The sequence below is a fragment of the Aquila chrysaetos genome, chromosome 11, assembly GCF_900496995.4.
Source record: "Aquila chrysaetos chrysaetos chromosome 11, bAquChr1.4, whole genome shotgun sequence".
Lineage (NCBI taxonomy): Eukaryota > Metazoa > Chordata > Aves > Accipitriformes > Accipitridae > Aquila > Aquila chrysaetos.
The window spans coordinates 15,602,277-15,833,861 of NC_044014.1; the positions used below are offsets into that span (position 1 = coordinate 15,602,277).

A 231,585-nucleotide genomic window follows, 5' to 3' on the forward strand; every position below is an offset into this window, starting at 1 on the left:
GAGAACAGAGTCCAGCTTTCTGAAATGTTGCCATCCTTTCTGCAAATCCTCCTTGCTCCGAGCACACAGCCAGCATGGCTTGGTCCTCCAGCAAGTACTGATGTGCATTGTGCCCCCTGTGGAGACCCCTTGGGTAGATATGGCCAAAGACCATCAGGTCTGGAAGGGTCTGGACACAAACGGTCATAGCAGGTAGCTCTGGTCCAGAGCAGCGATTTTCAGCTGCTGGCTCCTGCCTAGGGGAGTGCTGAAGTGGAAGAGATTTCCTTAGCCCGGCACTTTTGTTTTCCTTGGTTATTGTTTAAAATGCAGAGATTATGAGGTCAAACTTTCTCAGCCAATATTTTTCCTAATGAAAAATGTAGTAGGGTACGAGTCAGTGATCGAATCTATACGTTGAGTGTTCCACACTACAGTGATTTCCACAGACAGAACTTCAATAAATCTTGTTTTCAGAGAAATTATATGAGGCCGATGCTCTATTTTTGCCAGTTTAAGATCACTTTTCCCCTCTGCCGTGCTCTGTCCAAGTGGAACTTTGCTCCAGCTGAGCTGTCTTTGCTACAGCAACACAACAGATATAGCTGCAGCATGAGCAGGGCAGGGGTGTGAAGGTGGCCACCAAAGTCCCTTTGGGGTCACCACACATGGCAGTGTGGTTGTGGGGTGCCTTTTCCAAAAATGCCATAGACCCTCCTCAGACTCAAGAGCAGCGTTGCCCCTCAATTTTCCAACCTGAGGTGTTTTGCCTGAGCGCTGGCAACCCTGGGTATATCGTCTTTCCCATGGAAAGAGAATCACAGGTGTAGGATTCATAAGGGGAGTGCTGCTCCTGCTACAACACTGTGTGGGAGACCCATCACCGAGCTGTATTTGGTGAGGGACACATACCTTTGTCCTTTCACCATGCACAGTCCTGCCTCTTGTCAATGTTACTTAATGCTGGAACTCCCATGGCCTCAAGTCAGTGCCCTGCTGTGCTGTCTGTGATGTGATGGCAGCCCTGCCACCCTGCACATGCATGCCTGCCCTTGAAATACTAATGGTACCGTCGGATGGATGGGAAAGTCCTTCAACATCCTCTCTCCATTGCAGCTTAGGAGCTTTCTCCTGATTTCCAGCCTGGTTTGGTGATGCTTGTCGGGTAGGCAGATGCGTGGGGGGCAGCATGCTCCCCATATTGACTACGTCTCCACCCGCTCAGTGGATTCAGCGACAGCCTGTGTACGACAGTATTTCACAGCCTGTCCATAGGATCAATATGACATTTCCATTTGTCATTAAATGTGTCTTCTTTACTTTGTGCTGCATAAATCAACCTTTCAAATGTGGCTCCCAGAGTAAAAAGTCACTCTTGGAGACCACTGACCAAAACGGGAGCTTTTCTTGGTGGCTTCAGTGTTCTCGTGCTCTGCTGGTGTAAATGGTGTAAACTTTGGGAAGAAGCACAGAAATTAGGTGCCTCTCACAGGTGTTGGGAGAGGTTTAACCTGCATGCGGCCCCTGCGTGCTCTGCTGTGCTGCTTGATGCAGGAGGTAATACGCTGGAATAGCTTGTGCTTGCCCCAGGGGTTGGAAAGGTACCAAGATACCTGGTCCCAGGCTGCGCTGGATTTTGTAGCCTTAGACTGATCCCAAACCAGCTTGGTGTGAGCAAGGTCAGGTGCAAAGGCACTGGGCTCAAGCCAGCCTTCAAAGTGCTGTTGGTCCATGCAGGGCAGGGGCTCCTGGCATGGCGGGGAGGGCAATTGCTGTGCTGGGATGAGTTACCCTGTCTCTGGAGATGGATCAGGAGCTGTGGAGGTGGTTACCTCCCCAGATAAGCACCATTCTTGCTCCAACCTACCCCCAGAGAGGGCTGGAGAAGGCTGGAAAAGCAGCCCCTCTCTCTCCTCCCCCATTAGATGTGACCCTGAAGAAGTTGCTCTTTGCTGGTGTGCTTCTCCTCCAGACATAGATGTCCAGTGCCCATGCCTGCCTGCACAGCTATGACTCCCATAGCGATGTGAGAGTGCGGGACTGGGCTTGGTCTCCTGAGATGGTGGGGATGGACAAAAAGCATCCCATCCTTCCCACGGTGATACACAGGCCTTGCTCAGCAGATGCAAGGATGGTGGATGCATAGGATCCATAGGATGCCTGGGCAGAAAGGCATGTTCAGATCTCTCTGCAGCCAGCCACAGCCCTTGGCGGCAGCGAAGACAAAGGGAAAGACTTGAAGGGTGCGCACGAAGCTGCCTCTGCAGCACACTCTAATCTCCCCCGTGAAGAGCAGAGCCCTCCCCGCGCTCTGGCTTTTTGTCAGCTGGCTCCCTTGTCCCTGCCGTACACACACATTTTAGCACTGTCTGCAAAGCAGTTTGGGAATCGATATTGCAATTGTGTTGTAAGTGAATTAGTTATAGATCAGCTTGGGGTAGGATTAGCTTATAGATCAGCAGGCTGGCAGGTTGCAGGGAAGGAGCGCAGGCAGACATGCACGCACACACATCCCCCGGCGCGCCACTCTGCTGATGCCCAGCAAGAAGAGGTGGGTGAGCTGGGGCTCCGTGGGCCTGGGACTGCTGCCCTGGAAAGTGCTGCCATACACAGGCATCGTGGGCAGCTGAACACTTACTCCTCGGTTTTGTAGTACTTAGAGCAGCGGGGAAAGGCTTCAGGAGTAGCAGAGGTGATGCTATAACCCGATTTTGAGTCTGCAGGTGTGGAATGAAAACCCGTCAGCTGGCTCCATACAGCCGTGGCCCCCGTGGCTTGCATCCTTCCTGTGAACGCTCACATCTCTGCCAGGGAGATGCTGTGGACCTTTATCCCAACAGCTTTGCCAAAAAGTGCGTAGAAAAAAATGTAAAAAACAAGGCAGTCCTCACAGATTCCCTTTTACCTTTTCTCAGAGACTGAAATAAACTGCTCTTTTCTAGCTGCCATCTGCAGACCCTGGGTTGTGACCCTTTTAGCAACCTCACGTGAAAGCAGTATCCCCACATAGGGATGGGGAAACTGAGGCACAGAGCAATAAGCTGCTTGCTGCAGTCAAAGCAGCTGATTCAGTGCATCCACCTGAGCTCTCAGCACCAGTCCATACACGGCCAGCCCTGGACCCCGCTTTCTTCTGTTGTGCTGCCCACTTCTTAAAGTCCTGTTGAGTCCCTTGTCATGACTCCAGGATATTCTGGCTTCTAAAATTAGCCCAGCACTTGGGTCCATGCTCAGGGGGTTTCCCTTTAAATAATCCCCTTGCCTCCCCTACCGCTTTTGCTTTGACTAAGCATGCTGCAAAAACAACTTGCGTCTAAAATAAGCATCTCCTCTAACTCCCAGTTTAAACCTGAGTAGCTGAGCATGACATAGCGGGGCTGGGATGGCAGCTGTGCCATCCCTCCGGCCGCCTTTCACTGCAATGGCACCTGGAGTGGCTGGGGCGAGGGCATGCATGGGTTAGGGCTGTGTGGGCTTCAAAGGGGACCAGGGCTCTGCTGGGAGAGGAGTGGGGTGGTGGGGCACAGGGGCGGGTGTCCCCCCCAGTGGTACCAACTGCTGGACAGCCCATCTTCTCTGAAGAGCACGTTTGACATCAGGACGAGTTCATTTGATGGGATGAAATACAGGCAGACCTCTGAGGAATGCCAGCCCTCTGGGCAAGGGATAGTGAAGTGACTTTTCCCTGGCACCTTGCGCTGACTTTCCTAAGTAACCCTGTCTCCAGCCCCCTTCTCCTTATGTCGAACCATTTTTCAGCCGTGGGTCCACGTTGCTGGAGCTCAGTTTACACCCACTGGATTTGAGCTGGGGCCAGATCCCAAGCTCAGTTTCACAGCCATAAATCTGGAGTAGTTCCACTGAAGTCAGGGGAGTTAATTCCAGATTTACACCCGATGGCACTGAGGTGGGACCCGGAGCCTCTCTGGCTTTGGGGGTGAAGGGGGTAAAGGAAGGCTATAGGGGATTTACCCTGGCAGGTTGCAGCGCTTGACCCCCGGCAGTGCATATGTGCCTGGGTATCCCGTGGCTGGAGTTATTAGAGCAAGCCCTCTCTTTATTATTTGGTATAATTTACTGCTGTCCCATCGGGTTCCCCTCACTCTGCACTCCGTGAAACCGAGTGGAACTAACCCGAATAGGAGGATTATGGGCTTCAAATGGAAATGGTCGCACCAAGCCACCAAGCAGAGCACCTTGCGCTGAGCAAAGAGGGCGGCTGACAGCCTCAATGACATGCCAGCACTTAAAATGCTGATGATGGATGAATGTCATCCTGCTGGGAAGGGAAGGGGGGGTAGGGAAGAGGGGGCATAGGGAGGCAGGGAGGGGAGGGAATCCGGCCCTGAGGAGCCAGGGAGGAAGAGCTGGCACCAAAGTTGACGTCTGCACTGATCCTCGTCCGCAGGCTGTAATTCATGGGGAGAAGAGAGGGCTGAGCTTCTGTCCACGGGCCTTGCCACTTTCTGCATGCTGGATTGAAATTTTACTGCTCTTGGCAGCTCTCTTGCCCACAGCACAGGCACATGCACAGACATATATATTTATATATGCACACATAGGAAGAACGTTTAACAGATGTGTGTGTAAACGCATGTATATATATTTATATATATGTGAACACCTTCCCTTGACACACATGCACAAACATACGAGATTTCCTCCAAGACACTTCAATAAAGGCCAGTGTTGTCCCCACCTTTCACTGTATATTATATTTCATCCACAAATCACATCTACTAACTGACTTTAAAGGTTTTCTGTTGGTTTTTTTTTTGTATTCCCCAGATGTCAGGGGATGTCAGCAAGATGGCTGCATTACTCAGAATATTGCGGGTATGTCTCCAGAGTGCCTGGGCAGGGGATTTCTCTCTCTCTGTCTCCTGTTGTATTCCTGACAGCAAAGTAATTTGCTTGTATAGATTCTGGCAACAAGAACAACGCAAATCTGGCTGCTTGACAGTGTTGCATTTTTAACTCGAGGTTGAACAACTTCAGTCTGGAGACCTCTGGGATTCCTCTTCCAGGGCTGTTGGCTCCTGTGATTTGCTCCAGCTTTGGGTGACTCTGTAGATGGGACCATGCTGGCGCCTTCCCCAGCACGAGGGCTTGTGAAAGGGGCCCTACTATGGGCTGTGCCCCAGGCTTAGGGCAGAGCAGGGCCCTTCCTCCGGGCAGGGTGCCACACTGCACCATGGCCCCTCTAAGCTCAGGAGCCCATACTGCAGGCGTAGCATCCCACATGGGGCCCCCCCAGCTGCTCCCAGAGGGACAAGTCCTGGAATGGCTGAAAGTCCATATTTATTCTGCCAAGACATGAGGGCTAGCCAGGGGAAGAGGGATCCCGTGCCTAAAGGTGCCTGTAAGAAGACCACGTGTTCTCCAGGTGCGTGAGCACATCGATGCTCTGGCAGCTGGTGTCTGGCCAGGCAGCTGATGTGCCAGAAAATGAAGCAAAATCCACCTCGGTGTGTGCTAGTCATGGTTCTGCAATGCAAAGGGCATAAAAGAGAGGGCTAAGCTTGGGAAAAGAGCCTGTAGGGGCAGCTCTGGGAGAGGAGCCCCGTTCGGGGCCGAGTGCGACCCCGGGGAGAGGCTGCTGTGCCGGCGTTTCGGCAGGCGGCGCTCCCTGCCCTCACTCGGCTCTGACCCCAGCACCCCCTGAGATTAATCCTGTCACCCACCTCCGATAGCAGCTGCTTAACCGCGCACAGCAACCCTGCGCAGCAGTTTCAGCAAGAGAGCGAAGAAGCCTGTATCCAATTGAAACCGCAGGGGGGATTTAGGGAGGCAGAAGGTAATTTCCCGAGCTGGAATATGGCCAGGATACAAGGACTAATATCCCGGCTCTTGGGAAACAGTCATGGGATCTTTGCTCGCTGAGAGTCATCCTGATCTCCGTTTTAAGTCAGATCTAGAAAAAAGGAAAATGAGACAAAGGGAATAACCCTTCCAAGATGCCAGGGCTTTGGGGCACTGCTTAAAGCTGCCCTCACCACAGGGAAGAGCTTCCCGGATGCAAAGCTGCCAGGCACCCCAGACACGAAGGCCTGGCAGCTGCTCCATCCCTTTGCATGGGCGTTCTGTGCCCGGGGCTCCCCTGTGCACCCAGATGGGGCCGAGGAGTGCCCTGGCTCCCAGGAGGGAAGCAGCGTGCTAACGTCCATCAGCATCACACAGCGTTGCTGTAACCCGGTCATGTCCTTGTGCCGGTGCTTCCCTCTGCTGGGAGATACCAGAGAGGCTCAGAGAGGTTCCATGGCAAAGCAGATTTGGGGATGGAGGGCTGTATGCTGGCACGAAGCACCCACATTGCAGCCGTTTTCCCCTTGGGAAGACTTGCTGGTTGTATCCAGAAAAATGATCCCAGCAAAAAGATAACCTGCTGCAGAAACACCACAAAGGGTAGGAGTGCGGCCGCGCCATCCAGCCTGCTGTTTTCGACATTCTTGCGGACTTAGAGCAGTTGTGAAACTGTGGTCGTAAGAGGACGGGCTGTGTTCGGTCCTTTACTTCCCCAGGGCTGCTAGGCTCAGGGCTGACCCTTGGAGGCACCATGATCCGATGGAGGGAGGTGGCTCAGCTCTTGGGATAATCTGTTCTGAGATACAAATACCCCAGATTAGTTGTCTGGGAAGGTCTAAGCTGGTGATCCAGGCAAGGGACCAAGGGAGACAGGGGCAAGGGACACGGCTTTGCAGAGCTGCCCTGGTCCTTCCCTGTTAGCACAGCCCCCTGCCCTGCGAAGAGAGAACTGGAGACCTTCCCATCTAGGTTGTCACCAGGTCACTGCCAAGGACACAGAGAAAAATGGATGTAGTTCCCTTGCCTGTGGGTACTGCCACCCAGCACTGAGGCAAGCAAAGGCATCTTGGGGAGAGTGTAAAGAGGCCTGTGGTGCTGTCACCCCCCTGCTTCTGATCTTCCTCCTCCTGGGCCCCGGAGAGGTGTGAGGACTGCCATGATCCTAAAGTGCCACCATTTAGGAAGCAGACAAGTCTCAGGTCTCCTCCTTCCACATCTCCACAGAGCATCCCATTTTTCTGCTGTTGATCCCTCCAAATGCCCAGCCATAGTGGGCACGGCCCCAGGAAAGTCACCTGGCAGCTGCTTTAAAGTCCCTCTCAGGGACTTCTGAGGTGGCTCTATGGCCCTGGCTTGGAAACTGCTGCAGAGGATGGGGTGGGAGGGGAGGCAGCTGGTGGCCGGAGCAGTGGTGGTGTGAGCACTGGAAAATGCTGCTCCCCATGCAGGAGGCTCCCCTGCTGCTGCTGTCTGCCATCAGCAAGGGATCCCACCCACTGCTCAGTGCCATGGAGCTGGCAGGAAGAAAAAGCATCCCTGACATGTCGGGGCAGGTGAGGGCAGGCTGCCTTGCGAGCCAGCTCAGCTTGCGTCCCCGGCTTTTATGCTGCTGGTTCGGTTAAGTGCTTTGCTCAGGCAGGGCAAGGCAACCCCAGCCTGTGCTTGTGCTAAGTCATCTGAGTGAGCGGTGCCGAAGTGCTGGTCTAATGGAAGCAAGGGCTGCGTTAGGAGATGAGGGCTGGGGCAGCCCGACAGCTTCCTGCCTGCAGGAAGGAGAGAAAAGGTCTGCTTTAAAATTTAAACCACTTGGAAACAGCACTGGAAGCCCCCAGGTTAGGAATTATGCTATTCCTAGTGTGGCTAGAAAACCTTGAATGTAATCTATAGGATAGTGTCTCTTTAATCAGTGTCTGGAGCAGGTTAATAGTTAGCGCTCTCCTAACCTTTACAAGTGATCCTTCCAGGCCACTTTTTTCCTTATGGCTGGGCTCCCTGTGATCTGCCTGCTGGCTGGCAGCGTCTCTCCGCGTCGTCCCCTTGTCTGTCGCTGCGACAGGGCAGAGGATAACAAGCAGCAGCCCATCTCACTGCCCCATACATCATGGCTGAGATCTGTATTCTGACAGTTGCATTGTCTCCTACTTTCTGAGCAATGTGCCCTTAGAAAGTCAGGAGATGAAAGTATCCTCGGGTTTGATTGAAGACCCAGGGCAGGCAGACGCATCCTCCAGATCACCTCGGGAGATCCGGCTGCTGGGAGTTGTTGTCCTCCTAAATCCTATCAAGAGAGAGCAGGAAAGCTGCCAGAGCTTTGCTATGCTGTGTGGTTTTGCTGCCTTGCCTGTTCCTCCACCCTGGTTCCTGCCTGCTGGCAGCCAGGAATGAAACCAGCCAAGCCCTAATATTAACAAGCCCTGACCATTGCACTGTGCTTAATTGGGTTTGCATGTTCAGCAAGAAGTTCAGAGTGGGAAAAATGGTTTGCTGTTGGGAAGTCCCCAGCAGGCTGCTCTGACCCTCCTGATCATATCCCTGGGGTTAGATCCCTGAAGCACAAGCAGAGCCAAGATGCCTGTCCCACTGCAAGGTGCCTCAGCAAGCTGGGTCTGTCTCACCTATGAAAGTGAGCTGTGCCAGCCCCATGGACAGGCTGGGACCTTGCACATTTACAGCCAGAATCTATGTCCCCTCTCTCAGTCTCGACCCTGAAAGTGCACCTATGCACAGGGTCTCAGGGCAGAAGTGAGGGCAGGATCTTCCCCACAGCTAGGGTTGCTCCTTCATCCATCCACCCATTCACCCTTGAGTTCCCAGAAGAGGCAGGAGCTGAAGTCTGCTCACAGATATTTAGGACTGGGTCTCCACAGTGAGACTGGCTCAGTGGGCACTGGCTGCCCTGTTCCTGTTTGCAGGGCACAGGCAGATTTGAAGTCTGGGACAACAGGTTGGTCTCTTGTGGCTGAGGCAACTGGGTGACACCCCTGTGAACATGGCTGGAAAACCACAGTCACCCTTCACATGAGGTCAGTGGGGAGCCATGGTGTGGGTTTGGAGGAAGCAGGGAGATTTTCAAGATGAGAAGGAAACCAAAGATCCTGTCAATACCTGTGTATCACTGATGTAGTGGCATCTCTGTGCAGCTATTCCCTGAGAGCCTCAGCCTGCCCTTGGTGCACAGAGGACCATTTTGGCCAATGTTAATAAAGATCTTGGTGGCAGCCTTGTGCCTGGCTGTGCCTCCCTGATGGACCAGCTCTCTGTTACCTTGCCTGGCAGAGAAACCGGCTCCCAGTCTTCCCACCATCCCCCCAAGGAAGCTGTGTTTCAGAAACAGAGGAAGATGTGCCTCCACCGTGCTCAGTGGGAGACGGTGTGCGCACACGTGCAAAAGCAGGACTGTATCGGCCGCTTGCAATTCTCCAAGGGTCCTGGGTGTTTGCAAAGGCAGCTCTGTCAATCAATAAAAAGCAATCACAATAATGAAGTATCAAGTAGGAAAAACAGATTTCAAGCTCTACATTGTTGGGGGATTGGGGGTTTTCTTTAAAGGAGGCAAGAGAGGCTGGGAACGCAGAGCTCACAGCAGGGATGACAAATCTGCTGCTTTTGCATGGGGGAAGTGGCAGGACCGCAGCCCCTCTGACCAGATCCAATGACAAGGGAAAGGCTGAGAGAGGACCCCATTTCTGCAGACACAAAGGACATGCCGGTGGCGGCGACTTTCTCTCTGAAAAGTCACGTTTGCCAGGAGAGGCTGTGAAATCCAAGCCGTTCCCAAGAGCTTGTTCCCTTCCCACCCCCCCAGACTGGGGAAGGGAGTTGTTCTAATTTTGTTTTTATTATCGTTATTCCCTCCTGGGTGAGTGCTGGGAAAGTGGTGAGTTTTGCAGCTGCCCAAGAGTTGGTGGGAAGGGGGATGTGAGGGATGCATGCCAGAGCGGGGTCTCTTCTCACCTTCTCCCTGGCTTCCCACGGGACCAGGCACGACTGAAACCAAAGCACCTCCTTTGCCTCTCTCCTCCATCTCAGTCATCCCCATCCACCCCATTTCCCCCTCAGTAGGACCCATAGGGCGGCCTGTGGCACACAAAGGCAGAAGTGCCACCAAGCATGCGGGACTGTGCATGTGCTGTGACTGCAATGCAGCCATTGGCAAAGGGACGGGAAAAGCTATTTATCACAGCAGGCTTTTCAAAACTTGAGTCATGAACCTCCTTACACTGGAGGGGAAGTTGCTGTAGACTTCAGTTAGCAAGGCTGGTTAGAAATGGGGAGCTCCCTTCCAACAGTGCTTGCCAAACTGCCCCATCTTCCTGAGGCAAGGCTGGTCCTAATAGGGCTTTTTTAGTGCCAAGGCAGGTCACTCAAATCATCTTCCCTAATTAAGCCTCCCACAAACTGTAGCAGTCTTTACCTGCAGCTGTGTGGTCTCCAATAGGTCAAAACTCTTTCCTGCCATAGCAACATCAATTTAAAAAAAAAAAAAAAGTTAATGAGATCTTTACCTGGCAACCAAAATCTCCACTGATCCATGGCGGTAAGGGTTGGATGCAATTGCATGTGGTCTGGGAAGGCCTGAGACAGGGTCTGGGATTGCTGTGAAGGCACGTAGGTCAGTCACACTTTGTTCCATGTCTGTGATGCCAGCTTGTGAGGATTTTTAAGCAGTGCTTTACAGGTATGAATTAATTACGGCCACAGCCCAGGCAGGTCAATAAGCTAAAGACAGTGACACATCCATTGCCACTTTTGCAGAGGGGAGATACTAAATATCCTTAAGCCTGACCATTCCTGCAGGGCAGCTGTGGTCCCAGCACCAGCTTCACCTCTTGCCTCTCCTCCCTCCTCCACCTTGTGTTCACTCCCTTTGCTTTGATTGTACTGACTGCCGGAGAAATGGCCAGCACAAACGGCCCAGGTCTTGATGGCCTTTGTAGCTACTGATAGCATGAACTACTGCAGTGGCAGTGGGTAGATGGGATGCAAACAGCCACGGCCTGTGTGTACTTCACCAGTGTCTCCTGCATGGATAACAGTCTTGCAGTATAGATCGCATTGCAGCTCTGAAAGCAGCACATAGAGAACAAAATCCCCTAATTTATTTGATGTCCTAGTGAAGCTGCTTCTTTAATCAGGTGTCAGCACCTTGGGCTTCAGCGCTGCAGGCACTGGGTCCAAGGCAAGCTGTTCCAGTTGGGGACTGGCTGCAGCTCTTCCTCTGGCCATGGCCTTGCAGCTCAGCCCAGGGAGCCTTTGCACCCTTCTGCCTCGAGTCTTGGCTCTCTGTCAGCACAGATCCTGGCCAGAGACAGGGCCAGCAACTCTTCTCATCCAGACAGGTGCTATCTGGAAGGCATCTGCTTGCCTTTCTAGGGGAGGGAAGAAGATAGCAAATATCACCAAATTTCTGCTTTCTTGGCATGGAAGGAGCATTTGCCATTGCTGGTTGCCTTTGTCAAATCAAAGGGACAGCCCTGGTGCCTGAGCCGGCTGAGCTTGCAGGAGGGAGACTGAGCCAAGAACATCCCTGGTTTCGTGTTGGGCCCTCCCTTCCAGCCCAGAAAAAGCCTCCAGCTCAGGCCATGGGAGATAGGAGGAAGAAAAGAGGACAGATTTATTCCATGAAATTAATGGAGTGACATTGGGTGTTAATAGCCTATTTACTGACATCTCCTCCTCTGTCTTTCACTTAGCCAGGGAAACTGCTTCCTACCCTCAGCTGTGCTCATTGCACTTTTCCCCCATTTGCTTTAGACTCTGAAGGAAGGGCCCCACTCTAAGGGGAACAGGAGGGGAACTGCAGAGCCAGACACCCCCAGCAGACCTGATTCAGCTTACCTGAGGGTCTCAAGTCCACATGCACTCACTCCCACCTTGTCTATACACGCTGGCAGGAAAGATGAAGTTGAACAAACCATTTACACGCCAAGTGGATTAGCCAAATTGCATTAAGCCCCCGCAGGGACGTCCTTGTTCACAGCCTTCATTTGATTTCTCTTTCAAAAGCCCACCAAGCTGAATGTGATTACGGCCTCTTAATCCTGCCCACACGTGTCCACGTGGGGTTAATGCAGCGTAATAGATGCCCTTTAAAAGTGCACGCTGGTGACCATTCCTGTGTGGCTAAACCCTCGAGCCCAGATGTTCAGCAGATGTAAACCCAAAGCACAGACTCTGAGTGCTACTGCCCGGCCAAAGAACTGCTCTCAGCTAAAATATGGAGGGGAAACTCCATCTTCCCAAGGCTAAGCAGCAAATCTGTGTCAGAAGCAAGAACCACTGTTGGCATTCAGCTCCAGATCAGTTCAGCTCCTGGCAGCACTGAACATCCTCGGCAGGTCCAGCCTGTGATAAGAAGGGTTTTTTTCCTGGAGGTTAGGAGGTGGTACCCGAGTCCTGGCTCCATCAGGAGTGCTGCTCTCCTTGTCTGATTCCCACTTGGCAGCATCTGCAAGCCCCTGTCCAGGGGCGGCTCTGTTGATGGGCAGGTTTGTTTTTAAGAGTATCGCTTTCCTAAGGCAGAAGTTACGACCAAAGTGTCATTGCAGCCAAACAGCAACACTGGAAATCCATAGAGCTGCTCAGCTAGTTATTGCAAAGCTGTCCAGCTCTGCCCAGCCAGGCATGGGAGATTGTAATACACAGGGAAAGAGATTTAAATAAGTTGCCTTTTACAAATAAGAAACCAAACTGATGCTGCCTTCAAGAAGGGAGAGCTGCAAAAAGCAGAGGGAGGCATTCCCCAAACCCATCCTTTGCATGAGCCAGCACTTAAAAAGAAATCCAGGCCTTGGCACAGCAGGATTTGCCCTGGCCAGAGCCCCTCTCCCTGTTTTCACAGAAGAAACCACCCAAAGGCATTCACACCACACGGAAGTTTGCCACAGCGAGGTGTGCAAGGTGCTTCATTTAGGGAGAGAAACCAGCCATGGTTCAGTCCTATTATCAGCAAGAAAAAATTAAATCAAATACCTTCTTGTCTGGAGACAAGGGGGATGAAACCATGGGGGGTAATTTCCATAACTCTTTCAGCCAGCACTCAACACACAAACTCTCTCTTCTCAAAGTCAGACCGCCTGCCAGGGGAGCAAATCCATTCCCCTGGTATCTCAGGACTGTATCGCATAATCCCCTTAATAAAGCAATCAAGTTCCAGATTAAAAACAGTTAGATTTCCACCCTGCTGAAAGGTTTTTTTCCAGAACATCCCTAGTAGGAAACCTCCTTAAAATGTGCTGCTTTTTGCTGGCCTGACCAAAAAAAAAAAAAACCCACAACATGTAAACGGTAAAACTGTTATTTCCCCATGGAAACTGTTGGTTTTGCCAGAATGATATTTTCCATTAAAAATGTTTTGCTGGAGAATTCCCAACAAGTCAGGCTGCTGCATCACTGATTTTAATCGAAAATAGAAATTCTCGTTTCCTTTTGTTCTTAAACTTATATTCAGGAGAAGGGATGGTTACAGATCTGTCTGCCTCCTTTACCAGCAATGTAATGTCACCCACCAGGTGACATGTACGAAGAAAGATAGCAACGAAAACCTGACGTGGCTCTTGCTACAGCCAGCACTCCCCAGGCAGTAGCATAATCTCTCACAAGGCTGCCTCAGCTCTCAGAGCCCCCTTGATCTCCAGCTGGTTTTTTGGAGATGCTCATTTTCCTAAGCATAGCTCTAACAGTGAGGCTGTGCTGAATTCACAGATAATCAGTATCTAATTGGATTAGGAGCTGATAATATCTTTGACCTTTTTTAATGGCTTGTCTGGCCTGCCTTTCTGCAAGGCTGAGGCTTAATTTTAGGCAAGAGTTTTTTCCACAAGTGAAGCATGACCCTGTTAACCTCTGAATCAGAGAGGTGACCTTCCCTCTCCCCAGCCACTGTGAAGCTGTTGGAGACGGTGATGCACACACAGGCTTTACACATCTGTGTACAAACAGACCGAACCTACCTACAGAAGTCAGGTTTGGGATCTGATTTTCACTTATAGCTGGGCTGATGCAGAACTAAATCCTCATGCAGAAATGGTGAGTTAAAGGAGTGTGAAGCTTCTGCAAAGTCAGTGTCCCTGCTGGTGTCAGCTGTGCAAGTCACGTCCCCTCTTCACCAGTTCTTCCATATGCAATGTGGGGAAAATGAACCACCTGCATGACAAAGGGTCCAGAGATCAAGATGGCGGGTGTTTATGAGACAAAGGCACAGGGGTGCTCATGTGCTCTTGTGGTTACATCTTGGTCCAGCTCACCTAGTCCCATCATTGCAGCTAAGCGTGTGCTCCCACACATGTGAGTGGGTTCATACACCAGCCAAACACAGCTGAGAGCAGGGACAGTGTGTTTGAGTTACACCTACCTCATGCCCATCAAAAACATACTGTATGTGAACACAGAGATGTGATGACTGCACTACAGTCAGACAGACATCTACATGCACAGCCACACTTGTGTGAATGCACCCCATGGACACAAAGGGATGCCTTCTCCCACATGCCGCAAGCAAGTGTGTGCATCCATCCGTCCCTTCCACCTGCCCTGCCTGACATACCCTCTTTCCTGAGGGTCAACTGGGCACTCGGGGTCTTCAACTACTCTTCATCACGCTGCCCTCCTTTGCCTGGTGCCTGTTGTCTGTCTCACACACATACACATATTGACTCCCTCCAGGCCCTGGCGCAATATAAAATCCCTTGGTCTTTCCCCTCCTGAACACACACTTTCTTTCTCATATCTTCTCTCTGCTTGTACACCCACAACCTTCCCCCCTGCTCTCACTCACACAGACCCCTCCACACACTCCTTAAAAATCCCCTGGCCATAACAAGGCTTTCAGACCAGCTTTTACAACCCCTTCAGTGGGGACCTAACAGGCTGAATTTTGGGACATTGGGATTTAAGGAGATGCAGGGAGCAGGAGGGGAGGGAAGGCTGCCTGATGAACAGCAGATGTTGGTGATCATTGGATGGAGCTGTTAATTTAACTGGAGTTTATTGAATGGCAATTAGGTAGGGGTCTCATTACTGTAGCCGAGTGGTACAAAGATCCACTGTAAAAACACAGGGAACAGGGATGTGCACTGGCAGAGTAACAGCACTGATGTGGTGTTTAGGATCTGGAGCAGTAAATTCTCTCACTTGCCCAGAGGTCCTTCTCCTGGGTGGTGTATGCTGGAGCTCAGGCTCCTGAGCCAGCTGCTGGGCTTGTCTCAAGGTGGGAGGCTGCAGGTTCAGCATGGGGTGGTGAGTGTGTGTACTCAGGGGAGCAGAAAACAGTGGCTGTAATGAGGTGTGGGTAACAGCCTGGGTAAGGCAGACAGTTCTCCAGCTCAGCCAGGGAGAGGGATGGAAGCAGGGCAAAGGGTGGAAGAAGAGTTTGGAGCTCTGTAAAATACAACCAGGTGTCCCAACCTGCCAGGGGATGGGACAGGGTGTCTTGGTGCTTTAGACATAACATTACCCCAAAACAAGCAGTCCAGGATCCCAGCAGGGCAGGTTTCCATTTCATGTGATAGCCAGAGACCATGCATTTAACTGCTGCTCCTCCAGCAAGCTGAGGGTCATGTTTCACACCCCTGCTGTGTGGGGCATCCCTGATGCTGCCAGGGAGGAAGGTCACTGCTCTGCTCCGGCTGAATGTGGGCATAAGCCCCACCAAGACTATTTCTCAAGAAAGACCCAAAGGTGCCTGTATCAGCACAGCCTGAGCATTTGGAGTGGCTTGACCAGTGCAGAGAGGGCAAGGGAGCTTTACCACCCCTGCACAGCTCAGCTTCAGCCTTGCAACGTCCAGTGCAAAGGAGGATCCAAGGAGAGGTTAGAGATCGCACAAAAAAGTCCTGAGCAGACCTTGCTCCTAACACAGGAGACACACATGCACACACAGACGCAAAACACACTCACTGTCCTAATGATATGATTATATTTCGCTTCTGTCTTGGAGGAAAAATCACATGATTCAAGTTTCAATACAAACAAAAATCTGTCACTATTGAACAAATTGCCAAACTAGAGTGCAGCAGGGATTTGGAGGGTTAAAATGTTTGGGATTAATTAACTGATTAATTAAGGCCTCACATCATCCTCCATCCCCACAGCCCTGCTATTGCAGGAGGGATGTACTGGGAGTGTGTAGTCTTGTCAGCACGATGCAGGAACGCTGGGGGGAAGGTGCTCAGCAAGGGAATTTTACATATGCATTTGGGATTGTGGGGTTTAAAGTTGGCTGTGCCCTGGAGACCTTGTGTGAGACACCCTCGCACCTCTGCTCTGATCGGAGTGGGTGCGCATCCAGGCTGCTGGCTGCTTTGATGTCTTAAAAGAAAAACATAGTTTTCAAAAGCCAAAGGGATTTCTATCCCCTGCGGGCATGGGGCTTCCCTTCTCTCTGTCCTGCTGTGAATGTGACAGCAGCCGTGCTCTGCTCAGCAGCCCGTGATTCCCACTGCCTGGTTATCCTGGAGGAAGGGAGCAGTGGGTATTGCCATGTAGTCTCAGAGGACAGTAGCTGTGGGGTCATTTTGCACAGGCCCCTAGCCCCATCTGAGTTTTTAATGTTTGAAATTGGGTGGGACCCTTCATTTCCATGAATGGCTGATCTGGCTGCACGGGGGAAAAAAACCCCAAACCATGATGCTTTTAGCTGCTTCTTCCATCATTCCCAACCCACAAAACCACCAAAGGAAACCTCCCCACGCCATGAGGCCACCTGCCTGATTTCCACGTCCTGGCTTGTTAGAAGTCTATCCACCAAACATACCACTGGTGGATTTGGTGGATCATCTACTTGCTGGGTACTACTAAAGTCTTCAAGACTTGAAACACTGCTGTACTCAGTGCTCCTAACACTTAAGCCATCTGCATCTCACAGTCAACGGATCCAGTGCCTGGAAGAGGGCAAACAGTCCTCGTTCATTAACAAGACCTGGCCTGGGTGCTTCCAGTGCAGTCCTACAAAGCTTGCCTGGGCAGATCTCTTGTACATCAAGAACAGCGTTGCAAGCCTTCACATCAGAATAAGAGAGAAAATAAAGAAAAATCTCATATGGACCTGCAGATATGGCAGGTCATTAGATGCTTGAGGCCATGAATCTGCACTGGGCATCTGTATGTAAGGCACAAGTGAAAAAGAAGGAGGGTGGTTACAGCAGCAAGTAGACTATGTTCAGGCAGATTAAAATAGTCTGCCTTGGATGTGTCCTTCTGAGTGTGGATGACACCGGCTTAGACCTGTCTGTCTCGCATGTTTTTATTTTCCTGGGTGCAAGCACAGCAAGGGAAATGGCAACCGGAGCTCAGCCCACTACTGCTCCATGGCTTCACGCTATAAATAAGGCATTGAGCTATTGCACCCACCAAATTCTTCCCTGTCTTCCGGTCTATAGCAGTGCAGCGTCTGGGCTATGTATAGCATTGGCCCCTTTGCAGTAACTGCTGTTTTCATTAAAGCCCTGACTCCTGGATTCTGTGATTACATGGGTGGCTCTGAATTTTTCTGAGAAAACCAAACTTGTTAATAGCTCAAATGTTGGAAAGAACAAATTAAGATTAGAGTCCGAGTGTGTCTATATAGAAGGAGTTGATCTATTTTGCTTAAGAATTTCTTAAGGAGAAAAGTATGGTTATTCCAACATCAAGATTCTTTTAAGGAAAATACTTTGGTACAGGTTTTTTGTTTTCTGATCAGGAGAATCAAAGCAACAATACATACGATTCCAACTTGAAATTCCCAGGCTGAGAAGCAGTCTTTATTTTAAAATACGGCAAGAACATTCCCCTTTCCAAATTACACTTCTGCTGGCAAAGCAGAGATTTTTCTTGCTGGTGTTTTCACTTTCCACATTTGCTGTTTAGCTGCAATCTGCAGTTTGGAGACTGTTTTCTTTTGCTTTCTGATGCTTCAACTTTCCCTTCTGATTCCCCACAGAGACTGATTTGGAAACACCAAGACTTCTGGCAAGTGAAAGTTGCCGTTCCTTTTCCTGCCCAGCCAGGCTGGAGAGCCAGAGGGTAAAGAGAAGGAGCTCCAAGCTTCAGGTCAAATGTCTTGGTTTGGGGACTGCGTATGAATGTTGAATTCTTGGTGCTGGCTGCCTGGAGAGCCCTGAGTCTGTCCCAAGCAAGCTCTGCGAGTGCGTGGAGGTACCGTGACAGCTCTACCTGGGACCTCTGCCTGCAGAACGGCTCGTTGCAATGGTGCAATGCTGTCCTGTAGAAGATAAACAATTTCCAGACTGCAAACCCCACAAGTGTCACGTTCATGCCAATCCTCACCTGCGATGGAGATAAAACCATGGATGGAAGAAATATACTGTTCATCAAGGGGTAAAATATGTGGCACAGGCTATAAACTCTGTAACATCCACACTTGAGTTCAGGTGGGCTTGTGCAGGAAGATATGTAATTTCTGCTGCTCTCAGGATGGGATCCTTCAGCAGCTGAGCTCACCTGGGGGCGCAGGGCAGCTCTCCCACAGGGCATAGGCCTGAGCTCACCTGGGAAGAGAAGGGACTTCTTATCACCATGCCCTGAGCAGCAGCACCATCTACATGCTTGCTTTTTCCATTTGCTCACGCTGTGCCTCTGAGTGTCCTTGTAGTCCACATAGGATCACGCCTAATTCTTATTCTTCATGAGTTTACTGTGATTGCAGCAGTGCCTGGAGACCCCCAGGGAGATGCTGGTCCTACTGCTGGAGCTGTTGCCTATCTCCAGGGCACCAGACAGGTCAGGATCTAAGCAGACAAGATGGATGCACATTGCAGCAAAAAGAAACACATTGACTCCCGTTTCAGAGGCAGGAGAAATGGAGCAGAAAAAAAGATTAAGGCCTGGTCTTCTCCAGAAAGTTTTGCTGATGAAAGTTTGAGTGTATCCATGAACTGGCAAATTACCTGGGTTTGAGTGAACCGGGCAGCAGGGTCAGGCCTCGCCCTTTGCAATGCCTGGCTTCATCATCATGGGGAAATACCTGAGTTCAGTACACCCTGGGAGGGCACTGAGATGTGCAAACTGCTTTTGGTCCCTGCTGCTCTTAATCTGCAACTCAGGCTTCCCTGCTGCCCTGGGGAGGGCAGAGCTGGGGGTTTGCTGGTGCTGGGTGGAGGGTGTCCAGCCCCATGCAGGCAGTGTGGGTGCCACCCACACTGAGGATGGGGTGCTGGGGACAGGGCAGCTCTCCTCCTCCAGAGAGCCTGGGGATGTCAGCCATGACAGCCTGGAGCACTTGCTGGGGTGCCAGCCCTATGATGTCTCAGCACTGGGAGAAAGCGTAAAAGGAGGCAGCAGGCTGCAGCCAGCCATGAGCTGGAGATGTGAATTCAGCAAGTGACCTTGCTGATCTGGTTTTGGGTATGGCAGGACTCTACGTGGGCTGTGAGATGCACCAGTCTGGCCTGAGGTCAGAGCAGTCTCCAGAGGATGCTCCAGCAGAAGGAGGCTGCACAACCACCGTCCATCCAGTCACCATCTGAGCCTTTGGGGAGCGAGGATGGGTGACAGCAGACAGCCCAGGGTCGGCGCGTGCTGTGCCGCACAATTTGGGGAGAGGAGACGGGGAGGAGAGCTCGTGAGCTGACGCAAGAGGATGCTGCTGTGAGTCAGAGGCAGGATGCTCTGAGCACAGGGCTGAAGGCAGGGGGGAGCTGCCAGCGCAGCCTCCCGGCACGGAGTGCTGACACTTCTTTTTGTTCAGCCTGACAGCAAGCACCTGGTGCCCCCACACGCGGAGCCGCCGGCCGCCCCCCGCCCGCAGCGTGCACGCAGGCACACACGCGCGCTCGCCTGCAGCCCCGCAGGTTGGAATCAATGCAAACATATGCTGCCATTAATGTGAAAATCACTTCTGCAAACATGAGGGTCTCTCTATTCAGGGCCTTCCCCTCTCCCTGCAGGGAGGAGGGGGGTCAAGTGCAGACCTTTTATTTGAAATCCCTGAAAGGGAAAAGGGGGAGAGAGGGGGAGATGGATGAGGCTGATCAGGATAGAGAAAACGGGACAACAGCCCAGACTAACCTATGGGAGCTGCTCTCTTGCTACGAAATGTGCTAAATCTGCAGTGCTGCCTTCCCTTCTCCCTGTCCAAACACCTCGCTGGTGCTGCCAGTTTTGCCCTTGCCTATTGCTGATAAATGCAGGAGGAGCATGCGGGACTCAGGAGGATGGTGTGACTGGATGCCATGATGATGGGTGCTCATATAAGAGCTGAGGGGGCAAATTTCTGAGAGGGTAGCAAGCTCCCTGTTCACAGTTAAAACAGTGCTGATGAAGGTTGCTAGCTAGAGCAGCTTTGGCAGCCAGGGTGAGAGTACCCGGTCTCCTCCAAAAGCACAGCATATATTTTGGCCAGCCCTGATCTGCGTGGGCTCTGTGCACTGAGCTGCACAGGGCTCAGGTCACATGAAGTCAATGGAGGCTGGTTGTCTGGACGCTGCTCCTCTACCATGCTGCAGTGCTTCACTGAAGAGCGGAGCTTGCTGCAGACATTTACAGCAGAGCTCCCTCCACTTTGGGCGAAGTGGCTTCTCTGATGTCCTCCTCTATTCTACTAGCTGCCTGCTGTGAAACACCCCGAGGTGCTTCGCCCCAGCAGCGGCAGCGTGGACGTGGTGGTTGGACAGGTTTGGTTCAAAAAGCATCAGGGATCGGTAAAACAGCTCTAAGGGCCTCATGTGCATCTGAACGTGAAAGGGGACACAGCTGATGTTAGAAGAACCAAATGGAGTTTCTGGACCTCACAGTCATTTGTCAAAGGCTTTAGAGCAACGCTGTGAGATGTCACTAAGGTGCCTTGCCCCACTCTGCCTCCAGCTCCCCTGTGAGATGGGCTGTGTCCCTTGTCTGTCCTGTACAGAAACAGCTTTATGTCAGTAAGTCTCTTCTATATATATGCAAAATCCCCCCTCTCTTTTGGGCTGTCCCTGGCTGCTGCTCTCATACAAAAAATCTTCTACAATGCTGTAGTTCCACTGCATGGAAAAAGGCCTTCTTTCTCTGCATCTTGTTTCTCAGCCCTGAGCTTTGTTTTAAGGGGGAAAATTTTCCTGGCTCGGCTATATGCCTGTCTCAGACTCATCTCAAAGCACCTGGTACTTTGTAGCATCTCCATTTTGTTTCCTTGTGATGTCCTAGCCCAAGCACGTGTGCTGAATTCCCCAGCATCTGGCCTTCGCTCATATCTATCTGTTGGAAGCTGAATGCATCTCTGATTTGGGAAATCAATCACACTTAATTGAAGGGTGATTGTTTTCACATACGAGCTTGCCACATCACTTTCATCTTTATCACATTCCCTTTCTCTCTGGGTTTTGTGTGACAAGATACTGCAGTGCAGGAGGGAAAAGGTCACTGACCTTGGACCTGGATATAATTGAAAAAAGGAGGGCAACATCTCCTTTCTTTCCTCGGGTGGATCAGTTTGCATTTCCTTCAGCTGTCGGACCAAGCACGTGAGCATGCACTCAGAGCCATATTTAATCCAGTCTCGCACAGAGCCGTGCCACGATGCTGTGCAGCAGAGCAAGCTGGTGCCCAGCGTGGCTGGTGGCTCTTGCAGGGCCATGGAGAAGATGTGTTCCCTCCATGCATCACAGCAGGGAAGGGGGAACAATACAGAATGGGGTCTGACATGTGGCAGAGAGTTTTGGGTGCCCATTGTTTCTGGGTGACTCAGGGCATCTTGAAGAGCAGCCTCAGGGAGATCAGCCTGGCTTTTTAATGACATTTTGGGCAAGTCTCTTTTCTGTTCCTTCTTGTTCTTTGCCTGGTCACATTGGAGGAGACAGTCTTGCACCAGGACTCAGTCTTTTTTTACTGGAGCATTACAATGCACAGCAAGGCTCTGATTTCCTTTGAGAGCTCCCATAACACAGATGGTGCATGAGCAATCCCTCCCGGTGGGCCTCTGCAAGGACTTGTGCCCAAGTCCAGTCCCATGTGGCCACCTGTCTTGTCACCTCACTAGGATGTACCAGTCCAAAGTGCTGATAAGCTCTCAGCACACAGAGATGTCTTCCTGTCTGTACCAGCAAGCTGAATTGTAAGCTGTTCCCCAGACTCCAGTTTGAAGGTCTCTATAGTATTGACTTTCTCGCACTTGGAAGTGCCTCATTTATCTTATGCTCTGCATTTGTCTTTCCTGCCAGTGCTGTAGTAAGCGACTGAAGCTCACTGCCAGCTTTTCGTCCTTAATGACATACCATATATGCAGACAAGGATCTGAATCAGAGCTCTGGAGTCAGACTCCACTTCCTCACTTTGGAGAAATGTATCTTAACACAGTATCCTTCCTTTGCGGTTTGTCTTGGGGCTTGGCAATGAAACAGCCCCAATACCCCTGAAGGCTGTGATCCAGGGCACAGGTCCAAATTTTGGACTCATCTGAAGGCTGATGGTGTCAACAAGAAGGCTCCCGCTGACTCTGACAGCTCTTGGACAGGGCAGCCCCAACTATCTCCGACTTCAGTTCTTTTCCATTGCGGTCAGATTTGTCCCTTCCAGATGTGGGGAGAGCGTCTCTCGGCAAAGACCCAATACAAACCTTCTCCCAGACAAAATGTCTTTTCTAGATAGCATGAAAGGAATTTAAGGTTCCTCTGGGTGCGAGACTGCATGGTGCCTGTTTTTTCTTCGGTACCTCCAGCATGGTACCTCTTTCTGACAGGTACTGATGACTTGCAGCCCAGGCAGACAGGGCTGAAAAGGGTAGGAGGGCTGGAGTTTGTGTGATGGAGCTGTGGGTTTCATTGATTTCTAAATAAAGCTTTCATCAAGACACAGAGCCTCACTTCCCTCCCAATTTTGTAAAGCTCTTGTCAATCTCTGACACAGCTGCCGGGGCAAAAAAAAGCTGCTGGCATCATTGTGAAGGCGTGTACAGGAGCAGAGCAGCGGGTGAGGAGTTGGATGTCTTCCCTCTGCAGACAGGAACCAGAGCCCAAGCCCAGGATAATACTGCGACGTACCTGCTGCCTGGCTTTTCTCCATGCCAAGTCACCCCGTGGTGCTGAGGATGTTCTGCGTCCGCTGGGCCTGCTCTTGCCCAGAGGGGATTTGTGTTTGAAATGAACTTTGCAGTGTCCGTCTGGGTCACAAATGACCTTTTACAAAGTCACAGTGGGGCTGGGCAAAGAAGTGCGTGATGGTCACCAAGGCTGTGGGTACGTGGGCAGAGCTCTGCTCAGGGCCAGGGATTGATCAAGGTCTCTGGGGTCCTCTTAGCATGGTAGCAGGTCACCATCCTCTTCCAGGTCTTCTTTCTGAAAGCTGCCACGAGTGATTGTATGGAGCCAGCAGGACAACGTTTTACTGCAAACTGTGCATCTTTGGTGTCTTATAGAGTGGAGCTTCCCCATCACTGTGGGAGGTAGTGGACTCGCTCCTCCCAGGGCTAGTGGAGTACACACCAGCTCCCTGCCCAGAAACTGCCATGTTCTGGAGCAGGAGGATAGAGCAATCAAGCCAAAAGCAATGATCCAAGTATTATTTGCCTCTTGCACAAAATTTTGATGAAAACATGAAAACAGATGGAACATTTGCAGGTTTTTATCAAAAAAACAAAGCCCAGAAATTTGAAGGCAATTTCGTATTTTCAGGCCTTTTTTTCCCTTCTTGGCAAAAAATAGTTGACAACATTTTGCATCACCAAAAAATTCTCCCACTGAAGGTTAAATATAAGGTCTTATGTGTTGAGCAGAGTTGAGAGGAAGGAGAAACCCTTCCCATTCCCTTAGCTCAGGTCAGGAGGGATCGGAGATCACTCGCTGAGGGTCTGTCTGTCTCTGGCCAGCACCCAGAGGGAGCAGAGGCTCTCCAGAGCACTCTGAGTTGCCGCTGTGTCTCAGCAAGATGGCAAAGCCTTGCCTTTGTGAGCGTGAGCAGCATCTACCATTTTAGCCTGTGGTCTGGGAGCTCAGGATGGCCCGAGCAGCCCACGCCAGCTGGCAGAGGGAGCCACTGGGGCTTTCAGGGAGGCTGAGTCCCCTCTGAGCTGGGGGAAGGCAGAAATCACAGCAGGGGTGGATGGGGCGGTGGACCACAGGGTGTCCTGGGGACATCCCTGGGAGAACGAGCATCCCTGAGGTGGGCCGAGCATCTTGTCCTTGGCAAGCTCTTTGCCTGCAGGAGTCAAGAGAGCAGAGCCAAACACCTCCACCCTCATCCATCAGCAGGGATGGAGGAGCCTGTGGCCTCCCTCTTTCTTCTTCCGCTGGCATTCGATTTGGACATATACTAAACCAGGAGCTGTCGGTTAAAATAAGAGCTGCTTTTCCAGCTCCCAGAGGACCCCCATGATGTGACCTGCAAGGTGTTGCAATCCCTCTCTGCCATTGGCCTGCCTGGTTTTTGCCACACATGCACACACCTTCCTCCCCCTTCCACCGTGCTTATCGCAAGCGTTTTGGTAGAACTGCCCTTGTCATATAAATCTAAACATAATTCTCTCTTTCCTGTTAAGCTAAAGAAAATAAACGTGTAGGGCTGTTACTGGAAGCCAAGCTGTAGGACTGCCCTAAATTCTCTTCTTATTGAGTCTGGGCTGAAAATCACTCAATTCTGCTGAGGACACACATCTATGCTTGCACACACAGGGAGGGAAAGCAGGAGGGGGGAGGGCGAAAGAAAGAGAGAGAGAGAGAGAGAGAGGACGCGGTGTGTATAAATATCTCCAGCTCTCTAGATAGTCGGCAGATTTATTCCGCTGCCAAGCCTGCAGAAAATTGACTTGTTTCATGGAGGCAGGCTATTGACACATTACCGCAAGGAGGGTTAGGAGAGAAAGTGGTGCGGCTGGCGCCCCTCTATTATACGATAATGTAATCAGCATTGTGGGAAATGACTGTGGGTAAAATGGCATCGCTGACATTTATATTAGAGGATATTGATGGCAGGAACTGTGACCACATCTATCGTACCTCCCGTTTGCCAGGATTGACACAGACGGCTCTTGTTGGCTGGATTTCCTCTCTCTCTTTCTCTCTCTCTCTCTCCTTCCTCTTAGCTCCGTTGCTCGCTGCTGTCACTGCAGATAGATAATTGAAAAATGGATCTCACCTTTCCAGCAAACAGGAGTGGTTCAGGCAATTACTGCAGAGGTTATCTACTCAATCTCGAGGCCTCTTCTCCGAGAGAGATTCAGAGGAAATTGGATTTTACATGGATGTTTTATTCTGCAAGGGCTTTAGTATAAATAGAGGCAAGGAGACACCAGCAGACTGTATGGCTGAGAATCACATGCAGAGGAGTGGAGTGGGGTTTTGACAGGGGGGATTGACTGTAGACATGGTGGTAATACCATGCTGTGGCCCTCTGCAGAATTTCTGATCTCGATTTGTTTTGAGGTTGCTGTTGGGGGTTTTTTCATGTTTTTTTTGTTTTGTTTTGGTTTGGTTTTTTTTTTAAGGTGGAGGCTAAAAGAGGCTACACCCACCCACAGCCACCTGGCTACATTGTGCCCCTGGAATCTAAAAATAGAAGGGAGCTGCTCCCAAAGGAAATAAAGGCAAACAGATGGCAAAATGCACTGAAGATGAGAGGGCAGAGGAGAGCGAGATGTATTAAAAGAGCTCTGGAAACTGTCCGGCTCTTAAAGGAGGGGAATTGCTCCTGGGGAGAGGATATTACCCAAAGGCCTATTCCCCATGAGCATCCTTGAAGAGGGTTGGTTAGGCCTTGAAGTGCCTGGCTATATGAGAGGCAAAAAAATACCCATGGTCCTTTAGGACACACTGTAATGCCAAGCTTTGGGCTGTGCTTGGTGGGAATCCAGCCCTTGAAAGCAATTTGCAGCTGTATCCTTGCCCTCAGAAACTGCTGAGCTGAGGAGGCCAAAGAAGAACCTTGAGGGTCTTAGTGGCCTTGGCAGTTTGGTGTGGCAGGAGGAGACAGAGCACCATGTGGTTTGGAGCACACATGTGGATGCACGTACACGTGTGGTGTGCATCGCATCTGGCCTCTGCTTGGAAACCTTCATGGGAATTCTCTTGCTGGAAATCTGGTCTTGCAAACAACAGGACATTACTGTTACTGCTGTAGGACCCTTAAAACTCTGTTTCATGGATAAATAAGATATGTCGCTGTCCACGGCTGTTGGTACAGCACCTTTCATCAGCACTGAATTAACTTTTAAATGAAATTTTAAAGAGAAAAAATTGGAAAGGGTTTCTCTCAGTGACTTGGCAAGCCTGGTGGCTGAGACAGTTTTGTCTGGAGGAGTCCGAGTCATGCAGCCCATTCCTACCACTGCTCAGTGAGCACAGAGGAAGGCTGTGGGGTGGCACACAGAAAGGCTCAGAAGATGTGCCTGATCGTGGACCACTTACTTTCCCGAGAAATGCAGGCTAAAATAGGGTCTGCCAGGCAGAGTTTGGGCAAAGCTGATTCCCCACTTGGGGAATTCACCCACCTTTTTATAGGTAATATATAACGTGTGGGGTGTTTGCCCATGTGGGTAAATTCTCATGCATGTGGGTAAGAGCAAAATGCCCTTGAGCCATCCAATTGGTTTTACTCCCAGCCAGTGCAGGATGCATAAGGACACAGCTTTGCACTAACAGCTCTTAAACTGTTATCCCAGGTGGAAGCAGTGGGGCTGGTCTTGCAGGAGAAGAAATTCAGCACAACATCAGACAGTCTCATCAGCCCCTCCACTGTCCCCAGCAGAGACAGTGGGTGCTCCTCTCCAGCCCTGGGTCTCTGCACGCTGCCATGCGCTGCAGTCCTGCTGTCCATCATTAGATTTTTCGCACTCTCCTCTGCCTGTCCCCTGATGTCAGTGCTAGAGGTGCCCATCTCTCTTGCTGATCAAATCATTCCTGACATGAACAGCGGCAGCCTCTTCCTTGCTGAAAGTCTGTCTCCAGGGTCCTAGGTGAGGTCCTGCTCTCTCTTCCCCAAGAAGCGAGAAGGCAGAGATCGGGGAGGGTGGTGAGGAGGACTAGGACAGGCTCCCCCACCCCTCACACCTCTTGTCCCTGTGATACTGAAAACCAGAGGGCCCCCACAGCCTATTGCCTATTCTGGCAGTGAATGCAGGGCTGGAGATGAAGCCAGACAGCTTCAAATGAGCAGCAAAGCCCACATTTCCAAGTGAAAGAGGAGATGAGCTGCTGGAGCTCAAACCTTAGGCAGGGGTGGCTGTTACGTTCCTGGAGATCCCTGAATCTGGGAGGGATGTTTTCTGGGAAGCCAAACACAGGTGATGTGGCTGAGCTTTAGCTGAAATCTCCTGGCAGTAGGCTGGGAGGGAGAGAGGGGGGCCAGGACAAATAAGGCTTTGTGCTTGCCCTCCTTCTACACTAGCCCTGGGCTTCCACTGGTGGCCATGAGAAAAGGCCTGGCCCCCTGCATTGGGACCCCAAAGCATAGTCATCCAGGTTCAGTAGAAAGAGGTGGCCAAGCTCTCTGAAAATGGCTCAATTAAAAAAAAAAAAAAAAAGAAAAAAGCATGCGCAGGATCAAGCGTGTGGAGTTAAAATTATCATCTTGCTTTTGCACATCTTTTGCAAGTAAAGGAAATACTGAGTTTCTACGATGTGACCAAAAACTGCATTCTCTGAAGAATGAAAAAAATCTGCTTTTTGAGCTGCAAATGATAGACTGAAAGAGGGTGAGGTTTCCAGGTATGAGGAAGAACTGTTTTAAAAAAACAGCAGCAAAAAATTTCAAATGACATTGAAATAACACATTGGCTTCATTTCCTTCGGAAATTTTTCATTTAAAGAAAAAGGCAATGAAACGCTGGTGAAATGACATTTTTGACAAAGTGCCATTTTTCAGCATGACCTCTCGGACCCACTCACACCAGTGCTGCTAACTAGTTCTGCGTTCATCAAAGCCTGCAGGAGGGGAGGGCAGAGCACCATGTGCTGATGAGCAGAAATGCTTTGGCTTTTTCTCTGCCAGCGCCTCGTGGGTCTAAGTCCCAGAGCAGCTTCCACTGGAGATGTTCAGGCTGGGCTAGTGGTGTCTGTGACTTCAAGGCCACAGAAGAAAAGGTGGTGGCTTGAATAGGCTTCATAGTCATCAAGAGCCTGCTCTTGGGGATGCAATTTACTCTTGGGGATTTCTTGCTCCTGACAGGTTTGTACTGACACAGCTGTGGAAGGGGAACATGGTTTTCAAAAGCCAACGAGCTTTCCATCTCCAGGCTGCTGGTCTCAGTGGACAACCCCAAGTTAGAACATGAAGAAATGCCTCCTGCAGAGTGCCAGGGCGGGAGTTAGGGTGTGCTGAGTAACACGGAGGAGACAGCAAGGGTCCTGCCTTCTCTGCTTTCCAAATCAGGAGCGGATATGTGCCCAGGGTGGGGCGAGAGACCACACTGCTGCCACAGCCAAAGGTCTTTGTGATGGACCACACTAGGTTCTGAACACCAAAAAAAGTCCCCTAATACATCTAAAAGCCTAGAGGTTGACCTGAGTGTCCTGGTACATTGTCTTCTCTATAACCCCTGTAATTGCCCTGAATATGGTATTTGCTTTCATTGCTTGGCCTAGATTGCTGTGGACTGTTATTGCATACTCATAAATAGCTGCTGTGTTCCACCTTGGAAGAGACTGCACTCCACAAAGGTGGCGAGGAGGCTTTGCTGCTGTCTAAATAAGCTTTCCTGAAGTGAGATGGATGCCATGAGACTTAATCTCCTTTAAAATCTTCGAGCTCCTTGGTTGGAGGAGGACAATATTATCTTATTAGCATCACCACAATTGGTAGTAGTATTACTAATATCAATCTTATTATAGTCATAATATCTGGTCAGGATCTGAAATGATGAAGCTTGACTAGCTGGCCGAAGTGCTGGGTCTCAGGCCACATGCCAAAGGTTTCCCCTGTGGGCCCGTAGTGACAGTCTACCAATGATCCCAGCCCCACTGTAGGAGAGAGGAAATAAGCCCTGGAGATCCTGTACCTGCAAGACACAAGCATGTTGTTCCTTTAGAGTTAGTTTTCCTTGGTATTATCCTACTGTGGTGAGACCTCCATCCTGGATCAGGGTCCCTCCTGTCTCTGCAGCCCCAGAGCATAAAGAACTGCCTCCAAATTGCTCCCAGCTAAATGTGCTTACAGACACAGTGCTGGTGAGCTTGGGTGCACAAGTTCAGCAGACAGGGAATGGTTGAGCGCTCCCATCAGCAACTGTCCCCAGCACTGATCACGGGGCCCATACAAGGCATGGAGCTGCTGCAGCCCAGGCACCAAGGGGGATGTGAGGGAGAGACCAGGGCCTTGGCATGTCCTCTGAGCAAAAGGATGGAGAAACTCTAACCCCCCCTGCTCCCTCCTGTATTTGCAGATGCATTTGCTCAGCTGCAGAGTGAACCACATCCACCTGCAGCCCTGATTTGGAGACTTAAAAGGTCCTGTGCTTCTCTCAGTTCATGTTTAACCTCTCCCCATGTCCTTGCCCTGGCTGTGCCACCCTCCGCTCCCAACCAGAGCCATCTTTCAAGCTTTGCTTTCCTTCCCACCTCTCTTGGTATGTGTTACATCCACCCCGGGGGCGGGAGGAAGGTGGGAAGGATTCATGGCATTGATCAATAACTCTTTCCTGCCCAGCCAGGAACCCAACCCGCCCAACTTTATTGCTGCAACCAGATCCTGGCTCGAGGGATGTTACGACAACCCGTCTGGGCTGCGGGGGCCAGAAGAACAAATACCTCCCTAACAGGCATGACTTCAGCCGGCACATGCCCCACTCTCCGGATGGCTCCTCTGACAGAGGAAGCCCCCACGAGGATTTACAAGTCCCAACCACTTCCTGAAATCGCCACTCCTGCTCATTATCTCGCCCTCCCGTCACCTGCACCGGGATCCCTGTTTGAAGGGAAAGGAGAGCCCTGAGAAGGAAGAGGAGGAGGTGTGTGAGTCCCGGCAATCTGGCAGTGGGGCTGGGGGATGGCAATGGACCCTGACGATGAAATATCTGAGCACTCTGGCAGAGTCTTTTTACTACCTGCGATGGAAAATGAGTGCCAGCTGCAAATCAGGGATTTCAACAGCCTCTCTGAAGGCACGTCAAGCATTTTATGGCTGGAAATACATTTAGGGTTTATTATGGGCTGCCCACTGATCTTTCCTGCACGCATGCAGTGGCTGGACCCTGTTCCCACCCTTTGGGTGGGGAGGGGTCCCCACAAATTGATCGGTTTTCGGATGGCAAATTGATTGGTTCCATCTGCTGCTTCTCTGCTTTCCTGCTCCTGAGCGAGGATTTAACCTCATGTCGAGACAGGCTGGAAGCTGATTCAGAGGGCAGCCCCGGCCTGCACTGGGACACAGCATATGTTGCAGACCTGTCAAATGTCACACACAGCAACACTCGCTCCACGGCTCCCACCACAGCAGGACTGGGCTCTCCCCTTCCGAACACTGTGCCCCAACCTCCCCATCCTCCAGCAACTGATGCGTGCAAACCCCACACTTTCATGAGAGGAGCACCCCCATCATCCAGTCCCATGCTGGGGTCTTGGGAAAACTCTCCAGGAGCTTGGACACACTGGCTGTTGGAGAACACTTCTCTTGGCTTCACTGCTAGACATGCTACAGCCATGTCTTCATTGCAAGCATCCTCCCCCAGATAAACCAGGGCTTAAATTTGCAGCAGGGCAGTCAAACTGTCTGCTCCAGGGACGAGTAGCTACACTGAGTGATGCAGAGAAAGGCAGCAGGGGGATAATGGTCATCTTTGTGGCTTGAGCTCTTTCTCTCATTGAAGTTGTTAATTTCGGTCTCCCCTCTTCCCAAGCACTTACCTTCCTAAAGCCTGCCATAACTTTACATGTTTGAGGCCTCCTCCCATCTATCAAAACTATGTTAAGGAGGAGACAGGCAGGCATAGATGCAAATGGGGACTAAAGCTTGCTTCCACAGGAAATCCCAAGCTAAACCCCAAAACTGCAGCCCTTTGGGCAGCAACCATAAATCACAGACACCAGGGCTGGGGACAAAGGCATTGGGCTTGGAGGAATGAGATGTATTACTAGCCAATGGACAGACCTGCTACCAAACCCTCTGGCAGATGGCTACACCTCTCTATATGTACTGTATATGTAAGACCATACAGCTAGCTATTCCCAGCAAGGCTTCTTGAAGGAACCTTCTCCATGTGCTTGCCAAAATGGTAGTGCAGCCCTCTTACCATGCAGTAAAATAAAAGATTCCCTTAGAAAAGCAGATGCAGTTGATGCTCTTGCTGTTGATCTACCCTCCTTGCTGCACCTCAATCCTGCTTGCCCCACCATGACATGGTGGGGTTGTGGATGCCATGGCACACTAGCCTGGGTGCTAAGAGGCTTGCTGGGCAATCACAGCCAATCCAACCCTGCTTGTTAATGCACCCAGCTGGATATTGCCAGTCTTCCCTCTTTGCTCAGCTCCCAACCGTGTCATTAGCATCAGTAGCTCCCTGCCCATCCTCCTGTCCACCCTCCTGGTGGGTCTCCCCACTTTGCTCTCATCTCAGATTGCTTAAAGGATCTTTTTTGTCCCCACTTGAGAAACAGATCCATGTACCACGCATGCCTCAACCATCTGGGTCCTTCTGTTCAGCCACTTGTTTAATGGCTCCTTTCAATTTCTATTGGTTGGTCTCTGCTCTTTCCGTTGCACTCACATCACATTTTCAAGCTTTCTCTGCCAAAATAAAAAAAAGGCATGGAAATTTCCCTGCAGTGTCCTGGTGCTAAGAATTTGGGACTTGAAGAGGTGCAGAAAGTCATCACCGCCAGCGATAAATCAGGAGAGCTGGAGGTGTACACAAGGGAGAAGGAAGAATGAAGGAGGGAAAGGGGGAGAGGAACCAGAGTAAATCTGAGGAGCTGCAGGGAGGGATGAGGCCTGCTATCATATCACCTCCTGAGGGAATAGGGGTGCGAGGTCTGAGGTGGGAGCACCACACTCCAAATGCAACCTGGGAACAACAGGGCTGTAAATCAGTTCCTGCCGAGTGTCGTGGCAGCTCTCTTGGCCTGTGCCATGGCTGCCATCTTGCCCAATGCCATGGCAACCACCTTGGCCTGCGCCACAGCCACCATCTTGGCCTGTGCCACGACAGCCATCTTGGCTGATTCACCCCAACTGGCCGCTGAGTCTACAAGCACAATCCCCTGCCATTTCATGTCTGAATTCAATGTGGGAGCGGCAAGTCCTTCATTAAACTCATGCTATCCATGGCCTGGGCGCTAAGGAAGGACTGTAGCACCCCAGGGTGCCTTGGCTGTGGGTGCTGCTTGCTCGGCAGCCATTCTCCCTGGACATGGGCCTTGCCATGAGGCAGTGGTGCAGCATCACGGTGTCCAGGGGTCTCGGCGTGGACGCCCATCCCCTTATATACTCCTGCTACCATCTGCTGGAAAGAATCAGCCTGCGCGCTTGCCTGCCACATGGAAACCCTGTTGGGAGCCATATCAGCAACAGCACAAGGACGAGGGTGGTGCTGGGATGAACCTGCCCGCTCGCTGCCTTCCCACCCTGCGTTCAGGGGGACTGGGACACCCAGGTTTCTCTACTAGCACGTGGCCTCCTGCATGTTGTTTAAAGGCTGTGATTCCTTCGCTCCAATACTGCCCTCCTGCATGACCTTGTGTAAGGTATTGATTTTGTCTGTGCCTCAGTTTCCCTGCCGATACTTAAAACACCAGCCCTTGGTGTTGCTCAGTCCCCTCCATTTGACTTACTGTGACTGGAAACATTGTCCCTTCCTATAGAGGTACCATTAGCTTCACCATACTCCCTGCTCCTCCCCACCATTCCCAAAGCACTTCCCATTGAGCAGTGTTCCCATACCACAGAAACACAGCCATGCCTTGCATAGGGCATGCGGGCAGCTTGTCTCTGACCGTCTGGGGGAAAAAAACAGTGCCGAAAGCCAAAATGCCAGCTCAACATGCACTCCTGTGCAAGCTGGGCCGGGGACCAAAGACAGTCAGTACCAGACTGGAAGCTTGTGCATTTTTGTTATGGGTTGTTGAACAAACCACAGAGTTTTACCCTACAGGGTATCATAAATAAGCAATGAAAAAGCAGAGAAGTGAAAAGGAAAAGTATTTCCCTGCAAAAATATGCCACAAAGTAAATGAGTCAGAAGGATGTGGACTGCGCTGTGCTGGGCCTGCTCTGTCTAAAAGCAATGTTTTTATAAGGTAGGGGAAGTGATTTAAGAGGCTGCAGGTAAACATGGGCTCCCATGTACTGTTCTGGGGAAAAGTGGCAGAATAAATATGCAAATCCTTCTTATGTGACAGCCAGGATGGTGGAAATGATTACGAAATAGACCTGGAGAAGGCTGATTAATAATTTATCCTCAAATGGAAGTTAATTCTTGGCTGAGCAGCGAGGATAATAAGGCTAAGGAATCAATAAGAGCATTTACAACTCTGTAAAATGCTTTTACAAGTGCAAAAAGATGGGTTGCTTTGTGACCATGCCTTGCATGAGCTAGGAGAGAGGGAAGGGAGAGCACACAACAGTGACTGTGCAGCATTGGCCACGCAGACAAGTCTGGAGAGGGAGCTGGGCATCAGCAGATGCCAGTGGAGCTGAGCATCATCTCTGGATTGGTACTGCAATCTGAATGATCCTCTGCAGTTAACACATGCCTTGATGGTCCATGGAGAGCACATTAATTAGGCCCAGTCACTTATGAAGTTCCCATGATGAATGCAGTGTTGACAGAGCAGTTCAGCGTGTCTTCAGCCAGAATGTCTGTCCTCAAGGACAGAGAGTGGAAGTGACTGCCTGGGACACCACACTTTTGGGTGGCCCATGCACATCTGGCCTAGCTAATCCACCTCTTCACCACCCCTGCACCACAGCACACATGGGTAGGGAACTCACCCTCCTTTCACAGAGAAAGAAGCAACCACCAGCACCCTCCTTTGGTGCAACTCTTAAAAATATGTGCCTCAGATTTCAAAGAATGTCCCCAGTGAGATCCATTGGGCAGCTGGAGGTTCATTGCTTCTATAACCCATCTTCCCCAGGCAGCTGAGGAACGGGTACCTTAACAGCAACACTGCTCCGGGAAGCAGCAAAGCTGGAGGCATCTTCATGTGGCCTGGCTCAGAGCTGAGGGCAGGTGCCTCTGCCTTGATGCAGCTGAGAAAGATGGAGTCTCTCAGCTTGGCCCCAGATGCTGTGACCCTGGCACGGACATGAGCCCATGACATGTAATTGTCACCAACGGCTTTCAGCCTGTGGTCCATGGGTTCCAAAAACATCCCTGAAAAAGAGAAAGAAAAGCCAGTGGGGCTGCAAACAACCAAAATCCACATTGCCCCCCAGCAAGTTTTCCTTCATGATTTCCTCTGTAATTAGAGCAGTGACATTTTGGGGGAGCAGAGGGAGGTGAGAAGGCAGTTCCCACTGGGGTTGTGCCTGATACTGAGACCCTCCCTGCCTTCGGCAGAGAGTACAGATAATAGATTTGCACAGATTTCCTCTTAGTGCTGTTCATCCCCTCAGGGCCTTTGGCAGCATGTCTCCAGCCCCCGGATGGCGCGGTCTGTCCTAGCCGAATGGTTCGACACAGGGAACGTGAAGGGAGAAATGTGAGGCTGGAGGGACCCTGATAGATAGTCTTGCAAGACAGCTCTCCCCAAACCCTCCCAACAGATGGGTGTCCAACCTGCTTGTAAATACTGCCAGTGAAAGAGGCTCCATCCCTTCCTGACAGCTTGTTCCAGGGTTTGTGTGTGCTCAGAGTTGAAGGAGTTCCTAACATCTGACCTAAATCATCTCTGCTGCAAATGGAGCCTTGCTCTCCTTGTCTTGTCCCCACACTGAATATGGAGAGCAATCCATCCTTGTCCTCATATAAAAATCTTATATATGGAAATATTTTTTACTTGCTGCCTTCTGGTCCTTTCATTTTTGGACAAAAATTAATCCAGTTCCTTCAATTTTCCTTCCAAGGTCAGATTTTCCAAAGCGTTTATCTTTGTTACAGTGTGATGCCAAGAATGGTGCGCAGCCCTCTGGATATCCCACCTGCTGTGAGCAAAGAGGAATAGTCAGCTCCAGAATGCGCTTCTGGTCTCCTCCCTCAAAGGGCATCTAGCAGGACTTCATGAGAAACAGAGAAAGGCTGCAAGGATGGTCAGAAGATTGATACTACCAAGCATGAGCTGAGACCTTTCAGCTGGTCAAAGACTAGAGGCAGGCTAGGTGACGGAGGTGAATGTTATTGAACAGGTAGATAAGGAATGACTCTTCACTGTTTCTTTCAATACAAGAACCAGGGCTGCCAAGTGAAAGCAGCAGAAGAACAAATGGAAAAATAAATTCTTTGTGCTGTGTACAGCTAACCTGAGAGACTCCTTGCCTTGGGATGTGTGGATGCTAGCTGTTTAAAGGGGTTTAAAAAGGAACTCAAAAAAATGCATGGGTAAAAATCCAGAAGAGTTGCTGTTAAGTACAAACCCACAATGTTTGGCTGAGGAAGTCCCCCATCAAAGATTGCTGAAGACTGGGAAACTATTGTGGAGAAACATCATAGCACATCAACCTTCTTCTTACACATTAGGCAACCTCTCAGACACGGTGCAGGGCTGCATGGACCTTAGATTTGACCCGCTTGTGCCTTCTCCTATTCTAGATCACACTGCGCCTCTGTTGAGCATCCCAGAACGCTGTTTGCTTTAGTGAACAACAGGCCTGCTAAAAAACGGGTTCAGCATTAGCTATCAGAAAGGTGCGTAGGCTGACACAGTCATCTAGGGTCTCTCAATAGCTAAAGAGAGAGGACACCTGAGAAACATGAAGAAAGAGAGAGAAAGAAGGCATCCGTGCATCTTGTAGAAACTCACATGAGGACAGACCAAACTTGGTTCCATTTAGGGGTTTATGCCCTAGCATAATAAACTGTGATCTTAAAAACTTTGCTCAGCTAAAAGCACATGCTGGGCTCATATGGGACACTGGGGTGGGGGGAAGGTGACCTGCCTTGCAGCCTTGTGTGGCCACAGCTTTCTTCATGTCTCTGCCCCCCGGACTTAAGGCAATTTACAGTAAGATTTCACACATCCCATCTCAGCCAGGCGTGAGATCAACTTACCGTCTGGAGCAAAGGTCAAGCATCCTGGAAGGGTGAGGTCCAAAGCAAAGCGGTGTCTTGGCCCATCTGAATTGGGCTGAAGCTGTCAGCAACCACGGCTTTTATGTCTGTAATTTAAGCCTGAACAGACAGAGAGAGCCTAACTTTGCGAGAGAACTCTCATCCTTTCCCATTGCTACCAAGTCTGGGGTTGGAGTACTCAAGAGCGGGAGACCTCTCCTCGTATTACAGTCCTCCTGGCATGGATTGGAAGATGCCTGCTGCAGGTGGAGGACACTCAAGGCTTTAGAGGGCTCTGGTCTGTAAACAGTTTACTTCTACAGCAGCTCCTTCCAGGGAAGAGTGCAGACTGACTCATCACACAGCTCAGCTGGTGTGAGCAGCAGCTGGTGGGACCCAGAGCAGGGCAGCTGAGAAGAACATGAGTTATTTGCTCTGCCCTCCAGCCCCGTGTGTGCCTAGTGGTCTCTCTGGTTCCTTCCTCAGTAGAGATTACGGATTACTTTGTCCAGTGCTGAGCCAGGGCACAGGCTGTCTCCAGGTTATCCAGCTACCCACGTCTGCACTCCCAGGGTGCTCAAAAACATTTGAGGGTGATGTTTCCTGTGGGAGAAAGTGTGTAGCTTCTCGTATGGAGGCTGGTGGCACTGGTAGAGAGGACAGGGCCATTCCTTAGATTGAACAAGGCCCCAGCACATGGATTGAGAGGAAGAGTGGGCACAGATGTGGGTTTCCAACACTTTATTTATTTTTACAATCTTCCCTTTTCCCACCTCCCCCTCCAAGGCGTCTTGGAAGCCAAGACTGACACCTGCCAGGATGTGAGATGTCCAGACAAAATCAGAATGATCCTCTCCAAAGCTGGAGCGGAGGGGAACTGGCTTCAGCCCCTGCAGAGATCAAAGGGCCAGCTGGGTCTGGGGTTGCAGGGCTGGGCGATTCCCAGGTGCGGGGGACCGGCGAGGTGTCAGTCATGTCCCCCTGCACATGCTCCTGCAGACACTCGGCATATGACTTTGGGGCAGCTGGTGACAGCTAAACCTTGGCCCGCACACCCCCTTCCTTGAGAAGCATGACGGAAGGGATTAAGTGGCTTGTAAGGTGACACGGGGTTGATCAGCTCTTGGTGGTGTGGTGGGAGGGGAGATGCTGAAGTGGCTTTCCATCTCTGCCCTTGGTCTCCTGTCCCATTGCTACCCAAGCCCATAAGCCTGTCCTCACTGGGGCTGGAGGAACAGCAGCTCCTATACATGCCACAAGCCTTTCAGGCCTTACTTCTATGTCCTTTTCCCTCAAGGAGGGCAGGATTTGTCCCTCCAACCTCTTCTCTGTGTCCCAAGCAGTGACACTCCCAGTGGGTTTGCCTCCAGGAGCTGGAGGTACAGAGGATGTATGGGGGCAACTAGGTGCTGTTCAAGCACAGATGTGTCCATTTGATGGGAGAGGGCTGAAGTCCCTCTGCACATCCCTGTCTCCTTCTTGTCCTTGCAGCCCTGTGGCAAGGCTTCAGCATTGCTCAAAAGAGGAGGAATGATCTGCAGCACAAAACTGCTTCTGCTTTCATCCCTCTGTGACTGCCCCACTGCAGGACACAGGAGCCAGGCTTATCCCAACCAGCTCAGCTCACACAAGCAGATTAACCATCGCAAACCCAGCACAGGGGACAGAGCTTCCCAGGGGCTTGAGGATAGCCATTGCCTGGCCATTAGGGAGGGAAATCTCTGAATGCAGCCCTGTGATGTGTAAGCATCACTGATTTTGATCACTTTTTCCTTACCTTGGGTGAGTCCTACCATAGTCATTTTCCCCCCACAAGGCACACAGAAACATGGTGGGACCCTACTACCATCTGGGGACACCAAAGAAAGAGCTGTGCCAGATGGAGAGCTTCTTCTGCAAGCACAAGTGGCTCCAGCATCTCCCTGCAATCCCTCCTCTGGCCGCACTGGCCTATTGGTCTTCCTGCTCCCAGCCAGCCCCCTCGGCAGGCAGTTCTGGATGACTCCTGTGCTCTGCACTGGACCAACGGTTGTATCCCCCACTGCTGCTGGCATACTGTCATGGTTTAACCCCAGCCAGCAACTAAGCGCCACACAGCTGCTCACTCACTTCCCCCCCACCCAGTGGGATGGGGGAGAGAATCAGGAAAAAAAGTAAAACTCGTGGGTTGAGATAAGAACAGTTTAATAGAACAGAAAGGGAAAAAAAAAAAGATAACAATAACAATAATAAAATGGCAATAATAATAATAAAAGAATTGGAATGTACAAAACAAGTGATGCCCAGCGCAATTGCTCACCACTTGCTGACCGATGCCCAGTTAGTTCCCGAGCAGCGATCCGCACCGCCCCCCTCCCCCAGCCAACTCCCCCCAGTTTATATACTAGGCATGACATCACATGGTATGGAATATTCCTTTAGCCAGTTTGGGTCAGCTGTCCTGGCTGTGTCCCCTCCCCACTTGTGCCCCTCCAGCCTTCTTGCTGGCTGGGCATGAGAAGCTGAAAAATCCTTGGCTTAGTCTAAACACTACTTAGCAACAACTGAAAACATCAGTGTGTTACCAACATTCTTCTCATACTAAATCCAAAACATAACACCATACCAGCTACTAGAAAGAAAATGAACTCTATCCCAGCCCAAACCAGGACACAGATATAGGATGGCAGCACATGGGTCTTGCTGGCAGGGCCCTAACAGCCATAGGGAGCAGGATTAACAGCTCCTGTGGTATCCCTGTATTTTCACATGTTCTGCCAGCCCTGTTATTCCTCTGCAGCCTTCCCACCCTCCAGCGACACCCAGACTTTCCGTAACACAGATTTCTTTCATAGGGAGGCACCAGAGGGCAGGGAATAAACTTATTAGTTCATGTGTCTGGTCAGGGCTGAGGCTGGCCACATTTCTTCCGTCCAATTAGTTCACAACCCTGCAGCACCTGCAGACCCAACTGAGGTCAGGCACTCTGCATCTAATGAGCGAATCTTCACTAGACCTGCAGAGTTTGACAGGCAGAAGAAAGACTTTTGATGATTGTCCAGTCTTCTCTGCTGGCTCAGGGGCAGGTGCTGGGCTTTCCCCTTCCCAGGGCAGAAGACAGCACACATCAAGATGCAGGTGATGTCAGGTCAGGTGGTGGAGCAAGGAGCAAGACACGAGGTTGCTGCTGGCATGGAGACCATCTCCTGTGGTCTCCATGGGTTTTATTTGCTGTTATATCCCCCCTAGTCTCCTTCCTGATCCAGGATGCTCTGCGCCAGGCATGGCTGCATCAGTAGTAGGTGTCAATAAGCAGGGGAGATGCTTGGTGCTGTGAACAAGTGATATCCAGACTGGCTGCAGGGCGGGAGACAAGGCTGTATCCTTAATCCTTGAGGCTTGGCGCTGCTCTGTAACAGAGGTTTCCATTCATTGTGAGAGCCCACTGGTGAAGGCTTAAACGAAAAGGGGTGAAAAGGCTCATGACTGGCATCGGTAGTGGAAAAAAAAAATCTTTAAGTGGCATCTCTAGTGGAAAAAGTCCAGGCCAGTTTGTCTGGAGAAGAAAGCTCAGAGAGTGCTTCTCTGCCTAAATATATATATATGTCTCTCTCTATATCTATCTCCATAAAGGTCCCACAGCAGTCGCATCGCTGTCCTGCCAGAGGTGATGGAGGAACAGGAGGGAGTGGGTGCAATACAGACCTGGCAACATTAGAGGGAGCTTTGGGAAGGGGTCTGGGAAGAGTCGGAAACAATAACTAGATGTAAATTACATTTTGTGAGTTTGTTTAAATAAGGGATCCAGTTTAATCCCATCGACTGTTTGCTTAGTGTACAGCTGAAAATTAGCATCAACAATTTTATGCACACTAATAAATTTAAGCCATTACTCTCTCCATCTGCAGCTTCATTCATATAGTTTAAGAATCAAAGCGATTTCCCTGTAAATTTCTAAGGCTTGGTAATTTACTCCAAAGAATGTAAATAGAAAGTGCCTGAAGGCCCAGAGAGACGGTCTTATAAGCCCTCCCTCCCCTTCCTCCTCTTCTTACTCATCTCAGGCAAAGGCGATGTGGGATGCCCGGCCTGGGGAGCGAACGTGGATACCAGGCTGCAGTCCCCAACTGCCCACTGGTGTTATCCTGTGGCCGGACACGGCACACATCAGCTAGGGAAAGGGAGCCCTGCACACTGGGACGCTTGGCATGGGTACAGCACCATGCTCTGGGGCGGCTGCAAGGAAATCAATCATCTTTTATTGTTCTTTGCTCCTCCGGTCAGGGTGGAACATTCCTCCTAAAGAGAAACTTGTTATCCTCCCCGGCAGCGTCCCTGCCGAATTCCTGGCATCAGCAGCTATAAATAACCCCCTGTACATGAGAACAGCATGTGGGCAAGACTCCCAGGGACTGCAGGCAGCGCGGGGTCCGTCCTGCATGCACACCGGGCCCTGCTGTCAGACTGCTGGGAGAGCTTTCCAGCCATCTGGGGAGATTGTTTCCCTGTTCTTAGCTTAAAAACCAAGGCAAAAGAGGCAAAAGACTGCAAGGAAACCAGCTGGCCAGGTGTCCTCACTCCAGGGTTTTAGGTTTGGCCTGTCCAGCTGGGGCAGGGACAAAGTTGGGATAAAGGTCTATATCTTAGTGAGTTTTACAGTCTGAAGCCTTGAAATGTGGTTGGAATTAAGATTAGAAAGTCTCGCTTTTTTTTGAGAATTGCAGAAGTGTCTCATATCAAGTCAGGATAAAAACCACTGAAAGTTACAGCAGCCGCCTTCCCATCCCCAGAACTGTGTGGTCAGAAACCTGGATGAATATTTTTGTATGTGCCACTTTGAACACTGGGTTTCAGTTTTCAACCTTTCACCAAACTATTTTACAAATTGAAAGAAAAAGCTCATTTTAAGGAGAAATTGTAGAGCATGTAAATAGTTTCAAAAAGTTTATACTTTTTTATAAAATAGGAAATATGTCTAAACCAGCCCATTGAATAGTTTAACTTCAGCAAATCAAGAGATAAATTTAATAAAACACTATTCTGCTTAGGCAAGGTGTCTCTATTTTACAGTCAAGGAATTGGTGGATTATGCAAGAGGTCTGTGGCAGAGCAAAGGGGTGCTTAGAGGAAACTAGGGGGTAGCAGGCTAAAGTGCAATGGATGCTGCACAAAAGTATAGCAAGAAACAGTTTTGTAGGAGAAAATCCATACTTATAAATGAAAAACATTTGGCTACATAAGAACTGAAGCTCTGGGATTCGGACTGGCATTGAGACTACCATTTTGAAATGCTTATATAGCATCAAGCACAATAAAGAGCTCGCCAGAGCTCTGCAAAGTGCAGAAGTTTGCAAAATCCAGAGGGGAGAAAGAAGGCTGAGAGTTCCAGATGTGCAGCACTTAATTAGAAATGTCCATCTCATTCCCTCTCTCCTTTCACTGATTTCAAATCTATCTGCAAAGGAAAGTCCTCAAGGAACACTCATTTCAGATCAGATTAATTAATTTCATTTTAATGTCAAGGTTTAGAAGCATCATACTTTTTAAATGTTAAAACAAAAAAGTCATGTCTAAACACCAAGCATAGTACTTTTTGAAAATACGGAAGTGAAGTCATTAAACATTGACCAAACTTTTCCTTTGGATTTTCTTCCAAACTGAAATCCTGGTAAAATAAGGCAAATATTTTCAACATTGACAGAATGGTCCATTCTGATTGAATGTTGTCCAGCAGAAATATTTTTAGCCATCTTGCTCTAGAGCTGACTTTTGGGCCCTTCTGAGCTATGTCACAGGGGAAGATGGAATCTGATGGTGTGTTTCGTATGAACAGACCTCATCAGCACACTGATCTCTCATAAGGAAAAGCATCAAGTCATTGCATTGGCACTGAAGTTGAGAGAAGCTGGATTGCTCCCAGAGGCCATGGGCACCACAGGCCAGGTGAATATGGGTGAAAAGGAAGTCCTGCAGGTAGGGCAGAGTGGAAATATTTTTGATAGGGTTCAAAATAGGTAATAAACACTGTGCTCTCTACTGAGTAGAAAAAGAGGAGATGGGCAGGGATAAGAGGAAATCAGAAATCCAAATGGAAAAAGAGATGCAAATACTGCACAAAAGCCAGTGAGAGAAAAGCAATATTGGTCAGGGTATGTGTCCATATGGAAGTATCCATGTGAAAAAGGTGATGAATGTCCCTATGGGATCATGGTGTAAGAGGCTGCATGAATTCTAAAACTGATTATCACTGTCTGAAGACAGGAGTCCAGAAATGGATATAATGAACAGGAGAGGGGACCTTGACCAGCCCAACATCTCTGTCCAAGAGAGCCAATACCCAGGCCCAAGAGCACCCAGAGGGAATAGTGCTGTGACTGGGGGGGCTGAAGAGCGTGGCAAGAGGACTGGCAGGGGCTGAGGTCTTTCCATATCATGGGTGTGGACTTAAGAATCCAAAAATGAGTGCCAGAGAAGGAGAACCACCATCAGCCAGTGGATTTCTTTGGAGCCAGATTAAGCAGCTGTTCTGGGATCCAGATGTGATTTACCAGTTGACTCTACAGAGCTGGATCTAACCTCCATTCACAGTGTCTTTATTATCCATACCAAACTTGGCTTCAGTTGGCCAGATCCTGACCCCACTGCAGCTAAACTCAAGATTGCTCCCCTGAAGATAACAGCCCAGGTCAGTAGTGCAGCCAGCAGGCTTTTGGGCAGATTACACTAGCTGTGGATCCAACCAGCCAGAATTGGGGCATCTTTGCAGACTACAAAGGATTGATCCATACTAGGGATTAGACCTTGGTGATTGGATCACTGTACCATCTTCCTCACAGCCGCCTTCACATGCAGACCATGGCTAATCCTACAAACATACTTTCTCTCTCCAGGCAATAAATTGCAGGTGCTGGGGAACAAAGCGAATGTCAGGGTGACGTGAAGCCTCCATCAAAGCCTAAGTTTGATGCATCCTCTGTTTTTCCAGCATCTCATTTTCCCTTCCTGTGTACCAGTCAATAGAGTTGTTACCCTGTTAGTTTAAAGGGCCACTCGAATCCTATTAGAATATTAAATTATCTGGTATTGTGCTGCTGGCAAGAGCCAGCACAGAGGGCTGTATGTTAGCTTGACAGATAAGCTGTCATTCTCTTAAGTTAGCTACATTTAAAAGCCAACGTCTTTGTTAGATCAGAGGGGAACAGCGTGGTGAAGCAACCAGAGAGGGGACGTTCCTCCTTACCTGCCAACATTGTTGCACTCCATCAGGTGGCGTGGACCAGCCACTCCAGTCTTCCCACAGATGGGTTTCGGAATACGTCGTCCTCCAGGCTCATCTTCAGATGGTGTTTTCCTTGCCTGCTGCCATGGGGGAGATGGAAGCCTCACCACTCTGCCCTCCTTCTAGATCAGGATGTTGCCTGGGTCTCTTTGAAAAACCAAGGTGAGGATCAGGGAAGGTGTGAAAGGGAAGCACCACAAGAAGCCCCTCCACAAAGCTAGAGAAAGGACCCTGTCGGGTGGACAGACACTAGGCTTGTCCAGATGTTCCCTATTTCCCTACTAAGCTTCTCCAGGAGCAAGCAAGGCTTTAGGCTGTCCCTAGGGAAGAACCTGGAAGTGCCTGTCTTGCTTAGGGTGACTCCTGAACATACATCTCTGTCCTGGAGGGGGACAGGTGAGGCACAGCGTCTACCCCTACTCCTAGCAAGGCCATGGCAACAAGCAAGGCATGGGGGCCGGAGTAGTATGAATCTGGCCCAGATGTGCTCCCACCTGGGTGCAGAAGCAAAGCAGCTGCACTGCCTCAGTGCAGGATGTCCTTATCACTTCTGGAGAGAGGAGGCTGAACTAGCTCGGCTTGTTTAGCTCAGCACGACACCCGCTGAGAGGGGATCTGATTGCTGTCCATAAATACGTCAACAGGGCTAACAGCAGGGAAGAGCCACTGAAGCTAAAAGAGGACACTGGCACTGGAGCAAACAGGGCTAAAGCAGAAGGAAAGAAATGTAGGCTGGAAATTAGCGGCAGATTTGTAACCATCAGAGCAAAGAGAGGCTGGAATAGGCATCCCACAGAGCCAGAGTGGGCCAAAGTCAATGCTTGTGTAAGGCAGAGCCTGCTCATTCCATGAAGGGGCTGCTGTGCTGGATGCATTCAAAGCAATAGTCCCCAGCCCCAGTGATATTTTCTGTGCAAGTCAGGCATTGCCAGTGAGATGCACCTTTCCTTGGCTTGCGTGTCTCTCTCAGCGGAGGTGCTGGCACTGGGAGCCTCCCTTTCTCAACCAGGTGGACCACCTTCTCTGCTGGGATGTGCTCCAGCTCCCAGGCCCCAAAGGGCAACTGGATGTTCAGCTTTCCACACCAGGTCCAGCCCATCCAAGACATGGCTTAAGCTGTGCCCATTCTCTTTGCTAGCAGGAGCATGCTGAGGTATCATTTGGTACAGTTAAGCTTGGGTGAATCGAGCTGCAGCAACGTTATCCCTGCTGCCCACCCTGCCTCTGCTGGAGTGACTAGCCCTGGAGCAGTCAGCAGAAGGCACTAACAGCATAACCCAGCACTGAAGATGAATTTGCAGACTGATGATTGGGGTGGCAGTGGTGAAGGCCACGTTCCCTTCTGCCCTTTCTGCTCCAAGACTATCAACATCCAGCAGAAGGGCAGGGCAGGCAGCAAGGGGGAGCAAGGGACACCCCAAATGCTGCAGGCCAAGGTCAGGTGGCAGACATGCCATACCCCTATCCATCTGACTGGCCCCAGCCCCAAAGCTGGCCCTTCGCATCGCAGCAGCTGGATGGCTGTATATTTGCTCCCGAAGTGCCACAGCTTAAAACCCAGCATCAACACTGCTGATTTCCCTCTGTGCCAATGCAGTGGTGGCTAAAAGCTTGTGGTGGATTGGGGTGGCTCCGGGCTGCGTGATGTGTTCAGCTGTCCCGGCTGCAGAGGACAGCAACATCTGGGAGAGCATGAGGGACTGCGAATTGATGTATCACACATGCCTCCCATTTGTGTCGGGAGCTCGAGTGCACCACACTGACAGAGCCTGACGGGTTCGGGCTGCAGCCAGCCAGCTGGACCCCAGGGAGAGCAAACTGACAGGTTTCAGCCATCAGCTGGGCACAAGGAGCCTGGATCTGGTCCAGTTTCTGTCCAGCCCTGGAGCTGGGCTAACCGACAGCTCTGCTGGAGGCCCTGCGATGTGAGCGGCTCGGGTGATGTTTGGATCTCATGGGGATCTGGAGTGGGCAGTGCAAGCTCAGCAGGTTTGCACTGGGTGACCTGCTTTGCCCCAGGCTAGATGTGAGCTGCGTGACCGGCCACGTAGCTCCCCCAGTCCCCGCTATTGGCTTGGGCCAGACGTCCCTTTTCTCCTCTACGCCCAGTGCAGCTCGTGTTTTATGAGGAACTGAATTTAGTTACGTGGTTCATTGACTCTGTGCCCTGGAATTCCCTCGCCCCAAGCGCCTCCTCCCTCCAGCACGTGCTGGGAATCTGCTCTGAAGCAAATCCCCTCTGATATCCGCTAATCCTTTCTGTCTCACTCCACCCCACCCTGCCCCAAGCTGATACCGCTCTCCCCTCAGGGGAACAGACCCTTCCCCAGAGACCTGCTTAACAGGAGCTGCTGCAGCCTTCTGCAGTCAAACATGTTTAGCAATGTGCTGTCCTCTCCTAACTAGCCACTGGTACTGGTTTTGGCTGATGGCAACTGGAACTGTAATTGGCATCCATAACGCTCCTCTCCAAACAACAAGTTCCCAGGCAGCAGCAAACCCTGAAAGCTGAGAGCAGCACTTTCCCTGAGCTCAATGCCAGCCATGAAGTTTAGATCCTTGTGCAAACATGTCTTGAAGTGAAAGCCACCCCTACACCTCCAGCAGCAGCATCACCTTCCCAGCCACCTTGCCCAATGACAAATTGCTGTTTCACACAGGCTCACGACTAAGAAACCAGTGCCCGGTGGTGGTGCTTTCCCCAGCAAATGCTGTGACAGCGGCTCTGGGGCAGGCAGGGGAGGGACACAGCCCCGGCCCCACTCCTGGTCCATTCTCCCGATGACGGTGTTGTGTAAATGTTGAAATATGGCTCTTTTTTACTTCCAGTTATGAGAGGTGGGTATCCTGCTTTGATCTGTCTCTCTCATACACATTCATAACATTCAAATTTATAATGTAATCTTACTTGCCGTTCCATATTTATGAGAAGTTTTGATGGGTGTTTCTTTATGTGATAATATCAAGCAGAATGCTAACCCATTGCCTCAAACCACTGTAAAGTCGTTTTCTTACATAATTGACACCAGCATATTCTTTCATTATACAAGATTTAGCATGCATCTGCTCCACCATTGCACGGCAATAGATGACTTTTTCCAGAGTCTCCTATTATCAATTCAAATTAGCCCCATTTCCCGAAGCTACTGTATGGATTTTACAGTTGACAGTAAGGGAAAAACACAGGAGCATAATGACTCTATTAAATTATTCAGGCCTAGTTAAACCCAGTTCGGTCTGAACTGGAGAGCAAGGAAACAGGGAAGAGGGGGGAGAAAGGGAAAAAAAAGCCCTAAACTCCGCGCAACTCATTGGTTATAAAATGCAGCCATCTTTACAATGAGTTATAGAGTGCATCACCTGCAAGAGGCCTGGAAGTCCTTAATCAAAGAGAAAAGTCTGTCATATTACAGCACATTCATTTTAGTTAGGGTAATTGGGTTCAGCAAGAGGCTAAGAGGAAAAGTTTGGTGAGGAGATGGACATTTATCACCTTTTATCTTCCCCAAATTTTGGTCCTGCTTGATTTTCTTTCCCAACTGTCTCATGGGGCTTCCAGCCTCCTGTCACTGTAAGGATGGGCAGCTGGACAGGGTGCCATTGGGTTTTGCCAGCTGATGCCATCCTAACAAAACACACTGTGCTTTGCTCCCTTGGTGGACAGACAGACAGGTAGATAAGGATGGACCTGTGACTTTGGAGAGGGAGATACTGTGTGGGGATGGACAGGTAAAGGTGTGACACTTGGCTGCTCATGGATAGGTGACTTGAAAGAGAGAGAAATGGGACTAGGTATTTTGACAGGAACACATCTAAAAATGGAAGACAGATGTATCGAGCTACCTGAGACATGGAAAAATAAGGGTCAGAGTCTACCCAAAATACAGGTAGATGCTGAGTTCCTGAATAGTTTTCTAGGATCTCACACTGAAATTAATATGTTGGATGCGATCAGGTGTAAATGTTAGACAAACAAGCCCTTTGATATACAGTGTGGCCAGTCAGCCACCTTCCCTTCTCTTGGCAGCCCATCACCTGGTCTCTTTGGCCCAATTGCACCTCCAGGTTTGGCTTTGTGCTGCATAAACTTTGAACTCAGTACAGACAAATGGAAAACACTGGTCTCAGGTATAGTGGTGCTCCCGCCACTTTGCCTGGATTACTAACAAGCTCCAATGCTAGTCCATGTCCTGTAGAGTTATGCACAGTGAGATGATAACAATTTGTAGCTTGCCCAGCTATGCCCTTTAACAAACAGCACCAAACCTACAGCACTCTATTCCCAACCAGACCCCGCCATAGCATCAAGACTTTCATCTCCATGAGCAAAGCCTTACGCTAACCCATGGTTGTGAAAAAATGGGTGAGCAATGGAGCAAAATCCCCCTGCTGTACTTTTTTTGCAGCTGCTGGAGGAGCAGGAGTGATTCAGGGATTGTTGCTTTTTGTCTTTTTTGGGGGGATGATGGAGGCAGAAAAGCAGCAGGGAAGAAGACAAAGGTCAGAAGGAGGTTTTCAGGAGTCATTCTCCACCCCTGGCTTGAGATTACAAGAGGTACAAATGAGCTTCTCACAGCTGCCCTCTCCTGCTTGGATGTATTTGCCCAGGTTGAAAGCAGTGAGTCCAATAGAGTGTAAACTTGTTGCCTGACAGGCTGATATAATGCAGCGTGTTCTCTTACTGCTGGTGGCTTTATCTCACACATCGGCTGCTTTACTTTTACAGAGTAAAGATTGTCCTTCAAATCCAAGGGCTGTGGGTTGAGTCCCCCAGAGGAGCTACACAGGGAAGTGATACTTCCTGTCCTGTAGAGAAACTCCCTTTCCCTGTTCCTGTTGCAAACAAGTATTTGGGCAGCTCTGAAGTAGTAGCCAGCTCTGGAAAATGTAGCAGAGATTTTCTGTGAAACATAGCTTGCTAGTACCAACCACCATGGGATGCGCTTGGTCCAGCAGCTGTGCTCTGTCAGCCCCCCCAGCGCCTTGGTGACAGCTGAGCCCCAACGTATGGATTCCAGGCTTGCAATGGCTTGAAATGTCTGGTGCGTGTAGGAGCAAGATGGGAGCTGGCGTCACCTTGGGGATCCTGGCCAATGCGAATCGCTCTCCATTAGCAGAAATGAGCTTCTGGCATCAGGAGCAAAATGCTGGTGGAGAGCAACATTATCCCTTCTCCCCATGGTAGCTCTGAGGAGCTTGTAGACTTGCTTCATTTTGGGCTTCCGCTCTAAAGGGGTCTTTCTCCTCTTTTCCTCTTTGTTTTCAGGCTGTACTCAGGCTTTCCTCACTCTTCATTTTTGTCCCTTGCTACCTGCTCCAGCAGCTGTTTCTTGCTGTCTCTCCAACAGCCTGTCACCAGGGTCTCACTGTTTGCTGGGGGTTTCTTTCTCTTTTGCTTCATAGCAGCAGGTGATAAGGCCCAAAGAGAACATACCCTGGGGAACTGTGCCCAGAAAATTGCTGGTTGAATTGGAGAGGATCATTTAACAAAGCAGGGAAGTCAGTGGCTGAAATCACAGGGCTGTTGAGGAGCAGCCGATGGAGTCAGACTGAGGACCCATGCCCCAAGTTCCTGCCATGTCCCCTTGCTCAGCAGATCCCAAAATGTTTAAGAGCCATGTTTGGTGATGCTGTTTGGTTTAACAGAGCTGGGCAGACCAGAGGAGCTCTGATAGCAGAGCTGGGGGCATAACCTCCCCAGCTACACAGATGCTTTAGCTGTTGAATGGCTTGGTGCTCTTAGAGCAACGGCTGGACTGGGCTCCCCACACTGTGAGTAGCACGGTGCTCAGTCCAGCTGGCTGGATGCATGGGTCCCACAGGTCCTGTTCACCAGCTGCTCTTCAGTCCATGCTTCCGCATTTGGGGGTGGGCCACTTTGACCATCCCTAGTCTGTCATCGAGGTGTGCAGGAGCCCAGCTTCAAATTCTTCCAGCCCAGATCACGGCTGATCTTTTCAGAAAATTTGGGACGAAGGGCAAAGTCTCTGCATAGTTTAGCAGCAGCTGTTTTGCCTGATTTATTGGCTGTTGCAAAGGCCTGTGCAAATGTAGCAAAGTGGTCTATTATCGCAAGATATATCCAGGGCCCCCTGCCTTGCAGATGACTGATGCCCTGATCCGGCAGCTTATTTAACACCTGTTCAGTATTAAGCACGTGGGCCCAACTCTTTGAAGTCCTCTGGGAGCAGTGGCAGGGCTCATGTGCTCATGGTTTGAGTGTATGCTTCAATATTTTCATGAATTGGTGTCTCAGTTGGTCTTTGCTTTGAAAACTGCAAGGGGCAGAACAGAAACCAATCTCTGTGAAGACTTTTACCTGCTTACAGAGTGCAGAGAATTGGGTAGGATTAGGGTACACTCGGATGGAGACTCATCTCTTCATGCCATTGTGGGGCAGGGTCATAGCTGGGCTCATGGACAGCAAAATTGCAGAGAAAGGTGGTAAGAAAACCCGCAGAAGGGGGTAGCACAGTGCAGGGAAGGGCTGGCAATCAGGTAAAACCCCAAACATCTTGCACTGGGCCCTGACAACAGCTTTTGTTCCTAATGAGTAAAAATGAAGCAAAACCAAGAGTACCCATTTGTTATTCTCATCTCCCTTCCGGGTGGGGAGTTTTCTGGATGTAGGGTTGTTGTGAGATGAGGGTTTTGGTACCCAAATAGCCCAGGATGCAAGAACAAGGCAAGCTTTGAGCCGTTTTTTTACAAAACGTACAGAGCTTTCTGGCCTGGCTGTGCCTGCCATTGCTGGCTGCCTGCCATCTAATTCTAAGGAAGTTTTTCTGTGGATATTGGGAAACCACTTCATCCCTTCCCCAAACCCTCTAATGGGAATATTGATTTAAAACCCCCAAATGTCTTGCCGTGGTAAATTCTCCAGAGGAGATGGGGATGGGACAGAAACAACCTGAAACAATTTGTTTCACCAGTCATGCATTCTTCATTTCAAAGTGGCATTTTCCATTTAAAAAATTGGCCAGAATTTTAGGAAGGGCAGAAAAGGTTGTAGAAGGGGCAAGTTGTTAAAAAAAGAGTTGGAGCCACTGTGAGTCCTGGAGTCAGCGATAAAGAAATCGTGTTCTCGACAGGGAAATGAGAACAGCATGACCCTGTGCAAAGTGGACTACCATTTTCCAGCAATGATGCCTGGTGTTATGACAGCTCTTAATTAAGCTCCCTGTTAATGATCTGGGAAGAGGCTGCTTCATTCCTGAAGCCTGTAGGTGGTAGTAAAGGCAGGAACAGATAGTGAAATGACACCAAAATATTTAGCACCCGGTTTCGTTCCCAGTGGGAGCTGGACAGAGCCCATGGGAATGCTGACCTGGGGTTTGAAATAGCAGATGAAGGTCAGCTTGGGAAAACACAGCTGATCTGCAAAGGGGAAAGTAACAGATAGGCCCCATCAGCTTCATTCCAGCTCTCAACCCAAAATACCCAGCAGTGGCTTGGCTTGTCATGGGGGGAAAGAATTCTGATCCATTTTCACCTGCTTCACTTTTCATGTGAGTTGCCATCTCTTCCCTTGTGAGTTTAAAGGAAAACAGGCTGGGGATAAACAGAATGAAATTTTATCATGTTTTTTTCAGTCCACGTTGGTTCAGCTGGTGTTAGAGTGGGGGAACATCACCCTTGGGCACAGCCATGAGTAGCCAGTAGAGAGGACATTGCCATGGGAAAGACGCTGATATGATTTGGGACTGAACACAGACGCGCAGAGGGAAGGATCAGCCTGGGAACATCCTGAGCAGCTCTGCTTATGGCTCAAGCAGAGTTACAAGGGTCATTTCCAAGCCTATGACCCGAAAGCCGCTGGCATGATTGGAAGACGTTCAGGAAAAGCTATGAAAACAAGAAGAGGTGCAAAGGGAAAGATTTACAAAGAAAGATTAAAGGAGCTAACTGCAGGAGCTTAGCCTGATGATGACTCACTGAGGACACGATGATAGCTTGCAAATATCTCAGGGGTATTAGCACTAGGAGCCAGTCCTGGGGGGATGAAAGGGTATAATTTAGAGGGACAGGCAGCAGGGGAGGGAGGCAAAATAGAGGAGCTTCAAGAAAGCTTCCAGAGAACCAGGAGCATTAGGAAATGGGATGTGCTCATCAAGGCAATGGTGGGACACAGCCCAGGACCCATGAGCAGCCTGAACAAGGAACTAGGATGTGTGCTGGGGAGCACACCTGGTGTGAGGGGCAAGAGCAGGGCGAGCTCATGGGCTTTTCACGTTGCTGGCCCATGTGATCCCTGATGTGATGGGCTGGCACACTGCTGGGCAGCAACAGAAGACCAGGCACAAGAGGCAAGCATTTGTGGAAGTGCTGGGGGCCTGTGCCAGTCATGCATGGCTGGAAGCTGGATAAATCGATATGTGCCTTAGCCCCACTTGCATGCCAGTTGGGATGCACAGTCCAGACCTTTGATGTCCAACCCTGCCCCCTTTGCTGATGCCTTCCATGTATTCTGCATCTATCCCAGGGCTCCCCAGTGCCAGCTCTGCCATCGCTGCTCAGGCTTAGGCACCAGGATCAGGCACCCTTTGCTCTTGCTGTACCCCTGGGTTCTCCCTGCACCCCACCTTTCCTCCCAGCCCCTGCTAGGGGACCTCTGCACATCGTCCACGCCATGGCAGGCCTGACCTTTCTCACCTTTGGTACTCCAGCCCTCTGTCTTTCCAAGACAAGGATTCCCAACCATCCTAAGTAGCACACACAGGGATCTTTCAATTTTTTGTGATACTGAATATCCACTGGCAGCAGGCTCTGGGGAGAGCGAGCACCCTCTGGCCACCTCCCTGCATGTCTCCATGCATCCTAGCAGTGCCAGATACAAGGTCACCTCTGGAGACGGGGTGCCACGTGGCACGGAGATGTGCCAGCCCCCGTCAGCAAACACTACTCCTGCTCCCAGGGAGCAGCGCCAGGCGCAGAGAAGGGAGGGGATGGGAGAACAGGGGAAGGCTGATCACAGGGCCTGACCTTACATTTGGACCTCCCAGAAGCTCTGCCAAGCTTGCCCACCATATGGTTTCCCAAGGAGGGAGGCCGGCTCTCCCCTCTGCATCCCTCCCAGGCAGGGATGAGGCCCCAGAGACAGGAGCCCCTCAATCACATCTTGCTGCCATCCACGTACGGCTGGGCTAGCAGATCCTCCTTGCAAAAGGCCCCTCAGCATCTCTCCAAACAGAGAGACCCTTCCAGACCCACTGGGGCAGTAGCCCCTTGGAAGTGGGGATGGGTAGGCACAGCCCAGGGGAGCAGAGCTGAAAGCTGCTTGTCACAGAGGTGGCAGGGGGACCATGATGAATCTCCCAGTGTCTCTGCTGCTGAACAATCAAAGAATTCCTCCAACTGGTTGGATTTATCCAAAAGTGACGTGCATCTGGGCTGGGGGTGGGGAGAGGGGGCTGGCAAGGGACTCTCCTTGTGGTAACAGCTGGGACCAGGCCTAAACATGATTAATTAACATTGTAAAAAAAAAAGAAAGAGCAAGACAGAGAGCAAGAGAGAGAGGAAACGAAAACCCAAGTCACAGACACAATTAAGATTTATGGGCCCAGAAGGATGAGGAGACTGGGGATGGAGGAGAAGAAGGAGGGAAGGAGAAAGAGTGCCAAGGAGGTGGATTACAATTTAATGCTTCTTCGTGCTCAAAAATTACAAGAAGGGGCTGAGTGTCGGTTGCCAGAGTGGGGGCTGCTGGAGCTTGGCTGGGCAGGAGTGGGGAGGCGGTGGGGGGTGCAGGCTTGCTGTACTTTCGTAGGGGGGGAATGCGTCCTGAGCAAGATGCCACCGGAGGAATGTGCAGGCATGATTTACAGCCCACAGGACAGCCTGCCCAGCCGCATCGTGCCAGCACTTGTTTGACTCGCGAGACCTCAATGCTGTGGGACCCTGAGCAGTGTGGGGCAAGGGGGGTGGCCGGCTCCACTCCCTGGCTCTGCCCACCCCACAAAGGGCTCCTGGGAAGGAAGGGCTCAGAAAGGCAAAGGAACAAGATCAAAACTGGTTTTGAGCAGAACCAAAGCGCCGTGGCGAGGCACCTACCACCGTCCAAACACTTTTGCTAGAGGATGCCAAGGTTGGAAGCGAGAGGGAACAGGAGCTGGGGCAGGTGACCCACTTTGGATGAAATAAGAACCGGCTGGGACCTCCTCCCAAAACCGCCGACCAGCCCAGCTTTGCTCTACCCCCCTCAACTCACTCGTAATTTATGGAACAGAGGGTACATGATCCCAAACAGCCCTTTCACATCTCTGTCTAAGAGCTGTCTTGTACCAGCTAGAGCTGTGACATGGCATTGACATTTTCCTTCTGCCTCTCTGAGTTTGTGTGCAACTGCCAATGGCTTCACTTTTTCTCCTTCTTTTTTTCCTATGGATGAGCGGCTGGAAGAAACCCACCCTCCCTCTCTCCCGAAATCAGCTTTCAAAGCCAGATTTGTTAAATGTGCTGGGCTTTCCAAAAATCAGAACAAACCCCTGGTTGTCATTTTTTGTTTACTTTGCCTTGCTGAGACCCAAATTGGACACGAGGGCTTTGCAGAATTAAGTGGGTTTCTACTGAATTGAAAAGTTTCCACAAAGGGCTTGGTTTGCTTTAAGAAATGTTTTGTCCAAAATGTCACCCAGCTCCATCAGCATTTGCTGCAGACGTGCAGAGCTCATGAGCAGGGTTATCCTTTGCCCTTCCCTGCTAAGTCATCAGCGTCACCAGCTCTGTTGTCTCTCATCTCATGAGGAAAATAAGGCTATGACTCCACTGACTCTGTCCAAATAACACCTTGTTGCTTGCCCCAAAACCACTCGTGGCATGCAAAGCACTGCCCTTCCAGGATCCCTGCATGCTCACTGACCAGCTTGGCTCCCACAGCAGGCAGCAGATGCAAGATGTGGAGAGCCAAGGGGTTGAAACCTAGTAAAGTGGGGGATTGCTGCTGCCTTGTGCCCATGATCTGTGTCCATGGGTAACTCTAGCCACACTGCAGACCAGTGAAGGAAAATGAGCTTCACAGAGCTCTACAGACTTTTTTGATGGTGTGCAAATCACACAGTGTTTGGGGGAGACAGGGACTAGCAACCTTCTCTCTTTCCCCAAGTCCTTTTATGTTCATGCCTGTTTCAGGGTGCAGAAGATCGGTGCAAAGGTCTTGGTGGCTGATCAGACTACACAGTGTCATAGATGGGACAGGGGAAAATACAGACTCAGGTGTACCCTGTATCTGGCCCTGAGGGGACAATGCACCTGCGGGAAGGATGTTAATCCTGGCTACTTTGCTACAGCACTTCATGCCATGCAGAAAGGGATCGGCAAGAAAGGCGCCAACAGAATGGCATCAAATTGTTGTCAGAAAGTGGGAAAACTGTGGAATAAGGAAAAGTTTGGGGTGTTTGGTTTCACTACAGCAGATGCGAAAGTAAATTAATATGAGGAATTTGGGAATTTACACCGGAACCTTGACCGGACCCACCATCCGTCTGGGCTGCCCTTCATCCATCCCTCCATCCATGGATCTTCCGTGAACCACCCATTCATCTGTTTATCTTCCTCTTCCTGCCTGCAATAATTGTTGGCACAAGGCATTGCACAGAGGAAACCAGCTGCAGAGCACAATGTCAATTTGTATCGGTACTAATTCCCCAGGAATGATGCTTCGTGGTCTTACAGGCTTTCTAGTTGCCCTTTATGCATTAATCGTTTGCACGTAGCAGAACAGCCACCTCAGCATTTCCACGGTGCAGGGCCTGCTCAGAGAGGAGCACCGCATCCAATCTGCTCCCCATTAAATCAGGACACAGGGAAGCAAGGAGGCTGGTGGTGAGGCCAGCAAGACCTGGACCAAACAAAGGAGAGAGGGAAGCAGAGAGGCAGAGGTTGTTTGCAGGCCAATAGGAGATACCCGGTGGGGAGAGGTGAGGACAAGAGAAATAAGGGGTGTTTGCAGGGAAACGGGTGAGAGGGAGAGGAGCAAAGATTCGGCAGCTGCAGTGCTGGGAGCAGATGGGCTTATGCTGTGCAGGGATGTCTTGAAGGGGTCCCCCAGGGAAGGGAGGAGCTGGGAGAGGTAATAAGAGAGGCAGCAAGACCCAGCCTCTGCGTCCCTTGGAGGTGAGTGGTGCTGCTGGCTCCCCAGCCTGGCAGGCTGCTCTGTCCCACACTGCTCCTCAGCCCTGTCAGCGTTTTTCCACCTGTCTCCCTTCTCCATGGCAAACCCTGGGGTTTCAGCAGCAAAATGGCAAGAAAGCACGCTCCAAAGTGGCGTGTCCGCAGTAATTCCCCATCGCACCCCAGGAGCCGCTGCGGGCGACAGTGGCTGGCATGCTGAAGGTGAGCCACGTGTAGCTCCCATCAGGAATGAGGTGGACAGCATCCTGGCCCAGGGGGTTATTCTGTCCCTGCGGCACTGGGAGGCTGCCCTGATGCTGCGTCCGGTTTGGGAGGGCAGTGGAGAAGCTGGGTAGGGTCTGGTGGGAGGGACCACAGCAGGGGCCAGCGAGGAGACATCGGATCAGTCCTGTGCTGCAAGAGAAGGTATTTATTGCATTACCCAACTGTGTCCTTGTGTTTCTGCACCTTGGACCAGCCTTGCAAGAAACCTGAGAGTTGTTATTTATTTGAGGCAAACATGAAACATCTCTGCCCCTTATCTGAGATCTATCCTCAGATGCCTCTTGATGCCTCTTAAACCTGACCCAAGATGCTTCACACAGATGAGCCTGGAAAAGGGACCCAGGTGCCCTGCTCTGAGCTCATGATTTGCCCTGTTTGGGCAAGTCACTAACAGACTTTTTCTAGTGCTTTGGATCAAGGCACCTTTCCTTTCACCTCCCTCTTTCCCCTGCAGCACAGGTCACGTTGGAGCCAGCCTGGCTGTTCCTGGGTGATAGGCTACATAAGCCAGGGGAGTCCTCTGGATCCCAAACCCCCCAGGATCCAGGGAACACATGCTGAGAGGAGCTAGAGGGCAGTCTACATGCTGGAGCCTGTGAGGTTTTCATCTCCTTCGGAAACGTATAGGCTGGTATGTTGTTGTCTGGTTTTGGCATCATCATGTCGCAGTGAGGTACAGAGTCAAGATCCTTGTGCCACCTCTACATGCTCTGCTCTTCGGTTCCCCTGGAAGCCCCTTGAATTTTGTATTTCAAGGCTGGGAGAAGACATGGCAGCTCCCTCTGCTATTTTGTACACAGTTTTCTCCCCTCCCTTCACATTCACCCCTTCCCTGTCCTCTCCTGCTCTCCTGCAATGGAAAGTTTTTCTAGTCTCCCTGTCAGAGGCTCAGCCAGACATAGCCAGGCAGGAAAAGCTGCAGTTTCAGGATCCTTGTAGGGAAAAGAAATGGCTTAATGCTTAAATACCCTCTCCACCATGTCGACACCTTCCTCCCCCCGACCTGGCGCGTGTTGAGCGAGCAGCAGGGTACCCCAGGGAGCTCTGCTCCAGCTGCACGCTCATCAGCCATACGGGGAGTGCGCAGCGGTGCTTCGCCACTAAAGCTCACCGTGTTTAATCACACATCTGTGGGTTCAAACAGATTTAGCCAGCGCGGGAAGGGACGCGCCAGGTAGCAGCAGGTGACAGAAGTTGCTGATTCTGGTTAAACTGTGAAAAACGGATAAGTTAGGGAGAAGAGAGAGGCAGTGTCATGGGAAGAGGAGAGCCACGGGCATCCTAGCCCGGACATCCTAGCCCAGGCATCTGTGGTAACAAAATGCCTGTGTGCATACACCCATGTACATATGGGAATATCCACACCTTCCTACCTCTTTGATCACCGTAGGGTATGCGGCCTGAGCCTGCCATGCTCCCACTACCTGGTTCACACATGGGTTGGCAGCACCTGGGCTTGTGGGTGACATCTCTGTACAGAGAGCAAACCCCACATAGGTTTGGGCTGAGATGTTTGTGTAGCAGTTGGCGCAGGCTGCAATGATCCTGTGTGGGCGTGTTGGGACGACAGTGTGTTCCTGTGTGTGGCAGAGCCCTGTGCGAGTGTTTGGCAGGAGGAAACCTTGAGTTTCGTCTAAGTTTTGCTGAGGTCTGTGTCTGTGAGATATTGTTTTCTTTATTTGTTTGTGTGTGCCATCAACAGAGACAAGCAGGGATGCCACGTCTTAAGCACCGGGGGAAGTCAGGGCTGGGAAATGAGGATTTTGGAGCTTGGGCTCCTTCCTCTTGCATGCACGTGTGCGTGCTTGTTCATCCCGCTGACAGGCGCATGTGTGCAGGGAGCATGTGTGTGTCCCACATCTATACACACGCTCAGCCAAATGCCTGCACACAGGCTCCTGAGGAAGGAGGCGGGTGGGCTGTGGTCTCCAGCCGTTGGCCTCCAGCCGTTGGCCATGGCAGAGCCAGCAGGGCACAAAGGCAGCTCAGAGCAGCCCCTCTCTTCTTGTGCCCCTGGCACAGCCTCCCCTGCAGCTGGGGAGGGAGATAGGGGTCAGCCCGGAGCCGGCCGCAGGCACAGCCGGCTCTCACAGCCAGCAGGACTGCCATGCCCAGGGATGGGCAGCCGGGGCATGGGGGCCTGATGCTGCAGCTGGTGAGCAGCTATTCAGGCAGTTCCCACTAGCTGTCAGCACGGGCAGTCACAAGGTCCCCTGGGCTGCATTTTCCCCCGGGGATGCTCCCCAGCTGCCTGTGCCCATGGCCTGACCTTCACTCTGCCTCTACTGTCCCTGTGCCCAGCTCCACAGTTCCCCACTGCCACCTCTTCTCCTGCCTTCAAGCCTAGCCGGCAGCCTTCACGCTATCCCATTTCTGAGTGTATCTAGGCAGCCCCTTGCTGCCTCCTGCCCATCCCAGCTTGTTGTCCTTTGGCCCCAGCCTACCCTGTGTCCGACACACAGGGCGTCCTGGCTGGCAGCCGCACTGTGCCGGCTGGTAGAGGGGACAGGTGGGGTCGGAGGCAGTCTCTGCTCTGCAGCATGGCACAGTTCAGAGCCACATTTGACTCCCCCAGCGGGAGGGAGGCGGGCGAGATAATGGCTGCTCTTTCGGGAATGTGAGCATCCATCTGGTGCTCTGAGGGCACAGGGGGTTTGGCACCCAGGAGCTGGCTCTGCCACCACGTGTCCTTGGAAGGGCCAGGGCTGAGCTCTGACTGGAAAGGGAAACTTGTCCTTCCCTCTGACCTTGGGGCTGAGCAGTCCCTGTGGAGCACACTGTATCCCTCAGTCCCTCTGCTCTGCAGCAGCTCTCCGCACAGGCTGGGCACAGTCCAGCCTCTGCCTGTCTCTTCCCAGGCTGTGTCTCGCCCCTGACTGTGGGAGTAGATCTGGGGGATGCTGCTTTAGGCCCTGCACCTTGTGCTATTAATTGCATCAGTGCAAAACGTGGGTGTGACAGCGTCACCTCGGAAGAGCATTTCATACACCCCAGGTGTGTTTGCAAATGACTGTACATCACACTGAAGGGTGAGGAGTCTGGAGATGCACAAGAAATTCCCACCACAGAGCTGCAGGGCCTCATGGGGGGTTGAAAGGGAAATAAATGCAACAGCAAGATGGGAGGTATGTGGCGGAGCTAAGGAGAAGGCTTTCCAGTGGGAGTGGAGAACATTCAGTGGCTTACTATAAACCCTATTGAAACTCAGCAAAGAAAGAAGAGGATTTAGCCTATTTCTCTGCTCTTCCCACTTCTCCAATATCTGCCTCACTTTCCCTCTGCAACAGTGGCTATTTTTATTTCCCTTTTCTGTGGTTTAATAAGTAGCCCTCTGTTTCCCTCAGACTTGGATTTTTGTTATTCTCTCAAATGGACCCCAGAAACAGAAGGTAAATGCACCCCTTGGATGCCAACACATCTCTGCAGATGCAGGAGCCTGCTGGCAGGTGTGTCCTTGGGAGGAGGCGGCAGGGATGCCCGGATGCTGGTATAACCTCAGCGTTACTGCTGACAGATGCACAGTTAATGGTCTGTCTTTTTAATGTGTGTCACTTTGGGATCTAAAAACCCAAACTAGTGAATGGAAGTCCCCTTGTGCTGCAGCATCAGGGCATTTGCTTGAGTCCCAAGCAGAGCAGCAACTTCCCACCCCTGGATCTCCTCTGTGTGAGTGCCTAGGGGAGCCAGTGGCCACAGCATGCCCTCATCCTGCGGGAGGGTATTTCCCAAGTGCTGTTGTGTGAGGTATAGAAGCTCCTGGACTGGAGTGTGCTCTTGGGCTTACAGGCTCTGTGGGGTGCCTGGGGCAGGATGGGGGACAGGGCCTGCGGCAGCCAGACATGAGTGCCAGGGCTGGCAGAGGAGGAGTGTGCTTGGAAGGAGGTTAAGACCTGCTTGAGCATCATCCTTTTCTGTGGGTGGATTTATGCCATAAGGATTTACCTGCATCCCCACTACCCACTACTGCACAGAAACCCAGCATCATCCCAGGTGCAGCGGCAGAGGCTGGAGTTTGGAGCAGGAGGGTCCAAGGCTGCTCTTCCCCCCAAGAAGTCTTTGGGAGCTGAGGGGGAAACTCGGATGACGGACGGGACATGCAGGGTCTTGCAGGTTGTCACACTGACTCTCCATCTCACGGAAAATACCAGCAGGCATCATTAACTCATGTCCCCAAAGCCCTGTGCAGCCCACCACAACCTGCAAACAGCACCGTGACATTTGCATTGCTCCCCTCTTCTCGCTGCTCCGCACCCGCCATCACGCTGTACCCCCAAGACTAGAACCGTGGCTCAGTTTCCCCCGGCATCACGAACAGCCAGGGCTGTGAGACTGACTTGCACACGAACACACCTGGGTGCTCACACCCACTGCCCCCCACCCCGCTCACGGCACAGCAGAAGCCCACCCACGCTGTGCCGGCAGCCCAGCGGGCAGCACACACCATCTCTGCCCACAGCCCCGCGCTCCAGGAGCCCCCCACGCCTGCTCAGCCACCCCGGCTGCTCTTAGTTTCTCCCTACTGAAGAATTATGTAGCATGAAGAAGCAGGCTCCACCATCTTGAACTGGCAGTGAACTTTGCTTTCTACATATAAATACAGATAGCAATCACACCCCAATCAGCACACAAGCTTCAGGGCATCATCACGGCAACTCTAACTTTCCCATTACGATAATGTGATTTTCACTCAGTCTATAATATCACCAGCCATGAATAAAACAACTGGCTTTTTCTCTCTTTCTCTCTCTCTTCCCTCTCTCCCCCCTCCCTCCCTCTCTCTTTCTCTCTCCCCCTCTCTCAGATCACAGTCTTTGCATACTAATGATGGCTGAATATGGCTTCCAGGGTGCGATCTCTGATGGAGGGGGAATGTCAGGCTCTGGGTGGATCCCCAGTGCTCTCCAGTCCTCACACACACACCCCTTCATCTCTCTTTTACCCTCCTGGATATGTGGAACCTGACTGGACAGACAGACCAGGCTGGACAGACAGGCAGTCGCTGGCTTCTTGCCCCATCTGCATCATGTACCTGGAGCGGGGCAGGGACACGCTGCAGCTCATGTGGCTGGGTGGAAGGGGGTCTTGATCCCCAAAGCCCCTCAGCCCCTACTCAGCTTCCTGGAGCATCCCCATCTCTGCTCAGAGACTCTGGTGTGTGGGAAATATGTCAAGCCAGGATTAATCCTGCCCCAGGGCACCCTTGGCAGCTCACCCCTGCAGCTCAGCCAAGCTGTTTGTCTAACCCCGTTCAGGTCTGCTGTCCCCGAGGACGCATGGAGGCCAGATCAGGGAAGCAATCCGGCTGGAAACAACCCTATCGCAATAAAAAAAAAAGAGCGATTCCCAGGGGGATCAGGTCCCCAATCCAACCCACTACACGGAGCAGGGCTGTCCCAGGGAATTGCCTGGATTTTCCCTCTGAAAAGCAACTTGCTGGATCAGACCCATCCTCTTCTGGGTCCCAGCGCTGCCAATGTCATTAAGGGCTACTGCAGATGAGAAACCCCTTTTGCAGCCTTTTAGGGAATAACCCTGACTAGGGATTCCTGCTCATTTCGGCAGCTCCAGAGCTGCAGCCTGATGAGCTTAAACCAGCCAGAAAGGGCTCCTGACTGATTTTGATCATTTCTAGCAGACTGAGCATCACTGCATATATTCTGGCGTAACCAGGGCATCACTGTGCCCAGTCTACATGCCCACTCTGCATCCAGCCCCAGAAAATGTCCCAAGCCTGCTCTGCATGCCTCTGGCTGGAGCTGGCACCCAGCTGGCATGAGGATGGCATGGAGGGGAGCACTCCCATACACAGGAACTCAAACAAGATGTGTCGGTTTGATTTTATTTCCCATTCTCCCTTCAGAAACTGCCATGTCAAGGCACAGAAAACCAGGAGCAGTTTTGCCCTTTCCAGGCCATGTTGATCCAATGTGCAAAGCCAAAGCTCAATTTGCTCACATCCTGCCCCCATTTGTTCTCTGCCACCAAAGTTTTCAGTAGAAGTCTCTTGTCTGGGGACAGTGGTGGCTTGGAGCACTGTGAGGTTCTCTAACCCCAGGCTCCATACCAGAGCCAGGCACTGTTCCTTTAACTCCTCCCCACCCAGTGCTTTGGTTAGGGTTATTATCTCAAGGTGGGTAATTAATTCTCTTGAACATCAGCAGCTGGCCCTGGGTGGGACCTGTGCTGGGGAGAGCGTAGAGCACAGGATTGGGTTATAAAATGCAAGAACACCTGCTTGTGGCTCTTGTTTTCTCCCTAAAAATCTCTAAAGTGGGAGAGATGCTTGTGGACAAGCTGCAGCATGGAAAGGACTGGCTCCCTATTTTGCAAGGTAAAGGGAGGCATTGAGTACCAATTGCTCAAGTGGCTGTTGAAATGCCTGTGTTCCTGACCAGTGCTCCTTGCTGTGTCAGGAGAGCTGCAGGGCAAGTGTTGAGTTACTGGGGTCCTCCAAAGCAGTAATAGAAGGAATTAGGACCAGAAATGGGGCAGGGTGGTGCCTTTGCAGAGAGCAGACATGGATGTTGTGGCTGAAATTGTGGACATAAGTGAGTTGTCTTGCTTGCTTGCAAGTTTTGAGTGCCCAAAGGGGAAAAACAGTCAGGAAAACAGAAAGGAGTGGTGACATCCTAATTTGTGCTACAGGTCTCTTGCTGTGCACGAGGGGTGACAGACTGCATGGGGCAGACTGCTAACCTGTGCCAATGCTTTACTGCCATGGGCTGGGCCATGGCTGACCTGGCAGGATGGGTGCATATAAAGCCAGCCCTAAGTACCCTCAGCCTGAAAGCATATAGTCAGGGGTTGCCATGTTCACGGAGCTGCTGTGCAGCACTGCCACTGCTCCCGATTGCTTTGCTGGAGAGCCACACAGGGAGATGGGAGACTCTGTTGCTGCAGCCTGTCTCTGGGACAGGATGAGCAGGGAAGCTGCGCATTACAGACACTTGCAGCAAAAGCTGGCGCCGAACCCTCCTGGCTAGGATGTACTGTGGGGTGGCAGACAGGGCATCTCTCAAAATGAAAGACTGGGACAGGCTGCCTGTTCACTCCTGCCTGCGAGCGCTCATGGCTTGTAAGTGTCCTCATATAAACCAAGCTTCTTTCCCAGCTGGTGGCTGTCCCTGCAGTGTGGGTGGCTTTGGGGGTGGCTCTCTCTCTTCACTGTCTCTCAGGTGTGAGTTGGGCTGATCCAGAGACTGCAAGCAGCCTGGAAAATGCTCTCTGCAGATGGGAAAAGCATGCTGGGCTGGTGTACCCCCAGAAATCTGTGCTGGGGGCCATCACTTGTCCTTTCCCCACCCCACAGCAGTGCTCTGGTCCTGGGATGTGGGATGCTGTGGGGTATCAGAGCCAGGCAGGGCTGAGTCCTGAGCATTGCAGCTGCCTCTGCTTCCTCTTGAGCTGGCAATGGCTCCCTCACCTTCCCTGCCATAAAGACAAGAGCAGAGGTGCTCCAAAACCTGCCAGGCACCTCTGCCCACTGATCCCCCAGCAGGGCTCACCCCACACAGCAGGGGACATGTCCCCTGGTGGATGACAGAGCTGGCTGAAATGGATGGGGCTGAAATGGAGGCACCTGCCGGCAGGGCTACCTGGGAGACGCTCTTATCTGTCATCTGATTTATCCAGGTTAAAAGGCTGCAATCAGTCACCAAGGTAGATTCATTCCCCAGTAAATAGTGCCCGAGGGCTTCCAGGACCTATTTTACTGCTAAGCACTCTCTTTCCAATGCTTGAATACCTTTGTTCCCGATGGAGCCGTTGCTGGCTGATATATATATGATATGGGGAGTCCCGGTGACTTTTTTATTTTTGCTCTGCACAGCTCCTGGCCTTGTCTCGGCTGTGTTGGGCTGCACGATGAATGATCTGTCCAAGGCTTCCTTGCGTCTGGGGGCAAATCCAGTCGAGACTGCTCTTGGCTGCCGGGAGATCTGCCTCTGCGAAACAGGCTCTGCCCAAAGCCTGGGCAACTGGCACGGCAAAGAGGAGAGGCTTGGAGGGGAGGGAAGTGATGCTCGGAGTGCTGGTGGGACTGGACCAGGTCTTGGGCTGTGTGTTGGGTGTAACCCAGGCCTCCTGCCCTCACTGCTGTCGCTCCTCACTGCTCCCACTTTGGGAGGGGGGCGACGGAGCTGGGCTGAGGGAGGTGCATGTGCTGTGGATGCCCAAACAGTTGCTTTCTCCAGTGACTCTCATTCCTGCTGGACCTGCCTAGAGCCTGTCCCCTCTCACAGGTGAGTCCCTTCCAGGTTTGGGTACCTCCAGGTTCAGGGAGGACTCCCAAGCTGGGAAAAGCAGTGACTGACATCGCTCTGACAGGGATGCCTGGACCCCAGTGACTCCCAGAAAAAGGGCCCTCTCTGCCCTCTGGGGTTCAAATGTCACATCTCACGACATGTCACAAAGCCGTTCTGGTTTCCTCTGGGCACCGAGCTCCCCTGCCCAGGCCCTGCTCTTTGCGGGCGTGTTTGTATCTGACTTGGTGGTGGAGGAGAGGAAATCTCTGGCAAGAAGGCTATGGATACAATATCAGTTTCTACCCTCACTTTAATTTATTTTGCTTTCTTTTCACCCCAGTTGAAACCAACAAAGCAGACCCTGAGAACTGCTGTCAGTGGACTGCCATCCCCATCTAAGCTCTGGGTGCTGCCTGCCTCCCCACCCAAAGGCCAGGGGAAAAGCTGCATCCTATCGCCTCCTTGGGGGAGAGCTCAGGAGCCCTTTTCTCCTACACCTTCTTCATATGTACCTTTCAGGTGCTTGTCCCTCAAACATCTGAGATTTGACTGCTTTTATTCTTTTTCCTGTCTTTGACAAACCTCTGCCATACTTCGTCATCCCAAATCCGTTTGTTAACTTCCTCCCCCTCTTCCCCATCCCCTCCCACTCCTCCTCCTCCTTCCCCTAATTAGATTTAGAGTGAAGGACTAATGGAGTATTACTGCAAAGGACTAGGCAAGCTTCCCAAAGTGCTTACCTAAGAGGAGACCACTTTGACTAATAGATGCGCATTAAGGCTGTGCAGCCTTGTTGTCCTGAGTGTGGGAGGAGGGGGCCAAGAGCACAGAGCAGAGCTCCAGCTATTGGTATCACCCTCTCCAGGTTTCCAGACTGTGTTGAATGTGAAGTTGGACCATTACAGCTCTCAGATGCACCCTTGAGAATGGGTTTCAAATTTAACTTGCCCTGTGGTAACACCCCAGCCAGGTGGATTTGACTACCAGTAGGTGCAACATGGTCCTATGCCAGCTAGAGATAGGAGCTTTCCTGCTTGGGAGAAGGAGGGCTTTTTCCCCATGCCGTGTTTGTACAGCACCTAGCACAGGAGGGCTCCTTTAGTCCCCTGGGTGATGTTCTGAAGTGAAGAGCCTGCACTGGTGCTTTGAGCATTGGATCACCCAAAGCTGCCCTGGGACAAGACACTGGGACAGCTGGAAGGAGAGCAGAGGGGTCTGGCTGGTGGTACAGAGCACTTCAGGAGCTGTGGTATACCTAGACCTTCCTCCCAGGAATGTCATGAGAGTTTTTTCCTGCTGGTGCTTTGGCTTGAAAGTCTCCTGTGCATTTTCCAGGGGCTGCACCTAGCACTGGAGGGTTGGAGGCTGGAGCCATGCAGAACCACACAGCCTGAACTTTGGGCATGCACTGGGATGATAGGCAGCGATGATCAGTTTGTCTCTCTATCTCTGCTCCTGCAATTTTGTTTTTGAACCTGTGCTAGGGTGCAGAACCGATTGGATCAGCCTGGCAGCCATCACCAACATCGTCTGCAACCTTCAAGTGCTTTGCAGCTCACTCGTTTGGAACCCTGGAGGGCATCACACTGACATTTTAAACCCTGTAAATGGCGGCAGTGCTGGGAGGCACCAGGAGAAAATTCAAGTGCCTCAGTAAGACATGGGCAGGCAAGGGTTTACATGTGTGTGTTTGCCGGTTAAATGGATGGGGATGGCTAAACCTGGGAGAGAGGTGGCAAAGGGAGCTTGGTGGGGGTGCAAACTGGGGGTGGGCAGAGGGGATGGGAGAGGACATAAAAATGGAGAGGAGTGAACTGGGGCCATCATGGCCACAGCACACAGCCTGAGGGAGAAGGGCTTTCCAGAAGCTAGGTTTGGAGAAGCAAAGTCATGCTGTCAATGAAATGTGGTGGCCAGGTTCAAGGGATTCCTGATGGCTGGGTCAGGAGGTGGCATGAGGGGACAGCTTATGGCATGTTTCTGAGACTTCTTGGTTTACCAGGGACAGAGCAATTGCTAAGTGGACACAGCATGTGCATGCAGCCAGCCCCATGTTTGTGTTTCACTTTGGATCTTCAGGTGGTCCCAGATTTCTCTCTGCCACTTCTTGCTTGGAGCCACCTTTTTGGTGTCTGACCACTCAGCAATCTCACCTTAGGTAAGTGCTGGTTGTTTGGGAAATTTTTTTTGTGTGTTCCTGGCTCTGCTCACTCATTATCAGTAGCTCTATAACAGGACAGATATAGGGATAGACACAGGATGGGTTCAACTTGTCCAGCTTCACTCACTGAAGTAAACACCTGCTCTGAGTCACCTGAACTCCTGTTATTCTCCATGAGGATGCTTCAGGAGGCAGCTCAGCCAAACCAAGCCTGAGCATCAGTGCATAAGGAGCCTGTGGGCAGTAATGGAAACATGGCTCTGTGCATCTCATTCATCTTACACTGGCCAAGGGCATGAAACCCCCAAGTGCAGACACTGATAGGAGGAGTGAATTTGGCCCAGCTGCAGTGTGGATCGCAGCCTGTGTCCCTGGCTCTCAGGTTCCAGGCTTCAGGTTTTCAGGTGCTGGTTCCTGGCATGGTGTGTGCTGGGAGAAGGGAGGAATCCACCATAGCAAGAGCAGCATCCCCAGGATAACTGCCTGTGTGCATGTAAAGGTGAGAGGCAGGGATACAACACCCTCCTGTTACAGGGAGGGGGGTTACCGCCATCCTGGCCACCCACCCATGCAAGGGGCTCCTTCAATCTTATTTATCCCAGCACTGGGGAGGAGTAATATCAGAGCTCCCCACAAGCTGGACACCGCTCCCTCCTTGCCTCGGTGAAGGCACAATGTGTGGCCGTGGAGCAGGGTCACTCCGTAGTGCTCCCATCAGGGAGGAAGCCTTCCCGCGTCCCAGCAAACCCCTAGTGAAAGACAATCAGGCTCACTGTCACCAAGCTAATTCCGACGGCATAAAAGCAGTAATGAAATTCACGGCAGGATTAGCCTCTCCATCCAATGGGCCGGCGCCACAGTGACATATCGTGCTTCTTGCCCGAATGTAACACACCATCTAATTTACGTCGTGTAGCGAGCGGGAATGAAATGTTCATAAAGAATTGCTGAATCTTGTCACCTTAACTGCGGCCCCGGGCTCTGAGGCATCTGTCAGGGAGAGGAGAGTGGAGAAGGAGGCTCCTGCCTTGCAAAGCTGCGACCAGGGCTTTGGGAAAGGGGAGATGGCTGTATTAATCTTCTGGGTCTGTGCAATGGAGATGCAGTGCGTGGGGATGAGGACTCCAGGCTGGAGGAGGGGGGCTGTACAGCTCCCTTGCTAGTGCACACTGTACTGAGTGGTGCCAGCAGTAGGGAAGGGGCTGTTAGATCTTCCCCACCCCGAGAACTGCAAGCCTGGGATGCATAAGGAGGAACCTGTGGTGGTGTGGAAATAAGGGGCAGCATCCCTAGAGATCCACATGCTCACAGCAGAACCCAAGTTCCCAATTACCATGTTGGGTCCCGTGTGCAGGTCCACACCAGTCAGCAAGCGTGGCTGTTTGCCTGTCTCAGGAAGCACGTGCATGTGTGCATAATCCTTCTGCTGTGGCTCAGCAGCACCATTTCCCCACCCCCCCATCCCCCCTCCCCCAAATGTTTATTTGCAGTTAATTTTCGTGGATTCTAATGGCTTGGATCCTGCTAGGGGGGATCGTGCTTGCCTCTTCAGTCAGAAAGTTTGCAGAAAAAAATAGCCCTTTCCTGTTGTGTTTGGAGTAATAGCGTCTTGGTGTCCGGAGGGGAGTTGGCAAGGAAACAGGGAAGTTTATTAAGAGTAAGAGATTGAATTCCACCGGGTTTAATTGGAAGTGCTTGAGCAAGCAGGGAAGGGAGCCGTCCGGTCCAGCCCCCTGGAAACAGCAGTGCTGTCCTCAGGCTCCATGCCCATGGGGCTGGCTGGTCCCAAGGCCACCTCATCCACTTGTCTGCTGGGGAAGCTGCAGGGGCTGGCTTGTTTGCTTCCTTGGGGTCACCTGTGCACCTCAACCTTGGCTTTCTACTCCATCAGTAGGTAGGATCCCACATGGGCTCTGGAAATGCTGGGTCAGGAGGGAAGCAGCTCTGGAGTGGCTGGGAAAAGGCAGTATTTGGGTCTGCATTTTACTTTGGAAGCTGGTTGAGGGCACAAAGTGTGCAAGTGAGACATGGGTATTGTCCCTGCTGTGCTGATCCAGTCCCCTCCCATGAAAATCTGCTGGGTTTTCTCCCTGAGCAGGGACAGCACAGCTCCAGGCTGGGGCTCAACAGCGGCTGGATGGGGTGCAGGTATCGGGCATGTAATTTGCAACTGGGATATGTTTTGGGAGAGTAACCTAAACTTGAGAGGCCTGCTCTGCTTTCCCATTTTAAAGCAAACAGGGAGTGAATCCACTTTTGGATCCCAATCCCCACACTGTCCTTCAGGGCACAGAAAAGTCTCCAAGTTGGATTCCCATGGATGAAACCATCTGCCCACCTTGGGCTGGATGCTGTCTGCAGAATGAGCTGCAGCACCTTTGTGCCTCCACAGCACTGACACTTGCAGGCATGCAAAGCAATATGGAAATGTGCCTTTGTTGCTGCAAAATGAGCTGAGTGCCAAAAGCTTGATTCCCCCTCCTAGAAAAGCTTCTCCTGCAAGACCTTCTCCTGTTCCACACTGAGTTGAAAGAGGCATCAAATACTCTCTTTGCTGATGAAGGTAAATGGGGGCTCAGACATTTGTTTCACCTTGAATTCAGCTGATAGCTCTGCTGAAAAATTCCAAATTAAAGAACAATAAATAATTTATTACTTTATTTACTTTAATTCAAAAAATTGCTTCCCTACAAATTAAGATATATTGCTTCAAATTAAATGTTTCATTAAATCTGAGATTAAACTTTTGGGGGCTGGGGAAAATAAGACTTTTTAATTTGGCTGAAAACCTGAAAACTGCTGTTTCCCATTGCTTTAATTGCAAACTCTGGAACAAAAGTGACAGAAATTTTACAAAGTGCAGTTGTGCTGGTTTGGTCTCTGCTCTCACCCCGCCGGGAGACCAGTGGTTTCTCTTTCAGACTCTCCCAGGGTAGCACATGGCTGCAGACTTTCAGCTGCAAATCCAAAGGGAGCACATCTCTAATCCCAACCAAACCTCACAGGAATATGCTTTAATCGAAGCACTTTGTGGGTCTGAGGCTTTGCAAAGTCTTGTTTCTCCACAACCTCACTTCATGGGTGAAATTGCCATAGTGGCTGACTGTGTTCCAGCTTCCACCTCTGAGAAGAAAACTGGGAGTTTCCAAGGCACAACTCTTCCCAACCTTGTCCTATGTTGTGTATAACACATACTATGCTCTCTGGTTGTGTTCTCCCCACCCACCCCCCCCCCCCAGTTGATGTTCTATGCTAGGATTCTTTAAAGGTGGGATTTCAGCCATATGCTATACCCCAGACCCCAGATGTGACCTTCACCTTTGATGAATGTGAGATGTAACCTCATATCTGTTTTCTTGTGGTCTTATCTGTGCAGAGCTTTTCTACAGGTTTTTACTAGTACAATGGCCAAGCCACAGAGGTGAAGGGGACAGCCAGCCTCGCACAGGTGGATATCTATGTAGACTGAAAGGAATGAGTTAGCTAGTTCTCTGGGCAGTGATCTGCTTTGTGCTGCATCTAGCACCATTGAATCTGCTACAGGGTGGAATCTCTGGGGCCCGTCTGGCTGCTGCATGTTAGTCCCAGCTTTTGTAATTTATCAGGGTCTGTTGGTGTGGCTTTCAGTTCCGCACATGCCTCCCCAGGTACTCATGCACCTATGCACTAATATAGTCACTGCAGAGCACCTTAGTGCCCTGTGTCCTTAAGAAGCAGTGAAAAAGTCTGTGCTGCTCAATTTAGGAACAACCTGCACAGACAATTGCAGGAACAAATAATTGGTAAGGGGTCCTATTCTTTCCCCTTGGGGTCTGCAAGAAACCCCAAGCTCTAGGTTGAAGACAAGCAGAACAACTGTAGGTCCTACGAAATGGTGCTGGAGAAAGACTCTCCCTTGTCAGAAGTACCCCTGGCTTGGCAGGCTTTGAATGGTGGAAGTGCAGAAACTAGTTGGTCATGACTGCACCCTTCCTGGTGCCCTTTCCTCCTCCTGTGGCTGCAGGATCACTGCTGTTAGTATATCCTTCACTTGTGATGGTATCTGCCTCAGGTTTGCAAAGCTGGGACCATGGCTGTCTTTCACAGGAGGGTTAGAGCAGCAAGAGGAGCATGTTTGGGATATTGGGTGGTGTCTGATGGAGGGAGAAGGCCTTGTGATGCCTACTCTGAGCTGCTCTGAACAGGGCTTGTAGGAGCTTTGGTAGAGGCTCCATTTCCCTTTGGGTTTAAAAGGTTTCCATAGAGGGAAACCTCTCCTGTGAGGATCTTTTTGCTTTCAGGAGAGGCTTCCCTCTAGGGAACCTTTTAAAGGGCTAGGAAAATTTCCTTTTCTGAGTTTTCCTGCAGGGATATGCCCCATGAAGAAGACAGCACACGGGGTATAGGGGTTGGCTCCGCAGGTGGGATCTCAACCTCCTCCCCTGAGCAGGTGAATGATGGTGGAGAAGCAGAAGAATGATGCTGAACTGCATGTGTGTCAGCACCTGGAAGTCGGGTCACTCTTGGACTTGTTGGGTCCATGGCAGAGGGCAATTGCATTTGGACCTGTAATGTCCCTCTGAGACATGGTGAAAGCTACAATCGCTGCAGCAAGCGGGCTTTCACCAGGCAAACTCTCTTATGTACTTACTATGTAAGTCAAGAGTATTTACAGGAGATCTTGCTGCCTGTAACTTAAAGCTTTAGCGAAACAAATTGGAATTGCCTTCTGGAGGCCATTGTTATAAATTACAGCCCCAACATCTGTCCACATCTGCAATGTCTAGACAACCTGTCTCGGCTAGGAGAGTGAGTGTGGGGGAGGCTGTGATTGCAGCGGGGAGGGGAAGCAAAGGGCTTACACTGGGGCTGTGCTGAGCACCCCGACTCGCGCTGCCCCTCTGCTTTCGAGTATGATGCTTAGAGCAGGGTCCACCCCAGGCTGGCCAGGAGGGACTTCCAGGGGCATCTGAGCCAGGAGGAGCCACATCTGCCTTCCTCCATTGCAGCCTGCAGATTGACACCAGCAACAAATTTGGCCCTTGGAAGCCTTGACTGCCGTTGCCTTATTTATTGCATGTTGGAGGATGTGAGGGAAGGCAGTGCCTTCAGGCAGGCTTGTTCCTGTCTTTTCCTGGCCCCTGTGCAGCGCTTGCGATAAAGAGGCCGGGCCCCTCAGCTGAACGATTGTATTTTTTTTTACAGTTCCTAGCGCAAACCTTCTCATTTATATGTAAAGTAGCCATTAGTCATAGCTCTGTTCCCTCACACTGCCTGATGTACAATCACATTTTGCAGTGGATGAATCTTTCCACACAGCTGCTCTGCTATGAATAATCCGTTGCTGGGCCCATAAATCAGAAAAAAATCATGCACCTCCTTTGCCTGATCCTTACACAAAGTCATATATTTTACATGAGGACAAGCTAAATATTCATGAGGCTTTAAAAGGCTGTTCTGAGTACGAGGTACTTGTTGGGGTTGTTTTTGTTCTGTCGGGTCAGGTTTGGTGGTTTGGGTTTGTTTTTCATCCTCATAAGAAGAAATCTTTCTTCCCCCTTTGCCACCATCCAGGCAGCAATGCTGAGCAACTGGCGATGCTCCTCTAGGCTCTCGTGTTTGCTGAAGGACTGATGAATTCGTCATCACTGCTGTCTCAAGGACAGCTTGATGGAAGGTGCCGCAAACACCGGAGGACACATCCCAGAAGTGTGGGGGGTGTGAGGGGGTGGCCAGGCCTCAGAGAGCGAAGGAGCTGCTTTTGGGGGTAAAGAAGCGCTTCCAGATCTCTGCTGGGGATACCCAGCTGGCTGTGAGTCACAGTGCGTGTTTCTGTACGTGCACAGCCTCGCAGGGCAGCCCAGTGCTCGACACTGGGGCCTCTGGCAAGATTGTGGGGGAAACTGGGAAGGCTGCTGACAATGGCGATAGGCCCTGTTCAAGAACATTGCTGTCACCCTGATTTCTTTTAATCTGTATTTTAAACAAAGTAGCTACAGGGTCTATGGAGAGGACTGGGACCAGGCCTTCAGCATCTCCTGCTTCCCAGTGGCCAAGCGAATCCTGGGGGGGACCAGTGCCATGCAGCCCCAGTAGTAAGATGGAAAATTGGGAAATGAGCTCAGGATTACCTGCTCAGGATCCCTGTGAGGATCCCAAACTTCCAGGACCTGGCCTTCCCAAGATATTTCCCTGCTGTCTGCCTTGGCCATCCAGATCCTCCACTGGCAGTGATGATGCCGTGTGAGCCTGGAGGGCTCTCAACCCCTAGGAGGGTCAAGAGACCCTGACAGTGTGAAGACAAGATGTTTTTCACCTGGTGTCTGCTGAATTAGCAGCTCCCCATCACTGAGAGGGACCAGTCTCATCCTTACCTCCCCTGCCCTGGAGTGCAATTCCCACCTGCCCTCCCAGTAGCTCTGCCATTTGTCTGATCATGAGAAAAGCCAGTTTGACTCACCAATAAAGAAGCGTTTAGTTTGTATTTCCTGATTACCATTCTTCTGCCACTATAGTGAATTAAAACAGTTCACTGTGCTAGCAAACGAGCATCAGAGCTGGCACAAGGTGAGAAGAGGAAGTATGTGGCTGGTAGAGACAGGAGAGGGGATGAAGCTTTCCTTTTCAGCAGCACAAGGGATAAATTCAGCTCAACCTGTCATGTCAACCCTTAGCCTGACTGTTCTGGTTTCTCTGCAGACAAGCCTCTCTCTCTGGTCATCCCCTCCACACATGCAGCCTTGCACATCTCCTTAGTACCAGGTAATGGGTACTGTCCTGCTCCAGCCATACAGTGAACATAATTCATACTACGTGGTCTTGGACTCTTTTCTTTTGCTTTTGCATGACTTTAGGACAATGTCCCTTTGTCCTAAAAAAACCCCTTTGCCCATAGGCTGCAGGAAGCCATCCCGCCCCCAGATCCCCGAGGCCACTGTACACCAAGCCCCTTTAGCTGAGATGCTGGTGCCCTGTGCAAGACACACTGCCATCATGGACGAGCTGGGATGGAGAGGCTGAGCTGAACCACTGTGATGTTTCTAGGTGAAGGGGTCCCTGTCTCCCTCTCACAAGCTCTTATGCTATTAAATGTTGTCTGTGCGCTCACCACTGTGAAATACACCTGCAGTAAAGGCTGCTGCTGCTGCCAAGATCTTGCAGGACAAAGGGAATAACAAAAGGTTCCTCCACCAGTGCTCTCCCCTCTTTTCTCTTCCCTCCCTTTTTGCTGCAACTTGGAAAGAATGAAGTCAAGGGACTGCCAAGGCAGAGGAAAACTAGGCCAAGCACACACAGATGGCGAGCCCACAAATTTAATTTAAAATCATCCTTTATTATTCAAAATATTAAAATTCAGGCAATAATGCCCAAAGGAACCGCACTGATTAAAGCTCCCTAATGTTTCATGGCCAAATCTTGCTGCTTCCTCCAAGGGTCACTAGGACAAGAAGTAAAACCCCTCTGGAGTGCAGAGAGAGGTAGGGCTGTACCTGCTGTAGATCACTTAACCAAACAGTTACTTGCTGACCCAATCAGCTTCACTTAAAGCAAAGCACCAGCTGTTCCTTACCCAATTAATGACTGCCACAGCAAATTAACATGGCGTTACACCAGGCGTGGATGTGGTCCGCAGAGTCCAGAATGCACAGAGCAATATGCTATTGCAAAAATAATCACAGTAATATCTTTACCGTTTGATAGCATACTTCATCTGGAAGGATGGTGAGCTCCCTGTGCACTATATAGCTTGCTTCATGCAACATGCTCTGCTGTGAGGGTGCGGAGGGCAGGAAGGGTGGTATATGATTGCTGTTTCAAGGGGAAAGTAAAGAGGAGCTGGTCAGGGCAGCTCTGCTGTGGCAGAGACAGCGCTGACCACACACGTCTGGCTCTTGCTTCCTGCAATCCAAACAAATCATTATTTAATTGGTTGTAAATCTGCTGAACTCGAAGTGTGCCTTCCCTCTGCCTTATACCCCACAGACTTCTCTAATGCCTCTTCTGCTGTATGATGTGACACCCTGATGGCATAGGGCTGTAGCAGGGACCTGGTGGGTGTTGCAGCTCAGTGTGCTGGCCATTCTCCTCCTCTGGGCCACAGCGGACCCAGCAAGCTGGTGGATGCAGAGCTGGCCATCCAGCTGCAGTGAACATCCCGTGGTGGGAAAAGGCCACAAGGCTGGGCTGCAGATGCAGGAATCCAGGTGAGGTTCACATGGTGAGGCATTACTTCCATGCTCAGTGCTGCTGGGCCAAGTGCTGCCTCTCTGAGTCCTTCCTTGGTCTCTCTGGGCTGTGGTGCAGGCTCTTGCCCTGTCCCTCTGCAGTTGTCCTGCATCGTGGGATCCCAATGGCAGTGTAGCAGAATAACCGAGCCACTGTCTTCTTCCACCAAGGTTAAGTCCAGCACCTAAACATTCATTAGTTTTGGCTCCACTTTGTTCATGCTTTTTATGACCCAGAGATGTTAATCCCCTATAAGTTACAGTCCAGACAGATCAATCGGCCTAGAGGGCTTTGGGACAGTGGTGTCTAGTGCTGAAACATTACACTTTTCAATTTTCCTACAATTAGGCCAGCATCAGATATTATTGACAAATAAACCATGCAATCAAAGCCTTGAGCCTGTCACGCTGCTATGAAGAGGATCCATTTACATCCCAGCCAACTGCAGGGTGCCCAGAGGGAGGAGACGCAGGAGAGCCATGCCTCAAGTGCTGGCGGCCCCTGGTTGCCTGCAGTACTGTTACAGGAGCTGTCCCTTTGTAATTATAGGACTCCCTCATTATAATTACTGTTATTTATGTAATTGTGGTAAGTGTTTTCAGTGCTGTCAGCAGTCTGGAAAATGCCCAGCCCCATTACAGCCAAGCATTTCAGGCGTTTCACTACTAAGAGTCTGGGCTTAAAGTATGATGACCAAGAGTGTGGCTGGGCCAGTCCAAGAATAGCAGCCCATGTCCTGGTGACCTGAAAGCTTTCTCTGGAAGATTTCTATGCCTTGGGATTGTAGAGGGAGGACATAAGGTGCCTCCTTCTCTCAAGCCACTGCTCTGGGAGCGTAGCTCATCCCAGCATCACAGCCTGCATGGGCTGACATTCCCTGTCATCTCTGCTGTGTCGTTAGCTGGAGGAGACACTCCTGGCACTGCGTCATGAGACACCACCTAGGTCATGTATCCCTGCAAGGAATCCAGTAATGGGCATATTCTCTGCATCATTTTCTCTTTGATTATCTTGTTTAAAAATCTGGAAGAGATGGGGTGTTTAGAGAAAATGAGGGAAGGGGCTGGTGCACAGGAGACACTGGGTTCATACCTGTGACTTGAAGCTTCACTTTATAGGTCAAACACAGGAACAAAAAGAATGGATTTAAGCCGCATGTCAGCAAGCAAGTGCTGATGTTTGTGCCTGGCTCCTTTGCATCTAAATAGGAAGAAATTCAGGGTATCTTGCTTAAGATGCAGAGTCAAATGCAGCAAGGAGAAGAATCTGAGTGTTTTACTGGATGACAAACTGCGTAGCAATCAGTGTTGTGTTTGTTATAGAGAATGGAAAAAGTTATCGGGGTCTTATAATTAGTAGAAAAGACACAGGAGGTAATTCCTCTCTGCTGCTCCATGCGAGGTGGTTTCAGCTTTTGGGCACATTGTGAAAAATGTAGGAAAACTGGAAAGAGATTAGACAAATTTAACAAACCCGAGATGATTAGAAGTGATGGCTGCCAAAGAGTGAGCTTGTCTTGTTTGGTGTGCAACACAGAAGATTAAAGAGTTGGGGGGGATATGGTAAATACCCTCCAGTCTATGCGCTGTTAAAGGGATGCTGATCAATTCGGTTTTTGTTTGCTGCTTGGTACAGCAAAGAGAACTTGGCCCAATTTTCAGGGAAAACTGATTTAGAAACATTATTAGAGAAAAAACTAAGCATAAGTGGACCGAAGCACCAAGGGAGGCTGTTTATGTGAGGGGTTTCTTTTACGGGATGGATTTGAACAAACGTCCCTCAAGAATGATGTAAGTCTACTTGATCCATTCCAGTGATGCAAGTTTCCCTGTTTCATATCCCCTGCCAAGGAGCAGCGATGGCCCCTTCGGACCGACCTTCTCTCCGGACGGAAGTCACCAGGCATTTTTGGTACTTGTTCTGCACACACGAGATTAATTTCAGATGGTGCACCAGTAACAACTGACCTGCAAATCGACAGCGCACCGGCATGGAGTGCAGCTGGAGCAAAACAAGGGAGCAGCCAAGCTCTCGTGGGCGCCGCGGCAACCCGCCATTAGCCACATGCGAGATGCTAATGGCAGAGAGCGCAGGGCTGTGACTTGAGAGCCAGCCTTACACCTCACCAGGGAAGGTCTGGGGCTGGAAATGGCCCACATGGCCCCTGCGGAGAGGGGCTTCCCTCCCTCCCCCGCCCCGAGCAGGGATTCCTCCCCCCCCAGCAACAACCCCTGCCCTCAAGTTACACCGTCACAGCCCCGCACTACTACAACTCCCGTCGGCCCCCTCTCCCGCAGACAACGCATGCGCCAGCCGGCTCCCGGCGTGCCCCCCGCCCCAAGGCCTTTTGGGCTTTGTAGTTCTGGGCGCCTGCTCGGGCCCTTGCCGGTAGCGCGGCCGGGGACTCCATTTCCCGTGGGCCTGCGGGCGGCGCATGCGCCATCCGGGCAGCGGGGCGAGGTGGAGGTGGAGGTGGGGGGGACGCGGGGCAGCGCAGGTTCCTGTCTGCGCTGGCTGCGGCCTGGCACTGAGAGGAGGGGCGGCCCCGGCCCCGGCCTCGGCGCAGGACTATGGACCCGGCCGAGGCCGTACTGCAGGAAAAGGCCCTCAAGTTCATGGTGAGGGGCCGCCGCCGCGGCGGCGGGGGTGGGCACCTGTACGTGTGTGTGTGTGGAGGGGCAGCTGGGGGGAGGGGCGAGGGATGAGGAGGGGCTGTGGGGGAGGGGCGGGGGAGCGAGATGGGGCTGGGGGCACTTGGGAAGGGGACCCTGGGGGAGGCCGGGCCTCCAAGGTGTGCTGGGCCGGGGGGCGCCGGGCTGGCGCGGGGGGGGCGGCTCGTCCCGCGGGCGGGGGAGGGCGGTGAGCGGGGCCCCCGAGGCGCCGTGGGGTGCGGGGAGGGGGCTGCCTGCCGGGGAGGGCTGCCTGCCGGGAGCGGGACCCCCAGATCCGTGGAAAAGTATCGTTGTGTTGGAGGGGAGTAGGGGGCTGCAGGTGCCACCTGGGAGCGGGAGAAGTTAAACTGGAGAGAGGCAGGAGCTGGCAGAGGGGCCCACAGGCACCGGGAGGGGTTGTGCATGTAATTCTTGGGTTTTTCTCTCTCTCTCTTTTTTTAAATACACCTTAGACTATCCTTCTGTACTGCACATCATCTCTCTGCAATTTTATTTTGTTTTTCCTTCCATTCTGCCATAAGAGGTGTAAATACCGACACTTAAATCTTTCACCTGCTGCTGCAGCAGCCTATCATTGATAGTGAGTGTGAAGAGCACTTACATTGTTTAGATTTGGGAGTTGGCCTTTGGCATGGAAAACAGCCTTGGGGTACTTGCATCCAAGATGCTCTTAAAATGTGCCTAGTTTACTTAGATTGGAGGCATGATGCACTTAAACTGTAGTTTCGTTCTCTCTTTCTTCATTTGTTGATATTTCTAAGTGTTTTGGCCAGAAACGTAAGATTTAGAAATGAAAACAAACTGTTGCCAACTGAATTGAATGCAAATTTTGGGTGCCCCAAACTGTTCTTTCCCTAAGGATATAATTGAAATGACTGGCAACACTTGTTAAAAGTTTGTTTTGGATTAGTGCTTCCAGTGGTACAGAATTAAATCTAAGCTCATCAAGAAGAAGCAATTCTATTAAACCTTCAGAACATATGCCCAAAATGAAATTGAGGAAATGCTAGTTGCAAATTTTAATTTTAAATTGAGCTTCAAAACACTTGTTTGGCTTCTGTTTTTTAATCTTGTAGAACTTGTTTCTCTTGAGACTTTTTGACCTTTTTGCTAGTAGTCTCCAATTTTGTCAGATTTATAGAGTCTCAGTTCAGTGAAGTAGGAAAATGCTGTAGATATCTAAATAGGCAAGGTAGCAATTAGTAATAATAAACTACCCTCTGTGGTGTGTGATTGGCCAAAGACGTGTCCCAGATCCTGTTGCACTTGTGTTTGGCCAAGCTTGGTAATTACAACCTGCCTCTGGATACTGAGTTTCATATCCTGAAAAGTTTCTGCTGGAACGTTTTTGTCTTCTGCCAGGCAGCATTGTGAACATGCTATGCTGACTTCTCATATGCTGCTTTTTTCACCCTCTGTGCTAAGATTCCCATCCAAGGGTTTAGTCCAGGTGTTTGAGATCTTCAATAAGATTGGGCCTGGGACCTGAGGGAATCCCTGTCCATCTTGCAGCTGGCTGTGTTCCACTCAAACAATAAAGCTCCCTGACACTAGGGAGAGACCTGAGCATGAGAGAGAGCTGCTCTTACAGGAGATGCATCTGTTAAGAGCACCAGATAAAGGGAGGAATTATCAAGATCAGGCTGCACCGAGAACTGAAAGCTAAACCAAGTTCCTCAATGTTTTATTAAAATGCCTCTTGTATGCAAAATGCTTGTAAAAAGTGCAATGAAAGATGTGGCTTCTTTCTGTCCACTCTGAACTTTTTAGGGTATTTTTGCTTACAGGTTGAGAGAAGAGTGAGACAAGCTTTTGTTTAACACATCTCAGGCTTTTGCTATAGTGCATGTCTGTCTAGAACATGACTCTTTAATTATGTTGATGAAGTAAAGTTTTTGTCAGACTTGGTGGGGTCTTTTGGTGTTTGTGGAGATGTGGCACAGGTAGGTTGTTTTGATACGTGAGGTATCAGTTGCAAGTATCAGCTTGGCCCTCCTAGGAAGCATCTTCTTGTTTCTGCTTTTTAGCAATCAGAAAGCACTTAGGTATGGCAGTAATGGCATTGTTACAATTATCTACATAAAGGTAGTAGATCAGCTCGTGCATCCTCTCAACTAATGCTGAATCATTCACAGTGTATTATCTTTTTCATCCAAGTGTGTGATACGTTTCATGTATATCTTCCTTATTAGGTGGCTCACAGTTTGGGTTGAGGTGGGCTTTGCTATTAATTATTGATTTTTCCCTGAGAGTTTCCCAAGTGCCATCATAGGTAAATACTCAAATATCTTTTGGAGGCATGAGACCTATTATCTCTCCAGCTTTTGATAGTTTTGTTTTTGATAGGGATTTGTGGTAGGTTTCATTCATGTTGAAAAGCAGCCCTGTAGGTGGTAGTATTTTTGTGCTTCTCTAGAAAATAATACTTTTTACACTTGAAAATGTCAGTACCTGATTTTTGGCATTCACTATGAGCAGCTCTCTTGAGTCACAAAGTATCAGGCAGGACAGACCTGGCGATTTGTTTTTTGTTTTAATGTCTAACTCTAATAGAAAAATGTCACATGGAGACTTCATCCAACGCTAATATTATGAATGAAATTATCTTGCTTTAAGTTATCTATATTTGATGCTTTGAAAGACAAACCGGACTCTGTTTTTTTCTGTGTGCTCATGTCTATGCAACTTTTTGATAGGAGTAAAAGAAGGTTGCCTTCTTACTGGCTGGTATTGGCTTGATTACTTGCCAATGAAACAGCATTACATTTAGCTAATATCTGCTACCAGTTTCCTAGTTATTCATGGTCAGCTAAAATATATATAATCTAATACTTTAAGGTTTAAGTAATTTCTTTAACTTCATTTGCATACTCAATTTACCTCTACATTTTAAGAAGGCCTAATTTATTTCTAATTTTAAATTGCTGTGTATTAGCATTATGCAATACTAAGCAACTGCTCACCAGGGAAGACTGTTTTTGCTGGTGAATGAGTGTTTTCTGTCATGTATTCTCCATGTCATCTTTGAAAGTCTTTTTTGAATGAAAGCCAGTTCATAGATTTAAAATATGATCTTGTAAATTATGTAGTCCAGTGTTCTGCAGCTACACCAAGGATTCTACCAGAGCGGAACCTGTCTTTACAGATAAAACTACACTCTTCGTAAAGTACAGTGTGTAAGACACTGATGCACAAGCTAAAAGGAGAGGTGAATGTGCCCATCAGCTTAAAAAAAAAAACAAACAAAAAAAAAACCAAACCAAAAACACCACAAAAACCCCTCCCCCAAACCCTTGCCTTACAGAGCTCTGTTTTTATGCCTTCAAGAATACAGGATTTCTGTTGTCATAACCACTTACAAAAGTACTAGAAATGAGGTGCTCAATAAGTAACTTTCATATTTGAATAAAGTGTTTAAAACTATAGATACAGTATTTAAAGTATGAGTGCAATAGGCTCAACTGAGACTTTGATTAAATGTCATATAAACTACGTATGCCTGCATAGAATAGTAGATATTTTTTCAAAGTAGCTTCAAATGGTTCTGTTAAGTATACGAATGTTCTGATGATTATCTTTTTAATTAAAATGAGAAATCTTTGTTTAAAGTGGCATTCTTTTTTACGGCCTGTTACAGTCTCTGTAACAATCATTTCTTAAGTCTGAACGTTTTTAATTCCAGGAATCCATTTATATAAAACTATGTTTAGACTTAATTAAGGAACGATTCTTACAAAGCTTGTAAATAGCCAGGAAAAAAGGGACAGAAAATAAAACTGACATTCACACTTAACAGAATGATTGTTACAAGGTATGTAATATGCTATAAAAATACAATAAAGCCCTTTTTATAAGAGTTCATATTTTTTGTTCCTCATTTTGAAAGGTATTTAAGAAAAATATCAAAGCTCTATGAAGCAACATCTGTTTTCTTGAATGGACTAGTGACAACTTCAGTTGTGTTTAATTAACAGTGCTTGGAGCTGTACCTGACCAGTTTGGGATCTTATCCAGGACAGTTTGGGAAGCAATAGCTTGATATTTAATGAAGTTTCACTTTCTCAGTTTTTCTGAATGAATCAGTATGCAGTACTTCATTTCATTTCCTGGCTTGTGAATAGGAAGATGTTGATACTAGTGTTCTTAATGAGTGCCTTTTTTCCATTTCACCCTCAAATTACCGTTTTCCTTTTTCTGGGTGGCATGATTCTAGGAGGTCCTGATGGCCTTCCAGTTTCACAGGAGAGCCAAAACCTTTTGGTTGTCTTTTAAGGTGCATCTGTGGCGTGGGCTTTTTTTTTTGTGGGTTTTTTTTTTAAATGAGAGAAAACCCTGAAGTTCCTTAATTTTTATATTCTCATGTTTGTAGGAGCTTGCACATAACTGGCAGGTAATATAGTAAGGAATAGTCGTGTAATTGGAAGCTGAAGGGTAGTAGACTTGGAATCTTTTTTTTTTTTTTTCCCTTCTCTCTCTTTGTGTGTGTGTGTGTATATAAATATATGGAACAGATGGACAAAGGCTTATACTTTAAAAGAGGTTCTGTTTGCACTGAACCTGTGTGATTTATGGTGTCAGTAGGACTGGGTTTTTTAAGACCTGTGACTTGTTAGCTATTGTTTTAAAACTCGGCTTTGATAACCTTAAAGTCTTCCTAATAACGTATTTGTGTCGTGGTCATTGTGGCAGAGAATCCTGGGTATGCAAAGCAAGGGTGGCATGAAAGCAATGAAAATTATTTTGTAGAACAGCTGGGATAGCAGAGAGTTGCCTCCTAAATGTGGGGTTGCAAATCCTGCTTTAATGTTAAACATATGCTTAGTATTTTTTTCCAATAGAACCGAAATAGCATCCTCTTAGTTTGAGGATTTGTTGGGACTAGTAGATTGTAAAGAAAATGTTGATTTCTTTTCTTCTACCCCAAACTTTGTGCTGTAGATGTTTCTGCACTTGGTGCAGGCCTTGGGTACTTCAGTAACTTCACCCTTGCTTCTCTGGTAATGTTTCATTTCAGCCACTTTGCTCCATTAAATGTATGCAATTAGAAAAGCAAATGGCAAATTTGCTATCGCATCACTGAAATATTTAGTTTCATAGACTTAAAAAGCAGAATTTGTTGCACCATGCTTTCCGCACTGTAATATATACTATAAACATCAGAGAGAATAGGCTGACCTTAATATTTGCCTCCCAGACTAAATCGCCGCCTTGCAGCAGTTATTTCCCACTGAATAAAAAGTTTAATTTCACGCCCTGATTAGTGCTAGTATGTGCAGGTGGATATTTATTTTATGCAGCTAAACTAATCTGCCTTGGCAAATTATTTGCCAGTCAGCAGAGCTATAATTCCTCATGAGTATTTGGTACTAAATTATCATTCTCATTAGTAAGATAAAGCAGACTGTTCTAACCACAAAGTTTGGTTAGGCAAAGGGTTTCCTAAATAATCCTTGGAAGATAAAAGACATGTGCAGTGGCCTCAACATTCTCAATATTCTGTAGTGGTTTGTGATATGGAAAGGGGTAATGAAGATTTCCAAGGAAGAAAATAAAATTATTCTGTAGCTGTGTATTATCTCTAGAGGTAAGGTAGGAATGTACAGTGCTCAGAGATCGCCTCTTTAAGAGGCGCCTAATGAAGAAAAAATGAAATGGTGATCTTTGGAGTATTTCCAGTGGCCAACCAAGCTGTGCTCTCTGGGCTATAAATGAGATGAAAATAGAAAGTTACATTGTTTTCTTGTTTATTTTCAGTGTTAGCAGCTACTGAGGTACCGGAAAAAATGACTTGAGACTAGAAGTTAAATGGCAGAGGAAACTTCATGGTCTGGCCTCATTTAAATTTACTTCATGCTCTAAAAACATATAAAGTGGGGATCAGAAAGTATTTCCTGATGTATGAATGTTGACTGGATATGCTTTTCAAGTGAATGTGTTCATCCACTGTTTTGTTTTCCTTGGATTTTACTGTCCTGGTGGTTTGTTTGCATCATAAAACTTGTTAATGAAAAGTACTTATTTTCTATTACAAGGAGAGTAATTTATACCTGGAAATTATGAATTTTCATTAAAAATTGAGTGAAGGGATCCCACTGACTTTTTTAATCTGTGTAGATAGATGCATTTCTTGTCATATTCATTTTCTTAGTGATTGCTTCAACAGTATTTAGGGTATAAACGATGAGATCGTGTCTAAGACCAGCAAAACCAGCAAGCCAAGCAACTTGATTTTGTTGTATAAAAATTATCATGTTAAATTCAACAATGCAGAAGGAATAAGCTGTTTTCTCACTTCCTTGTCTGGTTACATTGTGTCATCTCTAACCTCCATGTGTGCTGGTGAGATTTGTGTACTATTTAACCATTCTCAGTGGCAAACTTAACTAGTATTTCTAATACTCCATGTTTTTTTCAGTCTTCCTCATTTCCTCCTTCCTACAATTCAGGAGATGCTCAACAAGGTGTGTTATTTATGTATTTTAAGTGATTTTGCACAGAACGACTGAATACAGTCTGTGTTTAGCTGTGGAAACTGAAAATGAGTTGTTGCATAGCAGAGTCCAGTGGCTGCAGCTAAATAGTAAGTGCTCAAAATACAATTAATAAGCAATCAAACATGAAGCTGTTTTCTTGACAGAATGCTGATTAGTGCTGAGAAAAACTTCCTGATCCCACAGAAACTGTTGAAAATAAACATCCTGGGAGTTGCGTTAAATATGTCCTGCTTATTAAACAACAATGCTTTTTAATGTCTCTTTACCCCTGCTTTGCAGAAAGGGAAAGCTGAAGCTCAGAAATTTGCCTGGGGTCATGGACTGGAGGAATTTGTGTAGGGTCATATGGTGCACTGATAATAGAAGACAGAATAAAAAGAAACCAGTTCTTCTGATAGCTAGCCTTGTGCTTCTGACCATGTTTTGGTTAATTTTACAATTGGCTAGCCACCTGTTAAGATAACACATTTTATCATTAAACAAAATTAATTTTAAAAATGTCTTGAAACTGTCTGATTTTAATGGGATCTGAATATTCTTAGTTTTAATCTGCCTCATGAGGCTTGTCTTTCTTCTGGGAAGTACATTGTTACATCATTAAAATATCATCCCCTACTGAGAGAGAAATCGGTCCCATTCACTAAATGGCAATGCTGAAACAATGACAAGTATTTCTAAAAACTGCATTAAAATTCATTTTTTCTCTTTCATCTGCAAGTTCATGGTTCTGTTAACCAATGGGTGCTCAGCCTGCTTGCAGCTGTGTGTGTGTGCACAGCCAAATTTTAGCTGTGATGGCAGAAGGTTTGAGAAGTGGCAATGAAGGCTTTCAGTTTTAAATTATTTCACTTTTCCACAGTGATTTTGCATGGAAATAAATGATTGATCATAATTTTGCACTCTGTAGCTGCTTCTAGTCCTTCTCTGTACTAAGAATTGAGAAACATCCAATTTAATTTCCCCCCCACCCCCGCCACTGCTGAAAAAGGGTTTGTGCATTCATCTTGATGAGAGCAGCAGGAAGGAGAGAATGAGGAAGAATGGGAAAGCTCAGCAAGGGGTCTTCCCAGTCTTCTTGAGGAAAGGACAGAAGTGTTCACAGTCTGTGAGCAGGAGCTATGCAACCTCTTGGCAGAAGCCACTGGACTAACCAGTTTGGACCAGCAGAAGCAAAGAGCCTTAATGCTGGTTTAATTTCCTTCATCTAATGGTAAGAATGGAAAAGTTGCAGGGGCATACTATGAAGGAATGAAAAAGAAGTTCTTAAGTGCAGTTGTATGTTAGCAGAACAGTAATAAGTGTACTTCTAACTGTAGTCTAGATGGCCCATCTTCTTCAGAAGCACGTGAAGCAAAACAGATCCGAAGAAGATTACCAGCCAGTGCCGAACTCTGGTGTGGTTTTTCCATCAGCTGGCTTTGTGCCTACAGGTGGATTCTCTCTGTCTGTTTGTAGGAGTCCTCTCTCTTCATGTTTCCAGCTAAGGACATAGTTATTCTTACAGATTATGGGGGGGATGGATCAAATAATGAGTAGAAGGGTGATGGCTGTCTTTACTTGGATACAAAGCAGGGCTAGACCATATTCTGACTAGAAAAGAAAATCTTAATGTTTCCAGGCTTGCCCATATAGCAACCAAAGAAGTCTGTAGTTGTTTCAGAGAAAATGGTCTAGGATGAAAGTCCGTCATACAATATAGTCACTCTCCCTCTCTACATACATAATTTGTAATTTATTGTGAGAGCGATGCAGGATGGAGCAGTGTTTATGTGGGAGTTGCTTTTAGTTTGTGGATAGTTGGCCTTGAATGCTGTCTCTTGGGAAGATGTTGGTGATTCTCCAGGGGGGTTGTTCACTGGGTCTGCTCAATGCCCTTCCTTCTTATATGCCAAAATTCTCAACGGGATTGAGAAATGCAACCAGCTATCATTCATCTTCTGCAAATTAGAACAATGAGAAGTGGGTGTAGTCTCAAGAAATGATGGATTGATCTTGTTTTAGAAGATGGGTCTTGGAAGCATCTCAACAGTTTTCTGAAGAAACTGTTTCTGAAGAAACTATATTTCTTCAAATATGACAGAATGTGTTTTCTGTTGCTAGTAGGTTCGAAGGAACAACAATCTATGTTCCCTGTTCATTTTCTTTTTGTAACTTTTTCCTTTTTTTTCTTTTGACTGGGATGACTCCAGTGGAGTATGTCACTCTTGTACTTTGTCGCAGCTGTTGTTTATAGGCAAGCATAAATGTCCTGAAAGTTTTTTACTGACAAGAAGATATTCCTATATATCCGTATCTTGCTGACCTTAAAATAAGACTTTATGCAGAGGCAAAACAGTACAGAGCCCATCAGTGAGAGGAAACATCTCTGCATGGGATTGGAACAGGTCTTATGGAGCATGGATTCAAGTCCAATGTTGGCAGGCAGTGTACTCTCTAGTCCCTTTTGCAAGCTACTCAAAGTAGTTCTTAAGTGAGTAGAATTTTCTTTGCTATGCCATTGTAGAGTTATTCCAAATTTGACTACTTTGAAAGCTAGAATCCTCGTCCTTATTTTCCAGCTTAACTTCATTCATAGCTAATTCATTCTCATTTGTTCTTATGCCAGTGTTGTCCTTGAGCTTAAACAGCTCTTCTTGCTCCTTGTCTTCATCTGCATGTATTTGTGGAGAGCAATCGTATTCTCCTCTGAGCTGGATCTGGTCAGGCTAAATCAGCATTTTTTTTTTTTCTTTTTCTTTCCATCATAAGATGTTTCCTATAACTCTTGAACATCTTAGCAGACCTTTTTAAACAGCTGCAGAATTTGATTAGTCTCCCTGGAATATGAGTGACCAGAGCTATAGAGAATATTCCAGGAAAAGTTTTATTGGTTCCTTGTACAAAAGTAGTAATCCTAATTTCTCTTTTCTGGCAATTTTTCACTTTATACAATATCTTATAGTAGTATTTGCCATCTTCATGGCTGCATCTTATTGGCGAACCATCATTATCTAATGAGTAACATATCCCAGGGCCTCTTCCTTTCTTCTCGTTTACTGAGTTCCTAGTTTATAATGGAAATAATGTTACTTTTTAATTTATGTACATCTTGTGTTGGTTCTGTTACCCAGATCTTCAAGATGCTGTGTCCTCTGTATTTATGATGTCTCTTAATTTTGTCTTCAGCCAATTTCATTAGCACATTGGTAATTCTTGGTTTTTTTAGCCATTAGTGAGAATATTTTAACATTAATTTCAAGATTAATAATAGGTTTCAGCAAGGATCAATCTCTGTACAGCTTGATGGTTCATTTTTCAAAATAACCTGTGATCCTCTACCCTTTTTAGTTTCTTATCCTCCTTACAACTCTGGTATTAATCCTAATCCTCTCCATTTTAACTAGTAACTTCCTACATGTCATCTATCAAATGCTTAACTACTTCTAATTTGTCTGGACTTTAGTGATCTTCTTAAAGAAGAAGATTGGGTTAGTCTAGCACTAATTCTAATTTGTTCTAAATTGGGAGTAGATTTACTTACGCCTTCCATGGTGACTGCTTCATTTTGGCAATAGTTATCAGTACTCAGTCTCAGTAGATTTCCATTCTTGGGAGACAGGACATACTGTTCATCTGTGTTTTGGGTTTTTTTTTTTTTTTTTTTTGCTTTTTAAGGGTTGGCCAGTCATTTCTGCAACATTTTAGACTCATTCTGGTTAATCTTCTTACAGATACTTGTTCTGCATGGGGATGCTAACATAGGCTGCCCATTAGGTATCGTCAGCTGCTTCTGTTTGCTGCCGCTTCATTTTTGCATCATAGTCCTCCAGGACAGCAGGCTTCTTTGGTACTTCTTGTTTTAAGGATGAGTTTCCTCTAGTTAAGCCAAGCAAAGGAGCATTTACATCTTGTGCCAGTCTCAAGGAGTTGAGACCTGTCATAGAGCTGGACTCAGTACAGGGCATTTGGATCAGGAAAGGAAGTCTTGGGGCAATTAGTTATGGATTCTGGGTTACTTATGATGCATGAACAGGTCCCACATTGTAATTGTAGCACAGTGCTTTGTGAGGGAAATGAATTGGGATAGAATGGCCATTCCTGCAAAAAGGAAGGGGGTTTTTTGTTTCTTTATTGAACAGGAAAATGTTTGGCTTGAGTGCTGGAGTCTGCTCAGAAGACAAGAGCTCACTAGCTAAGCAGGAGATGTGGTTGAGCGCTGGAGTCTGCTCTTGAAAGCATTTCCATTTGTTTAAGAAAAAAAACAACCAGTATTCCTCTTACAAATTTGTTTGCTTAATGTGTGAACTGCAGATTTCCTTCCAGGATAGTTGGCACAGACCTGTAACCCATCTCATCTGCATGCTTTTTTGTCTGCTACCTGAAATTCAGCAGGAGATCAGGAAGGTAAAAGGTAGCACTGTAGGTTCTTTTGCTGATTATGGAGATTGTAGTTTTCCAGACTTCTTAATTTTAGTTTCCTTGGCTGTAATTTTTTCTCAGGTATGGAATTTTTTTATTCCAGATGCTCTGATCTCAGTGAAAAATTAGAATCTGGGTGAGCTTTCTGATTTTTCTATGGACTTACGAAAAAGAGAAAAGATACTTAAAAGGCATCAGCTTCATTTTATTGATCTCTAGACAAGCTTCCAGCTTCTGTTTTATACATAATGCTTGCACCGTGAATGCCACTGTTCTTGTTGGATACTTACCTGGTACAAGTTCAGACAGTAGCATGAGAAATGTAGCTTCTCTTTTCTTCACCACAGATCTTGCAGTCTTGAAGGAGGCTGAATATAGGACTTGAATTTCAGACTTAAAATGTCAAGTGGCTGTGAAATCAAGCATGTTTTTACTTATGGGCACGAAGGGGATCTCTTTACACTGCTATAGTAAGCATGTTTGCAGAACTTGCTGTTACTTTTTGGACAAAGATTAATGGAGTGCTGTTACAGATCTCCATTTGGTTTTGAATACTGTAGCTTAGTATTCTTCTGAGCCCTTAAGAAGGTGCCCAGGTGTTTCATGTTACAAAAGTAGTTTTCCTGGTAGCTGCTGCTCATGCAGGTTATAAAAACTTGTGTCTTTTTATCTGTCAATGAATATAAATAGGCATTCTCCAGTGGGAGCTGGTTTTGAGCAGATCTCAGTCAACATACTCCAAACAGATTCACTAAAGAACTAGAGTAGCCATGTTCACCATGTGCGGTGAATTCATTAAGTTTGCAGGCAGTCAGAGCCTACTGTTAGAGTGCTGTGTCCTTCTGAAGGAGTTTGTATCAAACTGTGAGATGTGACAGTCAACTGACTCAGTGTTTGTTTGTTCCTTCTACAAAGTCTCACAAAGGGCACACTTAAATATTATCAGCTTATGGTTTTAGAATCAGAGCGCTCATCGTTTTCTCTCCTAACAGTAATGAAAGATTTTGAAATACTGTCTTTGGTTTTCTTCATTTAGAGTCCATAGATGTAACTGTGCCTTATTTTGAGTCCTGCTTTGGGCAGTGGAGTAAGGTATCTGTTTGGGCCATGAAGTTGTATATTCTGTAGTAGGAATTCAATTTATTGCTGTAATGCATACAAACTCATTAACAAGTTCTAGGCCACAGGGGATATTTTCCTTTGCTGTGGAAGTAATCTCAAATGGACAATCTTCAGTGCAACTGGCCATGCCCTCCCATGTCAGTGACTGACAGATCTAATTCTGCCTTTGTAGCCAAGAGCCTGTTAGTTAATGGAGTCGTGAATATTGTTACTCAGAGGCAACCGTCAGAGTATTAAAATGCATTATTCCCATTCTTCACTTGATATTTATCAAACAAGGTGTTATATTTAATGAATGAAATGTTACCGTCAAATAAATACTGTGTGTAGATCATAACTTAAAAGGAATGAAAATCTAAGTAGCTTTACTATTGCTTTGCATTGACAGAGAGAGATGGGTTTAGCTTGCCTGTTTAAATCGTATGTGATGGAAACCCAGAGTGAATGCCCTCTCTGAGGGAAAAGGAAACATTATGGGTTATATGATCAGATTCATAAGATCCTTAGTACATATATATATTTCATACAGGTCTCAGTTCTGCCCCCCCCCCCCCCCCCCCCCCCCCCAATTTCTTCTTACATGGAAGCAGATGAAATGGAGAAGCAGCAGTACTGCCTTGCAAGTACCATAGTAGGTTTCCTTTTATAATTATAATTCTTGACATATTTATCCTTTCTTATGGAAGTGAAGATGCAGATATTTAAGAACCCTTCTTGCACAAAAAAGCCCAATTTCCGCTCAGTACTTAATTAGCACTTGTTTATGACACGGCATCTGATTTGATTTTCAAAACAAATTGCACAGTAAAGAGGCTGATATTTAAACTGTATAGTAACCACAGCTCCAGCTGTGACTCAAATATTGTAAGCCTTCAGGGGTTGTGTTTAGGCTTAGAAAATAGGAACTCAGGCCTGTAATTAAATGTCCTCTGAAATCAGCCTTTGTAGGGAAGGGAAGAGGGTACCACTGAATTTTAAATTACTGACTTGTTCTCAGAAATCATTCTGTTGTTCTGGGCCTTGCTAGGGACTGCAGAAATCAAATGGATTAAAAATGGAAGAGTGGATTACTAAAGGAAAAAAGTCAGGAGTTGCAGAAAAAAAAGATGAGCAAAGTAAGCTATTCTGGCTCACGGGCTTATAGACAATTTCAATATATATAATAATTTTAATATATGGGTAATATATATATGACAAGTTCTGTGGCCACCAAAAAGACTAAAGAGAAAGTAGGCATTTCATATAGAGCAAAATTGCATTTCAGAATTATGAATAAGTTGCTGATGGTTGTGGAATAAGCCGTCTGTGGTGATGGAAGGCTCATTTTTAAAGCAAGTCCTCAATAATAAACATGAATGTCTTGGAAAAGGAAGTAGACAGTCTTATATTACAAATTAGTCACTCACCTAGATAAAAAAGTGAAATATTCACAAAATAGCATGATGGAAATTAGCAGTTAGAGTGCTTTCAGAGTTACTTTTTGAGGAAAGCAAACACTATTGTGGCTATTGAAAAAGACAGGAAAATTACCCTAGCAGCCTGACTTCTAGTCATGGAAAATGCTGGAGCAGATGCTGAGAGAAAATACTATGCTTATCAGTGATATTGAATCATGAGCATAAATGGTGTGTACTCATGAAAATATGAAAATGAGTAGATCTTGCTGGGCAATTAATTGCATTGCTGATAGAATTGCCTTGAATGGATCATAATCGTGGAAGATTGTAGTGTTGATTGATAAAATAGTACAGCTTTCAAACAAGGCAGTTGTCTGTGTCCCACATCTTTTAAAGGCTGGGGGAAGAGGGGCAATTTTATTTTATATTTTAAATTGTCAAGCATATATGGGTTCCTCTTCTATTATTTTGTAATTGTCTGCTGTCATTCGGGTACTGAAATTTAGAACATTTTAACAAGATGTACTTATTTAATTGCCTGTCTATGCTGAAGAATGCATTCCTAGGGGTCATTCACAATGTGCCTAGGAGAACTACAGAAGTTCAGAATTTAGGAGATTGGTTGTAAAAGTTTAGCCAATGGTGAATCTATGAGATTTTAATTAAATAACACTTTTCTATCAGTGCTTGTGTTTGATGTGAATGGGGGCTCACTTGTGCAAATATCTCACTTTAATGACATAAGCAGCAGTATGTGGGTAGTGACATACTTCATACTGGTAAAATTTGCTTCTCTTCTATATAGTTTATTTTCTTTTTAGATGAGGGTAGGTTTGTCAAATGTAGAGGAGACATAACTCACTGAGAGGATTTTGCAAATATGGTGTTGAGGGGTGAGTGATGGGTCTTAAGTTTCTTCTATTTGTATATTTAACTTCTCAGCATTGAAGAATAAATTGAGTTTACAGTAGCTGCTAATCTATTGAAAGTCCTGATTACTTTTATTGCTAATACTCAAGTAACTTTATGTTCAGGTCACAAAGAACTTGTGTTGGTAAGAATTGTCTACATAGAAATACAGTGTTGTCTTTGATATTGGAGACATTCCTGCATGAGAGTAATCCTGTTGATTGCGATAGATCTGTTAATACACTTACATGTTTGCAGGACCAGGGTCTTCAAATTAAATGGTTTAAGTCACTGTCTTAAATCAATTACTCAAACTACTCTGGACCGATGGGCTTTACAAATGTTAAGCAGCCTGCAGGTCCTAAGAGAAAAGCTTGACTGTTATCCTTTAATTTGTAGGTTAGGTGACAGAAGCAGAAAGAAATGAAGTCATTTTTCACAATTTGTTGTGTGAACCTGGGAAGATCCGAGACTGGTATTCAGGTCTCTTTACTCCTGACACTGTGATTTCAAAAGATCGTTATTTCTGCTTGTTTATGAAGGCGCTTTTTTTTTTTTTTCCTTGATAGGTATACTGTGCTGTGCTACTTCGAAAAAGCAATGGAAGCACTTGAAACAGAAGTAAAACGTGGGTTTCTGTAGTGTTCTTGCTAGATATGTAGCACTTTATATAGTTTCTTTCATTTTCAAAGCACGTAGAAATGTCAGCAGTTCCTCTCAGCAAACCTGTGAGGTGGGTTAAATGAGTGTTGTCCTAATTTTACAGTAGTAGAGAGACTAACCACCCATGAAGTTAGTGCTGAAGTAAGGATTAGGTCTTGGAGCATGATGCTTCTAGCTGTGTGAGAAGTCCCCTAAAACATAGTTTGTTAATGTGTTAAGCATTGCAAGTCCAAACTCAGCAGGTGAGTGCAGTAACCAGATATACTTGACTTTAATTTATCAGCACAATGGTGGTTATTAAAATTCCTGTTTAACTGAGATTACTGACTAGGACACCAGGGCATAATCCTATTACTGCTTTGAAAGATTTAGGAGGATTTAAATTCAAACTGGAGAGAAGCAAAAATAACTAATGTTCAAAGTATGTTGTAAAATCCTGTATGTGTACCTCTCTTTAGAGGCAAGATTTTAGTCTGTTCTACTACTTAATTTCAAATGCCAAGGCTGGACCTCTATAGCTGTGAAGCTTCGTCATTCAGTGGTGACACATTTTTCCTCTCCAACCAGTTGTATTTTTTAGTGTTACAAGTACCAAGGTGGACAGTTTGTACAAACTAAATATTTTGTTGACACAAGAACAAATGGGGATAAACTCACCTTGAATAGAGTCATTCTGAAAATGAGAAAGATTTTTCCAGCCTTCCAGAATGAGTGGTAAGGATACATGTCTGCTGGTTTGGAGGGGAAGTACAGTGAATTAAGAAAGGGATTGTGAAGTAGTTTCCAGGACTAAGAAAGATCTCTGGACTTGGTATCTGAGGATGTCCTGTCTGGTCCTGTTGCTTATTTTAATTTCTAAGCATCTCCTTTTTTTGGGAGGGAGTGGGAACAGTTGAATCCACTTGATTGTGAGAATATCTTTGAACTGCAAATGAATGTCATGGCAGGCAGTGTTTCATTTTTTTGTTGCATACTTTTATTTTCTAGCTGTGAGTTATGCTATATATGTTTTGTGCTTCCAGAGCAATGGGATGTCTTGCCTTTTCCTCAATCCAATAAAGCATGAAAACAATAAATGAGGAGGAGATTATATTTGTCTATCAGTTTGAGGCATAATTTATGGCTGTGTGTGAGTATAGTTTCCTGTTACCCTGCTATTAAGGCTGCACCTCTTCAGGCATTTTCCTTAATCTTTTCATGTTGTCCAATGTGTGGTCTGACTGTGTTGAGGATGGTGACCGTAAAAACGCTCTCGTAGCTTGACTACTGCTGTTTTGACACCATTTAGCTTTATGTAGTGGCAAAAGCATTAATGACCATTAGTCTCTGCTACTGTACCCACCACAGAGGCTGTGCTTATCCAAGTGCATTTGTGTGGAAATTTTAAAGAAATACCTGTATATACTGAGTTGAAATGTAAAATGGTGGAAATCGTAAAAATGATGGTGGTTTTGTTAGAAAAGTGTTCTTAAAGCAGCTGAGTTCTTGAGTAAACAAGAACTAATCTGGGGACTAAACCTTCATACGTGGCTTAAAAAAATCTGCATTGTTTAAAATGCTCCAGAATTTAGACTTAGGTTAGCTAGGTCCCAGTGTAAAAGGAGGTCTCTCTTTATGTCTATTCTCTCCTAGCCCCGAATACACATGCCAAAAGATGGATTCCAACTTATATCTTCTGGATACCAAGCATGGCTAAAGCAGGTTGGACTGTATTATTGTTATTCATCTCATGTGAGGGACTGTGTTGGACACCTGTGCTTGTCTCATTAGTGAAGTACATAAATGAGGGTGTAATGAAGTTACGGTACCATGTTAGTTGATACCCCTCATAGCCATCACTGTTTTGTGTTTATGCATGCTGTGTTTGTATAACATTTTCTCACCAGTCTTATGAATGTGCACTTCCTGTAAATAAAAGTTCAAAACGCAGTCACCTGAAAGCGAAAAGGGTCAGAGTCTGAAAAGAAATCTGCAACAACAGCTTGAATTACAGAATTAAAATGGACCTTCAAACACAAAGCTGCATGGTGGTGGTGCTGGTAATAATGGGGAGGCCACTGGGTTAAAACTCAGGAGAATTGCATCTAGCGTCTAATTCAGATCTGCCTGGGTGAAACAAGTATGGACACTTACTCACATCACATAACAATTGTGCAGTTTGACACAATCTGACACTGTGGGGAGTCCCTACTCAGAAGTGGCCTAGTGCTATATTACTCTGGCTATTATTAAAGGCCAGGCTTTAGATGTCTCAGCAGTCTGCCTCTAGCAATTGCTGTCAGCTTTTCACTTTTGTGAGTGAAAAATCCCCCTTCAGAAAAAATAGCTTAATTTACAAATTGCCTGTACAAATCTCTTTCATGAAGATACATGTATGATGAATCCTGCGTCCTTGAGAATACGTGGCTTAAAGTTGCTGTTTTTGTAGAAAGCCAGAATGGTTGTGTTGTTATGGCAACAAAACTGGAAATATGAAAACAGCACAGATAAGCTGCATCCTGTTGTCGTGGCAACTGGAGTTGTGAAATGATGAAACGTGGTGGTGAAGGGATCTATGGTACTGTGAGCCCAAAAGAAAGAGCCAAGTCACTTGAGCAGAGTGGGAGAGAATGAAAAACTACAGCAGCAAAACCCCTTAAAACACAAGAGTTTCATTGCAGGTGCTAACAGGGTGGCTTTGATTCTCTCCAGTCTTGTCTCAGTATCTTATAAGTAGTAACTTGTTTGTGCAAGTTGCTTACTGCTGTCAACTAACATTGACTTCTGTGAAACTGAGAAGAGCTTGAACACCTGTAAAAAGATGGGCATTGGGTCCTGTATTATATTTGCAAGACATTTCTTTGGATGAGTGATGTGTTGCAATGGTGAAGCGTGCTTTGGAGCTTCTCTCCCAGAGACCATTTTTCTCCCTCTCCAGGTCCACACTAGTGAAGGTCAGTTGGGACATTGAAGCTGATGTTTTCTTGATTTAAACTTTGCTGAGCTGGAGGCAAGGTGTCTCAGAGGAATCTCAACTCTGCAATTATTGTCTCACAGTGCTCAAGTTTGTTGACCTATGGGGCATGGCATCAGTTTCTGTTTCTTACATGGTAGTTTGGGAGAACAATAGGAAGAGGATTGTGTGGCTGTTCTGTTTTTCTTTTACTTCTGAGGCAAACAGACCTGCATCTGTTATTGCTATGTTATATTACCAATGCTCTCATGCAGGTGGGATATATTCTTTTTTGACTCTGAAAAGTACTGAGGGGGAAAAGCCCAAAATGCTCAGTTAGTAAATTTTCCAAGAAGACTTTCACATTAGGCAACCTCAAATAATTTAAGAACTTAGACTTTTTAAAAAATATTTTTCCAAGTGGCTACTTTCCTTTTGAGTTTTAGTTTACTGTTACTGATTCTAAAGTCTTTATCTTCTTATTCCTCCTTGATCCAAGGAAAAGTTATAAACCTGAGCTTGTGTCATTAGCAGATGCTGTCATGGAAATAGCTTTGCTATTCCAGTTTCAACGCTGTGATTTCACCACAGGAAGTATATGGGTAAGGGAGTTGATACAAAGGGTGGAAACTTTTGATCAAAAGAAAGAGCTCTTGTGAGAAGCAGAGAGGTTAAGTTTTTTTGGGGTGAGACTGATTTGGTGTAGGATATATACCAAAGGTCCTACCTGTAGGACTCTCTAAAACTGTATGTTGGAAAGAAAGCCACTTTTTATGTATTTCAAAGCAGTAATCTACATATGCATCCAGATGGAATGGTATCTGTGCATCACATTTGTCCTCCTGGTATCTGTGTTTTTAACAGGATCCTAATGTAATGATTTTGTGTTTTTTTTTTTTTTTTTTTTCCCCCCTCAGCATAGCTAAGTATTGATCTGCTGCCTGGCTTATACAGAATGTGAGAAGTATCCCAGTAACACATTGTATTAATGCGGGCTAAAAGCAGGTTATATTACAGATGAGGTGGAGGAAGATGGAGTTCTGCAAGACTGGACACAAACTATAAATATCCATAAAACTGACAATTTTATCTAAAAACAGTGCTGGCTGGATTTGCATATTTCCAGGCTACTTAAACTGGAGATAATAGTTGAACACTACCTGAGCATGGGTCGCCCACACTGATGCCATTACCCTCTGCCCTTTAATGCCAGGTTTTTATATTTAATGTTGCTGTGCTGCAGTGGAGAGCTGTATTCTGTTCCTATGTGGGCTAGAGGAAATACAATACCAATGGCCAGAAATACATGTTGCTTTAAGAATAGCATTTTAAGTAACCTGCAGAGCTCTCATTACTATAGCTGTTTCCTGTGAGTTTATCTTTTACAAAAAGGCAAACACCTACAGTTAATTTATTCAGCCTTGATCTTCATTTAAGCCTTTCTTTGAATGGCAGAGTTGTGCTGCTAGCAGTCTGTAACATACCATGACCTAGATGTTGACCCTTTGAAGACAAGCTGCAATTGACTTCTGAGGGGAGGAGGGAGGGGAATGTTTGTGTATGAATATGATCAATAGACATGACATTCCAATTCCTGTATTATATTGACACCTTCTATGATATAAGCCAAACTGTGAAATTGGGCAAATTAAGCTCTTAATTAGCTGAAACACTTACAAAACATTGTTTTGATTACATGAATGGGGAAGTTAAAAGTATCATTTTAGGTGTCTTGTGAAACATGGTAATTCGGAGTTAAAGCTAATCCCTCCCCTTCGCATACCATTGTGAGCAAGTATGCATCACATAGGATATGTAGTATAATGCACTCATGTGAGCCTTTCTGCCTCCCACTGTCTTTTGGAGTAGAATTTTTAGAGCCAAGTTATAAACCTGTAAATGTGTTTTATGCTGGAAATTCTTGGTGCTACCTTAACTAGATTAGTACCAGCAAAGGCCAGTATAATCAAAACAAGGCACTTCAGATATTAATGGTTTGCTCTTCAGTCAAGTCAGCTGGAAAAGAGAGTGTAAAAACCAGGACTGTGGTGAAAACAGGATTCTTCCACTAGAATTGCACTTTCCTATGAGAAAAATGCAATGATTCTGGAAATATTTTGGTTTTTTAATTTTATCGTTTAGCATCTCCTTCTTAACTTCTAAATTGTATTCTATCTTCAGTGGATCCATATACTTTTTAAAATTCAGATACTAGTTCCTTGAGTGGAAAGTAGAAAGAAGCTTTCTTTCTGCAATTCATTATTAATACTTGACACTCATATAGGACTTTGAGAATGCAAAGTGCTATGCAGACATATCAGTTATCCTTGAAACACTTTTGTGTGGTAGATGCATATCATAATAATCCTGAGAGATTTTATGGAATTAAATAAAACTAGAGATGAGGGAAAATCTAATGAAACCTCCATTTCGTCTTTCCACCAGCGTAGGTTTGTTCTCTGCAGTTTTTGTGATGGAAATCCAGACTGAAGTTGTAGAAGTGTCCCAAGCTGAAGAGGTTTCAAGCCATTTCTTAGAGTAGGGTTGTGTGGTTTTTTTAAAGCCTCATAGTTGTTCAGGTTGAGTGATGGTTAGGCAGTTGGTATACTGCTTTTTCTGCCTTTTATTATAAAGGTGATGATTCACCATTCTCTGCTTGGCGCTCTGTTGTTTCAGTTTTCGGTGTTTATGTGGTAGAGCTTCATAATTAAGGACACGCTTGGTCTCTGACAACTCTCTCAGGCAGGGTAGTTCTGTTGTCCTTGCTGTGTGGATGTGGAACTGAGATGCTGTGTTACTCTGCCCAAATTCATGCAGAAGGCCTGTGTCAAAGAATTAGATTTTTGTCTTATGGCATAGTAAGATTTTAAATTGTTCGGAATTGCTGCAAAATCAGGATTTGGATATGATGGAGCTTAATAGCAACTATGTTTTCTTGCTTACGAAAGAGTCTAATGCTCTTGGTCTTGTAAGATCTCCATTTTAAGCTTTCAGATAGTTTCATGCTTTAGACCTTGGTGAGATTGCTTTTAGTAAGTTTGTGTAGGGCTTGCTTTTAACACCATCTTTGGTGTTGCTTAAAGCAGCACACACAAGTTTCTGCATGTTATACTCCTTAAGGAAGGGTATGGCATCTGAATCTTAAAGCTCTGCAGGTGCACTGGTTTAGATATATCAGCTTCATGGATTAAAGAGCTGTAATTATGAAAACATTAGTATTGTCTAGTTCAGATATGATCTACACAAGTTCCCTCAAGAACTTGGCAACTGAGGATCTCGTACACCTTGTAGATGGGAAGCTGGCCCCTTTCTGGGGTGTGTAATTTCTGTCAATCTGGAATCCTGGAGGTGAACTCCAGTAACCACTCACTGGGGAAAACATTTCTTCACAAATATTTACCTAAAAGCTGTGATTTGATCCTCCCAGATACCACTCAGGTAAGAAATTATTTGGATAATCTGAATATGTAAACCCTTTTCTATGTCCCTTATCTTTGATATTTAAAAATAGTTAGTGAACTGGAATCACTTGTAAAAAGTTACTGTAAGCGAGGGAGTTACCAGAAGATTAGAGAAGAGTTTGCGTAATATGTATGTTAAGGAAAATTTACTGAATAGTTACATGAAAAGTGGGAGGCTGAAGGAAAAGGAATCACTTACAGCAGTTTGAGCTGTATGTGCACAGCAAAGCTTGCAGAATGTAGTAAACCCCTGAGCCATAGGGTGAAGGGGAAAACCACTTCACTGAAGTCAGTGATGTGTACCGGGGTAAGAAGTCCAGTATTTCCTATGTTTGGAATCTAGGAAGAGTGTTATAATTGAACGCTGTAGCATGTTTCAGCCTCTGATTTGTGATACCTAATTGTTTTGAAGACATCCTACAGTTGCCCTGGGAATATTCTCAGCTTTCCCTAAGTAAGGTATTGGGTTGCTTGATTTGGAGTTCGTGAAAATGCTTCAAGGGTCTTCAATAAGATAGCTCAATTACTTTTCTTATACCAAAACAGGAGCACAAACCACTTTTAATCGTCCCCATACATGCTTGTGGAAATGTGACCAAAATGTCTGAACGTAATAGAGGCTGAGAAATTGTGAAAAGCACTGGTTATGACAGCAGCTATGTGTTGCCCTTCACAATTCTGGTGCAATATGCGCCAACTAGAAGAGCTGACAGTTTGTGGGCTAGTTGAACCCTGGGAGATCCTTCTCATGGTCATACTCTGTGAGAAGTACTGTAGTTGCCTCTTTATTTTATAAATTAATTTTCTTACCATGGAAAGATTTTCAAGAAAAACTGCCAGTGACAAAGTCAGAATTGTCTTGTTTTAAGTGCAGGGAATAGTGGTCTGGGGTGTAAGAAGGTGTAAATTTTAACTCTATGGGTTTGGGCCATTGCTTTTGGCTTAATTAAGATTTACAGCTTTTAATATTTTTCTTATTTTCAAATGAAAACAAGACAAAAAACTTTTGGAGAAAGTTATAAAAGTATTAATTTGCTCTGAGCCATGCTAGTCTCTTTGGTAAATTCATAATTAGGCAGGGTTTGTTTTTTTTTTTTTGAATGGGTATTCTTGTCTCTCAGGTATATAACTGCTCCATAACTGGTAAATCTGTATTTATATGTTAGGGTTTTTAAAGGCGTATTATTTACACAATTCACTGGAATGGCTCCTTTGAAAGCTGGGTGGCTCTCTCATGTAATTACGTATTTAGTATGCCTTGTATCCACTGTTGGGATAGGGGGCGGAAGAAAAGAAAAAAACAAAGCCTCACAAAAACCTAGTAAAATAAAAAGAATATTCTCATTTCATTTTTGCAGGGTTTTTTGAAGTTATATCATATGTATCTTTCTCAGATAAGAAGCCTATATGATCAAGTGCTACCCAAGCTAAAAAATGAAATATATATGGCAGGTTTTTTAATTGTGAAAGTACACAAGGTGCAGTGGGAATTTATTTTTTTTATCCCTGTATCGTATATATTTAGTCAAAGAGAACACCTCTCTGAACAGTAGAGGGAAAAATAAGAGATACTTTTTCATTTTTATGTGTGAGAGGTTGAAAGGATGAAAAGTGGACCAGAAAAAGAAACGCCAAATCACTTTTTAGCCAGAAGTAAGTTTCTGGAATTGTTATTAAGTTTAATGAGACCAACATTTGTAATGTAAATAGCAGCTGCCTTATCTGATAAGTTTCATACAATGTATCGCATTCTGTGGTGACAGGAATAGTGCACGTTGGACACAATGTGAAAGTGATGCGTGTTATATTTTTGGCCTTGTCTTAGTTAAATATGTGGCCAAAAAAAGTGTAAGAGGAACTGAGTGGGACTGAAAAGTATTAGGGTTTGTTCTCCCATTTGTTGTGTTATAATAAAAAAATATTTGTGAATATTAGGAATCCTAGTAACATCTGAGCATGTGTTTGATAAAGCATTGTAAAGGATCAAAATTTCAAAGGCACATTTCCTGAGAATTAGATTTTTAGAGAGCATGCAGGGAACAGTACTGCTAAAGAGACTTTCAGGGAGAATTGTACCTGCCAGGCATCTCATATCTGCTTTCTAATGTGATGAAAAAAAGAGGTGGGGAAAGATCTCTCTCCTCGTGTCAAGCTCAGGTCTGGTGTATATAAATACTCTTCAGAGCATCCCTTATGTTCTGTTTGCTCCAGTTTGGGTAGTAGAATTTCTAGCACTTCTTTTCCCCTCTTATCCTGGTTTTTATAATAGTTACAGCTTGTGTTTCTGTTTTTCTTTGTACAACCTTATCCAGTTCCCTGGCTTATGATCAGCTGGACCAACCAGAAGAAGCCTCATTTCTCTCCATTTTTAAACTCTTCAGCTCTTGTCAGCATGTGTCATACTGTATTTATGCTCCTTAATGAAAATATTGGGTGAACAGGATCTTAATTCCCGTCTCCCAAGAGAAGTAGAAATTGTTATTGGTTTATCTTTAGAGTTCAACTGCATAAAGCACTGGACACTGTACTAGGAGGGAAATAATTCTGAACTAAGAAATGATTGAAATAGGTATGGTAAGCAGGTGAAATTCGTATTATGTACAGATGACCAAAAACCAGCCCTTGGAAGAAAATTGAGTTTTCTTTTTGGTTTTGCCACTAACTTGTGAAGATGTGCAAAAATATGTTAGGTTGCCTGTAAATCAAAGGCGTTTTAGGCACGCAGGTTATCATAAAGTTGAATGCAGGGTTCAGACAGGGATAATAGGTTGTTACACTTTATTATGTTAAAATGCACCACAGTTAAAGACAGTCATTCTGTACTACTGTCTAATTAATTTATCTGAAGTATTTATAAAGAAAATGTTCTTAAACTATTGTTTGATTATTTTTTTGTGGCTCTTGTTTTACAGTGAGTTCAGTACAGTAAGTTTGTGTTTTCACACCTGTGCACTATAGTTGTAAATTGTAGTAGTCCAAGAACTTTTGTGTTTTCCTCATGTAGAGCCACTTAGTTTTACAGGACAAGGTGATGTATTTCTGACCTGTAACACAATTTACTAAAACTCTGTTAGTTACCCCTAGTATATTGTATTTGCTGAAGGACTAGAAGAGAACAAATTTGATAAAAAAACCCAAACCAAAACAAAACAAAAAACCCCAACAGTCTGAAATAGTAATGTATAATCTTGTAATGCAATAGCAAATAAAGTAAATAACCAATTTTTAGCACTGGCAAAAATTTAGCCTTTGAGTGTGTATTGAGATTTGTCTTTAGGACATCAAATAATTGGAAGAGAGGGTAGTCTATTAGAGGCAGAACATCTGATGTAGTCAAAAATGTTCTTGCAATATAGTTACAAGAGTAATTGAATAGGTTAAAATACGGCTTCCCTTACTGCCCACTCAGCTCAGCCAGTGACTGTGAATGCTTCTAGCTTATTTTAATTCAAAGTAAGGCAAGCCCATTTTAATCACCAGTGGAGCAGCTGGTACGAGCCTCTGTCAGAAGGAGGTTACAGGTCTTGTTTGAAACTGTATTCCCTGTATTTCTTTAGTGGGAAAATATATTTCAGAGTTCAGGGAATAGGACTTAAAAATCAGTTGGAAAAAGAAATTGTGTTTTTTGTCAAATAATTCCTTATCTTATGCCACTCAATGTGTATTAAAGATGCTTAGCTTTTAAGCTTTCATCTCTGGGTCCAAAAGTTGTGCAGACATGCAAAGTATTAATGCAATTGGGAGTCAGGACGGTAGAGAGACTGCTGCATCCTGGACCAGTACTTAGCAAGCAATATCAGCATTCCCATTTGGCTGTAGTCCAAACGCTGTGCCTCTGTATCTTTGTTTTGAAGAATCAATGTAGATTGACTTAAGTTCAGGAGAGGATTTTGTCAGTCAGCTTTCAAGTAGTGAACGTTGAGGCCAGTCCCTTGTTTGTGGAGCTGACAGTACAAAAGTGAGTGTTTGACACGTGGTTTGCTCAGTGGATGGGGATAGAGGCTGTTCAGATTTTTCAGAGATCAGGCTGTAAATGAAGTTGTTCTGTTGGGTCACTCATCTGATTTACACACAAGCTGTTTCTATTGAAGCACCTGGGGCCTTTTGTTCATGCTTGTGAATAAGCCTCTTTCAGTCACCAACAGTAATTTAGCGTCTCTGCTTCCTTCAATAGGTAAAAGGCAAGTACAGGAATGACATTTTCTCCCACACTGTGTGCAATTTCACACTTATTTTTTAAGATAGATAACAGAACTGTTTTGGTAATATAAATTTTGTTATATACTGGAGCAGATTCAGAAGTCATCTAAGGTGTTGGTAATTTTTTACCACATACTTCCTAATTCTGGAATGATACTAAGCAGCGGGAGTGCATGGGTGAGTAGTTATATCCTCTGTAGGTACCAGAGAGTTCTGCAGAATAGACCTCCAATGTTTTCCTTTGTTATCATGGCAATTTTAGAGGAAGACATTTCATTACCTTGTAGGTGCCCTGGCACAACAGCGTGCCCTACCTGCAGCTTGTAGTGACTCTGACTTGAGCCATAGTTTCACACAAACTTTGAGGCAACATAAGCTTGCCTTTCCACTGACAGAATGGTCCTCATTTTTCCTGCCTCTGTGTCTTTACATGCTTTGGTCAGTACAAATATTTAAAGTAACTTCTTTTATCTTGTCAATCAATTTTAATGGCAATCAGTTCTTTGAGCTTATTATTGCAGCACAAAAGCTTGAGCCAGCACAAGGGATGAGAAAGCTTGAGAAAAGGAAATAAATGATGAGGCAAGACTTCGCCAAGTCTGTATGCAAAAAAAAAAAAAAAAAAAAAAAAAAATTGCCCTGTATTTATTTTGTATTATGTTATGAATCCTAGGGTGGGTAATGGTAAGCAGCTGATGCAGAGCAAATGCACTAGGTAATCATCATCAGAGGTACCATGTTGTAGTTAATCTTCCTTGTTACTGTGACATTCTTGGAGAGTAATAAACACCTTTGATTTAAGTAAATGCATTATTAAATAGGTGAAACGCTTAACCATAGAAGTCCACTTCATATATATATATATATATATTTTTTTTTTTAAGGCTGATTGTCACAACAGCTTTTAATAGCTGCAGTGATATGTATTACATTACAAAGAAAAGATTGCTGGCATTTGGAAGGTTTTTGTGTGTGGGAGTGTTTGTTTTCTGGGAGGTTAGGATGGCAGATGAGGAAGTATGGCTCAGATTTTTGTTGCTTGTTATAATACTATGGCTGTAATTTTTTTGTCTTTAGGAGGGGCATTAGCTACAAATTCATGTGATGTGCGATACTACAAACTACTCGAGTTTCAGTATCTTTGTAAAGTGAAGAGTTTTTTTTTAAAACAAAAATGAGGTGAGGAATTTATTTTAAGGTATCGTAAACTTCTAATAAGCACATTTGTATAGGTTATGTTCCCCAGCAGTCTTTTAATACTATTTCTGGAACAGCAGTGTAAATTGCAGCAAAGTACAGCAAAGAACATGGTGATAGACAGGGTTAATCTCTCTGTGGCTGTCTGCACAGTACCAGATTATGGATGTTGCTGATCACCTTTCTGCTCATTCAAGGATGGGATGTGTTGCTCTTACGTACTAATTTAGTGCAAGATTGTGCAAGTTTTTCTAGCCTTCTTAAGAACAGCAAGAAATGGTGGCTCAAAAGGCAGCTGTCATTTCATACCCATTCCAGCTGCCCTTTCCACTCAGATTTCCTCCCATCCCCCCCTTTAAAAAAAAAAAAAAAAAGAGGGGGGGGGGGGAGGATTACAAAAAATAAGAGTATGAGGGTTTGAAATCTCTAGCATCTAATCTATCACATCCTACAGTTTTCATAGCTATCTGCCCATTTAAAATATACTTGTTTTTTCCTGCCTTGCCAGTAATTAGGCAAATGCAGTAGTGCTTATGGCATCAAAAACTCCGTGGCTGGTAAAAGCAATTGCTATCATAATGCATCCCTAAATTTAATAGTAGTGGTGTAAAATGAACAAGCAAATCTCTATATTTCAGGGGGTAATGGCTTTAACTATCAAAATGGCTAGTATTTTCCTTGATGGCTGCTTTGGCTCCTTTTTTGTATTTGTGTTTGGAGGAACAGAATCAATTTATTATAATAATTGTATTTTATTTAATGAATAACAAGGCAAGCAGAAACATTAAACTCCTATAAAGTGTCACCAATTTCCTATTCACCTTGGATTGCAGGTTTTTCCTTTTATCCCCTTTACAGACAAAACCCAAACCTTTTCTTTCCCTGCCAGTATTACACTTAAAGTCGTCATTTCCTTTTCTGCTTCCCTTGCAAAATTACTTGCTTTGTGTTGTGCCTGGAGCGTGGCTGTGCATGGAGAAGAGGTCTGATTAATTGGAAAGAAACTTTTTGTTACTGGAGAAACTCACACATTGGTGTAGAAAATTGACCAAAAATTTACTTTCTTGATCCATAGTGACTTTTTCTTGGTATTATGACATCTGTAAAGCTTCTCTCAAGGAAAAGACTCATCAGCAGTTTGTGTTCTCTTAAAGATATCTCAGTCTTTAACGCCAGGTGCAGTTGTGTTGATGCCATTTGGCTAAGCCTTGAAAGTTCCTGTAATCTGTGCCATCCTGTCTCATACAGTCCCATCTCATAGTTGTCCTTTCTCTGCAGTGCTCTATGCCCAGATCTCTGTGGCTGGGCTGCTCCAGCCTGGCGGACAGCATGCCCTCGCTGCGATGCCTGTATAACCCAGGGACTGGCGCACTCCCAGCTTTCCAGGTACTTTCTGTCTCTCCCCGCTCCTTCTTTTCTCTCTATCTGTGTACGTGTGCATCTCCTCCTTTACTTGCTTGCTTTACCGCCATTTATTCTCCTTCATACTATATGCCTCTCCTATGTCGTTTAGATCCCTGGTATTTAAACCCATCTTGTGTAGATTCAGGGTAGGTCAGTGCTGGGACATTTCCATTACCTCAATATAATATAATATAATTATTTTGTCTAAATTGGCTTGGTACCATCATCTTTTCCATTGGCTTTCAGTTGTGTCAAAAATATACCACTTAATTATATTTGGCAAACAGTATCCATCACACAGTCTCCAATCTGGCTATTCATGGAGTGATTCCCCTCCTATCTAAGTTTTCTGTTTGCCACTTAGAGGACTGAGGGAGTGGGTTCATTGCCATAGTGATAATTGATGCCAGCATTTGTTTACTTCAGGTTTGTTAGCAGTAGTCTGGACATTTTGACACAGAAAATTATTGTACAAGTAAGCTGTCAATCAAAAGGCAAACAAAGAAAACCTGTTTTTTTTCTTTGGTCTCTGATTTTGTTAGATTCAAGCTTTTCTCTGTCATGAAATAGCTTTCTGCCAAACAGGTTTGTTCAGGCACTTTGGGTGACCAGTGAATCTTGCAAAATCCAGATGCTTTCCTGTGGGTAGAGAGTGAGGCAGCTATTGGGTGAGCATCTAGAAACCTAGACAAGGCTCTCAAGATCATTGCAAGCAATTTACGATGACATGGATATAAACAGCAGAGACTGGGCAGCAGAGATGTTATGTTCATGTTGAATACTCTGTCTCCGAGATGTGTGAACTGCAGTAACTGAGGGACCTTAGGAGTATCTCTGTAGAGACCGTGTTTATTGGAGCTCATGGTAGCATGAACGTTGACTTCAAGGTTTATGCTGCTGGATTACACTACTGCTGACCTAACCTGTGGCAGAGAGTTTTATTCACCAGCATCTTGCAAAACCAGACATAATGAATAAGCCAGAATCTTTCTGAAACTTTCACTCGTTTTGGTGAAAGTTCATTATGTGCCTCTAAAGGACAGCTTGCAAAGATTATTTTGAATTTGACTTCTTCCTCCCAGGGCTAGGAGAGTACTGTGGAAATAAGCCTCAGGGGAGGCTTAAGTGTCTTGCATCATTTTGCTGCAACTCTTTTTGCTGACCCAGCAGTAGCACTGATGGACTCTGGAAGGTGTCCTGCCAGGTCTCCTTTGCTGAAGCAAGCTTTTAGTGGAGCTTTCCGTGGGGGAGGGGGAAGACGACTTTTTATTAGTCTAAGAGGACTCTGGAGACAACAGGCAGAGTTTAGACTCCTACTTCTAATCCTGATTTGCATAATTTGACTAAATCGGATGGGCCTCATTTTTGGGCTTTCTGCTGTTGAATAAATATCAGACCTCTTTAAGCTCAGGTTTCAGAGAACCTTAGCAGTATATGGAAAGCAATTTAAAAACTCAAATTGGGACTCCTTTATTTCTACTTGAATTATTTTTGATTACTCAGAATAAGCATATATTACAAAGGGGAAGGGAAATTAGCCTCTTTTAGCTCAAGATGTTCTTGCTAATGATAGATAGGATAGATAGGAACAATATCTTTTCTGCTAATGCAGTGCATTGATATTTGGGTTCAAATGAATCAGCTGCACAGCTATTCACTGTGTACTGCCTTCTTGGGAGAGTAGTAGGACTTTGACATTTGCATTCCTGCAGATTTTGAGAGACATTTCCATGTGTATTTAGTGACTATGGGAATTGGGGAAGCCTTGACCCACTTGCCATCTAAAAACTGTTACTCTTCACATTGCTCTGACTGCTATGTTGAGGAACACATTTAGTGCCAATTGAGAGAGAAGCTAAATTGCCAGCAACAGCTTTTGCAGCAATGAGTCATCCATATTTCAGTTGATTTTTTTCAATGGGCTTTGGTCCCCATTAACTTGCGTGGTTTGAAGAAAACTCCCCTCTATGAGGCATGGCTTCTGTATTTTCCAGTGCAGAAGTCTACATGGGAGTGGTTTGGAGCCTGCTTGAAGCTGTGATGTTGCAATGTTTCATCGTTCTTTAATGCTTTTTTTGATATCGAATCTTCAGGAAAGCATTAAAGACTTTCTTGTAGCCCAGCAAATTTTCTCATATTAAGTTATTTTCTTTTTTCCATAGCAAGCTTGAAGTAACTGGAGAAGCATATCAATGTTCTTTGCTTGTGGCAAAAGAGAAGATGCCATCTGGAAGGCTACTTAGTCACTGCTGAATTTGTCTAGTTATTTACATGCTTACCTTCAGATGCTCAGACAGAAATGTGGAAAGAGGCTCTTTTTTAATAGCTCAGTTAAAGCCCTGCTGACTCCTCATGGGAAACATTGGCAGATAGTAGATTTAGAGGTGATTCTGTTAATATGTCAGATAACTTCATTTTTCTTCTTTGTGTGTTTTTATTATTGGAGACACTTTTGTGAAAACAGGATCTTCTGGTTCCTCAGCTCTGTTTGGCAATCCTCCCACAGTGGGAAAGGTTTTAAGGCTAAACCCATGAATGGGGGAATAAGGAGCTAGAAACAGTTCTTTTTAACATCTCTTCTCTCAAAGGGCTTTGCAACTCATAGTCTATTGAGTAACTGAATTTCATAGAGATCATGGTGGAAGATGGCAGCAAATTGGAACATGAACTCCTATAAGGCACTGTGGGAAGGGGTCAAAGAGGATATGTTAACAAGAGAAAAAGGCCAGCCATTCTATTTTCAGTGTCTTGGGTGCCAAATTTTACTGTACTGTTATTCTGCAAAGCAATTGAAAACTAGGTTGTGTGTAGAGTCTCTTAATAATTAAAAAAAAAATATGCAGAGTATATTCTTTTTCCTAGAAATCCATGCTTTGGAAGTTTCCAGATGTGCCAACAGGTGTCTGTTTTCATTATATTTTTCATTTGAAGATAATTACTTTCCCTTTTGAAATACTTTCTATGCGTACTCACAAGGCTCTGTTTATGTTGCTTTTAATAGTTGCAGTTCTCTGAAAATTCTAATTTATAATTACACCCATACAAGTATGCCAAGGAAATGATTGTATTAATCCTTCCAGGTTTGCAGAAGACCACAGTACTTCCTTGAATTTATTTCTGTAAGCTATTATACAAATGAAGAGGCTTGAAGAGCAATTTGAAAGTCTTGCCAAAGGTTATGTATCAGGGTAATCACAGAGAACAGTCCAGCGCTTCCTTTTTACCTAATTGACACCCATCACAAATATCAGCTCCAGTTTAGACTGTAAACTTTTGGGGACAACAGTCATGCTTTTACTTCTTTGGAGCCTAGGCACCAGTGAAAAAGCAAGAGACTTGTCTTGTCAGCTTTATTTTGCCAGATCTGAAACTCTATTTCTGTAACAGGCACTTGTAGTCAAAGAGGAGGATTAACTTTTGTGGTGGAGGTAGCAGCATCTTGTTGAATACACAAGTGTGTCTCTAGAATGCCAGAAATTCACATTTTCCTTTAACTGAAGTGAAGGTCTTGATCATCAAGAACTGCACATCAGAGTTTGTCAGATGAAGGGGACTACCTTCTGTGTGGTTTTGCAGAAGCAAGGTGTGTCTTCTTTGGTCTTGGCAAAAAGCTCTGTCCTGGTTGAGGAAAGCACGGGTGTACTGTGCTAGGCAAATTGCAGTAAACAGGCATGCACTTGAGGTTGTGCAGCATGGACATGATGTACAGCACTCCTTTCTTTGGACTGAGATCGCTTTTGGAGAAAGGTGAGAGTATGAAAGATGTAAACAGCCTGTAGTGACGGAAGCCTGTTGCAGCCATGAGGCAGAGACAAACTCATTTCTCAAATGAATTTTACATCTATTTTTTTTCCTAATGTTTATATTTTTGTGTTAGAAAGTGGAGTATTTGGTAAAGAAGCATTGTTAGAAACAGTTGTCTCTGTAAATTTCCTTAGCCTGTTCATGCATTTTTGCCTTAAAAGTTGACATCTTATTGCTGGGAAATGCAGTGTAAATGTGAGTAGTAGTACATTATTTATGGTTATACAGGAGGTTAAAGCTAAAGTCTTGGGCTGGGCAAATTGTGCATGCTCAGAAATGTGTTTGTGAGAAATGAGTTTGAAGGAAATCGGCTTTGGAGCCAATGTTTGCTGGTGTGCGTAGTAGTTCTGTCTCTTAATTGGGAGAGAGATGGGGTGTCCAGTCAATAGACTCCCATCAGTGTGGAGATGTGGCGGCCCTCGACCGAGCCTGCTTTGCATTCCCCCCTCACACTCTCCCAGCGGCCGTGTGAAATCTGCCCGCGGGCTGTTTACGGTGCGCCTCTAAAACGGAATCATAATTTTGGTGACTAATAGCCAGAGCATGTGGCTCCAGCACCCCCCGGCTGGCGGCAGGCTCTCCCCTGGTTATGAATGTAGTTAGGTGGCCCCCAACTGTTTACAAGACAGCAGAGGTGAGATCTTTGATTGACAAGTCAGAAATGCATTAGATCATTCCCTCTGCCAGTCTCTGGTTCATGCTGTTAAAAATGTCAGCCTCTCCAAGTTTGAATGGCAGCCCGAGGGCCTCAGAAGCTTTTTGTTTTCTGAGATGGAAACACAAATTGGATGTGTGCCTGAGCGCTTCATCCTGGGCTGTAATTTCATCTTTTAGCTAAGAACCACAAGGTACATGAGCAAAGCACCCTGTAAACAATAATACTGGGGAAAAAAATAAACAAGGTCGTGTTTCTGGTACGTTGATCCACTGGTGTCCTGACCTCTATCACGTTGAACATCTCCACTCTGATTGCTGTTCCCTTTGGCATTACAATGAGAGGAGAGAGACTGACACGGGAGGCAAAGATTTAAAGTTGCAGTGTTGTTGCACATTCCTTGTATTGGCTATGAAATATTGAACTGCCACAATGTGACACCTGGTTTTTTTAAGCAAAGTTTCTTGTTGGAGGTGTTCGGCAGCAGTTTCTCCTGTTTCTCCTCATCTTACCACCTGGCAAGAGCAATTATAAAGGCATGAGAGGGGATATGAGAAGGAGCAGAAATGAAGCCAGATTAATTGCGTAATTTTTGCTCTTGTCTCCAGCCCCCATCTGTGGTTCAGACTTTTGGGAGCTTTGCTGTGGGAGGACCAAGAGGGTTATCTTAGCTGGGGATATTTTTTTTTATTATTTTTTTTTTTTTTTTTTTTTTTTTTATTAAGTAAATGTCCAGTGACTACAGAGCAGCTTTGTTAAACATATTTAGGGTTTATCCCCCTTTAAATCTAATGGCCTTGTCTGGCTGAGGGCATAACCTGTGCTGTTCCTTGGTGATTCTGGGAAGCCAACCAAACTCTGAGAGCCCCTGGGTTGTGCTGCAGGATCTCAGCTCTTGGGTAATAGCAATGACAAGAGACGCTTCCCTCCTTTCGGGTGGCAAAGAAGTCATCCTCTGCGGATCAGTGGAGACGGTTTGGGGATTTTTTGGTAGTACATTACAATTTAGTAATAAGAAATCGGCATTTATTCTGCACCCGTATTGATTGTCAAGAGTTGCATGTGCTTTTATTAGTTCCTCAGTCTGAGTATCAAGAAGTGCGACAGTATCTGTCACTGAGAAATACCACTCCGGTATGCCCGGCGTGATGGTTAATTTAAACTGCGTTGTAGCTAAAAGGCCTCCCCTCCTTCAGCCTCTGCATTAACGATCTTGTTACTACCTAACGTGCCCTTCCTGATAAGGAGAGGGCAAGGTCTTTAGCTCACCGGCATTACTTCCCCTGATTAGTTTAAAAAATGAAACCAAACTCATCCGAGGTTTCTTTCCTCCCTTGTTAGAAGTCAGAAAGGTGTGTAAAGCCGTAGTGACAAATGGCATATGCAGCGCCACATTGAAGGCATACAGGTATTTTTAAAGCTACCTCCAGTTCCTCAGGATTGTGAACATCTGCTTGGAGGTATTGTAGAGCTGCACAATGCACTAATTGAATTACTCTTTTCTGGAGTTGCAGGCTGCACTAATTGAATTAGAATCAGGCTGTGCGTGTGCGCGCACGCGCCACCGCGCATGTGTCCGGGAGCCGGGCGGGGGGGCTCGGCCATGGCGCGTACTGTGCTGCTCTCTCACGGCCCCGGCGGGTACTGCAGGGGCGGCGGGGACGGGCGGGCCTGCCCACGGCCCGCGGCTCGGCTCCTCCGAGCCGTTCCCGTGAGCCCAGGGCGTTCCGAGGTCTGTAACAGACCCGCTTCTCCACGTTATTTCGTGTGCTATTTTTTAAAGTAACGTTTTGGTGACTTTTCCGTGCTCTTCCAACGTCTAATCTTGATCTTTCTTGCTTTATGTGAAGAAAGGAGGCGTTAAGTGTACCCCACTGCAGTCCCCTCGCAGCAGTTACAAATGTTTCTGTGTGTTTAGCACCAGCATAGTCTGCTGTAAATCACTTGGCTCGGTTATCGCTTTGAATTTGAGGGCTCCACGGGATGCGCTTCAGAGGGAGCCAGTTGCACAAGCTCAAGTTTGCCTATTTCTGCAGAACTCTTCTGCAGAGAGCTAATACAACATAAAGTAATAATAGTAATTTAAAAATGAAAATATCGAATTTTACCACAAATTTGGAGAAGTCATGAAGTACTTTATCACCCAGCAGTTAAGCCAACGTTAGTCAGAATTCAGTGACTCTTGGGAAATACAACATGCAGAGGTAGTTCTGAATAACTCTAAAGGCATGTGTGTATAGGGAGAACAAAACGAAATATTTCTTCTTGAAATCAGGTATTTATGTGACCACATGCACATTTCAGGGGGACAAACCCAAACACTCAGAGTAGAAATGCACTTCCTAATCTTAAAATTCACAGCTTGAAGAGATACTTTCTTTGCTACACTGTGTCAGGTGGGTTTCTTTTTATTTCTTTTGCTTTCTGTTGGCTATTACTTACATGGTGTGTAAAAATAGCCAGGTATTATTTTTCCTGTATTCTTTCTTCTATAGACAACCAGATGACTCAGTTCTTCATAAAATTTCAGCCATTTCCACTCCGCTTTCTGTATGTTTGGTAGATCATTCTCATAAACCATATCAGAGATACGATGGTATTTATTTTGCTTCAATGGTTGTTCCTTAGATTTTGTTACTTTTCAAATAGATGAAAATAATTTACTAGAATGCTCTGCAAACTAAGTAAAATTAAACTATGCTTGTCAAAATACATAAACAATACTCTGTGATGTGCATGATTCTTTTTTTATTGCGTTTGTATACTTGCCCTGTGTCTGGTGATGTTAAACAGGGCTTCTAATTACCACTGAGAATCAGCAAAGTGCTGCTGTACACAGAACTTGGGAATTTTCAGTTTCATTGAAATTTGTTTAACAACCTGCTGCCCCCCAAAATGGAGAGCAGATTTTTTTTTTTTAATTTATGAAATAGTTTTGTGTTGCTTTTGGAGGAGAATTCCCAAACAAATTTATACATTAAATTGGTTTTGATTTTATTTACATTTGTAGTTGTTTCTCTTCAGCATTTTTATTTTTATTATATATATACACACATATATAAGTATAAAAAAAATAAAATCAGGTTGTCAGCCTTCTTGGCTCCCTTTCCAAGTAGTCAGGTAGACTGCTTCTAGTAGCTGTTGTTAATGAAATATCCAAGTTACTCATTGGTCATGCCCAAATGTTTATTTGGGGTTCATGTTTAGTTCTTAAATGATTTCCAATATGATTTGGTACCATTATGGAATTTTCTGAATTGTGTCTGTATATAGTAAGATCAACCATCCGCTTCTGCCTACCTTCTACAAAAATCCTTGTGATTTATTCTCTCAAAATACAACCGTATACCCAGCAAACAAAGGAAGCAACTCTTCATTCAGCCAATAAAACTGCATACGTTTTTACTCTTTCAGGAATATGCCTTGCTCTTCTATGGCATCTTCAGAGTAATAAACTATGCAGCAACTCTTTGATGTAGGTAATAACATTTGACCTTGCAACAGAGTATGTTCCGTTGTTGAAATGAAGACAACTAACACGATGATTTGGGTTGTTCTTCATTTAAAATAAATAAATAAAAAAAATTGGTGTGTAGCATAAGACACCTACATACAGTCCCTTCTTTTGGTAGAAGTCAGAAGTGAAAGTGGTCATATTGGAGGGATTGGGGTTGTCACCTTTAAAATAATGTGGGAGTGAGTTTGGCGCTGCCTTAAGAGGCTGTAAGTGGGAAAGAATCCATTCCATCCAGTGTATAAAGTGCTTTTAAAAACAATCTATTTCTAGAACCTAAATTGTCCTGGGACCAGCTCTTGATATAAAAATTCATAGAAACCTGTTTTTCCAAGTGTGGTAACTTCTTGCCATAGTGCTGTAGTGTTAGAATTCACATTGGCCAGGTTGTTCTGTAAATTAAACAGTGACAGCTTCCCTCGGGGGAACAGCCAATGTATTTATGATGATGTGCTGATTACACAAAATACACTGCAAGCAGAAAACAGCTGCAGAGAACAAACCTCTTAAAAGAATACAATTACAAATAGCACCCTCAGTATTTCTAGTGGTGAGAGTAAAATACAGCATGCTAATGCAGGCTTCTAGTTTGCTTCCAAAGAAAAGAGATCTACGAAGAAGAGGCTGAAGTATGGTTGGATGCACACAGAGTGCCAATATGGAGTGGCATATAATCCCTTTCTGAAAGTGAAGGGCAAGAACATACCTCAGCCCTGCTTTTTAGCTGTTCTTGTTTCTTAAAATTTCTGTGACTGCAACTCCAACAGCACTGGCCAGTGGGGCATTGGGGCTCTCCAGCTTGTCGATGTTTTGACCACTGTGATTCATACCCTCTGTCCTGGTTAAAAATTGAGATGTGATGAGATGACTAACAATTAGTTTGTGCTACCAGTCTGACCATTATGAAACAGATTGTAGGAGATGTTAACCGGGGGGGGGGGGGGGAGGTCCCTGGTTTAAAGCTGATCTTTCTTCTGCTGCTAATTGCTTTGAGGAAACTTTTAGAAATAAATTTCAATTGTTGTTTTTTCCTAGACTGTAGTGTTTCATTTTTAAAAGGTCCCTGGTTTGTATGTGTAAGTCAAGGTCTTGTACAGGCCAGTTTAGGATCCACTTTAGGATATGACAATAAAACTTGAAACAAAATGTTACTGGGAAGATAGTGGAGGTGGGACTGTGCTCACAGATCAGGACGTGAACAGATCTTGGGAGAAACAGAGGTCCTTTGAACCTTTCTTCATCTGGAAACAAAAAATGAGAAGTAACTGGAATTGCTTTGTGTACTGTGGCTGTATGCAAGAGAGAAGTTGCAATAAGGACTACTGTGGTGGGATTTCATGTGAGGGCTTGTTGAAAATCAGGAGAATGTAGCAGTGGCAGCTCCCACAGCTGCTAGTGTCTCACTTTGGAGGGCTGCAAAACAAAAAAAATCTCAAACTCCAAAGGACAATCTTGTTACATCTGAGATAAGCTGTCATACTTTAATTGTTAAAATACAACATTTTACTTATGGCTATGTCATGTATGTATGTGGGAGAGTTCAAGTGCTGAGAATGCCCTTTCCATCCACTTTTTGAGAGTCATTGATAGATAAGTATAATGCCTTTTAAAAGTCTGGGATTTCTTGTGTTTGGTGTCTTTGTTATGTTCCAAGACCAGTATCAATAAAACATGTTTCAAATACTGGGCAAGAAATCACCTGCTTAAAACGAAGAAATGCTGCCCTTTCAACATATAGATCTGATTTTAAAGCAGATGAGGTAGCAACATTGGCACTCTAATTTGGAAGGACTTTAATTCACTTGCTTAAAAAGAAGAATCAGGCTTTCCATCTATGGATTGCTGGCATGTACTAATAGACTGTTATTCATCTGTCTGTATTTTCTTTAAATCGTTTTTGAGCCTCCCTATGTTGTCCTGCTCTGCTGACATGTATCCCATGTGGCAAGAGGGAGTTTTGTATAATCACCCTGCTTTAATCAATAGAATAATTGATAAACCAGATAAGATTTAAACTGATTACCTCCCCGAGTAGAACTCCCTGAGGGCCTTGGACTCTCTTAATTTTGACATGTATGTTGTGTACCCCGTGGATGAAGTGCAGTTTGAATTATCTGTTTTTATTTGCTTAATGATGGGGAGGGTGTTAAAGTCAAATGTTTAATTAACCCAGCAATGGGCTGCGCTGTCACTTACACACACATCCAGCTGATTGAGATATCTCACCGAGAATACTGAATAGGAATGATAATGCGGCACTGAGACGGAAGATTGCTTTTTCAATCCATTTGCTGGGTCACTGCTTTGAATGTCTTATTGGATGAAAGGCATTCAGCCTGGAAAAAAAATTCAGCATTTAAGTACATTTTGTTTTCCTGGCCCCTCTCCACCAAGAAGTTAACTAAAACAGATATGTTGTAGGTTTAATAAGCCATTCATGTTGTAGCAAAAAGCTGCGGATTGTGGATCTCGATAGGCAGTGATCTAGAGCTATATAATTTCCTATAGGAACAAAATGTTTGCTAGCCCCAAGGTATCTGAAGGCGAGACACTATATACACCTTTTATCTTTCCTTCTTTGATTGCTTGACTACTCACCCCATTTGATGGTCTCCATAGCAGGTCCAACTCTTCTTCCTTACCCAGCAGAGTGAGATTTGTAATAACATTTTGTAAATCCTTGCTCTAGTTCAAGGAAATGGCATTTCGGAGTTTGAATTATTTTGTAATAGCAGAACCTAATAGTGAGCTTTTAAATTGAAATGTTACAGGAGGGGCTGTTGTGTTACCACATTCAAATTTGGTCTAGCCAAATCAGGAGGACCCGGGGGTTTGTTTCTTGGGTGGCAGCTGTTAAAAGGCCGTGGTGCTTGCTAGCCAAATGTTATAATGTGCAGTGCCTAATCTGTAATTTTCCATTCTTTTATTAGAAGATCATAAATTTTTTTGCTTGATGTGATGGAAGGTTGGGACATGTTTAGATTCACACTTTTTTTTTTTTATCAGCAGGGAGGTTTTTCAACAGCACTGTGTGGATGTAAACACACCATGTATTGGAAGTTAACTAAATTTGCCCCATACTCCAGTGGTGGATGATGCTTCCTGTAATGAATGTAACTTTGGAAGGCGGAAAAAGCACTGCGCTCTGCCTGTATGGACAAATTACTACTGTGAGGCACGTCAGGGAGGTGGAGCTATGTCACCTGAACTGCTCCATGGTGACTCTGTAGGTATTTTGAACCTGTTCTGGATTGAAAACCAAGTTGCTTTGGCTGCAGGGTCACCTGGCTCACATTGTCTAAGATAAAAAGATATGGTTGCCTCTACATACTGTGGTGTAGACAATATGCTGTGAATTCAAGTCAATCTAACACTGCAGTGAGATCACTGAGTAGCCATTTCTTTAAGCAAGTGAGCTGCTTTAATTTGCTATTTTGGGGAGGAACTGTGTCTAAAAAGTTAACACAGTGTGGGGGACAGAATTTGGGGTTTGTTCCCCCATGCTGTCATTTTGACTTTGGGCACACAAATTCTGCTTCATACCTTTGTTTTGTATCTCCTTTTCCCCTTTCCTGAAATGAAAAATAGGAAGGAAAAAACAAGAAAAGCATAAAACAGTATAGTGCGATGAGGACAGTGTGATTGAGTTAGGTGTTTGGGAGTGAGAAAGCCACAGGCTCTAAGGAAGGGGTGGGATGAGAAGTGGAGGTCTTTTTGTCTACTTGGTAGGAAAGCTCAGAATGAGAGGTTTTGGGAAAAAAAAAAATAATCAAAATAGTAAGTGTAGGCAATGACCAGGGATGGGAGGGGAAGGGGTTTTATAGTGAGACCAGTGAGACGGCATTGCTGCTTTGAGGGAAGTAGTTATAAAAAGTTAGAAAATAATGCTTCAAGAAGGACATGAAATCTACAGCAAAACTAGCTAATTTTACAACCCATTTCTCAGAGCACTTGCAGCTTCTATGCAGATGAAGCCGTAATAAATATTGTACAAAGAAAGTTAATCTGTATCTAGAGAATTTTAATAAATAAAAAGTTTTTAAAAACTCTCCCTGGATCCGTTGGCTCCTGCTAACTCTTGTTAGTACTAGAAATATGTTTTTTACATCTTTTTTGGATGTTGGCTTATGTTCAGAGCCTGTAAAAGCTGACTTTGTGCTTCCCCACCCCTTACATGTAGGGTTAAAAATCAAGAAAACATCTTATTCCAGCATAACAAAAGCACTGATAAAAGCTATGATTCGTGGGCGGGGAGAGAAGAATCCTGCAAACTGAGAATGAGAGTGTATAATTTCAAATTTCAGTACTTTAACACTCTGGGATGAGTGTTGAAAATGAATTTTTGTGAAAGGAATGTAGCAAAATGAAAACAGCAAAGAAGTGAGAGCCAAGCCTTGATTGATTCAGCTCTTCTCCAAAAGGCTTCTGTTGCATTTGAAATCCCTCTTTCTGAAGTATGTGTGGCACAATGTCTGACAGAGAAATTTAACCTCACTTGAAACTGTTTAAAGAAGAATTTGAGCATGAATTTAAAAGATTGGAGAAATCATTAAGGTTGTCCTGAAGAATAGAAAGGGAAGAATACTGTTTTGTTCAGTGAGGGGAACAGATTTGCAGGATAACTTGCTAGTAACAGACAAACCAAAGCACAGTGATAATAAGATTCAGAACAAGTCCTGACACCAGTCTTACATAAGTGGCCTGGTTGAATATTTGGAAGTACACCCATGTTATGTGTATCATAAGGTTAATTGGATGTTTTCATCCATGGTTTTTGAGAATGTGCTTTCTGTTCCTTAAAAAGATGTAGATAGCTTTGAACTACTATAAAATCGTGGAGTACAAGATACATGCTATAAAATCATGCATAGAAAGTGCTAGCTATAAAAGCATGTGTATACCTGTGAAGGTGCTGATCGATTTGTGCTATTTAGGAAAAGAAATTCTGAAACAGACCTGGCTGTGAGAAAATGCAAATACTAAAATTCAACTAGAGGTCCTTGAGGCTTCTTAAGCTCTAACCTTGTTATGAGGAATGGGGAAGTCAAACTGCCTAATGCAGATGTCTGTGAGTTACAAAAATAACCAGATGTCCTGATTAGCAGAAGCAAATGTTCTTCCCTTAATCCACGTGAAATTATATTCAAAGGCTCTCCGGATGTAATGCTTGTGTAAATAAGGCACCAACAAACATTGGAATAGAAAGGGCCATTGGCCAACTAGCTTGCAAGGCTTGAAAGCTTGAATATTAAAAACAAATTTACCACTGCTGACTCTCTTAAATTCACAGAACAGAAATGTTAAGCAGAGCTGCTTCCCGGGGAATGTGGAAAGACTGTTCTCATTAGCCATATTTTCTCTCTCTCTCTTTCTCTGTCTCTCTCACTCTCATTTGAGAAATGTATATGAAGTGAAGCTAGCTTTTAAAAATTTCCCTAAATGGCTTGTTCCCAGCATCTGGATTTCTGTTTATTTTTTAACTACGACTAGATTTGTGCTCTTCAAAATGCTTCTGTTCATCAGATCTTTGATATTTGTGCTGGCTTTTGGTATTTTAACATTAAACTGAATTTTCTGTTCTTCTAGTAATGCTGAGACTCTCCACACCTTTAAATTACCCTTTACAACTAACTAATAATTAATAAGTTAAATAACTTGGTAAGAAACTCTTCCTGAGGTCATGAAGTTCCATTATCAAGTCTCATTGCTTTGAAAATGTATATTTTTCTAATTATTGATTTGAATGAAAAATAAGGAAAAATACGAAGTATCCGTTCTACAGAAGTAAAAAACAGAATCTTGTCCTGTTTTTCAACTGCAAAAAAGGTTGTTGAAACTTTTGTTATTGTGGGCAGCATTAACATATGTGCAGACCAAACTAGGACTTGTGTGAACATGCATGTATGTGTCTGGTTGGAGGGGCAGTGTTGTACTTTTCCATTTTCACTGCTGTTAGAGCTTCAGTTTTAAGAATTTAGGTTATAGTAGGTACCTGAGTTGCTTGGGCATGAATTTAAACTTCATTTCTTTAGGCACCACACAAACGTTCAGGTTGGGGGTGGAGAAGTCCTTATCATGGGGAGTTCATAAATGTATTGGAGGAAAAAAAGCCAGGATTTTGTGCAGCTAACAAGGTAATAGGTATATAAACATGGTACACATGTGCACACCAGTCTGCAAAGCAGGCACTGAACTGGAAGGCCAGTTTAGCTTATTCCCTTTCCTTTTCCAATATCAGTCACTGCAAGGCAGGCTGCAGTTTCTCTGCCCTCTCCTTCCATCATTCTAATGCTTAGCCATAAACCCCTTGCAAAAGTACCATTTAACTTTAAACTTGTAAGAGCTGGGAAACTTGTCTGTGTCTTCATTCCGGGCTGAAGTCACCCCCTTGTGCCTACACATTGCAATTTATGGTGTTCTCTAAGAGGATCTAATCTCGGTGAATGTTCAGAGCAGCAAATGCCAAGGAGGAATGGGGTCTGATACTTATCTCTGCATTTTCATTGCTGTGGATCTCCCTGTGTGTTACAGCTGTCATTTTTGTTTTATCTACTGAACAGGCAGAGAATTGCCTTCAAACTTGCAGCTTTCATGCTTGTTTTTCTCAAAGAACATTACCAATGTTATATATTGTAGTGACTAGCCAAATAAGCATGAATTTGAATGTTTCGGGCCTCATGATAGGAGAAAAAGAAGCAGCTATCTTTAAATGTTTTTAGTGGATGTTAGACCCATATTTTTTTTGAACGGTAATACTGCTTTCAGGCTGACATTGGCTATGCCAGGATTCATCCTAGCACTGTTTGAAATGGCCGAGATATTTATAAACTGACAGACAGCATTTATAAAATCAGGATGCTGACAGTCCCTTAACGATAACAATGGGCTTGGACTCATCTATCACTTACAAAGGTTATTGGAAAGGGAACGTAAGGCTTATATGTGCCTCTAGTCTTAGACTGTCACTTATTTCCACACATCTCTCTTTCTCTTTTTCTCTCCTCCCTCCATCCCTTTTCACTTTTCAGTCCACTCTGGCTGATGTGGGCATCAGGCAATTGCAGCTAATTTCTCCATACCTTTACCCAATGATTCCTTGTCCTGTTTGCTGCAATAAATTGATGCAAACTAGAAGACAGCTAACTTTGTAGCATCTTGGGGCAATGTCCCCTCCCTCCCAAATCTCCCCCCTCCTTAAAGAAACATCCTGACTGCTGGCAGGCTGCTGGTGTGAATTGGGGAAGAACAACAGTGTGCATTGACTGACAGACTATATCTGGGGCTGCGTGGGGGTTAAACAGGCCTTCTGCTTCCTTTTCCTTCCATATAGCACTAGTCTGCAGGCAGAATGCTGATGTACCTACTTTATTCAGTGGCTCCCTCTTGGCTGAGACAGTACTCCTCTGTCCTTGGTGAGGAGGACCAAGTGCAGCGCAGGGACACTTCAAGAAACATGAAAGAGGATGTCAGTTATTTTCAAGCTCTGATAAAATGCTACATTCACTCAGTGCACCTAGGAGCTTGAGGGTCAGGTCGTATCAACAGTTTGCACCAGAAAAGGGAGAATGCACTATTTCACTGGTGTGTGCTAAAGCATCTCTTTTAATGTGGCAACAGAAATAGTGAGACAGCTATGTCTGGCATCCAGTTGCCCTTGAAACATTTACTCTACTGTAACTGTTTGGACACTGTGTTCCCACTGTATTATTTGCTTAGAGACCTGAAATACCCAAGTAGATTTCCTACATGCGGTTGGATCTGCTGATACCACTAAAAACACACCCTGCCCAGGCTTCTGTTTGAACTGATGTATACACACGCAATGGCTAGAGCAAGACTTGATTGGCTTGAGGGGGTCTATTTATCAGGGAACTCGATTAAAATACAGACTGCACATGACATCAAATTTGTAATCATTTTTCCACAGCAAGCAAGCATTTTCTGTATTGGATGCAGGTGTTTAAAGCAATAGTGTGTTTTAAGGGCCAGTGCAGCACAAATTCTGGCCTTTGGGATAATGACAAGTGTTTTGCCTGCATAAACAATATATTATTTCCCCCCCTGCCCCGAGGTCCGCATACACCTAGTTTCCCTCAAGCTCATCATCTCTGTCAGGTTAATCAATAGGCACCGTATGGCAGAGGGTCAGTAATCAGTGTCATCGTGCCTTTAAATCGTGTTGAAAATTTGCTTAAAGCCTGGGCCAATTAACATCGAGATGATGAATGGATGGGTAGATGGGAAGAGCCTGGCGCTCAGGGGCTTTGTGAGAAGGAGATGCTCAGCTGTTGAGCAGCAGACACCAGCGAATAAAATCAGCCATTCATGTGAGCTCAGTCCACCCACTCTTAATGATAATGTCAATCTAGCAAAATATATACACATTGGAGTTGTCATGAGTTCATAAATCAAAGGAGTTTGTCAAAGGCATTCAGATTAACGAGGCAGCAGCAATAACAAGTCAAATTTGCATAGAGAATTGCCCGAATCTCAGTAAATTATGATCCTGTTTTTCATTTGATTATTTGCTAATGTCTCAAGAGGGAGAATGATTATATTAGCATGCAAAATCTACTCCAGAAGTAGAAATCCGAGGTATAGCAGACCAGCACACGATGACAATTAATCAGTTTCTGCATACTAGCATAAACGCACAAGGCCCAGAAATGAACTCCTTTTTTTATTATTATTTCTCCTTGCTACTGATCCAAATGGTTCAGCTTGACAGAGACTTTATATTGCTTTAACAGTGTTCTGAATTGTGCCTGCAGGCAAGACATAGTTATGCAGCTATAACCAACCTATCCATCTGCCAACCAGATTGGAATTCTCCTATCCAAGGCTTCCATTAACCCCCACTGACAGCTCCAAACAGGATTAAGAATTTGAAAGCATAAAAAATAGTTGTGCTCTTCGCGTAGACACACGCTTTTCCCCCACCCCCACCTCCCCACGCTTGGAAAAAGGCTGCGTCTGTACTCTTTTATAATTAGTGCAGGGCAGAACAGCACCAAAGAAAGCCTCCCTCAGTTGGCAGGGGTTTGATTTCCACCACGACGAGCGAGGCGGTACTAAAGGTAGCTCTGCCCAATTGGTAGTCCCTGGGAGTGCATTTCTCTGTGTATTATATCTCATTCCCAGCAGTGTTTTGCTGGGCTGTGTACACAAAATACTGCATGTCATCTCCCGTCAAACGCTTCAGTCTAGGGATTTCGTATGCATTGTAGCATGTTGTGTTTAGTGGTGGAGGAGGCTTCATGGGGAGAGTTAAATAGTAATAATTTTGTAGTGGTCTTTAAGACAACCTGCCATGGAGTTATATTCTGTTAATTACAGGCTGAAGTTTTAAATGCAAATCAGATTTAAAAGGATCTCGTTACAGACAGTAGCCATTTTAGGAAAAATGAGCTATGGAGGGCAGAGCCCCTTTACAGGAACCTTCTGCTAGAGAGAAATTTTGAAGGTTACAAGAACTCTGAGCTTGGGTTTTGTGGCTTCTCTTCCTAACGCTTCCACTGTCATTGTGTGACCTTGGGCAAATAATAAAAAAAAAATTTTACGTGTCTGTGGAAAGGTGGGGGGGCAGTATTTATCTCACCAAGATTGATCAGTTTGTGCTTTGGAGACGTCAGCACTTCTCATCTTATCTTGCTTGTATTTGGTCAAAAGGAGAGACCCCTGCATGCAAGTGCAAACACTTTTGCCTAGTCTGGCTTTAGTCTATGAAGGAAGGCTTGACTGTGGGATTTAAAAATTTTCCCTGATGGAAGGGAGTTTGTATGGCTTTTCAGCTTCTGTATGCACTGGTTTTCTTCACTTCTTTCACCCTAACAACTTCCATCATATCAAGTACAGTTGCTGCAGATCTTTAATATTCCCAGTGAGTACACCCAACTTACCGTCTGGATAGCAAGTGCTTCTTTCCAGGTCTGTGCCCGAGACGTGCATTTCAGTAACCACGAGAGGGTGCTCAGAGCGGTTCCTCCCTTTGTCTGCCTCTCTTGCGGCCGAGAGCATCACTGAAGTCCTGCTGAAGCAAACCTTATTCTGACCTCGCATATGTTTATCCTTCCTCCCACCTTGTTCAGCAAGGAGAAATATATAGATGTACCATTTCAGTCGATTACATTATGCCCTTCCCATGGCCATCGCTAAGTGTTGCCCTATCAAGTGAAATTCACTTCCACACAGCTACAGTTAGTCCTGAAGTATGCAGGGTCTTGTACCTGCACCTGGATTGATGGATTTCCTATTCCTGAGAAATGAGCGGGAGTTATAAACATCTGTGCTTTTTCTTAAGTGTAATGCTTTCCAGTCATTCTGTCTTCACCAAGCGTAACTTACTTGCCGACAAAAGTGCATGAGCAGCGCTCCTCTTTAATAGTCTGCTATCGGAGCTGCTGTGTTGGTGCTGTAGAATGGTGAGACGCCAAGCTGTGAACCACCATATGCACTTGGCAGTCTTTGTCTGGTCTTTGTTCAGCCAACCTCTTAGCCTTGCCACCTATAAAGATAATGAATGCAAAATGGTCCTCTGCTTGCTCTTAAAATTAGATGCTCAGCTTAAAGAAAAAGTAGATAACTTCATGCTTTGCAGTAACTAGAAATTTCAAAACAAGGGCTGACAGTTCATCAGCAGCATTGATTTTCCTGCTTTTGGATGTTTTTTGAGGGAGGATCCTTAATGGCTTTGAAAGGCAAGAAGAATGTAAGATTTCACTGTCATAGAAAGGTTATTTGGAAGGGGAGATCGTTTTGGCACTTCTCATAGGGAAGGGGGTGGATGTTGAAAAAGCATCCAGAAATAGTAAACAATGCCCTCACCACCCCACGGCCCCCCCAACAAAATGCATTTCCTGGAAATGTATAGTAATTCACCTCAGATTCTTACATTTCTTGCTCTTGGTGTGTTTCTCAAAAGTGCAAAAATTAAAATCCTTACTTGAATTAACCGCTTACTAAACTGTATTTCACAAGCAGAAAAGAGCAGCTTTAATGTCTGACCTTCCTTTTTGGAGATACGTGATTCTAGCTTGTATGTTTTTACGATCACAGTCCTTTCTAAGCTGGATTTAATGTAATAACTTGGTCCTGGCTGAGACCTCATATGAAAACTTTTAAAAGCTGGCCTCTTACAGCGATTTATCAGGCCTGTTTAGGATTGATTTCCATTATAAAACCCTGGTTACAGCATCCCAGATGTCATGGTGCCTTGCGGGTTCTGTATCTTGTTTAAAAAAAAAAAACAAACCCAAATCACTAGTTGGTCTGCAAGCCTTGATTTACACAGAATCCTCCTGACCAGTTGATGACATCCCAAGTGGTTTTTTTTTTCTGTTGTGTTCCACCCCACCCCCCCCCCGCCCATATCTGCCGTTTCTCAGCAAACAGCTTCTACCTCTGCCCTACCTCCTGGCTGTACCTTTTCTTCCCCTTCACCAGACCAGCAAACCTGAGCTGCCTAGACGGTGCCTGATCACGGAGCACTGCAGTGGGTACATGAGCACACTGCTCTTCTGATGGCTTCCCGCAGCCCGCTTGCTTTCTGCTAGCCCTGCTGTGCCATGCTGGCTGTTCACAGGGTCCAGCTCCGCCGTTGCCAACAGATGCCACTTCTGTCTCCTGAGGTGTTGGGCTGGAAGCTGGCTCTGCGAGAAACTGGGCAGAGCCCTGCTCAGCAAAGTACAGGTTATTTGGGGGATGACGGGGGAGAGGTACAGAATGCAAACTTCTGCCTTAAAATACACACTCCTGAGCTTGTCTGCAAGTAACTGGAAAACCAACCTTTTCCTGGCAGAGCTCTCCCTAAGCAATTTTTCTGTATCTCTATAAAACCTGTTTAGTTGCTCACTACTGAATGCGTGGGAATGTGGCCTAGGGCTACGAATACTGTGGTGATCAAACTGATTTTAGATGTGTGTGTGGGATTCCCCCAAAGCTGGCTGTCATTGTCAATGTGGTGGCAGAACCTGTGCAAAGGAATGCTGTCCTCCAGAGTAGATGACTTTGGCAGTGCGGACAGGATTCCCACCACGTACCCAGCAGTTTTTAACCAAATGTTTGACTGTGCATGTCCTGAGGTAAACTATAGCTTGTCTTTACTCTAAAGCAAGTAATAATTGGTTTTAATCATGAGGTTAACAGGACAAAAGTCTGCTGGTGGTCTTTCTTACTTGTGCTGGAAAAGCCTCTGTATTTCTTCTTGTCCACCTACTCTTGTCTTACTGATGCTCTTTTTTTGGAGGTGGCAGCTTAACTTTTGGAGCATCAGTCTTTCTAGAAATTCTATGTGTATGTAGAGTCGGGGGCAGGAGTGCAAAACATAGCCATGATATCATACACTACCTACGCAACTATTTTTTTTTTTTTTGAAGGATATCTTGACAACCTCTTTCACCAGAATTTAGCTCTATCATCATTTCTCTATGATTTTTGGCAGCTAAGCAAACTCAGTGCAATTAATAATTGTTAGGCAGATTAAAAGCATAGGGGCACAGAGAACAGCAGTTGCACCCATTAACAACCTTTTGTTTTCAATAGGTTCCACTGTTTTAAATAGTTATTCTGGGGTGTTCAGGAGCACTGGTGTTGCCGTGCTGATCCAACCACTATTTCAGCTTTTCAAAGTGGCCCTTATTGGTAGTTTCAGAATAAATCCCAAAAGCACAAACTTCTTCAGTAGATACCTGCACAGTGGTGCATTGTTGCATTGAGGGGGAGAAATTCTTTCTCTGCCATAACAAGCTGTTTGGCTTAAAAGTACAAGTTAGCCTCCGGTATATGTATGCGTAAAATACTACCGCCTGTGTAGTACAAATACTCTGTTTCTTTTTTCCTCACAGAGTAATATTAGGGATAAGAACTGAATTAAAGCTTACTTTCTTTCACAGAACTCTTCTGAGAGAGAAGACTGTAATAATGATGAGCCCCCTAGGAAGATCATTCCCGAGAAGAATTCACTTAGACAGGTATGTGATCAGTCTCTCTAAAAATGCAATAAAACTTTCCAGCTATTTGAATCCTTAAATGCTTTTGGAAGCTGAAGTCTGACTTGTGCTCATGGAAACCCTTTCTTTTCTCCTTTGAAGTCTCAGCAAGTCACATTGTACCCAGGAAAATCAGACACATGGAGTCATCAAACTCTCCTGAAAGCTGAACCTTTCTAAGGAAATCTAGATTTCTGTATAGTGCAGTCAGCTGCGACTCTCTAGTTTTACCTTTCTCCATTTAGTGTTCATCAACACCTCTTCAGCCTTTTCTTCTGTAATTGTTCCTGTCTTGTTTGTAGTATATTTTGCCTTGCTTCAGATCATGCATTCAAGAATCTCAAAGTGTTCTAGAACAATTAAGCTTTTCATTACCCTTGAAGGTAAATTTTCTTGGAGGTGATGTCCAGGTTAATAATCTGAAAAATTACCTGATTTTGTTTCTTCTATGCTCACATAAATTACTAATGGGTAGAAAGGAGAAAGGGCAAGCTGATAAAACATAATCTTTTTGCCTTTTATATACAGTAAAGCAAATTTCTTACCAGTTCAAAAGAATCACTTTTTTAATCCCCGTGGTCAACAAAAGGGGTCTGGCTTGTGATTTCTGGGGGATTTAAGTTGGTTTTAGTGATTTCAGATCCTGTTTCACATAGCACCTTGCTCTTTCTCCCTATTGCAACCTTCAGGCAGCGGAAGCAAAAATATGTCCATGCCTCAGCTGCCCAAGTTTGTTGACTGGTGTATCAGAGTAAAACCATTAATGAAGGTGACTTAAGTGAATACCCCAGGCCACGCATTGCAACAGCTGAGGTATTGGCACGTTTCTTTCTGCATTTCTGCTACAGGAGCAGTATCAGGCAGAGGAATAGTGTGGTAATACACTGTCCCACTGCTGCTATTTCCAAGAGGAATTGTGGGTCAAAACTATGGTAAGGGAAGGAATATCTTTTTGATATAGCATGTTTGTGCTCAAAGTTGGGTTTTGGGGTGGTTGGTTTCTTTGTTTTTATCTTTTTTTTTAAACAATGTATTGTGTTAGGAGTGTTTGATTTTTGTGGGAGTAGGTGTCATTTGAAGGACTACACGTGGCTAAGACAGGTCTATCTAACAGATGTAGTCCACATAAGTCTTTTAAACAGGAGACAATATGCTAGGATAATGAGTGAGGTCCCAGATATTGCTGGGAAATATTACTTTGTAGAATTGATTAAATATGTTATACCGTACTTAAAATGTTTCTGGCATTCAGCAACAAACAAAGAGAGCTAGAGAAAGAGGGCAAAGTCACCAGGTCCCTACTGTGTATCCCCAGGACAGCCAACAAGGTACCTGGCACACAAGAAAAACTGCTTTTTTTTCATCATAAGAGTTATCTTATTGATGGCAAGCCTTCAGGTTCAACAGGAAAAGGTTCATAGTAAGAGATGTCTGCAGAAGTATTCTTAGTGTCCAGGTAAAGCTGTCTTTCAGAAAGGCCTACAGTTCATCATAACCAACGTGCCTAGATATCAAGAATACACCTAAAACCCCACTTGTACCATCCAAATATTTCATATTGGAAGTAATTCACATGAACATTGTTTATGACAAAGATGGTTAGCTATGTTTCAGGATATTGTTGAGAAGTTGTATCAGCCTCCATCTTTGTGTCCAGTCTCTACAGTGACAAATGCAGGACAAAATCCTTGGGTCTTCAGATTGCTATCTGGGGCCTTTTGTGTTGGCAACAGTGTTTGTGGATAAGTTCAAGCTGTAGTCTTAAAGCAAGTGTCGTCTTGTCTAGATCATAGGAGGTGTTTGACTGTGGTTTTTTACCCGTGGTAGAAGGAATTTTTGGTTCTTTACATTGGCATAAATGGAAGCTGTCAGAGCATTTTGGAAGCTTGGATTGTTCCACTTCTCTATTAGCGATGGACAAGAAGCAGTGGGAAGTTTTCCAACTCTAGGTGCAGAAATGAGACACATATGCAGCCATGTGCCCAGGTACTCATCAATGAGTAGTGATACTTACTGGAAAGATCTGCATCTCCAACAGGAAGGTATGCGGAGTGGCTACCCTGTCTTACATCTATTCATACTTTGTAAAACCCCAAAAATCTGACCTGCAAATGCTGTCAAAGCAGTAATACACAAAATTGCCGAATTCAGTACTAGTACCTTAGTGGAAAGATGCTAACTTGGTAATTATTGAGTGTGCAGTTTTGTATTTTCTGTCCCTCCCTTAAGACACCACTGTTAAAATTTCATTATTAGGGAACATGGACCTACATGCACAGAAGAATTGAACGTGTGTATGTGGGTAGAGGAGAAGTCTGTTTACTTAAATGGTCTTTCCAGTGAAAGTATCCACATATTTAGTACTTTTTGATTAGTTTTAGAAAATTAGTGAGGTGCATCAGACCACTTCAGGGGAAGTATGATGTCTTGACATGTTCAGCTGCTGACAACTTTAAGTAAAGTTGCATTACCTTTTCTTGCCTTGTTTGCTGTGCTGGTAAGGAGCCTTAGCCATAAATGTTTTATCAGGTGGGTTTGTGGAACAGACATACCAGAAGGTGGAGGTAATAAGAAGATGTAATGGTTACTTAAGCATCTGAAGTTGTAAGCAGGGGCTGAAGACCCCCATTGCTCAGTGCTATGGACCTCTTACTAGGAAGCATAAATTCATAGAATCATAGAGTCATTTAGATTGGAAAAGACCTTTAAGATCATTGAATCCAACCGTTAACCTAACACTGCCAAGTCCACCACTAAACCGTGTCTCTAAGCACCACATCTACACGTCTTTTAAATACCTCCAGGGATGGTGACTCCACTACTTCCCTGGGCAGCCTTTTCCAATGCTTGATAACCCTTTCAGTGAAGAAATTTTTCCTAATATCCAATCTAAACCTCCCCTGGTGCAACTTGAGGCTGTTTCCTCTTGTCCTATCACTTGTCACTTGGGAGAAGAGACTGACTCCCACCTTGCTACAACCTCCTTTCAGGTAGTTGTAGAGAGCAATAAGGTCTCCCCTCAGCCTCCTTTCCTCCAGGCTAAACAACCCCAGTTCCCTCAGCTGCTCCTCATAGAACTTGTTCTCTAGACCCTTCACCAGCTTTGTTGCTTTTCTTTGGACATGCTCCAGCACCTCAATGTCTTTCTTGTAGTGAGTTCTTCTGTTGATTAAAATGGTTCTTGGAAAAGGTTGTCTTCAGAAGTCTCAACAAGTGGAGCTGTGTCCTTGGTGTTCTGGAAGTGGGAGGCACAGCCGCTCTTGGGTGCATGAGGGGCAGCAAGGCAGAAGAGACATGGAGATTAGCACTGGGAAAGGAAACAGAAAAGGCAATGAACTTGACACTGTTAGCTGGAAGAGTGAAAAGGTCTAAGTTATGACAGATTTTGAAGTAAGGATGCAAATGTCCAGTTCTTGTTGAATGCTTGATCAGACAAAATAAAATTTTGAAGGGGTAAACTGAAAATCATAGTATGAAAACAGACTTCAGAAAAAACAATGACAAGTGGCAAAAGTTTTTGGCAACTTTATTTAAGCTAACAAACGAATTTTCACACTGCAAAGTTATAAATTAATTTTAATAGGCTGATCCAGATGGTCCATTTGGAAAATGGATAGCTTGATCTGTTGAAAATTAAACTAAATTTATCTCTCTCATACTTCAAACTGAAGTAAGCGTGAGAAGAGTGCCCATTAAGTCCAGCTCATACAGATGGACCGGCAGGTCACACATGGGACTAATCTGATTCATTTTAAAAATAAATGCATGAGTTATTGAATCAGGTTCCTGTTTCAAGCTCTGCGTGTGAGCGTGTGTGTGTGTGTGTGCCGCCCTTTCAAAGGGACTCGCAAATGCTTCAGTGCCTTTTTAACCTATGTGTTTCCATTTTAATTCAACTTCCTTGCCAAAAAACATAATTAGTTTTCAGTGCCTATCATTTAGCGTTAGACCCAAACACTAGATTGATTAGGTCAGGCATTTGTTATTTTAAGGGCTATGTCTCCATTCTTCATTTATGAAGAACATGAGCTCAATAGTCTTGGGGAGAGAGACGGCCTTTAGAAACGGGGAAGGGGAAGCTCTCTGGGGGCCCCTCCAGCCTTTTCGCTTCTGGGTGTCTTTAACAGAGCCATGAATGCAGATTTGTAAATTTATTGCAGTGCCATCTGGTTTTTTTGCAGGAACCGTATTATTGTTGGCTCGTATCTGTCTATTGTGGTGGTCACTCCCCGGGAGCTTGCCCTCATAGTCCTAAGGAAAGTGATGAATAGTGGGGGTCAACATGAATAGGTCACAGGGCAGCTGTCCGGGGCTGCCCTGAACTTGATTACCCCACTGGTTTTTAAAGACGACGGGCACAATGCAGGTTGTTTAAAACCCTTCTTCCCTTCTCTTCAGTGCAGCAATAATGAAGTGCCTTTTGCTGCTGCGGTTTGTCTGTGGGCGAAGGTGCCTTGTGGGGAAATGCTGGCAGCAGAAAGGCTGCTGCACCGTACCTCCTGCAAACCTCACATTGGACTCTGCTGTCTTTCTGTAAGCTTCCAGATGGAAGTCCGGGGGAAAAAATCCCTGTCTGTTACCCCGTTCAAACAGGCCCCTTAGCATTTTCAAGAATTTTTCCTCTTACCGTTTTGGCACAGAATATTACCTCAATTCACTCTTACAGATTTGAGATAATTTTGTAAAATTACGTGTAGCACCTAAAACACATGCTCTAGGCGCTATTTCAAAGTTAAAATAGGCACAGTCTGATCTTAAGAGTTTAAAGCTGATGCTGAAGCAAACCGTAAGAAGCAGAAAGTGGTTAAAGAAGGTAGAGCAAAGACAAAAAAGTAGCAACTGTCAACTGTTTACTTCCAGCTGGTAGCCTCATACTGCTGCTTGGGGCTCCTCTCCAGGCATATTTCTCCTCTCCGAAAGTATTTCTGCAAAGTTGAAGCCCTCTTTTTGACTGGTGAGGAAGGTTACACAGTGGGGAGAAAATGAGGGTCTATCCTTCAGCTCTCTCCCTCCTTTCCTCCCTCCCTCCCTCCCGGGAAGATGCTGCAGTTCAAATTTGCCTTCTGTTGGAGAGCTGGCCAAGGCAGGACATACCTGGTCTATAAAGTTGTCTTGGTTACCTCATCTTTTATGCTATTAATGCTTGCTAGTAAGGAGTTGCTGGTTGAAAAGCCTCCCGAAATTTCTAGAAGTACATCCTTTGGCTGACTTTTAAGATTATTCTTTCTGTTTAATTTTTTTTTTCTTTATTCTCAAACAACAAGAAAAAAAATAATTTCCATTCCTCAGTGACACTTAATGCATGTTAAAAAAACTAGCCAAGGCGGGTTGTGCCGGAGTCTAAGTTACAATGGGAATGCTGCCTTGTGGCGGAAAGGCCACTGGGCTCTTTCAGCATTAGTGCTAATAGGAATCTGTCACCCCGCCACATTGCTGCATTCCTCTGTAATTGAGTAAATTGCAAGTGTTGTCTGCTCCCCCTGCCCTTTGTGTCTATGTCCACTTACCATCCGAAGAACGTGGGCAGTGATAAATAAAGCGCTGAACAGGGCTCTCAACTCTTTGAAAGCAGCGTGTTGCCAGCCCCTTAGTTATATTTCTTTAAGTGTTTATGTTTTTCTGTATTCTTTCTCTTGTGTGGCTGGAACCCTGGGGATCCAAAGCCATGAGAGAGGCCAAGAAGCTAACAAAGTAGCTGTCCCCTTGTTAGCTTGTTCCTTTCTTCTTTAAAAAACAAGATGAAAACCATCTGGCTCAGGGCCTTACATTTTCCTCCCCCATGCACCTCTATAGATGAAGAGTTTCACCTGCAGTGAGGGTTTACATTGATTAGGGAGGGAGCAGTAATTCAAGCCTCCATCCACTTCAGTGGTACTTTGCAGTCTTTAAAGGTGCTGACCCATTGAGTTAAACTGTCAAGGGAGGATAAAAAAGGAGCTTCATCCCGGGAGGTAACAGCTGCCAGGTTTTCAACACCTTGCACACTGCTGGAAAAATGTCACAAATTGTCAATGGAAAGAAAAATCACTTGGCTGCCATCTTCCCTTAATGATGTGCCTTATAAAATGAAAGATTTAAGGGTTTAAAAATCAGCAAGTAGCTGTCAGGAAAAAAAAAAATCCTGAGGGATCCTGAACAATAGGCCCAACAAGATGTATCCCGAAAGACTGTGAATAATGCATCCAAGTTGGAATAACCGGATCTGATGGGAATGACCACGGCTATCTTTGCACAGTGGGACAAGAGGGAAGTGAAAGCAGCAGCAGCACAGAAGTCTAATATTACCATGCCTGTATTTAAAAAAAAAAAAAAAAAAAGTCTGATTCATAAGCCAGTGAACTGAGAGAAGACATACTGTATTTCTACTCTTTTGAGGACAATTTGTTTTCAAGCAGCTACCAGATGGCTAAATACCACAACATTTCCTTTTTCTTTTTTTTTCTTCTTTTCTTTAACAAGAGATCTGGTTCTCCTTGCTCTTTGTTTTTGTTCGTTTTAATGCTTTTACATTGCTGAACAACCCCGTGGTGTTTGGGCATTGTGGCATACTCTTTTTTTGTTTCCCCCCCCTGTGCATTGATGGATGAGGAAAAAAGATCTTCAGCTTTAATGTAATTTCAGATAACAGCCAGATTGGAGTAAGGCTTTTTGTTTGTATTGTCTTGAGGTTTTTTGTTTTAGGGGCCTTTTTTTTTTTTTCTGTTTGTTTTAGGTAAGTCATTTTAATTGTACTGAGTAATTAGAAGGTACACACAGCCAAGGGAGCTTTGTTATGGTAATTGCTCAAGAAAACCCACTCCCCAACTACCATTGCCATGTGTTGAGACACGTCTTCCCTCTAGTGGCAATATTAAGGACTCTGGCTTTCACAGTCGGCAAGGTGTAATTGCAATATGACAAACTGTGCTTTAGGGAAAATCCTGTAAATTATCTAGTTTTTTGTTTGGCTAGTCTTTATTTCGTCTTACGACCTTCCGTGGAGACTACCCTTCCCAAGGCTGGGCTAGGGATAACAAAAATTTCATCTTAAGAAAGTAATTGTGGTGAATCCTGGGTAATGTCTTACAGCCTGACTTAATTCTAGTCTTCTTTTTAATTACCTGTTCATAAAAACGTTTTTAAATTTGTTGAGATTACTTAATTCTTTCAGAAGAAGCACCTCATTTGAAATAAATAAATAAATTGCATTTATTTTAAATAGTCCATGTGAAAGACCTTTAAAGGGTAATTAATGCAAGTCTCCTAAGACTCTAAGTAAGATGAAAGCGATCTTTCCAAATCTGCTGGAGTGATTTGTTTATATAACTTCCCACTTCTGCTGAATTCTTCTGAGTCTAATAACTTTTTTTCTAACTGTTTGGCAATTTGTGCTTAGCTACAAAAGCCCTTGTTCAAAAAGAACAGTTTAATAATCTTTTCCCTGAAAATGACTTGAAGGGAGGGTATGGGTTTTGTCTTTTTGCTGTGTTTTTATTAGTGTTATCTTTCTCTGATAAATCATGTAATTATTAACTATTGGGGGGGGAAATCTTATTGAACTCCTGGGTTGCAGCTTCTATTAGAAAGTGGAGTTTTGTTCAGGGACTGGGGATTCTCAGAATAAATGGCCAAAGAAATGGATTTCAGTTGGCAGAAAAGCTGCACGCGTACATATACATACACACACACACACGCACAGAGTTCTGCCTGGGGTTCGAGGCTTCAGGCCTTCTGTTTGTCCAGAGCTATGCGGACAAGAGTAGAAATGTTTATGTGTTTGTGTCAAAGAGCAGGATCATACTTTCTTTAAAAAGAAAAATGTAACCAAAGACACTTACGGAATGAGATCAGATACAGCTCTATCTTTAGTGAACCATAGTCTAGTGTCTCTGTGGCATTTTAAGTGTTTGGCTGAGAGTGAATACAGCTTTGTGGTTCCCCTGCTTCTGACATGATTTGGTGCTCCCATATATTTGTAGGGGTTTTTTTTTTTCATTAGAGCTTGTTTTGCTATGGGGCTGCTTAACACTCTTCTCAAACGGCTTTTGCAAGGTTAAAGGAATGCAGCTTGGTAACAAGTTTGTGTCATTTTAAATATATACCTCCCAGTAAATAAGGAGGAGCCTTGCAATCAATCCCTTTTAGTGTGTTATATGTTTCACCTGACAACTAAACCCTCTATTGATTAACCATTACTTTGTTAGATAATCTCGTGTCATTGAAGCCACTGTAAAAATTAAACTCTTTAAAATGTTTTACCCTAGCAGCAGTGTGAAAATTGAAAACTTGTTCAGAATTACAGCCAGCTTCCACAAAGAGGGTAGTTTTCAACAAACTGGTTTATGTTTGCATGCTTTATATGCAATATAAAAACATATTAAAGCACTCCAACGCAAAGCTATCTGCCTGTGGTGTTGAACCAGGCTACCATTTCACACTGCTTTTCCTTGGTGAAGACACCTCTTATCTTGATGAAAGGTGAGGAGAAACTTGGAACAGTTTTGGTGCAAATTAGATGAGATTCGCAAAAGGGTTGAGCTTTAAAGGTGAGCTTGAGAAATTTGCTTTTCTGAGGCTTGGTTCTGGTTTTGATTTTTTTGGTTTTCTTCCAGGTTAGTCAGTGTTCCCACAGGCATCGGAACAAATGAAAGGAGGTACTCTGATGTTGCAGTATAGCATGAGACACCATCAAATGTTTCACCTAAAATGTAGGGCTCTGCATTATTACCTGATGACAGGACATTAATTCTGCTTTCAGTTAGGTCTATTCACTAGTAACTGTTAGTGTACAAACACAAATATGACAGTATCAGATGAAATCAAATCTCCATGTCCAGCAGTAATCTTGTGTCTCACAGTAGCCAGTAACTGCTGCCTACAGAGAAACATTATAAGGCAACCATATAGTACTACCTTCACAATATATTCTCCCAGCTTCTTACGACTTGACTTCATGAGCCAAACGCAGCTTCTTTGCAGCATTATCAACACCTTTCCATCAAGACCTATTAAGTAGAGTGACATTACCTCTTTTCCCCCCTGGACTTTAAGGGAGAACTAGGCTTTGTCCTGAGTTTTTGCTTTAAAGTTTTTTAAACATATTGTAGAACATGCACATGAATCTTCTTTACCCTTTTTATTCATCCCACAAGCCTAATAATGCATTCTTCTGTGAGAATGTGAAAATAAGAACAGAAGAACTTTGTAACTTTGCAAACATAGTAATGGCTGTCAAACTGAAGATCACTGTATGTTTTATTCTCAGATCTGCATCCTGATGGGTTGAATCCATCATATGTACTCCTGTGAATTTTCTTTTTTTCCCCACTACTTTTATTGAGAAAGAGCTGCTGAAGGACTAAATGGTCATCTGATAATTTGGCACTTACATAGATCTTTACGTAATAAAATTACTGTGTAAAAGTTGATTCTCACAGTAAAAGCATGTTGTTCTCTCCTTTCTGTGGCTGAAAAGGTTGGGAAGGAGGAATTTAAATATTGTTGGCATGTTGTCAAAGGGCAGAGAGGTATTGATAGCGTGGGAATGCCCAGGTCAGTCAGACCCAGAGTCTGCTCATCCAGTGCCGACTCCAGCACTGTCAGTGGAAAATGCTGTTGAATGAGAGCAAACGGCTCTGGCTGCTCCGTTCCCCTCCTGCTCCTGCAGCATCTACCACTGTACTAGGGATGTCCGGGGGATATCTCTGCTGAGTCCTCTATGGACCTGCTGTCCAGGAGTTTGTTTAATCCCTCTTTCCACTTGCTGATGTTGTTTCTCTCCACAGTGTCCTGGGCAGCAAGCACCAGAAGTTCACTGCCTGCTGTGTGAAGAAGTGTTTCATTTTATCTGCTTTAAATTTATACTACTCTAGTTCCATCAAGTGTCACTAGTCCTGGTATTGTGGGATTTGATGAACAAGTTATGCTGGAAGTTCAGTTGGTGCTGTTCACACTGAGGTGTACTGTGCAGATGAAAGTAATAAAAATTAAGCAGTACCTTGGAATAATTATTTGTAACTACATTCTGACATGCACACAACTTTTGAATAGTGCCATAGTGAGCTTCCTTCCTTCTCAGAAAGTCCTAGGGTTTTCACATTTAGCATATAGTCTTTCACATTGTGTATTTGGATTGTTTACTCCTACTCATTGGTAAATGTGAGAGAAAGCCTGTTTAAGCCTGGCTTTTAAAAAGCTGGCTTGCTACCAAGGTTTGTGCATACTTTCTTGGGAGGAAGAAGACCGACAAGATCTGAGTTTGGTTCATGGTTCAGTCCATGGAGCCACAGGCTTCCGTGTTGCTTTCAGTAAATGTTTTATGTGGCTGAGCTTTTCATCTGCAAAGTGGAGTTAGTAGTAGCTTGCTTTGAGTCAGGGCTCCCCATAAAATTTACAGTATGCAGCAGATAAGTTGTGCAGAAATACTGCTACTGGAATTTTAGGAATTAAATTGGAAATGAAAGAAATCACAGATTTATGATAAATGGGTTAAATTACAAATATAAATACTGAACAAAGAAACTTATCAACTCTTAATGGTTTTTCACCTTTAGAATGTGGTTGAATTTAACTAACACAATGTTTATAAAATGAAGTTTGCATGGTATTGTCTGAATGCCAGTGCAAAGCAGATGGTGTCAACTTTCTGTCCACCAGTTGGGCCGCTACATCTAAACCACAATTAATAGTAGTTTATGCCATACTGATCTTTCTTCTGAGGAGAAAGCTCTGTGCATACCAGAGTGATGGTTTTATGATGTTGGCAAATATTTGCAAGAGGCTAAGTTGAATCCATCAGACTTCTGTTTGCTTGTGGCCTAATCTGAGTTTGAATCTGAACCTCCCCTGCTGAAAGATGCACTCTGTTCATGGCACTTTGAAAGGATTCGTGTGTTTGAATTTTTCAGTTTCTCCTTCTGGATCCAGAGTCAGAAATTGCTAGCTGGCTGCTAGTCACAGCAGATATCAATGTTATGACTTGTAAGGAGATCTGCTGGAGCCAGGATATTCTACATTCCTGTCTGTCACTGGTTGTTTTCTGCTTAGAGAGCTCACTGAGAAATAAAACATGAACTGCTAAAGCAATGGAGAAGATAGGGCTTCTGTACTCCTTTTTGTTTCTGTTTCGTGGAGAACTTTAAAGGGGGTGTGTAAGGAAGTAAGGTGGAAAGGACTGTGATTTCCTGAATTTCCCCAAGAGTGTCTGTACTGTGCTGGACCAGTATGGATCCACGCGAGCCAGTACACTGATTTCCCATGGTGGGCTGTAAGGAGTGTTTAATAAGGATCATAAGAACTTAGGTGAATAATGTTATAAACTGATTGTGAGCACTTGGTTCCCATCAGTTGGTGCTTACCGTCCTCCTGAGCTGGAGACTGTTAGGAGCACTGGGTTTGTGGACATCATCTCTTATCGCTCAGCGTATCCCCTTTTTAATCTCTTTGCATTCTTGCCTCTGATGTCCTTTGCAATATGTTCCTCTGCTGGTTTGTGTGTTGCTACTGTCTACATCTTGCACAGTCAGGCCTGTGGCAGAAGGGCAAAAAGGGGACATCATTTGTTGGTGCTTGGTGCTGAGGGAATCTGGCTCTGGTGACATAGCTTTGGAGCAGAGGGAGAGGTTTAGGAGCCCCTAGCATGCCAGTGTTGCCTGCAGGTTTTGTAACATGTGGCAGGTTTGGGCTTGAATTAGTTTCAAATGAAACAAATAGAAATCCGTAGCAAGCCCTGAAAGAAGGATCTTAAGAGATTGCCAGCGAGTATTACAGGGAGAGAACTGACAGACAGTTCACTACAAATCTTTGTGCGTCCTCCCCTTAAGGCAATCTTAAAAATATCATGAATGTTAGTATGTTTTACTTAGTGCTTTTGGAAATGTCTTTGTAGCAAGTTTAATTTCATTCTCTTTCAACATGCTTCTTGGGTTTTCCCCACACAACTGTCGGAGGTAGCAACATCTTCTCTGTGGTCCACTTACTACTCTTGCATCAAAGCAAGTTTGTGCTTGCTTTTGGGCTGCCACTTTGCTTGGGAGCAGTTTTCTGTAAATGGTAACAGGCACTGGGGTGTTAATCCAGTACTGGAGCTCTTAGGTGCTACTATACTCCTACTAGCAAATGTGAGCTTAGTCAAGTAGTAATTAAAAAGGTGTTCAAAGTGTGTGTGTGTGTGTGTAGCCTCCATTAGAAAATCCTGAGTTCTTCAGGCATCTTAGTTTAAATAGCCAAATCAACCAAAGTATAATTTTAAGCACAGTTCATAAGTACTGTTCATATGCTGTCCTTAAAAAAGGGAGGGACTATGAGTGATGTGTTCTGCAAAGACTCCCAAGTCTGCAGCCCCAGCTGAGGGGGTTCCCTGGGCAGGACAGTGTATGAGTTAAAGAAAAAAAGACATTCTACTTTAAAAGAAAAAGCTTTCCAAAATTGGGAAGATTAATACAACAGGTGAGATGTCTGCATTTGCTCCTTTCTGATTATAACGTTCGTACTGTCCCCATGTATTGTTACCTGATAAAGACAAGCGACATTTATTAACATTTGCCATACACTGTGATAACTCGTGTGTAGAAATCACCTTGCTTTAGTTGTTCGGTTTTGCAGCATTTTGTGAAAGACCGAATGACTGAGGTCAGATTTTTTTTTTCCTTTTTCAAAGCAAAAGAGGAGAAAAGTCTTTTTTTTTCTTCGTATCTCAGAACTATAAAATTGTACATAGCTTCTCAGAGGACATGCATGCCCTGAACATAGGTTTTTGCTGTAAACGAGTTTATTTTGGTTCGAAACGTTTATAGCTTAGGAAAAAGGAAATATAGTAGAGTTGTTGTGGGTTCCTGTGCCAAAAATGTGGTGCCTGAAAGAAAATTGTGTTCTTCTATTGATAACCATTTTAATCTTTCTGCAGACCTACAACAGCTGTGCCAGACTGTGCTTAAACCAGGAAACAGTATGTCTAGGAAGCACTGCTATGAAGACTGAAAATTGTGTGGCCAAAGTAAGTAAGAGAACAGCTTTGGTTTTGAGGGTTTTTTAGCAGATTGTTCATTGTTAATCAAAGAAAAGTTCTTGTTAAAAATTACAGTTAGAAAAAAATATTTAAACAGAAAGCAATATTTTGGGTAGGCTTTTCTGTCCTTCAGTGTAGAGATTTCAGACTTGCTGTTTTTCTCTGTTGGAAAGGATTATTTGAGTCCTGAGCTGTCTAGGATTGAAGGGTTCATTCTGCTATACAAGTAATAGGCTTTTCCAGTGGGATGACCTATGCCTGCCATGTAATTAGCTGTGGCAACTTCAAATGATAAATGTCCAGATACATGCTAAAAATACTGCATGAGAGCTCTTTGTATCATGGTTCCCTTTCTTCACTACCAGAGAGGGGGTGCAAAAAGAAAGATCTTCGAATTAAAATACAGTGAATGCTGTATTTAAGGGAAAGGGAGGAGGGAGTTGTGGTGGTTAGAATGGTAAGAAAATATATATATTTGCCTGTCAGAGAAAAGTCCTACCTTGAATGTGATTGGAAAAGATGAGGTGCCATTAGCCACCCTCTTTTCTTAAAATTCAATGTAACTAGAGTAAAACAACATACATGTAGGGCTGTTTGTGAATGGAAAACATTTGAACCGTGACACAATATGTAAAGAAAGGCTGTGCGAAGGTTGCGTTTAGCCTTGTGTAATCTTCATATTTCCACTGAAAGGAAGTTTAGAATGGACATGAGGACAGATCAGTGCACACAGCCATCTGTTACCGAAACCAGCTGGCATTTTGTTGCTCCTCTGTCACCACAAACCTGACCACTCGAAAGCCTGTTTTCTCTTTCGGTTATTTATTCCTTGATCTTCTTGAAGTCCTTTTTTTTCATACTTGAATGGTTGTTAAAGGTGCCTTGTCCCTTCGGGGGCCACTTTTGTATTGACCTTTAAGATAATTTCCCAGCTAAATCTTTGCTGGGATTTTGCTGGTGAAATTTGGATGTCCCATTACTTTTGATTCCTGTCAGGGAATTGGCCATCATAAAAGTTTGTCATGGTGCTTGCAGGTGGCTTAGCACTCATAAACTGTGCTTGACAGGCCAGGTTACCTTCCACTGGAGAAGCACTTCTGAGAGAAGCTACCAATCTTGGTACAAAGTACTAATATTTAATACCAACACCTCCATTCTTAACTCAAGATGACTGGTATTGCACACTGCTTCCTAAGGTGCTTTATGATACAAAGTAGGGTGAAACTCTTTAAGCAAGGCGCCAGAGCAGTCCTGACTGAATTATATCGTCATACAGCATCATTCTGATGCCATGAAGCAGCTCACAGCAAGCTAACTAGAGTAAACCCATTCAACGGCATCTTTATAGCTTTATAGCATCTTGTTTGACCTGATCATCTTACTAAGAAGCAAGGATGTGCAAGAACTACAGCTAATTTAAGTGATGCCTCTTGTAAATGAAATGATATACCTTTAACATCCTAATGCCCCAAATAATAAACTCTCCTAAAATTATGTTTTCAGTGGGATCATGGTAAGATGTGTGGGTAGGGCTCAAGGCAGGAACAGCAAGACTTGTTTCATGTTAGTGAGGGTGAATTTAAACCATCACCCTGGAGATGAAAAAGCATATGTTTTTAAGTATTGTGTCTCTATATGCTGTAGGACAATATATATGTATATATGCTGTAGGACAATCTGCTGTCACACACACACACACACACATATATATGAAAAAACATATATATACATGTAAAAAACATAAGGACTTTTCTGGGGATATAATTTCTCTAGTACTAGCTTGCCTGGCTCTTGTACTACTTTCCTTTGCTTTCCCAGCTACAAACCAAAATGAAATAGGTTCTAAGAAAACTTGTCTTTCAAATTCCAGAAGTGTTGAAGCATTTATAAATCCAGTTAGCTAAATGCAGATGGCTTAGTGATGGCATAAGCAAATGGCACAACTGTTAAATGTTCCCTAGGTGAAGGGCTTAAATGGGATTTAAGGAGTTCAGAGGACTTCTAGCCTTATGCACATGGCGAGTTTTATCCTCCATGATTGATGTGTCTTACAGCCTTGGACTTTAAAATGTTTTGTGAAGAGGGTGAGTACTGGAAAGTATAACTGCGGGTTTCTTTATCTGCAGCACTTTTCCAAAAGTTTTATAGGGTTTTCAATTTTTTTTTTTAAACTGGCAGTGAAAGACAAAAAGGATTACTTTGGAAATCATGATTTGCCTTTTCTGATTCTGCAGTGTAGTATCAGCCCTAACTGGGAGGCACAGTCAACATTATCACAGGCTTGTCAGACATGTCAGTCAGTCTGCAAGACACGATAGTTTTTCTGAAAACAGAATTTCTGATTCTGCACCTACTTGCAAAAAAGAAAATTGTGCTCTGCTAAGACTGTATTAATGCTATTTACTGATCGTGTGCTTGATGTTTCTAAAGTTTATTCAAAGAATGAAATGCAATTTCCCTTGAGGCCACACACATCAATATTGAGATATCTTTTTTTCAAGATTGAAGCACTGTCCATCCATCAAGCTCTCTTGTGAACGAGTGCTTCTGGACGGGACATCCAGATGTAAATTACCAACTTAACAACTGGCATTCTTTCTAAAACAGAGGGAAAAGAAGTATATTATAAACAGATATACAATTTCAAGTATGGAAAGTAGCATAGGGCTGCTGTCTTTTTGACCACTCAAGGAAGTCTGTGTTTGTTAGGAAACCTTGTCTGCCCGGTTTTCTATATGATGTCATGCTGCCTGTGCAGCCACGTGCTCAGGGGCTTTTGCAAACATATGGATTATACAGTTTTATTCAGACATTTAAAAATTAAACTAGAATATCATGTTCTGATGAATCTTTGTATGTTGTTCTTAGCCCTGCTTTTCTGGTATTTGTCCTCTGAAAGTCTGTTTTTGAGACTTGGGCATATTTGGGTAGAAGCAAATAAGGAGCAGTAGAATTTTTTTCAAGTGTGCGCATGTTTTGACTGAAGAGGTTGGATATTAAATAAAAAATTATATATTGTGATGCACAGATATTACCTCTGTGATCTGTAACATCAATTCTCTTCTGTCCTCAGGTGTTTTTCTGTTAATCTTTTGGCATCTTTTTGTCCATTGGCTTTGAGTGACCAACAAGTCTGATGTATATTTAACCTAATATCTTTAAAAAGGAAATGCAATCTCTAATTGTTTTTATATATGTGTGTACACACACACACGCACATATATATATACTCCTCCTGTTTGTCTCTTTAGAAACTGAAAAATGCCTGTGAGAGGATTTCTTTTTATGATACTACTGGTGTGCAACCACAAGTGAACAACTTTCTCAGGAATTGGTGCTAGGTGCTTAAATAAGGTAGAAATGTAGCATGAACCTGAGCTGCAAGGACAGGGTGTTTGGTTTTAATGAGGCTTATTGAAATCTGGCCAAATGAGCATCTGTTCCTATTGTTTGTTCCATATTTTGTAAGCCAGTATCTTCAGGCCAGATAATGGTGTTGGTGTGTGCTTCATCCTCAATTAGAGAGGGGCACAGTTAAAAATCCCCTGGCATTTGGTATGTCACTAGGATTCTTGTGATGCTCCTGGGTGTGCAAACAAGTTTCTCTTCTGTTCTGCACCCAGGACCACTTACTTTCTGTGGTGACCTTCACACTTTGTATTTGCTCTGCAATAAGGGATGCTCTGGTGTGTCTCCAGTTTACTTGGCTGAGTCTTTGCTTGGATGGATTATATATATCCCTGTTTGCAAACAGAAGTCTTATCTTTTCACCCTTTCATAATGTGGGCTGTATTAGGTTTAAGTTTTGCTGTTCGCTCGGAGTCCATTAGATTTTGCGTTTCCCTGGATCATGGAAATACCCTTTTGATTCAAAGTGCTCTTTTCTTTCCCAGCAAGAGACTGGTCTACAACTGATCTCACAGAGTTCTACAGTCAATACCCATTTCCTGCATTCATTAGATAGGTCTTTACTGTTTATTAACTCCTGCAGCCAGTTCCAGTTTGTCTCTATCTGCTATATAAAGAACTGTTCTCAGTTTCATTTTGCACATTGAATTCTTTCCTACATGTGCCAGAGATAGATACCCTATGGCGTACCTGCCAGAGACGGCACAAAGACACCTTCTAAATGGCATACAGCATCCCCAGGTTTCTACTGAGTTCTGAACTCAGCAGCAGCTGGGAGAGGGTCTCTGCCTGTATCTTTATCTAAGTGAAATTGGAGGAAGAAAAATATGGTCATGCACACCACCCTTGAAAAATTAGACTTCTGTTTCAGGCCACTCCTTGCTACCCACATGTGATAACTGGTCCTGCTTTTTAAGGTCACAGCAAACCGAGGGACTTCTCAGGGTCTTTTAAGCATGTTGTGTCGTACAGGGAATCTTTGATTGCTGTTCATCGTACTTTTAAATGTGCATGCAGCAGTGGTTACAGGATTGAACTAGAAATTCAGAAAGGGTTTATACCCTTTGTTTTTAGCACTGTGATTTTATTCTCTGTGGCCATGATAGCTTTTCTTGCTCCTCGTCAAAAAGGGAATCAATAATACTCTCCTTGCAGAAATGCTATGAAATTTAACTCTATGATGCTTTTTTGACTCTTGGATGAAAAGTCCTGCTTAAGCATGTAGTGATGTTCTGCCTGCTTGGCAAGCTGTTTGTAGCGTACAGGAGGACAGAGCTCTGTTCTGCTCAGTTCTGGAAACACAGAACAGGGCTTGGCACTTCAAGTACACTATGTGAAATTTTCTTTCAAAGATGCATAGTATTATTTAGCTATAGCTACACATTTTACATTCAAGGATGATTCAGCTAAAGCAAGGAGTGGTGGAAGTAGCTGGTAATTGAAATCTGCCTGCCTTTGTCAGTTCTTTCTGCATCGCTACTTCCGAATTTTTAGAATAAAAATAGTCTGCACAATAATAACATTGAGCTCAGAATTTTTATATGAATTCAAAGGAGAAACCACAAGTACTCTTTAATAAGCAAACATTTAGGGTTCCAGGCTCAGTGTTCTAGTTGGCAGTAGGACAAATTGATCTAAAGAGTGTCCCTCTTGTACTCTCAAGTCCCTTTATGTCACAGATTGATGGCTTCTCTTTCCTGAGAGTGTCCCTGCATTTACTTTGCATGAACAACACAACCAACTCAGAGTTCTGCTGTGATACACCACTGAGTCGGTATATCTTCAGATAATGCATAGTTTTCCAGTGCTTTTGAAGACTTTCCAGTCCTTGAGATTGAAATTAGAGCAATTTAATCGTGAACAAATATTACTTGACTAGCTACATTGTTTCCTGATACTCTTTCCACTGTTTTAATGAGAAAGTATTTTCTTCCATACCTTAATTTTTAGTATTAAGCTTCTGCGTAATGATGCAGAGGGGCTGTCTGTGGATGTGCTTCCAGCTCCAAACCCCTCAGTAGCAGTGTGTCCCCTTTTGTAGCTTGGATATACCTTTCTCTGGGATGACAGTCTTTGAGGCTGTTGCAAACTGGATAAATGCTGCCTCAGCCACTGGCTAATAGAGATTTAAGCATGTCATTTTATCCTTCTGTTGTAGTATCCTCTCTGTAAAAAGAGGGTTGTGTGAATGGCAGGTATTGCAGGGACATTGCTGGGATTACTTAATGTTCAAAAGGTGCTTTGAAACTGAATTCTCAGTATTTAGACAGCACAAGTAGAAGGCAGCATCGGAGGTTTATCTAAAGGCTTTGACCTAATAATGATCTTCCTTTCTTAGTAGTATGTCTACTTTTATCTTAATTGAGAGTTTCACATTTTTTTAATATTTTTTTTAAGGTCAAGACAGTTTTTATGCTTTAGCTTCCCCTCAGTCTAATAACCGCTTCGCAAATGACTGAGAAAGAAATGTGATATTCCTGCTCCCCCCACCCCACCCCACCATACACATTCTCCAGATTTTGATAGACTTGTTTTATTTATTTCCAAAATTATATCCGCAGGAAACAAGCTGTTTAAATTCAGATTATGCTGAAGCAAAATGGTCCTGGTATGAGAAGCAACGTGCTGTTTTATGAGCGCAGAGTCCCTTTTCTCATAACTGATTGATAGTAAATATTTTCCTGAAGAATTATTGCCAACCATGAACAGTGCAACTGTTTCACTTTTTTTTTTCCGTGCTACTTGCTGTACCAGCCATTGTCTGTAATTAAGATCTACAATTCACAATGCAGACGTTTGCACTTCCTCTGGGTCTGAGCTATTTATAAGGCATTTCAGCTGTTCAGAGTTTCTTTTGAGTGTTAAACTACATGTAAACAGGCTTCTTTAGTCTTCAGTTACACAAACACTGTGGAGTGGTTGTCATTTCTGCTTCTCTTACCACCCAAAATGACTTTGCATGTCAATGAAGCCACGAATTAAAAAAGAATTACACTTGAGGTTTTTTAAATGCAAAAGAGACTTCGAAGAAATAGTAGTATAATAGTTAACTCATAAATTGCTTTATAGCTGAGGGTGTCTAAGTGTGTTCTGGAGATCAGTTCTCAAAGCTCTGCAGTAAGGATGGTCAGCCAGGTAATACGCAAAATCTTGATATGAAGAATCATTTCCAAAGTTCAGTCAACTCGATGGAGATGTTTCTACTTTTTGGAGCCCTGGATTTGGAATATCAAGAAAGCAAATTGAGTTACCTGTGAAGTTGAGTTCAGTAAATACTGGAAGGGCTCCCACACAGATCTTAGAAACTCCTTCTCAGGTTTGACTGGTTCTAAGGAAGAACTTTGTCGTGGTGATGACAGTCAACTGGAACAGGTTGCTTGCAGAGGTTCTGCAGCCTCCATCCTTGGAGGTTTTCAAGACCAGGCTAGATGAAGCCCTGAGCTACCTGGTCTGACCTCATAGCGCACCCTGCTTTGAGTAGGAGGTTGGGATGGAGAACACCTGAGGTCCTTTCTGAACTGAATCATCCTGGGATCCTCTCAGTATACAGGCAGTGAAGATGTAATAGAAATCTTCTAAAATTTAGAACTTGACCTGGCATCCCTAATCAAAATTCCCCTGCAAGTGTATTCTGTGTAGTGTCACATGCTGTAGTTCCACCCCAAGTGTTTGCTCGTTTGGTGATTGATACTCTGCATAAAGAATTACAGCCTGGATGTCTTCATTCAAGTCCTGTCTCATTGAGCTTGTAAGGAGTGTTCATCAGGGTAAGAGTTATGAAACGAACTGGTCTTGCACTTACAAAGTACTTTAGGGTCTTTTGTGCTGGAAATGTGAAACAGTTTGGAATCCAAATCATTGGTAGCTTTAGTGGTGAATGGTGGCAAACCTGATGAGAAGCATCGCTTCTTAAGTAGTCACCTGCAGTGGCAGCACCCTCAGATGGTAGAGAATCCAAATACCATTAACATGACATTAACTAGATATGTTTTCAGTATTTTTCAAATGCAAGAAGTGAAAAAGTTGTTTGAAATACATGTCCAATTCCTGTGTTAGCTTGTGGTATGAAATGCTGGAATAATCATTTCATAGTGTAGCCCACTGCAGGGAAGCCATTGGTGTGGCCAAATGTCACATTTCAGAAGGCAGAGTTCTGAGTTTAGCCTTGCAAGAGAGCCTCTAAAAATGAGCCCATTTTTGTAGACCCATGGGGGTTAACGTGGGGTAGGCTCCAACGTCTTTGCTGTTAGGAGCAGACAGGGGAGGGGAACTAATGTGGAGCGAGTTCATCGTCAGGCGTGTACTGCAGCATTGCCCACTGATGCATGCCGGATCACCCGCACGCAGAGATCACATGGCTCCTCCAAAAGTCAAACGATCAATTCGCCTCGTTTTGGCTCTGTACTTAATGCACAAACAGTGCGATCTGCAGGGCTGTAATTGCATTGTTAGGGCCAAGGAACAAGCCTGTGCCTTTTCAGCAGACAGCTGGCAGGGAAAGAGGCATGTTGTTAGGAAAGAGAGAGGCAAGGCAAATAAAATTACTGCTAACGCTCAGAGATCGGCAGGAGTCCTACTTGCCTAATCTTACCGGTGGGAGCAAGCGGCTGTTGTAATCCAATTATAGCAGCATAAGCAATTTGTTAGACACTCCGCATAATGTAACAATTTCCCAATAAACTCTGACTTGTAATAACGTCGGCAAGAGCCCACATAAATCTGCCCGAATGGTGGGGGCTGGAGTGTTCGGCTGGGGGCTTGTAATTTGTGCCATCAGCACGTTTTGTGGAGTGTGGTGTGGTGCAGTCTTTCAGTGCAGGAATTTTAAGGAGAAAAGCATGGCACGCCCCTCCAAGAGAAAACCATTAGCAAGGGTCAAAAGAGATACCAAACAAAGCTGGGAGGTGGCTTTTCTAGGAGGGAGGAAAAATCAACCCCCAAATGCAAGGCTGTAGCTGATGAGGATTTAAAAATATTAAAAAGCAGTAATGTAGCGTTTTAAATTACAGCAGTGGGAGGAGGGAGAACTAGAATTACATCTGTTTTGGAGGGGGAGGGAGGAGAATACCCTTCCTTATATTTAAGCTGTTTAAATATTAAAAAAAAGCTCAAGTATTGAAAGGGATGCTCTGTGCTTATAAGACAGAGAAGCCACGAATCCTGTCCCAAGCAATTCATAATCTACAAAGGGAAAAATTAAACCTTTTCTGGTATCCAGTTACTCTCCCGTTGTCTTTCTTGCAGCTCCTAGCTGGCTTCATGCATATTGGCACAGCATCTTGATGATGTGTCTGAGAGATAAAACGTAGGTCTAGAACCATTCACTTTGAGCGTACCCCAGTGAATTTAACTTTTTTGGCACAATGATGAATGTCCCCTCTGGTTCATGCAGATCTACACAAAGAACTAATCTAATTTAGATATTATTTAAAAGTAAAATCAGTCTGCTGTGCGCTGCCTGTCACTCTTGGAGCACATTGCGAGTTACAGCGTCATAGACACCAGTTTAAGGTTTATGTTTAGCAAGATTTAAGATATCATATTTCTGTTAATCCTTCTATTTAGCATTTCCCTTTGCTAAGATGCAGATAGGCAGCAGGCAAAATAATGTAGGTCCCTTTATATACAGCATAGAGACTGTCAGAGGTCCAGGATTTTCAATGTAGTTCTTACCACTGTTGCGGTGTAAAAATGCCTGACTTCATACCGCTAACAATACTTTATTCATTTCTTATCTATGGGATCCTGTGAAGCTTCAGTGTGGATTGACATTTCTGCTCTGACTCATTCCCAAGTTGTGGCAGCACAATGCCTTTTCGTAGGGGAAAAAATAGTTCCCAGCTGTACAAAACAGTTTGCCATGTCATTTGGAGCTCCTGCTCTCAGTCCCTGTGTTTTGATGCTGGGCTATGCAGGCTCCTTTGCTTAGCAAAAAAACCCAAACCCAAACCTAAATTGTTGACCTTGTACAACAGCTCACACAATCATGCCCGTACTGTGTTTGCCTTTATGGTAGTACCATATTTTGTGTGATTTTGGGGTGTATTTATATATTCACCTGTCATATTAGTACTGAGATGATTTTTATTTAAACTGTAAAATAGTAGCTGAGATGTGCAGGCAGACTGCCATGCAGATAATGCTGCATGTTTTGCCCTTCTTTATGTGGAAGTCAAGCCTCCATTGTTCTTAATCTTCGTTGTCTGCCAGCGTATCAAGATAACAGGCTGAGACAGTGACCGTTTCCAAAAGTATCCTAATAAATATTTTCTTTCAACATAAATTGCCTAAAAAAGTGTGTTTAAAGAGGGCAGGTATTATCTTAGTTTACCGAAGCTGCATCAATAAACTGCAGTGCTTCTAATAAAGCCACTCAGTGTCTGGGTTTAACTAATGGCTGATTTTCACGGCTTTGACAGTGAGCTGTGTGCGTTATTTTCTCCTGATATTGTAAAAATAATGAGAGCAAATTAGAACAATCAGTTTACCCAGATAGCTGCTGATTGGAGGTGATGGGCAATATGGCAGCGGGTAATCCATCTTCGGGCTCCTGTCACATTAACTTCAGCAGTGTGGAAAAGATCAGGCGGAGCGAGTGGGAATCCTGCCCAATCAGAAAGCTGAAATTAATGAGAAGAGCATTGTTCTGTGATCAACCTTTTAATTAGCAAGAGTGGAGATGGAGGGAGTGATGAAGCTGGCAGCACAGCTGCACAATGCTGGGCATGTTTTCGGTGAGGGGGAGGAAAAACATGGGTTTTAAATTACCCCTTCTGTGCTCCCTGTACACCGGCAGTGTGTCTTCATTCTAAACCCCTTAAAAGATCTTAATAAACAGCCGCATCCAGGTTAATATTGCAAACGTGGCTGTTACTAATGAGTAGTTTCGAAGTAGGTCCTTTCGGGGGTCATTTAGGAAAATGTTGATCACTGTTTACAAAAAAAAGAGAGAGAGAGAGAGGCAGGGTTTGGTGTTGGATTTAAAGTTTCACTGCATCAAGGAAAGAAGAGGGAGACGGATAAAATTAGAGTAAGGGACTGCCTGTTTTATTACTCTCCTCCTTATTTAGTATATGTTTGAAATAAGATTCCTCGGCATATATTTGAAATGAGACTCCTCAGTTAAAAATACTATGTGTGCCATGTGGCTTTCAGCAGCAAAAAAAGAGGAGAGATCAAATACTGCGTTGATTTCTTAATGCTCCTTTTTGTTGTTTTTTTTTGTTGATGGCTTTTTTTGCACCAATATTTTTCAGTTTATTCACTTACCAACAAATTAGAATTTGAAAGATTTGGCTGCTGTAATTGCTAAGATTGACTTGATCTTTTTTTTTTTTTTTCTTAGTGGTTTGATAAAATTGCAGTTTTCTCAAGTACATTCTAAAAATAGGTGCTGGAATTAATGGCTGTCAGATCTGAATACCATTCTTAGGAAAATTGGTATTTTTGTAAAGGGAAAAAAATAATGTGGGGAAGAGAGTGATATTAGGGGGCAATTTCTGTGAAGGAAAATAAGAAATATTACAAAATAGTGTTAATGTTTGCAGTGCAGGGGGATCCAGCTACTTCTGATTAACGTGGTTCCTGTTCTTCGTTCCTTGCTCTCTGCATTGTGTTTTTCAGGCATTTCTTTTTTCCTTCTTCATAATTCCCAAAGAAGTTGTAACAGTTGAAGAGTGAGGCTCCGTTATTCTGCGCACGGTGTCCATGCTGCTTTTCTTTCATTTATCTGATCAGGACACAGGCTCTCTTCACTTCTAGGTATCCCACTTTCTGATACTGAAAAGCAAGTAAAATCTTACCAGTTTGCAAGAGAAGCCAAAAATCAGCACACTGTGCCCAGCAAACTGTACAGGCTGTTTGGCTCTGCTGTAAGCTCACACCCACCCATCAACTTTGCGTTGGTTACTTTTAGGTAGGTAGCTGTAGAGAGATGCGTTAGAAAGGAAAGCCTGTGTGGGTGAGGTTGTTTTCTTTGGGTTTTAGTTCTAGGCAGATCTCACCATCTTTGCTTTTTGTAGTATTTTGAACTTTCTTACTTTGTAACAGTGATGTAACTTCTTCCCTCACCTTCTTTAAAAATGTGGGGGCTTTGTATGAGTTTGGTGATATCCACATAGTTTTTATAGCTTGAAAGACATTGCATCTCTTCAAAAAAAGTTAACGTGATAAATCAGACCTTTTGTGCTACCTAAACCAGTTGTATTTCTAATATAATAATGAGTGGGTCTTGTAGTTCTGCCTGTAAAGGTTGTCTAATATTTTCTTTTATAAGAAACGGTTTCAATTGTTTATAACTTTGCTACTATTTAACCCTTTGAAGTAAAATTTTATTTCTGCCTTAGTCTGATTCCCCTCCACTCCCTGCAGCCTGAGGCAGAAATAAAGTTTGGTGTGTAGGATGAACAGTATTCACTTAGAGAACAGCTGTTCAATATTTTATTTTATTTGTGTTGTTTGTTCTGTGCCCCGGGCTGTATATATTGCGTGCTTTTCAAGCCCTGGTCAGAATATGGAAATACAGACTTCCTCCTGGGGGTTTCCTCTGTAGTTTGAGTGCTTCACAAACCTTAATTAATCTTTCCAGTGTTTCTTGGGGTGAGGGCTGGACTCACAGCATCCATTTTTTTGCAGAGGAGTTCAAAAGTTACTTTTACAACTGAAATCTAGGGAGGAAATAGTTTATTTACAGTAAGCAACAAGGCCTCACAGGAGGAATATTAGATAAGGAATTATAGCTCCAGATCTTGAGACATCTTTTGTCTTTGTCATATTCTGCTTTTCCATCTCAGTTCTTCCATCTGTAAAGGGGATAATGCTGCTTAACATTTCCTTATTAGACATTTGAAGATCTGGAAACATGGTATCAATTGAAGCATGTTTCATACTTAAGTGTTATTTTTGTTTATATATACCTAATGTTGATTTGGGCTCTGTTCCTCTGGCACCTTCTCCCTCCCCAGGTCTGTCTGCATTTTTAAAAGGTTGTGTTAGACATGCATCTTGGGGAAAGATGCACTTGTCAATGGTTGCATTCAAATTTGCAATCAAATATGATCCTTTTGGGAGGCAAGGGGAAAGTCTAAGAAAAAGTGGACACTTTCTAAGCCAAACATTTTTGTTGTTGTTGCATAAAACACCAAAAGCTCTCAAAGCCTTTTGTTCTCCTTTAATAAAACACAAACCCCAGTAAATTATTCCACAGATGCTTAAATCAGTTTCAGTTCCCAAAGAGATTCCCTTGTGGGCTGAAACCAAATGGTAAATATTTGCCCAAAAGTAATCTTACTGCAGGAGAATAACAGGAAAGAGGCAATGTGTTGCAGAATTCACCTTAAGTATGGAGTCACTACCATGACTCTGTAATGGGATGTCCCAGCATGGGGTATAATATCATAGTGTAAATATGCCACATGTGAATTAATAGGCAGCCTAAGGATTGTTAATGTTTACATACATGTTAAAATGAACATACAGCTAATCTTAATTCTTTATTAACCTAATAAAATAATTTTGTTCTACCTCCTGGTTAGGTTTTGCAACTGGATGATTTTATCAGTGCTAAAAGTTCTTGGTTGTTTTTTTGGATCCTATTTTCTATTAATTTAATTTAAAACGATTCACATGTTTTTCACATTCAATTGTCTGTATTTTGCATTTTCTCCCTGCAGTTTTTCTGCCTCTCTTTCTTCCCACCCCCACACATGGCTCTCCCTGTTCTGGCCCCTTCAGTTTGAGAGCTACTTTGAGACTGGGAGACATTTACTCCCCAGTAAGCTAAGGAAAAAGTCATTCTCTGGGGTGTTTTTCTTGACCTTTTTTGCCTGATCTCTCTGAAGTTTTTCTCTACCATCTTTCGGGATCAGAGCTGTGTGTAGAGTGTTACTACTTAGTGTCTTCTCCCTGAGGCTCAGTCAGCTTAGGGAACATTAATGTAACTCTGCGACCCCCTGCGAAGTAGCCACATAGTATCTCAGGAGAAAAGCGGTGTCTCAGCCAGGCTCAGATGGAAACCTGCGGAGAGCCAGGAGTAAAAGTTGTCCTCTAGCTCTGCTGACAGTCTAGACTTCTGCTTTAACTGCAAGTTCGTCTTTTTACTTTTACAGTGGTATGTGCTCGCCTTCTGGACTCCCACCAATTTTAATCACAAGTTCAATAACCACCACCTTTTCATTAAACTCTCTCTAAAATACTCCTCCTATGAATGTAACTTTCTGAACATCAGGACTGACATAAAAGGGAAGCCCATAAAGCAATATACTTACTTCTGTAAAGCTAGTAATGACCTGAGGCCACCACAAAGGCTTTGGTGTACAGCCAGTTCTCAGACAACGTTGTATGTTCTCTGAGGAGGTTACAGCCATATCGGCTTCTGCAATCTAAAGAGATCTTCACCCAGCCAGGACTCCTCTGTAGAGAGGTGGCTTTCATCTTTGAGTAAGCTACCCAAAATCCCTGTACAAACTGCTGCAGGGCATACTGCTGCAGGGCAAGTCATATGGACAAGCCAGTTTATTTGGATCTAATAAAGAAAATAATTAAGTAATTAGACCCTATACAGGAAGAAATTTTCCCAGAACCCTTACCTCTCTCTCACCCTGCTCTGTAGCTTTCAAAGAGCTCCCACAACCTCAGTAAACACACTGCTAGAAACAAACGCTAAGGCAACCAAGCACACACCAGACCATGTTTAACTGACAAAAGTTCCCTGTGCACTTCCTAGAATATATATGCTTTGTCCAGCACACCAAAAGCCTTCCTGAATGCTGTTGGTGAAGCCAAACCCAGGCCTGTTTGTATTATGTGTTAGAATTTTCCTACCTCTGGGTAAACTCTATATTTTACTTATTCGAATTATCCATTTCTTTCTTTGCTCTGTAAGGGCTAGCAAACTGCCTACTAGCTGTTGACAGAACACTAGCAACGTTTTGTTTAAAATTTCTCTCTCTCTCTCTTTTTTTTTTTTTGGAAAAACAAAACTGCATTAAGCTCGGTCACAATTTTAATTCTCAATTTAACTTAGAAGATTTTTTTGTGTGTTTGAAAAAGAAATAGCAAGTCTCATATATCTAAAGGTTTTGTACGTTTTTTCCAGCTGTATAGTCAATATTACTATTCCCCAGAAATCCTTCCTTGCTTAAAAATTACAGTAGTATCTTTTTATAGGTGAAACACTTTAAAGTTTGGAAGATTCAAAGTTTTCACTTCATTTTAACTGTCCCCTTTTCATATACACAGTATGAGTCAACATGTGATACATGGTAACTTTGTTTCTCAAGTAATGAAACCTGGTATCTGATCTATAAAATGTAAGTACATTAAACTTTTTGTGAATAATATAAAAAACAAGGAGAACATTTATTTAAAGGCAAATCATTTTGTAAGTTTACCTGTTATGGTTTTAATGGCTGAACAGTTATTTATAAACTATTACAGAATGTAATTTGTCTTTAAAGAAATTATAAAACCTTAGCTGCACTGATGAAATCAATACATATATTAAAGTACTAGTCCCTAAAATATATCTTGTAGTTCCCATGAAGGTGGGGTCAGAGAAATGTGAATTTATAGGTTGCATACATAAGTTATCAGTTGGTAAATGGGAGCAGCGCTGTTGAGTCTGCAGTCTCATCTCCTACAATAATGTTTACTAGAATAAAACAGTTCTTATTGGAGAACTTGATGTCTGACCCTCAGTTTACTTTGAAATATGTAATTGTCTTTACCTTAATTTCTGTCCATTTGTCACCATAGTAACTTCTTTGGATCAAGTGCTGACACTTAGAATCGCTTCTGATATGAAAGACCCAATCAACAGGCTTCAAATCCTGTCCTCTGGTGGAGACAAATTTACCTTCAAAGTTTCCTGATACTGAACTGAAGAACTCTTCACCTTAGGTGGGACCTCAAGTGACTCAACTTAGTCTGCCTGGAGATCAGACACTTGCCTCCATCATTCTGTGTCTCAAAGTAGATCACCATCAACTGGCAGGACAAGTTTTGATCCTGCTGGTCCTAAGAATTGGTTTGGAGTTGTACTGGGCTCCAGCTGGAGCCCGGTATGAGTTTTTGCTCTTTGTGGTCCCAAGAATGGCAAATACCCATTGCAACCTATACCCAGATAACTGGTCAGTTAAAGGTAGAAGCTAGCAGAAGACAGCAACAGTGTTGATATCAGCCATGTATCTTTTCTTTTAATTATGGAGACAATAGGCAATTGTCCCTGGAGACAACAGAGATCATAGTTATAACAGCAGACTGCCCAGCAGGTCACAGCCTAATCTTCCCAGTCAGTGGTAAATGACTTGAAGGTAACTCCTCCAGCAAAAATGCCTCCATATCAGGGTCTCTAAGGTCACTTGCATTTCTGACATACAGATCTTACCTTCATTGAACATCCAAACATCACATGAATGCACAGCTTAAAGGTTTGCCCCAGATCCTATGAGAGTTTACGTGGAGGCAGTGAAGGTTTGAAAAGAGATATTCTGTGTTGCCATGCAATACATTTGTTATAAATGCATCAAAGACCATGAGGGATATCCTGTTGAACCAACTACAGACACAGTGAATATAGCCTCAGGGCAGTCTGAAGTTACCTATGAGTCTCCTGGAGCTGAGACAGGTGGATAAAACCATACCAGAATAAATAGTGTTCCTGTGTGTCATGTGCAACACAGCAGTTCAGCACCTAGTGAAAAGGTGTAGGTTGTACATTTCATACATCTCAGGTATGCTCAGGCTCATTGGGCACATGCCAGACTGAAAATTGACAGCTCTCTTTCTGGGTGAAGCAGTCACCTGTCATCCATGATAGAGGAATGAAACCTGACCTTTGTATATTTAACAGAGTGCAGCCCAGAGTCCCATCAAAGTTCTCTACTCATTGAAAGTCAGTTTGCTCAGTTACCAAGTTTGCATCTGTGCCCTCTCAGGTATACTCTGAGCTGTAAGGTGATGAATGTCCTCTTGCAGAACAGGACATTGCCTGGTTTGTATCATTCTACCTTCTGGGACCTCACAGGTCACTGGTTCCAGCCTCTTGTCTTGCAGATACTACTTTGCCCCTTTTACTGAGTTTCATCTCACAACCAGTTAAAGGTTGGTCTGAGGTCCTTTTTACATTCTGTTTCCATCAGAAGATGATTCCAGAACCCGATTCTTCTAATGACTTGGAAATCCTCTCCAAGTTTCCAAGCTAGTTTATTCACGGAGAATTGTACTACTGGTTCTTTAGCTTGTTTCTTCCTTTTGTTTTAATAGTTTCTTTTCCCTTTTTGGTGTTTATCCCCATATATTTTTAGAGAGCAGTCATATCCGCTTTGTTTTATTAGGATAAATTGAATGGTCCTTGGGGAGTGGCTTAATTTAAGAAATGAGGGAAGAGAAATGGTGAAGATGTTTCAGCATTTGTGGTTGAGGAGTTTGTTTTCTAGTAGGAATTTATTCATGTTTACTTTTCTGTTCACTCTCTCTTACACAAAATTGTCAAATTATTGCCGTAAACTGTACCACAGCTATTAACAGTCTTGTGTACATGTAAAGATCTAATTCTTCTGGTTGATGCGAAGCTTATGGTTTAACTGTCACATTAAGGCAGTGACACAACCTGCATTTCTTCTGAAAGGAAAAGGAAGGTTGGGCAAAAAACTGCATGCTCCCCCTTGTTATTGTCAGGTATCCTGGTCCCTTCATTCTCTTGGAATGTTGTTCTGCCCTTTGCAGTACTCAGTGAATACTGCTGCTTGACTGGATTAGGTCTCACCAGTAGTCACTGCCACTAATTAGCAGATTTTAAAATTTAGAGTTTTGTCGGAGGGAACCCAGAACGGGAAATAACTCGTGTTGTGCGGTAAAAGAAACTGTTCCGTATTTTCTTTCATGTATATTTAACACAATCTGTAATTTACAAAAATAGATTTGAATTAGTCTGTCTGTGGAAGCTCATATCTGAGATAACTTCAACAAGGCAGGCAGTCCCTCGTGTGTGACTGCTGGCTTAGTTGAGGCTGCAGCTTGGAGACAGACAGCAGTACTCACTCTATGTGTTGCTGAACCTTATTGTTGAGGAAAATTAAAAATGAGGAACCATGCTCACAGACCTGAAAAAAGTATTCAAAGTAGCTGCAATTACTTATTTTACCATAATAGCGAATCTTGACAGGCAAGTAGTCCTTACCTGCTCAGCTCATAGGGTAGTTTGAAATTAGGGAATGAAAAGGGCACTGTATGTAGCCAGGCTGTTTGGGTCCTGTGTCCAGCAGCCAAACTTGCCTTCACGATGCCCTGAATTTGTGAAATGTGATAGGTCTGTCCTAATTGTGTGCACAGGGTCAGATTTAACTGTCTTCTCATATCCATAAAGTCTGAGATGCTCCTGTTGTTTCTCAACACAAAATGAAATCCTTGTAAGTGACCACAAACTGAGAATTTAGTTAAAATACATGATGATTAAAATATTTCAGCATTGTTTTTTCTGACCCCACTTTTGTCAATTTAAACAATAGCTTTTGTGCTTAGACTAACATTCATTTAGAAGAAATAAAAGTGAAAAATACTTAACTATACTACAAAAAAAAATTAGATTGTTAATTAAGAAAGACTTGTAATTTCTCAGCAAAGCAAGCCCTCTTTCTGACAAGTAAACCTTCCTTATAAGTCTTTGATTGTAGGTAATAAAGATGTTGCTTAATTAATGCCAATTATGTGCATGTGTTGTTTTCTTTCAAGTCACTGGATTTTACAAAATTGTGTGAACTACAGAGTTGAATCAGGTTGTTCTCCTGCCATGTGAATTTAGATCTGTCAGCCCTGTTCTGGATCATAATTTGTAATCCTGGACAGTTCTGTGGTGGGTTGTATTGGAAGTATTTTGAGATTTGATTTAGAAGACTGCAGATGATTAGGCATCACAGTCAATTAATTTGTTGTTTGAGACCTGAGTTTTGAAACTGGTTCAGGTCATAAGTGAAGATAAGTTTGGAATTTAATAATTTGTGGAAAGAATCAGCTCCAGTTCTTAGAGAAACAGTTTTTGAAAAATTTTGAATAGTTGGAGGGATGGAATTGAAAGTCAAGATTGGATGTCCAAACAGGTCCCTCGAATACTGCATGTTCTCAACTTGCAAAGCCAGAGAGCAGGCGTATATGCAGTACTCTTTAAGAACCTGGTATTTTGTTGCTACAAAGAATGAATGATAACAATAGCAAAGGCTTGTGAAGCCCAGAGTTGGAAAGCCTTTAAAAAAATAATTCCCTATACAGCATCTTCTAAAAAGAATTTCAGATTTTGCTTATGATAAATGAAATACACCAACATCAGACAACTATAACTTGGCTTCAGTCAAAACCTAAATCGCTTTTCTCTCCAAAAGCCCAGGAAGTGTAGATGACCTTTGACTATTATGAGGTTAGAAACACAGAGTCACTTAGGTTGGAAGAGACCTCAGGAGGTCCAACCTTCTGCTTTGAGCAGGGTCAATATTGAATTCATTAGTCCCCGTTAACCTCCACTGTGAGGTACCTGCTTCTCCCAAGTTTTACATACACAGAACATCTACCTTACAACTCGAAGCGCAAGTCTTCCACTGCACCCAGAAATTAAACCCAACACTGGGAGTACATAATGTTTTTGCATGAGAAGGGCTACATTTGGCACTAGCTGCTGCCTCCCTTTATCTCCTAAGATAGCACTGAGGACCTCATTAAGTTACACAGTCTGGAAGTAACAAAGGCACAAAACCAATGGCTGCAAACTGCTTCCTAAACGAAGATGGGAGATGTATTGCTTCTAATATACAGAAACAATCAGAGATCTCAAGTTTTAGTACTTGGGCATGTGTATGTGGGGAAGTGCTGCTGATGCCATGTCTTACTGCAGTTCGGTCAGCACAACCTCTCTCTTACCTGTCTCTGATTCAGATCCAAGCCACAACTATCTGGAGATGCAGGGGAGAACAGGTGGACTGTAGTGTCAGCCCAAAGAGACACACAACTGAGTGTTGCCAGCATCACTAACAGATCTGCAACTGCGGAGGTCTTGCTTTCACTTTAGATATCCTTTCACTCCCACTGGACAGGTCAGATATTGGACTGTAATCCTCTCCTGCCACATGCAAGAGGTATGGGGAGAGAGAAGTTGTTGCTGGTGCTTTTCTCCAAGTCCTCTTAACGGGATAAAAGGAACAGCTTTGGATGCCATCTGTACCATGGGAGGGAAGGTCTGTGTGTCAGGATTTGGGTGCAGCAGCAAGACTGTGTACAGAGTTTGGGCCCAGAATGGCAAGGACAGCTGTCACCCAGGGCCAAGGAACACTGGCGGGCAATGCTGGGAAGTTTTTGTCAGGTGCTTCTGTCATCTACTCGGGTCTAGTTACTTCTAGTCTTTCTTACTGGACTTGTCAGAGACGTAAAAACGTAGCTGTGGATAGCCTAACACATCCTATTGTATTTCCTCATCTCTGTCACATACTAACATTAAAATTGCAAACTTCTAAACCCAAGCGATGTTCAGAAGTCCCCTGGTGGTTACATACTGAAATTGCTGTGACGAATAAAGGAACTTAACTAAAGCACACCCTCCCTAGGGCATTTACCTTCAGGGGTGTGTGAGTTGTTTCCACGCTTGTATTGATTTTAGGAGTGGTATCTGGATGCGGTGTCTCAGTTTGAGAAAACTCGAGGTGAAATTTTTTCTCAACACACTCGACTTTTGATTCTGCTTTGGAAGGCTGCTGAAATTATTATTACAGCTGCGTTTTTTCTAATGGGTGAAGTCGAGTCTGTTTTGCTTAGTTTTTAAATGACAGATTTGTTTGCTGGTGCGTGAGGGGAAGTTTGCACTTGTGTGGAGTGTGCTGTGGTGTCACCTGGTGACATTGCCCTCACTGACCACCTTTTGTGCAGAGGCCTCCGAAGGTATTCTCAGCGTTGAGCTGTGCTTTGTCTCTATGTGAAGCGTGTTAGGATACACCTATTTAACCAATAGACTCGTGAAATGAAGAAGAGTGACTTGCCTATGGCAGCACAAGAAGGCAGTGGGAGAGGTAGGAGTAAAACTCAAAAGGCTTGGCTCCCATTTTCCTTTCTCATTTTTACATTGTACTGCCAGCTTTCAGTTTATCAAGAATTAATAAGTAATAATCTATGATTGAAAAGGGCTGACACTCTTTCTGTCATGAGATGTTTCTCTGTCTTCAGCATTGTGCAGAATTCAGCAGAGTTACACCTTTTGAGTTTTACTTGAGCAGCATTACTCAATATTTAATGCTGAAATAGAAACACGTAATTCACAACTGCAGGCAAGCTGTCAGCTGCGTTGGCATGTTTGTCAGCTGCAAGGGAGGGTGAGGTACCAAGACTTTTTTATGCCATGAAAATTGAAAATTTTCGACAACTTTTTCATTTAATTTCTTGCTACATTTCACATTGTACACACGGCTGACATGATAATCCTTCAGCTGGTCCTAAATTACATTTTAAAATAGCGATCAGTTAATTATAGCAATCTGAGTATTTTTAATCAGTTATAGAGGGGATTTCTCCTGACACTTGTTTCTCCTGAATTTCAGGTAAACTAGTGGATGTATTCTTAATTATTCATGTGACAGCAAAAAATAAATAAAAATTACATACAACCCTACACAAGGCTGCGTTGGATGAGACCAGGTAGTCACAGCTTAGCATCTATGGCTCTTCTGTTTCGAGAGTGCTAGAGGGAGCTCTAACCCCTCGATCAAAGGAACAGGCTATGGATGGTGCACATGATAGTTTGGTCTGTGGTAGGAAACGCTGAATTCTCTTGATGTTTAATTTGATTTTGTAGCAGAAGGTTGCATATGTTTTTTCCAGCCATGATCCCACATTGCTCTTCCTAGATGAGAAGATGCAAATACTGTGTTTTCGAGTATACTAATACTAGACTTAATACAGGCTATTGTGAGCTGACTGTAAAGACAGGAAACAAGTGAGAGGTGTCATAGAGGTGTTGTTTGACAAATAGCATGCAATGGTAAAGTGTAATGTTCCCTTCCTTTCACAAAGGAGGACAATTCTCACAGTAGAAGACCTAATGATATTTAAAAGAATATATTTTAAACTGTTGGAAGGAAAAGCTGCTTTACTCAGCATGTAATTGGTTCTTAGGTGTTTAACCAATTATTATAGTAGAAGTTAAAGAAAGGGTTGGTGATTGTTAGATAAAATTACAATGGGATGCATCAGTGCATGAGGATGGAAGAAATTTCTCACATGATATGCTCCACTCTTATTGCATTCTTGATATGACAGGAAAGTAACTCTCAGAAGTGGGATGAAGAGAAGAAAAGAAAACTTAGCCTGTATTTGTAGAAAGGGAAATGCAGGTAGATTGATACTATTTTCACTGTTTATTAATCTCGTTAAAAGGAATAGTAGAATCAAGCCTTTGAGTGAAAGAACATTATGTGTAAAATACAGTATGTCGAAGAACCAAGTGAGGCTAGCAATCCTGTTCTGCCACAGTTTACTGGGGTTTTTATATTGCTTGTATGTTATATTCAAACAATTGCAATTTGATTGAGTTTAGTATAGGGAGTGGAATACTGGAAGGCTCCCTCCATCCTTTAGTTTGAAGATTTTTTCTGAAAGATTATTGGCAGCTAAGCACTGAGCCAAGGAGGAATCCCTAGTGCGATAGTCTGTGACTTGGGCTTCTGAGTTGCGCAGTCTGAGCATCAGTTGATAGGGACAAAGTCTGCTCAGCTGTGAAAATGAATATGCCTTCCTGAAGCACTGTTACGGTCAGAGCTGGTTACTTGTTGCAGACGGTACTATTTCTTGCCTTTCCTCTGTCATGTACTTTCACATATGAACAGCATTTGGCCTAACCCAACCTAATGAAATTTCTGAAGATTCAGAATTCATCAGAGAATGTCCTCAGCTTATATTTTTGGAGTCTGTTCCTCAGGTCATGAATCTCTTGCCAGGTACCCCTGAAAGAATGCACCAACACAATCTTAAGGTATAAAGTCGTAGAAAACTAAGTTAGGATGGACCTTTGGAGGTCTCCAGTCCAACTGCCTATTCAGAGGACGATTACCTTCACAACCAGCTCATTTTTCTGGGGACCTTGTCCACTCGTATTTTGAAAATCTCCCTCTTAACGTCCAGGGTTTTGCTTGCTACAGCTTGTGCCTGTTGCCCCTCTTCCTGTCGTTAGGCACTTCTGAAAAGACTCTGTCTCACTTTCCTCTGTAACCTCTCTTTAGGTAGTGGAAGGCTAGTAGATAGCCCCCGGTCTTCTCCAGGCCAAACACATCCAGCGCCCCTAGCAATCTTAGTGGTCCTTCATGGGAATCACCCCAGTTTGCCAGCAAGGTAACATTTGACTGCAAGGTTAACAGAACAGCTTATCTCGAGAAGACACTGCTCATTAGTGAGTGAGAGTTATGGGATGGTCTTGTAGGGGTTATAGGAGGCTACAAGTCAAAATCCGTCAAGATTTTGGCTGCAGCCCGCTGACCAGCTTTGACCTGACACTGAGAAAGAGTATTTAATGGACTTTTCCTCTTACAGCTGCCTCTGTGGTGGCTGCTAACAGCAGCAGTGTTGGTATCAGCCAGTGTGAGCTGATGAGTTGTCCTCTTCTAGATGTAGCTGTACTGGTGGAAAAGAATACCACTCAGCTTTCGTCTGGCTGTGGCAGGTTGCTGCCCTCCAGGATCTGTCAGCAAAACTGCAAACCTGCTTTCAGTTAAGATGAGGTGTTTTAGCGTAGACAGTTTAAATAGCAGGTCTTTGCTAACAAGCTTATTTTGACTGAAATAGGTTAGGGAGTGCTCGTGTAGCCAACTCTGCCAGCAAATCTAAGGAGTATGTTTGCAGTGGGAGCAAAGCACATATGTGAATCTTGCGGCTCTTCAGAACACTACTGCGTTTTTGTTTGTTGCATCTCTCCAGTATGCCTGGAAATATGTAGTACTCCTGTAGCTGGAAGATGGTATATGATATCCCGCTTTTATATTTGTGACTTCCAGTTCTGAATCACTCACTTTGCCTTGGCCAGGTAGTTTGGTGCGCTTGTGCCCTCTTTGTTGTTGGTATCAAAATGCATCTCCAAGGAGGAAGTTCATGGAATATAATACTGGGTAAACTATCTTGGAGGGATTATGTTTCTTGATGATAAAATCTTTACATAGGCAGAACCACAGTGTTTTGATAATCTCAGTAGTGTTACTGAGAGCAGATAACAGGCCTTTTGGGTCATTCTCCCTCTCTATTTTTGTGTTGTTCACGGTGGTATAGTCTTCACTGTTCAGCTATGTTTTGAATCACTCGAGTCCACCTACCTGTTCCTGGCTGCTTTTCTCTCTGAGTTAAGGGAGTACTTGGAGCAAAAAGAAAATCAACAATAACACCCATAAAGAGTAACTTCACTCAGGCAGTAGATCATGCTTGGGTGTTTTAAAAACAGAAGCAACTGTTCCAGAAAACTATGAAACTGCTGCTTAGAGCATAGCTTATGCCTTTCCCTGCCATAAATGAGCCCTTTGCTGCTACTGGCCGTTACCCGATGACTTTAGTAGACTGGTTCTCCAAGTGATAATGTGCATATTCCTTCCCTCCATTAACAGTAATAACATGTAATGGTCCCAGCAGTTCAACTCTGGTTCTGGTAGCCATGCCAAGGAAGAAAGCATTTCCTTTGGTGACTTCCACTGGAAGTGATTTGTTGTTACTGGAGGATCTGCTTTGAAATTTGTGTATGATCACTTTACAACTAATAAAAGGTGTACTCTGAAATCTAGCTCTTTAAGAGTGATGGTGTCTGCCCACCCCCCCCATATGTCTAGGTATGCATTTGGTCAGGGATCGTAGTTTGGGAAAGTAACATATGCCAGTGCTGTGCTGATGCAAGCAGATTTCTCATGAGTGCTTGTTATTTGCAAAGACAACTTGGAGATAAGGGAGGAGGAGGAGAGGGACTCCCAATTCACATCCATTGCTGGCATCAGAGAAATTTTATTTTGGAGGTTTTTGCCAACACTTAAAATCTAGATGGGAGACCTATATCAAAGGAAGGTTTACAGTAAGAGCTACGAGATTCCAGACAATTAAACTTTATTAGTCTGTCTGAAACATTAAGTATTAGCTTAAAAGAATAGTTTTTTAATCTCCTCTCCCTGGTGCTGTTTACTGTGTAGCAGTGTGGGAGGGGAGCAGGTTCTCCAGCAAGGTATTATTGCTGCTTTTTGTATAGCCAGTGTGCAAGTGCCTATGGCTCAGTCCTGCTTCCCTAGTCCCTGGAGAGACTCAGCATGTTACTTCTCTGGTGTCTGCAGCTTTCTCTGGCCCTAAACCAAAACAGCCTTCTCCCTTTCTTCTCTGTCTGCGGTAATATCCTTAGCCAGGTGCCCTCCAGGCTGACACCATATCACAGGTACTTAGATGGTACCTCTGAAAACTATTGGCCCCCCAGGATTTCAGAAAGTGCAGCAGGTTGGGCTGCTGTGTCCAGCATAATTCCAGTGATCTTTCATCTAGATGTATCCTTTCTTATCAAAGTTTTTCTGCAGTGTGATTAGAAACCAGATGTGGACAAGCAGCTAAAAGCCCCAGACAGGCAAAATTGCTAGTTTCTTGGGTATCCAGGGGACTGTTAATTTCAGTGTGAGCGTGTATTTTGAATTTTCTCCTGAAAATAAATAATAAAGATGCTGTGGTTTCTTTCATGGTGCTTTCTTTTTGACTCTCCGATGTGATTGATGATCATCTGCTTCTGGGTTATGTTCGTTTTTCAGAATGTTTCAGTGAGCTTTGCAGTGTGGAAACTAATTCAGTACTGAGCGAGTAAGTCCATATATGTGCTAAACCCATGGTTAACCTCACAGAGACTGTTATGTGAGATGGAGGCGGACAGAAATGGGTAGATTCTAAACCGAGCTTTTAAAATAAAAGTAAATGGAGTGAGTTGTTTAATGACCTAGCATTGTAGCCTTGCTGTCAAGTCAAACACTGGAAAAGCTGGTTCATCCTGCAAAGGAGAAAAATGAGGAGCCAGCTACCCTACTCGTGTCTTTCAGGTGCTATGGCTCATGAGATCCTGCTCTTTATGGTGAGACACCCCCTCGCCACCCCCCAATTCTCAAAGCAAAGGAGCTCTTTAATAGGAAGCTGCCAGTAAGGAGCTGCAAAGGACTTCTTCCCTCTTTGCTTAGCCTTGGCAGTCTGGGAATCAGTTCTGCAGCATTTGGTAATTACAAGCCTAAAAAAGAAGCCAGCCACAGAAATTGAACCTGTATCCTCTTAATTATGCTGTTATTGCCTTTAGGCCACGAAAGCAACACCCTTTCAACAGGATTCTCAAATAACTAGCTCTGCCTTTTAGCATGGAGGCTTGGCATACCTTCTCAGCTCCATTTGACCATTTTTGTTACATTGCTACATTGGAGTGGTATTGAGTGGTACTTCATCATGGACAGTAGCAAGCAGTTTCATGGCCGCACAAGTAGCTTTGGAAAAGCCAACTGTGCTGAGGTTCTCTGGCTAAGAGCAGCTTTACAGGCATCAAACCGAATCATCTTGCTGCCACACTGGTACTTTTTAATCCCTCTGCTTTTCCCATACAGCTTCTAACATGCTTCAAAATTCCTGAGCTTTGTGCCACTGCTGAAACTAGTTTTGTGTCTGGATTCACTGTTGTGGGTATTTTTAATGTGGTTAATCTTGAAGAATATTCAGGATATAGAGACAAGTGTGGCTTTGCTTTCATTGTGAAGTTCCCATCTTCCCACACACACTCTGGACATACTCCTCCATGGTTCCTTTCTTTGTCATCCCATTGCTTGTTTTTTTTTCCCCAGCGTCTTTTATCTTGTGAGTAAAGTTTGAACAGTACGCAGAAAGTTAACTGCCTGGAGTCTTTTAAATATAAGTAACACGCACCCAGTAATAAGCTGTCGGTTGTTTTTTTGCTGCCTGCAAAGAAACATAAACACAGCGCTCATTTCTGGCAGGTTTTTACTGTCAGAGTTTCTCCTATTATATTTATCTTACAATTTGCCAGGGGGTGAAGTTATTAAGTTTTAGCAGCAGCCATCGATCAAGTTCACAAGTTAACACGATAAAGGCTCTGTGCCGCTCCGATCCGGGAAAATGATGATCCTCACTCGGTAATTAACTAAATGAGAAAGTTAAATCTTACTTGAGAGCTGGGAGAGATGAAAGAGAGGTGTTTGTCAGTTTCTCGGTGGAAATTAGAAGCAGTTTTCTGCAATTCCCTAAGCTGCTGCTCTGTCATATTTTACATAAGCACTGGGAAAACGTCTTGTAATTAGTGCTGTCATGGAGGATTTTTTTTGCTGAAGGATGTTGGAATAATTCATTAGATTATCAAGAAAGGCTTGTGTCCTGAAATGATTAGCACAGTGAAATTTAAACCATTAACGATAACAAGTTTAGAGCTTGCTGCAGTGCAGAGGCACCCGGGGTATGTCTGTGCCTATTTCAATCATTTCTTATAATTAAACATTATGTCCTCTTTTTTCCTCCCCTTCACTAAGACCCATCCAAAATTCCTGTTAAGGTGGCTCTGTCTAGATCAGTGACTTAACCGCAACTGGTGGTGCAAGCAGTTTGAGGTGAAATGCTGCAGTTGCAGATAAGCAGTAGAAGACATCTCTCACTGTTAGAGCCTGTAGTCCCAGAGAGTCCGGGAAGGAGGGAAGAAGCCCAGTATGACCTGTTGGTACTGGAACATCGAAGGGAAGTCTCTTCCTTTTGTCTAGAGAGAAACTCTGAGAAATTTGCAGTGGTGGTCTAAGCTCTCAGTCTTTTCAGAGCTCCAGCATGAGGATGTTGTGCAGGTTCAGAAGGTCCCAAACCTTGCTGGGATCATTTAAGCCATTCTCGATATTCTAGGAGACAGCTTCTCTTTTTCTTTGACTTTAGGAGATGTCTTCTTACCTTAGGAAACATAATCTGAATTCATCCACCTTGTGGAAAGTGCCTTAACAATGTTCTCGGCAATGGTTAGAGGACATGGTGAGTTTTTTAAAAAATATATAAAAGCTGTGACCACTCATATGGGTGGGGAAACACTATCAGAATGGAATCAGAGAACTGTGCTTTTGTTTGTTTTTTCTGTGCTTTAGAAGGCTCCTTGGTCCCCTGTACTGACCAAAACCAAAAGTAACCTTGGTTGTCATATATGGGTTACAGCTGTGATATACCATGGCTGTTTTGTTTTATATGCAGGGCAGTAGATTTATCTAGGCTTTATTTATCTGTGTTGAAATATTGCACCTTCCTATAGTTGCAAGCCATTATTTAGATTAAAGTCCTTTCATATATTAGTCCTCTTCTACTTCACTGGGCATACAAATGTGCTTTGTGTTAAATGTAGCCATTTGGAGAAATGGTCTTGTAATTATGGGCTGCAATGGAGCATAGTACGTAGATCCCTGAGCTAGTACCAACCTGAGGCACTCAGTCCCCTGGGTTTCCTGGTGCAGCTTACTAGCTCAGACACACTGTTGCAGGAGGACACCTCTACTGTTCCTGCAGATGAGTTGTGCCTAGAGCCAGCTGGGACACCTCTCAGCCCTCACTTACAGGGGTTTGGGAAAAGGGAGTCAGAAAAGCTTTATCTGTTCCGAGTTAGTAGTTTGCTTTTATACCCAAACTTCCTCCCAGGTGATGGACTACCAGTGCTTATTCTTCTTTGCCACTTTTGGAAGTGAAGCTTATAAAAAGCATGACCATATACAGTGCATTTGGATGGATATTTACCCTAGTAGTATGGATGGCATGTGGGACAGCTCTTTCTTTTTCAGGTGAGGCCTGGTTATTGTACCAGGAGAGGGAAGAGGCTGTAGACGATTGTGTGCTCCAGGAAGTAGTTGCTGTTATTGTTCTGAGGTGGTTTGTCATGAACTTGAGGCAGCTGATCAGAATGGTCGAGTCATCAGGGTTGCTCAGGAAGCCAGATCCATTCTCTTACTGATAGTAACCACCCTCCCACCCAACACTTTAACAACACAGATGCTTGATGTTGTTGTTTTGTCGTTGGTTTTTTTTAATAACAGGCCTTTTTCACTGAACCCCCAGTGGATTTTTAGGAATCTTCGAATTGAAATTCTGGAATTTCGTTCTAAACTGTAGCTACAGGCAGTCTGAGGGAGGCATGTGAGCATGTATTGTGATCGAGTGATTTGGGAGCCCTTGAGTTCATCTGTCTCTACTCTGCAGAACTGGTGTGTTTGTGGCTTGCCCTGTCCTCCCGGTCCCCTGCTTGCATAGACTACAGGACCTGCTGGGCACACCATAGCTACCTCTGGGCATGTCCTTGCTTCTTTTGATGGGAAACCAGAGCAGGCAAGGGTGCAAACCAGGTCTCAAGTTGTCATTGTCAGAATGTGGCTGAAGTCCATGCATGAACCAAAAAAATACGGTGTTCCCCTGTCCACTAATTTGGACATAAACACTGTAACACATATAGTGCTTTTCTTAGCAGAACCACTACATAAACCTGGAGTATGACTTCCAGAGCTGTTAGAAGTGTTGGTCAATGGACTCTTTAATTTACTCATTATTCCCACCCAAGAAGCCTGTATTCACTTGGGACCTAGGCAGAATGGGTTGGTTTGTCCTATCTAAGCCATCTGTTTGTACACACATAAGCCATTACTTGTTTTTGCAGATGTTGCAACTTCTGTTCAATACCCTAAACTGATGTTTTAGAGGTAATTGGGGAGCTGAAGGCTGCTGTGAGAAAGGCGCTCAGGAGGCAAGGAGAGGCCAGAACATGGTGCCACCCCGTGAAAGGAGTTGCCCCCTTTATGGTCTTTGCACATCAGCTGTCTGCTCTGCTGCAGCTCAGCATATTAGTCAGACTTCACAGTCTCTCAAATTAAAAGGCAGAGGTATAGGTTTTTAAAAAATGCTTTGTAGAGACAGCCTGTTATGAGATGCACAGCAAACAAAATGAGAAATGAAATGAGATCAAGCTTGTAGAATACAACATCTCTCCGCTGTCTTAATCCAGCATTTTTACAGGGGTGTCTGTTTTGCAGGCAGCTTAACTACAGCAAAAATGACCAGAATCGCTTAAGACTGATGTTCAGTGCAGTCCATTGGTAATCATTTTTTGCCAGGCTGTTGCCTACTGTGAACTTTGCTAGGAAGAGTCCAGCCTTTCACACCTAGGACTTCATGCCCACAGTCCTTTAGAGTTTTCTCTCTATAAAAAGTTGGCCCAAGAGACAGTATTTCTTTCCTGCTGCCCAGTGCTGACTCTATGACTTGCTTGCAGTCAGTGCTGTCCATGTGACAACTAAATGAAAGTGTAGGTCAGTCGTAGCCCTTGTCTTGCATGATCTTACTGAACACACACAGAAATTTGCAGGGAGGAGCAGGGGTAAAAGTAAAGTTGAAAACATTGAACTGCAGAATTGAGCACTGATGGTGTGATCTCCATGTTCTGTGTTCTCAAAGAAATTTAAGTCAAACCATAATTCAGAAATAGAAGAAACTGCGTGTTAAAAATGACAGCTAATTACTGTCTTTTTCTACCAGAGGAAAGTCTGTCCAGCTCTGCTGGAAGTGCTGAAAAGAGTATTTAGGTGGATTTTCTCTAGAAAATGAAATGTACGTGGTGATTAGTTGAGTAGATTTTCAAATTACGAGGTTTTTGGTGTTCCAAAGTCAGGATTGCTGTCGGGGTTGGGAGGGTATTGAAGTACAGGAATTATTTACTCCTGAGAAATGAGAAATTCCTGCATTCCAAACCCAGTTTCGGTAACTAGATTTGTGGTCTCTAAATAACCCACTGTTTTGCCACTTGCTGGAAAAAAGCTTTTTAGTTGTTCTTTCTTTTCCTGTAAAATCAGTTAATCCATGCATTTCTTTTAGATCATTAGATAGCTTTGCAGAGAGATTTAGATACTCGTTTTTTCCCTTAAAGTTAATATAGTCTCCTGGTGAGGTTGATGCCTGGAATTACCATCATAGAACAGAAATATGGCATCCCTACATCAATGTTTTATATATTCTGATATCTGTAATTGTTTTTAATTATTTGATAATTAATAGAGAACCTCTAAATGTGTTTTGTAAATAAAAATGATGTAATAATATTGACTTTTATTATAATGCTGTCTGGTGTTAAACCATTGCAATGAAAGAGAGAAAATGACATGTTTTCAGCATTTAATACAAACTGTTTGACCACTATGGGAAAAAATCATTTCCCAGCAAACAGTTAATCTTACTTGGACAAAGGATATCCTTGCAATGCAAAATGTGCACTTTTCTTCCAGTTAAATCGTTTAGAAAGCAGAAATTATATCTTGCTATCAAGTAGTAAATTGAAATGTCAGTGCTCTGTTTTGTCCCTGAAACTCTTATTTGAGCTGAGTCCTTCTGACAAGATATTAACAGTGCTTAGAAAGTTGAAAATCTTTTATTCTGTGAAAGAAGTATGTACCAAAAATCAGGGTGTGTTTTAGCTGGCTTTGCTCTCAAGGTATAATTTTGTACTCAAAAGAAGTACTATCAATTTTTTCTCATCTCTTTCATGCATTCCCTATGAATTTTAGCAGCAGTCCATTCTTTAGGAACAAAACAGAACACAAATGCAGTTTTCTGTTGGTGCATTGAAGTAACTGGTAACTGTAGATCAGGAATCCAAATGCATTTTACTGTCTGCACAATGTAAATAAAACTGTGTTTATGTTAAATTGCCACTCAAGGTTTCCTGTCTAACAAGAGTCCTTTGTGTGCAGCTCTGGCATGAGCCAGTGCATTGTCCTGCAGGGGTTACAGGTCGTGATGGCTGTGCTCCGACTGACAGCACCAAATGGGATACATGGTCTCAGCCAACTTTATGTATCAGAGTACATTTTTCCTTCTATTTTCTTCCCCCTTAAGACCACTTGAGCTTGTTTTCATATGTGTGATTTGGGTTGTTTCTCTCCTTCCTGTTTACAGACAAAACTTGCCAATGGCACTTCCAGTATGATTGTGCCCAAGCAAAGAAAACTGTCTGCAAGCTATGAGAAGGAGAAGGAACTCTGTGTCAAGTATTTTGAACAGTGGTCTGAGTCTGACCAGGTGGAGTTTGTGGAGCACCTCATCTCCCAGATGTGTCACTACCAGCACGGACATATAAACTCATACCTCAAACCCATGTTACAGCGAGACTTCATCACTGCACTGCCAGGTATTTCTGCAGGCAGAGGGAGCTTACTCCTCCATCTTGTCTTTCAGAAAACTAGTCTTTCAGAAAACTCTGGCCTACCCTGCTGGAGAGGTGTCTTCTAGGGTCAGTTTGCAAAATAGATGATAGCTTTTGAATGTAAAGCTCTATACTGGTGTAAAATATTTTTTATTTTGTATTTCTACCGTGTCTCAAGGCATGATCTAATACCACCATGGTTTGGCTAGGAGTAAACGATAGCTCATATATGTATTGTAAGGATAGTCATTGCAAGCCACAGAGTAGGTAGTTGTACTCCTAATGCCGACAACAATGCATGCATAACAAAATTTTTTAAAATTAAAACTACTACTCTTACTGGTTGCTCAGCTGAGGTTTTCCCTTTTCTTACTTAGATTTTTTTGTCTCTCCTAGTAAAATACCTTCCTGAAGCCATCGCTTTGATTATGTGTTTATTGCTAATAGAGAGTGGAGGACATAAGATCAAAGGATGGAAATGTTCTATTTTTTTGCACCTCTGTAGTGCTTTCCATTGAGAATATTATCCTAGCTGTTCTCAGATGTGGCATTGGATGATCTCACAGAATGCACACATAAAGTAGTGTATGTGCAGTTTTGTATTAGCCCTGTCTTATAGATGGGAAAACTGAGGCAGTGGGAGATAAAATATATACAGCAATAGAGTTTCAGAACCAGACAGAAATTCCTGGCTCTTTGGTGTTTTTTCCAGACCATTAGATCATACCTCTGTCGATAAGATAGGTAGATAGATAGTTAATAGATTATCATTCCCATGGCATGGGTCCTTAGTCTGAGATTGACCTGAGCGAGAAGTGCTACAGGCATTGTCTCTAAATAGCTAGTTGAAGAGAGGAGTTTCTTGCCAAAACTTCGTTCTGTGAATACCTTTGGAGAACTGCTGAACTCTGACAATTTGTTCAATCCAGTCATTTGATCATTCTTCAGAAGGAATTTCTCAACATGAAATCTAAGTTCTAGGGTTCAAAGATGAAAAAAGCATGTTTAACTGTGAATTGTACAAAGCATAAAGGCACTGCAGGAGTTTTGCTATGAAGTTAAATACACAGACTCACTGGATTTTTAAGCTCATTGTGCCCAGTAATCAAATGGCTGTTGTAGCATTAAAAAAAAAATCTTAGTTATGCTAAGTACCTGCTTTATGTTAGTTTTTAGTAGTCCAATGGCAATAATCTTATGTACTTAGAACAGCATTATAACTTGTGGAACTGTTCTGTTTCAGAAAAATACTATTTTGAAAGCGCATTGGTTTCCCCACTCTTAAAGTGGAAGTATACATACAGTTACGTACACAATTTTTCCAGGTCTTTCTCCACAAAACTCCATCAAAGCAAGCCGATGCATCTCATCTGTACTTGCTTAATTTCATCCTACAGGCCTTTTTGTGAAAATTTTTGACAAGTGTTACAAATATTTTCAGAGGCATTCAAAATTTCCTAGCCATACCATATTTGTTAGTGGTCTTTTCACAGTTACCCAGGAAGCAGCTAATTTTACTATCTCAGAATGCAGAACAGATAGGAATCAGGCAGCAAATATGTGAGTATTTGAATAGTTGTGGGAACTGTGCTTAAATAATGTATGTGCATCAATTTGCATATTTGCAAAGTGCTAATGTCCTAGTGAATATAGCTCTAAGGGAGAAAATTAACAGCAAGGAATTATACTGGCACAGACTCTGCAGTCTGTGCAGGATGTCCTGAGTATAGGCAGGTTTCTAATGAGGGGAATGGGAAAGGGGAAGGTAAGAAACTGCCTAGGAAAGCGTGATGAACCTAAACTTTTAAATTAAGTCACATAATAAAAAACCCTAAACTCTTTTAAGTATTTTTTAGCTTTCTGAAATTCTCAGGTGTTCAGTATTCTGGTTTCATTTTTACTCCTTCATTCTCTCTCCTGCTCTCCCCCTCGAGTGAATAAAACAATAAAGCTACTTCAAAATCATGAGGCATCTTATCACTGTCCTCCTAGCACGGTCCCAAAGAATGACCAGAATTAAAGGTAGTTTTAGATCATGAGCACGTTTTACTAATATAGAATAAAATTGGCTCAGATTATTTTCCCAGTACTTTGAACAGAATTAAGTTTGTTTGAAAAATACAGCTTAACTGTGTACTTAACAAACTTTGTTCTGTTTCTGAAAAAATAAGGTCTCTGCTTAGCATTTCCAAGCTGTTTAACATTTTTTATGAGGAGAGTCATTTTTATAAGGGTTTCATGTGTGAAATAACTGAAACATTCTTGTTGGTATGGAGGGCTGAAGGGCTAATTGTGTTTCACATCAATTTAGCAAAAACTTTTGTGAGGAGAGATTTCTCTTTTTTAAGGAAGTGATGCTTTGTTAGATACGTGTCTCAGTGAGTTGTGCTGTTCCTAAGAAACAAAATAATAAATTTGAGTTTGCAGCCAGGACAAAATAGCTCTGCCCATCCACTTATCATAAATATGAGGAGGAGAAGCCAAAACAGTATTCTTTCTCTGCAAAGGGTCTAGAATCAATGGCAAAGGATGACTTACGGTCATGGAAGTAGTTACAACACCTCTTTGCAGCAAGAGATAAAGTGCAAGTACTGATGATCCAGAAAGGGCAGGTGGGTCAGAGGCAGACTTGTGAGTGAAGATTACTGTGTCCAGTTTATGCAGTGTAGCCCTGCTTCCTAAAACCACCAATTGTTCCCCATATAAAATAGTTTCTTGCTGTGATGCTGCTGACGTAAAGCCACCGATATGGATACTACACAGGCAGGCATTTGTAAATGTCCTGGTGGGTCTGTAAATGTCTGTGGGCCCATTGGAAGCAACACAAAGTGGGAAGGCAAATATGCCATTTCCACCCAGTGGAGAGAGCTCAGGACTGCGGGTGTCAGGGTGCGGAAGCAGGGGGACATGATGTCCATGTCTGCCCTACCGAATTGCAGAATTCCTGCAAATTCCAGTTCACATTTACTAAAATGTTGTATCTCTCTTTCCACAAATTGCTGTAGAGTCAATCTAAATTTACAAACACTCTTTTTTTTCTTTCTTTAAAGAATTTTATATAGTGGCTGTATATATTTTTTCAGATTAAATACATAATAAAGGCTGCTGATGCTTTTATTTTGCAGGTTGACATCTAATTTTGCATCTATAAAGATAAGAAATGTCAGACCTCTTTCTGCACTCTCTAGCTGTGCATGGTATCATTCACGTGCTTTTTCTATGTATGAATGGAAGCATAAAATGCTGGGCAGAATGTCTCACCCAAAGTGTATTATAAATTTAAGATGTTTGAAAGGAGCAAGAGGAGGCATGCTGAATATTCTCATCTTCATGTATTGGGAGATAATTTTGAGATCTTTCAGTTAACGATAACAAAGGTTGGGCCTTTTGTGTCTCATGAACTCTAATCAGAATCAGCTGATTGCACCCAGTTTGGGTTTGCAGACTTGCAGACATGTGACTGTAAAAATGCACTTGCTTTCTCTGTCTTTGAGGCTGTTGTTTTTAAAGCAAGAAAAGATGTATTTAACTCTGTCCCAAACGTGAACCAGAGGGAAGATGCATATAATACCAATCTGCCATGCTTCCTTTTTGGTTGGTCTGAACATTATGCCTGAGGGATGATGGGGTCTAAACTACAACTTCACGAAGCCTCTGAAATTTGACCTGTGAAGTGAGATAATCTCTTGATGGTGTGTCTCACTTGTGAATTAAACAGCCTGCAAGAGAAGCTGTATTTATGCAGCCAGCATCTCATTTAAAAGGCATCTTATTTTCCTGAAGTCTTACTGGTGATGCAATTTGAGCGGGTAAGGGCACATTTTTACTGAGTATATCCATCCAGCTAAGAAACGTAGCATAACTTTCCCTGACCCCCAGCTACGCAGATGTTATGTGGGGCTGCTTGGTGCTAACCAGGCAATTGCTTTACATTTTACTCCAACCATGTTGAAACAAAGCCAGTCCTGATATTCACACTGGAAAATATTTGCAAATTATACCATTTTGGTGCATATTTTTCCTCCACCCACTAAAATAAATGAAACTAGCAAACCTGCTTCACTTTCTCCTTACACAGCCTCTCCTTCCCTCTCGACTTCCCTGTGCATCTGCATATCTTTCCCTCCCCCATGTCTAAAGGTACCACTACCCTTCAGGGCACACATTGGGAATATATATTTTTTTCTTCATTACGTTTAAAAGCTACTGCTTTAGCAAAAACAGCTTTTGAGCCGTTGGAACATGAGAACAGCTGTAGCAGTGAGATGAGAAATGGTCCTAATATAGAGAGATTTTGGGGGCTGCGTTGCTGAGTTGGAAATGCCATCCATAGAATATCCCCCTAGTGCTAAAACCCATCGAAATAGATTGGAATGACTTCTTGGATTCTTTATTATTTTTAATGACTTGTTGTGTTATATCCAAAGGAAGTTGGAGAACGCTGTTCACTCCTGAACTTAGCCGCAAATGCACTTCTGTGCATTTGGTCCAGCTCTGCATGCAGAAAAGGAGATGGAAAGAGAGGGTATCTTTGTACTAGCAAGGGGAGTTGTTTTAAACTCCATGTCTCCACAGCAAATAATTTTTTTTTTTAATTTTTTTTTTTCTCTCCCCCAGCTCGGGGATTGGATCACATTGCTGAGAACATTCTGTCATACCTGGATGCCAAATCGTTGTGTGCTGCTGAGCTGGTGTGCAAGGAGTGGTACCGGGTGACATCGGACGGCATGCTGTGGAAGAAGCTCATCGAGAGAATGGTCAGGACAGACTCCCTGTGGAGGGGGTTGTCAGAGAGGAGAGGATGGTGAGGGAACTGCATCTTCACCTCTTTTGCCCCCATTCAGGACAGTAGGTGCTGTGTGTTTCAAACCATGTTTGAAGAGGGTTATTTAGCACCCTGAAACATCATGTTGGTTCCAAACCTGACAGTTGCTTAAATCAAAATTTGGGGGTTGGGGAGTTCAGGCATAATTTGGCTAGGCAGGCAACGTGGGGGCTTTTTCCTCACCTTCTTCATCTGATCATGCTCTTATCCCACTGTGACAAGTGAGATACACAGACAGATTTTTACGCCCAGCTGTCATTCAGTTCAAATTAAGAAGCTGTGTACACCCCAGGAGAACACTAAACTAGTCAGCAGTTCAGAGCAGAAGAGCTTTTTTAGGGGTGGCAGTGGGGCAGCATGTGCTATGAATTAGTTGTTTCCTGATAGGTCTGTTTGTTTTCCTCAGCAGATTTTCGCTATTAGATATCTGTTTAATTTTCAAACTGGAAGCTGAGGGTAGTTACCACGGAGAATAGGGGACTTTAGAAATGCAGATAGATTAGTTAATAATCATCTGGAATAGCCTTACTACAATGTGGGTCTCACTCAAGTTTGAAGCTGCTCTGTTAACATTTCATTAGAACTTTCCCTCTCAGGGGTACGTCCTTTAATACATAATTTTCTTTTCCAAGGGTGTCCCTAGGATGTTGGCAGAAAGGAAGCTGGGTATGAATATTTCATAAACAAGATAAAAGTGACAGCTCAGGCATTTTGGTTGCTATTAAAAAGAAAAAGATACAGAGTTGCAAACAAAGACTCCTGGTTTATGGTTAATTTTCTTATACTGTTTGTCTCAGGAAGTAAAGGCGAGTAAATCAGGATTATAAAACATCCTTTAAATACTATTTTGATCTGCTTCCAATAGTGTAGTGTTTACAAAGAGTGTAAAATAAACACAAGCATGGCAGAGGTAACTTTTGCATTCCTTTTAGTGCCTTGTTCTCTCTAGGACTTCTATTTCTGCTCTGTATTGTTGAGGTCACAGTAAGTCCAAAGAGGACCTTGAGATGTTATTTAGTCCCTCTTGTTTCCCAAAGGCAGAGCCAGGTTTCTCTTAAGTCATCCCAGATGTTTGTCTAACTTGTTCTTAAAAACCTTCGCTGGTGGAAATTCCCGAGGCCTTGCCTGTTTCACTAACTTTAGTGTTAGAAAGATTTTCCTGAAATCTAGGCTATCTTCCTAGCTACAGTTCGGTGTATTGTATTTACCCTACACAGACACATAGGACAGTTTCTCGTTCTCCTTTTTGTAGTAATCTTTTCCATGTTGGAAGATGATCATGTTTCCTACATTTTGGATGCACTAACCAACCATAATCCTGTGTTCTCTTGTCATTCTTGGTTTTCTCTGTTTAGACCCTCCCCAGTTACTCGACTCCATTCTTGGAGGATGGTGTAATCAGCTGGGTGTCTTATTTCTGCTGAGGCATCACCAGAGTTTGGTGGTGTGGGAAGCATTGCTTTGCATACTGTATGGAGGACACTCCGTTTTATGCGTTCCAGTAGAACGTGTGCTTTTTTTTTAACAGTGGTGTAATACTGTTATAAAATTAATTACCCTTTCTGTGGAAGTTTTACTTAGCCATTATTCCTCATCTTGCATGCTTACGTTGTTTCTCAGTGGTGAACTTGGTGCTTGTCTATTGAACTAGATTCTATTTATCGTTTGGTATTTCTCCATTTTGTCAGGAGCATTATGAGTTTAATCTTGTCCTCCAAAGTGCCTGTAGCTTCTCCCAGCTTTAGTATCATTGGCCAGGTAATAAATACACTCCCTGTTCCATTCTTTGGCATTAATGAAAATGCTCAATAATGACACATCTAAGACAGACTCCATGCAAGATCCCAGCTGCCATCCTGTTTGACAGTGCACCATCGGTAAACTGTGCTTTCCAGCCATTTGTGTGTCCACTCTTGAGCTCTTCCAAGATCATACTTCTCTTGCTAAGTCATGAGAATAGCCCATAAGAAGAAATCAGGTCAGTTTGACATGGTGCATTCTGGATTGATCAGTGTGGCCTGTTGTTTGTCACCTCGTCATCTTCTAGGCGTTCCTCTGATTGACTCTGTGCTCTAGAACTGCTAAACTGTCAAAGTTGAGTTGGATGGTCCACCATTTCCTTGGTGGACCTTCTTCCCGTTTTTTTAAAATGCAAGAGCTACACTTGTCTTTTTCTTGTTCTGTGGAACTTCACCTATTCTCTACATCTTGTCAGAGATCATAGCTGATTGATAGTTCTCGAGTTGCTCTCTCCAGATTTTAGAAATAACATTAGCACCAATTACTAGTCATACAGACACATGACATTTCTAAAAAACAGTTGCAAAATCCTGCTTCTCATCTCAAAGGACAGTCACACCCTGTTACTGCACTTCTTCAGTTTTAAACTGTGTCCTTGAGGTTGCTTTGACACATCAGGAGCAAGTTGTGCCCTGTCTTTCAGATTGCCCTCTGATTAGCTCTAGAAGATACAACTGCAGGCATGGTGGGGTGGTTAAGAGAGGCAGACAAGAAATATCCCATATAATTGCATCTCTGCCATATAGAGCTTTATAGCTTGTAATCAATGCTAACGCTGTGCATGGCACAAGGAGGTGACTAACTGGACAGTTCAGAATGATAGATGACTGCTGTTACTTGCTTACAGCTTCTCACTTTGCATGTGGGCTGCCTGATTTTAGCATTTGCAGCTTGTGCTTTACAACAGAAACACCCAGTTCTGCAGCACGGTAGCCTTCACTGACAGCTTCTCAGGCAGCAGTAAGGGTTACACAGATTTAGAGAAATATAAAACAGAAGCCCAAAATCTGGGCACGGTTTCGTCCATCTGAATACTTGATTGAATTGGCCAGTCATCAAAACCTGCAAACAATAGTTCCTTTTACCCCAGAGCCACAGCACAATGGCTACTGGGATGCCATGGAAATTCCAAGCAATCCTTTAGCTGAACTGTAAGCAACTGACTCTACATGCAGCAAGGCAGGGCTTACAGGTAGCAACAAGACCTTGTATTAGGTCAGCTAGTAAAGTTGCAAAGTTGCAAACAATCAACAGCTTTTCAGGCACATAGGCTTGTATACAGATTTCATAGACCTACCCCATGTCTTCCAGGATGTGTCCTAGGTATTCTGTGTATCTCCAAAACATTTTTCATCTCCCTGGGCCAATAACTTAAATTTTCTTGTATGCACTTTCAGGCTGGATCACAGTAAATAGGCAGCCATCTAGTTAGCGGTTTGCCTGCACCCATACGTTCCCTTCCTCACATGTATTTGTCCCCATATGAGTGGTTGCTGGTCACTGTGTTTGAAGACTCAGATGATTGCTCTGTCCAAAGTGGAAAGGACCTTTCTTAAGTCGTACTTAAAGTACTTTATTTAAAGAATTACCAAAAGTTCTTTTCTTGAGCATTTGTTATTTTCTGTGTTCAGTCCTATAGTTTGCTACCACGTTATAACCTAAAAATTTTGGTTGACTGTTGTGATTTCCCTAGTTCAAGTACATCAGGGCAGCTAATGTACAGTCTCTCAAATGAGTTTCAAGGTATACTGTATGGAAAGGACAAGAAAGAAATGTGCAAGGATGTATTGAACAATTAATTATGCCACAATGGAGCAAGGGAGGGAGAAGTGGAGAGCTGGCCCAGTGTAAACTCTGTGCCTCTGATGCCAGGATTACACTCGGAGGCATTTGTGCCTCTCTCCATTTTGTGAGGCATGTTGCCAGGCAGAACAGCAGTTAGTACGCCCATGGTGGGGTTTACTAGCTTCCACACCGTGTTTGGTGGCTTCTTAACTTCAGGATGAGGAATTAAAGTTTTTTACACAGCAGGTAGTGATTGCCGTTTACGGATTTTTTTTGTAGCAAAAATCTAGCTTGGGATATGAGTATTCCAAATCAGTGTTGAAATGAGGGAGGCACCACAGATGAAGTGTTGCTTACCAAAATATAGTAGTAGCAGTAAAATGTCCATGTACCAAAACTGATGCTGTTCCTGCCAATGCAGATAAAAGCTAGCCTTGAATGCATAGTGAGTTTGAGGGTTCCTTGGCTTCCTTAATTTTCTTTGTACGCTTTATTTTAAAGGTGACCTCTGATATGGTTATGTGTATTGTGGGCATGAGCTTTTCTCACCTCCTATTGAGCTGAATGGGCTCATGTCTGTAATAGATAATATATTTCCCTTCCTTGAGTGACTAGGCACAGATTTTTCATGAGTATTTCAGTGTCTAAATGCAACACCGACATGTTGCAGGGCAAACATACAAGGAACCACCCCATCTTACTGAGTAAATTAAGTTTGAATGTGAATCTGTCTGTGCTTTTCAACAGTGATTACCCATTTGTAAAATGCCAGGAGGACCTTTCTTCAAAATGCTGAAACATGATTTGTGTTCAATGGGAGTGGTTTTTGTCTTCCAGGGGACAATATCTATTTAAAAATAAACCTCCTGATGGGACTGCACCACCCAACTCCTTCTACAGAGCACTTTACCCCAAAATTATACAGGACATAGAGGTAAGAAACAGCTTCCAGATGTGGTGGGTTTTTTGTTTTTTTGTTTGTTTTTTTAAATCTCCCTGATTTATTCACGATGCTGGAATTCTGACAATATTTTGTTCTAATGAAATATTTCATTAAATCTGATGTGTCTGTGTTTGCCCAGAGTTTGTAGATCTGGGACAGTTATATGAGGTCCCAAGCTTTGCCGCTCCCTTAGGCAGAGGATGAGTTGGATTGTTCAGTGAGCTGTTAGCACATGGAGTCTCTACACCTTGCACGTCAGATGTCACAGCAGCACCATACCAACTTGATTTTCTCTGTTCCACAGTACTTTGCTCCACCCAGTGCAGATGAGACCTAATAAGATGTTATGGGCAGATAGCAGGAAGTGAGCCAGGGAGGAGGTGCATTGCTCAAAACTACAATCCTAAGACCCAGGGAAATGGGAAGCAACTGAGCATGGCTGCCTTGTATCTAGTGTGAACAAATGCCATGTTCTGGCAGTTTCCTAATGGCAAAAGCGGTGCTCAGGCACTCTTGCGACAAGTTTGTACGAGCACTTAGCTAGAGTTCAACTAAGACTTTGTCTTCAGCTGTTTAGTTGTTGTGTCACAGGGGGTTAAAGGTTGGAGATAGAAAAAAGCTTTTAGGTCTCTTCTCCCTTGCCATTCTAGACAGTACAGATGAGTTTAGCCACGATATGTTTTCCAGGCCTTTGTGTGTTAATTGGTTTTATTATGTGTGTTGCTTCTTCTAGAAAGCAGTTATGTCACTGTATGGGCATGATTCCAGGAAAAAGTGTGAAGAAAGGTATCTGCTGTCTTCTCAAGCAAACAAAAAAAGGGGAGATAGTTCTATGCTTTATTTTTACTTCTCTTTTGTCTCCTGTCTCTCCTCAAGACAATAGAGTCAAACTGGCGGTGTGGAAGGCACAGTTTACAGAGAATCCACTGCCGAAGTGAGACAAGCAAAGGGGTTTATTGTTTACAGTATGATGATCAGAAGATAGTAAGTGGCCTACGAGATAATACTATCAAGGTGAGAGTGCTCCAGAATGGCATACTAATGGCACGTAGTGCCTATGCCATAAATAATAGTGTCCTAATTTCAGTGACACCTACCCAATCTCCTGTTAATAACCTAGCCTTCTCTTTTCCCCACCTCACACCTGCACAGCACGTATGCCTCTTTATCTGGCAAGAGAGACCCTGTTTTCTTACAAACAGACTTTGCTAGCAGAGTTTTTGTCCATCAGTAATTACAGGCTATGTAATTACTGCGCCCTGTACCCTGATGAGAAAGGTAAAACCAACGTTCATAGTAAAGCCAGTAATATCAAAGATGTTAATGTATTGCACCAAAGAGCCTTTAGAAGACTCTACAGATGCCACTAAAGATGTTTTAACTGCACTATGGTTGATGTGTTGTAGTAAAAACCAGACCAGTCAAACCAGTAAGTGCTGAACAATGAAAACCTTTCTGAGTTGTCTGGTTTTGAATGTTTGCTATCTTAGATCTGGGATAAGAATACATTGGAATGCAAGCGAATTCTCACCGGACACACGGGTTCTGTCCTGTGCCTCCAGTATGATGAACGGGTGATTATTACTGGATCTTCGGACTCAACAGTCAGGTGTGTGCTTGTGATTTGGAGCTTTCTGTTTGCTTCTAAGATTTTAGCCTTGCAAGATGCTGAAATGATCTTTTCTTAAATGTGTGCTGTTCAATCAGTTCCATGAAGTAGTTCAGCATATTTGTTCAGGAGTGTACTGTCCTTGTTTATCAGATGCCCATGCAAATGGCTGTCAAGGAGAAATGAGAACCTAAGCAAAGGCCAGTCAAGGTCAAGATGACTTAGGAAGGCCATCTGGCATTTCACCAAGGTTTTGCATGTTTTGACACTCCCTGAGAATGTTTTAAATTCTCCCTGAGAATAACTTTTTAAAAGTTGGTTGAAGTTTTCAAAGCAAGTTTGAAGGTTTAGTCATCCATTGTCACTTAATTTTAACAGAAGATGTATGACTAGATCTCCTGTGACTTTTAATTATATTTCAGCATGATGTTTCTTTTCATTCAATCTTTCTAACCTTGCTTTCCTTCCAGTCTCCAGCAAAAGGCTGGACACCTCAAGTCAGCACTTGTGGTGCATGTTATGCAGATGTGAAGTCCACTAGACGTAATACAGGATCCCTGAGAGTCTAAGACCTGCAGTGTAAATACAGGCACATATGCGTTAGTGAACTGCAATATGAACTTGGATATGAAGGAGCAAGTCTGTCTTCTCCATGTTGTTATATATTCTCTTCTTGTCAGTGTACAAACAGTGCCCATGCAGTGATGTTACAGACAAAAATAAGCTGTGTCAGTGGCCTTTTCTCAAGCTATTAGCATGTGTTCCTATGGCTGCAAGCTCGTCATGGTTATCACCATGCTTGCATGTAAACTACCACTGTTAAGCTAATAACCATTAAATTTAGTTCCTGACATGTGATGCATGCAGTCTTGTGGTGCTGCTAGATTTTGGGGTCCTATCATTAGTAGGAATCCAGAATTTCAGCAACACTGCCTGCCTGGAGGCAATGTGGGAGCTGCACTGTGCTAAACAGATCACAAAAGGAGAGGCTGATTTCTGTAACAAGCACTATCATCTTCCATATCAGGCCAGGCAGGCCAAATTGCAGACTGGCTACTTGCCCAGAAATGCTTTGTTTCCTACTGTATCTATAAGTGTTTGTGCAGACCCCAGAGGCACATAGGACACATCACTTTTATCCTTGGGTCTCCTCAGGAATAGGGGCTTCATCCAATAGACAGTACAGATGGGCTCTTAATGCTTCTGAGATCTCAGGGATGCACTTGTCCAAAGAAGTCAGTAAGGTCTCGAGCTCCTGTTCAGTTTGGCAACCCTGTCTGCAAACTGCTCATCTGTTAATGGCTCAGGTCTTTAGTCTGTGAGTTTTTCTCCTTTACATTTTGTCATTTGAATGTAGTTTTCTTTCTTATTTATAGTCCATAAGTTGATGCACTTCAGCCTCCATAAGTTAGAAAATAAAACACTAGAAGTCTCTCTCACATCTTGCCTTTTCTTACTGCTCACCTTATTGGCAAAGTTTTAACTTCTGCAGCATCTGATGTGCTTGATGATACAGCCGTTTTCTGCTCTCACATAGTGTATCTGGGATACAGGTGTGATAGTGCCAAAAGAAATCTCTTTATGGAGGGTAAAAGAAGTTTGCCAACAGACTAGCCCAAAAGAAACATTTTTAAGGCTTAAAATCTTCATTTCGAGTCCTAGAAGTTCTGTATGAAACCTTTGTCTAACTTTCGTCTTAAATTATCTTTCAGCTGAAACAGTTGGTTCCAATAACATTAAATTGACATAAATGCTCTGTCTTAATTTGGGTATTCAGCACATTCCTGGAATGTGTACCAGATGCACTGCAGGGTAAATGCAATTCTTGGTGCAACTTGTGGCAATTACTTATATTTGTTTGAAAAGCATTATCTTGTCTTCTGCTTCTGTATAAATTATCCTTTGAGTTGATAGTCCTGTGAGAGAGGTCAAAAATTAAACCTGTCACTGAACTTGCTTCCCCACAGGTCATGATTAAGTACTCATTGACTGGAAATGGAGTATGTGGTAGGCTGACACAACCAGAAAACATCAGTCTTTAAGGCCATCAATCTCATACCTTTCCTCAGCATTAAATTCCCTTAATTAAAGAATGCTTTTTTCCTGGCTGGGTTATTTTTATGGTGTTAACTGCATTGCAGGGTTTTTGGCTGCTGGACTGTCTCAATGTATGCATAATCAACAGGTTTATAGAATACATCTTTTATTGAACTATTTAATAGATGTAGATATAACTTGTGGTGTTTGCTTCTCTAATATTGCTAGAGTCAATTACCTCTCCCCATCCCTCTCTCGCTCTACAGAAAATCCACTGTACAGTTTTTTAACTCTCTTCTCTCTGGTTTGAAATTTGAAACTGCAGGGTGTGGGATGTAAATGCAGGCGAGATGCTGAATACACTGATTCACCACTGCGAAGCAGTACTGCACCTCCGCTTCAATAATGGCATGATGGTGACATGTTCCAAAGACCGTTCCATTGCTGTGTGGGACATGGCTTCACCAACAGACATCACCCTGAGGAGAGTGCTAGTAGGGCACCGAGCTGCCGTCAACGTAGTGGACTTTGATGACAAGTACATTGTATCAGCATCAGGTGACAGAACTATAAAGGTGAGGTGTTTCAGAGGCTTTTTATTTGCAGCACTGGGGTACTTAATAACCAAGAACAGTGACCAGACAGGAAAGATGGTCCTTGACAGTTATTACAGAGATCTTCCTTTAGAAGCAGTGTTCTTCCTGCTGCTCATTTCCACTCGTCCCCCCTCTGTTGAGCTTGCACAACTTGTTTACAGAGCTGTATGGCAAATCAGATCCAGGTACAGATGCAGTTGAAAAAGGACTTTGTTTTCTGTGTTCTTTTTCAACTTGACCGCTTCCCTATGTTTCAGCATTAGTCATTCGAACAGTTGTCAGAGGGCAGCATGGGGGCAAAATAAAGGTGAGTGGATAGGAGTCACTTAAGTGTTATTGCTATGATCCCAATCTGCAGCATTAAAACTGAGGAAAATCGAGATCCTGTGTAGACTAAATCATAGCCCAAGAGTGCTAAAGCCTGATTTTGGAAGCTAATTCTCATACAGTGTGGCAAAAATCTTCTGTGTACGGTGACCCAAGCTGCTAACAGTTGCAGACTATAGTCATAAGTCATCAGAGCGGTAATTTCCCCTGGCATCTTCAATTAAGGGCATTCTGGATGCACCTATATATCATACAGACACCAGCTTTTGTTAGTCTCTTCTTGATAATTTTATCTCTGTGTGGTTCCCTCCCCCCTTCCTGTCACAGGTATGGAACACTAGTACCTGCGAATTTGTACGCACCTTAAATGGCCACAAACGAGGCATTGCATGTCTGCAGTACAGAGACAGGCTAGTAGTGAGCGGCTCTTCAGATAATACTATCAGGTGAGAGACACACTCCCCATTGCAGTGTTCTATGCAAGCACTTGTCTCTGATTGCCTGGGATGTGCAGAGGTTAGGCAACTGAAGTGCTCTGTACCCTTGTCGTCTTTGAAATATGCTTTCTTTGGTGTAGAACATTGGGAACTACTGGAAAGAGATATTAGAAGCCTGTTTTACTGTATTGTCTTTCATCCTCTATATCTCAAGAGTCCCATACTAATCAACAAGTTGCATTGCTCTGACAATTCTGGTGTATGAAAGAGCTGGCAAGTACCACTTTCTGTGATGTCCTCTTGTGATATTTTAATTGGGCTATGTGTCTAGTTAAAGGGGTCAGATTTGCAGTAAGAGGCATTTAATCCTCTGCAGAAATCCTCCTGGGCTCTTGCCAAACTCTTCCTGTGGTACTTGGCACCTGGTTAAGTCTGGAACAGCTGGTTTAGAGCATGAAGTTCAGTTTGCTGCCTTTTGCACTTCTCCAGCTGCCCTGGTTGCAATCTGAGATTTAACTCCTTCAGTATCATGAGCCAGGATTTCTCCCTACATCCTGCAGCTGCTGGCAGAGGGATGTCCCAGTAATCTCAGGGTGTACGGAGCAAGCTTGAGTGGTAGTGTACGTGACGTAGGGAAATGGCTCTGTCATGCAAACAGGAGTAAGAGCAACGTCCCTTTTGTCTTTGTCATTGCTTTAAATAATTCTCTGCCTTCTGATAAAACTTCAAAGCTGGACAGTGTAAGCAGAAACCCTTCACTTTGCATATTAGTAATAATTTCCCCTCAGTGAGAATGATTTATGCTACTGTTCGCCTGTGGACTTTGCTTGCAACACGCTGCCTCTCTCTGCTTTGCATTCTGTAGGAAAATGGTGGTCCTTTCGTTGACATCACCAGGTCATTGTGCCAGATTTTAGTACAGGGCTGTCTGAGAGCATGACCAAGAGAGTTGGAACTTCTCTCTCTTAATCAGGGAGAAAAGTATTACAGGCATTGTGTAAGACTAGCACCACTTATACATGGTGAGAACTTCTGCACTTCAAATAGAAAAAAATAACCCTCTGCAATTGTACTATGCAACTTGGTCTCAGAAGTAGAGTAAGAAGTAGTTAAATATTACAGCAGTTAGGGAAGGATCTAAAATATGACTTGCAATGCTAATAAAAATAAATGTCAAGATAGTGATAATGCTAAAGAGGAATACAGTTACTTTTATGCTTACATAGCACAAAATCCCTAGTTGACAGATAAATTGTGCTAGAATTTCAGGAATGTTGGCAGTGAACCTTAATGGAAGTCAAGTTTGGCAGCTGTGTGGGCAAGGCACAAGACTTACCTGGTCACATCGTTTTCTCCCAGCCATTAGCAGAGGGCACAAGACAGTGGAAGTGTGATTAAGAAAAGGCAGGTTACTAAGTCATCTTTCTGGGCGGCTTGGTGCTTTCTATGTTTGATTTTAATCCACCGTAAAAAGCCAGACATTGTGTGTTGGCCTTCAGTAGAGGCTACCTCCTGATACAGAATTTGAAGTTTGTCATTCTTCAGTTGCAGGGAAACTTTTTTCCAAAAGACAACTCTGTGATTTCTAGTTTCGCAACTGCAGATGTAAGGACATGTGAAGTAGCTGAGAAATCAATATCTTTCTTCTGTTGGGAGACTCCATGTATAAAAATTATTTAGGTTTTGTTTTAAGCCAGAAATTTCACCAGTGTAAGAGGACACAGCTACATAAGCATCACTGTCATTGTGCTGATTTCCATCTGGTAGAAACTGATCCATCAAGTTTAATCCAATCACTTCAGTGTCTTAGCCTCTAGGGCCAAAGTTCTTAATTGCTACAGACAAGCATGGTATAGAAAAAAGAAAAAAAAAAGGTAATTTAGAGCAAGAAAATAGAATCAGACTACATCATCTTGGGTTAATTTTTAAATGATCGGTCAGTTTGCATGTGTGTATTCAACCTCCAGTGTGTGCACACATGGGGATCTGATACTGGACTGTTTAGACAACAGCATTCTCTCTAGGAGATGGGGATTCAGGCTCACCTGCCTTCTGTACAACTTCCAGCTCTGCCAGGACTTCAAGTGAATTAAAGGTTGACATAATTGCAGACCTCCCTCTACTTCCAGAAGTTCTCTCAAAGCTATGGGAAGGAAGAGTGGTGGTGGTTTTGACTGTGTACACTTTGTAGTGAATTTTTTTAGTTAGTTCTCAAGCCTTAAGAGTAGTTCTCTTACTATTTGGTCCTTTGACTATTTAAAGAAGTAGAAATTTGAGGAGGTTATCAAATCTGGGAGGTACCCTTGGCACCAGTTCTGCTAGGAGATTCTGGTCTTACATAGCAGTTATCCCTTTTGTACATGAAGGCACATTCCCCACGTGGCTAGGGGCATGATCATCTCTTCTAATCCCATTCAGATTCAGGTAAAACCTCAAACTGGGACCAGAAAATACAGGCCTGAATTAGTGTGATGCAGCCTCCCAGAGCTGCTGGCAATCTCAGGCTTGATGGCAAGGAATGGAAACACATGGTACAAAAGTTCCTGGCACAAGATTGCTCTTCAGACCTTTCTGCACCAGTTCATTTCTGGCATTGTCCATCCTGTTTACAGTCCTTGAGACACTTACTGTGCTCTGACCAGCCAGAGTGCCTTTGGCTGACCTTTGCCATGGAGTTGCTTGATCTGACCTTAACTGGTACTCATGTGAAAACTATTGGGATCTTCACAGATTCCTGAAAGATCGACTTCACAGATCAAAGAATCACCTTGTGCTCCTCGTTGGCCTCAAACATGTGCATAGACAAATGCTTTCCCAGTTCTATAGTGACAGAAGAGTTCTGTTCTTTCCTCTGTTGTCCAAAGTGAGAGCAACTTGTCGTGCTAGGACAGCTGCAATCGTTATCCACAAACCTTGGGCACACATCCACTGGATCTGGATTATTCCCTGGGGGACCTCAGGAATAAAATATGTGGGGGCAGTTTATCTCTTTCTCTGTCTGTCTTTCAAGGAGAAGTGACCTGACCCCTCAGCAGCTGTGCTGCTTTGAGATGTGTCACCCAGAGAAATTCCACAAACTACCCATATTTCTCACTACTGTGAAGTTCATGTCAGTCTGAATGCTAATTGAATGAGCATTTAAGAACATTTGTGACTGGTTTCTTTCAGCTGTGTGTCAGGGAGCTGCAGCAGATACTGCTATTAAAAGATTCCTGTATGAGCAGGGAATGTCTCAGCCAGAGGTGGAACACCTCTGGACAATACATGTCAAAGAATTTCAGTTCTTATAGGGAAATAATCTTTCTGTTTCCATGCTAATTGGGAGTCATGTCAAAGAGCTGACAAAAGTATGGAAAGCAAATAGACTTACTTCATAACTGTTTCAAGCATTTCTTAAGTATTTTTCAAGGTAGTGTGTAAGTATAAAAATTAATGTATTTTAATTTATTCTCTATGCTAAAAATCCTTCACAAAGCCCAAAACTCTGGGATATTTACAGCTGAGAGAATAATGCATTGCTGGGTCTCTTACTGGGATACTGTGTACTGGTTTTGGTGCCAGAACTTTTTTAAAATATTGGATTATTAGAACCAGTTAGCAGGGAGCCACAGGAATTATTTGAGAGCAAGAAGAAAATGCATTATAAAATAATGAACATAGAGTGCCCATTTTAGTTTATGCATAAGGTACCTAGATTACAGAGTAAATATACCTTCAGTGGGAGAAATGACAAATAAAAAGGGCTTGTTTATTCTTGTACCTTTCACCACTGTATTGGTGTCTTAATTTGTCTGATGGTAGTCTCCAAATCAGAAATAGGCATGTAGGGGTACAGAAAAGGGTGCGTGCCCTTTGAAGGTGATCTTACCAATTGGAACAAGCTGCCAAGGGGATTGGTATGTCTCCCTCTCTTAACATCTTGAAATCAAGGCAGGATACTTTCATGAAAAATCAACTTCAGTAAAATAAAGTTATGAGGCTCACTGTGAAGATAACTGGGACATATCTGTGTTAACTAGAGCAGTAGATACTAGACACAACTGGTCTTAAAATTTTGGGATTTCTGACTTATTTCCCACGTGATACTGTAACATAACAGGGTCATGTTGAAAAGCACACATCCACTTAACAGCAGGAAAAGGAGTGGTGAATGTAGTTTGTTTCCTTGTTGTTTCATCATAATCTTTATTTCCAAGTTTCCATTAACTACAAGCAAAGACCAAAATATTTCACTGCAATGATCAGGTATTAAAAAATTCTTAGTGCTGCTTTGTCCTCTCTTCCAGGCTGTGGGATATCGAGTGTGGGGCATGTTTACGAGTATTGGAAGGCCATGAAGAGTTGGTGAGATGCATACGCTTTGATAACAAGAGGATAGTCAGTGGGGCATATGATGGGTAAGGCTGTCAGTGCAAGTCAATACCTTGCATCTTCCTGTCTGCCTCTGTCTCACATCCCACTTTGCTGTATCTTCCTTATAAATATTAGACTTCTTGTCTGTCATACCAAGAGGACCTTTTTATGGCCAGAAAATCAGGCCCATGTTACAAAGTATAACTTTTTTTCCTTCTTTTTAAATAAGTCAGTATGATTTGATGCATGTGGTCCAGTTCTTTAGCTTCTAAGAATATCTGACGACTCAACCTGAAACCTCTTCTAGCTGAACCACTGGTAAGAACAACCTTTCCCATCTGTGGTTACATCTTCTGGACCATTTGCCATTACAGACTAGGTGTCTGCACTTCCACGTGTTTCTGTTAGTTACTATCACCTGCTTTTTATGTGTTTTACCTTGTTGACAGCATATTTTTTTCTTCCATTAAGCTCTATAACCTTTACAAAGGAAAAATGCAAGAACCAGGTCTCAAGAGCAGAAGGATTGCTGTAATTTTCCTTGAACTGGTGTGTTAGCTAAGCTGTACTAACAGTTAATGTTTTTCTGTGAGCACTTGCTCTTTTTCTCTTTAACAGAGCCATGGTGTTTGTCCATTTTTTCACTACTAGGAAAATTAAAGTATGGGATCTTGTGGCTGCTTTGGACCCCCGTGCTCCAGCAGGGACCCTCTGCTTGCGAACCCTTGTGGTAAGAGCTTTTGGTAGGGGTGTTGGAGGGGGCAGAAAGGTGTGCTTGATCAGGGCTATCTGAGCCATGAAAACTCAAGTCAGCTTAGCCCCAGTCTGCAGGATCTAGAAATCATTTCTAGGAGTCTGGCTTTTTTGGCTGTGCAACTTTTTTTTTAATGTTGCAAACTATAAAGCATTAGAAGTTAGAACCTGTGGAGTTTTCATTCATTTTTTAACAGCTTTGTTCTGTGATTTGAAGTTAATAATTAAATCCATTTTTGAGACTTGTCCTTCTTGAAATCCATGTGCCAGTAGGTTTACTTTAACGTGTGTGTACCTGATAATGTAGTAGTAAGTTGTCTAAATTGTTGACATGAAACATCTTAAAGAAAAGTAGTACATTCCAAATTTGAAGAACAAGAACACCCTTGGGATTGCTTTTTACTGGCTTTTGGGTGTTTAAGGAAAAAGCAGGTAAAGACTGGAACAGACAGTGAAATTGCCTCATCCTTAAACAGCAGCTACTACTTTCATGCCATCTATTGGTATTTAGTGCAGGTCTGATGATGGTGTGGTTAAAATGTCATTGTGTGAGTGTTAACAACATTCACAGTGATGCTTAACAGTGGTTCTGCACTGGTCTTATAATAATGTGGGCAAGTTGTGAGAAAAATGCCAGTACAGCCAAGGCCATGGGATGGTTCCTATAAGCATTCCTCCATCACATTCACCCCAAAACCCTTGCAGTGTTGCTGAGGATAGAGGAAGATTTCAACCCAGTACCAAATTCTCATTGAAAAAGAAGTGCTAAATGTATTTATTTTTTAGCTAAGAAGTGTTTAAGTTGGTTTACATTAGACCTTTTCCTGCTGTGGCAAGTGACTTTGGTCTGCTCTAAAACCAAGATCTTACCAAGGCTGTCTGATTCTTTAAAAGTGTGGTTACCTCTCACCAGCTGAGCTGTGCTAGCTGACCTTCTGCACATTCATCAACCACCTGAATTGCTACTGTTGCTGTAGATTTCGCTAAGTATTTTACTTCACGTTCGGTGCAGACTGGGAGGGTTACTGTGACTCAGCTGACAGCCGGTAGATCATTAAGCCGTGCTAACTCTTTTCCAATCATGTATTTGAACCATAAGCTGCAGAGTAAGAGTCTGTGAGAGCCTTGGATGCCTGCAGGTACTATGTTGAAAAACCTTCTTGTTAGCCAAATAGAACCGCAAATAGTTTCATGGCTGAATTCCAGAAAACCCCTTTGTCACCAGCCACCCAGTTCCAAACTATGGAACAACTCTGTGCCCATGAGCACGTATCCTGAGAGTCTAACACTTCAGCTTGGTATTAGTAGTGTTCCTGCTCCAGCCTGAGACAAATGTGTGCCTAGTAACCTGTAGACTTAATTTAACTGGTGTGATTTCCTCTGCATTTTCCAGCAGTGGACAGCCAAAGTGCCCCAGCTAATTATATTATAAATCAGAAGCGGTGGGATGGAAACACTGTAGGAATCTCAACACATGGATACTCATAAATCCCCATTTGATAGCAATGGAGGGGGCCAAAAGAGGGGGGGCAGAAGAAGAAGCTGTTGTGGTGCTTTTAGGACTTTTCATGTTTATGACAACAGGACGTCCTTATACCCGCTTACCCATGGTTTGGTTTGGTTTTTTTTTCTCTTCCCTTGGCCTCCAAAATTAAACCTGGCTGCACAATGAACATCGTGAGTCTCCTGCTGCTCGTGTTCAATTTTCAAACAGTAGGAGGAAAGTGCACAGATAACAAATGCTCGCTGCATGCCAGGTCCCTTCCAGTTTTGTCTTCCGTTAGCTAGAACGGCAGCCACATGAATTTGACAGAAGCTTTCCAGGCACAGAATAAGCACACAGTTCAGCTTTCCTTACGAGCTAAAGAGTCCAGGTCCTTGTGGCCTGAACTTAAGGTGTGCGTTCTGCTTATTGCCACTGCAATAGCAAAGGGCAGGTGCTATGTGGAACTTCTAGGGCAACCTTACTTAGCCCACAGTGACTGGGAGAAAAAAGGGAGTTTGGGAAATGGTTTTTCAAAGTACCTCTTTCTCGGTGTCTCTGTGAGCAACCCCTCAGTGGATCTGACTGTTGTAGTGATATTTTTTAGCATGAACTTCTTTACTTCACTGCTACAACACAGACTCTGGAAAAACATTTCTTTTTGGAATAGGTGGGAAGACAGAAACCTATAAGGTGTTTCTAAGACAAATTTGAGTTATAGTTAGAAGATCAGAAGGGTTCCAATGATTAGACCTTTTTTAAAATTTATCTTAAAAATAGAATCTGACTTCTGTGTGTGTGTATTGTCAGTTAATTTTAAGATTCAGAGATTCACTTTAAAGCAGCTGTTGCACTTTGCAACCAAGCTGTATTTTTGTAGCCCTGTGCCATAAGACAGAGGCTTCCCATTAGTAGCTAACAATTCGCTTTTGTCTAAATGTTTGAGAAACCTGTATTGTCAGTATTAAAGTATTTTAAGACATGTTTTTTACCTGACCCTAAGCCCCTTACAACATGCGAGCACTAAAGAGAAATAGGTATTAATGGAAGAGATAGGGCTCACCCTAGTTGCATGGTTTCTATTCCCTTCTGACTGAGGAGGCCACTGCTTACTCTTGCAGCAGTGTAAGCACCAAGAAACAAGAGGCAACACAAAAGGGAAAGCATAGTGGATTTGCTCTGTGATATCCAGGATCTTGCTGTTACCTCCTGTTAATTACAGCCTGAACTCCTGCCAAATTGTCATGCCATTTCCACTCAGCCTCAGAGCAGAATGTGAACTGCCTATAAAGAATGCCCTTTCTAGTTCATATTTTTAGAACTGCTTAAGAGGAATTATTATTTTGTCACTGGACTTTACAAGACGGTCCTTAGTGTCCTCCAGTATTAAGCTCTTTCCTCTTCAGCAGTGGCAATGGTGCCAAGTCTTGAATGCAAAGTTCTCGTGTCTCCCCCCATAACCTACTACATCTGGGAATGCTGTGATTTCAGGAAGGAGTTTTGCCATGGAACAAGGAAGACAGTGCTCCTATCAGCCTCACCAGAGTGAATTGCGTGGTGGAGGGAGCTTAGTTTGCCCTGCACCGCGTGTGTCCAATATTGGGATTTAAGGAGTAATGGGATAACTGTAATGTTAACTTCCTGCGAGCCAAGTACTCAGATATGGCAAGCCCTTTTCACGGAAAGAGCTTAATTTACACTATGTGATGGTGATGCACAGTGTGTCATGTGGGGTTTACTGAGAAATGAATGTGACACTAGAATCGAAGCCCAAGTTCATCTTCCCTGCCTCATCCCAGGTGCCAGCAAGTTCACAAAGTAACATGCTGTGTCTCCCACTTGCATTTAGGAGCATTCTGGAAGAGTCTTTCGACTTCAGTTTGATGAGTTCCAAATCGTCAGCAGTTCACATGATGACACCATCCTTATCTGGGATTTTCTGAATGACCCAGCTGCCCAAGCAGAATCCACTCGTTCCCCATCCAGAACATACACCTACATCTCAAGATAAATAACACTACACTGTACCTCACACTCGCACAGGTAAAAAAAAAAAATAAAAAAAATAAAATGAGGCTCAAAGGTGACACTGGTTGTAGTGTGAGCATGCTGCTTGAATAACTAGCTGGGTCTATCAGTATTTCTCATCTTGGTTGGACAGTAATTACAGTGTCCTGTAAAAGGACAGGAATGGTTTTGATACCCTAGAATAGGGACTTTATTTTAGGATTTGTGGCATGTGGCGCCTGTGGGTTCCCCTGAAGAACTCCTCCTCCTCTGTCTATCATCATCAATAATTAAATCAGCTACCACTGCTGTCCAGAAGGAAGAAGGGTTTCTGCAGAGCAAGTAGAGCAGCTGCTGCCTAACAAGGGGATGCAGATGGCCTGACCCTGGGCAGTTGTCACCAGGCAGGAGGGTTTTGCCAAGAAGCGTTAGCTTTATTCCCTCCCCCTGAAGTGGTGACTATTCTTCTCACTCTGCAGCAAGCTGATTCAAGAGAACAGTTTGGCTAGGGGAGGAGACACTGAGGCACAAGCCCAGGCAAATTTAATCGAGATGCATCAACGTGCAAAGTCATTTACTGATAGGGCCTAGCCCCTGTTCTCTCTAGCATAGCGCAGGTGTTAAATTGTTCATATCAGAGCCCAGCTGGTTTGCTTGTCACCTTACTCTTTTGTCTTGGACAGCACAGTGTGGGGAGGATGTAATGTTTCATATGTTTGGGTCAGTTGTAGAGTGGATTTGATGTATATGAGTGGAGCGGGATAGCATGATTGGCCACTTTGGTGGGTACGTGCATGATTACTGTTAATATCTTGAGAAAAATGGCAGAAGGGCTGACAGGCTTCTGCAAATGTCCACAGTGACGTTTTCCCATGAAAATGCGCTGTCATGGGGCACATCCTGTATCCTGTCTGTTTGATTGGTAAATGTACGGTGATGCTCTGGAGCTGTCAGATCAGCCGTCTTGATTTTCTCAAACACTCTGGTTAATCAGATGTTCTTTTAAATCATTAAAAGGTTTAGTACGAATGGGGTTTGTTTGGTTTGTTCTGTTTTTTGTTCCCAGGACTCATTTAAGCTGCAGTATTTAAATTACCTGCCAATGCCAGGACAAAAGAACTATCCACGTAACCAATACTTGCTGAAGAGAGAGGCTCTCAGACTTGTTTCTGGAACAAAGTTGGCATGCGGTTGATCTCGGACAGGGTCTACTCAGCGCGGCTGACTGCTAAAGTGCTGCTATATCAGAAGATAACTTTTATCTTTCATGAACAGTTAACATTTTTAAACCTTGCCATCCCTTTCCTCCCTCGTCCCCCTCTTCCTGTTCACTCCCCTTCCCTTTACCCTATTGGTTCCCCTCCAAACCCAGTCACAGATGTCCTATGAATATATTTAAGATGTTGCCAGAATGTGTTGCTTTGCTGTTAAGCAGAAGACTTATAGCACAGTGCATCCTGCTGAGAGAGTCACTGCAAGGTGGGTGGGGAGGAGGCTGCTACTCTCAGACTGAAATTAATATCCATTGCTAGGCCTTTGAAAAAGCATTCAGCTCTGAAGAGCAACAGAAACACTTAGAACAGCCAGACCAGGCCCCCCCCAACTTCCCTGCGGCTTTTGGCTGTTTTGACTGCAGACCTATTTTTTGTGGAGAGAGGACCCTTGAAATTTGACTATTACGAGCCAAATCCATCTCTTTCCTCTCCTGCCTGCTATGCTAACCCTTTGGAAGCTGGATGTGTATCGTAGTCTCCCTTAACATCTGCTTGGCTGGGGAATGCTAGTCAATGAAAAGTTAAACTCTCTTCTGCCAAAGTCCCAAGCATGATGGACTGGGGCTGAGATCCCACCCACCCCTGCCCCGGGTAAAACGTTGGCCCAGGGCAGTATTTCACTAGCAAAGGGATTGTCTGTACCATCTTCCTCCTGCTGTTCTCCCTGAAGATAGTGTATTGCTGATGGCTTACAAATCATGCTGTAAATTGGAGGAAGTTTGAGGCTAGGGTGAGGAGGAAAGCTGGACATTGCTCCTTTCTTTCCATTCCTTCTCCCCTGAGGCTGTAGCTGGGTGCTGAAAGAGGGAGCTGCTAAAAACCTTGCGGAGCTCTCAAGATCGAGCCACCCTAGAGTGGAGACACTACACAAACACTCTGGCCGTGACAATAAGACTTTGCTCACATGAATGAGCAAATGCAGAGTCCCCTGGTGATGGCAGATGGATAAAATAAGTATGGCCATGAGTACAGTCAGTACAGTTAGCAGTGGCTCCAGGCTAGTTCTGGAGCATTTCCAGGGCTGGCCTTGCTAGAAAGCCTTTGGAGGGAGAGCCTTTGGTGTTCTTCTCTAACCTAAGTGCATGCTGCATTGCAGTTTAGGGACACAGGCTGATTAGTCCCTTTGCTGATAGCTGAGCTGGATCTTTGCTTTCTAGCTGAGCCTTTTGCAAATTGCCATTGTTTAGAAGATTAAAAAAGCCCTGAAGAAGAGGGACATGAGAGACAATTCTGCATGTCTCTGAACTAGACAGAGAGGTCTGGGGGAAAATGGCTCTTTTTACAGAGCTGGAAGGAATTGCAGCAGGCCTGCGTTTAGATCAGAAAAGACTGTGTAAGTCAGTCCCTGGCCATTCCAGGTTTGGGCCCAGATCTTCCACTGTAGGTCTTGAATAACCCCCACTGCCTTAGTGGGGAGTGGCTCCGATCCCACAGGAGGAAATCGGGATCCTTCGTCTCTGGACTGGGGGCTGGAGGAGTTTTAAACAGGCTTTGTTAACACCTTCTAAACTAGGAACTTCATAGATGGGAAATTTTTTTAAGCTATTCTCATCAACTTCACTTTGCTGGGGAAGCAGTTGCATTGTTTCTAATTGCTTGGGATGTGCTTTTTCCACCAATGAAATTTTGCAAGGAGCTAGGCCAAGAGTCCCCAAAGAGCAGTCCAGAGGGCTTATATCATTTTGGTGACAGCTAAGACAGACAAGAAGGTGATGGAGTTATGGAGGAAGGGAAGTCTGGTGCTTGGGGAGTACCTAGTACAGTTCCTGAAGCACATGGGCAGCAGCGTTGAGCACTCAGCTCCCTGTATTTTTCTTGAGCCTAGAAACTACATGAGTTCTAAAGAGCGTCTCAGAGCGCATGGTGACACTCCTGTTTTCTGTTTGAACTATTACTGTAAAAGAGTCAAACAGTTCAACAACTCAGCTCTGTTCAGGTAACCCTGACAGTGTGACTTACGTCTGCAGAGTCATAAAAGTTCCAAGTCACAATGGTAAGTTCATCCACAACTAATTTTGGCACTACTTTTAAGTCTAGGAAGGCTGTTTTGGATTTCAGGCAGCTCTACATATCAGGCATACTGCAGTCCCAAAGCTAAAATGGCAAGGGAGCAGAGAGAATCAAAGTTTACATCCCAAACTTTGCTGAATTGAAGTTCCGAGTCTTATTCTTAGTGTTATTTGAACACTGTTCCTCTAAGTTCAGTTATTACAAGGTCTGCAGCGTGGTTGCATATCAGCAGGTGTTTATATGACCTTGGCTGCAGATTTAATAGTTATTTTCCTCAGTTTGGTCATCCTCTGTCTTTTACATTTAGGTTATTGTAGAAAACAATGATCTGTTACTCCAGCCTCTGAAGGCTGCAGAACTTCCTAATATATTAATTGCATCTTTGTGGCCAACACCTACAAGGATGCATTTTATTTTGCTAGTTGAGAGAATTTGGGAGAACTGGAAGACTGGCTGGCCAAACAGAGACAACACCATTGCAGATTGTCCTTGGTTGTCATAGCCTTGCTGCTCCATGCTGCTATTCTGTAACTTCTAAGCACTGTTGGGTCTTCAAGTGGTACCATAGTTTGAACTCTGCTATATAGAGCTGTTTAAGGTACAGTTAGTGAGCAACAGCTGAAATCCATTTTCGGCACATGGTAAGAATGGTGTCTTACCCTCAAGAAAGGACTGTGTCTGGGTACTTCATACAGAACTGCAGAAGGGCAAGCATTCCTACCCCACTCCCTGAGTTGTACAAATTTTCTCATAGCTAAGAAGGAAACTGAAGTTAACTGATCTAACTTGAACTTGAAACTGCCACAGCCTGACATTTGGTGGTGTTTATTGTGCAGCCAGGGAGGAGCAATCTGGTAAGTAGATCTCCCAATGTCAGAAGAAAGTGGCTTTTTCAAACTCCCCCCCACCCACCCGCCTTTAGTGTGTGCGTGTGAGTGTGCAAGAGTGCATGCGAGAGAGAGGTTTCAGCATGAACTGGATGGATAATCCCTCAGCCAGGTTGGAGTAATTGCAGAGTTTATAATGAAAAGAACTAGAACGTGTCTGCTGAAAGGAGATAAAAAAGGGCTGGAAGTGTCTGTGGGCTTTAAGTGTTGCACATCGCTTTGAAATGAAATGAAATACCTCTGCTGCATAGAGATCGGCACTTGTCCCACAAGTAGGAAGCTCACATTAGCCTTCCCCTTGGACTCTGGGATGGAAAGTACTGGAGGTGTGGGACATTCAGAGCAGGACAATCCGTTATGGCCACACCGTCTCCTGCTTGTGACTCCTTTGCAATAGGGCACATTTTTGCTGCAAGTATTTCTCATCCTCAGAGGAATACAGCTTGCTTTAAAATATGCAAATAGAAAATGGCATGAAGGAATTTGCAGCGAGAAAACGTCTGTGGCTGTCTCCTCTGGGGCAGCCCCCTCTGCTCCCCATTAACCTTCAGGGACAGACATATCCGCTGTTGGAATGGAAGGATTCAGATGACAAGTTGAGAAGTCTATGATCATCAGAAACATTGAAATGCTTTACACTTGTTTCTAAACTGGAAGCTGACTTGGACCACCATGCTCTACCTACCCGCCACCTGCTCCTGCTCCAAAGGATCCTATTTTCTTTTTCTTAATTTTTTTTGAACACTGAAAAAGCTGGAGAGTATCATGTGCATTTCTCCACTCCCAGGTATGTGTTTCCTGCCCCTGCCACATGTTCCTTTCTCAGTCTGAGCAGAGCTCCAGGCTTGGTTCTGAGGTTTTTGGCATCCCAGCTCCAATGGGAAGCACATCTCCAGGTTGGGCTCTTTGCCTAACTTTGTTAGCTTCCTTTAACACCATTTTCAATCTGCCTTTTGTGGCTGTTGATTCCTAAATCCACTCGAGGGGGGGAATATTTGTGTTTGATAAATCACAAATACTAGGAGCTCTTCCTAGCTAGAGAAGTGGGAATTGTGAGAGGAAAAGGAGGAGACAACCCAAGTGGTTGAAAGCTAGGAGGGGGTGCGGGGATGGAGATGGATCTCCACAGAAGTGGGGACAATGCTGAAAATAGATCTCTTAGCTTGTGTAGTTGACTCAGAAGAATAGAGGTTTTCTCTGAGAACATCAAAAGTCATCAGGAGGTAATCAAGTAAGGCCTCCAACTGTTGAACTTGTCGGTTGATGCCCCTTTTAGGTTGCATGGGGGCATGAGGAGAAGGGGATGGTCTAAACTACACTTGCCAAGAGAAGAATGCCATGGTCTCCAAGTGGCATGCATGATGCATCTGACATGCTGAGCCTTGCCCTACTGTTGTTCCCCCCGAAGCAATAAGCAGCAGCTTCCCAGAAAGAGGGGGGAACAGCAAGTGACCCAGCTGTCCCCAGAGGAGATCTCCATATGAAATCCCTCCATCCTTCTGCTGGCAAATCCCTACCGGATTGATTGGCATGAGGGGGCCACAGTCTTTCTGTCCCCACATTTAATTCAGAGACTCGCAGAAGCAGCAGGTCCCTTGGGCGCGTGCCTTCTCCACAACCTCAGCAGCAGGTTGAGAGCAACGGCTGCCTGCTGAGGCTGAGCATTTGGCTTCCCCTCCTTTCCCCCTCACCCCATTTTTTTTTTAAATGAGGTGTAGCCAAACTACTGGCAAATCCCAAAGCGTCTCTCCTAGTGTGAGCCTTGGCACACTGCTAGAAAACATCGTCGTTTGTCTTGTCATAAAACTCTTCGTGTGACTTTGTGCTTGTACCCAAAGACCGCTGGGCTTCCACATTTGTTGTCCAGCGGATATCCCATGGGAGTTGGCAACACTGTTTAATCCTTAGTCATGGTAAGCTGATATTGTCAAAATCAGAGGGGTGTTGATGTACATGGATGTACAACAAGCCCTTTAGATACTGTAGCTAAATCCTAAATAGGTCCCTTTTTTTAATAGCCTATCACCCTAAAAGATACCCTGATTTCTGCTCAAGCAAGAGCCAAGTGCAGCTGTGGCCAGAAAATCAGCATGAAATACCAGTCTTCATCACAGACCAGCTCTGCTCATACCTGTACGATGAATAACAATTTGTTGCTTTTACAGGTAAAGTGTTTTAATCTGTTGGCACTCAAGTACTGGTTTACGTCTGAGCAAAGCTCCATGTGAGGAGGAAGGCAGGCCAGCCTGTCCCGGGCTATTTGCAGTGGCTTTTACAAGGAGCTAGCTGTGAGAATTTGGGGGCAATTCAGTGTGAAAATCTGGAGCTGCTTTTGAGCATAAAACTTTGCTTTCAGCTACTTTGTCTTTATCATGCAAGGCATTACAGGGCTCAGCCTAGCCACGGTTTTAGCATGGCAGAAAAATAATGTGGACCTCAGCAAAGTGTAACAGATCCCATTTCTCCCAGTCATTTTACATCACTATGTTTAGGAGAGCTGCATGCTTGCCAGGCCAGCCTATGCTGCATCACTCCTGCCTGCTCAGGCTGAGGTGAATGTGGAAGTGGGAGAGGTGAGAAGGAACATGTTTTCTCCAGAGTTTTCTGTTTGTTACTCTGCTATATTTGTTATCTGGATTCTTAAGTAATGAGTGCTTTGAATTTTGTGATTATGTTACGGTGATGTGTAGTTAATGTACTAATGTTCACTTGAGCTAGGATCATGGTAACAGTGTGGTTTGTTTTTTTTTTTAACTGTTCAGAAAATAACTTAAATACAAATACAAAGATTAAGCTGTGAATCTCTCCTGTTTTCCTTTTGGGGTGAAGGACTTTCAAAATATCAAGCCTGTATCTTCCTTGAGCCCCGTGTATGTGACTCATACTTCTGCTACACGTGCACTGTACACGATGTTTGCAGCATGAACACCTGGAAGTGCTGTGGCCATAAGGTGGACCGCTTTGCCCCAAGGCCTGGGTAGGTGCAGCTTCACAGAACACACAGAGTCTGCGGTAGCCAGTCCCACCCCAGACGTGCCACTCACTGATGAATGCGGCATAAAAGACTGCGCTGGCAGTCAGAAAAAACACTTATTCCTAAAACCACAGCATACTTTTTAATTAACAAACTCTCCATTCATAGCTGATGGCCTCTGGCTGGGGCAAATGAGTCGGCCCTGTAAGCCAGAGAATGGATGTGACTGACACAGAAGAGCTGGAGCCATCCTGCCCATTAAAAAAGTGTGGGGGAGAAGCTATAAAGACTTTGTGTTTTTCTGGGTACTGTTGCAAGATCCTGGTAGGAGAAGCACAAATTTGTTTTATAAGCTAATCAGAATCCTGCTGTTCAATAATGAGTGAGTAATTGACATATCTCAGCACCGCCATGCAGCTCCATTGCTGGGGATGCTGTCATGCTTACAGCTCGCCCGAATTTTAACGCAAGCACCCTTGCCCTCAGAATACCTTTCTCTTAAAAATGCTCCTTGGATAGCAGCCTTGGATCTTTCCGTTTTACTTAACAGCCCCTTTTAAAACAAAGGCCGCTGCAGTTTTAAGATCCTGACTCCTGGGGTGGTCAGAAAACAAACAAACCCCGCGCTCCTGCCGTCTCTCTCCCTGCTGGCTCCATTCTTGGGAGCCAGCGGGGGACTGGAGATTGCAAAGGCTCCTGCTTTTCTGAAGCGCTGGGAGCAGGATTCCCGTCACTTCCAATCCCCGTCTCTCCTTGTGACAGGGTTCCCAGCAGCCGTGTGCTTTGTTTGGCAAAGGTTTTGGGGTTTTTATGTGTGTGTATATATATATATTTACACCACTTTAACCTTTTTTTGTTCCCTCCCTGCTCTTTCCTCCCATCCGATAATAGATTTGGAAGAGGAATTGCAGTGACAGGCTTCATCCATCGTTTTGGATCGGTCTGTAATGCAGGATGCAGCTTGACTTAAGTAACATGTGACTGCCAGCAACACACAAATGAGACCCCTTACCTTTTATACTCACAGTCCCAGGTCCCTGTGTGTACCCAAACAACACACATCGTACCCAGTCCTACAAGAAGGAGGTTCTCCTTGTGGGTTGTTTCTAGCTGTTCCTTAGCTAGTCCTTCCCCTTCTTTTCCTTGATGTCTAAAGACAAGGATCAGACTGGGGCAGTGCTGTGCTGGAAAACTTCTCCCAGGAATTCTGGCATCACATCCTAAAACTCAAGTACTAAAGAGAGTCTTTGAGAAAGAAAAGTAATCTCAATTGTAAATTTCCACTGGAAAAGAATGAACACCAGACAACTTATCTTAAATAGACTCAGTGGTTAATTACCCTTTCTGTTTAAAAATGTGTGCCTTATTTCCACTTCAAATGAAGGAGGAAAGTAATGTTTACCATAGCTTCAAATTAACACCATTTGATCAACCTACAGCTTTAAAATGAAATCTCTCTCTTTTTTTTTTTTTTTTTATTATATTATATACATACTTTCAAGAGTATAGTGAGCTACTTTTTGGAAAGGGGAAATTGGCCAGTTCAGACCTGCTAGGCTAGAATTAATGTAATTCTTACAAAAAATGTTTAGGATGAATTCAGCAGTTGGGTGGTGCTGTGTTGGTTTGAAGAGGGTTAGGATGGCGAGCTCTCAGCCGAGGAGGCAGCATGGCTAGGGAAAAAAAAGCGCTGAGCAGATAGACACGCTCTAGTGCTGCCATTGATTTCTGTGGGCGAGCTGTCCCGCTGTCCTGGCAGCCCGTGGGGTATGGGCTGTGCCTGGCTCCAGCAGCATCCTGGCCCCGTTTGTTCAAAGGCCGTGTGCGGTGGAGCTCCCCCCATGCAATGGCAGACCTGTCAGAGCCCAGGAGGGTGTGGAAATGATTCAGTGTTTGGTGGAAATAAGATGCCACTCCTGGCCTTGAGAGCCTGGTGCTCTGTCTGTATAGCTGTGCTTGCAGAAGATTTCTCTTTTCCAAGTGCTCAAGTTGCTTCACAGCCAATGCACACACTGCCCAGGACACCATCCCAGGAGGAAAGCACCTGCACTGCTGGAGGAGAAGACTAGCAGAGGAAAGTTAGATCCTGCTTCTGCCAACTATTCCATGAAAATCTAACGTAACCCACTAACGGGCTGCAGAAATCTGAGGTCTCAGCCTATCCCCTTTGCTGGGCGATCCTTCCTTGGTGAGAACAGCTGAGGACATCTGATGGACAGGGATGTGATGCTCTTCCAGCAAGCTCCCAGCAGTGCATGTGTGTGAGTACCAGCTGCTTTGCTTTGCCCTAGGAGAGCTTGAACACACATTCCTTTTACGGCCAGGAGATACTCTTTGTTTCCCACCAGTGTTATCTTCCCATCCTGAGCTGCATCTCCTAAGTGCTTTGCTGATATGTACCTGGCTGGTAAGAGCAGCTAGAAATTTCCAAACCAGCAGAGAGGTTGCTGAGCTGTGGGGCTGATGTGCCAGGGACCACTGAAGCTGGATAAGGAATATGACCAGGAAAACCTGGGCTTGAAAAGGCCTTACCTGTACAGGTAAATAGCCTTCCTGCAGCTGGAGAATGGAATCAGATGGGCTTTCCAGTGCAACAAGGCAGAGACAGCAGCCTGAGCAGTGCTTTCAGTAGGGACACTGCTGAGTTTCTTCTGGTGGCCACTATGGTTTGCAGAAACTCAAGCCCCTGCTTAACATCACGCAGCTGATGTGTCCAAAACTCCCTGTCCCATGCCCAAAGCACCCTGCTGGCATTTACAAAGGCAGATCAATGAAGGCTTCTCCTCCGAGGGGGCAGCGAGACAGGGAAGCACCCAGACCAACTATTTCTGCAGTGTCAACTCTGAAAGGGCAGCGCTGGCAAACTGCTCTGACCTTCCAAGCTGCAGAGATGTCTGTGAGTGGCTCTGCCTGCTGCACCTGTGCTGCCGAGTTTCCTCTCCTCCAGCGCAGGGAAAGGGGTCAGTGGCTGCTAAGCAATGCATCTTTTTGCCTACATTTATCTGAGCCATTTATTGCTTCCTTGTGGACTTTGTTCTAGTTTGGACTAGATGGTGCTGGGCAAACACCAAGACCATGTCCTCTCCGAGGGATTTCCACCTCATCTTGGAAAAGGGGACAGACTATCCTGGTGGGTCTTCCCTGCTGCCATATTCCCCAGTCCTGCTGAAGTCTTCATACCATTTTTTTGCAAGTATTTTATGTCTTTGGTGCGGGGTCCTGCATGGCTGGCTTGTGGCTGCCAGTGCCTGGCCCCGGGGAGCTAGGCGGGGAGGCAGGAGGCACCAGGTGCTCTGCTATTGCAGTGGGGCTGGCTCTGTCCTTCCCCTCCACACAAGCTCCTTGGGGCAGGATGGATCCTGCCTCTGCCTCCACCATGGGCAGCTCAGCTCTGCTGGTACCCTGCACAGCACCACACCATCAGCTCAGGGGAAGCCCTTGGGAGAGCATGGGGCTCCCAACAGCATCTCTGTCCTCCTGGCCTTGGCAAATGCCATCGCTCTGTGCAGGATGCATGCTGGGACCGGCTCTTCTTGCTGCTCTGCCTCTCCCAGTCCTGAGTTTCTTTGCATGCCCCAGGTACTGTGTGTGCAGTGCCTCGAGGAGAGGAGGCGCGAGTATCCCATGGCATGGAGATGGGGACAGCCCCAGCGCTGTGTCTGGGGATGGGCAGCAGCGAGGCAAGAGTGGGACGGCAGTTCCTGGGAGTGACAGTGGGAGGGGATGAGGATGCTTTGTGGGCTCACAGCCACTTTCCCAGCCAAGGGGGATGTTTTAGCCAGGGAGTCCTTGCACTGAGGCAGGGGAGGAATGGGGACGCCTGTAAATTGCAGAGATGAGCTCCCTTGCAGCACAGAGCAGCGGGTGTTTCTTGCCAGCACTCGTCTCCGTCCGTGTGCCACCGTCACTGGGTCAGGTCACAGGAGTGTCTCCAATTAACCCAGCTCCCTGGTGACCCTTAATTGGCACCCCAGGCTTTCTTCCTCCTCCTCCTCCCCCTTCCTCCCCCAGCACGTGTTTCTCACCTGTACATCTGCTGCTAAACCTCTGCTCCGGGCATCCCAGCCGCTGCTGGGAACCGGTGGCAGTAACCCGGATTTATCCCCTAAATCAGGGCAGTGGCCACCCCCCTGGCTTGGCACAGTGTCCTGAGGATGTCCCTGCTTGGTCCATGGCATCAGGCTGTGTGGTGGGAGGAGGGCTGTGGGCCGAGCACTGGGCTTGGGGATGGGCAAGGGCTTCAGTGCAGAGAGGCTGGGAAGCTCCAGGAGGGTTTTTAGGTGGGTGCTTGCTGGAGTGGCTCAGGATGGGGGGGAAATGGCTTCTGCTGTTTCCTCCTCTCCCTGTCGCAGAGACCACTGGACTGGGCACATTTAACCCTCCAGGTGCTGGTCCCAGAGACGAGCCATGTACCTGGATGACCAGAGTGGGAGTATGGCTGTGGGACACAGCATGGCCTGGCTTATCGTCCTGTTCCACATTTGCTGCTTTGCCCTGTCTTAGCACAGGGCTTGGGGTGAGTCTTGGGGGTGTTTAGGGCTGCCCTGCAGCATTGCAAGTGCTTTGGGCATGGCTGGTACCCTCAGGCTGCATGTCCTCCTCCTGCCTGGTCATCTCACCCGTGGGCATGTCCGATAAATGGATCTTCATCCTGCTGCTCTGGGAATGAAACTGGATCATCCCCCAAAGGACCGTCTCCCTGGAGTCCACAAAGGACTGTGGCCCTGTCACCAAGGTCTCTGCAGCCACCCAGCACACCTGCATGAAGGTAAAGGTGATGCCCTGATCAAGACAAGGAGAAACTGAGTCTGAGCAAGACACAGGAGCTCTTGAGCAGGTGCCTGCTCTGGGAAAAGCTGAACGCCAGCAGGCTGGGAAGGGCTAATGGCTGGGGAGAGGGCACAGTGCTTTCGGGGAGAGCCGGAGGCTCTTGTGGAGGGAGGAGGAGACAGGAGCTGGAGCATCCTGCGCGGGAGGATGAGGCACCCAGGCTCTCCCTCACCCGACGCAGCCGGGCTGGGGTTGGGTACGGCGGGCCCAGAGGTGCCCGTGCCCGCGGGGTTCTCGCAGCCCTGCTCCCCTGCCCCATCCCCGCGGGACCCTCCCGAAGTGGGGCCAGCCTGTCGGGGCCTGTCCCTTTTAAGGTCTTGGAGCTGTTGCCAGCCGTGGCTTAGTGGGGTCCCCATCCTTTCAACTGGCTGTTCGGCAAATTAAGAGCTTGCTATTAGGCTGCTAATTAAAGGCACTTCATTAGCAGCAGGGGAGGCAGCTTCTGGCCGCAGCAAAATTGGATTCCTCTGAGCTGCCATGAGCCGAGTCTCTCCTCTCTGGGGCTGGGGGCTGTGCCCCTCCGTGTCCGGGGAAGGCAGCTGCCCTGAGCCGTGGCCATGTGGGTTACCAGCCCTCCTACCCGAGTGGCAGAGGATGGGGCACATGTGCCCCGCGTGCCTGACAGGGTGGGAGGGGGGTGCTGGGGGTGTTGGGTGATGTGGGGCTGCACCTTCGCCCCCAGTCTCGGGGGCTGATGTGGGGACACTGCCCTGCTTACGGTCCCCGGGCCCACCCCCGTTTAGAGGGGACATGTGGGGGCTCTCAACGGTGGCAGAGCATCACGTCGGTGGTCCCGCTGCCCCCCGGCCTGGCCATGGCCCCTCAGCGGGCTGGGCGGCCCGGAGGTGCCGGCCTGCCTCTGCCCCTGCCCCCGGCGGGAGGGGGGAGGCCCCCGGACTCCTCCTCCGGCCGCGCAGGCGCCTCCAATGAGCCCCGGGGGCACCCAGGCTGCCTGCCCTGCCCTGCCTTCCCTTCCCTCTCCCCCTCCTTCTTCCATCTAAAAATGGGAGAGACGAGCCAGGCCGCCGGACCGGGGCTGCCTTCCTCCCCCCCGCCTCCTCCTCCTCTCTCCCCCCGCTCTGGCTGCAGCCTCGCCCCGACGGTCGGGAAAGGGACCCCGCAGCCCGGCGGGGACATCACTGGGGTGAGCTCCCTGCGGGCTGGGGGGGGGCTGCCTCATTCCTGCTCCCCGTCTGCCCCACGGTGTCCCGTCCTCCCCAGCCCCTGGCCTGACACCCCCCCGCGCCTTTTCCCGGCTCGGGATTCCTGTTGGGATTAGCGGGGATTTGCTGTGCGTGAGCCGGGAGCTGCTGGGTGCTACGGATCCGGCTACCGTGCTGGGACGGCTGCGGGGAGGGCCCGGCTCTGGGTGCTGGGACGCGGGGCTGCTCCCGGGGGACGCAGGCTCACCCCGCACCCCCCACCCCAGCCCTGTCGCTGTGGGGCCGTGGGACGCTTATTGCTCCAGGGGAGACAGCCGGGTGCAGCACCCAGGGGTGCCCCTGAGGGTGGGGGGTACCCTGAATGCCTCTTGGGTCCTGCTGGGCACCCCGATCCCCGGGAGGGGGCTGGTCTCAACCCTCTCGGGCTGGGTCGGGGCTGCAGGGTGTCCCTCTGCAGCCGTCGGCTCCCCACAGCGAGGTCCCCCCTGCAGCCGGAGCAGGTGAGAGAGGTGCTGGTGGGGGGTGAGGGTTTGGGAGGTGGGTTCATGTGGCATTTTGGGAGGGCTGGGACCTGCCGCGGGGAACTGCACCTTTCAGTGGCGCTGGGCCTCCCGGGCAGGGAGGTATGTGCGGGGCAGCTCGCAGCAGTGCCATTTGGGTGCCCCCGTCTAGGGGAGGGGGTGGGTGTCTCTCCCTCCTCTGCCTGCCCCTTTCTGCCCGCTGCCCCCTCCCAGCCCCGGGGCAGGGGTGCGTGGGACAGGCAGCTGGGAGAAGCAGCGTGAGCTGGGCCACTGCCAGGGTAAAGCCTCACGCCACAGCCACGAGACCAGCCACGGGGAAGCCGGATCGGCTGGGCTGAGTGCTGGGCGGTGGCATGAAGCGGTGCTCAGCACAGGGCTCCGTCACATCGAGGTCTTTGCTCTGGGCCAGGGACATCCGTACTAGAAAAGGGGCAGTGACCCAACACAACTCATGCCACGTGTGACCTTGGCCCCCGGCTCTGCTGGCCCAGGGCTGTGCTGATCTCTCCTCCTCTCTCCCAGCATCTCACCTTCCCCTTGCTGTCAGTCACCTTCCTGGTGTCCTTTGGCTCCTCCATGCTCTATGGCTACAACCTGGCCGTGGTGAACTCGCCAGCGGTGGTAAGGGATGGGCAGCCTCTCTGGGAGCAGGGGAAGGGCTCTGCATCCCTCCCTGGGAGGGTGGAGGGACTGCTACTCAGCAGCTTCATATCAAAATGCTGCCAATTCCCTTGGGCAGCCAGCTGTGGAGAGCAGTCCAGGGAAAGGGATGGCGTGGGAGGGACAGGGGAGCCTGTGTTCATGTACTCTCTCCAGACTGGTGGCCCCTGGAAGCCAGGAGCTGGGGAAAGCTGCCCACAACCTCCTTGCTCCAGGTCTGCCTGTGGCATCTCTAAGTTGTCCTTAAATCCCTCTGGTGCTAAGGCTGGCTGAGCAACCAGACCAGCACATCCTAGGCATCCCCAGTCACGTCCTGCCCTGCATGTCCTGCAATGCTGTTAAACCCATGGCATTTTCCCTGCGGGGCCTCTCTTCCCTTGTCTTCCCCTTTCTCCCAACACATTTGGTACCCGTGTGTCTCTCTTGGCCCTGCAGCACATAAAGGCTTTCTACAACGCCACGTGGTCCCAGCGGTATGGGCACGGGCTGGCCTCCGGCGCCCTGACCCTCCTCTACTCCCTGACCGTCTCCATCTTTGCCCTGGGCGGGCTCGTGGGCTCCTTGCTGGTGGGGGTGCTGGTGGAGCGGTACGGCAGGTAAGGGGTGGCACGGGACAGGGTGGTCGAGGGATGGGAGGGGGCTGGAGGGGCTGCCCTGCTGCTTGTGCCCTGCTAGGAATGGCGCGCTGAGCCGCAGTACTCTCCTCGTCCTCCTGGCCGGTGGCTTCATGGGCTTCAGCCGGGAGCTGGGGTCCCCTGAGATGGTGATCGTCGGCCGCTCCATCACGGGGCTCCACTCAGGTAGGTGCTCCCTGGGCTGCGGGGCTGTGCACAGCCCCTTCCTCACAGCTTGGTCCCCTGCAGCCCATTTCCAGGGCTCTGCGGTGGGGGTCTCCATGGGGCAGACAGGGCCATGGGGTCCCCATTGTGGATGGTGCTGGGCATGGGAGGAGATGCACCGAGGGTCTGGCTGGGCACCCTTCTCCCTGCCTCCCCTCCCATCCCGGTCCCTCCTGTCGCCCCCAGGTATCTGTCTCAGCGTGGTGCCCCTCTACCTGGGAGAAATCGCCCCCAAGAACCTGCGGGGTTTCCTGGGCCTCATGCCCAGCATCTTCATCTGCCTGGGGGTTTTCTTCGCGCAGGTCCTGGGCCTCCCAGAGCTGCTGGGCGAGGTGAGCACAATACCCCAGCCCATGCACGTTGGACCCTGCTCTGCCCTCCCTGTGACACGTCCCATTTTGACTCCTCTCAGGACAGGTTCTGGCCCCTTTTCCTGTCGGTGGTGGTCATTCCCGCCTCCCTCCAGCTCCTGCTGCTGCACTGCTTCCCTGAGAGCCCGCGGTACCTGCTGATAGAGAGGAACGACGTCTGCGGGGCCACCAAGGGTGAGGGGGTGTCCTGGGGGAGACTGGCTCCGGGAGGTGCTGGGCACTGGTCCAAGGTCTCCTGAGACCAAGGTGCATCCTCATAGCATCCTTCCACACCCAGACCTGACAGCCCACTGTAGTCCTTATGGTTCAGCCCTTCTGTCCCACCCAGTTGCACCATAGCATTTCCATGGTGCCCATCACCATGGTGTGAGGCATCTCCTCGGTTCCTATGGATGCTCAGCCCCATGGGTCAGGTAGGTCCCGAGCAGGGAGGCCAGGGCAGAGCCGAGCCCCTGCTCTATGCCATACATATGAGCATCCATCCTGTGATGGGGAGACGTGTGCCCATGACCCTCACTCTTCTGACAGCGCTGCGCCAGTTCCTGGGGACACCTGACGTGCAGGATGTGATCGAGGAGATGAAGGAGGAGCAGCGGTCGCTCTCCTCTGTGGAGATGGTCTCTGTCTGGCAGCTACTGCGGGACCGCTCTGTCCGCTGGCAAACCCTCTCGGTGGTGGTGGTGAATGCTGGCATGCAGCTCTCGGGCATCGATGCCGTAAGCCCTGCAGGGTCCTCTCCCCGGGACCTGGCTCTGCAGAAGCTGAGCTGAGACCTGGCAACTCATTTCATCAAGTGCCCCATGGCTCCGTCCCCCTGGCTCACGCTAAGTCCCCTCCTCGGCAGATCTGGTTTTACACCAACACCATCTTCGAGAACGCCGGGATCCCTGTATCCCAGATCCCCTACACCACCGTGGGCACCGGCACCATTGAAGTTGTTGCTGGGCTGATCGGGGTGAGTGATGGACAAACAGATGGATGCAGCCCCTCAATGCCAGAGCCTTGTTGCTAGCTCCCAGCACCATCAAACAGGGGGGGCTGGATGGACCCCAAATGCTGTCTGTGCCACAGACAGCTGTCTGTGCCCCCTTTGCTGGGGGACAGAGGGTTTGGCAGGGAAGTGGGGTCAGGAGATGGGATGAGAGGAGCTTGGTTTGTGGGGTCACATCTAGGAGGGGTAGGAGAATTTGGGGGTAAGTGGGTAGCAGGGAGGTTGGGGGGAGACATCAGGCAAGGTGCAGGTTGGTGATGATGGAGGGGGCTAAGCAGTTCCTTCTGGCTCCTGATTTCATTGTCACTCTGTTAGCAGAGCCACATGTCTCCATCTGCCCCCCCCCCAGCCAAGCACTGGCCTGGCCCCGGGCTAGCAGCCCCGGCCCCCCCAACCAGGCCTCATTTAGCTGGAGAGTTAGCACTGGGCCAGGCAGATTTATGGCCCTCGTCCCATCTGCAAGTGTCACCTGGGGCCAGCTTGAGTCACCCAGCACTAAATCCACTCCCTGACAATTAGAGAGATGGATGGGGGGTGGTTGCTCCCAGAAAATGGAGGCTGAGTGGGGGGCTGCTCCCGTCTCCCCATAGCTCAACCAATGGCAGAGTCGGGCCCCCCAGTCAGCCCCCTGCCCCTCCAAAGGGTGTCCCCTTCTCCCCTTCTCTCCTGCCCTGGCCATGGGGCTGCCTCAGCCCCCCGGCAGCCACCCGGCATGCAGCCAGATTGCTCAGGAGCAGCCCTGCAAATGGCCCCCGATGGACATGCTGAGATTGGTTATAAAATTACAGGCATTTGTTCTGCTGTCAATACCCTGCCTGCTCCAGCCACCGCCACACCAACCCAGCACCTCCACTTGGTGCTGGTCCGAATGCAGCTGTGGGGCCACCCCAGCCAGCCCCAACCCTGCACCCTAACGGGGCTCTGCGGGACCCCGCTGCCACCCAGTGCACACTCACCCCGGGACCCTGGAGTCCTCGCTCTTCCCATGCCCTGGCCCCAACCCTGGAGCTCTGAGCTGAGGCTGCCCCCAACCCCCAGATGCCACTGGGAGCATCCTCCTACTTCCATCTGGATCTGGAGTTCAGAGGGTGCCCCTGTCCTAGTTCGGACCTCCCTCCCCACCCTGTCGGTCTCTGCTCTCCCTCGGCAGTGCTTCACCATCGAGAAGTTGGGCAGGCGGCCCCTCATCATCACCGGCTTCTGCGCCATGGGCATCTGCTCGGCTGGTATTACCGTCTCCCTGCTGCTGCAGGTAAGGTCTGGCTACCACCACCCGCCTGGACCACTGACACGGCCAGGCCTGGACCCCTGGGTGCATTAATGAGGGTTGGGTGATGAAGGGATGGATATTACCCCAGGGGAGGGAGCCTGCATGGAAATCAGAGGTGATCCGGCTCTTCCAAGCAATGTTTTCCCTTCAAAGTTATAGGGAAGGAAAATTCAGAGGAAAGAACAACAAAAAGGAAAACCCAAATCCACATAAGAAAAATCCTGCTGCTTCTGGTAGCTGTTCTGCAGAAATAGCTGTCCCCAGGGAGGTGGCTGTGAAATGCCAGGGGACGTGGAGAGGTCTGCAGGGTCCTTCCTCTGCTGCCTGCTCCCCGGAGATGCTCCCGCAGCTCTGAGGATGTGTCAGCATCACGAGCTGTTGAGCTTCACCAAGGCCAACCCTTACCAGCTTTGCCCCAAACCACCCATTGCTTGTCTGCATCTCCCCCATGTGTCCTGCCTGGCCACCATCCCCAAGGGCCACTACTGAGCTGAGGGGCAAGCATGAAGCCCCATCCTGGGAACGCTGGGTGCGAAGCTCAGGGCCACCACCCCAGCAGCATCCCCCAGCGCCGTGTCCCCTCGCAGACCACCCTGCCCTGGATGCACTACGTCAGCGTCGCCTGTGTGGTCGGCATCATCGCTGGCTTCTGCATGGGACCAGGTGGGTCTGGGGCAGGGGGAGCAGGGGGCGGTGGGGCAGGAATGGGGGCTCCGGGGGAGCAGGGAGCAGCGGGGTTTGCAGGTAGGTGGCAGGACCGGAGCCTTGGCCCCTTCCCAGACGCCAGGCCCTGGTTTATCATGCTGCACCCCGCAAGCGAGAGCCCGCCACAAGACCTTCCAGCCCCATACATCCCCGGGGCACGCTCAACCTCTTCCTCCTTGTCCCTGCTCCTGGGCCAAGCGGGGAGCAAGCCCTGGCAGCCTTTCCCAGATCTCTCTGGAGGTGTCACCTGCTCCCATCACAGTGCGGCTGGCGAGTACCGTCCTGCCCCTAACCGAGCACGGGCATGACAGCGGGCTCAAACAGCAGGGACTGAAAGCTGGACTGGTTTATCCAGTTGATGTATTAGCAGAGCTGTTAACAGATCTATAATTCATCCTCAGCCCAGACTTTATTCACTGTAATTACATCTTTAATTAGGATTTTAATGGCTCATTGTTCACAAACAATGATGAATAGGAGTTTTAAAACAAAAAAATATATATCTCTATTCTGGGCAAGCTGTAAGTAAGAGTCCATCAGGAGCTCCACTCCGCCCTCACTTCTCAGCACTTTTTTTGGTTTTGTTTTTCCCTTGGAGCATCTTTTATAAAGAGGTCCCAGTCAGCCCTGTCCCAGGCAGTGGGACCCTGGTAATGTCACCACATCAAATACAGTCCCCTGGCAGATCCCCATGTGCCCTGGGATGTGCGCTGGACCTTGGATCCTGCCCTGCAGCAAAGGGACAGTCCTGGGACTCAGGGCTGCCAGGTCACTGACATGTGGCAGGAGAGGCTGAGTCCTTCCAGGAGAAGTAGCCACAACCTGCATCCAGTTTTTAGTGGCCAAGTTGGCTTGGGCAATCATTTCCAGTCATTCTGGTTTTTTTCACCATACATGGGAAAAGCTGGTTGGAAAATGGCATTTCTGTGTCCTGCGGGAAATACTGATGCTTGGAAATTTGGTTTCTTCTTTCCTGCCTAAATCAGCCACAGCGTCGATGGAACCTAATAGATAGAAGGAAATTTTCTAAACCATTTTGATTAAGGGAGGCTGGAAAGCACATTATGGAGAGCACCAGGAACACATTTCTCTACACCTGTGATCTATATGAGATTTAAAGTATCAGCATTTAGGCAAATTATTGCAAAATGAGGATCCAGATGAAATGTTCCACCTTGATTTTGACTTGGTCTGAAACTTTCCAATCAAGTAACTTGTGAAATTGGCCTCAGCACCCAGCAAGGTGCAACTGTGGTATGTCAAGGGGGACATCACCCACCCACCGAGACAGATCCCAAGGGCAGGACACTGGTCCACATGTCCCTGTGCTCCCCATCTCCTCCAGCCCCCTCAGCCCCACAACTTTGACTCGTGGGTCTTGCTGGGCTCCAGCCCTTTGGCCACAGGACTGAGATGGGCAGGACCTGTTGACCCCAGGGATGTCTGAGGCAGCCTGTCCTCCGTACCCTTGCTCTGTCCCCTCCCTCTGCAGCCGGCGTCCCCTTCCTGATGACAGCCGAGCTCTTCACGCAGTCACACCGCCCGGCTGCCTACATCGTGGGGGGGTCCCTCAACTGGCTCTGCAACTTCACCGTCGGCTTCATCTTCCCCTTCTTGCAGGTACCAGTCTGGAGGGGCTGTGGGAGGAGGAGGGGATGGACATGGCCCTGCTGCTCCCCCAGGATGGGATGTCAAGCCCATACTCCTGGCTCAGCCCAGTGCTGGCTGGAGCCAGTCCAGGGAGGGGTGACAGGAGGGGACGCTGCCTCATGCCGTGCCCAGCTTGGGGGTGCTTGGCTTTCTTCTCCATCCCTGCTCTCTCGTTGTCCCCAGATGTCAGCCGGTGCCTTTTGCTACCTGGTTTTCTGTGGCGTCTGCCTGCTGGTGGCCCTGTACGTCTACCTTGTCGTCCCTGAGACCAAGAACAAAACCTTCATGGAGATCAGCCACATCTTTGCCACTCGCCGCTCCTTCCTCTCCATCCCGGCACACCTCATAGGGATGACGAAGCTCAGTGGCTATGGGGCCTTGGAGAGCAGCTCCCTGGAGGGTTCGGGCTCCAGCCTGCCCTGATCTGGGTGGGCCTGGGGGGGACAGAGGTGGTGGAGGAGGCTCGGGCCTGGGGAGGGAAGTGGGGGCCAATTTGCTTAGACTGGATCAGCTCTGGGTGTCCCAGGACATCTCACCATGCCACAGCCTGTGCCCAGGATGAGCCCTGATGATGTACCAGGGTTGCACCGACCACTGCGCATCGCCCCCATGCTGCAGGAGATGCCCTCCCAGAGATGAGGGGACCTCCTGGGGGAAGTGGGTTCACATTGCTCCTGGGTATGTGGACTTGCCAAGAGCTGCCCACACGAGGTGTTTAATAAAGAGCATTGCCTCCAGAGCCATCATTTGGCAAGCACAGCCTGGGATGGCAGCAAGCTGGAGTGTGCTGGCACTGGTGCATGCTCCCCCGGGGAGGGGAGGAGCAACGTGCGATGGGGGGGCTTGTCCTCCTCCCCACTGTGCCTGGCTGGAAAGATCAAAGTTGCCCCATGTTTCCTAGGAAGGGTGGTCAGGGTGGCTCCTGGGCCCTTGCGTCTCACCCCGGGTTGGCCATGCAAACCCAGAGGCTGTTGCAGAAGGGACATGGGGCAGCTCAGAGCTGGGGAAGACTGTCCAGCCACCATGTCTTCACAGCCTGCTGGAAGTCCCTCGCTGCCTGGCCTCATGTGCCGGCCCTGCAGAGAGTGCTCCCGTGGGACCCCTGCACCCTCCCAAACTCTGCTGAGGACAAAGGGGTCCTGGGTGCACCCACATCCCTTTGCAGCACCCCATGAATTGCTGTGACCCCGAGGTGCTCTCCAAGCATGACCTCTCCCACGTCTCTGCCCTGAATCCCAGGGGCTGTGTTGAGGGCTTCCCTGTTTCCTGGGACTGCCACGGGCATGGCGCTTGCATGACCCGGGACCCTCACAGCAGCTCCCACAAACACCATGGGGTTGGGGTCTCCCTGGCCGGCAGATGCTTGGGGAGCTATGGTTTGCAGGGAAACTACAATATTTTGCTCTGGTAAGAGGTAAAAGCCAGGCAGTGGGGAGGGCTGCGTAACCAAAACCCTCTAGTGTCAATGCAAGCATGATTTATTTTGTTGCAAATAATTTAGCCCTCTTTTTTCCTGTTGCCCACTCTGTGACAGGCCCACAGCTTGCATGTTTGGTGCTCGTGGTCAGTTGGTGAGGAGCTCACCCTTTCTGCATCACTTGGCAAAGCCTTGGGGTGCTTCCGTGGGTGGGTGGGTGCTGGGCCCTTGGAGACAAGGACTGGGCCATACTGGGTCCCCAGTGCCTGGTCCCAGCCCCTCCATCCTCAGCAGCCGGCTTGGGGTTCTCCTGCATCTTGAGCCTTTTAAAGGACATCAGTCAAAGCAGGGGTCACAGCTCCACAACATCAGCCGCTTCCCACTCCGTCTCCCTCCTGACTCGGCTGCTCTCGGCAGCAGAACAGAGCGGTAAATATGTGCAGCATTACATATGTATAATGGAGTGTAAATAACCCCAAAAAGTGCATTGTAAATAGACTCCAAGTTTATCCTTTATTAATGAGGCACTGAGTGCCCTGCTGTTTTAGAGCAGCGAGACTTTCATAATATCAAAACCTAAATTACACTTGTGTCTCTCATTCCCAGCAAACGACAGCATCATTTCAGGCCTCTTTGCCACTTGTATTTATTTATTCTGGTATTTATTTATCTCCACCCAGCATGCGGGGTGGCTTGGAAGATGCCCCCCGCCCTTCATGTGGAAGGCGATAGCCCCCCTGGGAGCAGCCCCCCATCTTGGGGTCCTGGTGAGGCCAAGGAGCCAGGGTGCTGCCTTATGGCCAAGGACTGCTCTGTGCTGGCTGGTGAGATGGAGCAGGGCTGGGAAACATGGGGTCAGGACCTATTTCTGCCAGGACTTCAGACATCACCAGAGCCAGAAGTGCCCTCTTTCCAAGGACTGGAGGTCACTGGCAAAATCCTATGGTGTCTTTTGGGTGCATTTGCTCCTGGGGACCCTTTTGAGGGTACCGTGCCAAGGGACATGTCCAGCCTCCTTCCATCGGGACCTGGAAGGGTGGGAGCGAGGAAACTCCATGCTCATGGGACACTAGCTTCTCATCAGCTTCTTCTTTAGGATATTGGGGCAGGATCTCTGTTTGGGGCTGTCAGTCCAGGCTGCCCCCTGCCACTGATCTGGTACTCTTGCAGAAGCAGGATTTGGGCTTCCCCTCTGCTTGCCTTGCCCAGGGAGGCATTCCCAGCCATTCCACTGCAGGCTACTTGTGGAGGATATGGCTGGGTGAACTCCGAGCTGCTTCCCCGTGTCCAAAGCTTCTTTCCCGTGTCCAAAGCTTCTTCCCCATGTCCAAAGCATCTCTCTGGATTCAGGCCTCCAAATGCACTGGTTCCGCTTGGTGAGGGTAAGGCTGTATCCTCTAGCAGTGTCCAAACAGACCTTGAAAGACTGGAGAAGATGCAAAGAAGAGTCCGAGAAATTACTTTGATGCCTGGAAATGCTCCTGATCCTCTTAAGGTTTGCAGAAATGAGGATGACAGTGACTTTCTCCAAATGCCTTCTCATGATGTATCCAGTGCTAAAGGGTGGATGAGTCTAAGCATTGAGGTATTACAGGTGGGGGGCTTGAGCTTACCCCAGCCAAACTGGAATGGGAATGAAGGCCCAGTTTGAACTCTCTAGATGCTTTGAAATGGGGTCCTCAAGGAGGTGATCGTGGCCCATCACTGGATATCTCCAGGTCCTACAGAGAAACTCTCCTTTATGGTGCTTGGCTCAAGATAAATGGTCACATCCTGACTGGGAAGCTGATGAAATCCTGCCGGACACAGCCTGGTGTCCCTGTGCCAGCACTGGTGGCTGGTGAGGCAGCAAGAGTCCCCAGGCCATGGCTGGACAAGCCAAGGAGCATTCACAGCCTGCTAGTGCTCATGGTCCCTATGGCTCCAGCAGGGATGGGCTCCTGGGGGATGGATCCTGTTAATGACAGGGGGACCCACTAAGCCTCTGAGGCTGAAACCTTCTTGCACTGGTTTCACCAGGTGTCCTAACAGCGAACTGTCCCTGTCCCCTCAATGGAGGTGCCTTTGCTCCCCCAAAATCTCACCTGACTGCAGAGGCTCCATCAGGGACCAGTTTTGAGTGGGGTGCGGTTCCTGCATGCTCTGAGCAGGGGGAACACCCTGCTCCTGCCTCCTTCTGTGTGGAGAAAGGGGAGGTGCAGCAGCACCCTGCTGCTGCACGGAGGTGGGTGCAGGATCGGTCCCTGTCTCGTCTTACCAATGGAGGAGAGGCTCTGGAGCCAAGCAGTCCCATAAGGCAGCTTGCCGTTCGATGATACCCGAAACTGCACCGCAGCATCACCCCCCAGCCCTGAGGACCCCAAAGCAACTCACAGTGCCACGGTGGAGGGCTGAGCCCCTGGCACAACCCCTCCGGGGTCAGGCTGGCACCGTTGTTCCCTTCAGCCCAGGTGGGTTCGTGCACACTTTCCTCGTCCGTGCTTCCAGCTTCCCTGTGTCTGCAGCCTGGGCCCGGGATGCGTTTGAGTGTTTGGGGGGTGATTTACCCGCAGCCGCAGGCCCCAGCTGCTCGGGGCTGTTCAAAGCAGGGCGAAGCTGGAAGAGGAGCCAGCGTGGCTTGGGGCTCCGTCATCGGCCCTCTCCAGTTTCTCCTCGGGAGTGGGAGGACCTGGCTGTGGGGCTGCCCAGCAGCAAGGACATGGTGCATCTCGCACAGCACATCATGGGGAGCAGCCTAGGTTGACGAGCAGCTGAGCCCCCACCAAAACTCGACATCAGAGCTCATGGCGGGGGGGGGCTGAGACTGCAGGATGGGACCCCCTCCATCTCCCAGTCCCGCCCAGTCACAGTTTTGTGTGCAAACATGCCTCAGTAAAAGCATGGAGGGGCAAAAGCAGGGGAACTTCTTCCCGTTGGATAGAGGGTTTGTCCTGCACCAGCCCCTCTGCTGTCCTCAGTGCCCCAGTACAGGGATTAAAGAGGCCCTGGCTGAAATTTGGGGTTGGCAAATCTTCAGGCGATGGGCTGGAGCTGCCCCCAGGCACCGTGCGGGTGGTTCAGGAGGTGAGCATAGAAGGGGAGAGGCAAAGGCGGCAAAGGAGTAGGACACAGCAAATGATGGAGCAAGGAGCTGGGACCAGCCCCTCTCCACCACTGGCCCAGCCAGCCCTGGACCCATGGGCACTGCTCATGCTAATAACTGCCAGGTGTACCCCTTCCAGGCTTCACAGTCCCACGCACATCCTTGCACTATGGTAAACCTGGCTCGCTCCCGGCTGAAAGTCATCCCGCAGCAGGATCTCCCTGGGCTGAGCCCACAGCTCTCATCTCCTTAAAGTGCAGAGCCAGCTCCAGCCGAGCCTGCAGTTCACATGGACTCTGGTCAAGCGCCTTTTTGCAGGGGAAAAAAAAAAACCAACCTAAAATGGGTGATTTTCTTACTGTGTTCTGGGTAACGGGAACTCAGCTGAAACCCAGTACTTCGGAGGGGTGGAGGGCAGTGATTTGTTTCTTTTAAAAGCCTAAAATATTTCCTTGGCATTAACCAGACTCCCTCAATCTCTTAAAAAAAAAAAAAAAAGATGATGAACAATTTAAGGGTGTATTTGCGGGGGGAAAAAAGTGTTTGTTACTCTGTAGAAAGAATACTAATTCTGTATGAATGCCAGCAGGTCCATGGCTGATGCTCTACAGGAGCAGGTCTCTGCAGTGGGTGCAGGGTGCCAGGGCTGGTCCGGGTGTGGGTGCCCGGCGTCAGGGTGGCCGAGTCGAGGGTGCCCGGCGGAGGTTGCGCACCGGCAGATGGCACTCCCAGAATTTATTGCTACAGCAAGCTGCCTCTTGGAGAGCAGTCATGTAGGAGATGTCCTATTATATGGGCAGTTGACTTTAATAGTCATTGTGTGCTTAAAGCACAGCAAAACAACAGTGGGAAAAAAAAAAAAAAATCCCCACTCCACTTGGATGGCCCTTTTCCCCCCAGCCCTGCTAGTCTATTTGTACAGTAAATTAAAAATATGAATCACTTCTCTCTACTGCCTCCCCAAACACTCATCCTGTCAGGCTCTGTGTTGTCTTCATTTGTATTACCTTAATTTAATGTTAATTATGTTCTTCATTTACAAAGAACAAGCATTTACACTCCCTGTCTGGGGATTTTCCACGCTCGTGGTCTCCACAGACTGGGAGGCGAAGGGGAGCAGCGGAGGCAGCGGCGCTGGGGAGGGGGCTGTTAGCATGGCCATAGGAATGGGGAGAGCGGGGATGCCACCCCCCGAATGAACCGGTAATGATGAGCGCGATTGCCTTTCGATTTATGAAACCGTATCACCGCCTGTGCTTAAATCCCCCCTAATAAATCCTTTTTAAAAGGTCCTCGGCCAATGGAGGGCAGTGATTTATGGTGGGGAGCTGGGCCGGAGGGAGGGTTTGGTGGCAGTGTTTGCTGCTGGGGGGGTTCGGACCTGCCCAGGGATGTCACGGGGCTGGGAGTCCGGCCACTGCTGGGCAGCTCTGAGAAAATTTCCCGGACACCTTTTTCCTGATGTCTGTAGACTTGTCGGATGCTGTCGGTGATGGGATGACCCATAACCACAGCGTGGATGAGGACCGCAAGTCCCTGCTCTGTGCCTCAGTTTCCCCACCAGCACCTGCAGATAATTACCCCCCTCCCAGCTCCCCATCACAGAAACTCCCAACCTGGGTGACAGCCCCAGGCGCTGGCCAGGGAGCCAAACTTTTGGGTGCACTAACAGAAGTTATGTGGTGGAGGGGTCTATGTGCACACACATAAAGGGCCCAGGTCTCTAAAAAAGCCATGCACCTCCCCCCAGACCTGACTCTTCCATGCACAGAGCCTGTGTCTGGAACAAGGAAGGACAGAAAAGAAGAATTAAAAAAAGAAGAGCAACGCAAGAAAGCACCGGGAGCCTTCCTGGGACATGGGACACATGTGGCCCTTTTTACAGCCTGCCCCTGCCTGTCTCCTGGGATGGAGGACCTGTGGGTGAAGGCTCTGTGCACAGCCACATTTTCAAACCTTGTGCCCCACCTTCTGCACTAAGCAGGGTTCAAGCCCTGCCTGCTCCCTGCCAGTGCCTGATCTTCTGGCACCGTGTCCGGCCACATATCGGGAACATCAGGGATTTCTCCCAGGAGACCTGTGGACTGGATTTGGGCAGAGGAAGAAGCATTTTGGTCCCTGTTTCTGGACTCCCCTGGGCTGCACCAGAGCTCCTGGAGTCACATTTTGCCATGCAAATCAGGGTTGTACCAGGACAGCAGGGCAGTGGGTAGAGCTGGCTGAGACACCCACCCCAAAGCCCTCCCAAACCCCCAAAAGCTAATTTAAAAAAGAAAAACAAAAAAAGCCACCCAAACCTTCCTGTTCTGTATGATCACAGGAACCCCAGAAAAGCACAGAAAACAGGCTCCCGCACCACAAAAACCCAGGGTGCCACGCACACTCTGCTGCCCACGCTCTTCCCCATCACCACCACCTGTTTCCATGGCAACAGCCAAATATTATGGGGTGAGGACCTGAGCCCCCTTGCCGCTGAGCTGGCCTCAGGGCCTGGGGCAGGTGTCCTTGCTGGCTGCTTGTGGGAGGGGTGTCACAGGTTTGGCCCTTCAGACTTCTGTCCGTGTGCCCGGCTTGCAGCTGCAGAGCCCTGTACCAAAGCGCTGCTTGTGGGGTGCTCTGCCCCCTCTGCCTTGACCCCAGCCCACCCCACGCCCCACTCCTGCCCTTGCCCAGCTGTGGAGCTACCCCACTGCAGGGTCACCTTCCCCCCACCCCGTCCTGCTACCACGTAGGGCTGAGGCCGCTCACTTCGTGACACGAGTGGCTCAAATACACCCCACGGGACAAACCCCCCCTCCAGGTGGGTGACCGTCTTTGCCGTCCTCCGCCAGCCATGCCCGCGCCCTCCTCGCGCGCTCCCGCGCGCCCTCCCTTATTAACAATGACCTTTCCACTGCGCTCGCCGCCGATTCCCCAGTCCCAAATATCTTTTAAATGGGTTTCAGGAGCTGATGCGCACTCCGTTAAAAGGCCACCGCATCGCACCCACGCCACCCCGCATCCCCCTGCGCCTCAGCCCCCCCCGTCCCCAAGCAGCGCCACCCGCGCACACGCTCACACTAACATTTTAATTAATGACAACGGCTTTTTTATTTTTTTTTTTTTCTCCCCTCATAAGCACTTTAATGTGTGTTCGCAGCCCGGCTGATCCCCACAGCCATGGAAATATTAGGTTGACGGATGTGGTCTGTCGCCAGTGCTCCCTCAACGGGTCTGCCTGTCAGCTCGCCGATGATGACATTAACACGGGAAGAAAGTGATGACAAATGCCCGTTATCAGGGAACGAGGCCTGTGACAAATCGCACGGCGCCTCGCGAGCAGCCCCATTACGCTGTAATAAAAAAAGATGGATGGCTCAGCGCACCGGGGCCCCGCGCTAATGCGATTTTGCCTGGTCTCTCCGGGTTCTAATTAAGGCAGAAAACGGAGAACGAACAGGAGTCCCTGGTGCCCGGCCCCCCCCAGAGACCCTGCGGTGATGGGCGCTCACCCTCAGGGACGACGCCCCCCAGCTGTCCCGGTGCCCCAGTCCCTTGGGAGAGGGGTTTTGGTGGGGATGCAGACAGGCAAGAGGTGCAGATGTCTGGGGGGGCTTGCGGTAGAGGTGGGGGCTAGGGGGGGACGACTCCCCAGCCTATGCCTGCCCATCCCACCTCTGCCGGGTGGGCCTAAGGCTCCTCCATCCAGGACGAAGGGAAGAGGGGGGGGACACGGCCACCATCAAGCACGTCACTCGCAGACAAATGTCACCTCCACCATCTGCTGCAGCATGTGAAGTGGGGGGGGGGAAGAGCTGTGTGGCAGAGAAGGGCTGGGACAGCATCACCCTGGGAGGAGGCTCAGACGCTGTGGAGCGGGGACACCGACACCGGCCACCGGGTCCCTGTGGCGACAGAGCAGGGGTGGCCATCACGGGGCTGAACGGTGCATGAGGGCTCCCTGGAATGCTCGTGGGAAGCAACGACTTGCTTTGGGATGGGGCTGGGGGAAGGTGGGGGGTCAGACCTCCCCGGGGCACACGGCCATCCGTACTCACTGAGCACACCGATGGCTGTGCCCTTGATGGCAAGGGGACGGCCACAGCTGCCAGCCGGGGTGGGAGAGGGCTGCATCCAGCAGTCGCTGGGGAACAGGGGCTGTGAGGCCCCCCACGCCATGTGGGATGCACAGCCAGGATGAGCATCCCACGGTCCCAGGACGGGGTGCCCAGGCTGTGCATGCAGGTGCTTCTCCCAAGAGACCCACACACACCTCCCCACCCACTGCCAGCCGGGTGTCCCCACACCCACCCAGCTGCCTGCATGCCCTTCACCCCTTCCTAGCACCCTGGCAAGGAGGTAGGTCCAGTCTCTGTCCCCACCTCAGCCCACCCCACATCCTCAGTCCCCTTGGGTGTTTTCACTGGGGTGCAGGAGAAGGAGATGTGCAAGTGGCAACCAGTTCCCCATCTTCTCCCCGGAGACCTGAAGAGCATCCACAGGCACAGACTTACAGAGCATCTCAGTGGGCTGTACATACCCCCACCAGCACCTTCTGCCCATGTCCCAAGAGAGGAGCAGTTGCACTGCCATTTGGGTCCCTCTGCATGATTGGATCCAGCCCTGCTGGCACCTTGCAGACATGCTGAGAGACCACACCAGTGGGGCTTTTCCATCTTATCTGCGTGCGGGGAAGGTCTGGGTAGCCCCCAGCCCTCACCAGACCTGATGCGGGTGATGCCACGGAGATGCAGCCCCCGCACACAGTCTGCACCATGCAGCACATGGAGGCACCATCTCCTGCTGCGGGGTTACAGCTGGATCCAGCATGTGTTATTTACCTTATGTCAGGTAGTCTGTAGGCTCAGACTCTCCATTTCTTTTGCTTTATGGCATGCATCCCCACAACTCCAGGCAGGACAGAGCAAGACAAGGGGAGCAGGTGGCAGGGGGACCTGCCAGGGAATGTTACTGTCCTTGGGGAATGGAGAAGGAGACTCAGATTCAGGCTGCTCCCTGCCCGGGCAACGCATTGTGCTGCTCTGACCATGCTTTTGAAAGTACTTTTTCTCTTCAGTGAAGAAGGGTTTCTTTGGGAGGGATCCATGAGTGGTCCCTGTCATGTTCTGGGGGATTTATTGGTCATTCAGGGAGTTTTTTAAATCTCCCACTTATTTACAGCTCCATACGCTCCTTCTACCTGCCCAGGCCTTCAAAGGGGGTTTGACAAATTTGAAATATTGCTGGCGCAAAACTAATCCCACATGGCAATCATTTTCAGTGGGAGCATCCCAGATCTGTAGTAAAAGCTGCTAATCTGGAGTTGGACTCACCTACCTGTACTCATCAACTTTTACATCCCAGATCTAATCTTAGGCCTGTTCAGAGTGAGAGCTGAGCAATGTCCTCCAACAGCTTCTTCTGAATGAAGCTCAGCCTCTGGTGCTGTCTAGCAGCATGGATTTAACTTGCTCTCCAAAAGCCGGTGGCCAAATAAGTACAGAGGCCATGGAAATGACTTCAAACAAATCACCTTCGCTGAGAGCCGGCTGGGAATGCACCAAGCTCTTGCTTCCGCAGCGGGCTCAAGCCAGATAATGTGTTTCCCCAGCTGGGCTGAATTTTGGAAGCTGCACCCGGACCTGTCAGTGGCCAACGGTCAAGGGTGGTGCAAGACACGAGCTGCTCTTGCCTGAATCTGGTTTAGCCCTAAGAAGAACACACACCACTTCCCCCACCTCCAAAAAAATCACCCCCCTAATGTTGCAAAATGACCTGCAATAGGATTATGTGAAGGACTTGATAAACTTGTTGGGGAGGGGTTACCTGCAAGGCTGTGAGCTTTCACTGCAGCCTCCCAAAGTTAATACTCCTTGGTTGAGAAACAGGGAGCAGAAATGTGTGTTACATAGTTGGAAAGGACAAGTGTCAGTCACCAGCAGCCCCCTCACTTTGCAAACAGCAGCATAAAGCCTGGTGGGACCACGACAGACCCATTGCATCTTCTGGGTGGCCAGGCAGTGCCAGAAGAGGCTCACAGAGCCCTGCGTGTCCAGCCGAGGGGGTGGCAGCCAGCATACCCCAGCCCTTGGCAATACAGCCCACCAAAAAAGAGCCCTTCCAACCACAGGCAGGCAAGCAGATATTGCTTATCTTTGGGAAAGTCCTGATGTCTTACATGGATGTGGTTTGCTACCTTCTCATCCTTCCCCAGCAGAGAGCAAAGGCAGGGTGTCAGTAAGACTGCCTCATATATACAGCATCAACCTGAAATTTGGGCAAGACCAGTGGTGTTTAACTCCAGTCAACAACAGTACAAACATTTGCCAAAACCCTGGGCCCAGCCCTGTCTCAGAGATGATCTTAAGGGAGAGGCTTGTGCAGACATCTTGTGGGGATGCAGTTTTCACACCAGGGACTGTCTCTCAGCCTCAGGACCCTGCTCTGCCCTTGGGACCACATGTGCCACCCTGCGGGTAAGTCCTCAGCCAAACCAGCCCATGCTGCATGGAAAGTACACTGTAGTGAGAGCTCCTCCTGGCAAATTAAAGCCAAATCAGGAGAATCAGGAGATCGGGCAAGCTGGGAGCTCCTGCAGTGCAGCCAAAGGATGGGAGACCTCCAAGCAATGGCACCATGGTTGGGTTTGCTCCCAGTTTCCCCTCCACTGCCTGGGCAAAGCTGGGCTCCTGATGGGGCAGGGAAACCCCAGCCCAGGGCACACCGATGACATTAGCCATGGCAGTGCCACCCCTGGGGGACACTCTGGTCTTGCCCGAGCATAGGGCAATGAGGGAATCACTGTGTTGTGCAAATGCTCCCACAGAGCTTCAGGAGTCAGAAACCTTGTGCTCTTGTCATTTTTTTAAATGTTCTCCCTCATTGCCAGACAGTGGGAAGCTCTCCGTGTGCAGCCAGGAGCAGGGCAGGTGGTTTTTATAGCATCCCTAAGGGCTCCCCTCAACCCACTCAGACCACCTAGACTGGCAGGTCAGGTTGGCATCATCCCAGGACAGGGAGCAGCTGCTTGGTGGGTACACAAATATCAAGGTTTACAGCTGTGCCATGGTCCCACCTCAGTGGTTGCTACTGGCAGGGATTGGGCTGGTAGCTGAAATAGGTGTCCCCAAAGCTCAGCTCCCATAGTCTGGCCATGTTGCTGGGCTGGTTATCCAGTCCAGCCCAGAAAGCAAACAGGGCTTATTGCCAAAACACCCGGAGAGCATGGCATGGTGGGGCTGAGTCACACAGGGCCCATGTACACTGGGGTAGGGCTCTGGGACCTGGAGGGACACGTGTCCCAAGGCAGCGGGGGCAGGAGAAGTGTAACCCTCACAGGAGATTTCTGCACCCCAGAACTCAAGGATCATGGAGGTGGGGGCAACAGACCAAGGGGGATGCTTCAGGCCACCGACCGTGGCATTGCACTCTGCTGTACCTGTGCCAGGTCCCCCTGGTCCCTCATCCCAGCAAGGCTGGGCTGGGCAGGGGCTGGGCTCAGATATCTGGTGCCCTCCCTGGCTCTGCTGTTAATATTCATGAAGCCATCAGTCCATGGGTGTCTCAGTTTCCCCCCCAACAAGGAGCCACCCTTCCAGGCTTGATGTTGCTGACCCAGGACCCCCCTGTGGGTAAACCAGGAGGAGAGCATGGCCAAGGAGAGCCCTCAGGAGAGGGGACAGGGTCAGAGTGGAGGGGGACAGGCTGGGAGCTACGTCTGCTCCAGCCTTGCTGCCCCTGGCTCTGGGTAACAGTGCCATTGCAGCCAGAGCCTCGGCAGCACACCCCCCTCCTCCGTGTCCCCCCCCGGCCCCCTACCAGCCACTTCACTTTCGCTGTAGCTCTGCTGACCTGCCATTAGTTATAATGCCTGAGCCAAAGTAGGAGGTCAGCACAGGCTGGCCCAGATATAAATCAGCTCCCTATGGGCAGAGACTGGGGGACGGCAGTGACAGGCACCCACCACGTGCTGCGGGACTCCCCCTCAGCCCTGCGATGCTGCCCAGGGATGGAGGCCTTACCCCTGCCTCACACCCAGCCAGGCTCCCCGGGGACCCTGCTGTCACCCCAGCAGGTCCTCAGGGTGATGGGAAGCACTGTGCAACCCGCCCCGGCCAGTTACGGGGAGGGGGAGGACAGGCACATGGAGGGGTCCAGCTAGAGAAAAGTTTCATGCCCCCCCCCCCCCAAAAATGAAACGGGAGGGCTGAGCCCCTAAAAGCCCAGAGAGGGGATGGAGGACCACCTCAGGAGGTGGCCTCAGGGGAGCTCACAGGGGTGACGTGACCGGAGCCGGCTCAGAGGGGTGGCACTATGGGGCTGAGGGGACAGCGTGCAGGCTGGGGACACCCCCCGCTGGCCTGCTGGGGGGAGCCTGGATGGAGGGGGGGGGTGGTTCTCCTACATGGGGCTGGCTGAGCTGCCCAGCCCGGGCTGCCTGCAGCCTGCCCGTTCCTGCCGATACCCAGTCCTTCAGCTCCCTCTGCTGTCTGCGAGGATGGCGGCTGCCCTAGCCCACCGCATCGGGGCTGGACCGGCCGGGAGCAGCTTCTCAGCCGCCCAGGGTCTCCAGCAAGGTCCTCGGGTGACAGGACGGCTGCACCGGCATCCCCACCAGCATCCCCGTCCACTGCCATGGAGAAGGAGTGCAGGCAGGGGATGGTCCCGGCACGCTGCGGGGGACGTGGGGCACCCAGCCCTGAGCAGCCCCCGGTGCAGCTGGGCAGCCCCGTGAGGGCCGGTGCGCGGCTGCAGACCCTGGAGAGCCCAGGGAGGGAATAGACCACGGTGAGAGCTCAGCCTCGGTACCAGACACCGGAGGCTCCACACAGGGACTGCAGCTCTGAAGTCCAGGCGTTTGTAAACCTCTCCTTTCAGCTTAGGTGATTTTTTTTTTTTTTCTCTGGGTAGACATGTGTGTCCACACACACATGCTGCGAGTGTCAGGAGCTGCAGAGCAGCCAGTCTATTTCTTTTTAAAACTTGACATAAGCAGGTAAATTATCCCCAAGTAACACATTTACCACGAGAGGGGAAACGTCGGCGCTGCTGCTGCTGCCGGAGCAGGAGCGCCTGCCTCCCATTCCCTGCAGTGACGGGGAGCCTGAGTTATGGCCCTGTTGGAGAGACAGCAGGTTTGTAAATGCCTCTGTTTGTGCTGTTTTCCAGCCTGACCAGAGCTCATTGATCACCGGGGCAGGAGTAAAGCCAGCAAAAAGAAGCAGGAGCGGGAAAGGTGGAGGCACGCAGCCAGAGCCGTGCCGGGAGCTGGGCACACATAGGGATGCTCAGATCTGGCCTTCCCTGGGACCTCTGTGTCCTTTCCCCTCTGGGAGATCCCTGATCTGAGGACACAGCCTGCATCTTTCACACCTCAAACAAGCTGGTTTGCTTGGACAGAGACAGCGACTGCAAAAGGATTTAAGTCAGGATCCCATGGCACTACAGGGGAAGGTCCCTGTGCCAGGGTGGTACAACCGGGGAGCCTTACAGCACATACATATATTCAGTGTGAAACAAGGCTGGTTTTGGGGTGAGGACTGAGCCTTTATTTGGCTCCTTGGGAACTGGGATGCTGTTTGCACCCAGTGAAAACCAGACCTGCCCAAAGAGCACACAGCCTCAGGACATGCAAGAAGGAGGGAAACTGAGGCACAGAGTGGCAGTGTAGCAACTGGAGATGTCCTGGGTTTGAGCCAGGGCCTCAGTACTGGACCCTTTACAACCTCAAGTACTCACTGTAGCACAGCCAGTGTTAAGACTTATCTGAGCAACATATAAACTGCTTTGAGTGAATTTCCCGCCCCCCCCCCCCCAAGACAGGCAAAGGAAGGGCTGTTTGCCCAGTATCTGACATGAACCTGAGGACTTGCATCCCCCATGCTGCAGCAGCATCCCAGCTGCTTACATGTGCAGTGAGCACAGAGGAGGCATCTCAGCACCATGGGACAGAGCAGATATGGGGGTTATGTTGGACCCCCACCCAAAAGCCATTTGCTTGGGGGGGGGGAGGGGAGGGATATGACATGGCTACTCCAGGCACAGGAGCTGCCCCATAAGAGCTGGTGTGCTTTAGGCACATGGTTGCTGCCCTTCACTGTGAAGCCACCCACCCTCTCCCTGAACCCTGCACAGAGCCAGGCTGCTTCATGCAAAGGTTAGGGATGGCCAAGGGGCTGTGTCTGATCAGGGCACTCCGCTCATGAGATCTTACCTGCAAGTTACAGGCAGGTTGTTTCCCATAGTGCAGGTAGGGAAACTGAGGCAGGGAGGGCTGCTGGGACTTTGGGAACAGGGGAAGGTGGCAGTGGACCTGTCCTGGCTGCACCATAACTGCTAAGCCATAAGGAAAGTCATTTGTTTACCAAGCACGAGACTCCTGTACAGACCACCCCCATGAGATGTCATGGTCAGCATCCCCCTCTTCCCGACTGGGGGATGATCCTAGGATGCCCAAGAGGGCACCAGCTCCAGGCTTTAATCCTCCAGACACAGGCTCATGCAGACCACCAGCCTCTGCCGTGGCCTCCCCCATGGGATATGGCACAGCATCCTGCCACATATCCATGCCGTGTTCCCATCAGGGCAGCCCTGCCCTCACCCGGGTGGATCTTCCTCCAGCCAGAAACTGCCAGTGCTGGAAACAGAGACTGTGACATCAAACATTGACACCAGGTCCTGGTGCATGCCCTGCTGCGTCCCTCGCTCCTGCTACCCACCAGCTGCCCAGACAGGGCTCCCCCTCTGCATCTGCTGGCCTGGAGGATGCCCCGCAGGGTGGTCTGCCCCCAACCAGGCCCCCCTCAGCTGCACCCCAGCAGCCCTTCCCACACGCTTCATGCCATGCCGATGTCGCCCTGGCCATCAATAGCGCTTGGTTAATTAATTTGATGGGAACAGCAGGGACCGCACTTTGCATTTAGTGAACTTCCGAGAACTTCCAACCTCATCTTCATAATTGGCCTCATAAATTTGAGGAAAGAGAGAAATCAGCAAAGCCAGGGGAGGCGGGAGAGGCCCCACACACAGGAGGGCGGGTGGGCGCGTGAGAAGTGACTCTATTTGGTGTCCTTATTTAATTTTATTGCACAGATCCATCTTCGCCCGCCCCCCCTCTCTGCCTAGCCCTCTCTCTCCCGCTCTCCCTGCTGGGTTCACCTAATCATGATAAATTCATATTCATTTCCCTGCCTGCTCCGGCGGGGGGAGCAGCTCCCTTACATTCGCCCAGCCGTACTGCCATTAGCAAATATTTACTCATGAATAAGAAGCACCAGTGTTAGGAGCCAAACCACCCCCTCTGCACCCCTCTTCCCCCAGCCCCAGCACCCTCCCACTCCTGCCCGAGGACAAGCATGATAGCTAAGGATAGGTGTCCTCCCTGCAGGATAGGGAGCAGGGTGGGAAGAGCTGCCTAACACTCAGACCTGCAACGACTTGGCGCGGGCTTTTTCTTCCTTTTACCCTGAAGGGGCATAGAGATGCTTGATGGGAGGGACAGGAATTGCCTGAGCCCACAGTCTGGACCCACTTTGGGGGTGCAGGGATGGCGGGGTGGGAGCAAGAGGCTCTGTGGCAGGAGCTGAGTGCCTCTCCCAGCTCCCTGACTTTCCACTCAGTCTCTAAATGCTGCTGCGTTTGGGTTTATTTTTAATTTTCAGGATGATCAGACTCACAGCCAGGGAGGGCTGGAAGGGGGTGCGCTGGGGAGGAGGAATAGCTGAAGCCCCTTCCTGGGAAGCAGGAACCAGGTGACACCTCATTAGAGATGCCTAAAACTGTCTTTGCTCACCCTGCCTGCATCCATCCTGGGTGCTCAGCATCCACCTCCTCCCAGGCACCCCAGGACCCCCATCCCTTGTACCTTCTTCATTCGTGTGGCATCCCAGGGTTTAGAAGAGGCAGAAGGTGTGCTGGGGTAAGGGGGTGGCCAGGTCCTGCCCCACTGCAAGGGCAAAAGCGGGGTCTCAGAGGAACACGTGGCCCCAGGAGATGCCAGGCTGGAGGTAGCCCCTGGCTTGGGGTCTGCAAGTGACTGGGAGAATGGAAGGCAGGATTAGGGGCACAAAGAGGAGACTGTGTGGGGCAGCTCTGTCCCCTCCATCCAGGGCAGGAGGGACTGCCCAGCCCGGGGCTGACTCACAGTGGGCAGCACAGTCCAGCCCCTCATGTTTCTTCCCTTGCACCAGGACGAGGGAGAAGCAGGAGCCTTCAGCATCCAGAAATGTCACCCCCAGCTGCGCTGGACGAGCTCCTCGTCGTACTCCTTCATCTGCTGCCCTTTGCATCCACCGCAGCTGCACCCAGGGGAGATGGTCCCCATCCACCCTCGGCCTACCTGGCTGCAGCTGGCCACAGGAGGGCCCTCTGCCCCCTCCAAAGCTCCTGGGCAGGGATTTGTGGGGTGGGAGGGGACAGACAGACATCAGGCCCTGTCCCTCACAGAGCAGGGGGCTGGTAGGACTTCTCCCCCCGCAGGGTCTACATGACACATACCCACTAGGGCCACCCTCACTGCCATTTCCCAAGGGGTTGGGCGAACAGTCCTGCTCCTCAGCAGCCCCAGCCCCACACATCCCTGTGCCTGGGCTCCCCCCAAGTAAAAGCAGCACAAACAGCAAGGCCAGGGCTTTGATGCGCTGCTGCAGCACCCGTTTGGCACCAGAGTGTGAATTATGGCCCTGGAGAGGGGAGGTGACAAAGGGGAAGGAGCTGGGGGCCAGCAGTACCCCATCTCCCACACCTCCAGTGATGTCCCCAGCACGTTGGTCCTGGTGAGAGGGGCAGACCCAGCTCTCCGGGAACAGCTTGCCCCAGCACCCGGAGCTGGAGGCAAACCTGTGTTCGTCAAGGGACCAAGGTGAGCAGCCCTACACCCCACTCCCTGCCCCAGTCCAGGCAGAAATAGGCCTGTGCCCAGGGCTGTCAGCCATAAGGCTCTAGGACAAATCCTCCAGGACCATCCCAGCAGTACTGGAGGGAAAGGGAGCCCCCATCCAACCTCCCTTTGGGGCAGGACTATCCCCAGCCCTGGACAAGGCCAGCTGTGGCCCTGCCCAGCCAAGCCTGGCTGACCCCAAGGTGGGGACCCCTCCTCTCTGGGGCTGGTCCCTGGGCTGCACAGCCCTCCTGGGGAGAGAACGCTGCCCCTGGACCTCCCAGGCCCTGCTTTGGGGCTGACTCCCCTTTGTGCTCCAGGATAACCCAGCCCAGTCCTCACTGGCTCTGCCCCCAGCCTCTGTCCCTCTCCAGCTTCTCTATCTCCCTTTTGAGCCAATCATTCTTGCTGGTCATCTCCATGTGCTCCCTTGGCTTCCAGGCTGTTCAGATTCCCCTTGGACAACCAAAGCATTTCCATGCTCAGGAGACTGAGCTGTGTTCGAGGCACAGAACAGGAGACAGAGCAGCGGCCAACTCCCATACACCCTACTGTTTGATGAAATATGGAAAAGCTGACAGCAATCCCTTCCTGACTCCACACCTGAAATAAGAGCTCAGCCCAAGGCT

At 46.2% G+C, this 231,585-nt stretch overlaps 2 protein-coding genes across 15 annotated transcripts; both read left to right on the forward strand.

The window, feature by feature from the left end:
• Positions 1–76,506: 76,506 nt before the first annotated feature.
• Positions 76,507–200,428, forward strand: BTRC (beta-transducin repeat containing E3 ubiquitin protein ligase). Of its 11 annotated transcripts, none has more exons than XM_041127131.1 (16): positions 76,507–76,743; positions 93,375–93,443; positions 104,811–104,918; positions 125,800–125,877; positions 138,779–138,868; positions 170,255–170,486; positions 175,119–175,305; positions 179,749–179,845; positions 180,731–180,868; positions 181,345–181,463; positions 183,826–184,075; positions 184,751–184,869; positions 189,147–189,257; positions 189,865–189,943; positions 193,299–193,492; positions 194,523–200,428. In XM_041127131.1, the coding sequence occupies exons 1-15, from the start codon at positions 76,522–76,524 to the stop codon at positions 193,458–193,460; spliced, it is 2,061 nt and encodes a 686-aa protein (XP_040983065.1). In that variant the 5' UTR covers positions 76,507–76,521; the 3' UTR covers positions 193,461–193,492; positions 194,523–200,428. The 11 variants fall into 11 exon arrangements, 10 of the variants coding, with proteins under 10 accessions (XP_040983065.1, XP_040983066.1, XP_040983067.1 ...); XM_030029812.2 differs by having other exon boundaries at positions 76,557–76,705; XM_030029813.2 differs by lacking the exon at positions 76,507–76,743 and adding an exon at positions 83,974–83,977.
• Positions 200,429–204,185: 3,757 nt separating this feature from the next.
• On the forward strand, positions 204,186–219,357 carry LOC115347993 (solute carrier family 2, facilitated glucose transporter member 5-like). 4 transcript variants are annotated; one of them, XM_030029811.2, is made up of 13 exons: positions 204,186–205,438; positions 207,638–207,736; positions 208,211–208,371; positions 208,451–208,575; positions 208,801–208,946; positions 209,027–209,159; positions 209,514–209,701; positions 209,830–209,940; positions 211,127–211,228; positions 211,834–211,909; positions 212,027–212,221; positions 213,444–213,571; positions 213,785–219,357. In XM_030029811.2, exons 2-13 carry the CDS (start codon positions 207,692–207,694, stop codon positions 214,022–214,024), a joined length of 1,650 nt encoding a protein of 549 aa, XP_029885671.1. In that variant the 5' UTR covers positions 204,186–205,438; positions 207,638–207,691; the 3' UTR covers positions 214,025–219,357. The 4 variants fall into 4 exon arrangements, with proteins under 4 accessions (XP_029885671.1, XP_029885667.1, XP_029885670.1 ...); XM_030029807.2 differs by lacking the exon at positions 204,186–205,438 and adding an exon at positions 206,092–206,575; XM_030029810.2 differs by lacking the exons at positions 204,186–205,438; positions 212,027–212,221 and adding an exon at positions 206,094–206,575 and having other exon boundaries at positions 213,389–213,571.
• Positions 219,358–231,585: the final 12,228 nt, after the last annotated feature.

Coding starts and splice junctions, on each gene's coding strand:
- BTRC (XM_041127131.1), top strand. CDS start 76,522: ATGCGCCATCCGGGCAGCGGGGCGAGGTGGAGGTGGAGGTGGGGGGGA. Junction 76,744..93,374: donor GGCGGCGGGGGTGGGCACCT/GTACGTGTGTGT, acceptor ATTCTCTCCTAG/CCCCGAATACACATGCCAAA. Junction 170,487..175,118: donor CTTCATCACTGCACTGCCAG/GTATTTCTGCAG, acceptor TCTCTCCCCCAG/CTCGGGGATTGGATCACATT.
- LOC115347993 (XM_030029807.2), top strand. CDS start 206,126: ATGTGGGGACACTGCCCTGCTTACGGTCCCCGGGCCCACCCCCGTTTA. Junction 208,947..209,026: donor TCCCAGAGCTGCTGGGCGAG/GTGAGCACAATA, acceptor GACTCCTCTCAG/GACAGGTTCTGGCCCCTTTT. Junction 209,702..209,829: donor AGCTCTCGGGCATCGATGCC/GTAAGCCCTGCA, acceptor CCTCCTCGGCAG/ATCTGGTTTTACACCAACAC.